Source organism: Syngnathoides biaculeatus, chromosome 13 (assembly GCF_019802595.1).
Source record: "Syngnathoides biaculeatus isolate LvHL_M chromosome 13, ASM1980259v1, whole genome shotgun sequence".
In the NCBI taxonomy this organism is placed as follows: domain Eukaryota; kingdom Metazoa; phylum Chordata; class Actinopteri; order Syngnathiformes; family Syngnathidae; genus Syngnathoides; species Syngnathoides biaculeatus.
Window position 1 is genome coordinate 16,538,385 of NC_084652.1, and position 243,793 is coordinate 16,782,177.

At 40.7% G+C, this 243,793-nt stretch overlaps 6 protein-coding genes, 1 non-coding gene and 1 pseudogene across 14 annotated transcripts in view; 3 read left to right on the top strand and 5 right to left on the bottom strand.

The window, feature by feature from the left end:
* LOC133511225 (rho GTPase-activating protein 12-like) overlaps window positions 1-41,513 on the top strand; it is a 47,590-nt gene extending 6,077 nt beyond the window's left edge. Inside the window, exons 3-18 of one of the 4 annotated variants that reach the window (XM_061839951.1) lie at window positions 18,559-18,822; window positions 21,067-21,273; window positions 21,408-21,488; window positions 22,256-22,384; window positions 24,811-24,885; window positions 26,099-26,160; window positions 26,235-26,316; window positions 26,400-26,501; window positions 28,994-29,092; window positions 30,341-30,443; window positions 32,766-32,885; window positions 37,720-37,818; window positions 37,916-37,993; window positions 38,079-38,213; window positions 39,639-39,744; window positions 40,113-41,513. In XM_061839951.1, coding sequence (XP_061695935.1) covers window positions 18,559-18,822; window positions 21,067-21,273; window positions 21,408-21,488; window positions 22,256-22,384; window positions 24,811-24,885; window positions 26,099-26,160; window positions 26,235-26,316; window positions 26,400-26,501; window positions 28,994-29,092; window positions 30,341-30,443; window positions 32,766-32,885; window positions 37,720-37,818; window positions 37,916-37,993; window positions 38,079-38,213; window positions 39,639-39,744; window positions 40,113-40,287 — 1,917 coding nt within the window. In that variant the 3' untranslated portion in view covers window positions 40,288-41,513. The remainder of the gene's footprint in view (window positions 1-18,558; window positions 18,823-21,066; window positions 21,274-21,407; window positions 21,489-22,255; window positions 22,385-24,810; window positions 24,886-26,098; window positions 26,161-26,234; window positions 26,317-26,399; window positions 26,502-28,993; window positions 29,093-30,340; window positions 30,444-32,765; window positions 32,886-37,719; window positions 37,819-37,915; window positions 37,994-38,078; window positions 38,214-39,638; window positions 39,745-40,112) is intronic. The other 3 variants (XM_061839952.1, XM_061839953.1, XM_061839954.1) reach the window with 3 other exon arrangements.
* Window positions 41,514-78,303: 36,790 nt separating this feature from the next.
* On the top strand, window positions 78,304-90,505 carry LOC133511233 (arylsulfatase I-like). The gene is made up of 12 exons (XM_061839968.1): window positions 78,304-78,361; window positions 78,743-78,870; window positions 80,743-80,948; window positions 82,220-82,359; window positions 82,436-82,585; window positions 82,695-82,769; window positions 82,993-83,167; window positions 83,981-84,217; window positions 85,149-85,295; window positions 87,801-87,921; window positions 88,089-88,546; window positions 89,004-90,505. Exons 3-12 carry the CDS (start codon window positions 80,748-80,750, stop codon window positions 89,445-89,447), a joined length of 2,148 nt encoding a protein of 715 aa, XP_061695952.1. The 5' UTR covers window positions 78,304-78,361; window positions 78,743-78,870; window positions 80,743-80,747; the 3' UTR covers window positions 89,448-90,505.
* A 2,425-nt stretch (window positions 90,506-92,930) lies between these two features.
* Window positions 92,931-131,473, bottom strand: epc1b (enhancer of polycomb homolog 1 (Drosophila) b). 4 transcript variants are annotated; one of them, XM_061839957.1, is made up of 15 exons: window positions 131,179-131,473; window positions 127,952-128,059; window positions 109,437-109,596; window positions 108,449-108,594; window positions 108,161-108,367; window positions 107,930-108,078; window positions 107,113-107,248; window positions 106,877-107,029; window positions 106,682-106,771; window positions 106,427-106,575; window positions 103,053-103,432; window positions 100,062-100,189; window positions 99,849-99,987; window positions 95,677-96,049; window positions 92,931-93,918 (listed from the first exon to the last, which is right to left on the bottom strand). In XM_061839957.1, the coding sequence occupies exons 3-15, from the start codon at window positions 109,534-109,536 to the stop codon at window positions 93,843-93,845; spliced, it is 2,226 nt and encodes a 741-aa protein (XP_061695941.1). In that variant the 5' UTR covers window positions 109,537-109,596; window positions 127,952-128,059; window positions 131,179-131,473; the 3' UTR covers window positions 92,931-93,842. The 4 variants fall into 4 exon arrangements, with proteins under 4 accessions (XP_061695941.1, XP_061695944.1, XP_061695942.1 ...); XM_061839960.1 differs by lacking the exon at window positions 131,179-131,473 and adding an exon at window positions 129,592-129,703; XM_061839958.1 differs by lacking the exon at window positions 127,952-128,059.
* Window positions 131,474-132,704: 1,231 nt separating this feature from the next.
* On the bottom strand, window positions 132,705-160,907 carry LOC133511229 (integrin beta-1-like). Its single transcript, XM_061839961.1, has 15 exons — window positions 160,485-160,907; window positions 150,336-150,402; window positions 150,011-150,096; window positions 147,591-147,813; window positions 147,346-147,516; window positions 146,235-146,629; window positions 144,017-144,112; window positions 143,843-143,932; window positions 143,627-143,767; window positions 140,692-140,894; window positions 139,596-139,834; window positions 138,967-139,189; window positions 137,509-137,741; window positions 135,780-135,946; window positions 132,705-133,594 (listed from the first exon to the last, which is right to left on the bottom strand). Exons 2-15 carry the CDS (start codon window positions 150,400-150,402, stop codon window positions 133,529-133,531), a joined length of 2,400 nt encoding a protein of 799 aa, XP_061695945.1. The 5' UTR covers window positions 160,485-160,907; the 3' UTR covers window positions 132,705-133,528.
* On the bottom strand, window positions 148,375-148,447 carry trnas-gga (transfer RNA serine (anticodon GGA)). The gene has a single exon. It is a non-coding gene; the product is annotated as a tRNA-Ser (tRNA).
* A 1,068-nt stretch (window positions 160,908-161,975) lies between the features above and the next one.
* On the bottom strand, window positions 161,976-181,407 carry LOC133511231 (integrin beta-1-like). 2 transcript variants are annotated; one of them, XM_061839966.1, is made up of 14 exons: window positions 181,040-181,407; window positions 179,419-179,485; window positions 179,106-179,191; window positions 177,311-177,512; window positions 176,307-176,477; window positions 175,526-175,890; window positions 175,006-175,101; window positions 174,853-174,942; window positions 174,639-174,779; window positions 169,296-169,495; window positions 167,943-168,181; window positions 166,287-166,509; window positions 164,234-164,463; window positions 161,976-162,622 (listed from the first exon to the last, which is right to left on the bottom strand). In XM_061839966.1, the coding sequence occupies exons 2-14, from the start codon at window positions 179,483-179,485 to the stop codon at window positions 162,462-162,464; spliced, it is 2,271 nt and encodes a 756-aa protein (XP_061695950.1). In that variant the 5' UTR covers window positions 181,040-181,407; the 3' UTR covers window positions 161,976-162,461. The 2 variants fall into 2 exon arrangements, with proteins under 2 accessions (XP_061695950.1, XP_061695951.1); XM_061839967.1 differs by lacking the exons at window positions 179,106-179,191; window positions 179,419-179,485; window positions 181,040-181,407 and adding an exon at window positions 177,681-177,813.
* Window positions 181,408-183,430: 2,023 nt separating this feature from the next.
* Window positions 183,431-243,452, bottom strand: LOC133511224 (neuropilin-1a-like). Its single transcript, XM_061839950.1, has 18 exons — window positions 243,065-243,452; window positions 242,688-242,862; window positions 227,801-227,982; window positions 218,782-219,009; window positions 214,959-215,129; window positions 212,326-212,492; window positions 201,667-201,822; window positions 200,134-200,278; window positions 198,722-198,897; window positions 198,452-198,607; window positions 196,606-196,750; window positions 194,261-194,416; window positions 193,297-193,341; window positions 189,643-189,783; window positions 189,001-189,299; window positions 188,083-188,179; window positions 187,951-187,995; window positions 183,431-187,668 (listed from the first exon to the last, which is right to left on the bottom strand). Exons 1-18 carry the CDS (start codon window positions 243,153-243,155, stop codon window positions 187,379-187,381), a joined length of 2,865 nt encoding a protein of 954 aa, XP_061695934.1. The 5' UTR covers window positions 243,156-243,452; the 3' UTR covers window positions 183,431-187,378.
* On the top strand, window positions 220,832-220,950 carry LOC133511607 (5S ribosomal RNA; annotated as a pseudogene).
* Window positions 243,453-243,793: the final 341 nt, after the last annotated feature.

Below are 243,793 nucleotides of genomic sequence, written 5' to 3' on the forward strand. Positions count from 1 at the left end.
CTTCATCATGCTTATTTTGGCCAATATTGTAATAATGACTGTTAATCATGATTATTTCTCGTGTCAGGGAAAATATTTTTACTACACTACTTTTAGACAAAGACTACGCAACAGTTTACAGTGAAAAAAATGATGGATAAAGAAATGTACCCCCAAAACTTTCCATGATTAAGGATATAGCTTTACTTTTCTTTTCTATCTTTTAAAATACACATTTATGAAATAAAATACACAATTTTAAAAACAGATTCTATGAAACCTTTTTTTTTAATCAGTTATAGTAGATTCTATTCTCCTCATGGAGCAGTTTAGCCTTTTAATCTGTGAGATTCTTTCATGCTGCTCCAAGCGTTTAAAATATTACAAATATACATTTTGCGTTCGTGATTGTCATGTAGCATCCGGCTTTGAGGGCACCACAACTGGTGCAGTCTTCTATACAGGCGAAAGGTAGCTCCACCTTCTTCTATGGCCAATTAAGCTATATTGTTCTTTTACGCACAACTGAGGTAGACTCTTCTTCTTCTACGCGTGCGGAAAGTAAAATCTCCTTGTTCTTCTCCACATTAGAAGCATCTGCGCTTGCCCAAACCTCAGTGCATTGTAGGGAACGTCCATGTTTTAACCATTTCATTTGAACAAGTTTTTGTTGCACATTGAAACTTATAGCTACGGTTTTTAGTCAAGATAAAACTTGCTAAAAGACAAATTATATAATCAAGTCAGGGAAGTGCATGATATGCTCCTTGCGCCGATGCCTCACTGAAAGGAAAGCAAAAAACAGACTAATCAACATGTACACATGCTTGTTACAAAAATAATGATTAAGTCAAGACAGTTCATGATATGATGCTCACCATCACTTGCTGAATACATTTATCTCCGTTACTCTCCATCTCAGGATCACTTTAAAAGAAGACTAAATAATAGATTTCTGTGTAGTGATTAAGAGATCATCTGCTGTCTTTGATTAGATACAAACAAGTGTGTGCGGGCAGGAGGCAGAGTTCTCGACTTTATAAAGCTTTTCATCTTAATCCCGACAAGGGCTTCAATTGGATATGTCTGTGTTATGTCACAAGATCACTGCTTTCTATCGCTATGTATCTGTGTTTATGTAATGGTAGTGTTTGTGTGAGAAAATGTTTGGAGCTTTTTTGTCCATGTTAGTCAGACAGAGCGGTCACTGCGATAATACGACGATAGCGGACATCATGTACCCAGATGACAGCTGCACGGTAGGTGGGATGCTCGCGTGATGCTTTAGACATATAGCACTTTTTACGCACACTGGTGTTTTTGTGAAGTGATGTAAACGGCGATTCCAAAAGCATTGGAAGCCTTTCATTATGATCTTCATTATGATTTTTTTTAATTTATTTTTTTTTAAGACAGATGTGCCATCATTGGAACCTTTTGAAATGAAAAAGAAATATTTTCACCACTGGACTAGTAATAGGAATAATTGATGCCTTTAAAATTAAATCTAAATTGGGTTTTTGTCCCGTGATATTTGTATTACTTCTCCTGATACCAACCAGATAAGCTCTGAAACATTTTTTTTTTTCCAGTGAGTCCCGTCCCCGCGTTGATTTCCATACAGGTTTTGGAGCAATATATGCTGTTATTGAACCAATATATACATGTAACAGAGGACCATTAATTAGTATTGATTTGTGGGGAAAAAAAAACATTGGGAAATTGACCATATTTGGAAGTATGGGGTATATGGCCGACGCCAATGATTTAAACATCCAAGTGTTTTGTGTCGTAAAAGTGTTGTAAAGGCATGTGTGGCTGATTTTTATTTAACCACACAAAAATTGATTGTTGCCATGGAATCCATGCGGTAACTTCATAGGACACGAGGGACTCTCTGGTGTCCTGTGATGTTCAGTGAAGCCGGCTAAAGCGCTCGCAATGTTAACATTACATAAGAGCTGGCCTGGAGGCTCCATAATAGCATTTGTTTGGACAGCTGGCTCATGAGCCCAGTTATGCCTTGAGGACAAAGTACGACTGGTGGCATGTACGCAACGTACTTATGAATTTGTGAATGTATAAGCGGGCCGGCACGCTTGTTTTTTCCTGAATATTTTCAGATTTTGTAATTACCCAAGCAAATAGTAGTCACTCACATTTTAAAAATAAATGGGTGTGGTCAGTCATGCTGGCAGATAAAATTGCGGTTGTCAATAGGGATGGAATCTCAAGACCTTAAAATAACCTACTGGATTAATATAACTGTAAATTAAAAATAAAATAAACAAATACATAAATAAAATGGAAAACAAACATTTCAAACTCAGAAATGATAATTTCCAATTTCAACTGATTTTAATAGAACATGATATAAAACTGTATTTAAAAATTTTCATCAATAAAGATTCTTGATGTGACAAACCTAATCTGAAGAAAACTTAAATGCACTGGCCTGTCAAGGAGTAAAGACAAACGGTCTATACCCGGAAGGTTTTGAAAATTCTGAAATCTTAGCTCAACATAATCGGCGTTAATGGCAACAAACTAGCGATACATTGTAATAAACATTCCTGTCGACAATCGTGATGTATTGTGATAAACTAGCGTAATTTACAATGCTATCTATTGTCTATCCATTGATGAAAGCTAGTAGTAGATTACCTATATCTTCCTAAAGCATCTAGAGGGGATAACAAGATAACGCGTACCGGGGGAAAATGACCATTCGCATTTAGATATATGAACAGACTAGTCTAACGTTAGAACTAAAATCAAGTCAACTTTCAACATAAATGCACTTGCAGCTTGGAACATGTGCTTTTGGCATAACCTCCGAACATGCTCAGAATGGTGAACTTGCATTTCCTGTTACCGTGTGAATACTGATTGTTTAGGAGCAGGCTCGTTTTGTTAACGTTTATGAAATAAACACATAAATTAATGTCAAGACTACTCAAAATAAGCAACATCTTTAATACCTAAAAAAGGATGTGGTCAGACCACACGCAGAGGTACACACAAAAACGTACACTATATTTCAGCTCTTGTTACATAGCAGCGGTGCATCATGGGAGAGGAGGGATTACATTCTTTGGACTCACGTTTCTGTCATGCTACGCAAGAATCTGCTCGCGCTCGTCTTTGCGATTTGGGCAGAATTTCTTTTACGCTAACGCAACGATAGCTTGAGCTGCTCCCATTTCCTTGGAAAGACATGATGATGTAGCATAACACCGATGCGATCTGTTAGCATTTTCTTCCGTTCCATCGTGGGCCTGACATGAGCCCGAGCTGTGTACAAATTGGTACTGACCCAAATGGATTTACAAAAAAAGTGATCGTTGTATCGTATCAGATCTTTATTCTGATAGGAATTGCGACTGCTGACGAGCCGCGGTTACTTTACCCACCCATCCATAAAATTGTTCTGATTTTTAAGACTGGGTTGATGCCCGACGCCATTTTGAATGAACGCCCTTTCTTGTCATCATACAAAAGTGAATTACGCGGAATGCAGTTCGTTTTTGCGGTCAATCGCAGACTCAAATAGTTGTCGGCCCCCACGGAAAAGATGATGATTTCCACGTAGGGTGGCGTCACGATTTCAAATAATCGACTCCTCTAAGTTGTCCATTGTGGATATTAAAACACTACAGTGAGAATTTAGATTTCAATATTCATCATCCATCCATCCCTCCCTCCCTCCATCCATCCATTTTCTTTGCCACTTATCCTCATGAGGGTTGTGGGGAGTGCTGGAGCCTATCCCAGCTGTCAACAGGCAAGAAGCGGGGTGCACCCTGAGCTGGTTGCCAGCCAATCGCAGGGCACATAGACACAAGTTGCCAGCCAATCGCAGGGCACATAGACACAAGAACTAAACATTTTCAAATGCTTCTTTATTTTAATTTTATGTTTCATATTAAAAAAAATAATAATAAAATAATTTCACGATAGGCAGCATGGTGGTGCAGCTGTAGCGCGTTGGCCTCAGAGTTCTGAGGGCCGGGGTTCAAATCCTGGCCCTACCTGTGTGGAGTTTGCATGTTTTCCCCATGCCTGCGTGCGTTTTCTCCGGGCACTTCAGTTTCCTCCCACATCCCAAAAACATGCATTCAATGGAGACTCTAAATTGCCCCAAGTGTGGTTGTGAGTGCAACTGTTGTCTGTTTCAATCTGCCCTGCGATTGGCTGGCAACCAGTTCAGGGTGTACCCTGCCTCCTGCCCGTTGACAGCTGGGATAGGCTCCAGCACTCCTGGAACTCTTGTGAGGATAAGCAGCCAAGAAAATGGATGGATAGAAGTAAAATGTTTCTCTGAAACTCATCTTGCCATCATTTTCTGGGCGATATAGCTCTAATTTTTAGATTAATATAGCTTGAATATTTTTTACATTCATCTCAGGTAGCATTTCCAACTTTTAACTATTTACAAACCTTGGACCATTTAAAGGAAACTCTTCTGGAAAGTTCCTTATTTATTATTTACTTATTTACATTGTCATCCAACGCCATGGGTAAATTAACATAATAATTTTGATTTCTTTACATTGTCTACTTTGACTGCTTATTTTTGTGTGTGTGTGTGTGTGTGTGTGTGTGTGTGTGTGTGTGTGTGTGTGTGTGTGTGTGTAGGGGGGGGTCGGGTGGCTTGGAACGGATTAAGCTATTTACATGTAAAATGTGCTTCTACTTATGAAAAATTCCCATGGCAAAACCACTTCCAGAACGGATCAATTACGTATGTAGAGGTACTACTGTATTGTCTTGTACTACTTTAATTGTTCTAGTAAAAGAATTTGTGTAGCCATTGCACATTGTTTTCCTGTGTGGTTAAAAGCCTGTTCAGATAATCCCATGAATAGATTATTCCTCCTGATGACTCACATTAACGTACAGTTTTAACCGTCACGTTAGTCCACATTATTACTACTGAGTTGCACTAGGGTTTGGGACCATGAGAGCGGTCCTTAGTCTCGTTGGACTGGTTTGAACTTTGTGTGTTGCTGTTTCAGGAAACCAAAGCCATTAAGACCAGAAAGACAAGTTCCTTTCCCATGAATGAAGCTATGTTTTTTCCAGTAGGAATAAGCTCAGGCTGACAAACTCGACTGAGTTATGGTACACGTGGTTTGGAAAAAGTTTTCATCAGTAGCCGATCAGTCAAAACTGGATTTGCAAGTAAGCATACGAATCACCCTTGTACGGCAGTTTACTGACAATCAAAATACACTGAAGCTTTCCTTTACGGTGTAAATACATCCACGGGTTTGCAAGCCATGCCGCTGTGTGCTTTGGTGCAAGCCATATAAATAGTATATAAAGTCTAAAATGTTGTCTTTGTAAACTAGATTCATAATGTATAATGTTCCTGTGGATGAAAATGTTGTGACCAAAATGTACACAAACCAGATGCCTCGCTCGGTGCGTTAAAATGAGTACAGCCAGCCAGCTTCCTTAAAAATATCCACACTTTCACATTGTTGCCAACATCTTATTGTCAATCAACCTTTCAGGAGCTTCTCATCTGGGCTTCCCCATTTTCTTTAAATTCATAGTACTTTTTGTGTATCTAAATTGTTGACCTCAAAGAGAATAATGTAAGATTATCTAAGAAATTCCCTTTCTCATTATTGTGGCATTTAACAAAAATTATCATGGTAATCCTGACCGACCTGATATAGACTTTAGTCTCATTTGACTTCAGACAATAAGATGAAAAATGAAACTTGTTTTTGCACTGTTTGTAAACTAGTTTCAACTGTCAGTGTCGGCAGCACTTTTTATGCGCTGATCTGGTTCAGTCACGTACTATCATGTCACGTGGTTTGTAAGTACCTTGAGGAATTAATAGTAATTTCTGTATTACTTGGGGTATCATGATTTTTGTCTAAATTTGAGCTTTTTTTCATTGACTCATTTCTCTTGTGACAAGTTCTTCAGAAAATAGCGTAATAAATATGGAGGATAAAATTGACTTAGGTTTGCCGAGAATGCAATCACTTAAAACAAGTAATTAGTTGTTACGTCCTTCAGCATTTATAAAGAAAAATGTTTCTGAAACCCTCATGAAAAATACGACAAAAATTACCGTATTTTTATGACCAAGCATAGTATTAAAAGGCGCAGTCTCAGTTGCAATTTCAGTAGGCGCAGCATATTGTTGGGCTCAGGGATGGTGGCACTCACAAGACAGTGAAGCATAATTGTACCTTTTATTTTTGCAAACAGAAGAAAAAGCTTTTACTTTTTTCCCCACTACTACTGGTGCAAGCAAGTCACGAGTCAATACACGAGCTATCAATGTCCACGGTGTCACACCAAACCAAAATCATTACAGGACAGCATAACCAGCAGACAACAAAACAATCAAAATGATGAGCGAAGAAACAAGTGAACAAAACAAAAACATGCACTTTGAATCTTTTTGAATGAATTTTACATACATGTTTAGCACTGCAAAGCATATAATTATATAGGGACATCTTAAAACATACGGTAGCATGCATGCGCACTATTTTTAAAGGCAGCCGGGAACAGAACTCAGTTAGGTTGTACTTTATTCGTGTATTAAACAATGTAAACAGTGAGTTAAGTTGTACTCTTTTCAAGTATTTAACAGTATACATTTTTTTTTTAGTTAATCCTTTCATTGTCAGTCTTGTTGCAATGCAGCTCCACAGATATGATGCCGGCTTTTCGAACAACAGTAGAAACAGACAGGTTAGCCCGAGCATCCACAATCCATTCACAAATTGTGGGGTAGGTCACGTGGCGCTGCCTCCCAGTCTTAATAAATCTCCGTCTCTCTCCATTTGTCATCCATGGCTCCCACGGCCCTCGCAACTTCACTTTGTATACCGTATTTACACCAATGTCTAGGGATTGAAGTTGCTTCGTCAAGCCTCCCAGAATAATAGCAAGATCCGAGTTCATTTACTGCGCTTGTTTTTTCATGGTGGGTGTTTTTTCTTTGATCAATAATCCACTGCTGCAGTTGTTCTTCCTAGTCAGGCCACCTCGCCTTGTTTCCTTTAGTGTCCTCTCCCACGCCTCTTGTAACATCTACACGTCCGCTTTTCCCCTATATAAGCAGCGTCTCGGCAGGAAATGATCCCAATAAATTACAGGTTTGAGACATCACTGCACACATAAGGCGCTCTGCATTATAAGGAGCCCTGCCCATTTTTGAGAAAATTGAAGAGTTTTAAGTGTGCTTTATAATAGTGAAAAAATGGTATTTCTTCCCCGTTTATTTGTAGATATACTAGTGTTATCTCGACGCTCAAAAATTTGTTGTATAAAGATTGTTACTCCTACAGACAAAGTAAGTTAGGCTTGATATTCACCCATGATGTGCATACATCTGCAGGGATATTAGGCTTTGGGTGGTCATCCTTTGACATGGTTGTCAGTGAAATACAATATTTATTTCAATATGGGACTTAATATGCTGTTTGCGTTTTGCCCAAGGAAGGAGGAAGAAAACATTGGACTAGTTGGCATGGAGTTAGTCATACTGTGATGTCATTTTCATTTTGGTAATTTTGTGGGCAAGACATGACGTGGTCTTTGTTGTAATGACTCTCAAACAAAACATTGCAATGGTTGCCATGTGACTTAACTTAACCTGTCATTGAAGTAACATTCTTAAATCTAGAGAGTGCATGATTCATGTTCCACTTCCTGAGTTAGAGGTTTTTTTCGTTTTTTAATACTTTATAGTTTTAGCTAGACTTGGCAGTAAGCAGCATTTTATGCACGTACCGTACTTGACAATTGGTTTATATTCAACCAATTTAACATACTTAGGGCCCCCGAATACCATATTTAACAAAATGTCCCCCATTCAAAATAGACATGCAGACTGCATATCATACACTGTCTTTATTAAATTGTTGAAAATAATCTATCACACTTCATTTTGATGCTGCACAGGCTCCCATGTTTGGAGTACAAATTGAGATCAACCTCATTGTTTTGGAGATTAGCTTCCTCGCTTCTGTATAAAATCGCGTTTCGATTTTATTTTTAGGCGTTTTCAAATCATCCCCGCTGCCCGAGGTTGTGGTTGCCCTTGCTCAGCCACATTTGTGCACACTGTCAAGTGTAATTTCACTGCGGGCTGTCCTAATCACCTTGCCTTTGTCTTTGTCATAATGACCAGGAAGGGATCCCGTGCTAATTTACTGTAAGATGCAAAGTATTATTCTCTCACTTCCAAGATCATTTCTCATTCTGCATCAGTCTTAAAACTTTGGCCACCAAAAATGAGCGTTCAGCCAAAGAATTCCATTTCTGACCAGGTTATTAGCATCCACCACTGGCACCATCAACCTGCTGGGTGCCTGTGGAAATTGTGCTACTCTGGGTCAAAGACGAATGAAAGATGGAAGCACAGAACCTAGAACTGAATGTGGGGACTTTGAATGTTGCGCTTATGAAAGAGAAAATCTAAGGAGTTGGTTGACATGATAATTGGGAGGAAGGTTACTATTTCGTGTGTCAAGGAAAGCAGGTGGAAAGACAGTCAGGCTAGAAAAAGGGTCAGGGTTTAAATTACTTAACCATGGTGTAGACGGGAAGAGAAATAGAGAAATATTTTTTTTCTAGAGGACGAGTTATCCCAGAATGTCTTTGGTGTGAAAGAAGTATCTGAAGGAAGGATGAGACTGAAATTTGAAATTGAAGGTATTATTTATATTGTGATAAATGGCAATGCCCCAAAATTAGGATCTGACCTAAAGGTGAGAGAGAAATTCTGGTTGGAGCTAGATGAAATAGTTCTAACCATTCCAGACAGAAAGAATCTTGATTGGTGCAAATTGTAATGGACATGTTTGTAAAGGAAACAGGGGTGATGAAGAAGTGATGGGGAGGTTTGACTTCCAGGAAAGGAACTTGGAGTGACAGATGGTGGTAGATATTGCCAAAATGATGGAAATTGCTGTAGTGAACACTTTTTTCCAGAAGCGGCAGGAACACAAAGTGACCTACGGGAGCAAAGGTAGAAGCATGCAGGTAAATTACATCTTATGCAGACAATGCAATCGGATGGTTATTAACTGAAAGGTAAAGATAGGGGGGAGTGTGGGAGGACAGCAAAAGATGGTTGTGTGTAAGATGGGTCTGGTGGTGGAGAGTAAGATGAAGAAGACAAAGCCAGAACAGAGAACCATGTGGTGTAAGTTGAGAATGGAAATTGTGGTGTGGCTTTTCAGGAAAAGGTCAAGCTCTCAGGACGAGCTTCCAGTAGACTGGACCACTACAACCAAGGTGGTCAGAGGAACAGGCAGGACAGTAAAAGAAAACCTACAAAAGGTTTGCTCAGAAGTGGGACTCTGAGAGGACCAAGGAGAGGAGAAAGGAAGAGATGGGATGTAGGGCCAAGGTAGAGGTAGGAAAGGTCAAATGAGAGGCATATAATGACATTTCTGCCAGGTTGGACAAATGCACTTTACAGGTTGGACAGACAGCGATAGTAATGGGAAGGATGTGTAGCAGGTTAAGGCAATTAAGGATAGTGTTGGAAATGTTGACTGGTGCCAGTAATGTGCTGAATAGACAGAATACTTTGAAGAGTTGATGAATGAGGAAAATGATGAGTAAGGAAGAGCAGAAGAGACAAGTCTGGTGGACCAAGAAGTGGCATTGATTACTGAGGGGAAAGTTAGAAAGGCATGAAAGAGAGTGACAAATGGAAAGGCTGTTGGTCCTGATTACATATCTGTGGAGGTAATCCGAGCATCTAGAAGAAGTGGCTGTGGAATTTTTGATGAGGTTGTTCAACAGAATTCTAGTGGCTGAGAAGATTCCTTACGAATAGTGTGCTGGTGCCCATTTTTAAGAACAAGGGTGTTGTGTAGAAATGCGGGAACCATTGAGGAATCCAGTTGATGAGCCATACAATAAAGTAATGTTCAAGAGTAATGAAGGTACGTGGGATTTATGTATTTTCAAACTGTATCATTTCATGCCTAGAAAGAGTACCATGAATGCATTTGCCTTGAGGATATTGATGGGAAAAGTACAGAGGAGGTCAGAAGGAGCTAGATTGTCTGTTTAGATCGAGAGAAAGCGTATGTCAGAGGACCCAGAAATGAGGTGTGGTACCTATGCGGACGTCTGAAGTATGTTAGAATAATACAGGACGTATGAGGGATGAGATTGTGAGGTTGTGCTGAGTTGATTGCATGCAAATTCAGCAGTCAAAACCATCATAACTCGAAATTTTTTGGAATGTATTGCATCTAGAGTCACATCGCAGAAGAAGGGAGTCTCTGGTGATAAATTTCACACTCCTTTCCCAGATTTCCACTATCCCTTTTCACACTACCTCTCACTTTCTTTTGAAAAAATAAGTAAAAAATAACTTCCTTGCTCCCTCCCGTGCTGGTAGAGAATATGGTGTTGAACTAGGAGCTCCAAAATTTTCAGCTTCTGATGTAGCATCAGGTTTTTTTTCCTTTAACTTTTAATTGTCACATATTTCCGGTACTACGTTAAAAGACACGAAAAATCTAAGAATCAACTAGTTGTGAATGCAAATTTACTGTAGACAATGGTGACTCAGAGTAAGTCTTTCGGGCATCGGGTCAGCGGATTATGACATTAAAGCCGATCATCATAAAATGTGAATCAATTGCCAATACTGATCAGTTTCTATAATTCTATACTGTGTTTATTTGTCTTGAGAGCGGCATGGGAGGTTTTCTGTCTCTCACTTGCTCAAAACCTGGAAATGTATTTTTAGTGTGAATGTAAGGTAATGTCCGTTCGGATTGGCTGTAATCTCCAACAGAAACCAGTGGCTGAGCGACTGGCCATTTATGAAAACTGTTGCCAAACCACACACACGACATGACAACTCAGTTAGTCAGCTGTGTCACTCTGTATGTAGCAGCCTTTAGATTCACCGCATTGTACCACTGATACTACCTCGGAAGATGGAAAAATCCTGCATTGACTTCAACCCTGAATTTCATGTTTGTTATTTTTCACACAAGACAGCTTCCCAATTAAAGCTGGCTATAATGGAAAGTGTGAAAAGGGCTACACAGCCATTGTCCTGACTGTATTACCCATCTGATAAAACCTGAAAATATGTTAAATTCACAGGTTGACTTCATCTCCCCATTCACTCTCAGTACCTGACTAAAGCCAGACAGTTTTTGATTTTAAAATGATCCCCGGCATGTTTGTGCATGTGCAACCTTGCGGCCATCGTATGTGTGTTTGCATTTTGCCTGTTGGCCCGCTCTACTGTGGTATGCAGCCCAGCAGGTTTGTGTTTCAAAGACAAACCAGAGAGAAAATGGGGGAAAGAAAATGTGGAATCCCAACCCAGCCTCCAGTATGAAACTTAACAAACTTACCATAATTTTTCATGGATAAGACACATTTTATTCCCCCCAAAATTGTCATCAATAATGGGCATTACATGTATGTATTGGGGATAATGGCAGTAGAAGATGGATGGATGGATGGATGAACAGGTCTGGAGATAATCAGGCTTGGGTGTGATCTGTGAAAACAAACTACTTTCCCAATAATATGATTTAAGAAATTGAGCAATTTTTCACACAGTGCTAAGTAGCTTTGGATTTTTTTCCCCCTGAAAAAATACAATCACCATTAAAAAAATTTATTTTTTGTTTTCTTTGTTTATCTTTTATTACTTTATATTTTTCCCCCTGAAAAAATACAATCACAATTAAAAATTTGTATTTTTTTTCTTTGTTTATCATGATTATCTTTGATTACTTTATAAAGTGGTGAAACACAAAACAGTAATTTGAGACAGGGGCAAATACTTTTTCATTACATTGTAGCAGCATGAAGTTTGATATAGGCATGTGTATCATGACTGTACAAGAACACATACCTAAAAAGAGACTTATTTTGGACATTTTTCCAAGTTCCTTCAAAGACTAGCTGCCCTGTGAGATTTCAATTGCTACCTATTTGACCTCATATTCTACACAGATGGTTGATAGTGTCTTTGTGAGACTTGCCCTAAAGCAAAGCAAATTTTTCTATCGTGCACTTGATACACAGGCTAACTCATTGTGCTTTACATGATTAAAACCATTTAAAAAGAAAAAATACAAATTTAAAAGAAAAAAACTTAGTTACACCCTAAACTGATTGCCGGCTAATTCCCGGGCACATTGAGACAAACAACATTTGGACTCACAATCACAGTATAGAGTCTCCAATTAATGCATGTTTTTGGGATGTGGGAGGAAACGGGGGTGCCTGGAAACAAACCCACACACGGACTGGGAGAACATGCAATCTCAAATTAGCAATGGTTCATTAATAATAGATTCACTGCGGAAGCCCTCATTTGTACCACTTTCACACTGAGATACAGCAAAAATTAGTGCCTTTTTTTTTTTTTTTTTTTTTTTTTTAATTTTACACGAAAAAAGCATACACTTGAATAAGCAACATGTATATCTCTTTCACACCAATCTGGTGCTGGTTCTCAACAAAACTTAAAATTCGCACTGGTATTTTTATTTTTGATCGTGTGAGCGTCCGCTTGTACCCCTTTCACACTGCGCTAGAGACAAAATTTGCACCAGAGCTTTAATTTTTTACTTAAAAGTGTGTACATAGCCCCCCTTCACACTGATATAGTCCAAGGGCCGTTTCACAGTTACAGCTAAAATCAACACCAGTTTATTGAGTTCTCATTGCGAAAGCATCCAATTATAACCCTTTCACACTATGCTCCAGACAAAATTAGCACCAGTTCTTTGACTTTTTCCTTCAAATCACCCACTTGTACCCTTTTCATGCTGAGCAGCAGCCAACATTATCTTTTCCTTTATTTATTTTTTTCCAGATTTTCTCAGTGAATACACTCACACTTGCCCCTTTCACATTGATCAAGAGACAAAATTAGCACTGGTTTTTGGTAAATTCTTTTTAATATAGTACTGCACAATTTAATTAATTTCGTGTGTACCACTTTCAAACTGTTCTGGGGACTGTTGGTTCAAAGCCAAAGCTGAAGTTACCACCGCCCCTCTGCGAAAGCATCCAATTGGTTCCCTTTCGCAAGGAGCGAGAGCCAGAATTAGTATGTTGATTTCATTATTTGGTTCACATTGAACCCATCCACATGTACCTTTTCCATATTGAGTTTGTGGCAAGATTACGTAGTATCTATTCCTTCACCGTTATATTTTCTATATATAGTTTATAGTATAGTATTAGTATAGTTTTTTTTTTTATTTTATCACAAAAGCAGTGACTTGTACAACTTTCTTTCTGAGCTACTGGCCAAATGATTACCTTTATTTTGCACTGCAAAACATGATGAACTGGTACAAATGCTAGGTAATAGCTAGAGCCCAAATTAGCACCAGCCCTTTGAAAGTGACTTTGCAAAAACCCTGACAGGCTTTGACACTGGTTTAGCATCAAAGTCGTATGCAAGCTGTTAATTTAACACAAACGCTCATTTGTGTTTTTGGGGCGTCTCCTAGCAAACCCATAAGCAGGATGTGGTCTCGTGGTGGTAGTCAAAACGTGTTCCTGTCATCCTCGCTGTCTTAACGGTTGATTGACGTGCCGAACTTCTTTAACACATGCCCTTGGGCTCACTCACGATAGCTTGTCGGAGCAGGGTAAAAAGCGAGGGACAATGGCGGTTATACGGATGAGGAGTAGTCGGCGTGCAGTCTCCTTGCACGAAGAGGTAAATGATTTGAAATCATTCCACATTACAAAAAAGCTGGGGGACTCCGACATTATTGATGACTTTGTGCCCTCTGTCGCACTGCCATTTAGCAGTGCTGACAAGTTGCCCGCCGACTCTGTGTGCCGTCATTAGCGGAGACACGCTGTCACCATGCTGTGGTTGGGACAAATTGACAAGCTGAAAAATTGCTCTCAAAGCTTGTGAGCAGCTGTTTAAGCCTTGGAACGTTTTGAAATGGAATTGTTAGTGGTCGTGAACACCTCTGCAACAACACCAGAATAAGCATCTCGACTGGCATGTTTATTTTTCACTTACTTGTGGAAAGTGCGAGTTATTCACTTTAACCTATTTTCTTTTCTGAGACTTTATATTTGTGACATTTGGTTGACCTAAAGTGGTTGTAAGATGACATTTTTCAAAACATACGGTGCAATTAAATATTTTCATTTTGTACATTTTTTCACTTGTATAATAATAATAATAATAATAATAATGCATACCATTTTTACGGCGCTTCTTGAGGTACTCCAAGAAATTGTACACATTACTCAATCACACCCAAACATTTATTAGGAAGTAAATGCTTTACATAAAAATAAAAAGACCACAACCTTTTTCAGATTATATTTAAAATTATATTAATTTGAATTATTTCCCTTCTTTGGAAATAAACATTTTTGTTTATGATCTTTAAAAAAATTAAATGTTTTCATTAACTTAAACCTTTTTAATTTCACATTATTCATTATTTTTTAAGGAAATTATTCATGGGGTGAACATGCAAACTCCATGTAGCTGAGGCCGGGATTTGAACCCGGTCCTCAGAATTGCGAGGCAAATGCTCTTACCATTCGTTCCACCATGCCAACTTTTTTTTCAACTTTTTGTTAGTCAATTTTGATGTGATATTTTCTTACTTCATGTTTTTGGTCACCCCATTTTAGAAAAAAAATAACATTTTGAGTGTTACAATTGAAAGTACTTGAATCAGCGGCTTGGAATATGGGTGGATGTTTTTAAATATTGTTTTGCCACAATTTTCAATTACTTTAAAAAAATGCATTATATTCATCACTAGTTCTTTCAATAATTTGTTTCCCTGTAGTTTTAGGAAATGAGAGTAAAAGTAATATATTGAATATTGGAAATAATGTAAATTGAATAATTCCAGGCTTAATTGTATATTAAGTATAGAAACCATGTTTTGGTTCCTATTTTAACCTTAACTATCATGAGTTTGGAAAAAAAGTTAATCACATTTATATGCAATGCAGCATAACCAAAATAAAGTAAAACTGTTCTCCCTTTGAATACAGCCAATGTTGCAAACTTGGAATTGTGTCACCTTGTGGTGTTTTTATGTTGCGGTAATGAATGAATTCTTGTGTTAAAGATTGCTGCCTAGTTTAGATACTCAGTGAAGTGCAGTTTCACGGGATTTGCTGAAATCTCACGTGATGTTATGCATGATACAAGTTCTGAAAACTCTGGTTTCCCTCCACAATGTGCCATTTTGGAGGTTGTACTGCACTTGATTATATTTTCTCTTTTGTGGGCGAGTCCTGTTTCTGCCTCAGGATGGAAGCCGGTCTTGCAGTTTCGCTTCCACATTTCTACCTGACTCCGCTTCTTGCTGGCTTCCTTCCTCTGTTCTTCTCTTGTCACCTCATGGAACACACTCAAATTATAGCGACCTAGACATTTTAGAAGTCCACATACAATATTTTACAAATTAGGTTCCCTGAGTTTTTCAGGTTAGCACATCTGTAACTGTGCTGGTACCTTTCAAGCATTTGTATTGAAGCGATAGTATAAAAAGGATTAGTATGCTTTATTTTGTTGCACTCTACTCATGTATTTGATGATTGGCTTTGAGCCTGATCTTATTTTTAACCAATTCCAATGGGAGAGAATTGTCAGATTGTTTGTGATTAAAAAAAGAAAGCATTCAAAGTGCATAATGTAAAGAATAATAAAAATTATGTTCATTTACCTGTGGCATTGGGCGACGATACGACGAGAAGGGTGAGTGAGAAGCGAAACACATGCTGGGCACGGAGGAGGCGGCAAGTGTTTAACAGCTGAGAGAAAACTTATGCACGCACACAACTTAATTCCACTAAAGTTTCTTGGTGCCCTTGGTGAAGAAAAATGAATAAACATCCAATAAACACAAATAGAAAAACTCAGTTGTACTTTACCAATGTGCGCTAGCGTGTGATTTAGTGACGCTCCAGTATCAAGGGGAAACGAAGAGCATCAGGGTAAACCTTGAGGTCCCCCCTACCCAATGGGATGGCAGGAAGATGTTGTGTGATAGACAATGGGAGAGCACCTGTATTGTGCCGCTTTCAAACCAAGATACAAGATATTTACGTTCGGTGGAATTTGGGGGCTGCAAATTCTTGGGTTGGAACCACGTGATAATGGCCGCCATTTCTACAGACAAGCTAGGCGTTGTAGACGACATCACCATGGCAACGTCCACAGACCCTTGTGTTAGCGGCAAGCCGCGGATGTTTTCTGCCTACTTTAATTCACTTGATGATGTCTCCAAAGCTACATATGTACAGAAGATCAAACTCTGAAGATATCAATCCGTATTCTCTCCACAACGACGTACTTTCAAAGGATCTGAAAGACTTCCCTGAAGTAGAATATCCGGACAACAGAAATACACATGCTTACCGCTTACAAAATGATCAGAACAGCCTTTCAAATAACCATTTGCCTTGTGCACTCGAGCTTCGAAAATCACTTCCCAATGTCTCTGTTTCCGCGATTTCCACATCTGTAGACGCAACAAAAATTTGGCATGATGACCATGGACAGCTAACTGCTTGTCTGCAACCTTGGCGGTCAAGTACCCGGATGAACAAGGTGACTTCACGTGTAACCCAACCATAGCAGCGCCTAGTTTTGCCTTTCGTAGCCTGAATTTTTCATTACTAGAGATGTTTGTAAGTCGAGGTTCCTCTGTATGACGTTACTTACTACTGTAACAGATGTAGCCATTTAACATTTTGACAAAGGCGCCAGACTTTTGAATAGTAGTATAAATGTTGAATCAAATCAATTTGCTTTTATCTACTTATTGTGACTCCCGCGGCAGCGCTATCGCCCACCCTAAGTACTGGGATAAAAAAGATAAAACCAGCGGCAACAACAACTCATAGCTGTTTTTCTCGCAAGCACACACCTGTACCAAAGTGCTCCTGCAGAAAACAACGCAACAGCAGAGCCACGCCAGGAGAAAATGGATCGGCCTGTTGCTATTAATAATTTGTTTGTCCAACCTCATAGATTGATCATTCAACTTAAAAGTTTATTTCTAAAGAACTATAATACATTATTTTTCTTTTTATAGGAAAACACTTATACCCTTGTCCTGGATAAAGCTGAACCAAATGGATGAAGGGAGGGTTATATATTTATTTCTCAAATCAATGTTTTGGCATCAAACAGGTTTTGATTTTTGGTTTCATTCTAGAATACAGTAGTGCACTTTTTTTATTTAATCTACGAAGGTTTTAACTCTGAGTGTTTGAATGAGAAATGTGAGAAAATGTTAATGCCCGTCTGAGAAAAGTTTATAAATAGTGTGAGAAAAGTTTATAAAGTGTGTTATGTGGTTTGGTGTTTAACAGCCATAAAACATAAATGAATGAAAAAAAAAAAATGAAAATGCTTTAAGTGGAAACAAATCTGTAGATAAAAAAAACATGCACTGTAAATGGAAAAAAAAATCCTTTAAATGACAAAATTAATATAATGAATGAAAAAAAAGTAGGGAAAATACATTTTTACTTCACAGATTTCACTCAATCTGGGTATTTCTTGGAGTGTAAACCCCCGCGTTAAACGAGGGAACACTCTATTTTTAAATACGATTGACGATCCATCATTAATTTCTTTGTGGTTATGTCTTGTTTCATGATAATGCTTTTCTGAAATGCTTGACCGTTTCATTTGAATCCCATTCAAAGAAAATTCAATTTATTTCGTCTGGCCTTTAATGTAACCGTCTTTGTCCCTGTAACCGTCTTTAAAAAATTATGCCTGGCTCATCAAACATGAGCAGAATTTTCTTTTTCACAAAATATAAGTAGGGCTGTGAATTTCAAAATAAAAGCGTTTAGATAAAAGGATTACATCTTCAATTAAAGTGCTTAACTTCAGAATGTTTTTTTTTTTTTGAAAAAATGAACTAAATACAGAATTCTTTGTTTTGACCAGATTGATAGAATCAACATAATGCATTGTAAAATGCATTATTCATGGGTAGAAGGGCTTTCCAGAATTTTGAGGTCAACTTTGGGGTGCGTATTATACATGGTTCTGCATTATACACAACAAATTATGGTACATTAAAAAAAAAATAAAATGAACATAAGAAGATATGTTTTTTACACCACAGTGTAAAAAATGAAAAGTACAAAATTAGAAAATAACATAGTGAGTGACTAACAGGAAAAATAATATTGATCATTTTTATAATTATACGTATTTAGTCAAAATCCTTTGTTTCTTTTCAGTTTAAAAATCGTCGGTGCCCTATGCGTCAATCGCGATCGACAAGTCGTGGCAGTTTTGGTCGATCGTGTGCCAAAAAAAAAAAAAACAAAGGACGGGAGCTTATCATCCATCCCATTGCTTGATTTAGGTGTACCCAATATGTCGATTCCGTCGATTGACTGAAAGTCGATTTGATTAATCCTGGCCTTTTCTGTCATGTCACTGCACATGTGGACTCTCTTCCTCTATTTGATATTTTATTTATTTATTTATTATTATTATTATTTTATTTATTTTTTTGCTGATGAAGGAAATTTTAAATTTAGTTTCTTTCATCCTGCCTCCAGAGCGTTTCTTCGTTGGGCCAAGGACGTCGCGACACACCCGTCTATAGCAACCTGCAGGAGCTGAAGATAAATCAGTCGGCTGAGCCCCCTCTCCCTGCCGGCGCCCCCCACCAAGTCCTTGGCGACTGGGAGACATACAAGGACCAGCATGGTAGACTCTTTTACTACAACCGCTGCAGCCAGGAGCGGACTTGGAAGCCTCCACGAGCCCGGGATGCCAGCGAGTCCCGTGGAGGACATGCCAACGCAGGAGAAAGCTTTGAGGTATTAAAAAAAAAAATGCCATTGACGCTACATAAAGGCAGAAAATGTACTGGTTGGCTTTTTGCCCTGATTTTCTTTTGCTGGCGTTATTGTTGAATATGAGGTATTAAATTTCACACCCCTATCCTGACATTGTGGACTAATCTTCACAATGTTATATTACCATACCTAAAAAGCCTGACAATTGGCAGTGTTATCTCCCACCCCCCCCCCACCCCCTCGACCCCCCTCCCCCTCCTCCACTTCTGGAGCACTCCAACTGATGATGATTTTTTCAGAAAAAGTGGCTATCAGTTGCATAATTTCACACCCCCATCCCAGCATTGTGGAATACTATTTCACATATTCGTAACTCCGCCTCTGTCACAGTGCCTATGCTACTACAAATGCGGAAAATTGTTGAGTTGACTTGGTCTGTTGCTGCTCTGAATGAAGTATGAGGTATTCAATTTCATACTCTGTCCCAGCTTAGCTTTACACACAGGAAGCCTAAACCCACTGTTTCACTGATACTACCCCTGAAGCTGGAAAATTTCTCTTCTAATGCATCCCCATGCCTTTCATTCCAAAGCAGTGATCTCTGTTAGGGTTCTTTTACCCCTAACTACGTGGCGATGAATGCTTTTAGGGCTGGCGTAAAAGGGGCTAATAGGAGGTGGGAGATAGTATGCAGTGTTCAAACAGTGCCACGTAATTCACTATATTATATGAGGAACACTTAAATGCTGTTAGTGCAACGCAGGACTGAAAGTTATGTTGATAATAAACAGAAAAGCAGCGGCAGCAGCTTTTAATGTACAAATCAAATCAAATAAAAAGCAGGGAGAGTGTTTTTGCTTGGTCAATTTTTGTTCACGCAACATGAGTCCTGTACTGACTGCCACAGTGTGCCCTACAGACAAAACCTGGTTATTGCATCCAATATTTTTTTGCCTGAAATAATGCTCATCTGATTTTGCTTGCTCCAAGCCCCAGAAAAAACTTGGAAATTACACTATAACCACAAATAAGTATATTGGATACACAATATACTTATTGCGTGCCATAAGTTTGTATATTGTGACCACAATTTAGCATTTTGTAATGACGATTTACAAATTCAAATGCAGTTGTTACTTGTGTAAGTTGTAAATTATAACAGAATCTAATGATTTGCTAATCCTTTTCAACCTGCATTCAGTTAAATACAATTCAAAGACAATATTAGACCCAAGGGGGGCAGAGTGAAGGACTGGTTATTTACAGTTTTAGTTCAAGGGCGACATTGACGCTTATAATTTGACAGGCGGGCCAAGTCAGATGCAGATGCTTACATGTGAAAAAAGGCTTTGTAGTGTTAATACTTAGATATACCTATAATAGGAACTGTGTTGTTTTGTTGATCACTTTTTTTTTTTGCCAATTTATCTAAGTCTGGTGCTGGTTTCGTTGTGGAAATTCTCAGAACAGCCAAGTGGCAGGAATATCACTTATTCACTACAAAAAAAGAGCATTATCTTAACTGTTTCCATTATTGTGTAATGTACAACACACAAGTTACAGCTACAGTAACATGAACCAATAACTTAAATATTAGTGTTATATCAGCAACTTAGTGCAGAAGTGACACGATAACAGTAGAGTAAGTACCTAATCATAAACAAGCACACTATTCCCAATAGACCTCTCGAAAGACTAACTGACAGATAGACATAGATGCCGATTGTGCTCCATGTTGGCAACTGTGTACGTGTGCGAAAACATGAAAGTGTCGGTATTTGATACTGGGGCCACACACACCATTGATCACAGCACCAGAATTTTAATTTGAAGAGCAAGAAAAAGAGACAAGGTTACACAGTTGTTTCACGAGCAAAGGTGTGGGTGACTGAAGATGCGAGAAGCACGCGCTTAGATAATGTCAGCCAAGCAGCAGTTTAAACCAGCTCACAGTCCAGACGAGAATGAAGTTGAAAGTTCTCACTTTTCATTGTAAATATTATTTAAAAAGTATTGTAAATCCTCCAGTCCTTAACCACCGTGACCGATTTATGCACATTTGACCTACTGTGTGGCCAGAAATTAGCATTTTGTGTGCTTGTTATATACCTATATTGTTGCCACAAATTAAGTTATTGTTCCCACAAATCAGTCTTTTGTAGTCATCTTCAGAGCTCCACATATATATGTTTTTTGGTATTTTTCTCTATCCGTGATAGGTGACTTCCTCCTTTCCCCTCTTTTTTCTTCTTTCTCCACGCTCAGAGCACTACCCTGTCGCTTTCACCATCTTTCTTCCCTTTCCTGTCGTTGTCACTGGGCCGCCTGAGGCCTCTGTGGTCAGAGGAGGGCTGCTTCAGCAGCTACTCCAGCCTGTCCGAAAGCCAGTATGGCTCACCTCCTCGTGGGTGGTCGGAAGGGATGGACCAGGCCGGCCACACACTTTATGTCAGCAACTATACTAACGAGAAGGTACCCCCAACATCTTGCGCTGTGATTTGGAGCTTGTCTTAGCATTCTGTGCTTGAGATGGAAATTTGGCATTCATGATGAGACAAATCACAACAACCGTTCACTAAATGTAAATATTCTGTACGTGCCAACAGTGGTTAAAACACGTGGACGAGCAGGGTCGGCCATATTACTACAGCGCAGACGGCTCCAGGTCTGAATGGGAGCTGCCAAAGGTAAAGAATCTCCAGAAAGAATTTTAGAAAATTCAGCCCCTGGATCCAGCATCCCTCAGCAACATGAAATTCAACAGACATGCCCATCATGAGTAGAAACAAAAAAGACACCCTACGTCAGCAAAGTTGGTGCCTATGTTTGAGGACTTCCTACACGAAACTCTAGTAATACCTTTTATAGTTTCGCTAAATTCAACCCCTGAAGTTAGTTTAAATTCTCAACATCAAATTTGTTTGGCATATCTATCATCAGTAGATTGATAAACACTTGTTGAGAAGCCATGCCATAAAACACAGGATATTTGATGACATGCCATAAGATGCAAAACTCCAAGGACAGTTCATAAAATATTGGAAAATTCATCCCCAAAGCCCTTAACAACATAGAATATGGCAGGCATATATCAAGTGATATGACACGATCTGAACACTCAAGAACCCATGCCAGAAAAATGAAAGGAATTTTCGTTTGAAGCCTTTTTAATTTTATTTGAGTTTCAGGGTGATTTTCGCCATTTCCAGGAGTCATTGAAAGACCAGCGTGAAATATAAAGTTTGTCCAGTTGCTACCAAATTTGAACTTCACACAATACATTAGACAGATGGGTGACTCAATTGCCAAATGTTTGATTTTTAATTTGAAGTCCTCATTTTATGGGGCCAATTTCAGGGTTCTTTCAAAATAAGCTCAAAAGACAGGACTGCGTAGTGGAAATGTGTTCAATTAAGGCAAAGGGTGTACAATAACTGTTTTTCTGTCTCTCTAGTACAACCATTCCCCGCCACAACACCTCACAGATCCCACCAAGACTCGCAGTCTGGACAGGAAAGTCGTGGATCCCATTGTCTTGACCAAGTGGAGACACAGTACTTTCATCCAAGAGCCCAATGACAAGGTGCGTCATCAAAAAAGACAACAAAATACCTGTGAAATGTTAATAATATGTCCCAATTGTCATGTTCATCATTGGCCACATGCCACGTTTCTGGATTTGGGAATTAAATAAAGGATTCAGTTCTAGTTTGTTTGCATTGTAACGGCTGTTGCATAACATGCCGTTGCGAACAAGGTCTACCCGCCTACTTTTGTACAGGCAGCAAGTTATTTTGTGTCATCTTGTGCATGGATTACTGCTGTGACTCTTCTTTTTTTTTTTTTTTTTTTTTTTTTTGATCATCTAATCACCTCGCCTAATAATCATCCTACCTGTTTTTTTTTTGTTTTTTTTTTAATTATTCCCCTGTGAGAATTGTAGGTAGATGCAGCATTTAAGAATGTAGAACATTTGCACTTGGAGTGAAAACTTAATTGAGTATATAAACACTCAGATAAGTTGTAAGTAAATGTATATAATTGAATTTTTGGACCTAACTAAAATGTATCAAAAATCATCAAAGTGGCTTTTTCTTAAAGGTTTAGATTGTCCTATAATGTCTTCAAATGTTACAATAGGCCTTAAAAGGTTTTGAGGGTCATAAAGTCTTGCAAGGTTATAACAAGCCTTTGAAAGCATTTGAAAGTCTTAAGGTGATCTACAAGATCTTGAAAAAGTTCTAGTTTTCGTTTTATAATCATTGCATACAAGCAATGAAATTGTACATGCCCCTCCTCCACATAAAAAACACAACATTCAATCATCCACAACCTGCTTTCGACAGCAGAGCGGTAAAAGGTTAGCCACAGTCTCTTGCAGAGGTTGTTACTTATTAAAATCCTGAGGAAGTGAATATGTAGCCTGGCCTTCCATTGTGGTTGTGATATTTGTTGTACAGGAGTGGATGTCTGTAATGTTTGTCCCAAGAAATTTAGAGCTGTGGACTATTTCCATATAGTCACTATTGATGAAAATGGGTATATAAGTTATTTGGTTTTCTTTGTATTTAAAATCAGGTTATTTGCAGAGTGCCACAGGGACAGACCTCCGCACGGTAGGCAGACTCATCCTCACCTGAGAGGAGTCCCACCACAGTAGTGTTGTCTGCAAACTTAATGTGATTGGAAGCGTGGATGGGTGTACAGTCAGAGGTGTACAGACAGTACAGAAGAGGGCTCAGCACACAGCCCTGAGAGGAGCTGATACTGAGAGATGAGGGCCAAGTCTGACAGTTTGGGAGCAGTTAGTGAGAAAGTCCATAATTCAGGAGCAGAGGTATGTGTGAAGACCAAGGTGAAGCAGTTTCCTAACCAAAATGTGTAGTTTAATGGTATTAAATGCAGAAGTGTAATTAACGATGGCTCTGAAGAAACAACAGGAAGCAAAACTGGAGTTAACAGAAATGAAGATGGTGGTGAGGCCGGCATGATGTACGGATTAGAGACGGTGGCACTGAAGAGACAACAGGAAGCAGAACTGGAGGTGGCAGAAATGAAGATGTTGAGGTTCTCACTTGGTGTGAACAGGTTGGATCGGATTAGAAATGAGCTCATTAGAGGGACAGCCAAAATTGGATGGTTTGGAGACAAGGTTAGAAAGAGCAGACTTCGATGGTTTGGACATGTTCAGAGGCGAGAGAGCGAGTATATTAATAGAAGGGTGCTGAGGATGGAGCTGCCAGGCAAAAGAGCGAGTGGAAGACCAAAGAAAAGGTTGATGGATGTTATGAAGGGAGGACATGAGGTAAGTGGGTGTTAGAGAGGAGGATGCATGAGATGGGCTTAGATGGAAAAAGATGACACGATGCGGCGACCCTTAATGGGACAAGCTGAAAGAAAAAGAAGAGTCTCAGATGATCTGAGGCTTTCTTGGAGAGATTGTTCCAGACTTGTGGTGCATGAAAGCTAAATGCAGTTTCTCCATGTCTGGTTCTGGCTCTGGGGACTGATTTTATAAAAAAAAAAACAACAACAAAAAAAAAAAAACATCCAGATGGTCTGGAGGGTTCATACTGAGTCAGGAGGTCACTGATGTATATTAGTCCTAGCCCATTCAGAAATTTATGGACCAGCATCAGAACTTTGAAGTCTATCCTCTGGCCAACAGGCACCCGATGTAAGGACCTCATATGTGGACTGATGCAGTCAAGGGCCACATTGGTCTTTTGGTGAGGTTTCGAGCAGCAGCATTCTAAATGATCTGCTATTGTCTAACAGATTTTTTTAGGTATACCTTTTAGTTTGGTTAAATTTAAAGCTCAAGGTCTTAAGTCCCCCTCCACCCAAAAAAATACCTTTATTAAACCTTCATACACCCAGAAAAGTTGCAGCAAGTAGCGTATGTACACCCAATGAACAACTTTAACCATAACATCCTCTCTGTGTTATAGTCATTCTACTTTATTTGATGGTTTCTTAACCTGTGACCGCCTTGTGTTTTCCTCATAGGACTCACCTCTGAGCCCCAAGTCCCCCTCATCTGACCTTGACTCCTGCCCCTCTTCTCCTAAGCGCCCCAACTCTGTTAGTAAAGTGCCCCAAAACCCAATAATAACCCATATGTTGTGTAGACTCATGCAAGGTTTCCACATGGTTTGGGAAAGTTACACAATACAGTAAAGTGTGTGTGTTTCTTTCGGCTTGTCCCTTTCGGGGTCGCAACAGCGTATCATCTCAGATGAACGCATATATATGTTTGGCACAATTTTTACGCCGGATGCCATTCCTGACGCAACCCTTCTCAGGGAGTGGAGGCCCCAGTGGGATACAAACCCAAAACCCCTGGTTTACCAAACCAGTGCTCTAACCACTGAGCTACGGGGCCTCGACACAATACAGTAAAGTACAGTAGATATTTAGAAGGAAGATAACCCATGTGGAAACCTTGTTTGTAGATCTCTCTGTATTTCAGTCCCCAAGGAGTACTTTTTTTTTCTCACCATGGAACATTTCATTGACTGGGTTTGTGCTAGAATGTGACAAATTTAAGGAAAAGCAACAAGTTGCTGGACTGAAGCGGACCACCGTGAGCTGTCAGATTTTGGTGTATCATGTGAATTGTAACAGAATTGGATTGAACTGTATGAGCGTGTCCAATGATTGGAGTGAATCGCATCATTCTTAAAATCATATCATAACAGAAGTGAGCCCGTAAAGGGAGAAATAAAGAATATTGGATATTTTTGTATTGTAATTTTAGTGACGCGTAATTCCAGTGAATCATATCAGATTGTATTGGATTATAAATTCAGAAAATCACAACAGAATTGCTCTAAATTGTATTAGTTTGTATTGTCATTAGAATGACTCATAACTGAGTTGGAACAAATAGATAATATTTTATATATATATATATATATATATATATATTTTTTTTTTTTTATGTATATATAGATCGTATTTTAATGTAACTGGAATGAATTGTTTCAAAAAGTATCGTTAATAATTGTCAGCATTTTGTGGTTGCCACAGGCCTATGTTGAATTCCTTTGATCAAGCGAGCATACTTTTCCTTTAATTTGCCGTGATGGTATGTGTGTCACGTATGTTGTGTTTTGGCTGCTTTCCTAATTGGGATCAAAGAGCCATTTGCTGTGTTTTGGGCGCTGGTGTTGCTGCTGTTCTTGGTGTTTAAATGCTGCCATCCTACCGTGATGATCAATGCTTGTTTTCGTGACTCATGTCTAACCTGCTCGCTTGTTGTCTTCTACACTTTTTCCCCCCTCTCCATGTTCAGCCCTCCGAGAAGTGCGGTGTGCTCAATGTGACGAAGATCACAGAGAATGGCAAGAAAGTTCGGTGAGTAAAACTTATCATTTGTTATTTTCTACTGTGAGGATTTGATGCAGTGGTTGGTCCACTATCCATCGTAGTAAAAACTGGACTTCCTCCTGGACCGTCTTACAAGGCTCCACACTGCTCTTCACCAAAGGCCAGGGAGGTGGGACTAGCTGGGTGCGCCAGTCGAACCTTCAATTGAATCAGTCCTGATTAATTGCGTGTATGATTGCTCACTATCCTTTTTTAAATATTCATAGTTTGGCGCCAGTCAATCCAAACCAGAGTTAACGGTGGACCTGAAGGGAGGCTCGGTGGACTGGGCCTCCAAGGACAAATCCAGCAAGAAGCATGTCATAGAGGTGGGTTATATTTTGTTTTAAAGAGTCAATAGTATTGAAAGTTAAGTTTTTAATGATAGCATACGTGTCTGTGTGTGGTATGCCTGCCCAGTCATTAAATTTGAAATTGACTTTTTCTAATAATCTGTAAGCGAAGTCTTCTTAATGTCCGACTCATTGTGTTTTAACAGTGGGACTAATTTGTATAACCACTCCCACAAAATATTTAACCCATGATTTCACATTTTGGCTGGGTTAAGTTCCACAAACCAGATCCAGAGTGAAGTTGTGAACGGTCAAGAAACACATCAAGAACTACATTAAAAAAAAGTAAAGAACCAAGTTTAAAAAAAACAAAAACAATTAAAGGTCGAATCCAGAGGAAATGTATTTGATTTGTCTATCATGCAAATGTAGCTAAAATTTGATTTAAAAAAAATATTTAAAAAATTCTCAACACAACAGAAATGAAATGAATTAGCGCCAAAGTGCACATTTTCTTTTAAATCCGAATGCCTCCGATGTCTGTTTCAAACCGAAGCTCTGTTGAAGCTGGTTCCGTGTGACGTCACTCCAGGACAACCCCAGTACAGAAATGGCTTCCTATTTAGACAATCATACACGCGAGTGGGATCTAGAGAAGATAGACAGCAGTGATGAAGAAGTATTTATGGAATGTATAAATGCTACTGGCTTCTTGTCGGTGCATAATAGATCACACAGGTTTCCGGAGCAATGAGTATTTATTGAACTCAGAGGACCTGGAACACAGTGAGCGGCTACACATAGAATGCTGCAGGTAAATAACTACAACATAGATAAGGGACCCAACCCATAACACCTAGGAGAGGTGTATGCCCCTATTTGGCATAGTGACAAACAACCAATAATCTACAGAATGCTCTGTGGAAGAGATAAGAACTGAAGAGGAGGAATTTTCTTATTCTTCTCATGTTCGAAAAACATCCCATGCAGGTGTAATTCAACCATATATATTCGAACCGGAGTTGACGAATGTAACACAAGGACAGGATTTGACGAGACCTGACAAAGTTGACGTGGAACTTCGCACCCACAACACAGACTGGAAGGTGCCTCAAGAAATCTACGTACACCCTGTTGACGAAATAATCCAATTCAAACACGTTTAAACCTCTGATGCTCCTTGCACACAACAATGAGTCTGTTGTTGTTGTTGTACTTGCGATTGAATCGGCGTAAAACAAAAATCAAAACCTTCGGTAACGTTCTGTGTTAAAAGATTTAGCCCGTATTTTAAATAATCCACAAAACACTTGCGCGCACACACTGCTGTAGTCGAATTTCTGGGAGACCTAAGCGTCAACAGTACAACAACTTAATACAATGTCCAAATTTCATCACCACCTAAACAGCACATGGATACGGATATTAGCTTACTTGTATATCTGTATCGGTATTGTACTTACATTTAAAACGAGGTTGATACTTGTCAATACTAAAATGTTGAACACGTATGTACTTACTTGCTACCGAAGCCAAGTGAACGCTGTACCAGGTTTTCAAAGCAGTCCTTCGTGAAATGCTTGGAACATCTTACTGTCCACTTTGATTTGTTAGTCCAATGCGCCCGCTTTGTCTTCACAAAGCTGTTCCATGACCTGCCTATCTGTTCATCTTTTACAAATTCATGTAAGCTGACTCTATCAACGTTTGACGCAGAACAGCCGTATGCAACACACTTCCTCATCCTCGTTGGTAGCTTTTTCACTCTCTGGCTAAATGTTGTCGTGACTTCACATCACATTCCGGAGAGTACCGGAAGTTGCCGAATCTAAGTGACATTTTGAACAAAATCTTGAGACTGACTATGACGCTAATTTATTTCATTTCTGTTGTTGAGAATTTTAAAAATATTTTTCAATGAAATTTAAGCTACATTTTTATAATGGACAAAATAAATTTCCTCTGGATTAGACCTTTAAGAACCATGTCAAAGACCAAGACAAGAACCATTTCAAATCACAGATCAGAACTACATCAGGAAACCATCAAGAATCAAGTAAAATCCTTAAGAACCAGATCAAGGACCGAGTCAACTATGTCAAAAAAATCCAGGTCTAATCCAGGTCAAGAAATACTTCTGAACCAAGAACTACATCACAAACCATGTCAAAATCCAGTCAAAAACCAAATCAAAAAGCAAAACAAGAACCAAGTAAAAAGGCAGTCAAGAACAATGTAAAAATGTTAACCAAGTAAAAAACAAGTCAATGATGTCAAATTACAGCCAAGAATAACATAGAGAACCAAGTCAAGAACCACATAAAAAACAAAGTAAAGGAACAGTAGAGAACCAGATCAAAAGCCAAGTCACAAACGATGTCAAAATCTATTCAGAAACAAAGTTAAAAGAACAGTCAATAACCATGTCACGGGACTGTTCTCTCAAAACAGACTAATTTCAGAAATACAACTAATGGGATTTAAAGTGTGTTAGAATTCTAAATACTTGATGTATTGCTCACACACAGCTGAAGACCCGGCAGGGTACAGAACTCCTGATTCAGTCGGAAAACGACGTCATCATAAATGAGTGGTACCGAGCCCTCAAGGACACAGTCAGCAGTCCGGTAAGGATCACCAACCCCACTAGTACCCCACTTAGTTTCTACTCAACTGCAGCTAGGTTGGACGTGGTCAGTAATGTTCTCGTATTATTGGGGGGGGGGACTTTATTTTCTGCGTCATTGCCATTTATACACAACAGTAACACGGGGTATGAAAAAGTAAAAATCGCAGGGCACATAGAGGCAAACAGCCACACTCACAATCACACTTAGGGGCAATTTAGAGTGTCCAATTTGAATTGAATTTAATTATACAGTAAGAATTCCTTTGTCACAGGCGATGGCTGCAGGAGATTAAGTTTAAATGCAAACAAACAATGCGAGTTTTAAAAACAGAAATGTTCCAGTTAAAACTCTTTATCAGTGCAAATGGTTTAGCATGAGAGGAAAAGAATTAGGGGTCTACGTAGTACAAATAAAGAAGGAAGTTAATGGAGTTGTTGTAAGCAACCTGCTGATTCACATGCTCCCACAACAACAAAAAGCGTCAAGATTTTATAGCTAAAATCCTGTAAATCAAAATATCTTACACTAGAGAGAATGTCTCTCGGCTGGCCTGGGAACACCACGGGATCCCTCCGGAAGAGCTGGGGATAGGGAACTCTAGGTAACGTCGAAAGCGACGTAGAAAAGGAAGCGGCACATTATCTACCTCTGGAGTGGGTGGAGTTGTTTAGAAGTGACACAGAGTATGAAGATTTTATTGGATTTATTGGTGTGGAGTGACACTGAGGGTTTGGTAAACATGTTAGCATGTTCTTTGTGCTATAGTTATCTGAATAACTGTTACGTTACGTTAACATACCAGGCACGTTCTCAGTTCCTTGTTTATGCGTCATGCAACGTTAGCAATACTGTGTACCTATTGAGGCTGTTCTTTATTCTATTTTTATTTTAAATTGCATTTCAAGATGAAATGTCCGATGTTAGTGTTGGGTTTTATCAAATACATTTACCCAAAAAAATTTGACTTATACTCGGGTGTGACTTTTTTTTTTTTCTTCTTTATTATCCATTTTTTGACTGGTGCGACTTAAATTCCGAAGCAACTTATAGTCTGTAAAATACAGTAATCAGAGTTTTATGCTAACACCTTGCCCTTCATTGTTAAATCTAAAGTACCTAAAAGCAAGTAAAACTTTGGAGACTCTTGATTTAGTGGCTTTGTCGTATTAACTTGACTTATCGGGCCACTGGGTCACAAAGCAGGAACATTTGAAACCTTCTAAAAGGTGATTTTGTGTTTTTCAGGCGTGTGAGTCAGATGAAGCCATAGAAGACGACTTATCAGATTCAGCAGAAGCAGAGAAGCAAGACCGGGAGAAAGAACGCAGAGACTCTAAGAAAGGCAGACGTATGTATAATTCCGAAGCCTCGTTCACAAAGAGAGCCCCAAAAATACCACATCGGATGAGGCATTTATATTGCCTATTATGCAGAACATTGCTAGAGCTGCACGATATTGGGAGAAAAATGATATGGAAACCAATTATATTTATTGTGATGTTAAATAATACAGGCTCGGTGTTGATAAAGTTCAACAATTAAAAATTTCGAACTACCCTAACTTCTTGTGTATAATAGGTTTTTTTTCCCCCCCAAAAAATTCTCAGGCCAATTCTGCACATTATACATGTGTATAGGGGAAAACATTTTACGCCCCCATCTAGAGGCTACGGAAGAATGCTTACAGTTTCATTCCAAAATACCAACGCCACCCAGAGGTTGAGAAAGGTGTACACTTTGATTATAATTGTGATGAGGAAAGGACACATTGATGTCAAATGTGCAGAGGACCTAATAAAGCCATTTGAGCACCAAGGTGTACATAATGTGGAGAATAATAAAAAATTATGATCATTTACCTTTGGCGTTGAACAATGATGCGAAGAGAAGGGTGCGGGACAAGCAAAATGGCATTGTGGGGGACAGACGAGGAGGAAGCACAGTCACATCTTAATTCCACTAAAATCAATAAATTCCACAAACTGAATTCAAAACTAACCTTAACTTTCAGTGTTTCATGAAGTACCAATCCAAGGATGTTTGCCTTTGAGGGCTTTTGATAATCTCCCAGAATGTGCAAGGCAAACATCATCAAAGTGAGCGCTAGCCCGACTAGTTAACACATTTTCTGGGAGATTCATAATAATAATAAATTCGGAAATGTCATGGACTTTCGTCAACACTTTTTATTCTGGCTGACGGAATACTGGCTGCCTCCTCCTCTACAACACAAACTGCTCCTGCATTGCAGTCCTACGCCTTTCCCAGCGAAACAAGTTCCTCAACTTCAGGTTCAACCTCCACTTCGATCCTCTCAAAATCCTGTGGAGCAGCAGCAGCAGGAGGCAACATGCATGCCTTTTTCATATTTCTCGACGATTTATTGTTTTGTTTTAATGGACAAAACAACTCTTGTCGTCTTCTCACTAACACTTGCCATGAATTTCTTGGGTCCCATGGTGAAAAAAGATGAATAAATCCACAAAGAAGTTGTACTGTAGAAGTTTGCGCGAGTGTATGACAATTGATTCGGTGACGAAGACACAGGATGCGTTTCACAGGTAAAGATTGATGTCCTTCCTAGCCAATGGAGGGATGTAATGCCAGGAAGAGGCTACATGGTAGCCAATGGTAGAGCTGCTCTATTGCACCACACAAACCAAGAGACAGAAAGTGGATCATGGCTAAAGATTGTCATCCCTCCTAGCCAATGTGATGCCAGGAAGATGTTCCGGCGGTAGCCAATGGGAGACCGGTGCTATTGCGCCACTTTCAAACCAAGATGCAGTACAGGATGTTTATGTTTGGTGGAATCCTTCCCCATTTTTATCCTTTCGTATCTTGATTTTTTTCCCCGGGGAGGCTATTCGTAACATGAATTTTTCGTTAGTGGAGACGTTCATAAGTAGATGTATGACTGCAGTCACTCACATTTGAAAAATGTACAGGTGTGGTCAGTCATGCTCGCAGATATAAAGTTGCGGGTGTGGGTTCTCTTTGTAATTAAGAGAGGAGGGGGGGCAGTGTCAGGTAAACTGGGAAGTAGAAGTAGGCTGAGCAGCTGCTCGTTGTTAGAGACTATGTGCTCCGGTTTTCATGTGCGCTGTGTGTGTGACACAAGTGTGCAATTGCACAGTGGTGCACCTTAGAGGGAACATTGGTCGAGACTATACAAAAAAAATCTACATCTTTCAATATCTATGTATTTCTACTCGTTAAAAAAAATTACGCGCGTCATTTTTCGTGCTCGACGTGAAAGACGGTTTTGAAATGGGCTGATACTGATGATACTACCGCACCAAGAAGAGAAAGTAAAAGCGGGTTTGGATACTACATCAGTAGGAACACTGCTTGAAAGGGACAAATGTAGAAGCAGGACAGGTGCATCAGATACTACCACAAGAAGAAGACACTATGAAACACAGCTCTAGCTACTTCTGCAGAAGCTGTGAAAGGATATTCAAATGCCACCATAGTAAAAATAGTCAGAATGCGACGCCAGATTCCTCCGCAGAGTTCCTTGTGGAAATAAGCGGCTCGGAAAATGGAATGGGGGGGAAACAAGGTGGTCTTGAAATAAAATGTCTCCAACTTAATAACCACTGTTCCTGCTGTGTTGTCATAGCAACAAAGATCTCGTATCTGATGTTAGTTTCTGATTCCTGTGCAGCCATAAAGACATCAAGCAGCGTTGAAGGGGCCGACAACAAGAAGACCAAACACAAGCTGAAAAAGTTTCTGACCCGACGGCCCACTCTGCAGGCCGTCAGAGACAAAGGATACATCAAAGGTACCATGATCTTTCAGCACAGAGACTATAACTGAATTTTGGGACTTACTCTTAGAGTGTGACAGGAAAAAGCTCAAAACCTTCTTGATGATATGTTGAAGAGAAGGGTGGTTATAGTATGTCCAGGAAAGCAGGTTGAAAGGCAGTTTAGGGGCCGGGGCTGAATTATTTCACCATGGTGTAGATAGGAAAAGAAATGGAGTAGGTTATTTGCAAGCAAGTGTTCGCTAAGAATCTCTTTTTGAAAAGTTTTCCAATTGAGTGTTGAGGCTGAAACCTCTAGATAAAGTATTTGGGGAGTCAGCTATAAGGATGGGAATTACAATAGTGGACAGTTTGTTCCAAAAGAGGCAGGAACATAAAGTGACTTACAAGAGTGGAGGTAGAGGCAGGCAGACAGGCAGTTTACATCTTTTGAAGATGATCTGATCTGAAAGAGGCAACTGACTGTAAGGTAGTGGTAGCAGAAAATGTGGCAAGACAGCATAGGATGGTGGTGTGTAAGATAATTGCTGGTGGGGAAGAACATGAAAAGAATAAAGCAGAGCAACGTGGTAGTTGAGAATGGAATTGTTGTGTGGCTTTTTAAGAAAAGGTGAGACAGGTTGTCAAGAGGAGCTTCCAGAAGACTGGACCACTATAGCCAAGATGATCAGAGAGACAGGCAGATCAGAATCCGCTTTATTGGCCAAGTTTGTAAAAACACACAATGAATTTTTCTCCGGCAGTCGGTGCTGCCGTGGTACGACATACAGAACGAATAACAACAAAGCAACAACAAAGAACAAGACACTTTCAATCTACAGAAACTATTCCTTATAAGAATTGTGCAAGATGTAAGATCTTCATTTAGAACAAGTAAGAGATAAGTGTGTCAACATCCCACATTGTTTAAAGCTTGTAAAGAGTCTCTTTACCTGTTCACGGTTCCCGTTATAGACCAATGCAATGAAAGTGCAATGACCGTTGTGCAAGGGAGCAGGTTAAAGTGACGAATCGTGCAATAGTCTACAAAATATATTGTTCTTTTCCTTTCGGCTTGTCCCGTTAGGGGTCGCCACAGGGTGTCATCTTTTTCCATCTAAGCCTATCTTGTGCATCTTCCTCTCTAACACCCACTGTCCTCATGTACGTCATGGATGTCTCATGCATGTCCTCACGACATCCATCAACCTTTTCTTTGGTCTTCCTCTCGCTCGTTTGCCTGGCTGCTCCATCCTCAGCACCCTTCTACCAATATACTCATTCTCTCGCCTCTAGACATGTCCTAACCATCGAAGTCTGCACTCTCGAACCTTGTCTCCAAAACATCCAACTTTGCCTGTCCCACTAATGAGCTAATTTCTAATCCTATCCAACCTGCTCACTCAGAGTGAGAACCTCAACATCTTCATTTCTGCCACCTCCAGTTCTGCTTCCTGTTGTCTCTTCAGTGCCACAGTCTCTAATCCGTACATCATGCCGGCCTCACCACTGTTTTATAAACTTTGCCCTTCATCCTAGCAGAGACTCTTCTGTCACATAACACACCAGACACATTTCACCAGCTGTTCCAACCTGCTTGGACCCATTTCTTCACTTCCTTATCACACTCACCATTGCTCTGGATTGTTGACCCCAAGTATTTGTAATAGTACACCCTCGCTATCTCTTCTCCCTCTAGCCTCACTCTTCCCCCTCTACACCTCTCATTCGTGCACATATATTCTTGTTTTACTCTGGCTAATCTACATTCCTCGCCTTTCCAGTGCATGCATCCATCTTTCTAATTGTTCCTTCACCTGCTCCCTGCTTTCACTGCAGATCACAATATCATCTGCGAATTCATGGTCCAAGGGGATTCCAGTCTAACCTCATCTGCCAGCCTATCCATGACCACAACGAACAGGAAGGGGCTCAGAGCTTATCCCTGATGCAATCCTACCTTCACCTTAAATTCTTCCTTTACACCTACGGCACACCTCACCACTGTTCTGCTGCCCTCATACATGTCCTGTACTATTCTAACATATTTCTCCGCCACACCAGACTTCTGCATGCAGTACCACAGTTCCTCTCTTGGTACTCTGTCATTGGCTTTCTCTAGATCCACAAAGACACAATGTAGCTCCTTCTGACCTTCTCAGTACTTTTCCATTAACATTCTCAAGGACAGTAATGCATCAGTGATACTCTATCTCGGTATGAAACAATACTGTTGCTCACAGATACTTATTTCTGTCCTGAGTCTAGCCTCCACTACTCTTTCCCATAACTTCATTGTGTGGCTCATCAGCTTTATTCCTCTATAGTTCCCACAGCTCTGAACATCGCTCTTGTTCTTAAAAATGGGAACCAGCACACTTTTCCTCCATTCTTCAGGCATCTTCTCGCCTGTTAGTGTTCTGTTGAATAAGTTAGTCAAAAACTCCACAGTGACCTCTCCAAATTGCTTCCATACCTCCACCGGTACGTCATCAGGACCAACTGCCTTTCCATTTTTCATCCCTTGTAGTGCCTTTCAAACTTCCCCCTCGTTAATCATTGCTACATCCTGGTCCTTCACACTTGCCTCTTCAACTCTTCCTTCTCTCTCATTTTCTTCATTCATCAACTTCTCAAAGTATTCTTTCCATCTATTCAGCAGACTACTGGGACCAGTCAACACTTTTCCATCTCTATCCTTAATCACCCTTACCTGCTGCACATCCTTCCCATCTCTAGCCCTCTGTCTGGGCAACTTGTGGAGATCCTTCTTTCGTGTCCAACCTAGTGTACATGTCATCATATGCCTCTTATTTAGCCTTCGCCAGCTCTACCTTTGCCCTACGTCGCATCTCAATTTATTCCTTTTGCCTCTCGTCAGTCCTCTCACATAGTGCTAATACTAATATTGATTGGACCAGCAGGATGTGAGTGTCCCAACAATCGCACAAGGCAGACAAATAGTAGTTCACTGATCAAGAATTTAATGACTTAATTGCCAGAGGGACAAAACTGTTTGAATGCCTGCTAGTTATTACTTGCATTGATCTGTAGTACTTTCATGACTGAAGGAGCTGGAAGAACTGGTGGGCAGGATGTGAAGGGTCCAAAAGGATCCTGCCCACTCTAGACCTAGTTCGCATTGCGTGCAAGTCTTCAATAATGGGTAGAGTGGTGTCGATAATCCGTTCAGCAGTTTTGATTGTCCGTTGCAGTCAGTTTGTCCTTTTTTTGTGGCGGCCCCAAACCAGACTGTGATGGAGGTACACAGTACTGATTGGATGACCGCTGTGTAGAACTGTTTCAGCAGCTCATGTGACAGGCCGTGCTTCCTCAAAAGGTGTACGAAGTACGTCCTTTGCTGGGCTTCTTTGAAGATGGAATTGATGTTCGTCTCCCACTTCAGGTCCTTTGAGACTGTAATTCCCAAGAACTTGAAGGTATCGACACTTGACACAAGACTGTTGTACAGAGTCAGGTGCAGCTGTGGTGAAGGATGGCTCCTGAAGACCACAATCACAGTCTTTAGAGTACTTGGTTTACTGTATCATTTGGTAGAAATGCTGAGTAAAAGACTTGGTGGTGGAACCTTAAAGTACAGAATTGTATAAGGAAAGATGTTCGCTAAGAAGAGGTGAGACACTGAGATGACTGACGAGAGGAGAAAGGAATACGTGATACGACGAAGGGCAAAAGTAGAAGTGGTAAGGTTGAGGGTCCAGTTTGGACTCTGAAGAAGTAAAAATAAAATTGGTACAGTTTGCCCAGACAGACTGATAGAAATGGGAAGGTTGTGCAGCAGGTTAGGGTGATTAAGGATAGAGATCGAAATGTGTTGACTGATGATACTTTAATGATTTGATGATTGAAGAAAATACGAGAATGAAGGGTAGAAGAGGCAAGGAAGCAAGAATGATTATGAATGGGGGACTGAGAAAGGCACTCATGAGGATAAGAAATGGAAAGGCAGTTGATCCTGATGACATACCTGTGACGGTATAGAAGCATATAAGAGAGGTTTACCAGCTTCTTCAACAGATTTCTAGCGCTAGAGAAGATGCCTGAGGAATGAAGGAAAATGTGTGCTGGTAATCATTGTTATGATGATGATCAAATTAGAGGCAGTGGCACTGGCCCGTGTGGCTTGTTTTCTTGAAAATAAAGAAGACAAAAACTAGACATATAGATATACATGCACTGTATATAACTAACAACTAGAACTGTAAAACTGTAGTGTAGTGGTTAGAAACTGGCAGCCCACGGGCCATTTGCAGCCCACAAGACGATATATTGTGGCCCCACCTTAATATGTTTAATGTTCGTGCGACCCTCGAGTTTTATATGAATAGCACTTTGACAGTGTTGTGTGCGGAATTGAGAAACCAAATAATCATGATGGGGTCGATGGCTATCAGGGGTGTGATATTGGCTAGGCTTGATGCAAGCAGAGAAATATTTTTCATTGAAAGTTACAGCAGTGTTGCCATGGAGATGGGTTTTTTTCCCCAAGTTTTGCACATAAGTTGTTTGCACCAGCGTCCTTCTTCATCTTATTTTGTGTTAAGAAATAACACAAGACATTTGAGGAGATTTTTTAAAAACATTTCTTATTTAAATTCTGCGTACATCCCTGTCCGCCGATTCTGCGGCCCAGCCTCAGCCAGACTCTGCCTCCAGTGGCCCCAAAGTAAATTGAGTTTGAGACCCCTGCTGTAGTGTAACTGTTTTTTCGCTGTATGTTTGACAAAAACATTAATAAAAACACAAAAGTCCAATCAATCAGATCCACCAGGTCAGTTTGACCCAGAGTCAGATAAAGACATTTTTGTTATTTTTCTGATTCAAACTTATCTAAACTGTGTGTGCATAGATCAGGTTTTTGGAGCCAGCTTGGCCACCCTGTGCCAGAGGGAGAATGACACGGTGCCCTCCTTTGTCAAGATGTGCATGGAGCACGTGGAAAGCAATGGTGCGTCCTGCTGCACCACCTGCCTAATGACATGCCACCCATCCCTTTTATATATATATATATATATATATTCCCGCCTAACATTTTTTCCCTCCAGCTCTGCACATTGGCGGCCTCTACAGGGTCAGCGGGAATTTGGCCCTCATCCAGAAGCTGCGCTATGCTGTCAATCACGGTAAATTCCCCCTATGCTGTCCAGCGTGTCTTGTTTTTAGAGCTATTTATGTATTTCTCGTTGTCGTTGGGGTGACGGCGTGCAGATGAAAAGGTGAGCCTGGCAGACAGCAAGTGGGAAGACATCCACGTGACCACTGGAGCCCTGAAGATGTTCTTCAGGGAGCTTCCTGAGCCTCTCTTCACATACACGCTCTTCCATGACTTTGTTAGCTCCATCAGTGAGTGCTCTCCTCCTCTTGTAACACCCCCAAACATACATAGAAATATGCTTTTCATATGACTCCATCCATCCATTTTCTGAGCTCCTTATCCTCAGGAGAGTGGCAGGAGTGCTGGAGCCTATCCCAGTTGGCAATGGACAGGAGGCAGGGTACACCCTGAACTGGTCGCCAGCCAATCGCAGGGCAGTCGCACTCACAATTACACTTAAAGGCAACTTAGAGTGTCCAATTAATGGATGTTATTGGGATTTGGGAGGAAACCAGAGTGCCCGGAGTAAACCCCCACATGTATAGGGAGAACATGCAAACTCCACATAGTTGAGCCAGGATTACGAACTTTGGTCCTTAGAACTGTGACGCCAACGTTCTACAGCTGCACGGACTGTGCCACCCATATGACTCCATATTTTCCATTTTTTTTGTCTACCCCTCACTTTTTAAACTCATTTTTCACATGTAGCAGCATTTTTTTTTGTTTTGAAATACTTTTTAAAAATTACAAGTTTCTTTTTTTTTTCTTCCTATCTTGATTTAATTTTGTATTCATTTATTTTTTTCAAATGTGTATTTTGACCAAGCTCTACATGTGTGGCTCTGCTTTTTATTTCTAAAAAACATTTAACTCCATATTTTGCTCATGACTCTTTTTTTTTTTTGATAAACTTTTTACATTTTTCCCAATTTTATTTTAAAACATTCTCTTTATTTTTCACTCTACCATATTTTTTATTAGTATTCAGTAGCTTTTATTTTTTTTTGTTTCTCTCAACTCGTAATAACTGAAGCTGATCTTCTACTCAATTTTAAGATTTTGTGTAGATTAATAGGACTTTTTTAAAAGCCTTATTCGCTGGGATTGGACAGAGGACAGTAAAACATGAATCACCATTTAGCTATTATGCTGCAAAAAAATGTAATAACTTTCCAACAGAGGTGATATGAGCACCAAGTGTGAGTGTTTTCAAATCCAGATTAAAAACACTTTTTTTCTCATGCGTTTTAGAGTGCTTCTACTTTTCGATGATATTCCTTGCACAAAAACCTGTTTTAATTGTACTTTTTCAAATGTTTTTATTTATCCATTTGAACACTTTTAATTACGTGAAGCACATTGAGTTACCTTGTGTATGAAATACGCTATACAAATAAATTTGCTTTTCTTTATTTTTGGTTCATTATAAATGTTTTGCAAATGGAACAAAATGTTTCTGCTTTATACCTGTTCTATATTAACGTCCATTTAGATAATTTTTACTCTATTTCTGAGAGAGCTGCTTTGCGATTAGTTTCATTTGGAGACCAGAGAGAGTCAATGCAATCATTTGCACAACATTGGCAGTGGTTACACATGCAGTGCTCTCGTTTTCACCCCACTGGCCACACTGATCATGTTTTCATTTTTTGCGGGGTTGCGCCATGCAGAGATTCCTGACTACAGGCAGCGGGTCAATGCCATTAAAGAACTTGTCCGACAGCTACCTGAACCCAACCACGACACCATGCAGGCGCTCTTCAAACACCTACGCAAGTAAGGAAATAAAAAAAAAAAAAAAATATATATATATATATATATATATATATATAATTTGTACACAAACATGTTCTGTGGCCTTGTATTTACATTGTGCATCATGCGCAATCTGAATCAGATCTTTGAAGCTTTTGATCCTGCATACACTTGCTATATTGTGTTCAAATTGGATTTATCTGATCTGATCTGGGATTTTATTTATCTTATTTTTTTTACACGTATGTCAGTGGTTCCCAAAACCTTTTCAGCAGTACTTTTTTCCCCCACTGTATCAAGACGTAAAACCAATCAAGCCTTCAGTCTTAAATTTAACATCCCAAATATGTGTAGGCTGACGTTAAAACCTAATCATGTTCTATGTTCAGAGTGATCGAGCATGGCGAAGAGAACCGCATGACCAACCAGAGCATCGCCATCGTGTTCGGCCCCACGTTGCTGAGGCCTGAGACCGAGATGTGGAACATGGCGGTCCACATGGTCTACCAGAACCAGATTGTGGAGCTCATCCTACTGGAGTACGACAACCTCTTCGGCAGGTAGAGGGCGACGGGGCGCGCTGACCATCCTCCGCGATCAAAATCACTCTTTGCACTTTGGACTAACTTTGCTTTACTTTTCCAACACTGGATTTAAACTAAGGGACAAAAAAATATAAATCCTGCTGTGACCAAGAGAAAGCCTCAATGTGGAGGAGCCAACATGAACTTTTCAAAGTACAAAAAGGGAACATGGTTTAGTGACTGGAATTTCCACCAATTAAATACATTAATCCAATTAAAGACATTATTACAATAGAAATGGTTTCATTAAATTGTGCAGCAAATTATTTGTTCTACTGTGAAATGTTTTTATCATGACCACTTTATTATTCTAGTAGTAGTATTTTTTTATTTTTATTTTATGGCATTATTAGTGGTTTACAATTTGCAATTTTATGACATTATTTAACTGGATTTTAAAAATGAAAAAAGTGAGTCACCTATCAAAGATCAGCACACTGATTGGCTGTACTTTAGTATGTAGGGATCCTAAGAATGAAAGGCAGCTCAATGAGTATGTCATTAAATATTTACTGTCAATAAAAATGTCAGTAAAAAGATGCAATGGAATAATAAAACAGCTAGAAAATCAATAAAAAGGTCATATATAAAATTTGATTAAAATGCTATGGAATATTGGGGACATCCACAGTAATAATAAAAACATCCAGAATTCCAGTAGCTAAGCAATAATTTAATTAAATAAAAATTTGGTAATAAAAATCTAATGAAAATTGATTAAATAAAATGACCTGAAAATTTAAATTTCACCATTTGTCCTTAATTTCATACAAGTCTTATTCATTAAAAATTACATGAAATAAAAAATTTTGATAAAATGTCATAAAATATCATATAATACAAATCTATTACATTATTAAAATCCAATCGATTATTCAAAATGTAATTACAAGTGAGAAAATGACGTTGCCAACACCGTCATTTCACAATTTGAATGCGTTGTTAATTTTCTATTTAATCGGCTTTTATTTTTCAAACACAAAAACACTATCCAAGTCTATTTTATCTTTATCCTTTAATGATGGCAATCAATTTATTGTCTTTCATGTTTTTGCCTGACTTGTCCATTTTCCCTTCAAAACACTTCTCTGAATTTTGTGTAGTTTTTGTGCGCGTGTGTGTGTGTCTGTGTAAAGGGGATTTCCAAGCTGTACTGTACAGAATTTAAATAAGAATAATTAATAAAGCTTTGGAGTGTTAAAAATTGGGACCAGACCAAAAAAGCAATTGTTGTGATTGAGCGAGTCCAATGTTTTAGTTGTCTGGTCAACGGATGTTTGAGACATCATTAAGTATAACTATAATTAATTGCCACTGTTCATCGTGTCATCTCAACAAAATGCTGCTGGCTCTATCAAAATGTATAAAAAAAAAACCTGATGACACATTCGAAAAAGGTCAGTCAATTTCACTTCATCAAAAACAGTCCAGTGTGACAAACCAGGGAGAAGCAATGCGATTTTTTTTTTTTATAGTCTTCCGAGTGTCATACAAAATTGATGAAAAAGCATCATCCAACATTCAGGCAAATATAGATTATTTTATGCTGTTTCGTATTATATTCAACCCCCCCCCCCACACACACACTCTTTCCCCAAGGATTTTACAAAAATTATGCCCTTGTAGCCAGTTTCATTTAGCAACATGAAATTTGGTAGACATGACTATTATGGGTGAACCCACAAAAAAAAGCAATACAATGCCCAAAAACAGGTCTGCCATTTTGATTTGAAGTGACCATTTTAGGCCCATTTTAATTATTTACTATGTTCCTTCAAAAATGGTGTCCCAAGATTTTTTTTGTCCATTACAAATTTGAAACCACATTTGAAACACATCGATAGTAATTTAGATATTCTAATTTACCAATATTTTGACTTTGGGTCATTCGTTGCATGTGGGCAGGACATGTTGGGAACGTTTGAAGTTTGATGATGAAGCTCAGGGTTTTAAAAAAATAAACAAAAAAAAAACCACACCTTATGCAAGTGTCACTTTGCAATGTGAAATTTGGTAGACGTCTATTATGAATACACCCACGAAAAAGTCAAGAACCCACATCATAAAATGAATAGGGAAATTAGCCATTTTAGTCTTATTTGGGTCACTTTTCTGAGTTGTTTTTAATTGTACTTTTGTTTAATTCAGCAAAAAAACCTAGCATAACTTAGCATTAAATTTAGTACACGACTACGGTGATTAGGTCTCAAGAAGCCACGCCCAAAAAAAAAAAAAAAAACAGCCTCAAAATCTCTCATCTTGGCCAAAACCTATAAGAAAAAGATTATAGGCGCCTTTCTCAAATTTATTTCATTTCCTCACTTTAAGAGAAAATGTGTAAATATCATTCAAATATAATGTGAACTTAAAGCGCAGGTGACGTGCCTATAAACATTCTAAAATAGATATTGTAATGAAAAATACGAAAAAATAAATATGAGCGGAGAGTGTGTCATCCATGCGCAAAGTTGCGGAAGTCTCACTTGACATCCAAGTGATCGCCATATTGCCTGCTACGTCGTCATCATCAGACGTCACACTGGGACATTCGCCATTGAAAACACGTAGTGGCACCTGCTACGGGAGATAAAAACAGTAAGTTTCGGATTTTTCCGACGTGCCTTCTGACACGGAAGCTCTTTTCGAAGAAGAGAACATCTCACAATTGAGTGAAGTGACCGGGGCAACGATACCCTATTTCGAGCCATATTTAGATATGTGGATCCCTTCTAACTAACAACAGACTCCCCGACAGTATGTATGACAGTATGTAGCGTACTCAGTCGCGAGCGACGACAACGCCGTAAAGCGGCCCGGCTCCGGTGCCACATCCACTGATCATGGCTTTGGCCGGGGTGGCTCATCGTGGCACCGACGCACACATCAACACATTTACCACCCCTGAGTTACGGATTACACCCCCCACCCCCCGCCCAAATATTATTATTTTTTTAGTAGCTGTATACACACCTACCTGTCATTTGGAACCCGAGAAGCTCTAATCCTTTTCACCTGTGCAATCCATTTTTCACGATGAACCGGGTCTTCTGGAAAAGTATGAAGAGCGAATCCATCCTCCCAAGTGTTCGGGCAATACAACGAGGCAGCATTTTGGCTAACACGAAGGAAGAACAAGCACCCTTCCAGCAGGTAAAACTAGTATAAACAGACGAGACCGCTTGAGTGCGCTACTGCCCTGTACGTCACTTCCTTCTTCTTCTTGAAAACAAATCCCTCGAGAGGATTTTCATGGCAGGAGTTACAAAAAGCCATATACGTCAAAACCATGTTGTGTGGTCAAAAAAATGGATAGGTCCATTTTCACTGCCTTTTTTTTTTTTTTTTTTTTTTTTAATTAAAAACATACTAAAAATCGTACTTTTGGTGTCGGTGGTCCTTTAAATTGCTGTTTTACAATGATTTAATGTATTTAGGGAACAAAACTTGAGTAATTTTGCCCTGTTCAAGAAAAGTGGTTGGACCATGCTCATTAGAAACAATTGAAATCAAGCGTTTTCTATCACTTGCAATGAGTTTCTCACTTCTCTGTAGAATTGGAGGCTTTTCTCGCATGAATGGCCTTTTTAAAATCATGCCGCTGCATTTCAATCAGATTCAAGTCTGGATTTTAACAAGGCCAAGTATATGTTCCCCAATCTGTCATCATCCCGGTTTCTAAATGAACAATATACCCCTTCAGTTTAGTATTTGGGAACAACATGGAATTGACCATGTAGAACAACTGTTTAAAAATTAAGTTGGGTGCATGCAAAAAATCTCAAGAACCCACGCCAAAAAATGGAATTCAGTGGTATTAAGTTGTGTGCATGCCTCCTCCTCCTATGTCCCCCACGATGCCTCGTCACGCACCCTTTGGGTCATTGCTCAACACCAAATGTAAATGATAATATTTTCTTTAATATTCTTTACATTATATACACTTTGAATGCTTATTTTTGTCTGCTGATGTGGGAGAGGGGAAGGTCGGGGGCTTGGAACGAATTAGGCTATTTACCGGTAAAATGAGTTTCTACTTACGAAAGTCTCACGTAACGAAACGACTTACAGAATGGATTAATTTTGTCAGTAGAGGTACCACTGTATTCATAGGGGCGGCACGGTGATGCAACTGCTTAGATTTATGGCCTCACAGTTCTGAGGACTGGGGTTCAATCCCGGTCCGCCTGCGTGGGTATTCTCCGGGCACTCCGGTTTCCTCCCACATCCCAAAAACATGCAAAATTAATTGGACACTCTAAATTGGCCTTAGGTGAGATTGTGAGTGCGGCTATTGTGTGTCTCCTTGTGCCCTGCGATTTTCTGGCACCCAGTTCAAGGTGTACGACGCTTCCCCCAACCACTGGTCCACAGACAAAATAAAAATGACCGTTTTATATATTTTTTACTGTATTGGAATTCATATGTCGGTGTCTTTAATATTGGAAATTTAGCGGATCTTCTCTGCTGAAACAGCTCCGTGTCTCAATTGATCCATCAAGACTGAACAGAACGATCCTAGCCGACTCGAACGCTTCAGTTTCCTGTCACAGCAGGCTGGCTAATGGCGGAAGACTTCCAAGAGTGAATCATTTCATAAACTAATTCAGTTCATTACATTTCATTCTTTTGAACAAAATGTTCATGAATGGAACAATATCAGGAGTCCTACTTAAAATTTGGGTTTATTGCAACAGTCAGTTCTCAAGCGCCAAGTCCACTCTGATGCATACACAGTCATGGGTTTCTGCTCGACACAGGCAGAAATAATTTGACAGAGTTGAAAGTACTATCATTGAGGAGCTACAGAACTGCAGTCTGGTCTGGCTGCCGACAACAACTCCGATGCCCACTCCTGCATCGCGTCCACAGTGCATGCAGCACGAACGATGAAGGAGGAACCAGAAGCGCACAACTGAGGCAAGTCTGCAACACACAGCACCGCATGTTGACAGAAAAAACAGAATTGTTGAAATTTTTGCATATTAAAAAAAACCTGAAATATCACACAGTCCTAAGTATTCAGACCCGATGCTATGACATTAAACGCAGATGCTGTCCATTTCATACACACCTTCATTGGAATCCAGCTTTTTTTGATCATATTGATTGAACCTGAATAGAAAAACCATGTACCTTTGTAAGATCTTAGAACTCGCAGTGCATTGTCAGACCAAATGAGAATCATGAAATCAAAAGAACTGCCTGAAGCGCTCAGACACGATTGTGGCAGGGCTAGCCAATCTAGCCAATGTCACAAAAAAATTCTCAGATGAGAAGCAGAATCAGCTTAAATGGCCAAGTATGTAATAACACACAAGAAATTTGTCTCCGGCAGTCGGTGCTGCCCTGGTACGACATTCATGTTCACCGTTGCAGACCAGTGCATTGACAATTGTGCAAAGGGAGCAGTTGAAAGTGACGAATCATGCAATAGTCTACAGAATATTTCACTCATACTAATACTGATGGGACAAAAACATTCTCTACAGTGTTAAGGACCTCAAACTGGTCCAAGGTTCAACTTCTAACATGACTGTGACCCTAAGTACACAGCTAAAATAACAAAGGAGTGGCTTCAGAACAACTCAGTGATTGCTTTTGAACAGCCCCAGCCAGAACCCTGACTTAAACCCAATTGATCGTCTCTGGGGAGACCTGAAAATTTCTGTCCCCAATGGTCACTATCCAACCAGACAGAACTGGAGAGTATCTGCTAAATCCAGGTTTGAAAAACATGTTGAATCATTCCGAAAAGACTCCTGGCTGTATTTGCTCAAAAGGGTACGTCTACTCGACACTGAGCAAATGGTCTTGAAAGTTATGGCTGTGTGATTGGTTTTTCTTTTTTAATTAACCTCCAAAAATTTCAACAATTTAATTTTTTTTTTCTCTGCCACTATGGGGTGCTGTGTGTACATTCATGAAGAAAAAAGTGAACCCAAATGATTTTCGCTAATGGCTGCAATATAACAGTGAAAACTGTACCCACTGTACTTTCATGTGCTGTCAAGTACATATGAAAACAATAGATGGCAAAATTCCCCAAAATTTATTTTTTTAGTCAATTAAACACAAAAAGTCTCGTTTTATTATGTTTACCCTTAGCATCTTTAGCTTAGCCACCAACTAATCCTTTACGGCTCTGAATTTAAAAGTTGAGTAAAAGTACAAAAAAGAAAAAAAAATGACCAAAAAAGTACCTTTTAACTCCGGAAAACTTTCTCATGGGATTTTTTTTTTTTTTTTTATTCATTCCAAAACTTCATAAAGGCGGACAATAACTAGCCACTGAGACCTACAATGACCCACTATTCTCTATTTATTGTATCAAAACAAGTTCAATATAACAATTTAAATATTTAGCCTGTTATTTGATAACCTTTCAAACAGATCACAAATTTGGCTTTAGCGTTGCTCGTCTTATCCGCCAACACTTGGGCAGTGACTTTAGAAGTTTGACTTTTCAAATGACTACTGAGCTTTTATTGTCTTTTGCTGCATTTTATTTTATTATTGCGACGATGATATGAAGTCGTTTAATAACTCGTTTATTTTTACAGTCTGGCCGATGAGAGAGGCATCTCGAGGAGTTTTCACTCTAATCACAATTAACACTTTGAACCGGTGAGTGGCAACACAACAGCGTCAGCGTTTGTTCATTAGCACTAAAAAAAGCAAACAGATGACGCTCGATTGCTTTTATGATTTTTTTTTTTTTTCTTTCATGTCTTTGCCGAGGTCAGGCCAGTAGAGAATAAACGCTAACCATATCCCGTAGCTAATTATTCCGAAAGGACTTTGCTGACCTGCCGCTATTTAAAACCTAGACGCACGCCACAAATTAAAAAAGAGAAATTATAAAGTGTCGGGAAGGTTAAGAGGAAAACAGATTGAGAATCTTCACACAATCTTTTGGCAGAGCTCTCAAATATCTCATTAGCCTTTGAAGCTGCGGCCAGCCAAGCGAGTCAAGCCGTGGTGTGGCTTCATTAGTCATGCGAGTTATTGACGCAGCTAAGTTTCGTGCTCAGCTATTGGCCCAAAAGTCGGTATGTTTGCGTTGCAAAAAAATACCATTTTCATATACAGTGGTCTAAAAAGTGCAGTTTTTTTTTTTTTTTTTTTTTGCCCGTTTGTCACAGATGTTTCCTATAATCAAACAAATTGAAACATTAGACAAACACAACACAAGTAAACAGTATGCAATTTTTAATTTATTTATTTATTTTTATTAAAAGAGGGGAAAGAAATCCAAACCTGCACAGCCCTGTGTGGGGAAAAAGTAATTGCCCCCCATGTTAAAACATAACTAGTGTACTACTGAGTTCAATTTCTCTAGCCAAACCTCAGAAAGACACTTTTTTTCTGTTGAAACTGCAAAATGTAGCGATTGCGTGACCTTTTTGTAGGTGTGTGTGCGAGCATGTGTGCATGTAGACCTCTGAAGAGACTCCACCAGTGCAGAAGGAAAGAAAAATGTCCTTGTTTACTCCCAAATTGCTCAAATCAGCATTTACAATCGTTGTTTTGTGGGATGATACCCGAGTATGAGTGATGTTATTGTGGATCAAGGAAATTGCTACCTACCTAATGTCGATTTGAACACAATGAAGCAAAAAGAGAAAGAATATATATCCTCTAAATGTGGATTTTTATATTCTTGTCTGTATGGGTATGTCAGGAATGGCCGGCCTGCGAAGAATACCCCAAAACAATAGCAATGACTCATCCCAAAGGCCACAAATGAACTCAGGACATTTTCTAAAGGACTGTAGGCAGACATATAAATTATTCAAAGACAATAATGAGAATATTGGACTTGGACCGACAAGATTAAAGTTGCAATCATTGAGAAGTGTGCGTCTGGTGAAATTGTAGCACAGTATTTCAGAAAAAAGAACAGACGAACAAGTCAAACACGGTAGTCCAAGTGTGATGGTCTTGGGCTGCTTTCTTCTTCAGGAGCTGGACAACCAGCTGTGATCACTGGCACCATGAATTCTGCTCTTGAACAGACAACCCTGAAGGAGATTGTTCAGCCATTAGTTAGCAGCAAGATAATGATCCAAAACATACCAGAAAGTCTTTTAAACAAAATGAAGGTTTTGGAGTGGCCTTGTCAAAGTCTAGAAGACCTGAACCCGATTTGAATGCAGTGGCATGACCTTAAAAAGCCGTTCATGCTTGTATGTATGTATATGTATATGTATATATATATATATATGCACACATACAGATATATAATGATTTATAGATATGATTCTGGATGCTTTAACACATAATACATAATTTGCATTAGGGAGGGTGAAAGTAAGGCACCGTTCAAGTGTGACAGAGTGGAAGAATCTTGTGACTTTGTCATTTTTCAGTCTCGTCTTCACGTTATCTTCACCGCCTCCAGCAGGAAATCTTTTCTTCCACAACAACGCGGCAGCGCTCGGCTCTCAGCCAATACTTTTGAGGCTCTGCCGTGCGTCTCGCATGTGATTCAGAGGAATAGCAGCGTTCTGAAGATGTCTCCTTTTGTTGCGCCGCCACCGTGGCCTTTTTGTGCTCAGATCATCCACACAAAAAGGCACCAAGTCGATTTTCCGTTTTCAAACTCCCTCCGAGCCTTCTGGTGTTGCTTGTCCCTCCGCTCTGATTTCAATCAAGAGGAATTAATGACCCGCCGTGGCTGCGACGCCTGATCTGAAGCAAAACAACGCTCAGTAATGAAACGTACGCACAATGATGCGGAAGACATCTTGGGACACATCCATCATGATGTTGGGAAATTGACGTTTGCATCTCGTTAACGTCAAACCTATCGAGTGGAACGGCATTGCCGTTAGTTATCTTGTGCGTTGCTTCTTTCATTGTTAAACATCTCATTCTGCAGCACGTGTAACAACATTGTCATACAGAATCACCAAGAATGCTAACTAGCATTACATTGGCCAGTAGAATTTCTCTGCCTGTGCAGTGTCCTAAAGCTTTTATCCCAAATCCACATTTCACCACCAGTACTGCCCAAACTGTGTTTTCTTCACTTTTTATACTGTTCGTGTCCAAATACCGTAATTTCCAACCAACAGAGCACACCGGATTATAAACCTCACCCAGTACATTTTGAAAGGAAATACCATTTGGTTTATACATAAGCCGCAAGTGCCCACATTGAAAGACGAGATATTTACAAAGAATGACGTACACAAAAATATTTTTCAAAGTTTTAATACCTTAGCTTAGCTTAACATAGCAAGAACATGGTAGCAAGAACATGGTAGCATGAAAAGGGCTGGTTAAAAAAAAAAAAAAAAAAAAAGCCACGGCAGCTACACAGTAGCAACATGGTAGCAGAGCACTAACAGAGCCAAAAAAAAACCCATACCTAAATCACTGAGACATGGCAGTAGCACAGCAGAAACACACTAGCATGGTGCTAACGCTAGTGCGGCACTAACGCTAGCGTGGCGCTGACGCTAGCACGGCGCTAACAGGGACGGTTAAAAAAAAATACATACCAGTAAAAATCACTGAGAAAGGGCAGTAACACAGCAGCAACACACTAGCACAGTGCTAACGCTAGGTTTCGAGTAAGCGCTAACAGGGCTGGTTTTAAAAAAAACAAACAAAAAAAAAAACAACGTACCGGTAAAAGTCACTTTCCTCAGCACATATAGTCCACTGGTCTCACGCTTACCTTTTCCGCTTGAGTGCCACCTTGCGGCCATTCAAAAAATTTTACAAATTTGTCATTCGTCGCATCACCACATAAGCTGCAGGGTTGAAAGCGTGTGGAAAAAAAGTCGTGGCTTTTAGGCCAAAAATTACGGTACTTTCGTCTACATTTTTTTTCCACTTTTCACCTCTTGTAGTTGTCCAATACTATTGTCCCCATATTCATATTTTTCCCCCCACTTCACATAGGTGTCCCATTATTATTATCATTTTTTTGGTCATACTTCACATTTTCACAATAATTCATTTGTTCAAATCAATAGTTAATCATTTTCTTCTACCTGCTGACATCTTTGTCCCCATTTTGTTCATATTGCACTTCCCAGGTATCACACTAATTTTGTCCAAAGTCATTTTTCCTCGTCCTTTGGATGTGGCCATACTTTTGTTGGAAGCCCACGTTCTTCACTCTTTTCATTCGAGTGGGAGGGTTCCAATATATTTGCTCAAGCTTCGCAACTTCCTGTAGGTGTTCCAATACTTTTGTCCACAATTTTTCTATGTCTCCAAATAGTATAAAGTAACTCCAAACCAAAGTGTGCTAGACGTTGCATTTTGCATTTCGCGCACACATTTCCCTTTCACAGAGAAAAATTGACTTAAAAGACAAAACCAGTATTGAGCATTCACAGCACGGCCGGCTGGCACCAAATAAGCGCGCATGAATTTTTAGCAGTATATTGATTGAATAAAGCAAAAAAAGAAAGAAAGAAAACCTCGTTTGGTGTTTTGTTCTGGATCAAAACAACGGCATCTTCTGCCAGGGAGTGGATTTACATTTCTTGGCACAAGCCACATGTATACACTGCGTACTCGCTTATCATTCAAACATGCGTGTGATGCACATGTAAACAAGACACTGTGGGGGGACGCAATCCAAATAATTCAACACAATGTCCACTGGGGAATAAACACCACAAATAATGCACATCTTGTTTGTGCATCCTTGTCTGTGCACCTGCATGCTGAACTCATCCTGCATTAATAATGTCCATATGCATAATGCATTATAAATATACAGTATTACCTATGTACAATGTGTTGGGGTTTTTTTTAACCTGGAGCAAAAATTATCGTCCTATACAGTACTGTGTTTTGGACCTCATTAAATTGTGCAAGTGTACGTCATAAACGACGTTCAAACCAAAATAAATTCATCTGGTCTTTAGTTTAATATTTGCATGGCAAATTTGCTCTTTAATTCGGTCTTATCAGTATTTTTGATCTTTTGTCGCATATGTTTGTAACGCTACCTATTTTTAAGACTTTATCTCTATGATTTGGTCAATTTGGTCTTCAATGCAACCGTTTTTTGGGATACGTTTTGTCGTTAACCTGTTGCGTGATAAGGATAACCTTTTGTTCAGTTAGTGTATTCACCTCACAGTTCTCATAAGAGCCAATCAAAACAAGCTGCATGTGGATCTTAGTTTGATTTTTGTCCAATTAAAATTTCACCCTCTGTGTGTTTCCATGTCAACGTAATCTGCCGACGTAACTTCAACTTAAAAACTCCGATTTCAATGAAGTTGGGACCTATGGTAAAACAAAATGAGAACAAAAGACTACGACGTGCAAATCCACTTTGACTTTTTTCAATCGAGTACACTATAAAATCAATATTTATTGTTCAAGGTGATCTGCCCCTGAAGATGTGCAAGTTCCTCACAACACGTGCAGTAACATGCTAGCTTTGGTATTTTGGGCTAGTACCAATCCAGATATTCCTTTCCCCTTTCACCTGGAGGACTGATTTCCCAAAACAATTTGAAAATGTGGACTCGTCAGTTGTCCTCTTTGCATCAGTCCATCTCAGATGAGCTTGAGGCCGGAAAAGGCGGCCGGCGGCATTTCTCGTTGTTGATCCTGGATAATGGCTTTCGAGTTTTAATTTGCATATGTAAATGGAGCAACAAACTGTTCACTGGCAGCGTTTGACTGAAGTGTGCTTGGGCCAACATGGCAACAATGCCAGTTTTGAATGCAGTGCCGCCCAAGTTATTGGAAGGTGTTGCTGAATAATCTTGCCGCAAACTTGCAGGCATTTATTTTAATATAATGGACCATCAATGATGAAATCCATAAATGTGTTGCAATTTTTTATGGGCTCACCACATGTTGGCTGGCGACCATTCCAGGGTGTAGCCAGACTCTCACCCAGAGTTACCTGGTTCAAATTCCGACCAGCTCACCCAGCAGCACGCCATAAAATGGACGGCTAATAAGGCGCCATTGTCAGACTCTTGGCCGACTTCCTTGCTCTCGTCTAGACGCGATTCCAAATTTGGCTCGTAAATGAGTCACGTTGGAGGAAAATTGGAATCGCAGTGGCATGACGGATGCTTTCCAGCCACTTCCACCGCCGGCATATTGTTTTGGGACAGGAGGCGGGGACAACGGTCATAAAGAGAAAAATCGCATCTGCCCGTGAGAAGAGAGCACAGGTGGACAAATTGTCTGCAGCATCAGCGAATCTTTTTGGAGCGTGGCAGGAGGAAATAGGATTATTATTCCTGCATCTGTTCTTTTTCGTTCTTTTTCTCCACTTTAACTACTTTCATCCGTCACTTTTGTTAGCACCCTCTCTCAAAACAGTATCACAACTCGTGATTTTCACTTTTAGGCTCGTATTAAATCACGCTTAGCTTAATATGGGAGTGTTCTCGGATTGTTTGTGATATTACATTGTATGATTGTTTGTGTACCAGAACATTTGTTCAGGTTCCAATAATATTGTCAGCTCAAATCAGAATGTTTACACTTATGAAAGACCCCCCTCACTTGTAATTTTCATTATTTTGCCACACATCCTATTTTTTTTTCCCAAACTCCACAAAATGCACACTTTCACTTCCTGTGTTTCAATAGTTATGTCCTGACTCCACAATTGATTTAACGCAAAGATGTCCCATTTTCATGGATTTGTTTGGCGGGACGCATTATTTAATCAGATGTCTGTTGATTGTATCGTTGATGGTGTGAGAGCGAAAAGTGCTGGAAAAACCAACGTTTTTGTCCAGTCACGATGAGAAGAAGGCGCGCTTTTGCGGCATGACTCCTGATCCGTTAGCGGTCAGCTTGGCCATAAATGGATTTTTGGAGCTAATGAGGCGCACTAATAGACACGAAGGCCTTCAAAAGCTTTTATGCAGATGTCGCAGTCATCAGGAAAATGGCGGAATGAATTAATGGAATGAATTAAAGCTTCAAGCTTCCTTGTTTGCTTCTTGATGCTTCATTTCTTCCACACACAGAAACTTTTTTACTTCAAAGGTATTAAGATTTTGAGCACTTTAGCTAGATGTAAGTACACCAAGATTAAAAGCATCATAACATCCATGACTTTCTCATGTATATTGGAAATTTCTTAACATGTGAATGTGTTCGGTTTTCCATTTGAAGTCTAATATTAACTAATCTGAAAAAAAAAAAAAATTATATATATATATTGCAGGAGGGGAATTTATTGTTTTTTTTCTTGCCATTTTTGTCGCACTGTTGGAGGTCACCGAGCCCGGAGCATTGTCCCATCATGCCTAATGGTGGAGGCAGCTCTAATGAAACTTTGTTTTTTTTTTTTAAATCATTTCCACAGGAATGAAGTAGAGCTGAAAACAAAGATTAAACAGCTCGATATTGTGTGTGTGTGTGTGTATTTGAGTTAGAACACTGTTGGTTTTGTCTGGACCCCAACGGATAAGGTCTTGAAGTGACGTTTAGGGATTGTTGTTGTTTTTGTCTGTGAGCAGGAAGCTTTTGAAAGATTTCTGAACCAATTCGCTCTGGCTTTGTTTCAAGAAGACTGGATTCTTTTTTTTACATTTTTACTATTCCAAAAAATGCACTCAGCAGTACCGTGTATAAAACCACAGTCGTAATATTTGCTCTCCACGCAGAAAAGCACAAAAAAGACTGTCATGTGCTTCTTCTGTGAGATGTACTGGCAACTAACTACTAACTAACTTAACGGCGCTTTAGTGCCAGCAACTATTGTCTTTCCACTGCAAGAAAGTTTGCTGCCGCCACATCGCGGCAGGAGCGCGAAGCGCACTCAAATTTCTGTACGTCTCGAGACACAACAAAATGAAAGTCTTAAATCAAGGGACTCGTATGTCAAGCCACCCCTGCAAGAGGCATGTATAGTATCCGGGAGTGCGGTCACATGACTAATGAAAGTATTTCCTTTGGGCTTGGTGGGAGTCTGCTCTACTTTGACGGTGGCTGATTGCGAGCAGGATTCATCTCTCCCCCCGAGTGCCATTGCCATTGATTTCTTCCTTGTGTGTCATGTATAATGCAGTGTGGCGTCTGCAATGAAATACGAGCTGGCTTTTTCTTATCATATCATGCCCGCGGTGTCGATTGGTTGTATGAGGACAAAGCACGTATCTGTCCGGTCATCAAGCACAACGGGGAGCAGATAGCGGGTACCCGATCCGTACAATCAACGGCAAGAAAATGCAGTACACGCTGACCTTGTGTATGTGCATTTTTCATATGCCAACAAACTGGGTCTTGCATGTAATTTTGCCACCTTGCTCAACCCTCACACAATGACAAAAACTTTAACAATTTAACGTCAGCGTGCGAAAGAGGTGGCGACCGGATCAAGGCGATGAAGAATTTTCTCTTTGAAACTTGCTTTAATGACTTGGGCCTTTGCGTTCCTTTCAGAGCTGGCTGCTGATGCGGCGTTTTCCACCCTCTTCTGTGGCAGCCACCTTTTTCCATGTTGACCCCTTTCTTGGCTTCTGGCTCCCTACTCTTGTGACTTCCATGTTAAAACTTTAGTTTTGTCTCTTTTGCGTCTGTGACCAAATCAGTGCCTCTTTCTCCTCTTCAGCTGGATTGTCGCCGTTTCCCATTTGGTGCTTTCCCACAAGTCCCTCTTATTCATCATGTTCACCCCGAAGATTCCAAGGATGCTCCCGATGCAGCGGCCGATCAATGAAGCCTTGCAGTCTGCTGGCGATGCCACTGGTGGTCCTCCACCCGAGATTCTTAACCGTGGAGTCAAAGATTTTCAGCTTCAGCAGTGAGCTGTGTTTGCTAGGTAAGTAGTAGTAGTAGTGTTTATATAAGATCCCCCCCCAAGATTTCAAGCAATGAGTGAATCTGATACTTACTGCGACGATCCTTTGTTTTGTAAGAATGACACAGAGCAAACAGATACACTAATAAAAGTGTTCCACCTGCAAGTCAGCATCAGCCCTTGTTGGACTCCCAAGTGTGTGTTATGAAGTGGTAAAGTGTCTGAACACAGAGCCCTTTTTAGAGGTGGGGGGAGGGGGCAATGTGATACATTTGCAAAGGCTTAGAACCCTAATTTCAAGCCCTAACTGCCTTGAAACCCACATTGTTCTATGAAACGGTAACTAATAAAGATGATCTGGTTGTCATTTCTACTACTAATAATTCCATGTTCTGTTTTAGTTGATGGAGGCTTTTGTTGGATTTGTGTTTTTTCTTCCGGGCATCAACAACAATTTCCCCAAATGAGCGTGAAGAAAGCGAGCGTATGTTGGAGTGGGAGGACACTCGTGCTGGAGCCACGCCAATGTTGCTGCAGGCGGGGGCTTGTAAGTGCGACACCCTCAGAGACAAAGATTAGCAACACGACTTCAGACGGCCTGATCAGATGACTACAAATCTCGAAACCCGACTGACAAGCTTCAGTTAGTGTTTGGCTTGTTTTAAGGCCTTACCATACCTTGAAACCCAAGCATAGGCTTGAATCCCTAACTTTGGAACAGGACTTAAAACCCTAACATGTACTTGAAACCCAACCGAATTACCCTAACCTGAAGCCCTAACCTTGGCTTAAAACTATAATTTTTAAACTCTATCTTGAGACCCAAACCCTGGCTTTGAGTTAGAACTTCAAAATTCCAAACTTTTTTTAAAGCCCTAACCCACCTTGAAACCATAAACAGAAACCCAATCCCTGACTTGAAACTATATATTGAAACCCCAACTTGAAACCCTGATCCATTTTAAAACCTCTATTGCTCTAAACCCAAATTCAACACCCTTACTTGAAACCTTCGCCCTGGCTTGAATCCCTACCTTAAAACCGTAACACTCCCCTTAAACCTCACATATACATCAGAGAAGCTGAGAGTTGATGTTGTCTGTCAGAAAATAAACAATTACGCATAAAAGTGTGACAAATATTCACGGTGTGGATGTTGTAAATCCCAGAAGCGCCGCGCCGCACCGCTCCTTCATCCGCTCCTCCTTTCACGCTGAATAATTGAGTACGACTTGACGCGTTTGCTTTGTTTGCCTTTGCGCCGCGTTGGGAAACGGCAAGCCCATAATGTGACAGGCGGCTCCGTTGCGCTGACTCGTGCCGAAAGAGCAACAGCACGCAAACGTGGCCGGGGAACCTTGCTCTGAAACCGGAATTTAGATTCCTAACTACAATGAAGAAAATAAGTATTTGAACATCGTAGGTGCATGTCCACTGTGAGAGAGATCATCTAAAAAGAAAAATCCAGAAATCACAATGTAGGACGATTTATTTGTGTGATACAGCTGCAAACAGGTATGTGAACACCTGAGAAAACCAGTGTTAATATTTAGTACAGTAGCCTTTGTTTGCAACTACAGAGTTCAAACGTTTCCTGTAGTTGTTCACCAGATTTGCACACACTGCAAGAGGGATTATGGCCCACTCCTCCACACAGATCTTCTCTCGATCAAACAGGTTTCTGGGCTGTCGCTGAGAAACATGGAGTTTCAGCTCCCTTCAAAGATTTTCGATTGGGTTTAAGTCTGGAGACTGGCTAGGCCAGGCCAGAACCCTGATATGCTTCTTACGGAGCCACTACTTGGTTTTCCTGGCTGTGTGCTTCTAGTTGTTGTCATGTTGAAAGATCCAGCCATGAACCATCATCAATGCTCTGACTGAGGGAAAGAGGTTGTTCCCCAAAATCTCACAATACATGGCTGCGGTCATCCTCTCCTTAATACAGGGGAGTCGTCCTGTCCCATGTGCAGAAAAACACCCCCAATGCGTGAAGCTTCCATCCCCAGCTGCAGCTGTATCACACACATAAACTGTTGTCTGGATATTTCTTTTTAGATGATCTCTCTCACAGTGAGACATGCACCTACGATGAAAATTTCAGACCCATCCATGATTTCTAAGCGGGAGACCTTGCAATATAGCAGGGTGTTCAAATACTTATTTTCTTCACTGTATGGCTTTAAACCCTAACTTTTGCTTGAAATCCTAATCCTGGTTTATCCTACCCTATCCCTCCCAAACGTGAAATTGGGGATGTTTTTTCAGATCAACACCACTACGAGTATTCACTTTTAATGATGTAGCAAAACCATTAGTCCTTTGGATACCTGACGAAATCATTTTCTTTTTTCGGACACACATGATCATTAGCCGACGTGTCAATCGGTTGCAGTGTTTTGCCAACAAATAGCGAGGGGCATTTACTCAATATCAGATTTTTTTTTTTTTTTTTTTTGCGTTTGGTTTTTGGGTGGCTGGCGTCAACAGCCGTCACGAGTACCCATTCTCCTTGAAAAAAACATGGTACCTGGTATTGTTTCTTGCAAACTACATTTAGAACCCTCCCTCTAACTTGAGATCCTAATTTTCTCATCACAGAAGTAGTTCAATAGAAATGTGGGTGTAGCGTCTGATTAAAGTAGGAATGGAAGAAAGGCCACTTGGCACTAAATACCTTTTCTCTCACTCTTTATTCTTTTTTTTTTTTTTTTTTTTTAAATATCAGCAAAGAAGTTCATCAATACACCTGGCAGATTTAACCGAGACTTTTTTCTTTCCCGTTGATTGACAGCTCTAAAAAAAGAGTGTGAAAAGTGAAAGTCAACGTGCGACTCAATTGGTGGAGATATTTTAGCCCCAATTATATCATCATCATCATCATCGTCATGATCCGCTTTCCTGCTTAGGTTATGATTTTCCCATTGGAGAGTGGGGCCATTATTCAGAATACTGTATTAATAAGATTATACACGTCAGAACATCGACAATATTTGGGGCGAGGTGGCCTACCGTTTGAACTGCTAATGTGAGACCTTTAAATGAGGTTTCTGAGCCTGAGTTACAGTATTTAGTTGGGGGCTCAAGCCTGGGATGGCTTTCAAATGAAGGTTCAAGACAAGGATCAAGGATTCAAAGCGGGTTTAAGGTTTCAAATGAGTGTTTGCAACCTTAGTCATGGTTTTAAATTAGTGTTTCAGAGCCTGGATGAGTTTCAAATTAAAGTTGAGCAAAATCTGGGTTGGGTTTCAAGCAAGTCCCATGGTTCTGGACTAGGGTTTCATGTCAGGGTTATGTTTTCAAGTAACGATGTTGACCCTGGGTCAGGGTTTCAAGCAAACAATAGGGTTAAAACTTGGATTTCAAAGTCAGCATTTGGGTTCCAAGTTAGGGTGCTAAACCTGAGCCCTTTCAAGTCTGGGTTAGGGTTTCAAATTATGGTAACAAGTCTGGGTTAGGTTAAATTAGGATTTCAAATTAGCATTTTAAGATAAGGGTAGGGACTTCAAGCCTACGTTAGAATTCCTAACATAGGTAAGGGTTTCAAGTGATGCCGTTCACACCGTTGTTAGGGCTTTAAGACGAGGTTTGTGTTCCAAATGAAGATATCAAATCAGGGATTCAAACATGGCTTAGAACATTGGGCCTTGTGGACCGTCACGCCAATAAGCTTGATGAGTGAAGATCGACCATGACTGGTTTTGTTGCTTAACACGCAGTCACCGGGACTGACCTCCAAGTGCGCAGCATGCACGTCGAGGGTGTCCAATCATAAAGCGGTCGACGAGACTGGGGGGGGGGGGGGGCATTTGTAGACACAACACTCAGTGGGAGCGCTTTGTGCTCTTTCCCCCGAGTTTCAATTTGTCACTTTGGATGCGTGCAGCATTTCTCAGCCTCCAGCATTCTCGTCATGAGGACGAGGAGGACGAGGCCCCAATTTTAGAGAGACGCTCAAGGACGAGCGCCGCCGACTTCCACCGAGCCGGCCGGCAGCAGCCGTGCTTGAACGGAGGTCCGCAGACAGCGGACCACATTGGACTCACTCATTGCGCTAACCTAAAAAGACCTTGCACTAACTGAACTGAACTAGTGCAGTCGCTAGGCATACGTTAGGGGGGCTTAATCCCCGCTAAGTGTCTATTCATTCATTTTTATTTAAGATATGTAAAATAAAAATGAATCTGTATTACAGGGGACAAAAAAACAAGTCAAATTGGCTGCAAATGGGTCAGTTGTTCCTTCCACCTTGTTGCTGATTAATGTTCTCCGTTTGAGTTATATCACTTGATCAGGCCTTCCTTGACCTGCCATACTACAATATAAGTAATTTATATACGGTTTGCTAATTGCTGAAATTGGAGCTGAAGAATATTGATATTGGATCGGAAGTGCTAAAGTTGTATCGGCACATCCCAAGAATTACACAAAAAGCTGTTGAGGCTTCATGAATTGATGTCGCATGAGAGAATCCATTCCGCGCATGTTTCACCCTGCAAGGTGGCAAACATTCCCGTGCGTGTTCTTCGTCAGACTCTGATAACGCACCACTTTTCGCGTGTGTGTTTGTGTGGAGTTAAAAGTGAAATGAAAAATGCGGCCAGCGTGCGCAGATGTTGCAGAGTAAACAATTAAACTGCAGCAGGAAGATAAAAGCACGCATATTTGTTTACGTCTTTGACCTTGTGGGCTTCTTGACATCAATGTTTCCCTTTTAACGCCGCTGCCCCCCGGTAGTCTTTCAACTTTTTTTTTATGGGTGCGTTTATGCGTGAAGTGTGAACAATGAGCATAAAATCGACTCCACTCGACTTTGTACTATGCACCATACGCTGGACCACACTGTGTATTGAGTAAAGTACCAATAAATCAATCATATACTTGATGTGTCGGCATTTACTCTCGACTCTCGTGAGGATAAGTTGCTCAGAAAATGGATGGATGGATGGATGGATGGATGGATAAATAATATACTCAGCATACTTTCTCGGTACACGCATAAATGCACTCTTCCATCAGTTATCCAAACGTATATGAATCGTTTTTATGTGTGTGTATGCGTGGGCTGTTCGTGTGCGTGTTCGGAAATTCAACAAGGAGAAGAAAGAAAGCAGAAATTGTCACGTCATACTGAAAGCGAGGCACCAGCAACAACACCATTTTTCATATGCAAATAAAAATTGGCAGTTAGTGCGCGTCAACACTTGCAAGGGACTCGTCGCAGCTGCACTTATTAGGCGGCGGCCGCCGCCATTCGGGAATTTCATCAGTGCGGAGATGGAGTCATAAAAAGATAAATGAGGACAAAAGGCAACAAAATATTCTGGACACGGGTCAGCGGGCCAGCTTGTTTGGAAGAAAATCATAAACGTGGAGAGTGTGAAGAGATTTTCCCGCGGAGGGATGAAGCTGCAGGTGATTGACTGCTTTGGCGCAGGAAGGTGATGAACTCTAAATCCCACAATCAGCTTATGGGTCAAGCTGCCATTTGCTTCTTTTCTCGCAATTCTGACCGTTTTCACATCTTTCCATTTTGGTCAACTATCAGCTTGCCAAATCTTACCAATTGTTTGCTTCTTGAGTTAGTTTGGCATGTTGTTCGCGTGCTTCCGTGGGCTTCTCCTCCCACCTTCCAAAAACACATTCACATATGTTAGCTTCAAATTGTCCATCAGAATGTTTGTTGGTCTTTCGGCGCCAAGTCCATTGTTTGTTTCCATGAAATCTTCTTAAAGGGGAAGCCATTCAATTTTGCATGTCAAGGAATTGAATTTCACTTGGTGCCGAGTGGCCACGTCATCAGTCAAAAACTGGAAGCGATGACATACATGATTGGAATTGTTTAGCCTTGGCAGATGTCAGCGCCCCACTAAGACAGTACAGTGTCTAACGCTATGCGGACCTAAGGTCCTTGTATGGCGTTGGCGAAGCTTCAAAGTCCAAGTCTTTTTTCTTGTGTCCTTCCCTGTGAACTTAATCCTCCCAAATCGCATTTTCTAGCGGGGCGCGCTCCATTTGCACACCCCCGTGCCTCCGCCTGATAACATTTCGACGGAGCGTGGCAGGTGGCTCGCCGAGACACTTTGAGAACACCGAGCCGGCGTCATTTCGATCCGTCTCGTTGCAGGACAGCTGCGCCTCGGCAGATTATACATTTTGAGGGGTTTTGCAGTATTTAGAAAAGAAAAATAGTGGTGTGAGCCCTTGCTATCCGTGGGGATTAAAGTAGCCAGCTTTCTTTTCTGTATCCTCACGATTACCTCCTCATGCTTTGGCCCACATTTATACACTTGTACTCACTTTGAATCACTTCTTTGTTCCAATAATAAGTTGGTGTCCCGATACTTTTGCCCACATGAACTTCACTTTTCCATGCATGAGATTCAGCAGACTCTCATTGTATTTTTGTCCTTGGGGAGGCCAACAAGAAGCTGACTGTGCAAAGCACGCCGTCATCTGCTCGCGATTGCGGACTTGTAATTTTCCGTGCGTTTCCGTAACCTTGCCGCTTGTGCGGGGTCTTTGCTACAAAACGCTGCCCCTTGCCGTTGTTTTTTTTTTTTTCCATTGGGCTGCAGCAGTTGATTAGCTGCCAACAAAGGGGGGACAGGCTCATTTGTAAAATAAAGAAAATACAAACAGCGGCAATATTGACTGGAGTCCCGTCCCTACTGTAAGTGAAATGTCTGCCGGGCGCTGATAAAAGCCAATAAAACACATTTGCGGCCCATAAATATTCCCAACATGTGCCGCCAGTCCCGGGAAAAGCACGCTAATCTGCTACGGTGGCTACTTCTATGGCAGCTGAGCGTTTATCTTAAGAAAACATCAGGTTGTGAATCACTCTTCACACACAAAAAGAGATAGAGGGGAAAATGACGGGACTAAATTTACATAAAATCACACACCTCAGAAAGATGTTCAAAATGAATCGTGGTCTTCCTTTGGTGTGGAATTTTTGAACATGTGAGTTGAGCTAATTTGTCCTTCGATTGTCATTTACAGTATGTGTGTGTGGATGTGTTCGTGAGTGAGTGGGTGGCATGCAGTTCAGGGTGTAGCGTGTTACCACACCTCCTGCCCGAAGATAGCAAGCATAGGCTCCAGACTCGCACACCCCTTGTGAGGATAAGCAGCTCAGATATATAAAGAAAGAGAGCGAGATACTCCATCAAGGCTGCCCTTTGCCACCAATTCTGTTAATAACTTTCATGGACAGAATTTCTTGGCGCAGACCAGGCGTAGAGGGGGTCCAGTTTGGCGGCCTCAGTACTGTATCTCTGCTCTTTGCAGATGATGTGGTTCTGTTGGCTTCATCAAGCCATGATCTCCAGCTCTCACTGGAGCGATTAGCAGCCGAGTGTGAAGCGGCTGGGATGAGAATCAGCACCTCTAAATCTGAGACCGTGGTCCTCAGTCGGAAAAGGGTGGCGTGCCCTCTCCGGGTTGGGGATGAGATCCTGCCCCCGAGTGGAGGAGTTCAAGTATCTTGGAAGGAAGAATGGAATGGTAGCTTGAGGGGCAGAATGGTTCCAGGGTCTTCAGTGATGCGTAGTTTGTTCGTTGTGGCAAAGGAGGAGATAAGTTGAAAAGTAAAGTTCTCAATTTATCAGTCAATCTACGTTCCTCACCTCAACTGTGGTCACAAGCTGTGGGTCGTGACTGAAAGAACAAGATCCCGGATACAAGCGGTCGAAAGAGAGGAGACGGTCTGTCATGTGGGAGGGGCATCAGAGTATAGAGCTTGCTCCTCCTCCACGTTGAGAGGAGCCAGATGAAGTGAATTGGGCATCTGATTCAGATGCCTCCTTGTTGAGGTGTTCTAGCCACGTCCCACACTGAGGAGGCCTCAAGGACGACCCAGGACAGACTAGCTGGAGAGACTGTAGAGGCTGCTAGCCTGGCCCACGGGAGAGCTGGATGAGGTGGCTGGGGAGAGGCAAGTCAGGGCATCAGATAAGTGGACAGAAATGGATGGGTAGATACACACGCACACTCACAAATTTTATTACAAAAAGTATTTGGTCACGCGCCTTCATTCATATGTACATTTAGGTGACATCACATTCGCAATCCATCTGTTTCAACAGGAACACTTTGGAGCAACAGCCAAACTGTCCACACAAAGTCGGAAATGTTCAAAATTAGTCCCTGACCATCAGTGAGAGGAACTCTGAATGCTTCAACACGCCGAGTGGTTTTGGGACAATTCCGCGCTCCCAACAGCTTGGACAGGGGCTCTTTCTTAGACAATGCCCCCCCCCCCCCACTTTCGTGTTGTACTTTTTCATGCGCTAAGACTGCCCCCTACTGGATGTTAGGCGCTCTGATGGGTCCTTAAAAAGAACCAGGACAGGGCTTTGCAAGCACAGATTATTCAACAACTACAAAAATGTATTGAGACAGCTGTTAATTAATGAATCGATCGAGCAATGTTGGATGAGAGCTCGGAACTTATGACTTTTTGTTTTGGAATTTTCACTCCCTCCTCTCGCAGTGCTTTTGCCCAAATTCCATTTCATTCACTCTGTGGTCCTCCCATTGCTTTTTGTCACATCACTTCTCATATTTTTACCTGCACTATTTTCTCCACTTAACCTGCTCCACCTGTCCCAAAATGCTTTTCTCACCTCAATTTTCACATTCTGTAGTGGCCACGATGCTTTTGTCATCGCTCACAATACAAAAAGATCAAAACAAGCGTGTTTCTTTGTTGGCCCATCTTGTTTTGTTTCTTTTTGACCAAGGAAAGGCAGCGACCTATTATTGTGTTCTTTGTTCCCCATTAAGTGGAAAAGCTCTGGTGTGGTTCTTGGATCGATGCGGTACTTGTGCTTCACGTTTACTTTGTTTTTGTGCTACACTTTGAAATGTCAGTCTCAATTTTGTCCTCACTGAAAAGGCTTCCCAGTTGTTGTCAGCGCTTTCAACAAACACAATACAGTTTCACATTCATTGCACCTGTAGAAAGGCAAACAAAGTACACATCTTTTTTTTTTTTTTTTCTAAGTTTATACAGTTCCCAATTATTTTTGTTTAAATAACATGCTGGTGACAAGCTTTCGTCAAAGCATTAAATGTTTTGACATGTGGGTTCGTGGCGACCCCGAAAGGGACAAGCCGAAATATTTATTACCGCAGTGAAATTGGCTCAAAGTAACATGTTCAAAAAAATATTTTGCTCTCCAAGTACCACCATAATGACCACTTGGAAATACGCTACAGCAACGTAGTAGGTCTGAAGTAGTGGTTGTAGTCCCAAGTAATACCGGTACATGAATATTTCGTCTACTGTCAGGCCAATGTAACATCATGTACATTTTGAACATTAACGCTACATTAAGAGGATTTTTTTCTAAAAAGGTATGATTCTATTAAAATCTATTACACATAAAAGTTAAAAAAAAACATACAAATAATTTAAATGCAAATAAAAATTTAAATGCAAATGGACAGAATTTAAAAGTTCTGACAACTCACAGTCAATTGAACCCTCCGTAGAAATTGCGTCATCCGCGTCGCTGACCAATCAGAGGCCAGAGATCTGCATAATCTCAGACTCAGATCTCAGACAACGCTGGCTGGATGGTCCAGTATAGCTTCTGTTGGCGTTTTATCGCATATTTGGGTTCTTTTACAATAGATATGGTTAAGAGGTGTAGTCACAGACTTTATAATAGTGACGACACGTATCCTGAAAGGCTACTTGGTGGAGTTCAATTCGTACCCTTTCCAAAACCGAAGACCCAGTACGAAAAATGTCTTCGACGGATCAAACTTTGTGGAAGACCGCATGTTCAACTGAATCCGTCAACCGGAACAGATATGTTTGCACGAAGGTAAGCCCTATATTTGATTTTCAATACATGTCTCATATAAATGAATTAGCAGTTCTTCGCTTGCATAACACTGCTGCGTGTGAACGATTGACACACTTATTCTTTGTTGAGCGATATCTAGCGATGATCTGACTGCTCAAACGTGTCCCTTTGTTCGCGGCTAATTAGCTAAGCTAAACCGGACTCGCAGTCCTAAAAGCCTTCGACGTGCACCGAGACACCAAGACTGAAGGAAGGATGTTTGAGGACACTAAAATAGTGATTGTCGTACTCGGTCGGGACTTACGTAGGTTCGGCACTAATTCAAGAATAATTATTGAGGGGAGCGCGTGACGTTACACAAAGAAAACGAGAGAAACAACTCGTAAATCAAGCCTCGCCTTCTTCTTTTCCTTCATACGGCGGTTCACAAACGGCTATACAGATACACATACAGATTCTGCACACAAGTGTGATATGTAACACGAAAATAGGAAACTGTCAATGACGAATTCGTTTTTGGGTTATAATATATTATATTATGTGGCTTCTGGGTCTTCCTCTGACTCCGGAAAGATCTCGCGCTAATATCAATGGTTTCTCCGTCGATATGCTTGTAAATACCATTGAAATACCCCTCGCTGAAATACTTGAAGCCCTGCTGTCTGCTTTTCAACGATATTTCACTGTTAGCTAAGAATGCGAGTGAGTCTTTTCTTCCTGAGCCGCCATTTTTGCTAATTGTTTGTCTGACGTTAGCGCACGTGGTGTGACGTCACTTCAGGAGGCGTGGTTAAGTGCCCTGTACGGAGGGGTCAATTGATGTACGCCTCAAAGTGGTTTTTTTTTTTTCCTGCTTTGTAATTTTATCGTCTCACTGCCAAGCCATTGGCTGAGAAACTGTGGGGGCCGGCTTATGTGAATCAGCTGATTTACGACATCACAGGTGGACCGAAGTGCAAGAACTCCGCATTCGTAGAGATTTTTTTCAGAAGATAACTCCAAAAAAATTGACTTCGCTGTTTAATTTCTCACTGAGAAGAGTATGCGTGCAATTTATTTTTCAAAGTATGAACTCTTTAATGGCGGCAAAGTGGCCGACTGGTCACAGATCTGAAGACCCTGTGTTCATTCAAATCTGCCCCCCCTTGTGTGGAGTTTGCATGTTCACCCCATGCCTGTGAGGGTTTTCTTTGTGTATGCCGGTCTCCTCCCACATCCCAAAAACATGCATGGTAGCTTAATTTCAAACTAAATTTCCCCATAAGTGTGAATATGAGAGCGAATGGTCGGAACAGAAAATGGAAGGAAGGATGAACCCTTTAATGCAATAATTGAAGCAGGTCACAGAAAATATGTCACAAGTGGTCAACGAGCCGCCAGAAATAGCAAAGCTAACAGAACTTAAATACTTCTTCAGCAGAGGAACGTGGAAGACGTGTCAAATGGTCAACATTTAAAAAGTGAAGTGTGAGACATTTCATTGAAGGTACAAACATTTTTGTTGTATTGTCATTTTCAGGTCCATCGTTGTGGTCTTCAGACAAACTGAAACAAAAATGATTATATAAAAATGGTTATTCTTTTCAATAAAATTGTGTTTTTTCTCCCAGGAGTAGTTCTTTACATTTTAATTTTACAAATCATATTTTTGCACAAATACCCTTTTTAGTTAAGTCTGATTTGTCAGGATTACATTTTTTCAAGCGAAGAAACACAAAGAAGAGATTTTTTTTCAGGCTAACGTTTCAGGAATAAAATATATTTTCCCAAGAATAAAGTCATAATTTTCTAAAAATGAAGCCTTTCAATCAATAAATCAAGCTTTATCTTTTCTTAAAAATACCTTTTCTAGATTAAAGCCTTTTTTTCAAGATTTTTTTTTTTTTTTAATGAACCATGTACTTTTCCAAGTATCAAGTGTTGTTTCACCCATCTGCCCCCTGCCATTTCTTTTTGTTTTATTAGGTCGTACTGTTTTTGTTTTTTCCAAAAAGTAACTAGTTTGTTTTTCTCACTAACTATGAAAGGACAAAGCGAGCATTTCAATCTGGGGGGGCTGTTGATTTTCTCAGGCCAAACATGTATTGTTTTGGACACAAAAGGTTTTTTTTTTTTTTTTTTTTTTTTGCTTTGGCAAAACGTTCAAAGTGACATCAGCTAAAATTCCCAGCACATCCTTCACAGACAGAGTGAGACCTTTTTGGAAGCAATCTCGGGCACTGCTATGATCTGCTGTGATGTGTTTTACCTTAAGCATCTCCGCCTTCTGCCATTTTGTCCTTCTCCTTCTTCATCCCTGCAACCACAACAAACGAGAAATGAGTTGCTTTCCTTCAGTGCTCATTCAGATGAACATCGGAGACATTTACTGTCAGACAAGGGGAATATTTTTATTGTTACGCTAACTTTGTTAACCTTTTTTTTTTTTTCAATCTTGTACTGTTTAACTAATAACAGAAACTAGTTGGGTTGGAATGACCAACATTACAATTTCTACTTCCTGCATTTAGTTCCCGGGACTAAAAGGTTTCTGAATAGTTTCAGAGCTCTAATGAATTGTAAATTTAGACAATAGCTCCCCAGCACACATGGCTTCTCCCACAGTCTGAAATGAGGTCAGATATCACTTATGATATTGCCCAAAATCTCCACATCTTCTTATCTGTGCGCATTATTAACTGGTGTACCATGTCAGAAATAGCATTAGACCAAATCTAGAAACTCTGACAAGTCTTGTAAACTCCACAGGAGCTGTCCAGCATTACTGTCACGTAATTAAATAAAGATTCAAAGTCTGGGTGTTATTTTTAGACAGCGGTCGGTACATTGGATAAACCTGTTTTTTAAAACTGGACACGTAATAACTTAGTGCGAAAGGAACTGGTCGGCCATGTTTACTGGTTCATTTTAGCTCATCGTTTGTATTTCATCACTCATTGCCAGACCGCTGCAACAAAGGTTCCTGAATTTTATGAATATTATTAGCATATTAGCCACCCCACCCCGTCCCTACTAGTATTTTTTGCAGTTTTGATCCCTTAGAACTAGAATGAAACTTTATTTTTATTTATGATTTGAAGTAAGGTCTTACTCTTTTTCTTGGGTGATGAGTCGCTCATGAGAGGAGTCTCATAACCTTGAGCAGCTTCCATCTTTTTCTTCTTCTGCTTCACCTCTAATGAGTCATTTCCTGCCACATCTTCAACCTCATTGGCTGCTCTCTTCTTCTTCTTCATGTCCTTGAAGGAGTCGCCAACATCTTCACTCTCCTCATTGGCTGATTTCTTCTTCTTCTTGAGATCCTTGAAGGAGTCACCAGCATCTTCAACCTCCTCCTCATTGACTGTTGTCTTCTTCTTCTTCTTCTTCTTCACGTCCTTAAAGGCCTCAGCATCATTTTCAACTTCCTCCTCATTGGCTGTTGTCTTGTTCTTCTTCTTTTTTTTCACATCCTCCAAGGAGTCGCCAGCATCTCCAACCTCCCCACTGGCAACTGTCTTCTTCTTGTCTTTCTTCTTGGTGGCGCAAGTAGGAATCGGATTTTCTTCCAGCGTCTTCATCTTCTTCTTTGGGGTGTCCTCCTCCTCCTCCAAAGTGGCGTCATCCACATCTCGTTTGGAGGCTTGAGGCGGTGACGTTTGGACTTCGTGGCAGTTCTCTAGCATCATGGCTCGCTTCCTGTGGCTGAGCTTCTTCCGTCGATGTCGCTTCTGATTGGAGGAGAGCTGAGGGGCGGCGCCACCTTCGGGAGAGAAGAAACCACCACCAAGACATGGAAATGAAGTGAAACACTGAAGATAAAAGACAGTTTTATGAGAATCTTTGTTTTAAGTTGAATAGAGTTGTACTGACAATACTAACACTTTTTTTTTCATGACTAAAGCAGTGTTTGTCAGAAATACAATTGTATAAAAGGTGTAATGTTTTTGAAAAAGGAACTATTAAGTCAATATTTGAGTATTTTTGGGGCAAAGAATAAAATTACGCTTAAAAAAATTTTCAAGAGTAAAGCCATCTTTTTCCAAGACAAAGCGATATTTTACTGTTTTAAGTTGAATAGAGTTGTACTGACAATACTAACTTTTTTTTTTCATGACTAAAGCAGTGTTTGTTTGTCAAAAATACAATTGTATAAAGGTGTAATGTTTTTGAAAAAGGAACTATTAAGTCAATATTTGAGTATTTTTGGGGCAAAGAATAAAATTACGCTTAAAAAAATATTCGGACTTCAAAATAAATATTTTGCAAACAAAACTTGTTTTCAAGAGTAAAGCCATCTTTTTCCAAGACAAAGCAATATTTTACTCAAAGCAGTAATTTTATTTTTCACAGAACAAAATTATCTTTCTGGAGTCATTTTTTTTCAAGAACAAATGCAGTGAGGGTAAGTGCGACAGAAGATGAATGAATTAATTAATTTTTTTATTCAAAAAGTACTTTCTTCCACATATAACACTTATTTTTAAGAATGAATTAATATTTTCTAAATATGAGTCATATTTTCAAGTTATTTTCTAAGGAATAAATTTGTATTATTTCAATATGGTCATTTTACATGAATTAGCTTTTAAAAAAAAAAAGTCCTATTTTTGTACATAGGTGTCTTTTTTTAATGAAAGTTATGTTTTCCAAATATTAAGTTGTATTATTTTCAGCAATAAGTAATTTCTTAAGGAACAGAATTGTATTTTTTAAAGGAAAAGGGCAATTTTTCATAACTTGGCTTTTTTGGAGTTCTTATTCTAAAGTCATTTTCTCAAGAGTCATTTTTTTCTGGTTATATATATATATATATATTATATATATATATATATATATAATTTATATTTTAAGATGAAGTCATTTTTCCTAGAAGAAAAAAAAGCAGCTTTGTTTTTGCATGACAAGAATAATGTTGTGTTCAATGTGAATATTCCTTATATAAAACAACTAAGCTTTTCATTTTTCTACCTTGCACAGTCAGCTTTTGTGTCTCTTCAGCGCCCCCTGTTGCTCCTTCTTGAGACTCCACCTCCTCCTCGGCCTTCTTCCTCCTCCTCCTCCTCTTTCTCTTCCTCTTCTTCTTCACTGATGCATCCTCACCCTTCTCCACATCTTGTTGCTCCTCCCCCTCAATCTTCCTCTTCTTGTCTTTGGGGAGATTGTCGTCCTCCTCCTCAGTTTCCTGATCTTCATCATGAGCCGTTGTTTTTTTCTTCTTCTTGAAAATTGCAGCTTCTTCAGCGAGATGAGCGTTGGTTTTACCAACATCTAAGTTGAGGGTGATGGCGAGGTCAAGGTGGTCTCGTTCCTCTACAGCTATTATGCCTAAATATGTTAGCACTTAAATAAAAAAATCAAAATGTCACGATATCACTGCAACAAAATTGTTGTTGTTGTTTACCATCATTGGGAGACTCCAGCGCCCCCGTCTGGTTGTCCTCCTGCTCCAACTGTGTGGTGACATCAATGGCCTTTTTTTTTTTTAATAAAACACACACAAGTCACACCACCACTTCAATATTGCTTTGTTTATATGGTAAAAAGTGTGCATTACCTTGACGACGTCGTCTTCGTTGCGCTCAGTCGTGACATCGGCTGCTAAACAGGAGCAGCGTGTGAAGGAATGAGCAGTTATTGGGTGGCAGAAAAACTCAAAAGGCAAGGTAATAAAGTGGTATTTATCCAAGAAGAATGTTGTATTTTCGCTGAGTCATTTTTATGAGAAGCAACGTATTTATATATATATATATATATATATATATATATATATATAAAATATAGTATTTACTGATAAAGTTGGGCTTTTCACGAATCAAAAAGGCCTAACTTTTTGGGGGGAATTGAATGTTGTATTGTGAAGTCACTGATGGTACAGTGGTACACATGCCTGACTTTGGTGCAGGCAGCGTGGGATTGATTCCCGCTCTGTGATGCCGTCGATATCTGCCTGGGACTGACTGGCGACCAGTTCAGGGTGTCGTCTGCCTTTTGCCTGAAGCTAGCTGGGATAGGTTCCGGCTCTCCCATGAGGATAGGCGGCTTGGATAACGGATGGACTGATGTTGTATTTTCAAGAAAAAAGTGTCGAGAATAAAGTATCTCGGAAAATAAAGGCATAATACTGCAAAAATAAAGTATTGAAAAAAGTTACAATCTCATGAGGTATTTGAGGATGAAGTTATATTTTTTAAGAATAAAGTTTTTATTTTAACAAGTCATAAATTTATGAAGTGAAGGAATAAATTGGGGCGGCACGGTGCTGCAGCTGTTAAGCGTTGGCCTCACAGTTCTGAGGACCCGGGTTCGATCCCGGCCCTGCCTGTGTGGAGTTCGCATGTTCTTCCCGTGCCTGCGTGGGTTTTCTCTGGGCACCTCGGTTCCCTCCCACATCCCAAAAACGTGCAACAATAATTGGACATTCTAAATTGCCCCTAGGTGTGATTGTGAGTGCGACTGTTGTCTGTCTCCACGTGCCGTGCGATTGGCTGGCAACCAGTTCTGGGTGTACCCTCCCTCCTGCCCGTTGACAGCTGCGATGGGCATGAGAACTCCTGCGACCCTTGTGAGGATAAGCAGCTAAGAAAATGGATTGACGGATAAATAATATACTTAGCGTACATTCTCGGTACATAAGTAAGAGCACTAGACATCTGTTATCCGAACGTATATGAATCATTTTCCATCTGTATACGTGCGTTCTTAGTGTGGTTGTTCGGAAATTCAAGAAGGAAAAGAAAGAAAGCAAAAATTGTCAAGTCAAATTGAAAGTGAGGCACCAGCAACAACACTATTTTTCATATGCAGATAAAAATTGGCAGAGCGCGACCTTTGTGAGGATAAGCGGAAAAGTAAATGGATGGAAGAATAAATTGTATATTTTAAGAAAAAAAAAGAAGAAAGTGTTAGTTTGTGGTTAGCAATGGCAAAATATTGCAACAATAAAGTCGGAATTTTATAAGAAGGAGTGAAGGAAGTTTTGATCATAAGAAAAAAACATTTAGACAGTAAAGTCTCCTTTAAAAAAAACAAAAACTAATAAAACAATTAAGTCCTATACGAAGTCATTCGAAAGAATTGACTTTAGAGCCGCTTGCGAGGCTTAGCGCCAAAGTGCCAAAGAGGAGCTCGTGCGCATGTGCGTGCATGCGGAGTTTCTGTGTCAGCTTGTGATTAGCAGCTCATACCTGCAGGAGTCGGGACATCCACCTCTGCCTGTTGCTCATTGGCGCAAAACTTTTCTGCTTGATCCATCAAGCCAATTTTGTCTCCTTCGTTTTCTGAGCATTCATTGGTTGCTTCCTTTGGGCTGGGCATGGCCTCTCGCTGATGGAGATTTGACTCCAACACGTCAGGAGTCTCACCTTTGACATCCGGGGCGTCCGTGACAACTTCCGGCTGCTGGAAGAAGACGACGACAACAACAAAGGCCACGTTAACGCTTACACTGCTCTCCTTTATTCAGCACGTTTGTGCTTGAATTTCACTTTTGTGTACAGCACAAAAACTGAAAATTAAGCACAGAGTATGCTTAAGCGTGACGCCAGTGCACCACACAAAAGCCTGAAAAAGAAACACCGGCTACAATTTAGACCAGAATGGCGGCGCTTGCTGCGTCGTGACAATCTGGTGGCCGTAATCTTTAGGGACACAAAAGGAGATCATCTGTCTCCCGGCAGTAGAAACAAGCGAGACAGACGTGTGTGAAAGTGTCGCGCTTCACTGACACACACACACTCGACATCATCACGGCCACTGGAGCGCAGCTATGCGTGTGCAACCAAACGGAACTTTATGGCTCGCCCGCTTCCGCCTGATGAAGCCAAAGCTATTTGGGCGTTTGTGCGCAGTCAGCATTCGTTTTGGGGCTGCGGACGGCAGCCCAAATCGTGACATTTTGATATCGCGGGAAGGGCGACACCACAATACGGGGAGTGTCACAATATGGGCCTTTGGGCAATTTGTAAGTGACACATAGACAGCGACATCTGCTGAAATGTAACGTCTTGAATTCCTGCCGTCATTTCAGTGGCTGCCTTGGGCTTGTGTACTCGGGTACTAAAATTAGCTCCATCTGTTGGGTTGTAACTTAATAATGAAAAGTGCTCATGGTAGCCCCGTGTCCCCCAGTTATAACGCACAGGGGACGCATCCCTTACTTTGAAAACCACTCCTCTAATGTATCGCTATTCATTCACTGGCCACTTCATTCGGTACACGACGTCATGAACTCCAATACAAAACAGTGAATACATTAAATGGCAATTTTATTATTTTGCTTTGGGTATACTGCATCATTCCATTTTCTAAGCTGCTTATCCTCACGAGAGTCGCGGGAGTGCTGGAACCTATCCTTGCTAACCTTGGCGGACTACAACCTGAACTGCTCACCAATCAGTCGCAGGGCACATATCAACACCATCATTTCGATATAAACACAGTATTTGTCACATTTTGGTTACTTTCTTTACCGCTTGCTGTGTTTTTTCTTCCCCTTCAGGTTGAAGCGAGGAGCAGCCATTGTGAGCGTGGCCGTTGGTGCCTTCCACACCGTCTGACTTCAAGGCTAAATCAAAAGGTAAACATCACAAGCAAAACACGAACTAGACCATAAAGAGCGGTAATGTACCGAGCAGAGCTTCGGCATCAGTGTCGTCGTTGTCTTCTGGGGTTCTCTCGTCGGCACCCTCGTCAGGTGCATCGGAACCACTGGCCGGCCGCTCGGCATGAGGCGAGCACAGCCTACACACACACAACAGATTATAAACTCTCAATCCATTGCTTCGTCGCATGTCGCCACTGGAGCACTTATTAGCAAAGTATTAAGCACAATACTATCAATGCCCTTAATGGCAGCCATTTTGATGAAGTCAGGGTTTTAGGGCATGTTAGAACAGTTCATGCCCAGTGTGATTTTTTCCAGACGAGGGGGCTGCTTACTTAAGCCATCCTTTGTAGATCTCTTGTAGGTTCAAGCTCACGTTTGACACCTCCACCTGCACAAAAACACATTGCTGTGGTCTGACAACAGGGAAACAACTTCATGTCATGTTAAAAACACGACATTCTAAACCTCCTAACGTTTAAAATATTTATATACATCATGTAATGTTAAAAAAAAAAAAAAGTAATACTATGCCTGATGTCATATTGAAAATGCTGATACAGCAAAGTCATATAAAACAGTCTTACTATACATGTACACGTATAATGAATCATGTTTTAATACATCGTTGGGTTAACAAATGTCTTATAACATATCATATATTTAAAAGTCTTAGTCCGACTGTATATACAGCTTGTCAAACCATACTCAAAAGCCTCAGTAAACATTGGTTTGGACACCTGAATAAGTGTACACGACAACAACGAAGTATGTTGACAACGGCAAGCATGGGAAGAAACATGAAATTCTACTGCTCCACATCAAGGTGTAATGCAGATGAGTTGTCGCTGATTTTTTTTTTTTAATCCATCATCAGGTTAAGAATTGTTTTTTTGTAAATTATATTTTAAAAAGTCTTACTGTACTTGATGTCATCTGAAGAAGTATTACTATATGCATTGGTTGATATAAATATTTTTAAAATGTTTTTACTACATTAGGTTTAAAAAAAATAATTTCTACACAAATCGTTTTTTAGTCTTACTACACATCACATCATATTCAAAAGTCTCCAGATGTATTGTCTAATAAAGGTTACCTTATCTTAAAAAAAAAGAAAAAAACTGTATAACATAAAAATGTCTTGCTGTAGAGATGGTTAAAAATGAATCCTGCAATATAAATAATGTAAAAATAGGTGTGCTTACATAAGCTCACACAAAGTAGATAAAACATCCAATGTCACGTTAAAAAATGCCTTATGATACAATTATCTTCTATACATCATTATTAATTTTCTGAAACTCTTACCCTGTCATGTTGTTTCTCTATGTCATAACAGAAAAAAGCCTTACAGCATGTCATATTAAAAAATGTAATATATATATATATATATATATATATATATATATATATAATGTATGAAAAATGCTTCATTCCAATAACCATACAAGAAGCAGAAATTTAACGTCTCAACCTGTTAAAACTAAGCTTTGCTAGCATTAGCCGTGAGGGGTGCTTGCCTCTGAGGCCAGGAGGTACCCGCACACCTTCAAGCGCACACCATGTCCTTTTCCTTCCAGCAGAAAGCCCGAATAAGACAAATTTTCAACCTCGCATTCACATTTATTTCTACAATTCTCTTTCTCCTCGTCGCCGGCCGGGCAGCCATGAAACAAAACGAGAGGAGCCGGTACGCACGCAAAGCGGATATTAAAAAATGTCAAGTATGCTGCGACATTTTTTTATTTTTGTTACCTGGCTTATATGTTCCTCCAGCACATCAGCGGCGGCCCGCAAGCCTTTGACTTTTAAATATTGTACGATTAGGAAGAGCAGCGACGAGTCTTCGTCGCATGACATGACGAACGCGACATTCAATCAGAATGAATTGTTGATAGAGAACGCTGATTTACTTCAGATGTGAACGCGCTTCATTTCACTTCACCTCGAAGTGCATCATGGGGGACGGAGTCTTTCTCTGGGAAATGACCACAAAAAACCCGGAAGTAAGATTTCGGACGGAAAGCGCTTCAAGACACGCAAGCATTCCAGTTTTGTATTATCTATTATTGCAACAATAATTAGGACAGATTCATTTAAATATTTAAAATCACATCATTGTTGTTCATATGGCATTATTATGGGTTGTAAAATGCTGAGGTGAGTAGTCTATGGAAGTAAATTAGTGCCACCTGAATTTGAATTTGAAATGCCACAGAAAACAAGATTTGAAATGTAAAGTGATGACATTTTCAATAGTTGCTGCAATTTGCTGTCTAAAATTCACCGTCTGCGCCACCAGGCAGGGTTACTTCAGGTCAGAACTGAACACCAAGCCAATCCAGTTACACTTTCTTAGTATGTGCCGTCACGTGACCAAGAAAGCGTAACTGCGATTGGCTTAGTGTTCGGTTAGCTACCCTGGCCACCTTTGTTTCGAGCTCATCCACGTGATGAAACAATTTTGGTAAATCTTTAGGCCCTATCTTGCTATTTTGGCATCATAATGTGATCCAGCTGTTTCTTCTATTTTCTTACGGAATTTAGTAAGACTTTACTAGACTTAGATTTATTCATAAAAAAACATTAATAAGTACAGTAACCTCAATCCGAGGGGCCCTCATAGCATTCGCAAGAATCATGTCATATTTTTTTGGATAAGTTTGCACATTTTTTCCACTACACGGCTTGATTGCAATTTATGTATTAATTTATTTACTTACATTCATCTTATTGAATACATTTATTTAATAAGTAAATTATTGTAAAAAACAACAACACCAATTTTACAAAAACAGTTTGGTGTTCTATTCAACCTTTAGTTAATTAAATTTTTCATCATTAAGAAACAATGTTTCATATCTTACACATATATTTAGACTATTTTCACCAAACGGGTTAGTTAAAAGATGTTCACCCATTTTTATTTATTTTGAATTTATTTCCCTAACTTATTCATCCTAAATAATCAAATCCATAACTATCATGAACAATTTTACATACATGTGACTTTTTGTTTGTGTTCACTGAATTCATTACAGTCGAATAAAACACAACGTAATGAAAATCTCGGTAGTGACAGAACAAAAACATTACTACTCATACCACATCGGACATTTTACATTTAATATTTTGGTAACTCATCTACGTTAATCCTGCCCTCTTTTATTTGTTTTGTAGACTGTTTTTGCGACATTTGAGCTTTCTTTACTGCGAAGAATGTGGCAAAGTTCCTGCTCGTGTTGGGCCTTCAATAAATCACTCAACACGTTCGCTCGCAAACGTGTTTTGTAAAAGTTAAAAGTGGCAAATGCGGCAGGTTACAACACTTCAACACACCCAAGTGCATGCGTCGAAAAACACCAGCAGCATTACAGTATTTACTTTCTAGGTCAACAAACTGCTGTAAACACGTTATTATATACAATATACAGTATATTACTCTGTGTCATGGGTATGCAAACGTTTGTTTCGTTTGTAAAGAACTGATAATTCAAAGGTGAGAGGGGAAAAATGTTTAAAAATGGTTTATTTGATATTTTTTACGTTTAATATTTTTTTTTATCATCATTTGTTTTAACTTTAATAAAACCACCTTATGTTTGATTCTTTGGTCCACCAAAGGGTTAATGTTGATTTCTGAATGTAATTTATTTGACTTTAAATAATTGGTACTCCAAGTTGTATGAAAAAAAAAATCGCTAAATTATGAGAACAATTAGTCGTATTATAATTGCAACCCTAAAAATAAAGTGCATGAATGTGAAAAAAGTCCAACCCCCTTTCAATCCCTTAAATCCATATATTTAGTATACTATCCAACCCCCCCCCCCAAAAAAAAAGAAATCAAATTCAATAACAAGAAGAGAAGAAAAAATGTTTTGTTCACATTTTGAAATTTGTAAGGGAATATTTGACCCACAACATAATGCTGAACTGTTATTATTTTATCTTTTATTTTTCAACACTATTGCCCACCCATGCTTTATGTGGTTATTCTGTAATATATTATCAAATCACCTGATTCATTGTTTATGACACATGTTATGTGTTTCTGCTACATAAATGCATTCTCTGAAACAATATTTAAGGTTAAGTTAGCATTTTGTTGACGTTACAATCAGAATCAGGTATTTGCCAAGTATGTTACAACTAAGACACGGCAAACAATTTGTCTTATTTGTCCAGTACAACAAACAACCACTATGGTGAAAATTACTTTTGGGCCTAAAATATACAAAATTGCGAGACTCATTAAGCAATTAAAGTGTACCAGTAAGAGTGTAGTGATAATAATATACAGTAATGATAGTTGGGGAAATAATGCACAGCAGTTTAGGGTTATTTCAAGTAACTAATAGTCCAGCGATCTGGTACAATGACGATTGTGCAAATGGCGCAGAGTATTCTTAAACTCATCAGACTGTCCCGACAGAGATGTGCTGCAATGAAATTGTAAATGTAATAGTTTAAAAGGTGAAGAAGCAGTTGGAATGTCTTCTGGTTTGAGTTTGCAGTGTTCATGATTAACTCCGCTGTACTTAAATATGCTCAAGAATCCCATTTGGGTTGAATTAGATTGAATGTACTTCATTATTACATGCATTATTCATCTCCTGGCCAGATGTCCCATTTCTTGTTCCCATTCACGTGTTTAGCAGTTGTTCACGTTGCAACCAATGTGGATATGAATTCTAAAATTCAATATTATTACGGTAGTGTCCAGTAAATATGCTGAGGAGGAAGGTGTATGATTAAAAAATAAATACATAAATAAACGTTCGGAGCTTAACTTTGAGCTCAAGTTTCCGACTCGGAAAAAATAAAATACACATCGATAGAGGCAGCTGCGGCGGATGGATTCTGCTTCGACTTTTGAAAATAAAATCAAAAGGTTCGCAATAATTTATCACTATTGCTGTTATTGTACATTATGTCGTTCAACACAAATGTAATGCGTATTTTTGTATCAAATAAACGCTTTGAGTGGCCCTCAGGTGTCGGTGTTCGCAGCTAGCTAGCCGCGAACGACCGTTAGCCACAAACGTTAGCGAGTCGTAGGCATCCTAAACGTGGTCTTGGTTTTATTTTAATGATTATTACTGTCGCTATTTAGAACGAGACGCTTGAAATTTACCTTTCGCGTTGTTATTTCGACGCTTTGGCGTCCTCGTTGATCTCTTATTTGGTCGGGCCACGGCGGAAATGTCGTTTAACAAGCACGTCACTTGACAGCTGTTCTTTTTTTTTTTTTTTTTTGCCATTTCCTTCCAAGTGGGAGTGTGAAGACGGTTTTTGGAGGACGGAAAAGTTCTCTTGGAAACTTGAGGACATGCGGCGTCGTCCTCGTCGTACTTTCAACAAGAACAAGAATGAAGTGACTTTCATTGAGCCCACATCGAGGTATTACTCATTGGTTGATGGATGAATTGAGTGATTGACTAATTCATTGAGAGCTGCCTTGGGGGTGTAGGCCAGACATTTGTATTTGTGTGTGAACTGAATAAAAAAATGTATCGTCCAAAAAAGGTTAGTGTATGACAGGAAGCTGGTTTGTGACAAGGACGTTTGCCACGCACCTCTGAGGTTGTGGGTTCGAATCTTGCAAGAGTAGAGGTTGCCTGTTCCTCCCATGCTTATGTGTGTGTTTTCCTCCTCCATCATATTTATATATTATATATATATATATATATATTATATATATATATATATATACATACATACATACATACATATATTTCAGGCACTACTGGTTGTCCCTCTGTGCACTAAAAGTGACTGGCAACCAGTCTATTATTTGTCCATCTGTTCCCTGTTATTGTTGGTCAAATTGGAAGCACAGCATGTCTAAGTGGTTTTTAAATGGCCTTTGTGTGTGTGTGTGTGTGTGTGTGTGTGTGTGTGTGTGTGTGTGTGTGTGTGTGTGTGTTATTGTTGCTCTTCCCATGTGGAAAAAGTTGGGATGAAGCTCGCTGACGCTTCTCGCCGGTACCATAATGAAGACCAGTTGCTGCACGCCAGGCTCGCACGCAACAAACCAATTCCAAATCTAAAGACATCATCTGAAGCCAGATGACGAAAGATCTCTTAAACATGTTACGTTTAACGCACATTTGAACATTTCAAGATGAGTGCTGACTTTGACTCACACCGAGGTGATTTTTGCAGCAGATGCCTATTTCTGCACTTTTAATGGAGGCACAAATGTAAAACCAAGTTATGGAATGTAAGAACATGCTGATGAAAGAGCCCGTGTGGCCTTTACTTTTCTTTTTCATGAAAACATCTCGTGTTTTTCCCAAAGAACAGTTCAGGGTGTATCCCACCTCTCGCCCGAAAATAGCTGGGATAGGCTCCAGCATGCCCACCGCGGAAGACGAAGGAATGAATCAATTATATAGTAACAAGGGATGCACCGAAATGAAAATTCTTGAAACTGTAAACCGAAATGATTGGAGCAGTGCTGAAAAGAAAAATGATGATGCTGAACGATTTTCGGAAAAAATTTAATCACTATTTTCCTGAGAGACTCTGCGATTTACAGATTTCTTCAAATCAAGCTTCAGTGCAATGTCCACTATTTACAGTAACATTTACAAACTTAAAACTGCATCTTATTATCAAAACAAAAGCTATTACTGTAAGGAGCAAAGACACGAAAAAGGGTCGTGTTGTTTCATCAACAAAAACAAAAGAGAGGGAGGGGAGGAGGAAAAATCCACTTTTGGCCAATTTGCAGCCCAAAGTTTTTCATCCCTAAAATTATTCACTAAATCTGACTTTTCAAAAAGTAGCAAGGTTATGAGAGTAGCCACTTAAAACAAAAAAGAAGTACTTTCTGGGAAACAAACTTTTCTTTTCCTTTCTCTAAAAATACTTGATAGTATAAGGTTTTATTTTCTTTTTTTATCAAGCGACAAAATAAGGGGGATTTCTTGTTGGGGGGAAAAATCCAGTTTTATTCTGTAAAATATTGTTTTATAGTCATAAATAGAAGCAAACATTTTTACCAGGGTCATGGAGATGTAGAAATAAGGTAATCCCGTTTTATTTCATTCATTCAGTGGCTCATTTTCTGTAGCACTTTTGTCTAAATATATAAAATGTTGTCATAAATATACAATTGAATACAAATAGTTTGTTAAGAATTGATGTAACATTCATCTACTTGTTCACTTGTCAATCTTTAAGGCGTATCCTTCCTTTGGAAATCTCCAACAAGCTAATGAAAAGCAAAAAGGGTGAAAGAGATGTTTGTGCTTGTTACCCACGCAGGAAAGATGCGGGCCGCCGCCGCCGCCACAATGCTGCTCCTGCTGCTTTGCGTCGTCCGTCCGGACTGCGGCTCCTGCGATCATCGGGACGGGAACGATGTCAGCGGGAATCTCGGCGATGACGACAACGTCATCGGGAACGACACGACGGCGGTGAAACGCGGCAGAAAACCGCCACACATCATCTTCATCCTCATCGATGATCAGGTTGGTATGGAGGAGGCGTGTCTGGGCAACATTGACGGAAAACTCACTCAATAGCACCCTATGGACAGTTAGATTAAAAAAAAACGTGTGTGTATACACATACATATATACCATAATTTCCGGCCTACAAGCCGCAACTTTTTTTCTCACGCTTTCAACCCTGCGGTTTATGCGGTGTTGCAGCTAATTTGTGCATTTTTTTCTAATGACCGCAAGGGGGTACTCGAGCGGAAAAGGTAAGAATGAGACTGGTGGACTATACGTGCCGAGGAAGTGACTTTTACCGGCCCTGTTAGCACTGCGCTAGCGTTAGCGCTATGCTAGCGTGTTGCTGCTGTGTTACTGGCGTGTCTCAGTGATATTTACCGGATAGTTTTATTTTAACTGACCCTGTTAGCGTTAGTGCTCTGCTAGCATTAGCGTTAAACTCTTTCTGTGTACAGTCTTTCTTTGTATCCGGTGTTTCAATGTGAGTTTCAATGTAGGCACGTGCGGCTTTTGCACAGTTGCGACGTACTCAGTGAGGCTTGTAACCAGGTTTGTATGATATATTTGTGTGTGTGTGTGTGTGTATATATATATATATAATATATATATATATATATATATATATATATGTATGTTGCAGAAGTTTGAAGTTGAAGTTGTTTGGGTGGCTGGTCCCTAGATGGTCTTGGAGGTGAACATGCTGGATGTGGAGGTCCTGGGCTGGTGTGGTTGCATGTGGTCTGCGCTTGTGAGGCCATTTGGATGTACTGGAAAATTGTCTGAAACTTCTTTGGCGATGGCTTATGGGAGAGAAATTAACATTCAATTCACTAGCAACTGTTCTGGTGGAAATTCCTGCAGTCAGCGTGCCAATTTCATGGTCCCTCTGAACTTGCAACAGTGGCCTTTTTTGCGGCCAGCCGGAGGCACACCTGTACAATAATCATTCCATATAATCATCATCTCGGTATGCCACACCTGTGAGTTGGGATGGATCATCTCGACACAGAGGAATGCTCACAAACAGAGTTAGACAGATTTGTGATTGGCCTTTTGTCTATGGAGAAAACATTTTTGATCTTGGGCTCCAGATCATGGAAAATGGGAGTAAAAACACAACTGTTGCATTTATTTATATTCAGCATATTTTAAGACGGAAATTTCCAAGTGCATTTCAGATCTCCAAAAGCTTCTCAGCTGGTGCTTTTGTACGTCATTGCACTTTTTTATAGTGCAGTGCTGTAAGCGGTTGTCGGATGCTGCTGACATTTTTTTTTTTTTAGGGCTTCAACGACATCGGCTACCACAACCCCAGCATCAAGACGCCGGTGTTGGACAAGTTGGCGGCCGAGGGCGTCAGGCTGGAGAACTACTACGTCCAGCCCATCTGCACGCCCTCGCGCAGCCAACTCCTCACCGGCAGGTACTCGTACACGACAACTAGTAGAGTTCCTGAAAGAACCAGAGTTCTCCAAGCATTGTTTGCGGTGGGGCGGCAGGTACCAGATCCACACGGGACTCCAGCACTCCATCATCCGGCCCAGCCAGCCCAGCTGCCTCCCCCACCACATGGACACGCTGCCCCAGAGGCTGCGCCAGGCCGGCTATGCCACGCACATGGTGGGCAAGTGGCACCTGGGATTCTACACGTGAGTCGCACACGCTTCCACGAGTCCAAAGCTGTAAAAAAAAAATGAAAAAAAACACAGCAACCCGACCGAGCGCCCATCCTCACTCGGGCTTCCGTGTCGCGTTCAGGAAGGCGTGCCTGCCCACCAGGAAAGGCTTCGACTCCTTTTTTGGCACCTTAACGGGAAGCGTGGACTACTACAGGTAAACGACGCTCCAGGGATTCTTGGGTTTTGTCTTTGGAAAGCAGTAAGAAAATCCCCAATGTATCTGCTGGTCTGATAGATGGCTGTCTTTTGCGTGTATGCGCATCCCACCTTCCTCTTTTCAAAACTCATTGCCCACCCAAAAGGTTATTCCTTAAAAAGTAAGATTGGATGAGTGTTTTCTGCGACATTGTGACTTTGCGTTTGCGGTGTGCACGCAGTTACGGTTCGTGTGACGGTCCCGGCGTATGCGGCTACGACCTTCATGCAAACGAGAGCGTGGCCTGGGGTCACGAGGGCAAATACTCCACCACGCTCTTCACCCAGCGAGCTCGCAAGATCCTCCAGAGCCACGATCCTGTCGGCCAACCCATCTTCCTCCTCCTTTCGCTGCAGGTAGATCACCTCACGTGGCCTGTTCCCAAAAAAGATGCCATAATAACTTTAAAAAAAAAAAAAAAAGAAGAGAAATTTTTAGGGTGATTACCACTTTTTATAAAAAAAAATTTCCTCTCCCCCCCAAAATCTAAATTCTTGTCGAAGTGATAATAGTAATACTTAATTTTAAAAATAGAACTCAACGCTGCACACAGAACTTTCTCAATTCTTTTTCTTCAATTATTTTTTTTCCTGTTAAACCGTCTTGTATTTGGCTTTTTCCTCACTAATCCTCCCCCAAATCCTAGTAAATGATGACTTCCTTTTTGTTTAAAATACATATTTCCAGCCCTTTTGTTTATCCAAAACTAATTTATTTAATCTCTGCCTTCGCCAGAAAAAAATATTAAATGTTTGGAACTTTATTCTTAAAATGGCTCCTTATTGTTCTTAGAATTAAAAAGTCTAAAAATTGGACTCTAGATTTTTTTTCATAAAATAAATAAATGAAATTTTTTTTAAATAAAAAAATATGTACTAGTATAAATATTGGAATACACAAGTCCCCCCCAAAAAAAATATTCAAAATATTTAAAAAAAAAGTTTTATGGGAAAAAAGTATTTTAAAAAATAGACCCTAAGTCTAAGATTTTTTTTAAAAAATTGGGGGGTGGGAATTTTTAACAAAAAAAATTTAAACTTGTGTCTAGATTTGATATGTAGATGACTTCTTGGGGATTTGTTTAAACCTTTCATTTTCATTTGTAAAAGATGTTTGTAAAACGGTCCATAAAATAAAGTGTGACGTTATTTTTTTTATTTTTGACTCAGGCGGTGCACACGCCGCTTCAGCCACCCAAGTCCTACATCTACCCGTACCGCCACATGGCCGACGTGGCGCGGAGGAAGTTTGCCGCCGCGGTGTCCACGGTGGACGAGGCGGTGCGCAACATCACCTATGCGCTACGTAAGGAGGGCTTCTACCGCAACAGCGTCATCGTGTACTCCACCGACAATGGTGCGCAACCCTTCACCGGGGGCAGCAACTGGCCGCTCAGAGGACGCAAGGTAACGCCAACCTTTTCGTTTATTTAGACTTTGCCGTAGACTTGGAAAATGATGACTCCACCCAGCAGCAAAAGCCCACCACCCACACACACACAAAAAATTCTGACAATCCAACTTAATTACAAAAGAAAGTCTTCCTTTAAATCTGAATTTTCATCTGTTTTGATAAGATTGCTGTCTTTTCTCCTTGAGGAAAAAATGTAATTACAATTTCAAAAAATAATATTATTTTTGAAAAACACTAATTCACCTGTATTGAACAATTACAAAATTATTACTTTTTTGACAGCCCCAAAAAAATCCCCCTAAAATTACACACACATATATATATATATATATATAATATATATATATATATATATATATACACACACACACACACATGTAAGATATTTACAAAGGGGAACTACAAATACTCTTCTATCCAATATTTACAAAGATTTTCCTCTGTATCAAAAAGTTTTTTTATATATACTTTTTTTTAAACCCTGCAAAAATAAGAAAAAAATGTCTGCTGGATGCAACTGTATAGAATTCCTTTACTTTTTTCTGAGCTCTTTTTTCCCCTAGCTTTGAGCAAAATTTGAAAAAAAGGAACAAAGGAAAAATTTGTTTAACAGAAAATATTTTTTTACTTTGTGAGCTTTTGTTTAGGCATATTTTTTAAAAAATGCGCTTGAATAAATAGGCTGTCCTAAGCATGTGACAACAGCAGAAATTTTCTCCCCAAAAATGTCAAGAAAAAAAATACCACTCTTATCCCCCAAAAGTTTTTGCCATTTAAATAATTCATCTTGATAATACTTAAAAATTAAAAAATAGACAACCCTTTATTAAAACATGATCTGTGATCACGGATCTAATATTTGCTAGGAGGACCGGACAGTGCCAGTTGTCGTCATGTGTTGTTGTTACTCTCCACTGGCGCCAGGGTACGTACTGGGAGGGCGGCGTGCGCGGCGTGGCCTTCGTGCACAGCCCGTTGCTGCGGCGCAGGAGGCGCGTGTCCAAAGCACTCGTCCACATCACCGATTGGTTCCCCACCCTGGTGGCGCTCGCCGGAGGAAACGTCAGCCAGGTCAGTCCCGCTTCCTTCCACCCCACCTCAAAATAGCCTCACCGATGACTGTGCTCAAGTGCTCCGAGTTTGCTCCGAAAAGACATTAAAATCTTTCTTGTGAAAGGAAAACCTAATGGAAAAAATTATTTCAAACGGAAATCGGGAGGTATTTTTATGGAGACTTATTTTAATCAGTTTAAAATATATATCTTAAAATGCTTTTAAAGGTTTTTAAAATACCTGTTTTTTTTTTCAATATAATCATGGCTTTTTTTTATACATCCATCCATTTTCTGGGCTGCTTATCCTCACGAGGGTCGCAGGAGTGCTGGAGCCTAACCCAACCATCACCAGACAGGAGGTGGCGCGAGCAGCCTGAACTGGTTGCCAGCCAATGGCAGGGCACATGGAGACAAACAGCCACACTCACAATCACACCGAAGGGCAAGTTAGAGTGTCCAATTAATGTTGCATGTTTTTGGGATGTGGAAGGAAACCGGAGTGGCCGGAGAAAAGCCACCCAGGCACGGGGAAAACATAAACTCCACACAGTGGGGCCGTGAAAATTGAACGCGGGTCCTCAGAACTGTGAGCCCAACATACTAGAGCCACTCCACTGTGTCACCTAATAATAACCAATCATCTAAAAATGTTACTTATTTTTCCCCAAAGATTATTTTCTTTCTTCTTCTCATTCTCCCTTATCGTATTTTTTACTCCAGATTTTATGTCTAGAAGAAATCGAAAAATGAAAGAGAGCAAAATGCTTGATGAAACCTTAATTTTGTTCGATTGCTGAAGCCGCCGAGTAGCAAATCAAATTTGAAATTTTGAAGCCGTGCTGGACCGTCCCGAGTGGCACATTTGACGATTGATGGAGACAAACGTGCTGCTCGTATGTCAGCAGTGGCCAAAACATGGCTGTTCATCAGATGATTTGAAAGATAAATTGTCCACTTTTACTGCGCGATGCGTCCCACTGGGCCAAACTGGCCCGACGTTAACCGTTTCTGCAGCGCTCTTCGCTTCTTTTGGCCGCTGTCGGCGACGAGACTGCGGCTGCTGCCCAAAAAAAAAAAAAAAAAAATAGAAGCCGCCACGACTCGACACGACCGTGTGCTAAAATGGGGCATACTTGTGGTATACTGTACTACATGTGGCATACTGGGACTTCTTTCAAGTATGCCACATTCTTGACTTTTGGAGAGGCAGCATTTACATTATTGGGAGTCCTGAAATATTTCTTGCATTCTCTTGTGGCTTTCCTTCATTCAAATGTATTTTTTGTTTCCATTTATCATCATGGATGAGAATGACCAATTTGGAAAAACACTGAAAAGGTCTGCTCAAATTTCTATAAAACACACTGTTAAATGGTGACATCTGGTTACTTCTAACAGTGTGAATCCTAACATTTTGAAAACTTAAAATATGAGTCCAAACAACCAAAATAAAAATGTAGACTGAGTGAAATTTACATCAAATGGGCTACTGCGCTTACAAGTTATACTTCAGAGATAGGCCTAATCGTATTCACAGTTGTCAATGATATAATATTTGAGAAATTTACGTCCGACTTACCTTTGTGTTTCCTGGTTTAGATATGCTCCTGGATATTTTTTGCACAGCACTTTGCCGGATACGTTCACTTTTTGTATGCGTTCAGTTAGACATGTCGATACCGTTTTCGTTCCCATCTGCACGGTTACACTTTTTTCAAGCCATGCCCATCTGAAACAGTTTTGTACCCCGTGGTTTTTATCAATTTCCCTGGCACGATCTTCATCTTTTCGCTCCAAGTCTTTCGCCATACTGGAAAACGTGCAGACCGCTTGATAACATATGCGTACGTCTGTCTATATATAACTATGCCATAATCAACAGAACGCTTCTCTAAGAAATGTTAAGAGTGAAAATACCGCCAAAATGCTGCCGGAAATTGGAATGTTGTCGTAATTATGAACACCAAATTTAATGCAAACAGATAGCAATGCAGTTTTCCGCTATCACAGATGTGACTTATTTCACGACGAGCGTTGCCGATAGATGCTGGCGGCGGCTCTTGATCACCCCCCCGCCCAACATTTTCTCAACGAATCTACAGGTTTCAAAACAATGACATTTTCAGCTGCAAAAACTCGGAACTTCATGAATCCGCGGAAAATTCTCATCCTTGTATTATTTATCTGTGTGAATAACTGCTTCATTTATGGTCAATAATTGAAAGGCATTTGTAAAAGAGACAGCATGTATAGTACACATCATTCATTTTATCCAGGCTTTGGTTAATTCCTGATAATTACAGTAATATTTAACATTTATTTTATTTGATGAATTAATTTCATAAGAGAAATATGAGTAAAATTAAGACGACAATTTTTCTTAGGAATAGTTTGATGGCCAATAAAAAAAGTAGCAATACAATTTCAAAATAATTTTTTTAATTATATTTTTGAAGCAGTCATATTTTTTGAATGACGTCGCCCTGGTGTCCCCTTTGAAAACGGCTCGTTTGCGTTTTAGAGCCAAGGACTGGACGGCTTCGACGTTTGGGCGACCATCAGTGAAGGCAAAGAGTCTCCTCGCCACGAGATTCTGCACAACATTGACCCGCTGCACAAGGCGCCCGTGCCCGCCCACACAGGTACCAATATGGCCTTAGCGTGTCAGAAGTTTTTCAAATGGCACCAAATAGAAAGTTTTTAATCATGTAAAAAAAAAAAAAAAAGTATGGACCCATAATGATATAACCCGTATGGGCACTCTCATCCTACCAAGATGACGTGATCATGTTTTGTTTGGATCGGACAGGAGATTCTCTTTTAAACAAGCCCAAGAAGAAGAAAAAGAAGAAGAAGAAGAAAAAGAAGCTTCTGAAGCAGCTGCCCAAGCAAAAGTCCGCGTTCAAGTTGTCCAAAGGCACAAACAAGTCTTACCCAGGCCTCAAAGCTCGTCCTAAGGCCCGGCGGGGCCACCTGGTCCCGTCCGTCGCGCGCACGTCTTTCCCTCGAGCCAAGGCTTCAAAGTCCAAAGCCAGGAGGACCGCGTCCCCAGAGCACAACCTGTCCTGGACCCGAACCAAGCCCCAGTGGCGCCTCAAGTCAAAGAGATCTCTGTCGCGGTCTTCGCTCCAGAATGCATCCCGGACCGACTCCGCCGACGAGCCGGAGCTGCCCGTGTGGGACACGTCGGTCCAAGCGGCCATTCGAGTCGGAGACTGGAAGCTGCTCACCGGTGACCCTGGCCACGGGGAGTGGGTGCCCCCCCAGGTACGCTACCTCTCGCTAGTCATGAAGAAGTCTGTTCTCAAACAGAAATATTTGGAAATGGAGGTCGTCGAACATTAATATTTACATTATTCTGACAGTTCTGAGGACTGTGTGGAGTTTGCATGTTCTCCCCTTGTCCAGACATGAGTCACTGGGGCCCACTTCTGGAGCCAGGCCTGGAGATGGGGTTCAAAGGCCTGGGGAGTACGGCACAAAAAACGGATTACCTGGAGAAAATCCATTCAGGCACCGGGAGAGCATCCTAACTCCACATAGGCGAGGCAGGATGAAAATAGTTTAACCCAAGACCATTTCATTTATTATTATTTTTTTTTTTTTTTGGGGTGGGTGGTGGGGTCTTTTTTTCTCTATTTTTAATAAGATCTCAAGGTAACATTTTCTTCTAAGAGAATAAACCCTTATTGTGCTCACCTTTGTCTCATTTGTTGCCGGTCAGATCCTGCCGACGCTCGTGGGCCGCTGGTGGAACTTGGAGCGAGCGTTCCCATCGCTCCACCGCCGAAAAGACGCGGAAGCGCCCAAAAGCGTTTGGCTCTTCAACATCAGCGCCGACCCGTACGAGCGCCACGACCTTTCCGGCCAGCGCCCTGACGTGGTGCGTCTCCTCCTGGCCCGCCTCGCCCACTACAACCGCACGGCCGTCCCCGTGCACTTCCCGCCCGACGACCCGCGCGCCCATCCTGACCGGCACGGCGGCGCCTGGGTGCCCTGGATTGACCAGGACCAAGACAGCGATCAGAACCGGGACCGAGGTGAGATGGATCACAAGGTCCAGCAGAAGAACAAGAATAAGAATAAGAAGAAGAACAAATGCCGACTGTGCAAGCTCAAAGCCTTTTTCCTCAAACTCAACACTGGGATGATGTCAAGTCGCATTTGAGCTGCAATTATTATATTAGTCATTAATAATAATCTGATATGCTGTGCAAGATGATAATTTGAGCCATTTTTTTTTTTTTTTTGCCTCTCTACAATGTCCTTTTTGTTTACACCGGACATTTATTTTACAGTTTATTCAACTTTTGGTTCTTGCCCTCAAATTAATACTTAAAGATTTTTTTTCCCCTGCACTGTTTTTGCAGGATAACTTTTTCTTCCTAAAAATTAAACTTCTGGGAAGCAGTTTTTTTGTCTCTCCCCCCCCCAAGAAATGTTTTTTTCTTCCATCATTTTTGGGCTATATTTTTTTGTCAATATGCCCCTTTTTTCTTCACATATCGCTTTTTCCTGGTGGCACAGTGGAGTAACTGGTTAGAACGTTAGCCTGATCATTCTGAGGACAGGGGTTCAAATCCCAGCCTGTGGGGAGTTTGCATGTTCTCCCCGTGCCTGAATGGGTTTTTACCAGCCACTAATGTTTCCTTTCGCATCCCGAAAACATGCATTGATTGGAGACTCTAAATTGCCCCTAGGTGTGATTGTGAGTGTGGCTGTTTGTCTCTATGTGCCCTGCGATTGGCTGGCGACCAGTTCAGGGCGTAGGCCTCTCCCCCTGGCTCCAGCACACCATTGACCCTTGTGAGGATAAGCAGGACAGAAAATTGATGGATTTATATTTTAAGATTAGGTGCCAAATGCTGATTGATAAAAAATGCTGAGCGCTTAAATGAGCCTTTACTTTTTTTTATATTTGCTGTATTACATTCCCATTCTAAATAGAAAAGTCCACTGGTGTTTTACATATTTTTAATGAACCTCATGAATATGGAGGGTTTCATTTCACTTTATTGTAATGTAATTTTTATTTTGTTCTTTGTAAGCAACAAATACTTTTTCACTGCCATCCACAAATAGGTTGTTTTAAATAAGCATCTTTATCCACATATTTATTTTCTGGGAATCATGAATGCTGCATCTAAATATTGATATTTATAACAGTCATCAGATGATGTCAAAGTAAAATTATTTAAAAAAAAAAATCCCCACATTTGTCATTCTTTGGTCAGATTTTTTTTTAACCATATACCTTGAAATATAAAATGTAGGAAAGAAAATAAGTCACTCATTGTTTCTTCTTAAAAGTTATTGTAATTTATGACCATTTTTATTCATTGTTGGTATGTGAATAAAACGGGTGTTCCTATTTTGGCCACTAGGTGAAGCCAGAGTTCAGAATTTTGCCTGAAGTGACATTTGACTAATAGTGTGGCAATAATATATTGAAATGCTAATGACATAGCCTGTCAAAATAATGACTCATCTTTATTCATGGAATCATGCTGAAGTCATTTGAAATACTGTAGTATTGACAAAAGTACCTTGTACCTTACAACAATGACAACGAAGTGTCATGTTCGCGTGTATTCCAGGTGTGTAAAGTAGCAAAATATTGTATTCAGGTAGGGATAGTTACTTTAGAATATGGCTCAAGTAATAGTAGTCATCCAAATATTAAGTACTCAAAAATACTTGTAACTGGATCTTTTTTTTTTTAATTAAGAGCATGAATATCAAATGTAATATTCAAAAATTTTTTTAACTTTGCTGGCCAAAAACCAACAAGACAAGCTGTTTCTCTAACTAGTGACAAGGGGTCAGAGATCCCATCTGGTTTGCAAGGCACACAGACACTACACCAAAATTTTGGGGAGATGAAGGGATACTTTGATGGCCAATTGGACTTATCAGTCAGGCTAAAAGGAAATGAGTAAATGGCAATTCCGCCAAATGAGCACTTAATGTTTATAGAGTCGGGGAGGGCCCAACGCTAAAATGTATAAACCGCATCCTGGTGACGGAACGGGGGCAGTTTTTAAGCCTAGGCCCAAAAAAATCCATTCCACGTTTTCACAACTTAAAATATTTCATGTAGATTGGTAGCACTTTAAACTAAACATTGTTTTCTTCGTAAATCTCTTTTCTTGGATTTGTCAATGGTTGCTGGGGGTGAATAACTTAAATGGACATGTCAGGTGTTGCACTCCACAGCACACCAGGTAGCTGAGAGGCATATTTTGAGTGAATCAGAATTTTAAAAAAAAAAAATATATATATATATCTCAAAGATCCTGTCAGCCTTCTCAATAAGCGTTGATATGTCAGTCTCTATTCTGTCTTTTTTGGCTTTGAGGCAGTAGAGATGAAAAGTGGGCAGGTACGAAGTCTTCCTTTCCCCACAGTGGTAGTTTTTAGCAATGTCACTGTCTGGGAACATGACTGCAAACACTTTCGAATTATTTTCACAAGATTTGTAACTGTAATGGCTGCAGATCACTTTTAAAGGCCACACGATCTCCGCCTTTAACGAGTCCGTCTTCGTGTATTGAACTACATTCATAAAGCCTGACTTCTGGCTGGTTGAAGTCGATGGCTGGACAACTGTAGGTGCGCATGCACTGCTAGTACCACTCCCTGAAGTTGATGCTTCACTATCTTGATATTTTAGAAACAGATTCATACCAACGGAAGATGAGAGAGTCTTCGCCAAATCAGCGCGTCTCTTGTTTTTCCGGTGCGACTTCAACTGGTACCTCTGCTTGCACAGATGGCAGTAAAACATGTGCCGATCTTTTGCATCTCGACGAACCCAGCTTCCAAACTCCTTACTTTCAACCCAAGAATCTTGAAAAATGCACTTCCCCATGATACAAGTTGGATCGATGAAAGACGTAACGAAGACGAAGTGAAATGCCGACTGACGGAAACGAACAATGGAATATCAATGACAAGATGGCGACTCGTTGTCAACACGGTGACTTCCCTTGACAATTTCCGGCTGTTTTAGACGCCAGAGGGATCGATATTTTTTTTAAAATAAAAGATAAATTGTTTTTTTCGGGAGAATTTTGGCAGTAGAGGTCCTCCCTTTGATTTTTTATAATTTAAGGCCTTTTTAGGGGCTTGACCGGTTTTCGCGGATTTTAAGGACTTTTAGGAGCCCCTAAATGCACCTTCGAAAATTTAGTGGTTTTTAGGGACGCGTGCGAACCCTGGTGTATCTTGTATGGCCCTGTATATTTTTTCCAAATGGTGGATGGTAATACAGCCCCCCCACCAGAAAAAAAGATTTTCATTCCAGTAATAATACTTCAGAATTAAAATACTCCAAATAATGATGATGATAATACAACTGTTTCACCACAACTTTCACATGTAAAACAAGATTTAAAACCCTTCCCGGGCAGGGGTTGCAAGTTTGCAACAGGTTTAATATAATTGAAAATTTTAAGTCAAGAGTATCATTTTCTGAAAGTATCAGATCTTTCTCTCTGCAAAATGTTATTTGGTCCAGAGAGGGTTAAAAATTCTCAGAAAGTCAAAATGACATCCCAAATTTCGTTTTAAGCGGATGACAGAAACAGACGCACACGCTTCATACGACAACGGAAGCAGGCAAAAAAAATAAAGAGAGCAGAGGCGTCTATAATGCCCTGGATGTTTATTTCATTGAGTGACACTTGTTTTGTGGAGTCCATCCATCATCATTGCTGCGCACACAGGAGGGGGCGCTCACTGCCGTACACACAGGGAAAAACAACCCAACAAAAACTACGAGAAGAAGCCGCGCTCAGTACCAAACTCTTCACAGAAGAGAAGATCAGCACACCAACGACCACAACATCTTAAAGTCCCAAAATTTGCTTTTTTTTTTCTTTTGTTTGTCGTCTAAAAAGTGGAATGATTGGTCCTTTCCTGCCACATCCCAGCAGAGGAAAAACAAAATGATGAGTTTCTTTAGCGTGAAGTCAAATTACAAATCAAATTAACAAAAAAATTTGGTACAAAAATATTTATTGTAGAAAAGATGTGAAATGGCAGGTGGGGTTTCGATGAAGAAGGAGCGGTCACAACGAAGGATTGGACGTTAACGCGGAACAATAAATAGATGAGGGGCGGGTGGGTGAGTGAGTTGATGGGGAGTACGTTGAGGCTGGTTCCAGCCGCTGAAAGTTTGTCCTTTGAATTTTTTTTCTCCAACATGTCGAGTGCAAAACATCACAAATGAACAACTGTGTATTCAAGTCATGTTATATACAAGAGGGGCAGGTGGGCGGGGCCTACAAATATTCAGTACTGTACATTTCATTGCCATATTAACAATTTACAGACAATCTCTTATTAACAGTAACAAATACTGTGTTTTTATATATATATATATATATATATATATATATATAAAAAGGACGATCGGCTCCCGCCAGTCAAGTCCAGTCAGTCCGCTCATGTTCAAGCCTAACGGACGATGCATAGCACCAAAATAAAAATTTTAAAAAACAAAACAAAACAAAAAAAACAACCCGAAAAGAAACGTGTTTAGTCCCCATGTGTGGGCGGGCTACGTCACCTCCATGGCCATTGTGTTCTCAGACAGGTTGTTGAGTGGTGCGGCCTTGTCCGGCTCATGGTTCTCCCTGAGGAACACAACGCAAGAGTTAGCGGCATTAGCAACAGTAGGAGGCTATGACAAGAACGGAGCCTGCTGAACAACGACTGCACTCAAGACTGACGTCACACACGTTTGTGTGATAAACGCAGCTAGGAAACTGTTGGCCGATGTGGAATCTAAATCATGATGAAAATTGTCTTTTTTGGGGAAAGAATTGATAAAAGGGTGTACACAGTGGTGCCTTGAGACAAGTGACCCACCTTAGAAATTTTTCCATAAACAAGCAGTTATCCGGCCGATTTATTTATTTATTTATTTTTGGGGGGATGTGAGCACAAACACGGTGGGAGCAAACTTAGTTGAATGCACATTGAGAAGCAGCCCAGCAGATTGTACACAATTTTTCCAAAAACAGAATTTAAGCAGTGTATTGCCAGTAGAGCGCTATACTGCCAAACAAAACATAACGGAAAGACAATTATACATTTGCTCAAAACAACCATAAGACTTCACCTTCTGATTGGTTTAATCGCAACAATGAAAAATGGCACAGTGGCTAATGAATAGCATTGTATATTTGAACAGGAAAGAATAAAACGTGGAGCAATATGTAGACTGACATTATAATACTCTGCAGGTAAGGATTACTGCAACTAACTGACTCAATTATGTCCATCTCCATGTATAGCTGTTATATCAGTCCTATAGAGCCCCCTGTTCAGGAACAGTATAATGTCCACTGAACTAATGCAAAAATGTCTACTGAATTTAAAGCAAATTGTAAAAGTTACACTTCGTAAAACGTCCCAAAAATCCTTTGTTCATACAAAACAAAGCTCAAGATGACCATTACATGGTTTTTATCTATGCTATTTGTCAATTGAATGCAAAGGACTATAAATGTGACACAAGTGCCCGCTTTGTGGTAACTACGCGCCCACTCATCTCAGAAAAAATTGCCTGATTCGTGATGATTTTTAATATGTTGTTCGTGAAACAATGGCAGCCAACTTGGACCCATGCGTTTCCCCCCCACCACCACAAAACATGATTTTGACATATACAGCTTTTTGTAACTCCCGCCATGAAAATCCTCTCAAGGGATTTGTTATCGAGAAGAAGCAGGAAGTGGCATACATGGCAGGACCGCCCTCAAGTGGAGTCGTTTCTTTCTATTAGTTTTACCTCGTTTTTTAGCTCGTTGTTTACTTTGTGTTAGCCAAAATGCTGGCTCGTTGCATTGCTGGACATTGGTTTAACACTCAGGAGGATGGATTTAGCCTTCATAAGTTTGCAAAAGACCCGGTTCGTCGTGAAAAATTGATTGCACGGGTGCAAAGGACGAGAGCTTTGTGGGTTCCAAATGACAGGTCGGTGTGTATACAGCTACAAAAAAAAAAAAAAAAAAAAAAAAATTTGGTTGCTAAATGTGTCGATGTGCGAATCAGAAGGCTTCCATGTAGCAGCCGCTGAAGGCCGAGCCTCCCGCCGGCCTTGTCGGCCAGGGTGGCTCGTTGCTGCGGTGGCTCATGTCCGCCACGGATGTGGGCGTTTATCACCGCTGCGCGGTGGATAGGGTGGGGAGGTGGTTTGACAGTTATCCGCATGTCATCTAAATATGGCTCGAAACAATAGGGTAATATCATCTAATATGTATTTTTCATTTCAATATCTATTTTAGAATGTTTATAGGGATGACACTAGACCTTTAAGCAACTGTTTTATGGTAAGTTAATTTCTTACTTCTGGACACGTTTTCCCTTTTGCGTTTTGTTTCATTCACCTGGGCACGATGTCCAGCGGCGAGGCTGCAGTGGCCGATGGAACCTTGGGACACTTCTGACAGTTGGCGGTGGCGTGCGCCAGCTTTAAGGCGGACGCCGACATGGCACTGCTTAGCGTTCGGGGGGCGTGCAGCCGTTTTCCAGTGGGCATGGCCAGGCGGAGGCTATTGCTGTTGCCCAACGAGACCTGAGTGGCGTTAGTGGTTGTGGGGCCGGCGTGGTGGGCCGTGCCGTTGTTGCTATGGGCGCTGCAGGCGGGCGTGGCGGCACTGCCTGGGTGCAGGGAGGCGGTGCTGGATAGGTTGGCAGGCGTGGCCGGGGCAGCCAGGGAGGGGGACGCTGTGCTGGATAGGTGCAAGCCCTTGTAGACACCTAAACAATAACAATAGGAGTTGTGATTACACCAGTCAGCGCTTATGCTCACAACAATAATAATTTCCATTAATTGCACTAAAGTCCATTTCACAGCACTAGAGTTGCAACAATTAATAGACAAATATTGTGAAAATTGATGAATCATTTTCAGAGCTTCAAATAAATATTCAGACTCTTTACAGTACATTAAGTATTGTCAGATTTCTGTAGTCCTCCATAAAAGCAGACCAAATAACTTTGAGGTTAACCAAAACAAGACGTGCTTTAATTTTGGACGACAATCAACATTTTTGCCAATTACCTAACATTTTAATGACCAAATTTGTAACTTAATCTATGTTTGCATTTTCAAAGTCCAGTTTTGAATAAAGAGATGGAATTCATGATTTTTCTAATTGGGTTGATTAATCAAAAACAGATGAATCTATTACTAAGATAATAATGCGCAGCAGTCCTACATGCCACCTTTCCATTGTCCTTAGTATAAAATTTGTAGCCGTCCAGCTCCATCCAATTTTGGTCATCTCTGACAACCCCCCAAAAAAATTTTGAAATGAAAATTATTTGACCGGTTTTGCACAGGTTGGATTATTTTCAACTTTGCCATGTTGTGTCAGAAAAAGATGGCAGCCACGCAAAAAAAAAAAACATCAAATTTTCTTTCCTACTGATAATGTGTAATTTCAAACATAATTGTCATAATGTGGATTTTCAAACGCATCACTTACGTTTCCATTTTAACCAAGCATGCACAATTTAGCAGGTTAAATGCAGGCATGAGCATTTCACGAAAACGATCGTTCCGTTACCATGTCGTTACCCAGCCTGAGAAAACATGGAACCGAAAGTCCGTTTCCCAGATCTCTGGCCTTTTGATAAAATTCGCCCATGTGTGGAATGTAAAACAAGTTCTCAACGAAATACAACAATCTGTATAAAGCGAACCTACATGAACCCCTTTATTTTTAATGATTAAAACGCACAGCTTTGTCAGTGTGGTTTACAAACAGCATCGGTTTCCGCTTCTGCGCTACGCATGTGCAAGGTCGAGTTATTCATATTCGGGTCACTCAAACGCTAGTCAAACATGTCGGTTGCTAAGCGTAAAAGACAAAATGCTCATGCCTGCTAAGGCTTCATTTTGAAGTACATGTAAAAACCGGTTCCCATGAGCATTATCAATAGGAACCGAAAAATCGTTTCCCACCGTTTCCCAGGACAAAAATCAACGAAACCGAAAGATCGGTTACCATATTTGCCGAAATCTTCATGCTTGTAAAGAGGTTCACGTATGACCTGTTATTTTTCAACATGGTGACGAGTGTTTTTGGACAAAGAAAATGAGTAAGATATATGTAAATATATTTTTTAATCTATATAGCTGTCGAAATGGATTACGATTTAACGTGGTAAAGGTATGTCCCAATCTTTGTAAGACTCAGGGGTAGGGTGAAGACGAAGGGCTATTCATACCCCTTGGAACCAAGTGTGGTGCATTACCTCACTTGAAGGTGAAGGATGTGAAACATTTTTTCTGCTAACTGACAGAGCTTGCTTACAAAACTTGGCATGAACAAGGAAAAAAATGTAACCAAGCTTAACCATTGATACTCATACTAATGACCGTTTTGCTTAAAGGGGAAATCCAGTGCTTTGCATGAACAGTGTATCCATTAGGTCATGTAATATGTACCCTATTTTGAGAATGTGATGTTAAATCGTCTTTCATTTAATAGTGTTTTGAGAAGATTTTTTAGACAATTACAAATTTTCAGGGTCGCTGCCATTTTTGCGAGTCACATGATCTACATGGGCGTATGTGACGTGTTACGTGCCGTTCCAAATGCTGGATTACATGGGACACCATTATGACCAGTGCTGATTTTTCAGATTTATCCTCATCGGATGAAGAAATAGCAGTATCGGTTGATCGGGAAACCGGAGGAATACTTCCATACAGATTTGAAACTGTGGCTGTAATTAATTTTGAATATTTGGATGGTTCTTCGGGCGGAATTACGGGGAGTCTGACAACTCTGAGGCCTACGTGCAACATAAGTGCGTAAACAAAGGCCCCCGGGAGCTCCGGGCCGGCAGCCGTGGATGGTTCTTCGAATGGTAATGACACGGACTCTGACGAGCGAGTTCCGGCGGCCGGCTCCCGCTATACACTGTTCATGCAAAGCACTGGATTTACCCTTTAAAATTGACAAGAATATTAGCCATGTTTGTAAATGACCTGTTACAATGAGCTCACACATCGCTAGTTTACTGTTGGGACTAAAGTGACAAATCAAAGACTTCACTACAATTTAATACATTTTAGGAAAGACCAGAATTATTTGACAAATACACAATCAGAAGCTGTGCCGCTAATGTAGTGTCGTTAGTAACGTCGCTTCTAAGTACTGTGACGTTCCCTTTCCATGTATTTTATTGTCGTGAAAACTTTAGCTGTCAATATCCTTGTCTGATATTTTACTTGAGAGCTCATAAGGCCAAGTTAATATTCTGAAACATTCTCATTTACAGGTGCAACCACAAAACATTCAACAACACCACTCTAGAAATACAGGCCCAGCTATTGCACAAAATGAACAAATAAATTGATTAAAAGCAGTCACAAAATGCAATTCCGAAGTTCCTATGGGAGGAATATGAACACAAATGACGGCCTAACACAAAACAGCTTGTGTCAGCTTTCCAACTAAAATTCAGATACTGTACTGTATTTAAATGTTTTTGTTCGATTTCATGTATGCTTTGATATACTTTCAATATTTAAAATAAAAAAAATTGCAAAAACTGAATGTAAATTCTGCTTATCCTTACTAGGGTAGCAGAAGTGCAGAGCCTATCGCGGTTGACTCTGGGTGATTTGCAAGATACACCCTGAACTGGCTGCGAAGCTTTTTTAAATTTATAGGTGCGTGCCTAGGTTTTAGCTAAACACCACAAGCTGAGATGCTTAACTTATGTAGTTGTTCCAGCGACAGTTTTTTCTGTTTGCTAGTTTATTGTCATGTTTTTTTGTGGGGGCAGGGGTGGGGGGGTGTTACAACTTTTTTTGTGGTGGCTGTTATTGGTGGAAAGACAAGTCAGTCAAAATGTGTACTATCTAAAACAATGTGTTAAGAGTAGATAAAAATGAACTACAGTGATATAAACTGCCAGACAAATATAAATGAAAAAACAAATAGGAGTAACATTCATTTGAAATAAGAGACCATCCTGGAAATGTAAACAATTTGTCACGGGTACCTACGACACAGCCAGCAAATGGGTGAGAGGTGATGACTGGGTGGTATTCAAGTATCATCCCTATGTCTTTGTGCCATTATTTTTGCCGTTCATTTTGGCCTTCCAAACAAAGGGCTAATAGGAATGGGTAAGCTGTGGGGTGGGCTCATGGCTAGATTTGCAATTGGCCCTAAAACTGGCCAGCATGTAATGCATCAACGGTTGCAGTTTCGAATCTTGATATAAACCAGTCGCACAAATGGCGCAACCTGAAACTACTGGAGACATTTTATGGAACTGGAAATGTGACAATATTTTAAAAGACCAAGCAGGCTTTTTGAGAGACAGCTGACAGTGATAGCCCTAACAGTTTTTTTTTAACATTTTAAATATTTCACCGCAGCTTGCTGGTGGTGGGCAGATGCTGACGTGTGGACATTTGTGCCCTGATATTACTGGAGGTTGATTTGTATCAACTTCCGACTCAACTTTTATTTCACACTGTTTCCAAGGTAAGCTTCAATTGTTTCCAGGTGCGTTGATGAGGACGACGTACCTGAGGGGGACAGGACGCCGTTGACTCCGCCACCCAGACTGAGCTCCTCCTTGGTCTTCAAGGCCAGAATTTGCTCGGCGGTGACAACAGCTGAGGCGGCGAACTGAGCTCTGGCCTGGTCCAACGTGTTTGCCGACATCTGTGTGTATGTGTGCGGGCGTTGTTTAGAACAGCAGCGTAGTACTGTGAGCAAGAATTTGTGGTTATCGTCACCTGTGTTGTAGTTGTGCTGTGGGCAGTGGTGGCTCTGTTGGCTTGAAGTTGCTGCTGCTGCTCCAGTTGCTCCTTCTGCATCTGCATCAACTCGTCCTGATAAAGCTGGAACTGCTCGGCAGTCAGTGCTGACACACCAAAAGAAGTTTTGTTACACAAATGAACCAGTACCAAGAGAATCAAAAGCATTTTTTAACAAGAGACACTGTGATCACAAACATGATATTGATGGGCCCTCGAGTGGCCAAGCCGGTCCCAAAACTCAACACCAAGGAAAATCTTTGAAGGGAGTTGACAGTCTGTTGCACAGTGACAGCCCCAAAACAATCAATGGTCTTGAGATATGCATGGCAGGAATGGGCCCAAAATCGCAGCAAAGGTGTGTGGACATCGGGGACAGTGCCTCTGGATTGGCAGACTGGGTGGTGGTCCCAATTTTCAAGAAGGGTGACCTGTGGGTATTTTCCAACTATAGGGGGAATCACACTACTCAGCCTCCCTGGTAAGGTCTACTCAAGGGTACCGGAGAGGAGGGTCCATCGGGAAGTCGAGTCTCTGATTCAGGAGGAGAAATGTAGTTTTCGTCATGGCCGTGGAACAGTGGACCAGCTCTACACCGTCGGCAGGATCCTTGAGGGTGCATGGGAGTGACACTGTGATCACAAACCTGATATGGATGGGCCCTGGAGTGGCCAAGCCAGTCCCAAACCTCAACACCAAAGAAAATCTTTGAAGGGAGTTGACTTTGTAACCGATTTGGTTCATAACTTTTATGGACAGAATTTCTAGGCGCAGCCTAGGCGTAGAGGGTGTCCGGTTTGGTGGCCTCAGCGATCCATCTCTGCTCTTTGCAGATGATGCGGTTCTGTTGGCTTCATTAAGCCGTGATCTCCAGCTCATTGCAGCGATTCACAGCTGAGTGTGAAGCAGCTGGGATGAAACTCAGCACCTCCAAATCCGAGACTACGGTCCTAAGTCGGAAAAGGGCGGCGTGCCGTCTCCAGGTCGGGGATGAGATCCTTCCCCAAGTGGAGGAGCTCAAGTATCTTGGGGTCTTGTTCACGAGTGAGGGATGAATGGAGGGGGAGATCGACAGACTGATCAGTGCAGCGTCTGCAGTGATAAGGACTTTGTATCGGTGCGTTGTGGTAAAGAGGGATTCCTCCAGAAGAGCCGGAAGAAGTGGCTGGGGAAAGGGAAGTTTGGGTATCCCTGCTGAAGCTACTTTCCCCGCAACCTGACATGGAAAAGCGGTAGATAATGGATGGATGGACTCAGAGACAACCCAAGAAAATACATAATACAGTTTTCAAATGAAAAAAAAAACAAACTGGTGTAACTGAGTCAAGTTTGTCAGTTGCCTATCATTCCACAATATCTCAAAGCAGTTTAAAAGAAATCAGAATCAGCTTTATTGGGCAAGTATGTAAAAAACACAAGGAATTTTTCTCCGGAAGTCAGTGCTACCCAGGAGTTCGACAATTACTTCATTGTCAATTGGGTGTTTTTAAACATCCAGTGACTGTAAAGGCCACCTTATACTGCTGCGGTTAACAACGCTTGCATTGCATCATGTGACCTATGCGTGTGCACCACCTCTATGTAGCTTGCCGTGAACGTAAAAAAAAAAAAAAAAGTTGTTTCTCTTGTGATTTCTCCGTTTCAGTCACATGCTGGGATGACGTACTCACCATTCCTCCTGCTCAACGTAGCACAGCCTTATGGATTGATTTTAAATGTATCATCTGGTCATTAAGATTCATTTGTTCAAGCAGACACTCTTCCACGGTCACCATTGTTGTTGCTTTGTTCCTTATTATGGACAGTAAAACGGCAACTGAAAATGACCAAAATGGGCTGAGGAAACTCCTCGCTGTGTTGTTCAAGACAATACCAGCCGTAGTAACACCTCTGACTTGGAGAAAAATTGCAGCACATTTTCAAAACTGTGCGTGGGTTGCGCTCGAGTATGAAGACAAACTACACGAAGGAGAGCCACAAGTGCCGTCAGCGCAGTCGCTCCACGTGGAAGTATAAAGAGCCCTTAGCAGTCTTCCTGCCTTTCTGACTTGGGACTCAAATCAAATCACTGACAGTATGCAATTTTTGAGTTAGGAACAACAGCAATTTTTAATGCTGTAAATTAAAAGAAACATGACAAATAATGCTAAATTAGTGGAGAATTTCTCAATTGGCAGTTTGGTTATTTTGAGCATTGCAGGATTATTGCAGCAGCCATAGCGCTTTACTGTATACAAATGTAAACAGTGGTTGGGTGGGGATAAAAGTGCATGATAAGTAAAGATATTAAGGAAAAAAATGGGGAAAACGTGTGTGGGTTGTCGCTGGTGCTAAGTTCATTGAAGACTTGCTTGAGGTTATGTCCCTGTATGTTTAATACAATATGGTTCTCAAGCAGTCAACGAAACATTATGTCGCCTAGCAAGATACTCGTAGTACTAATGGTTGTGCATAAAAGTGCTTCAGTTCTGTCAACTCATGCTCTAACATTTTGGTGTGTGCGTGTGTTAAGTAATCTAACTAAAATAAAGTAATTACAGCAAGTTAGCACCCTTTACTTCTGTCATGTTGGTTTGACTTGACTGGTTGGAATACATGATCTGACTAGAGAAGTAATTTCAAACCTTTATGGAGTCAAGCGAAATATGCAGTTGAAAAAAAAATCTCAGTACACCAATAAACAAAAAACAGATGCATTCTTTCCTGCGTGTGCGCTTCTTGCCATTTTATATTTTGTTCTTCCTGCACTCTGCCAAATTGGCATAAATAGGTGAACAAATATGTTTATTATAAGTGTTTTTTGACCAACTAAGTATACATGTATATAAACTTCTGATTGGATCTGGTTTTTTTTTTTTTTTTAAATCAAACACTAATTGTGGTGGTCCAAAAAAATCTTCATTGTGCAAAGCCTATTTAAACCTAAGGTTCGCCAAAGACTAAAAAAACTAAAGCACACACAGGACTTACCAATATGGGGAAGCGGTCCAGGCCGTATGATGCGCTGGGCTGGCATACGGGTGTTGGCGAGCGGTCGCTTAACGCATCGACTGAGCCTACGGAACAGCGGGTGTGCGTTGTCAAGCTGGTGCAGCTGTAGTGTCCGCGGCCGGAAGTGGCGCCACCGGCATGCCTTTATGCTCAAAAGAATCTGACTGAGGTCCGAGGGCGGCGAGGAGGAGCTTCTGTCTGAGGTATTTGTTGGTGAGGTACTGTCAAACTTGCTGGCGGCCGGAAAGCGAGGGCCCGATGAGCGTGAGCTTGGCGGGGGTGCTGGGCAATCCAGCGTCTTCGGGTCCAGTTCGTGGAAAACGTTATTATAGTCTGAATGTGCTCGGTCCAGTAAGACCCTGAAAGGCAAGGATACCATCATCATGACTCTGGTAGTAGTATGACACTAACTACCAGTACTGTGTTCAACACCTGGAAATGTGTAACAAGGGAAAAAAAAAAAATACAGGGTTCCCTCACAACTTTGCGCTTTTTTTTCCCCACTCCCCCACCCAAAAAAACCCCCCAAAAAAAAAAAAAAATAAACTTTGAAAAATACAGCCATACTGGCATATTGCAGGAAGACCCATTGATATAAGGAGTGTGATTGGTCTCCAGAGCGACATCAATCAATTTGAGCGTGTGTGGATTTATCTCGTGAGCTGATTGGCTGCACATTACCAAAGCCTCACCCACCAACTTCTCGTTCCACCTTTTCCTTTGTCCTTCCTTTCCGCCAATGTCGTCTACTCTGTTGACTCCGCGATAATCTCACCTGTTCACAATGGCGCTGCAGTCACTCACATTTGAAAAATGTACAGGTGTGGTCAGTCATGCACGCAGATATAAAGTGGCAGGTGTGTTTCGTTTGTAATTATGAGTGTATTCTTTTAATAGCAGAGGGGGGCGGTGTCAGGTAAACTAGGAAGTAGAAATAGACTGAGCAGAGACCGTGTGCTTTCGTGTATTTAAAAAAAAAAAAAAAAAAGTCACGGTGTGGTTCATTGCACTGGATCGGTTTTCATGTGCGCCGAGTCTGTGACAAGTGCGCAGTGGCGCATCATAGAGGGAACATTGGTCAAGACTACACAAAAGAAGTGACTGCCTTTCAATATCTATGTATTTCTACTCGTAACAAATATTCCGTGCATGATTTTTCGTGCTTAACTGTGCAGATTTGCGAGTGCAATGGCACGTGGTGGCGTACGCGCCCGTCAAATCACAGTGACTGCTGCTGAAACGGTGTTCTGATGCAAAAGCTTCCTCCGAAGTGCGCAAAAGGAAGAGGATGACGATCAAGGAAGAAGTAAAACGTTTGGATATGACCAAAGACACCAGAAGTTACGGTTCTGTGGCACGCCATGATGGTGTGAATGAGTCCATGGTTCAATACATAAAAAAAGATGTGGCAAACATCCGTAAAAACGGTTCAATAACTAAATAAGGAAGGGAAACATGAGGTGACTCGGTGAAATAAGAGGATTGTTCGAATGGAAGCTGCGTTAGCTTTGTGGATAGCGTATTGCAGAAAAAAAGGCAGTGGGTTTGGACACCATCATGATCAGGACAAAGGCTATAGCCCTTTATGATTTCAACAAGCTAAAAAAGTTCTGACGACCATCCAGCCAGCACTAGCACTGCAAGGAGCGATTAACCCACTCAAGGACAAGGCTTCTACAAAATTCTAAAAGCGTTACGGCCTCAAAACTGTGCCTCTGTGTGAAGAGGCTTCCTCCGTCGACAACAATGCTGCTTGTCATTATGTGGAGGAAGAATTTGCACAAGACTGACAATATGGTACGAGCTATTAGGTTTAGCTACTGTGTTGATGTGGTTATATCCTTGCACAAGGACATTTATGGAGCAGAAGAAAAAAAAACAACTCCCCATCATGTTTTTCTCAAAGAAAAAAATTCTCAGGTACTATGTCAGCACCTCCAGCAGAAGAGGAATGTTGACGTACAAACTGCAATAAAAACGTTACTGTGCAGCACAAGGATTTGATTGATAAAGATTTAACTAGACACTTGTACTGTTGAAAATGTGTCTCAAATATGCAAAGTATAAATGCGTACAGTAATGTTGGCATTTTAAACATTTTGGTAGCCATATACAAAAAAAACAACTCAGAAGAAGCAAAGGTAAAAAAAAAAAAAAATAAGCTATGTACACCGCCAGCAGAAGACTCTCAGAGTGATGAATGGTAACAATACAGTAATATAATAGTGTTTTATAATTTATATTATAAATCTATAATACTGCATATATTATATTTGTAAGATTTTATAATTAACAATTTAACTAAATACCTATTTTTGTCTCAAATATACAAAGTACAAATACTGTTTAAATATTGTAAATGTTATCCACAAACATGCCCCACTACTTCAGTTTTTCCACTTTTTGCGGTTGCTTCTGGTCCCAATTAACAACGAGAAAGTAGGGATTATTGTATGTATACACACTTTATCCCTTTCTCACCGGAAAGGTTCTCTTTCTGTAATTTTGATGCCAGTGTGATAAATTCCTCCCACAAAAACCTCAGAAATTTGCAACAAATGACATGGAAAATTGATAAATGCACCAAAAAGCACCTGTATGCAAGATTCCAAGGGTGAAAAGGTACATTGGAATCAGGTGAGTCATGTTTAGGTATAAAAGGACCATCCCGGAAAGGCTCAGTTGCTCATAAGCAAGGCCAGGCCAAAGTTCACTATTTAGTGAGCAAATGGCCCAACAGTTGAAGAACACAACTGCAAAAACTTTAGGTATATCATCAAGGGTTCATATTTTCATCAATAAAGTCAGAAAATCAGGGGGGGAAAAAGGCAGAAACCTGGCCATTAAATCTGATTCTGAGAAAAACAAACTTCAGTTCACAATGCCTATTCAGTATTGTTAAAAAGGAAAGGTAACTGTGCTTAACATGCCACTTTTCCAGCTTTTTTGTAATGTGCTGCAGTCATCAAATTCAAATTGACATGTATTTGAGAAAAAAAAAAAGTTTTGATCATTAAAAAATCTCTTCATTGTGGCATGTTCAAAAGAATATAAATTGAGAAGGATAACAATCACTAATCTCTTTCTATTTAAGTTTTATAGAACATTTCAAGTTGATTGGAATAAGGGTTCTTAAATTAGATAAACTCGGAAAGAAAACATGACTTTGTTGATTTGCATCCTGCCACTCTGACCAATGTGTGCTGGCATTTTCATGTAAATTGCAATCATCTTAATTCAGGACCCCTAAATACGTAATTTTGGCTGGCAAAATGTTATGTTGTGGAAGGAATAAAGCATCTATCTTTAAAAAAAAAATAAATAAATAAAAAAAAAATGAGCATATCCATTACCTGCCCCCTCGTCCCAGGCGCCGCCGAGCCAGCCCCTGGCAGCGTCGTGGTACTGTGAGTGTGGTGAGACTGTAGCGGTATCGGGTGTGTGCCAACCCACCTTCCCAGCCCGGGGACCACGGCCAGGCGCCCATGTGACCTTGACGAGCCTGAAAATGCACACATGTACACACACCCACACACGTACACACACACACACACACTCTTCGTCCCTCAAGGTTCTGTCACGATATTGTGGATGAGTATGACTCTTACAGCGTAGTACTGGCAGCCCGCCTTCCTTCGAAAAGCATAGGCACCATCTGGGTCATTCTCTTCCTCAGCTTCTGAAGAGCCAGAGTGCAACTGTGGGCACACATTAAATTTCAAGATGGCTTCTGCTCTTTCGTACTGCAGTTTCTCAACCAGCCCCTAGATGGGGGTATATGCCAAGTATAGACATGCTACTACCTGGGGCTCTTCATCAGAGCTGGGGAAGTCATACTGGTTCAGGTCTTTTGCATTAAAGATGGCCGGACCTTGGTGATGTGCAGCACCGGCCAACAGCGGAAGAGACTTCTGCTTCTTCTCGTATTTTCTCTTTTTGACTTCTGTCTTCTCAGGCTTGAGGAGAGACAGCATGAGATAAACATGTCCCTAGGATGTCTAACAAGGCGCAAAAAGCACTTTGGTGACTGCATGCTCACTTTGGACTTGTAGTCCTTGTGGTCCATGTGGTACTGGTTGGTGAGTGGAACCAGTGGGATGATCTGCGGCCTCACAAGCGCCCGCTCTGCCAGGACCTCGGCTAGTACCTCGCCGCCGTAGTCTGACATTACGTTCCTGGAAAAAGAAAATAAAGAAAAAAATGTCTAAGACATGCGTACTACATAGATACAAGTAATATTACATTTTTGGCCTCGTTTTAGCTGCCAAGACAATATTTAATATGGCATTTATGGGCAAGCGTGTGCCCATTATAAAAATACAAGGCAAGCAAAAAAAATTAAAACAACTATTTTAAATTTTAAAAAATTGGTCAGTGTGATCTGTTTTTAGGTATTTTTTTTTGTTTAAAGCCACATCCATCATTTAAGACCTCTCATTCAATGACATTCCCATACATTAATCTAAAACACTTAAAAAAAAAAAAAAAACATCCCTTCATTTATGGCCTTAATTTTACCAAATTGAAGCGAATCGCATTAAATTAGGAAATGGAAAAGAGTTGAAAAAAAGCCATGTATGGGTAATGTTCATGTTAATATTCATATTTAACCTATTTTTACAAACTACATTATTTTTGAAGATTTGTAACGTAATTTACAAATACTTCAAAAGAAAATAGCCATTGTTGTGTCAGTGAACCACAGATTTCAAGCCCTACAGCTAATCAAATAGATTAAAATATTTGGACAATGAACACTCAAACCTACAATTGACCTGAACTATCTTTGTGGAACGTGATCAATCAATTGTATCTGGGTAATCGCACCACAATAGAAGCATTTTTGGATTACTGACCTCTTCTCAAAGATCTCTAGTGTGAGATGCAGCAGCTCTCTCTTGCTCTTCTCCCTCTTCTTGATCATCTCCAAGATGGTGACTGCCCTGCTCAGATCTCTGCGGAGTTTCAGCATCTTCTCGTAGGACGCCTCATCGTTCTTGCGATTCTGTTGGTAGATGTAAAGCGATGGTAAATTTCTTGAGAGAAATATTGAAATCCTTCAAAGGACATTGAGAAAGATGACCCACCTTCCTAGTCTGCATCTTCTCAGTGCGCCTCCGGAAGGCAACGTAGGGGTCACTGGTGCTGGAGCCATCACGCTTCTCCTGCTTGATGATGTTAATAAGCGAATGTGCCTTGGTGTTTTTCCTCTTGCGGCTCCAGTAGTCAAACACCTCCTTGATAAGCTCGTCATCTTCCTTGAGGAGCAACTTGGCCTCGGGGAGACTCACCAGCTTTGGGGCGCAAAGAGGTTTTTTGCTCATCCGCGTTTGTGTCAGGAGGAGTACATGTCACACATCTTTAGGTCGACAAACCTGTTGCCCGCTGCCTTTTTCCAGACGGTCGATCATCTCCTCAAACTGTAGCAGGCTGATCTCCATCTTCTTTTTCAACTTGGTAACAAAGGCATCGTCATCCGAGTCCAGGTCGTAGTCCGGCTGCTCTGTGTCCAGGCTGAAAGCTGAAGGAGGAAGAAAACACAATCATCAACATACAGATAGAGATGAATAGGCTGAATCAAGTTTGGGAAACACTGGTCTAAATTATTCAGACACCTGCACCAAAGGAAAAGGCTAATAAATATGGGGTGTGGACAAGAGGATGTAGACACCGATAGGAAAATTGGGACACGATCATTTAAAGGTTGAAGCAGTGAAGGTGAAAATGTGTAGTGAACAGATATAGGTGAAAAGAAAGATTTGAAAAATGAGTTGTGACACCTAAAAGAACTGCAAAAGAAGAATGAGTTTGCGCAAAAGAAAAGGGACATAAGAGTGACGAAATCTGGACAAATATATTGGGATGTCAACGGGAAGTTAAAAACTGGAGCAAATGAGGACCTAGTGCTATTGTCCAAAACCCCAAAGAGAACTGAAAAAGAAAGTGTGTTTGGACAAAATAAGAAGTGATTAAAATGTGGATAAAACTATGGGGCCACCTACAGGAAGAAAATCTGGGGTTTGAACAAAGGTACTGGGGAAAAATAAGAGGAACTTTAATATTACATGTCTCGATAAGATGACCAATTAAGGCTCAACAGTTGGTCTAGGAAATTCATTCATTATTAAACAAGGAGATATAATGGAAGTCTAACAAGGGTAGTTTAGCAAAAAAAAAAAAAAAAAAGTGGGCAGTCTTTCAATAAATTTGTATCAAGTATAAGGACCGCAGTAACATATTCACAAAACCTTATTAATTATTGGCACTGGACTAAGCACTGCCATCTGATTGAAATCTAATTTATATAATGACTCTAGGTTAAGAGACTGGCAAGCACATATTACATTAAAATGTGTAACTTACGCTGCAGGTGAATGAGCTGCTTTGGCATCTTGTAATCTCCAGGGTACAGCGATTCGTAGTAGGTAATATTGCTCTCCGCCTCCGGGACCGGGATGACCATGTTGTCCCGCTTCTCGCCATAGACCTGCTGTGCCGAGATAGCCCGCTGGAGGTGGTGTTCCTATAAAAGTAAAGTTAAGACAATTTGCATCACTTTAATGTCTGCTGTCACAATTGACACACTTGATGCTTCAGAGACAATGAACAGAACAAATAAAAAAAAAGTATCACTCGAAGTTCAGTTTAATCTTCATAATGAGAGAATAAGAGTGTGACACAGTCACTAATCAGATTTTTGCTGCTCCCAGAAAAGATGAGTGTGCTAAATGAAAGCAGTCTCATGTTATTCCTTTTTTCTCCTGTGGTTGGCTCAGAAAAAGGAGAAGCTCCCTTGTTTGGCTAAGTTGTGCAGCAGTTACCTGTCTGTCCCAGTAGCAAGCCCTCTATTTTTTTACTTTTTTTTTTTTGCAATCAAGCAACAGTGGTTGAGCCTTCACCCAGATCAAATCCATGCTCATGTTTTATTTGTTCTGTGTGTAATATGTCCGTTGTCAGTGAATATAGATTACAAAGGAAAGCATTACTTTCCCGTGGGATTTTTTTTAAATCTATCAAATGGCTGCCATTTTGGAAATGCCAAGGCCTAGCATGTCAGCAATTTTAGAGCATTTTGACATTTTTCAATTTGCATGGAAATTGTGCTGCAATATGCGCTTTGTGTTTGCTAATGATCCATCCAACCAATTTTCTTTGAGGCGAGATGGAAAACAGTCTCTCAAATGACTGCAGTATCAAAAGTATTTAGTACTGAAAAAAAATTGTATCTGTGACATTGGGATCAGTGACATTGATATTCACGACTATCGACCTTTCTCCACACTAGTGATGTTGCACGAGCGAGGATACAGTCCCCTCCAAAAGTACTGGAACAGAAAGGTCCTTTGTTTTTGTTGTACACTTAAGACTTTTAGGTCTCGGGTCAGAAGATTAATATGAGAAAAGGTCAGAATTTAAGCTTTTTTTTTTTTTTTTAATAAATGGTATTTGAATCTAGATATGTTTTTTAAAAAAACAACACACCATTCAGGACAGAGCACCTTGTTTGAAGCTACCCCTGAGTGTACTTGAAGTTGTTTACAGACACCCCAGTGGGAGTTTACTGTAAAAAAAAAAAGAAATAAAATAAATGTGTATATATATATATAGATACACACACACGCTGAAAATATAAACTGAACACCGTTAAAAATAAAATAAAAACCACCCTCTTATGCTAACACGCTAATTGACAGGCTGGCTAATATTAGCATTTGATCATGGGAAGGATTTACCTTCAAATTATTTTACATAAATACCGTAGTAACAGAGATGCGTAAAAGAATGCTCACAGGCATATACAGTAGTCTTCCTAATCTGCAAAAACAAAGTTCTTCCTCTTCTGTACAAAATCTCGTCATTTTATGTCTTAAATGTATTTGTTGAAAACGCCAAACATAATTTTGACCTTGTCTGCACTGTTATCTACTAAATACTGCAGTGCATTTAAATTAGGCGTGGGCAAACTACGACCTGGGGCCCACATGCAACACATTGATCATTTCAATCCGGTCCACCAAAGATTGGTATAGAATCACCCAAATCACATCAAAATCATGACATTTATTTGACATTGTCCTGGGATGGCCAGTGGTTGTACCAGGCAATACAGTGAGTAGAGCAATATATTGAGTTTTTATTTTGCTACTGGTCTGAACCCTTTTTCAACCATGAGGAGCCCAAAGCTAAGAGAAGTCAACAGAGGGTGCAGAGCGTTTAATATAGAATTAACTACTAAATACCTTTTCACTGCAGTCTGGTCAAAGCCCGTATTTGAAACAGTTGTGGGTTACGAGGAATAAGACTTTTCTACCTAGCATGCATGCTGATTATGCTTACAACCAATCGACTCTGGAACGGAAGACTATGGGTGAGGGGCTCCCAAAAAAAAAAAAAAAAAAAAATCCCTGAGGTTTTAAGGAAAGGATTTATATATTGCACATGTCAGATTTCATCATGAGGCAAAAACTACCTTGGAATACACTTGTCAACGTTACCAGGTTGGCCTATTAACCGGTGCGCCCTGTTGTCCAGAATATACGGTACTTTTTGCCCTGTGGTGACTGGTAGCAGAATGTATTGGTCAAACCAGGAAAAACATGAATAGGTGCAGTTGCATGAATTCAACAAAAGCCAGGTGTGGCCATCTCAAGCATTTGACACTTCTACAATCACAATTCATCCAGACATGAATCATGAACAAAGACTGTTTATTTTTCATGACGAGTACTTTACACAAATCACAGAGGGCACACTGGGCACACGATTAGCTGCGACTGATGAGTAGTTGAGTTTTACTGTGGATTTACTCCTAAACCCTGTGTATAATATTGTAGTTATAGTGCACTCAAGAGTTTAGTTGTGGAACTGTGGCATTATGGTGGCGGCTTATCCCTCCCACATGACCCAACTTACACAGTGTGAAGAAAACTAAAAATTGTATCATCCCCATAGATGACCTTTCACTTCTGGTTCCATAAAATTCTGTTAACATGCAACAACAAGATGCAAAGGGGACGACGACACACAAAAGTGTCTAGTAACCTTCAAATTATAACCATTTAGAGCAGGAGTCAAACTCAATTTACCTTGGGGGAGCTGGAGGCAGAGTCTCGTAGATAGAGGTATAATTTAAATTATAAAAATCCAAACTTCTCAAACGTCTTTTTTTTTTTTTTTTAAACAAAAGATAAGTGACCCAAGTTGTGTGCAAAACCACTAATAAAAACTGTCCATGGTAAAACTGCTGTAACTTCCACACATTGAAAAATGTTACTGTACTTACATCAAGCCTGGTTAAAGTCATGCCCCCAAGAGCCATATATCCCACCATGATTGGTAAATTCGTCAGCTCCGCACACAGCACTGTAAAGTGCTATTCATATAAACCTTCAAGCCTGCACTAACACCTGCCATAAAACCATTTTAATTTACAACAACATTTGGCAGGCTGACAAATACTCCCAACACTGCGTGGTAACATCATTGTTAAAACATGGTGGTTTGCCATCATACCATTTCCCAGTGCCTGATCACTCCTGGCTGGATGACCTGAGCGAGGGTGTCTAATGTTGTGAGACCCAAAACACCCAATGACCTCATGATATGTCACAAAAGATGCATCACATTGCATCCAAAAGCTGTTTCTTAAAAAGCAGTAACTCAGTACAACTGGATTCACGGCTATGACAGTGTGCTAGACTCATTCAAACCAAGGCATTGCATCTCACAAATATTAATGCTTCTAAAAGTCAAAAGTCTAAAAGAGTTGTTATACCAGAGTATGTACTACATACTTTTCATATTACCAGGTTAATAACTGCAAATTAAAATTCAAAAACAACAAAGTGTGTGTGTGTGTATATATATACACACACACTATATATATATACACACACACACACTAAAGGAAAAGGAAAAAAGACATTTTAAAACTTCTTGTAAACCGATTAATATACCATAACTGTATTAAAAATGAAAAAAATACATAACAAATAGAAAACAAAAAAATTAAACTCAAATGATAATTTCCAATTTCAACTGATATTAGTAGAATATGATTGATGATAGATGATTATTGGTCTGACAAACTTAATCTGAAGAAAACTTAAATGCACTGGCCTGTCAAGGAATAAAGACGGTCTATACCCGCAAGGTTTTGAAAATGCTGAAAGTTTAGTTCAACATTATCAGAGTTAGTGGCAACAAACGAGCGATACATTGTAACAAACATTCCCGTCGGCAATCATGATGTATTGTTATAGTCTATCATAATTTACGGCGGTATCTATTGTCAATCCATTGATGAAAGATAGCAGTAGATGATCTACATTTTCCTAAGCATGTAGAGGGAATAAGATTTCAACTTCAAGATAACGCAGTACCAGGGGGAAAATTACCATTCACATTTAGATATATGGACAGACTAGTCCAACATTCGAACTTAGATCAAGTCAACGTAAATCACAATCTCATACTTATTATAGTTAGATACTGAAACATTACCTGTGTTATATCTCAGAAATGTTTTCAGTGTAACTGAATTTCCTTTGACATGGCTCATGTTGATGACTTTCGACATAAATGCACTCACAGTAGGTGAAGCAGCTCAGAACATGTGCTTTTGGCATAACTTCCGAACATTCTCAGAATGGTTAACTTGCATTTCCTGTTTCCGGCTGAATACTGATCATTTAGGATCAGGCTTGTTTTGTTAGCAACGTTTATGAAATAAACACAAATTAATGTTAAGACTATACAAAATAAGCGACGTCTTTCAACATCTATGTATTTCCACCCATAAATTGTACGTGCGTGATTTTTCGTGCTCGACTGTGCAGAGTTGAGAGCGGGATGGCGGACGGAGGCATACGCACCCATCAAATCACAGTGACCGAGAACCCCTTGTTGGCCACTACAAAGGTCACACGTTTCTTGTAGTTGATCACCAGGTTTGCTTAGCACATTTCTGGAAATTCTGGACCACTAGTCTCTGTAGCAAGGGTGGCCAACCAATCAGCTGTCAAGACCCACATCATACACATCACAATCATTCCCTCCTCAGACACATACTTTTGCTCAGCCAAATTCTATGTATTTCCACCCATAAATTGTACGTGCGTGATTTTTCGTGCTCGACTGTGCAGAGTTGAGAGCAGGATGGCGCACGGAGGCATACGCACCCATCAAATCACAGTAACCGAGAACCCCTTGTTGGCCACTACAAAGGTCACACGTTTCTTGGAGTTGATCACCAGGTTTGCTTAGCACATTTCTGGAAATTCTGGACCACTAGTCTCTGTAGCAGGGGTGGCCAACCAATCAGCTGTCAAGACCCACATCATACACATCACAATCATTCCCTCCTCAGATACATACTTTTGCTCAGCCAAATTATAATAAATGTCACACACCAACATGATAACAAAAAACATTGGTAAAAATGTCCTGTCTTCATCCACATTTTCATTTAATTGCATTTTACCCCCTGTCATTTTTAGTGAATTTTCGCGATCCAACTAAGAAACTGAGCAATTTTCATTCAATGTGCTTGCCACTTTTGCAAAAATACTGTAATGACCTCAAGCAAAGGACACACACACATAAAAGCCTAAACTTTAATATGCTTTCATAGAAGCCGCATGAAAACGGGCAAAGAGCCGAATGAGCCTGGAGAGCCGTGGGTTTGCCATCCCTTTTGTAGATCATCAGAATCAGCTTTATTGGCCAAGTGTGTAAAAACACAAGGATTTTTTTCCTCGGAGTCGAGAGGGGAAAAAAAGCCAGTCATCTCTAAATCCTTGAGGTTTCAAGGTTGTGCCTTGGCAACTCGAACCTTCAGATCCTTCACAGATTATCCATGGGATTTATGACCGTTTGGAGACTGGCTAGGCCACTCCATGACCTAAATGTTTGTGTTCTTTAGCTACCGTTTTAATTGCCTTGACTTTGTGCTTTGGGTCATGGTCATGCTGGAAGCTCCATCCACGACCCATTATAAAATTTCTGGATGAGGAGGTATTAACCCAGGATCTCAAAGTACAAAGGTCTATATATATATTTCCCTCTATGTGGTCAACTTGCCCTGTCCCAATTTCAGAGAAACGCCTCCAGAATATGTTGACATGTCCCCTTTTCAGAGAAATGCCCCTATAATAGAATGCTTCCATTTCCATGTTTGATGGTGGGGATGGTGTTCTTGGGGTCAGTCTAGTGCAGACGTGTCAAATTCAAGGCCCGGGGGCCAGATTCAACCCGCCACATGATTTTAGGAAGGCCTGTAAACGAAAATCATGTGCATCAACTTTGATGATTCTTGTGAAAATCTGTAGCAATATTTCAAATTGTCCTGTCATACATATGATACTAAGATATGAGCATTTTTGTGTTCTCAAACATGAATAATGTTTGAAAACACCATTACCCTTGACTTCTGATTCCAAAACTAGTTAAGAAATTTCATGTGTCAATATGATGAGGTTCCATAATGGCCCTCTAAGGAAAACCGTAACTACAGTGTGACTTCTAGAATCTCGCATCAGAAATAAAGATTGAAGGGAAGTCATGTGCGCAGCTTGACAGTGGACAGCGCACAAAACAGAATTCTGACAAACACTTGCCAAACGATTTCTAGACTTTGCTTTACTCGAGCCAATTGTTACATTCATGTGTTACCCTTTTCGGGAAGATGTTGTGGTTGTTTCACATGAACTCTTCTGGAGTTTCGGAAGACATTTTGACACTAATAGCTGATATTGAGTCCAGAGCTAACTCAGACAATTGTGGTGCATCCTCACAGAGGAAAAGTACCCCAACATGAGGAAATGTGCAACATACTTACTATATTATTGGGCTCCAATTATTTATGTGAGTCATCTTTTTCCCCAGATGAAAATAATCAAGCCCAACTACTGTTCCACCATTACTGATGATCATTTGCAAGTGTGCTAGAGGCTGGGTATCAGCAGCTACTGTCTAGACTGTGCATTCCTGGCTGATTCACTTCAGTGCAAGTCAGAGTAAACTCAGGTAATGACCAAAAAAATAAAAGAAAAATTATATTGTTAATCATTTTGTGCAGTTTTAAATGGTCAGCACTAGCACCAACGTTCCCTCTAACTTTTCATGTCCAAGCAAACACTAAGCCCCTGAACGGTGGTCACTTTTGACTACTGTTAGCAACAGACCTGCACTGTGGTCAGTCAGGTCAGCATAATCCATTGACAATACAGGTTTTATTAAAAGAATCTAATTATAGCATGTATATTCATATCAGAACAATTTTGCAAACTTACTATGAAAAGGTCAAACTTACGTTCACTTAACTGTGCCAACTATGAACTATAAATTTGAAAGCCCGATTTCAAATTAATTTTTTAATTACAAAGATATTCCCCTCTTTCTTGGTGTAAAACTAAATTATTTCTTGCAGAATATCTTCTGCAGTGCACGATGATGGCTGAATGATGCTCCCAAAACAATTCTATGGAAAACGTTATACAGTACTGGCTTTGTGCACTGTGTTTTCTCTACTTACTGTAGATCCTTGTGAGGGTGTACCAATGTGTGGATTTTAACATTGCACACCATCTCATCATGCACTATTTGATTGACTGAATTAAAAAACTCAAAGACATAACTTTTACCATGTCAGGCTTCTGGTATATTGGGTACTTTGTGAGTTGATTGTGAATTTGTTGGACTGACAGCAGATATGCATTCCTGTTGCTGGCTTGCCATGGATTAAATTTGTTTCACAGTGTCAGCTCGTTCCTTTTCTGTTTTTGGCACTCTCCTCCAACAATGTACCGATTCCAATTCCCATCTTACACATGCGTACAATTCTAACTGCTTTCAAATGACTTATTCTGAATGAGACACTTTAGGTAGTCCAGCTTTCATTCTCTCCACACATTTCCTTCTGAAAACTCACTTGCTACTTGGGCTTCACGTGTTTCAGACCAGACCTTTCTTGCTCGAAAGAAAATCTTATTCATTTTCACTACTTTCTCATATTTGCAGATACTCTGTCAGTCATTGCATCTTAAAATAACAGCAAAGTTTTCATATTTGTCGGCATGAAGACTTAAATAGTGGCGATGAAGATTATATTCTCAGCACTGCAACATGTTGTGAACACACCAATAATACATGTACAACTTCCCCATTCACTTCCCTGACTAGGAGGAGAACCATTTTTCTTGGAACACGATGCACTCTGCGTCCACTTTTTATTCTTCAGACATTATGGGGGAATGACTGTGCCAAAGCACACGTTAAAAGTACTATAACAACCGTAATAGATAGCGCGGGCACTAGACAAAGGAGTTCATCCAGACTGTGCACCCAATCAACTTACTCTGCTAGGGTATAAATGGTTTGTTTGCTGAACGCAACTATTATATTGGCTACATCCTCTGTCCGTGACGTCACCTGGACATTTGCCAATGAAAACACATGGTGAACCGTAACTATGGGAGACGAACACGCCCCTTCTGACACGGATGCTCTTTTGGAAAATGAGAACACCACACAACAGAGTGAAATTACTGGGAAAATAGTACACTATTGCTTCTAGCCATATTCAGATGATATGCAATCACGGCCAAACCGCCTCCCGTCCGGTCCACTTCCGCGGCGGAGATGAGTCATTTTCGCCGGCAAGGTGGCTAATCACGGAGCCAAGCTGTGCTGCTTTAGGGGGTTGTTCACAGCTATTGCAGTACCCGATGAACAACACCGTCGAGCCGGGTCGCTTTACTGCATTGTCGTCGCACGCGGCTGAGTGAGGCAGAGCCGAGTCATGCTGCTTTTGGGGGTTGTTAATAGACGCCGCAATACGCGATGAACAACTCCGTCGAGCTTTCTTGCGTTGTCGTCGCACGCGGCTGAGTGCTGCATCATAACAGCATTCTTCAGAGCCGCCACCGTCCGGGAGCAGCCCGACGCCGTCCGACACATTTCGTACGTGGATCTTTTGTTACGTTATGAGAAACGGATTACGTGGTCCGCCCCAAACTATTATTTTTTTTAGTAGCTGTATACACACCTACCTGTCATTTGGAACCCACGAAGCTCTCGACCTCTGCACCCGTGCAATCCATTTTTCACGACGAACCAGGTCACTTGCAAACTTATGAAGGGTAAATCCATCCTCCCGAGTGCTCAACCAATATTCAGCAATGCAACGAGCCGGCATTTTGGCCAACACGAAGGAAAAACGAGCTACCTTCCCGGAGGTAAAACTAATGGAAACAAACGAGTCCACTTGAGGGCGGGTCTGTCCTTTACGTCACTTCCTGCTTCTTCTCGAAAACAAATCCCTCGAGAGGATTTTCATGGCGGGAGTTACAAAAAGCTGTATACGTCAAAAACATGTTTTGTGGTGAAAAAAAAACACATGGGTCCATGTCGGCTGCTGTTTTTTCATTAATAACATACTAAAAATCATGCATTTGACAGTGGCACTTTAAGGCTTCTTTATGCCACTTGTTACCAGATAATTCTGTGTATATGGATGCATGTTCATAATTTTCAGCTAGTGTAACTGCCTCATCCCATGTCATAGCGTTACTGAGCCATATCAAGTCATGTTATGTTTTCATGTTTTGGCATGTCCAATTTTTAACATTGTTTCATGTTTTTTGGACCGAGCCTTTTGTCTTGTGATTTTTATACCATCACCCTGTTGGACTGCCTTCCCGTGTATGACCTCTGCTTGGCAATAAACATCTAAGCTTCCTGCATGTTGGTCCTACCCCCCGCCCTTTCGACGTTTGTGACAAAATCAAGCTTATTTATCACCTCTGCTAATATTACGGTGTTTTGCAATGTGAGACGCCATCATGAATTTTAATCTCATTATGCTCAAGAGCGTGAATTAACAAGAACTGAAGAAAATGGCGGCACTAAGTGCTGGAGACAGAGTAAAATATTTTGTACGGGGAGGGGGTAATGGGGGGGAGGAGAGCTACCGACCAACCCTAATTTTACTACATTTTTTCCCTAAAGCACGTTTCAAAGAATACAGAATATTGCAATTGTAATGTAGAACAACTAAATCCATCTATTTTCTGAGTTGCTTATCCTCACGAGGGTCGCAGGAATGCTGGAGTCAATCCCAGCAGTCCTCCGGCAGAAGGCAGGGTACACCCTGAACTAGTTGCAAGCCTGTAGGTGTGGATGAGTGTGTGAATTGTTTATACATGCCCTGCAATTAACTGGCGACCATCTCAGTGTGTACACCATTTCTTGTTCAAAGACAGCTGGGATTGAGTAAAGCATGCCCAGAGTGAAGATAAGGGGTAAAGCAAATGAATGAATAACCTGCACAAAGGTACAGAGTCATTAACTGACTAAGAGTCAACATGCCAAAGCGTACCAAATTTGAATTTAACTGGATCCTAAATGTCAGATTATTTTATTCATTTAGTGCATTCCATGCGCCACTCTGGCACATCTATCAGCAGCTCCTGAATGGGATACAACTCCCACATGACCACAAGTAGCTGCTAAGGTGCTACCATTGTAGCAAGGAGTAAGAGTGACTATTGCTTGTTTAATGTTTACTGACAATAAGAGTTCAGCTTATTGTGAACAAAACAAAATTAGACAAATGTCCAAACGCATCACAAACTTGATCACTTTTTTTTGGTCACAAAAACCAGCTCAAAGCTAACAGAACCGAACATAGACAAGCTAGCCTCAAGACGGTAGCCAAACCAAAGCTAAGATCGCTAGCCTCATACAGCAGCTTGTACTTTGCAGCCAGTAGAATGCGATTCTGCCCTCCCTGAGTTGCAGTTATTGAAACAAAGGTTTGGAGCCTCTGGCACAAAGCCGATTCAATTCAGAATATCTTTAGAAAGAAAGCCATGTAGATTAAAGATCAAGACTATTTTTTTATAGCCATGGCCTATTTTTTCAAAGTGACAGGTGGTCAGTCATCCATTCACCAACTAAGGCAACCTGCCACACACTCACGCATGTGCGCACACACAGTCAGCTGTGAAAGAGCCACATTCCACAAGAGTGACATGTGGTGAGATGTCTCTGGATCTCCACCAGGACCAGACCGAGCATACTTTCGAACCAAGCGTAAACGCTGTAAAAAACAACATGGTGATTCAAAGCTAAACAATGAGCACGTGTTGAACCACTGTACTTTCATAGTTCTACACTGAGACCACAAAAACATTTTACATTAAGGCTGTGAAAAAGAGTCACCAACTGTTTCTTCCCTGAAACAATGACAAATAATTACTCATCTTTTAAGAGTCTATGGGTTTGCATGTTCTTAAGAGTATTTTTTGGACCATAATAGCAGACGTAATATAGCCTAAGATCACGAGTTAGAATGTAGTGTGAGTGCCTGTGTCATACCCCAGACAAAGTGGACCTATGTTTTGCACTGAGTCTGCCAAGAAAATGATTTCACTTTTGGATCATAGAGGTTCTTCATCCCCAAACATGTGTCAGTATGGGAAATATATGTACAATCATAATGACATACATTTATTCAATGTGCAAATATATCACAATTTGTCACCCTTTTTGTTCATAAACAAATCCCTAGCCCAAACTAACAACCGAAAAACACCACTGATGAGCCAACAAACATAGCATTCAACCAGCGGCACTTATCTAAATCAAAATAATGATTGGCACACAAACACGATTTAAAAACAAAAGGGCAATATAACAGTACTCTCAGGCATATATTCAAGCTCTGAAAGGCGAGTTACACTAAAATTATTTAACAAGCAGTAGAGAAGATGAATGGACTTCTACTTCCAATCTCAGTTTATATGAAGAAAAAGCAGAAGTAAAAGCAGATACTGTAATTTCTGGCCTACAAGCCGTGACCCCCCCCCCACCCCAACACGCTTTCAACCCTGCGGTTTATGCGGTGATGCAGCTAATTTGTGCATTTTTTCCAACAGTTGAAAGGGGGGGGCTCAAGTGGAAAAAAAAAAAGTGAGACCAGAATATGTGTGCCGAGGAAGTGACTTTAACCGGCCATGTTAATGCTGCGCTAGGGTTAGCACAGTGCTAGCGTGTTGCTGCTGTGTTACTGGCGTATCTCAGTGATTTTTACCAGTAAGTTTTTTTGTTTTTAACCCGTCAGCGCTGCGCTAGCGTTAGTGTCGCACCAGCGTTAGCGCCCCAGGATTAAACTCTTTCTGAATTGAACTAGAATTGCTAGATTCACATATACAAAAAGTATCATTTTATTTATTGTATGCCGATTATTTTTCAATGTTATCAAAATTAACCGGTGATTGTGTTGCAATTAAAATAGAATTTTGTTTTATTAGTTTTTATTAATATTAGTGCAGCTGCAGAGCGTTTTCTCCGGGCATTCCGGTTTCCTCCCACATTCCAAAAACATGCATCAATTGGAGACTAAATTGCCCATAGGTGTGATTGGGAGTGCGACAGTTGTCTGTCCCCACATGCCCTGCGATTAGCTGGAAACCAGTTCAGGGTGTACCCCACCTCCTGGCCGATGATAGCCGTATAGGCTCCAGCACTACCATGACCGTTGAGAGGATAAGCGGCTAAGAAAATGGATAGTTTATTTTTCCGGATTTTGTAATGTAATTCAAAATTTTATTCAGACATGCAAACACCAAAGGCATGAAAAATATGTGTGTGTGTGTGGGGGGGGGGGCAGCACACGGCTATTTTAAAATAACTTAACATGTTAGTGGCCACGAGTGCTCAGGACAGGGGAGGATATTCTTGTAAGGCTTTCTTGAGGTTTGTTCACATACTTTTAATACAATACGACTCAAGCAGGTAATAAAGTGTTACATAGCCTAGCAAACTAGTGCTAGTGGTTGTGTGTAAACATGCTGCCATTCTGTTGAATACATATGAACAGAACAACGATTTCCAACCTTTATGGAGCCAAGGGAAGTAAGTTAAACTTGAAAAATCTCACAACACACCAACAAACAAAAATGTCACAAAAAGTAGATGCATTCATTGCTCTATGTACTTGCTGCCATCTAATAGAAGATCACTGCAAATTGACTCTGACCTCTCCAGACTATGACTTTGTAATTTCAATCAAGAGTTAGTCAGCATCAGACAGCAACACTTTTCTAAATTCATCAGTACGAACTTAAACAATACTTGCACTTTTAGTGTGGTTGATAATCTTACCTGACCGCCACACAATCAGATTGCGCCAGAACTCTCAACCGCTGAAAGAAGCAATGAATTCTTTTGGTGCAAAATTTCATTCCAAGTTAAATATCAGCACAAAAAAAAAAAAAAAAGCAGCAAAATGATGAAACGTTCCTCCTATATTTAAAGGCATCCAGCCATCTACTTACAAACATATCTAGTAACAATGACTGAAAAATATTGTCTGTAGTTACAAAGAAAAGTTCAGAATACGAAAAGGAGAAAAAATAGGCGTTGGATTCACATTCCTCAAATCCCACAGACCCCAAACATCCTATATCTTGGTTTGTGTGGCACGATAGAGCTGCTCTCCCCTTGGTTATTGCCGTAGCATCTTCCTGGCATCCCAGTGGCAAGGAGGGATGTCAATTTTTAACCATGATGCTTTCCATTTCCCTTGGACACTCGAGCATCAACGAATCACACGCTGGCACTTTCACACGGTTACACACTACTGTAATGTTTGTAAAGCACAACTTTTAGTTTTTTTTCCCCCAATTGTGTTTTTTTGCAAGTTTATTCATCTTTCTTCACTGTGGGCCTCAAGAATCGTTAGTACAATTAAGTTGTGTGCGTGCATACATTTGTGCGAATGTTTTTTCTCATCTATCAAACGTTTGCCTCCTCCTCAGTCTACCATGCCTTGTGTACAGGTGGCACCTAAGGTCAATCTCCTTGCATTTAGTCTGCTGCGGAGTAACATTGTAAAATTTGTGTGTGAGAACGGTGGTTACGTCAATCTCTTTGAGCTGTCATTGTAGAATTATTACAAAACTGCTTGTGATGACTGGACAGCAGTTAAAAAATGTTTTTCCAAGTGAGAATACAAAATGGACCAATTTAGGTACTGCGATGCCCTCAACATGACAGATAATGAGCATCATAGTTGCTGATGAGAACGAGACAAGGCCTGCTCCCAATGTGATATTTTTAGAATAAATTATCCTACCAATCAATCCACCGATCATTAAAGTCAATAATTGTGCCAGCATTATTAATATGCATCTGAGGTGCAGGAATTGTCTCACTCACACAATCCACAATATAGTGTCTTTGATTAAGTGTATGTGTCTGGTGGGGCCTAGTCTGGTGAGTTACATAGGAGTCAGTTGGCTGCTCTTAGCTCAAGTTAGCAACTAACCATTACTTGGTTAACCGATAGCCAAACCATTTCTGTCATGTCGCAATTGAAAAGTGCGTAAGAGGCTGTCACGCTCCATGACAATACGATGTTCGCGATTGTGTCGCATTTGTTGATTCAGCTTTGCAATAGACACATTGCACTTTAACTTTTAAGTGTGAAATGATCCCAAATCTAGGTCACAGGACTTTTATGAACTGCCCTGAGGTGTGCTAAATCTGCAGTCACATAACCTCATGTGTAAAAAGGATCACTGCGAGGCTTTTGAGGCAGAAATTTGCTTCTAGTTTTGTTTTCGTGTTTGAGCTATTTGATTTATCATTTTAGCCCTATTCTCCACATCACGCTTGTTTTCCCCTCATGGTAATCCAGTGATGCTTGTTTGTCTTTTTAATTAAATGTAGTTACTCCCAAGAAAGTGTCAGCCAACAACCTGCTCCAGTCTCACTGAGTCCAAACATTGCTTTTTGGGTGAGCTTTTATCACCATATTATTGTTATGTAATGCTGAGCTCCAGCTGAGAGAGCACAGACAAAGTTACAGCATCAATGCTCCAACACCAAAACAGAGATCCCACCTCTTCCCCTCCTCACCACCACGTGCCTGCTGCTGTTCTACAGACCTGCTGTGCTATCTGACCTACTGAACCTCTGACACCAAATAAAAATAAGCTGCGAGTAGCAGCGCTTCCAAACGAAATTTACTTCCTGAACAATGTCAAAATTTGTCTGAATTTCCATATTTTCTAAATTTTGTCAAAAACAGCTGGAGCCTAAATTAAAGTACCAGTAGAGGAGATTGACATTCCATCATAAAAATGTGTCTATGTATTAATTCATCTTTGCTAATTGTTTTCAACCCTGGTAACAAAAAATGTCTTCAATCGGATTACTCGGGTCTCAAAAGTCAAAACTAAAACCGCACAATTTTGCAAACAAAAACATTGGTGATTGAATAGGATTGTTTGTTTGGATAACAGTTTTGGGTTGGACTATGAATCACTGACAATCCTTTGCACGAGTTCAACGGCTGGGTCTGGCTGACCAACCATCTTGCCGATGCAGTAGGTCGTGAAGCAGTTTCATTATTGTTAACACTCCCTGCAGTTAATCAAGTTCCGAGACAAACGGCTCAAAACATGCATCGCACATTGTAGCAATAGTAAGTGAGGAGTCAAAGCTGCCAAGAAAACGAGAGCGACTAAGTAGCCAGAAAGCTACCTAGAAAGACTGCAGCTTTGTCCGCTAGGATTTATGGCACTGACAAGGACAAAACAGACGCAGGATTCAACTTGTGGACAAGGTACAGTGAGGAATCCTAGTTAAAAGTTCAGCCATTTCAAAAGTAAAAAGAAAGACACTTCTCTGTCTAGAAAAGAGCAGCTAAAACTTGGCAGTCAAAACACACCAGCATATTGTTTTGGCTCAATAGTTTTCAAATCAGTTTTGGTTTTCCTTTTGTTGGGCTTTAAGAATACTACATAGAGTAATGATGGAATTGTGAGTCGCTCATCATTGGTTCAGGTCAAATAATAATGAACTACTACTACAACAACAGACTTTTAGGGCATAAAGAATTTGACAAATGCACATCACAATTCCCTCCTCTTACAAGTGATCAAAATACACAAGTAAAATGTATGCTCTCTCATAATTCTATAAAGTTATCCTGGTTATCACTGTTAACTGTGACTTCCTTTATTTTGCAAGGGAAAAAAAAGTCACCAAAATACACAATGTAAATGAGAAACTTTCATTAAGCCAAATAAATAAATATTGTTCTGACCAAACAAGAGATCACAATAAATAACACGCTTATATTACTAATCAGTGAAAAAAAATGCACATTATAGACAAGTTACAGCAGCATCCCTTGCTAAATAAGTGACCAAATACACTATTAACTACAACCACCCTCACATAGTTAAATAATCCAATGTAATTTATAATAATGCTTGAGCAGCTCTGCAAACTAAAGACAAATTAAATTAAATTTGAAGTTTCATGATAAATCTAACATCTAAAAGTATTTGACAAGTCTTGAGCCACAAATTCCAGACACCCCCTCCCCCAATACTGCCTAAAAGTGACTAAATATACATTGCACCAAGGTATAGCCTGCTTCCTCTCATATTGCTGAAAAGTGTACATCTCACTGGCATTGCTAAAATGTGACCCAAACACACCTGTTATCTAAAACATCTTTCAGATTACAAAAATCTGAACAAATACACACCATGCCAACTATGACTTTCCCCATTCTGCTAAAAAATGAGATGCATATCACCCTGGCCTGGATCATTTAAATGCACGAAATAAAGTGCATCACATCCCTTATACTACTAAAATCCGGCACAAATGCATCACTACAAAACTAGAGTACCACATCCATAGGGCTAAATGACGCGACCAAAGACAAGTATTACAAATTGCTCACAGTGTGATGGAGTGCAGTTCAGTAACTACAACAATTAGAAACTATAGCGACAGTAAACTATTACTCATCTGACAATGGCAATTAAAAAAAATACAAATTATAAAGTTTAATTCTTGTGGTCTCAAAGGTTCAGGATAAAATCACGGACAATAAAAATTAAATACACTTGGCCGGTGTGAGCATGTATGCTAAAAAAGTGCAGACGCTTAGCTGCGATCCGTTTTTAGTGTTGACATTCCCCTCGGGCGCCACCTGCTGCTCTCTCTTCGCCACTACGCCAACACAAGGCCCCGAGACAAAATGTCTGCCGCGCCGAAGTCACATGATCCCTTTGTATTCGGAAACCGGATTGACCCTCAAATCTCAAGCTAAAAGCAGACAAATGTTTCCAAAATCGACACGGCACGTCCCCACGTTGCTCAAACCGTAACTCATGCGCGGAATGATAGCGGTTTAGGCTGCAAATTCGTCGTGTTTCTGTCGGAGGGGGGGGGGGAAGGGCGGCCATTTTGTGACAGCTTGCGCAGGAACATAAAAGAATGCGACTGTGATGGTGGAAAAGACGAGCAAAAACACATTTTCACAATGACAGGGTGGAATAAAAGAAGCCCTACCGATTCCTCCTCCTTCTCCATGCCCGTCGGCATCTGCGGCACGGCCCGGTTGATAGACGCATACTCGTGCAGGTCGGGTAAATCCTCACAACGGAAGACGGGCAGCGGCTTGGTGGCGTCCAGCGCCCGCGCCCGAAACGACAATTTACTCATTTTCCCTCCTTTTTAGGTGCCCCCTCTCACCAATAATGTCTATCCGAGCTCCTAATATTCACCGCGGTGACGAGTGAAGCTTTCATGGATGATTCTGGGGCGGCTAACTCTGACGTTGTTTTTTTTTTTTTTTTTTTTTTTTTTTTTGTAAGCTTGTCAAGCGCTAAGGTAGGGCGTCGCCAGCCCGGAGTGATGCCGCAGCGCTGTGGGGTGTGGGGGGAGGGTGAAGGAGGCCCGGATGTCGCTCGCTGTGTCTCGGCCTGCTTTTCCCCGGCGCTCCGCTTCCCCTCCGCGTTGGCGACTCAGTGCGCCATCGGCAACATGGCGGACATTTAAAAGTGTTTTTAGCGTGTTTTGCTCGGCTTGGTCCAGCCCTCCTACCCCCCGCCCCCCCACTTCCACCACAACCCCCCACCAAACCCGCCCAGCTAGCCCGGCGACCATTCCCACGCGGCTCCGAGCGCGTGCGCGTTGCGGATACGCGAAACAAGCGCGTGGAAGTGGACGAACGTGGATTTGTTGTGTCTGTGTGGGGGGGAAAAAAAGTGGATGGGTAATTCCGCGTCAATTAAAAAAAATAATAATAATTAAAATGACCTGATATGACCGCTGGAAGTTGTACTTTGTTTGGAGAAATAAAATAAACACTTATGACTCAAACAAATATATATGCAAACGTTACCTGATGACCAATAAAAATTTCTAAAGTCACCTTTTTTTAAAGAACACCAATGCAAATGAATTAATTAAAAAAAAAATAGAGAGCACGTTTACACATATGAATGAAAGCTGTAAGCACATTTGAACATTTCTACATATATAAACAACAATCCACAAAAATATGGCTTTTATGACCAACATTTTAAAAAATAAATTGATAAATGCAGATGTAGGCATTAACTGATTAAAGCACAATAAAATACTGTAATTACGCCTTATTACAAAATATATTAATACAAAATTTTAAAAAAATCAAAAATTATTAACAATAGTGAAAGAAATCACATTTCAACCTTCATTTACATATTATATCGTATTTAAATAACACCAATTGGGGTCAATACAAAAAATGAGTTTTAAAAAAGTGTACCAGTAAATTTGAAGCATTTTCCCCATGGGAGCTATATGAAGCATGGCTGGATTTCCCATGGGGTACATAAAATATCTAAAAAGTAATAATTATAATGTGAACTTTCAATGATCTTTCAAAGATCATTCAAGTGAACTTTTATCAGTAGAAATAAGACAGAATTACCAAAGATCTTTAATTCAATGAAAGTTCAAGAGGACTTCAGACAGACTCAACATAATTATAAAATAAAATGTCTTAAAAGTCAACTTACCAGCTGTAGTGGGGTCAAAGTCTAACCAGGATGTCGCCAAGGAAATTCCAGCTTTCCGTTCGTAAAATCCCCGTAAATCAAATAAATCCAATAGGTCCATGTTGAGCACTTGAGAGAACACAAATCGATTCATGTCACGATCAAATCATCTTGATCTGTCTTTTTTTATAAACCGCTACCAATACCTGGTCTACATTTCTAGCTAAGGCCACATCTTGTGCACGAAACTAAATTTGGTGGATGGGGGAGGGAGAGGAATTTACTTAGTTGAATATTACAGTTAAGCAGTGGACTGTAATATTAGTACTTCATTTAGCAAAACTAGCGAGGTTAGCACAAATTTAAACCGTGATAAATTGTAACGATTGTAGTTTAAGCAAAAAGAAAAAAAAAAAAAAGATACTTCATGTAGCCAAATTAGTATTAGTGCACGAGCACAAAAAACAAAGACTTGTAACATATCAGGGGGTTATTGATAAATTGGTACATCACAGAGCCAAATTAACCAGATTATCATTAACACATTTATTGATTGATTTTGTAAAACTGTCAACACTTAAAAGGGATTCTAATGGACATTTGCGACCTGTCAATCAATCGTACAATAACAGCCAATCAGATAGCCCCATTGTCTGAACCTGGCTTGACACACCCCTCTCGCCGTATTGTCAGTAGCGGGCACTTGGAAAAGTTAATATTCCGAAGAAAATGGTCCTCAGATTACTTTACAAGTAAAAAGTACTCACGCTCCTTTACATGCGCAGTACGATTCCACAATTTTATCCTGTTGGATTTCAATATGAAGTTTGTGAAGCGTCAAACTTCTTTTCATCGATCGTCAACATTAAAATAGTTGAGAAATAGTTGAGACCTCTCTGTAGAACTCTCTTAGACAAGTCTGACGCATTTGGCAAAAAACATAACCAAATATCTGGAATACACGATAGAGAATCGACTTCAAACATGTTCTGTTCAATCGCCATTTTGGAAGCTTGTGGGACATGGATAAGGGGGCGGAGCTTAGGATCGGCATCAGAAAGGTCCATTAAAAGAAAAAAAAAAAAATGGTACAAATTGTTGTCTTTGTGGCATAGGGCACTGGGACTGATCCCTGCCTCCCATAGCAAAAAAAATCAGCAACAATGTACTGTAATAGCCTATAGGTGCCACAAGATAGTGGAAAAACATTACATTAATTGCACCGAACCTCCTCAAAATACTTTGAACATGCTTTGTTCCCACCGAGATGGCACCCAAGTCATACTTTTATTTTGCCAAATTACAAAACAGTCAATCAGTGGGTTTGTTAGCAAATAGCAGGGGACAGGTTTAAAAAAAAAAAATGAATACGTGAATTTGGCAATGTCAAACTGAATATGTGCAGGGCTCGCTGTACTTGCGGAACGGTTAACGTTGATTATCTTAAAAACTGCAACATGTTTTTTGTGTTTTGACACTTGCTGAACCTCAAAGTCTTAGACCTAAAAAAAAAAAAAATACATAAAGTATGGCTCTGTGGTTGCATAAAACACGAGCATTCAAAGCAACTTCAGCATACCTCGGGTGAGCCAAGTTCAGTCAACACGGGTTTAACTGCATGTTTAGCAACTTTTTGCTGCGAACATTGCAGCTCTGCTTACCTTTTTGATTCTGTCAAAGTGCTTCTTTAGCTCAGGAACGAGAGTCAGCCTCACTCGCATTGTATCCAGAACTTGATGTGAGGCAGGGTGACGTAAATTTTATGACATCACCATTTCAGAAGGGCTCGCTCCTACCCATTTCCCGAAAGTCAGATAATTACAAATTGGCATGTTTCATTTCACACTTGACAGGCGGATAGTCACTCCACACTTAACCCACACTGCCAAAAATTAAGGGGGTCACATATTTGTGGTGGTTGGAGGAGGCGTAGGCACGGAATGGCAGTCACTTCCGTCAGACCGCCCGATGGCAGCTGAGGATGCACAAGTACCTTACCTCCAAAGTGTGACTAACGAGTGAATTAATAATGCGTGAAACTACATACTTGACTGCCTAGAAAAGTGATATACAACTGTAATGCATTTTTATTTATTATTAACAAATGCAACAGAATCTCTAGGGACGCACAGTTTTTAGAGTGGACCACATTGAGTTATGTTTTCCCTCTGAGGGCCGTGATGACCAAAACTATAAAAATCTTGAATCGCCTCATCAAATTTGCACATGAAATTTATGAACTAATGTTGAAATCAGATCTCAAGGGTTTGGCAACACACAAATGCTTGCAATATCTCAATGTTATCATTTATAAGACAACTTTAAATTTTTGTACAGACTCTTCACAAAAATCATGGAACCCGACATGATTTGCCTTCTTGGGTCACATAAAAATCATGTGGCTCGGCGGATCTGGCCCCCGGGCCTCGAGTTTGACACCTGTGGTTTAAGTGAACTGTATCTTATGAACAACACTTAATAGAATCCTCTCTTCAGTTGTTGACTACATTTCCATATACCATAAAAATGCTTTCATTTTTTTTTATATTAGCTTGCTTCCATTAGTAAAAGAAAGCAATGACATCGAGCCAATCGCTGCCAAACATGCTGTAAAAATACATCTAACGTTCCTGTTGATACAAGCAGGTTATTAAGACCCATTCGACGTCTTTAAATTGTGAAAATTATTGTCATAATATAAATAATGTATAGTTTAAAGGTCCGTGGTGGTAGATCAGGGCCGTGCAGTTCCCCAAGCCGCCACTATGCCGCTGCTTGGGGCTGTCGAGCCACACGCCCCTTAAAAAAAAACTGCCAGCCAACAATCTTTTCAGCTACGAAACCAAGCAGAAGGTTTTTTTTTTTGGGGGGGGGGTCACATTAATGCCACGAAAATGTCAATGAAACCAGATGAAAAGCGAATGCGGGGACACAGGAACTTTTGATTATTTTGGGGGGGACATGAATCGAACGCCGAGTGACCAAATCACACATGACGTTTGCGACCTTCTGTTTTTGTCAGTCATGTGAAGGGGGGGGGGGAGAAGTCAACTATATGTCTTCGACACCTTGAAATCGATGTTTTTGGGGGCTTCAAAACTCGAGAATATCAACGTAACTTTTTATTTTTGTTGGCCGTCAAAAGCTTGAGCAGCTCGGAATTCAATTGCGTTATAATAAAATCATCGGAAAAAAAAATCGAGAGGAGGTCGCCTCTTGTTTTCCAGAAGACACGAGAGAATACTTACCGACGTGAGATTTCCAAACGGTGACTTTTATTAATCCAAGGGATGGCGAATATTCGAGCGGGGGGAGGGGGGGGGGAGAGGAAAAACGACGCAGCTACTACTAGCCCAAATAACATTAAGGCTATAGCCAAGCGTTTCCTTCCTTCTCCTCACCGCTGTCACAGTGGGGGCAAAAACATCTCGGAGGCGTCCACTCACTTCGATAAAAAAAAAAGTTTTGTCGTGCGAAAGTGTTCATTTCCTTGTCGATGTTGAGACAGGTTGAAAGTAGAGGTGGCCACCTAAAGTGTTACTGTTGGGGGTTAACAACTTTGCTGTGAGAGACGCCTTCTGATTGGACCACACCGGTCACCAATCAGCAAGAGGCAAGATGGAGAGGGGCGGGGCAGTGACGTCACATGGAATGTAGCTCGGAACGCGATTCGTCGAGAAAATGTCCAGAAATATGATTTTTTTTTTTTACGTTCAGCTTTTTAAAGGTTATTTTCCCTCCATTTAACATTCAAATTCACTGACAGCTGTTGAATTAAAAAAATTCAGGGAGGACTGGGAGCGAATTTAATCAATAGCAAAAAAAAAAAACAACCTTATTTTAAACACAACAATTATCTTGACGGAACTGTTTTAATATGCCTCCTCTGTATTTAAAACTACTATTATTTATATGGAACACTGCCTATACAACCAAATGATTGAATAAACTCTTACCATAAATCATTAAGATCATTGGATCTGATAATTTCCTCATCATACACAAAACCTATATTGAAAATATACCTTTAAAAAAATTGAGTTGTAGGGTTTTGAATTAAGTCCATTATAAAAATGAAAACTTCTCCAAAATGGGAACATTAAAAAAAATAAAAAATAGTGAGAATTTTTTAGAAGAGAATTTTTCTAGCGTTAAATCACATTTTTTATGACGTTGAGGATTTATAAAAATATTTTAGTATATTACACAATTACACACAGAATAGTTTTAAAATGAAGGGAAAAATAATTTAATAAGTACATAAAAAATGTAAAACAAGTACACATTATTAGTGATCCTTTAAATGGGGTCAGGGCCTAGCACATGTACAAAAAACAATAGCTAAGATGATCAATCATGTCAACTAAAATAAATCAGTTGAGCTTTTAATTAGATTCTTTGTTTTTTGCATTTTTTTTTATGTAATTTATTAAAATAATTCCAAATGTGGAGAAATACAATTGTACAACATCGAATGGAACCAGACATCTTTTTTGAGTCTAATTATTTTGGAATTAAATCCCACAAGAATGATATATAATGCAACAAAGCAGTATATTTTAATAACAAAAACATTTTACTATGCACGCCAAGTTAATTTTTTTTATCAGAACAATTACAGTAAATAAAATCTGCTTCAATTGGCCAAATCATCTTTTCTGGTTGCTCATTTTTAGGTTAATTGCACGTAATCAAATAAAATTAAATAAAAATAACATTGTAATTGTGATGGCCCCAGATATAAATGAAGCTCAATAAAAAAACAAAACAGTGATACATTTCATTTTTTTTTATTCAATAAATAATTTCTGAAACACACAAATGCATTGTGGATGTCCCCCCCTCAAAAAGACACTTAAAACAGGTGTCATGGAGAGAAACCTTTATACCTGAACAAATGTTATTAAAAAAAACCTAATTATCTTCACTATCCACTGTCTGCATTCCTTTCTTTGACAACAATAAGAAAATGAGTTTTTAAAAAATGGTGTTTGTGTGTATATTTGGCAATGCTGTGAAGAGAAGTTAAGGACCTGAGTTGGCTTTACAACTAAAACAAGTACTAAAAAAAAAAAAAAACGTACACTGATATTTTAGTTTAAACTGATTGTTCCAATGGATCAATCTGTCAACTAACGAACCAAACTAAATCTAGCACCCTGCGAGTTCAATGAATATGGCTTTTTACTCAAAACCCAAACACACCGGACACAATTCGTCACCTCCACAAAGGGACGACATGCTCTACGCACTTACATGGCACTTTGTACACCTTTTCTTGATCTTTTCTCTCTCTTTTTTTTTTTTTAATATAATCCCATAAAACACTGTTGGCTTGGCTTTATTGAACATACAAAAAAAAGGTAGGCTATTAGGTACCAAATTTACACACAAAAAAATCAGTACCTCATCTAATGAAAACAGAATGAAAGCCCACTTTAAGAAAAAAAAAAAAGACTGTACACATTGATGCATAGTAAAATAAGAGCGATAGTGGCACAAAATCAGTGACAACATGAAAAACCCCACAACTCCCCTGCACAGAGCCCAGATCTTATATTTATACAGTGTTTCCTTGGCGGAGACAAAGACACTCCATTATTTACCTTCGTATTTCGGATTAACCACAGTGGTAACGGCACTCTTGTAGATGGGATTCTCACCCTATGGGGGAGAAAGAAGAATATTTAGTATTGTAATTGAAACAAATTATAAACCATTTATTAAAGTGGCTTTGGTACAAAGGAGTATTGCCCACACTAATTAAATACGCAAAGGCCTCATTTCATAGATTAAAAAAAAAAAAGTGGTTAATGTTTTTAAAATGAGGCAAAAGATTACAACAACATAGAACTTTAGTCGTCACAGTGGAGTTTTTGCGGTCTGAATGCATCATGGATTTTAAAATCCAACATATCTAATAAAGTTAATGTTGGGTGGTGACTTAAACTGGGATTTTAGTAGGCATGGAAAAGCAATTATCGAATCAAAAATTTCTGATTTGAATCACTTTAAAGGAAAAAAAAAAAACTTTTTCCTGAGCGTGAAGCAGCAGTCGTGGAGTTTTCTCTTCCCGGTTCAACCAATAGTTTTCAAATAATCACATTTTCATTTGTTGGACGTCTTCATTTTGGATGCGTAAAAGGAGTACTGATTCGATTCTGATTTGAAAGTCATTCCTGACTTTTAACATGAAAAACAAATCTGGATTCCAAGCTTCTTTACAGTCGTGGGCGGTGATGTCACTGACGATCCCGTGCGCAGTTTGGCTTTTCTCGAGCGCAACTCACCGCACTATTTTGAAAATGCACAAAAGTTTTCCTCAAAGGATGTCGCGAGATTTGGTAATGGCTAGGACACCACAGGGTGGAGATTCCTCTGCATTTTTTGCCCAAGTCCTTCACTGGCCTCTAAATCTAGCACTGTTGGAAACTTCACATCAGGAGTTTGCTGACATTTTGCATCTTAGTCATTTTTAGTGCTCCTCCTTGTACACCATCTACTCAATTTGTTCCATGTTTTGTATTTTAAAGATGATGGTATTGATCATCATGTCATATCACAGCATCACAAGAAATGATCTCTGTGGCATTCTGCAGACAGCGAAAATTTGTGCCATGTGCGTGTCAAGTATTGCGTAGGGCCCAGCAGCCCAATGAGTCTGTCACGTGACGCAATGGGTGCTCTGTCGGGCCAATCCAACCCGGTAGACCCAAATGTATTGTGAGGGTATGCTGAAAATGTCTGGCCGAGTTTCTCTCAGTAAAAATTTGGCCGTGAGGTGGTTGGTGCTAGTCATGGCGCCAATCCCCGAATCAGATGGTGGATACCAGCGGTCAGGGTTATCGTCAAGCAGAAGACGGAGTCCTATCATGCTTCTTTGGCGTGTAGGGGTTGTGTGGAAGCTAAAGGGTGCTGGCTAGACAAGCAGAATCCAGGTTGATACCTGGTCGCTGAGGTAAAAACAACAGTGCGCTAGGAGTTTGGTGAGGCCAAGGAGAACGACTTGCATACAGCTTCCAGGAAATTCTGGTCCACCATCCAGCGACTCAGGATGGGGAAGCGCTACACCATCAAGACTGTATGTAGCACTGCTGCTCAAGACGTAACAGCTGGGCAAATAATTCAAAGACCATCTCAATTCTACTGACAAAACTTCCAAAGCAGAAGCAGAGTCTGGGGGCTCTGAAGTAGGCTCTGCTACCTCCAGGTTTGAGGTCATTGAGGTGGTTAAAAAGCGACACGAGGGCCATAGGATGGATGAGTTTCACCTGCAGTCTCTGGATGTTGGCACTGGATTTTGTGGAATTGTCCTGACTGAAGCACCTCTGTAACATCACATGGATATCAGGGACAGTGCCCTTGGATTGGGAGACTGGGTGGAGGTTCCCCTTTTTAAGACGCTGGAAAGGAGGGTGTGTCTTACCTACAGGAGATAATAATCCTCACCCTCCCCATCAAGGTCTATTCGGCCAACCTCTGGGTTGTGACCGAAAGATCAAAATCCCTGTTAAAAAGGGCCGGAATGAGTTTCCTGCGCAGGGTGAGAAGCCCACTCATCCGGGAGGTCGGTGTGGCCACTCATCCCCAGCGAGACGGGACAGATGGGGTTGCTCGAGAATTTGGTTAGGATGTCCCACTGGTATTGTGGGGAAAATGTATTACAGCTAACTATTCCTAATATTTCAGTTTATCCTTATTGTGATCTTCATTGGGCTGAAAAGTGAATCTTACTGTTTGACAATAAATCGTAAAATTACAATGAGAAACTTTCTTACGAAAAAAGTAATATTACATCACAATTTTAACTATATACATCTCCTAATTGACATGACTGCGAGGAACCGACCGTGTCCCACTTGGCGTTCATTTTCTCCTTCTCAAACTTGGCGAACTCTCGGCGGTCGTGGATGATCATGAGAAGCTTGAGGATGAGCAGCAGGGCCAGTCCGATTAACACAATACCGGCGACCACTCCAGCAACAATTGGGATGATGTCAGGACCCGCTGGGCATTCTGAACAACAGTAATAAAAAAAAAAAAAAAAAAAAAAAAATCACATCACATCAGAGGTCCAAATACCCCCCCCCCCCCCAAAAAAAAAGGTTTGCAAACACTGAGGATTAACTCAAGCTACAATACAATACAGAGGGAGACCAGTGAAGGGGATTTTCAGTTTAAGAATAATGAGAAATATTTTCCTGAACATCAAAATTCTGAGAATTAAATGGTAAGGAGGAAAAATGTATTTTTTTATAATTACCATGTTTTATGCAATTGGAAAAAAAAATCTAATTTTCAAACAGACATTTATGCAAGGCTCAGACAGACTTACAAATTTTTAGTTACATGTAGCAAAACAGTTCATTAGAAAATTTTGCTCTATTTACAGAAATCTTTGACTAATATCATAATCCATCAATCCATTTTCTTAGCCACTTATCCTCACGAGGGTCGCGGGAGAACTGGAGCCTACACCAGCTGTCAACAGGCAAGAGGCGGGGTAAACCCTGAACTGGTTGCTAGCCAATCGCTGGGCACATCGTGACAAACAACAATTCACACACAATCACACTTAGGGGAAATTTAGAGTGTCCAATTAATGTTGTATGTTTATGGCATGTGGGAGGAAACCGCAACAAAACCCACGCAGGCAAGGGGAGAACATGCAAACTCCACACAGGTGGGTCGGGGATCGAACCCGGGAGCTCAGAACTGCGATATAATGAGAATAAAATTGTAATATATGAGTAAGATGTGATAGGATACAGCAATTTTATGGAAGGTCAATTTCAGATGAAAATAATTTGACAAGACTAAACTTGTAGGCTCTTCTAAGAATTCTTTATATTATTGTTACAAAAATCATGAGTATCTATCCATCCATTATCCTCACAAGGGTCACAGGAGTGCTGGAGCCTATCCCAGCGATCAACAGGCAGGAGCCGGGGTACACCCTGAACTGGTTCCATTTGGACACACAATCACCCCAACGGGCAATTTAGAGACTACCATTAGTGCATGTTTTTGGGATGTGGGAGGAAACCGAAGTGCCCGGAGGAAACCCACACAGGCATGGACGGGGAGAACATGCAAACTCCACACAGGTGGGGCCTAGATTCGAACCCCGGTCCTAAGAACTGTGAGGCAGATGCTCTAAACAGTCGTAAACCGTGCCACCCTTAAGAGTTATAAATACTATGACAAAACAGTTTCAAAAATAGTAATTTTGAGATTAATATCTCAATACAAAATGATGAAAAAATTGGGTGGGGAGCTGCAATTTTGCATGACAGAAAAAACATGTCCCCTTTGAGAATAACAGATGAGAAAAAAATTGCCAGTTTTACAAAAACTGATTAGGAAAAAAAACTTTACAAGAGCAAAACGTTTTGTGGTGATCGATTAAAAACTATGCATCAACATTTTATTAGGATTTTGAATACCCAATGTGATTGTGCATATTCTACTGTGATTTATGTTTTGTCTACAACCTGCAAAAACTGCGGTTCAAATGTTTTGATATTTTGGAGCGAGATGTAACAATGCATTGTGTTTTGGCTCAATATGATTCGTACCCAGCATCTCGACGACATAAACCTCCTTGGTGTCATTCCTGATGGCAAAGGTGTAGTAGAACCAACAGTCGTTGGCATCTCTTTCCTTGCAGTGTGTGAGGGGGAAGCTCTGGTCGGTGGGCTGAGGAAGATCCTTGCGCTCTTTCACCTTTCTCAGCATAAAGTCGCTGCAGTCGCGCTCACACGTGTCCTTTTTCTCACCCGCCTGGAAAGCCTGGCACTGCACACACTCCCTAACCACAAAAAAAAAACACAAGGTTCATTTGAAGGAAATATTTTTTAGGTCAACTTTGGGGGTGCACATTATATTTAAGGACAGGACATTATAATCGAGAAATTACGGTGATGAGGACTCACTACCCTGATTTGGTGTATAAGAACCTCTATTTATGCTTAAAGTTGGAGGCACTCCCTTACCACGCATGGTATTATGTTGAAATGCAAATTAAGAGTTGGTAGCCTGTCTGGTCGAGAGGTTGTCTGTCATTGTGCATAGGAAATATGAAGTGTAAACCCCCTCATTAATATTATATTAAAAGTGGTAGTGAGCCTGCGTATCGTCAAGAAGGCCATGTCATTTTAGGCAAAATTATTCAGTGTCTTTGGAACGGATGAAAGAACAGCATTGTAAGTGGAAGATGAGTGATTTCATACAAATACTGCTGCGGTACATTGTTGTTGCCATCACCATGGTAACGAACGGATCAGGTCACATTGACCGGTGACAAGTTTTCTGATTCCACCTATCTGACAGTGTTTGATTTGACGAGAAAAAGCCCAGTAATCATAAAATACAGGGTGCAATGGTATGGGAATACATGTCGTCTTGCCACCGTCTGCCCGAGATAAACCAAGATTTGATCACAGTAGTTTTGACAGTAGAAAAACCAAATTTGTCTGGTGGCCTGATCCAGGCATGACATGTCATGAACACAAAAGGCAATGAGATAACCTCTTTTTTTCTTTAAAAGCTGCAAAATTGGCTGTGTTTTTCCCAGTTTTTTTCTCTGCTAAGTTAAAAAAAATACTAAAGAACAATGGTAAACAATTGGTAAATGTTCTGCCTGTCTTATCTTTAATATTGTAAATATTGAGGTAACGAAAAATAGGATCTTTCATTAATTTATTTTCTGTACCACTTATCCTCACAAGAGTCGCGAGCATGCCTATCCCAGCTATTTTAGGGTGAGAGGCACGGTACAATGTTGGAGGAAACCAGAGTACCTAGAGAAAACCTAAGCAGGATAGAAACTCCGTACAGGTGAGCCCAGATTTGAACTCAAGTCCCAAGAACTGTAAGGCAGATGTGCTAACCAGTTGTGCATTGTATCTATTAAATATTTTTTCATTTGGCGATTAATCAGTTATTGAAATTTTAACCTGCCTAATAGAATTGCCTAAAAAAAGAAATCCAAATTGGTCAGGCCTTCATTTCATTATTACATGGTTTGTACTGACTTGTGCTCCGCGCAGACCCCGGGGCAGGTGGGGCAGATCTCACAAGTGGGTCCCTGGAACTTTGGGTTGGTACATTTGCAGACTCCACACTCGCAGGTTCCCCGTCCATTGCAGATCTGTCCATTTTTGGCCAGGCAGGTGGAGGTGTCCAGGGAGCAGTCGCACGCACTGCCCGTGTAGTTGTCGTCACAAATGCACACACGGCACTCGCAACGACCGTGGCCTGACAACACACACAGATACAAATGTTTAAAAAAAAAAAAAAAAAAAAACTCAACACAAAGATATATGGAGTGGTACCTCGAATTATGAGTGACCTGATTTATAAATTTGTAGTTGTCGCTCTACCTGTTTCTTGAAGAGTTGTAAGCAAGAGTTATACGTGCTAAATGACAGACCCATCCAGTTGATGTTTGATGTCAAACTACATAAAAAATTTGAGAATTACTGTAGTTTACAATCAACTTTGTCTTTCGATTGTCCACTAACTCGATGCTGACATCCAATGCAAAACAGGCTCCAGGACTCTCACGACTCTTGTGAGGATAAGCAGCTTAGAAGACGGATGGATGGGATCAGATAAAATTAAATATTTCCATGACTCCGAAGGTCATGGCCATCATGCCTACCTCCGCAGAGCTTGTTGTTGGAGCGGTCGCAGTTGAAGTTGTCGCACTCGCAGTACTTTCCACTATAGATCTCAGCGGCGTTCTCTCTTTTCTTACACTCACAGGTTCCACAAACGCAGTCACCGTTGTTGCTGCAGATGTCTGTGCCATTATCCTTGCGGCAGTTGGCATCCAGATCCTCCGTACGAACCTCATCCGTGCTACACTCGCATAGACGCCCAATGCGACCCTCATTGCACCTGAGGGAAAAAAAACAATCACTTAATCTTATGCAGTCATTATTAAAAATAGCAAAATACAACCTGTGGTACTACAGTCTTCCCCACACTTTCGCAATTCAGCGTTCATGATATTGCTGATTTTTAACCAATTGTTTTTATGGGTTTTATAGCATACAGGTAAGTCTGAATTTAGAGTTGCACAATTTCAGAATAGTAGCATGTTTTGGCACCATATGCCACGCAGCACTTAGCTCTACTGGAAGAGATGCAGCATCATAAAGAGCAAGGAAAAGAGGGTGCGAATGTGTTAAATTAGCAGGTGTTTGAACGTTAGTAATTACCGTAAGATCCATGTTGCTTTCCATTAGCCAGTCTCTGGCATTTTGCATTTTATGTTACCATTAATCTAACTAACTTTCATTGGACAAAATTATATTTGGGTCAGTTAAGCATTTGGTGTTTAAATATAAAATATTTATCCTCTTATTAATCATAACCACAGCAAATTACAACTGGGTGTGACAAATCATCTTTAAGTAACCTTGCTTTGGCTCTTTCGGGAAGTGGGAGCAAGTCTTTGTTCTCCAAAGTGATGTTACATGATATTTTTTTTCATGTTTTGACAGCGAGACAGTGTGGTGCAAAGGAATACTTTAAAAATGATGTTTAAATTAACTTAAGTGTGGCAAAAGCATGTGGGAAGGGTTAAACTTAAAAAAATGACTTTTTGGTATGGTCTCTCAGTATTGCAGATTCTCAGGTATTGCGGTGGGTCTGGAATGCATCGCCCAAGATAAAAAGGGGTTTACTGTAATCACCCAAACAAAGCCCCAATTGACATGAGGACAACCTCCAAAAAGAATGTCATCACTCACTTGCAGGCACCGCACTCAAAGGTGCCGTGACCTTCATCACACTTTAAGCTGTTGGGCTCTCCCTGTGCCGAGCACTGACACTCGCAGATGAAGTTGAGGACAACCTCCACCTCCTCAGTGAAGCCCAGTGGTTTGATCTTGATGCTCTCTGACTTGCCATGTGATGGACACTTCTGAGATTCTATGGAGATCTTGAAGGTTACCTTTGGAGCACAAGAACATCGTCAAAAATGAAACTTAAACAAAAATGTTAAAATAATAATAAATATTTATGGCTGTCAATCGATAATTTTTGCAAATCAGATTATTCACAATTGTATTTTGATTAATCATATGCACAAAATATACCACAAACGCTGGGCATCAAATATCCCAGTGATTCCCAAACAGTGTGCTGGGGAACATTAGTGTGCCGTAAGCACTCTACAGGTGTGCCGTGGGAAGTTATCCAATTTCATGTAATTGCTAAAAAAAAACATTTATTTCCAAGAAATACTGTATCTTTACTCATCTATTTATGCCTGTGATGCACAATGAGAGGAAAGAACAAAAAATCCTCTTCTATTAGATGGCAGAAAGTACATACAGTAATTAATCTATCCATTTTTGGTGACATTTACTTTTGTTGGTGTGCCGTGGGATTTTTCAATTGTAAAATATGTGCCTTGGCTCTATAAAAGTTGGAAAGCACTGAAATATACCACACAAACAGTGGTGTGAAAAGTGATTACTTTTTTTTTTGGGGGGGGGCATGTTTGTTTCACTTAAATATTTCCCATCATTAAACAAATATTAGTCAAAGACAACACGAGAGAACGCAAAATGTAGTTATTAAATAAAGGTTCCAAAGATCTCGTTTCCACGGCGTCTCAATAAATGAGCACGCACACATTGTTTAAGATGAATCTGCATCCAAGGAAGCACCAGTAATGCCCATGTCCATGTATGGCTTTTTGTAACTCCCACAACAAAAATCCTCTCGAGGGATTTGTTTTCAAGAAGAAGCAGGAAGTGACGTACAGGGCAGTAGCGGACTCAAGCGGAGTCGTTTGTTGAGTTTTATCTGCAGGAAAGTAGCTCTTTGTTCCTTCGTGTTAGCCAAAATGCCGGCTTATTGCATTGCTGGATATTGCTCGAACACTCGAGAGGATGATTTATCATTCATAAAATTACAAAAGACCCGGTTCGTCGTGAAAAATGAATTGCACGGGTACAAAGACGACAACTTTGTGGGTAATAAATATATATATATATATATATTCATTATGGCATGGTCCCGTAAATCCGGCACAGGATGATTATTATTTTGACAAGAGAGGGCTCTACTGTAGAACTAATTTTAATGTCGGACTGTCATCCCTATAAACATTCTGAAATAGATATTGTAATGAAAAATACATATAACAATATTCACTTCAATGTCTATACGAAAAAATAGATGTGAGCAGATCGTGCGTCATCCATGCGCAAAGTTGCGCAATTGAGTGTCCCTCGACATTCAAGTGGTCGCCATATTAGTCGCGTCCCCTGTCCTTGACGTCATCGTCACTTCCGCCGTTGAAAACGCGCAGTGCCTGCTACTATGGAAGCCGAGCAACAGAGATATTCGGATTTTTCCGACACCCCTTCTGACACTGAAGTTCTTTTCGAAACGGACAACACAACACAACCGAGTGAAGTTACCGGGGCAATATTACACTATTGTTTCAACCCCTCAGGGCAATATTACACTATTGTTTCGAGCCATATTCAGATGAGATACGATCACGGCCAAACCGCATGCCCGTCCGATCCACTTCCGTTGTCCTTTACGTCACTTCCTGCTTCTTCTCGAAAACAAATCCCTGAGAGGATTTTCATGGCGGGAGTTACAAAAAGCCGTGTACGTCAAAATCATGTTTTGTGGTGAAAAAACACATGGGACCATATAGGCTGTGGGTTTTTCATTAATAATATACCAAAAATCATCCATTTCATGACAGGCCCACTTTAAATATAGATAAATAAATTTAAAACTATAAGGCACTGTGTGGATAAAGTGTTTGTACATGTGTGTGTGTGTGTGTGTGTGTGTGTGTGTGTGTGTGTGTGTGCATTCGTGTGTGCGTGTTGGGGGTGGGGATGGCATACCGCAAAGATTTTCAACCTATGTGTGTAAATAATGGGGACAGAAAATGCCAGCATTTTGAGGGTAATACCCAGTCAGCAAATAGAGTTGAAAAGGATTAAAAAGAACTATGAACTACTTTCATTTTTAGAACATTGAACTTTGTTCAAACTTTAGAAATATGAACTGAACTAGTTAATTTTTGGAATAGTGACGTTCTAACTAATTCAGGTGGAAAATGAACTTTAGCAACACTGCTGAAGGGGTCCTCAGTCACCATATATGGTTTCTTTTGTGGCACTGGACTGGGACTCATGGCATTTTGGTGTCCTGTGGCTGCAGTCTGTCGTCTGCTTTTGCTACAAACAGGTTGATGAGACTGCATCTCCTCTCATCACCTGGGTTGTGTGTGTGTGTGTGTGTGTGTATGGCTGGCAGGAGGGTATTGGTTTTAAAAATGTAAAGCACTTAAAGTTGCATTTCACTACATGAAAACTGCTTTATTGTTATTGCTTCAAAAATGTGGAAATTTTATTTTAAAAATGGGTAAGTTTGAAAAGTGAGGAATTTAGGGAATTCTTGGAATGTGGAAACTACTTGTCAAGATATTCTAAATCTGAATTAAATTTAGAATGGGGAACTTTTTTGTTGAATGTCTCAATGACTTAAATACGGTTTCTTTATGGATGAAAATGTGGAATTCTTGGAAATGTATGAAGTTTTGGAATATGTCGGAATTGGTTGAATCTCTTGAGATCATAAAATCCGGGGAATACTAATTTTAGAGTTTTTTGGTGCAGAATAACAACACTATAATATCCCACTAACCTCATCTCCTATTGAGATGTTGGAGCACTTCCTGCCGTTTTCACCGGTCCCTTCCACACCATTCTTACAGATGGACTTGTATGTGATGGAAACGCCTTCCGGAAGCCTGCCATTTTCCAGAATGACTTCGGACGACAATGACTGCACAAAGATAATATATCACAAATAAATGGAATAGGAATAATGTGTTGCTCGAGAGTTATTCTGTGCACTCACATTGTAAGCATCAATGATGAGTTTGATGACGTTGCTGGAATTGGATGACAGTGTTCCCACAGCTGATTTGGGAATCAGATTTTTCAGCTCCTGTATATATAAAGATTGTGTAAATTACCACAAGTAAATGCATAACTCAATGGAACAAAGATACATGTTGCTGTTAGTTGGCACCTTGTAAACTGGTTGGAATTCCTCTGTGACGGCAAAGATAGTCTGGATGTTGTGGTCGCTAAGTTTCTGCACTAAATGGGCAATGGAGGGGTAGTCCTGACATAAACAAGAAACAAGATTAGCATACAGGCGATGCTAGGTCTACACGTATTTGTTTGAAAAAAAAAAAAAAAGTACCAACTCGGTGTAAAAAAAAAAAAAAAAAAAAAAAAATGTGCATATCCAAACGTTAGTCCATCTAACCACCCATCATTCTCTGTACTGCTTGTAATCACTAGTCCACATAACTTAATTAACTTAACTTAATTTATTTATATAGCACCTTTCATAGAACCAAGCCGCTTCATACAAAATAGATAAACCGCTCTATACAAAATGAATGGACAAATCAGGGATCAAAGGCTACTAAACCTAAAAAAAAAAAAAAAAAAATTAAAAAAGTTTGAAGCAGGTGAATTTTTAGTTTTAATTCAAAGTATCCAGTGATAGGAAACTGCAGATTTCAGAGTAAAGAGTGTCCCAGAGGGGTAGGACCGCCATGTTGAAGACGCTGGCTGCAAAGGTCTGCAGGACCTGAAGGAGTTCAAGTATCTTGGGTTCGGTACTCGTGTTGGGAACAATACCCTGTTGTGATTGAATATCCATTAATGAAGGCAACAGATACCCCTGTAACAGTAGCAGATGCCATAATCTATACAACATGTGTCAGGAATCCTTAGATGCATTGGTTTTAGGGGTTCTGGACTGCATATCCCAAGGCTTTACAGTTTTCATCTCTTAAAACAAGTGCAAGAGCTCTCGCTGGTGTGTGCCATGGAAGTAACAATCTACTTACAAAAAAAAAAGCAGTGGTGGGCACTACCAACACTACTAGTTTAACTGCATTTCTCTCTGGTGTCACTAATTCAACCTTAAATATCTTTTCAGTGGTTAAACTATTTTCGTGGTCACAACACTACTAAAATAGCATTCACAGATGTCAAGCCCACCTTTGACGCAGCAACTGCCAGCGAAATGTGCGCCGCAGATTGTAAACATGCAGAGGGTATGGCAAAGGTTGGTCTCAGCAATTCCCATCAGGTCTATACCTCAGCAAAGTATTAATTCTTCACAAACCTATTCAGTCCACTGATACATTCCAATGTTGGTCATTTGCGACCCAAATGAGAAACTCTCAAGATGACACACAGCTAGCCATGTCTCAAAGCCAATAGCTAGTCAAAATAAGATCATCATCATGACTTAAATCCATTTCCTCTGCAGGGTGTCTGGACTCTCCTTAGAGATCAGGTGAGAAGTCGATCATCTGGGAGGAGGTCACAGTCAAGCTGCTGCTGCTCAAGAGGAACCAGATTAAGTCGCTGGGGCAACTCATTCGGATGTATCCTGGACACCTCCCTGGTGAGGTATTCCAGAAATGTCCCACTGGGACGAGGCCCCGATGACAAACAAGGACAAGATGGAGACAAAAAGTCTCTCAATTGAATTGGGAACACCATAGGATCCCTCCGGAAGAGCAAAATGAATAAACTGGGGAAACGGTAGTATGGGCTTCCTTGCTTCAGCTGCTGCACCCGCAGCCTGAGCTTGGATAACTACTAGTAAAATGGTGAGAGAGCTACACTTACAGTGTATTATCTATACCATCACAGTGTTCAAAACACTTTAAAAAGCCTCACATTCATCCACTCACACCGATTCATATAACAATGGACCAATGCTGCCATGCATATCGCTGCCCAATGGGAGCAAATTACAGTTCAGTGTCTCACCCAAGGACACTTCAACATGCGAACAGTCATAGCAGAAATTGGAACCAGTTACCCTTCGGTCATTGCACAACCTCCTCTATCTATTGAGGCACAACCTGCTGAGTAGATGGATGGATAAATGGACATGGTGGGGTGTAGGTATTATTTTCGTCCACTTGGGGTCACCATCCACCCATTACACTGTAGTATCTGTGACTTTTAAGTGTATGCCTTTAAAGGCAGGGCCTGGCCAGTTGGTGACATGGATGTCAATGAGCAAGAGTTGGTTGAATTAGCTAAGCAAATGATCCCAGGGAAAATTCAAACCAGAGATTTAACTTGAAGCGTTTTTTGTATTTGAATTATTTGAGCTATTTTAATCATTTAAGGTCTTGCTGTATTTCAAATATTAAGAGAAATAGAAAAATAAAGTTGACTTCTGTAATACCATGAAAGTGATGCCTTACATAGTAGTGACTCATGGTGTACATGTTGTTCTCCAGGTGACATTTCCCATCATTGGGAAGCACAATACCACCCAGTTTTCCATCCCCTGCAAAGTGGAATCCTGCATCCGTGGAGAAGACGAGGAGGCGGGTGACGTTCCTCCAGCCGATCTGTTCCTCGCACACAGCCACCTGCATGATGGCGTCAAAGCCTCCCTCGGGAGAATCCAGGTTTCCTGAGATCTGCTGCTGGCTGACCAGCCGATTGAACTGGTCACCCTTGTTGGTCAGCTTCAGCACATTCTTGTAACTGAAGGGGCTAGTGCAGTTCTGGTTGCCTGTGCACGGGTTCTTGTAGCGCGCCGGAGTGGTGCTGATGTACGGCATCACTGTCTTTTCCACGAATGAGCCGAACCCTGCAGGAAGAGAGACAACCTTTAGGTCTTGGTGTTTGTGGTTATTGGAACTGAAGTTCCATTTCCACCTAAATTTACATAATTTTTTGTTCAGGGAGTTCCACAACTAAATAAGCATTTTCAGATAAAATTCCAGTAACCTTTAATTATATGTACTGGAACTACTGTAAAAGGTACATATTCCCGCCTAAAATTCTGAAACATTTAGTTCCTTTTGTACTTCCAGAGAGGTCAAATGTTATCACCTCTAAGGAAGGAACATTTTGGATATTTTGTCAAGAAAATTGTGAATTTGTCAGAAACATTTGCATCTCACCTGCCGGCCCTGCAACGTTTTGGTGTACTCAGCGTTGTGCCACGGTGGCGTCCCAGCACATAGAGCAGGCTATTAGAGTATTGATGGTATTTTTAGTTCCTAGAACTAAAGCTGAATTTGTACCTTTACAGACTCTCATATTTCCTACTTGAAATTCCAGGAATCTTCCATTGTTGGTAGCTGTAATTCCTGGGTTTAAAAGGTACCATCCAGAACTGTATGTTCCCTCGCCACTCATATTGTATGTTGCTAGATCTCTCGAAAGCACTACCCACTTGCAGGGTTTTTTTTCAACCCTGTTAAATGACCCCAGAAACTAACTGTAGGGAATTCTCCCTCTGATCCAATCACACAATGGTTCTCCAAAACTTTGTAGTTTATGGAAATACATCATCCTCACCAATCCTAAAGTCTGAGGTGATGGTCTGCATTTCCCTCATAAGTTGTGTGCCAAGATTCTTGACGTTGTCCAAATCATCCTTCATGGAGAAAGATAGGTCCATCAAGTAGTACAGGTCTATGGGGTAGTCCTCAGCTCGCTTGAACGTCAGATCAAAAGTCTGTGGCTCACCTGAGGGACCAATTACGACAAAGTCAGCATGGAGGAAATGCCTTTTCAATTCAAGATTTCTAAAGAGCGTGTACCAGATCTGAGGGTGAGAGTGAGTTTCTGAGGCTGGATCTGCGTAATCTGCTCTGGTTTGGGCTTGTCCGTCTCATCTTTCTTGCGGTTAGTGACAGGTTTGTTCTTGTTGATCACAATGCTACCGCGAGGGTTCTCAATTTTGGCCACGTTGCACTTCCTGGTCTTCAGAGACTCAATATCGTCACAGCGAGCAGACTTTGACTCACCCACGGCGAGGAAGTCCTGACCAACCCAAAGAACATGGCATCATCTTAAACATTTATCTGTCCAGGATCAGGATAGACATGGACACTTTTGGAAAGATTTTAAGTGTTAGCTCTTTGAGAAGGATAGGAAAAAAAATCTGTATTTGGTCATGTAAACATAAGTCAAAATGGAGTCCACCCACACCTTGCTTATTAGGCAGTAGAACCGTGTGACTTTTTACAGCCAATCAGAAGAGTAATACGGCATTCCCCACCATATTTGTGATTCGCTATTCACACCAGCATTACCAAAAGAAAGAATAAACTATCTTCTATTAGTTGAAAAAAAAATTGGTTAGTTTAGTCCAGCCAAATCAAGCATATCAATTGCCCATGCAGCAATTTTGTCTGGCCAGCAGGATCAATTTGGGCAGAGTTGAGTATACCACAGGTGGACACCATGTTGAAGAAGCATCTCAGGGATAAGAAGTTTCTTTCGGCGTCGCCACAGCGTGTCATCTCAGATGAACACACATATATGTTTGGCACAATTTTTACGCCGGATGCCCTTCCTGACGCAACCCTTCTCAGGGAGTGGAGGCCCCAGTGGGATATGAACCCACAACCCCTGGTTTTCCAAACCAGTGCTCTAACCACTGAGCTACGGGGCCTCTGAAGAAGCATCTCAGGGATGATCAGTGGAAATCTGACACACCTCATCTTAAGTTTGAGTGTCATAGCACAGGGTGTGAATGATCATGTATCCATTATGTTTGAATGTTTACATTTTTATCCATTAACATGGTCTGAAAATATGTTTTTAGATTGTCATAATGGGATATTTTATGAATTTTTTTTTTTAAAAAAGAAAACTATATTCAAACTATCTTTAGAAAAAGTCTAACATAGCAAAATGTGGAAAAACTGAAGGGATGTGGATACTTTCTGTTGGCTAAGTATTTTGTGCAAAAAATTCAGCCATATGCAGGAGCTGAGAATGGATAAAACATGAATATTAAAGGACAAGAATCCATATTTGGTCATTAAACTTGAGTCAAAATAGACACAGTGTGTCACAATAAGGAAGTAGAACCGTGGGATTTCTGACTGCCAACAAGTGAAGAAAAGTACATGAATAATTTCCTACAAATGATTAATGACAAAATGCAGGTACATGCAACGATTGAGAATAAGACTACGATTTGGTGTAAGTTTAAAGTAGGGTTGTTGGCCTTTGTTGGAGGTCTATGTTCTACTTTTATGCTATTATTTTTCTGCATTTTACATGGCTGACGTGAACATATAAAGGCGCTGAAATTTGTCTTGCTCAGACACAAGATGGACCTTGTACAAAGACGCAGCGCTTAAACTACCATGTTATGACTGAACTAACAGAAACCTCTAAAGTTGGTGTTCAAATATATTTTTCTTGGGATGCAAAAACAGAACAAAAAAAAAGGTTGAACTTTTGAAGGTCACTGATGCTTACTTTTTCTGTAAGTGAAGGGAAAAACAGTAAAAACTGAAATGTGACTTTTATGAAAATGAGTAGAAAATGTCCATTTTAAGGCTGTATCGCCCAGCTCTGGTTGAACAACAAGTGGATTTGCATATACCGTGGTTCCTTGAGATAAGTGACCCAACTTGGGACTTTTTCATATTACAAGCCGTTGCTCCGCAAATATTGTACATCAAGTAAGATTGGGAAAGGATTCCATCTACAAAGCTTCAACAATTAGTGTCCTCTGTTACCAAACGTTTATTGAATGTGAAAAGAAAAGGTGATGAAACAGTGCAAAACATGACCCCTGTCCCAGCGTTTTTGGAACGTGTTGCAGCCGTAAAATTCAAAGTGAACTGATTATTTGCTAAAAACAGCGAATGAGATTGAACAGGAAATATCTTGTCTTTGTAAAGTATTCAATAAAGTATAGGTTGAACATGCATTGCAAATCACTGTGTTCTGTTTTTTTTGTTTTTTAACACATCATCCCAACTTGTTGGAAATAGGGTTTATATGATACATGTCTGTATTACACTGTACACAGCTGGCCAAGGCGTGCACAACAGAAGGAGCAGCACAATGTTATTCATTTCAGTAGGGAAGGATGATTTGAGATACAAATGTTTGGAGTTAAGATGGTGGTCAATGAATGAATTAAATGTGTCTCAAGGCATATTTTCATGCTGACACATTAGGGTCCTGACCCAATTCTATCAATCAAACAACTGACCTCATCCGTGCACCATCCACATGACTCGGCCACTTGGATACACTGACCGCATGACTGAGCGTTGGCTTTGATGCATACACTTCCCTCTGAAAGTAACGAGAAAAAAAAATATGTAAGAAGCAGCTGTGATTAACGTTGGAGAAAGCATTTGTGTTCATAAATATTCCACTCTCATGTAAAGTTTTACAATAATACGCTCCTATGACAGCTTTAAAATGATGAATTTGGCCAAACAGTTAATCAGAGTTTATTATTCTGTATGTTGTATGCCATCAAGGGGATGTTGCAGTGACAATTTGTTTCCGGAGTACCCTTTGACTCTTACCTTGTTGCGCTTGGCTGAAGCTCAACAGTGCTAACAAGGCTGCAAGCACAATTAGCCGCAGATCCATCTGGAGACAAAAGCATAAACATCAATTAATTCTATTAAATTTGAAAGTTTCACATGCATATATGAATACATGTATTGGGAGACATTCCACTAAAAGGGAGAAATACAACAAGAAAATGTTTCGTTTAGACAAAAGTACTGCGACATCTACAGGATATCAGCTTCAAGTATTAGAATTGTAAGACCAATACCATATATACAGTGGTGCTTTAAGATACAATTTAAATTTGTTTTGTGATTACGCTCTTAACTCAAAACACCCAGATCTCAAGTCATCTTTCCTTATTGAAACGAATGTAAATGTCATGAATTCAATCCCCATCTCCCCCCAAAAAACTTTGTGATGGAGTTTTTCCAATGAGAAATGCTTCACTATAATACTTATTAGATAAAACATAACATTTTTAATTGAATGTTAAAGAATTAAAGCGTTTGTAGCTCATAATTAATTCCAATTCCTTCACGTGTGTGCGACTTGGCCGAGGTATAATACAGTTACGAAGACAAGAACAAAGAGTTCCACAACTAATGTACATGACTCAAACTGCTATAATATTTGCCAGTTTTCAAAGAGGATTGTATTTTTATTTCATCATAGTGTTCAAATATCTGCTGAACTCAACTTTATGGATAAAGCACATTATAATAACCACAGCAAGAAAAAGTGCTGTACATGAACAAGAATCAAATTTAATAAATAAAAATACTTTAAGAAAAATAAAACAAAAAAACAAACAGGTAGTGAGTCTTCAGCAGAGTTAAACACCAAAGAATAAAGATGAGTTTTAAGTAGACTTTACACTAATTTTATCAGCCTGATCGGATTGAGTGATGAGTGCCATTATTTTGCTGATCGGCCTATAATAATTTTCAATCTGATCAATGACAGTGATCAGTTCTGAGAAAGACATTTACTCTGCATTGCAGTCATGCGCAGTATGTCTGAATCCAAATGGAAAAAAAACGAGTTGGTGGCCACCAGTGCTCGGACGTTGATGTAAGTCTTGAAGTATGTTCACATAGTTTGAATACGATACCCCTCGCAAGCCATCAACAAAATGTTACGTAGCCTCGCAAGCTAGTGCTAACGCTCGTGGTGGTGCGTAAACCTTCTTCCGTTCTGTTGAACAAATGATATTCCAACCTTTTTGAAGCCAAGACACATACTATACAATTGAAAAATCTCACAGCACACTAAAACAAATGTCACAAAAAGTAGACATTAATTGCTGTATGTACTTACTGTCATCTAATGGAAGAATATTAATTTGTTCTGTCTTTCATGATGCCTCAGAGGCATAAATACATTAAAAAAAAAGATACTTTTATTGTAAATGTGTATTTTCTGAACAATTAAATACACAAGTATGTACAGTAGATGTACAGGTTATTTTAACAGACATTCCTCCAGCTTCTGATCAGAGATTTTTTGTTTTTTGTTTTTTTTAATACGATTGCATAGGTTAGGTCACAAAGAACAGACTTTGTCAAAAGTTACAGACAGGTGGGTGGGTTAAAAATTCTAGCACCTTAAAACGCCACCATATAGATGCTATTCGTTAGTCTGTTTGTGGTGTTTTGCATTGTTTATTATGATGAAGCTAAACAGACAGAGATTGGTGGTTGTTTTAAATACACTATATGCCACTCTTGCTCTCTTAGTTTGACAGTAAACTTCAATGGGAGAGGCAAAAAACAGATTGAAGCCTACTTTTTGAGAATTTTCACAAGCTGCCATTCTGCTACTTGTAAAGTGACAAGAGTTCAGTAGCCATGTTTTTCTCAAATTTCCAAACCAAACATATAACAACCAGACAACATAAATTCCTAGGTTTGATCACTTATCTCAAGGCAACACTGCATGAGAGCAATTAAAGGAGTGGTAATACATTCTCACTGTCCTATTTTAGGAAAGGTAAGGCAACATGTCAAAATATGGAGGACGCACTATCTTGGAGTATGTTGGCATCAGCTGGTTGCTCGTTGGCAACACCATGGTGATGATCCATAACAAAAGCAATATGAGGTCAGAACTAAATCATAATTTGTAGCTTCATCCTTGTATTGGTAGAAACAAAAACAGGAAAACAATAAACAGAAAAAAAAGTCAGCTTGTCCAACATCCATATATGGTCAGACTGAATCTCAGCCAACCCAGTGACACACAAACAAAATGTTCTTCCCTTTGGACGGCTAGGCTAACAGCTCTGAGCTAAAACAGGCAACAGAAGGGGGAATGTTGGTAGACGGCATACTCAATGTTAAATTCACACCTGATACGTACACCCACATACATACACACACACACACACACACACACACACACACACACACACAAATATGGGTGATATAGATCGTATGCGAACCTGCTGTTAAAAAACACATCCTGTTACCTCATGTCATGCACTCAGCTTTTCACACTTATCTCATATCCACAGTACTTTATCAGCAAAAATGAGAAACTATTTAATTTGTCGTCAACATTAGGTCAGTTTTATTTACTAATCAACTGTTTACTGCCCTTAACATATTTATCATCTGCATTTTTCAATGAGTAGGCATGGGAGAGGTATCACGCATCTTATCGCTGAAGTCAAATTAATCAATTAATTCATTTTCTGTACCGCTTATCCTCACGAGTTTCATGACCGTGCTGGAGCCTCTCCCTGGTTACCAGTCAACCGCAGAGCACATACTGTATAAACAAACAGCCATTACCACTCACATTCACACAAATGGGCTATTTTGACTCTTCAATTAATGTGGGAGGAAACCGGAGTACCCAGAGAAAACCCAGGAAGACACGGAGAACATGGAAATCCCACAAGGGGGAGGCGGCGAGCAGCTTTTAAATTTTTGGGTGAGGAATCCAAAACTGATGTTTTTTTTTTTACCAATCACGTCAGGTTTTTCAACAAAGTGAGAGCATAAAACGAACTACAACTCACAATGGCATGTCCACTCACAAGATCTTTTGGTGAAAAAATTTTTTTTCATTAAGTAGGTTTGGTCAGAGTACAATATTCTGTGGGTCATGAAAGACAAAATGCTCTAAATGTAAGATTAAAAAAAAAAATCCGCTTTATTTTGAAGCAATGATATAAAAAAATATAGGTCTGATTAAAACTTGAAAGTACATTTTAGGATTGTTTAATTTGTGTTTTAAAAAAAAATCAAAGTACAAACTTAAGTAAACCAAGGCTAATTGATGTAGCTCTTGGAGCGTTGCTAGACCCATAAATACTTGGTAAGTTTGCTGGGACAATAAAAAAAAATACACGCAATTGATTTAAGTGAAAAAAGGCAAATTACTTCGAAATTTGAAGAAATTAAGGACTAAAACTGTATAATACTCAGTACTACCATAAAAAAAATTAGTGACTGTAGTGTATTTTTTTTTTAGAGAATGGATTCAGTAGGACATTTTCCAACCCTTTCCTGGTCAAAATAAGTAATTTCCAGACAGACATTTTGAGCTTGAGATAGTAGAGGGGGTATAAAAATGAGTGAGGGAGTTGGACCAAGTAAAAAGACAAAACAAAAAGAAGCTTTCAAGAAGTCCAGTTATAAGATGATTTGACCAAACAACTTTGGAAGGACATCGCAGACTGGGAGTGCTTCTCACTGCAGCTGAGACTACAAATGTGAGTGACACACCACAGTTGTGCAATTTTATTCAGAATGTGGGTTCTGATATACAGTAATCGCAAATGACGAACTGTTAACAGTCCTGCCAATGAAAGAACACACGGGTGGAGAGGACATATTCAGTCTTTTAAAAAGTCAGACTTTTTTAGAAAGTCGCTCATGCCAGGCTTTTTGAAAATGTATGACTTACAACTACTGAATTACATGAGGTCATGTAAGAGGAGTTCGAGCAGACAAAGTGAATAATTGAGCTTTGAGTTTTTATGCTAAGGTGTCTTTGTCGGCCACTTCCTTTTTGGATTACTGAGTAACCATCTTTGATAATATCTGAGACTTACCTACATGACTAACATTTGTACTTTATCTTACTTCAATTAAAAATAGTTACATTTACAAAACAAATGTGTCTCAAGTTTAATAATCTACTAAAGCTTAGAGAATGTTCAACAGCACACCCTGCTAACTATTTGTTTAAGTTTAAGCACGTTTTGATAAACATTTGACAAGAAACTAGTGTAACAATGTGACTATTTTAGCAACCTACATCCTGTTATGTGTTGTTGATGTATAGCTTCCTCTTCTGGTTGGAAAAAAAAAAAACACAGATGAAGATTTTGATCATTCATAAGGGGGCTGAGTCATTGTCTGATAACCATTTGTCCACCCATCCCCCTTGTTTCTTTGCCAGCTGGTCAGACCGAGAGAGCACCACCACCTGCTGCTCCACCTAGACCACATTCAGTCCATTAAGACTCCCATCTTCTCTGGTTGACTCCACAATCCGAACCACACCCACGACCAGCCACAATTCCTCATTCCATAGTACAAGTAGGAGCATCTTTGGTTGTGTCAGGACAGGTTGCAGAGCATGCAGCATGAAGAGGGGGGAGGTAACTACCGGTAAATTAAAAAAATTGACGGAAAAACATTTTTGAAGGTTCATGAAAATACCTTAACATAATACCCAATCAAATTGGTCATACTGGGGTTAGCACGTGGCTATATCCCACATTATTCCCACATAAGCACAAAAAAAGTACCTAAAATTCGTACTGTTAGTACCAGTGTCAATCCCCCGGTATTGGTTCAAATGTGGAAGTTACTCATCCATAGCTGTAATTGTTCACATGGTAACAACAACAACTGTGTGTGTGTGTTTCTTTCAGCTTGTCCCTTTCGGGGTCGCCACAGCGTGTCATCTCAGATGAACGCACATATGTTTGGCACAATTTTTACGCCGGATGCCCTTCCTGACGCAACCCTTCTCAGGGAGTGGCCCCAGTGGGATATGAACCCACAACCCCTGGTTTTCCAAACCAGTGCTCTAACCACTGAGCTAAACGACTACGGTTTCAAAAGTAGCCATTTTGAGTTGCATCTTGAAAGGTTTGCATTTATGCTCTCCAAATCAAAACCCCCCAGTAAACTTGGTGCCAAAAACAAAATTTTTGTTCTTAAAATTTGTATTAACTTCTAAAAGCTTGGATGGTTTTTGTTGGACTAAACTTTTCCATGTGGTGGCAACACACCTTTCAAACTGCAGACAAGATGGTGTTGTTTCAGACTGTTAATAGACTTCAAAAGCTAAAGGGAGGAAAAAAAAAAAAATAAAACAAAAAGGGGTAACAATGGTACAGTTAACCTACAACCCAAAGTCAAACCTAAGATTCAGCGTCTACTTTCAGGTTGTTGCCGTTCCGTTATTGGTGGCGATAAACATTTCAAGATGTTGGTAATCAAAGAAAAGTAAAACACACTCATGCTACAAATAATGCTAACCGTAAGGTAGCAAAGAAGTTTAAGTTGGGATTTGTGTCATGATCTGTGCGAAAAAAAAATTGCCTTCTTAAGCAACAAGTATGTTCTGAATCAAGAGTCTCTAATTTTGTAAGAAATTCATATAGACGTGACATAACTGGTAGAGAGCAGGTAATACCTTATGAAGACTTACAACAACCAACAAGACTTGAAATGGAAAACCTCAAAAACCAGTGGGGCAACTTGAAATTGGGGGAAAGTTAGGTTTAATTGGCAGAGTGAATGAATGGTTAGCATGTCGGCCTAATTACAAAAACATACAATACCTATTCGCTTTGATGAATAAATTGCCCGTAGGTATAAGTATGAAAGACTGCTTACATTATTGCATATGTTGGGCCTCCACAATATTGAAAAACATGTGATATAGGTGTTGAATATTGTGATATTTAACTATGTCCATAAAGAAATACTTAATACATTTTCTCATGTGCCAAAACAAGCTGACTAAATGCATTCTCCCATATTTCAGAGGTGATACACATTTCAGGTTTGTTTGATTCTCTATATTGTAAGCCTATGGGTCCACTCTAGCCAATATGACACCACAATCTAGGGCGGTGAAGTCACAACTAATTGATCAAACTGATAAATGTCATACTCACCCAACAAAGCGAACAATACGTGATGCGTATACATTTACTGCACATCACAGGAACACATATTGCACATGCCATTATCGCGAGATAATTTTGTCCCAATAAATTGTGCAGTCCGACGACATGCCCTGTGATTGGATGCCGAACAGTATAGAATGTACTAAGCTCCTGCCTAAAGTCACTTTCGAGAGGCTCCAGCTCACCTGCGACGTGAATGAGGATAAGTGCTATAGAAAATGGATATATGGCACATTTATGGACTATTTAAACTGGTGACTTGAAGTCAGTAGGCACAGGAAGCACATGGTCAAAATAGTGTTACAAATGGCTGATCTACCCAGGCTGCATGGCTATCTTGTAACTGAACAAAATGATGAAGCTTTCTAAGTCACATGGAGGACATGCCAGATCTCCTCACAGGGATGAGATCATACATTCCAACTTAACAACATCCACATTACTGGTGCCGTCCTAGAAAAATGAACAAGTTTCTCTTCTCTGGAGTTCATTGTGTCACTTTGACCTTGATGCCAAGTTCCATAACACTCAACATGAACAAAAAGCATGCATAAGCGTGAGTCCGTTTCAGTGATATCATTTTTTAGAAATCTGCTTACACGAACCTAAATCATGTTCAATCACTAATTAAATCCATGCAAACCAAAATCACTCCTCTACTTCACTGTTAATTAAAACAGTAAGATGTGTTGCCTGCCTCTAACATCCACTTTAAAATGTGTGCTCACACCGACTCACAGACGAGACAAAAAGCATTTGTCAAAAACCTGTAGTTACGTCATCTGCCCGAACTGCTTTTCGAAGGGCTCAAAAGCCATGAGTGATGCAACGAAAAAAACAATGAGCTAAGTGTAATGGGCAGACATCAATCGGTACACTATTTACCTTCTTGACTAGCCACTTCCTTCTGCACCAGAGCAGTACAGAGATCAACATTTTAGAAAATAGCCTTAACAAAAGTGTTACATGCAGACAAAACAATAACAAAATAGAAGTACAAAGACAGTTTAGAAGTGTGTAACACAAGCTAACTAGCCAAACAACGTATACTTACCAAACTCGAACAAATGTTATTTCCACCGAATGCTCCAGGAAGGCAGTGTGGTGTCTGTGTACTTATCCGAAAGTAGCAGTATTAATAACCCCTGACGTACTTACTTCGCCGGGCCCCAGTCACTTCACTTACTTCTGAGATGTTCTCTTTAAAAAAAGAGCTTCAGTCTCAGAAGGGGCGTCAGAAAAATCTGAAAATCTCTTGTTCATCTGCAATAGCAGGTGGAATAGCGTGTTTTCTATGGCGACTGTCCCCGTGTGACATCTACAAATGACATCACAGGCACTATGACCGCCACTGGGATGTCGAGTGAGTAACTTCGCACATTGATAAAAACGCTCTCTGCTCACATTTTCAGACTCATATTATCAAAGTGATTAATATTATATATAGTTTTGATAACAATACCTATTTTAAAATGTGTATTTTGGTGTCAGTTGCACTTTAAGGGGACAATGCTTCACTGCTCGTGCAATATGAGGAACAGGCAGTGTTGTGTGATACTTCTCATACATTTCAAGCTTTGAATGGGGTTAAGAAATTTCTTACGCTCTTTTCAAAATTTAAATTGGTTTCTAATGCGTAAAAATAACCTACAACATGGGATAGACCAACAATATTGTGTTGTTCATAATATGACTTTATAATTTGTCAAGATACAATTAATTTTGGATGTATTTTATCAAGCAATTAATTACAAATACAGTTGAAGTTTCAATTAATTGAAATAATTTCACATCTAAAATGTATATTCTTTTTTTATTAAATGATTGAACCATCCATTTATCGTCATCTCCTTCCGTCTTATCCTATGAGGGCTTGCCACACGACGTTAACCTTTTTGATTTATTGTCAACAATAAAAATGGAAATATTAGTAAATGTTTCAATTGTCTTTTTATTTTATTAATTTATAAACAAGTTTAAATTACAATTAGTCATTAAACTAATTTGCATACTTTTTAAAAATTTGTGACCATCCTCCCCGCCCCCCCTTATAAATCAAACATGGCCATTGATGACAAATTAACCCATTTGCATATTTGGAAACCTGACCGACTGCTGCTATAACTTTGGGGATTTAACTGTATTGTTTCGTGAGTTCTCAAGAACATGTCATCATCCATGATTCAGAAAGGACAAGGCAGAGGGGTGTGTGTGTGTGTGTGTCTGTGTATGTGCGTGCGTGCATGCGGCGGCCTTAGTTTGCACAACACCGAATGACACTGGACTTTTCTACACCGTCGCTGGAAAAAATGTCTAAAGCGTAGCTCAGGAAGTGACACACACACAGCCGCAGGATACAATTCCTTCACGGGAATTCAGGCACGCAGGCCCGACAAGTCCAGACGTATCCGAAAAGACGACATCTGCAGTCCCATCAGGCCAGGCATTCTGGTTAACCATCAGAGTGCGAGCCAAGACCTCCATGTGGACCAGTGAATGTTGGACTTGACACACACAATAAAACAGAACCAGAACCACATAGCGGTCTCCTGGGATACTTTGAAAGCACGCTGCATTGCAAGCATGTCAGATAACAGGTCGTAAAATAGACAAAGCGAAAATGTATAGATAAACTACAAGCTACTAAGTCAAAATGGAGGCAGCCAGTTTAATTGTTAAAAACTATTCAATCAGTCTAATCTTGAAATCTGTATTTACACATCACAAAGGGAAACAATTATTCATTCATTTATTTATTTTCCATACCGGTTATCATCACTAGGGTTGCAGACATGCTGGTCAAAATCCTTAAAACTAACCACAAATGTACACTTGTAATTACAGTTACATTAAGACCCGTAACGAGACAAGCCGGAAGAAACTTTTTATCAGTATTTCTATTTTGCTAGGTTTGTACTCGTTTTGTTTTTCAATAAAGAGTATGTTCAACAATCATTAATAATCTTTGTGCATGTTCTGATGTAGCGGTAATGTATATCTCAGTACAGGCCACAAGACACGCTTGGTCTGGTCCTTGGAATTGTCAGAACAGAATCCCTCAACAAACTAAAATAAAGCCGCAATAACGGCAGAACATTTCATTAACACTGCTCGAGAGCAACCCTGTGGACATGTCCCACACCAAGGGACGCAGGTTGGTTCGCCGGCACCCAGAGGCGCCCTTACAACTGTCCACCGGGGTGTGTGGCTGCAGGGACAAAATGCCACCCCCACCACCAACGTCCCACACAGACTGCCAACGCTCCCACCCCGGGAGAACAGGAAGCACCCCACAACCGCAGGGCCCGCAATGCAACCACCGCCAGCCCAGCCCGAGGATGGAAAAATGTCCAATGTTTAAATTTTCTTCTTCTAATATTGGAGCATAATTGGGACTCACTACTGCTCCCCGAGGTCGAAAGTGGTATTGAAAAAAAACGAAACAGACCAGTTCATCAACATTACAAATATTAATATTTCTAGAGTTGAGAATGTATATATAATACAGTACCAGAAAATACTATTTACTTGTATCTTTCACAGACACTTTAATGCAAGATTCGCATTAAAACACATGAGGAACTTTACGTCATTAACCTGATCAAAAACCGATATAAAGAGCAAATGAGGTAAAAATGAAATGTCAAATTAGTTAAGGATACGAAGGTTTTAGAGGTAGGAAACCTGTTGTTTTGGAAATGATCACATTCGGTGAACAAATAAGTGCCGTTTGCTTGCCTCAGTGGCCTACTTTTTGTTCAAACTTTTACACATTCTTTTGGGGGAATAGATTGGGCAACACATACACACAAAGAAAGCACTTATCACTCAAAAAAATGCATGCGTGTGGTAATAAAAAAAAACCTTATCATTCGAACGTTAATCAACGCTCATGGGTAATCGCCCGAAGACACACATTCTTTTGTCGTCTAGTTGAAACACGGTGAACTTTTAAGGTAAATAAAACGTGTCAAATGCATTTATTAAAAGTAATACTCACCTCGTAGATAGTTCCAGTAGAGTTTAAAAAAATAAAACTTAGTAGTCCAACAGAAAGGCTTATTTTATCCCACAAAAGAAGCCCAATGAACGAGCAAGTAGTGAGGCAACAGCTCGCTGGGTAAAGAAAGAAAAAAAACGTCACCAGGCTTCGCTTGCTTTTTTCAGTCAGGCAACTTTTCCACAGCTTTGGGGTACTTTTTGTCTTGTTTTGGCACTAATAATTAGTCCTCGTAGGTCACGAAAGTCAAGCGAACAGGAGGCTTCATCGGTTAATCGGACACTGCACCTCCGTTTCCTTGGCTGACTTTTCATGAGATGCCCCACGCACCACTCGAACTCAACTAAACAAACGAACCTCTTTCTTATTCGGGGGCAGTTACCATTGACACACCCCACCCACCCACCAGGAAAAAAAACGACGGCACTGAGCGGCCGAATGAACAAGCACACCTGAGGTAGCGAGTGCTGTTAGCCGCCCACTATTTCAATACGTCAGAGCGGCCGCCATATTGCTGCAGGCACCGCAGCCCTGTTGTATTTGAGGCACTGATTGAAAAAGACAAAATACGGGACAGTGCATACACATCGAGCTGTATGTCGATTGGTTGAGGCCAGTCGGCCGCCATCTTGGTACTCCCAAAACGTCTGGCGGACATGGTTTACAAGTTGGATTATGGTGGGGGTTTTCTCAAAGTTTGGCATGTAGAATTAAAATGTTATCATTTCTGGTATCATGAAGGATTTTTAATTTGATTTGATAAGCGAAAAAAGGCTAAGCGCAAAGGAAAGACACATAACACCGTGACTACCAAGAAACCTTGCATATTACCTTGGGCACGATTTCCGTGATATGTTAACTTTTCCCAAAATACGCTGTGAAGTTCTATCATCATAACATAGCAAAAAAAAAAAAAAAATGAGCATTTTTTGTCATAAAAACATTAAATTTTAAGTCAATCAGTTAGATATATTTTTGGAAATAAGGAGTCGCAATGGGAAAATACATGCTAAACGCATTGTTCATTTGTTGTCTCTGTGATGTCCTATTTCAGACAGAAAATTCAAACTTGTATTCTCGCATTTGAAAGTCAAATTCAAAAAGTTCACAGAAAATGTGGTTTCTTGCTTATCCACTGATGAAGTTTGGGAAAATATTTAAATTGGTTTTTCACGAAAACCCGTCGGCCTATAAAGGTGAAGCAGAGAGTGAACAGTGAACAACAACTGTAAACAAAACTCTGTTCAAGTGAATTAAGATCATCAGAATATTAAATAAAAACCCCTTTACAAACGAACTTTAACAGTGTCAAAGTAAACCCTTTTACGTTACCTGTGGAATGTTTTCTCACAGCCACGAAACTGGCGAATACTGCAGTTAATTGCTGTCGCTGCACAGGTCGGCATGGTTGTTTTGGGAGTATCAAGAAAGCCAAAAAGAATTACAAACAACTTTATAAAAGTCAAACAAATACAAGACTATTTAGTCAAATTTATTACATTGCAAACAAAAATTAACACATTGATAGATATAATGTAACCCAAGCAAAATCCCTCACTATTTTCTTACTTCCAAACTTTGCACATCCGTGCCTGTGTGTCTTGTCATTACTGTACATGTACATGAGGTTTTAACATGATGGTAGCAACATGTGAGATGTGCACAGCCACAGTTAATTCACAGTTTAACAGCTAATAACCGTTAGCTATATTGCTGTCGTTAGTTACCACACTGAGTCATCCGCTATATCATCTTTATCAATTCCCTCCATTAGCATTGATTTAAAACATAAAGTGGACATATTGTGACAATAATAACAGACACAGATATGTTAGATTTGCTTAACGCATCAATAACGTGATGTAATCTTTAATTGTGGTTTCCATGAAATGATGAAATGGAGCAGTGAACATTACATTTCTCCAAAATTTCATCCCGCTTCGCTCCTCTGTTGTTCTTGAAGTCTCTAGTGGGAGATTAAAATGCAAACAGAGGAGTGAGAACTAAGGAGAATGCAAAAACACACATGAAACTGAGCCATTTGGTCGGTCCAAACAAGATGGAAGAGAGAGAACTGGAGGAGGGAACATGGTGAGTGCGAAGGAAGGTCGCCATGGGGCCAGCCGGCATGTCGTGTTCTGCGCGCACATTGAGAACACAGAAAAAGGTTAGAGACCAGTGGTTTAGGGACGAATCCCCATACACATGTTAATGCCTCATCTGTTTGCTTGACGTTTTGTCTATGTTTTGGTTTATTTCGTTTTTACATGCTTTCCCGTGTTCAATGTTTTCCATGTCTTCTGTGCTCAGTTCATTGTGTTCACCTGTTCTCTTTAACCCTCTACATTGTCTCGACCTATCAGCTCCCTCAAGGCAGTCGTGTCTTGTTCAGGTGTTCCTTGTTGTCTTGCCACTCTGTGCATTTAGCGCCCTGGTTTCTTTCATTTCTCATTGGTCTATTGTTTGTTTGTTTGTGTCAGTTTCATATCAGTTCTATCAGTAGTTATGTTCGGTTTCCAGTCGTAGGTTTATTTTTTGCTACTTTATTTGGTTGCTTTTTCTTGAAAATTAAATCTTTTGAGACTCTTGCACTCCCGCCTTCCCTCCCTGGTTGCCTATACTTGGGTCCTTGACATTTTTTTGGCTTGCATTCCTAGCTTTCAATAACCATAAAAGTGACACTTTTACTTTTCAATTCCAGACATATACAAATTTAAACAACTTTTTTTGTTGTTCTTGTTGCTGCGAAATTCATGAACCAAAATCACCGGAAATTAGGCTTAAAGGGGAAATCCACCAGTTTGCATTAACAATGTATCCAATAGTTCATGTAATATTTACTCTATTTTGACAATGTGACGTTAAATCCTCTCATTTGAGAAGATTTTCGAAAATTACGAATTTTCAGGAGAGCTGGCATTTTCACGAGTCACATGACCTACGTGCGCGGATGTGACGTGTTACGTGCTGCAACAAAGCCTTGATTACATGGGACATCATTTATGCCTTGCGCTGATTTCTTGGATTTATCCTCATCTGATGAAGAAATAGCAGTATCGGTTGATCGGGAAGACGGAGGAATAGTCCCATACAAAGCCATGAGCAGCAGAGCCATGAGCGGCTCGGCCACTCTGTTGATCAGAGAAATACTTCCATAAGCAGCCGTGAGCGACACAGCTCAAGGGCTCGGGGGAGCCATGAGCTCGCTCGCCGGGGAGCGAGCTCCCAACTCGGCTGCTCGGTTGATCGGGAAGACGGAGGAATATTTCCATACACACGGAAGTATTTCTCTGTCTTCTCGATCAACCAATACTGCTACTTCTTCATCAGATGACGATAAATCCGAGAAATCAGCACTGGGCAAAAATGGTGTCCCACGTAATCAAGCCTTTGTTGCGGCACGTAACGCGTCACATCCGCGCACGTAAGTCATATGACTCACGAAAATGGCAGCACCCCTGAAAATTTGTAATTGTCAATAAAAGTCTTCTCAAAACACTTACATATTAAATAAGAGAGGATTTAACATCACTTTGTCAAAATAGAGTACATATTACATGACCTATTGAATACATTGTTAATGCAAACCAGTGGATTTCCCCTTTAAGTCTATCAAATAGGACATAAAGTGTTGTATAATCAGCTGTATTTTTGTCATGATCATTATATTCTTAGGGTGAGGTACATTTAGTGGTACTAGGCATTAATCAAACAAGAATTTTAGAAGCTTTGTGCAGTATGTTTTATACCCTGCGTCCCAAAGACATGGATCTCCTTGATGTCATTCCTGTTGGAAATGGTGTAGAAGAACCAGTTGTCGTGTACGTCTCTCTCCTTGCAGTGCTTAATCGGAAAGCTGTCAGTGGGTTGAGGAAGACTCTGAAGGTCGTTCACCTTGGTCAACACAAAGTAATCACAGTCACGCTTGCAGGTGTCCTTCTTCTCGCCTGTCTGGAATGCTCGACACTGGACGCACGCCCTAACCACAAATAACACAAAGACAAAACCAAGTCAAAAAACTTTTTTTTTTTTTTTATTGCAAAGTATACATGATGCGGCACAATGGAAACTGCATAGTACATCTGCCTCATAGTTCCGAGGACCAGAGTTCAAATCCTGCCCCCGACTGTGTGGTGTTTGCACGTTCTCCCAATGCCTGTGTGGGTTTTCTCCTGGTACTCCCGTTTCTTCATCACAAAAATATCCATGGTAGCTTAATTGAGAATGGACCTACCTGTAGGTGTGAATGTGAGTAGTTGTTCATTTCTATGTGACCTGTGATTGGCTAGCAATTAGTTCAGCGTATACCCCAAATCTCGACCAGCAATAGCTTGGATAGGCTCCAGCATGCCCATGACCTTAGTGAGGATAAGCTACAGAAAACAAAAAATATTCTGTTATACAAAGCTAAATTTAGAACAACAATTTTGTGTGTTTCTGCAGGGAAATTGTCTGGCAGAGTTTCCATTCAGAATTAACTATAATTTCGACCTCTACTACAAATTTTCCCATGCCCTCGGTGAGGGAAGGGACATTAAGTCTGAGTGGGCCGTTTTACTTCCCCTGGTTATGGAAGCTGCCAACTGGAGATATGGCCGTAAGGTGGTCATGCCTGTCATTACTGCTATCCCCAAATTCATTGGTGGACACAAGTGGTTAGGGATGCCATCAAGACAAGGAAGGAATCCTACTCTGGAACTGCCTGCCTTTTCCTCACTTCAAATCCAGACCCAAAATGCACATACCATTTTCAAGATGGCCTACTCTTTTCCCTGAACCACCATTACCATTGGCATGTACATTCATTCATGCATCTTCCGTTCCACTTATCCTCACTAGGGTCGCAGGCGTGCTGGATGCTATCTCAGCTATCTTTGGGCGAAAGGCAGGCTACACCAGGTGTGGTTACCAACCTATCGCAGGGCACATAGAAAAAAACAACCGTTCGCACTCAAATTCACATCTACATATAATTTGGAGTCTTCGATTGACGCATGTCTTTTTGGAGTACCCGAAAAAAATCCACACGGGCAAAGGTAGAATATGCAAATGGCACACAGAGGCGAGGCCAGGCTTTGTACATCCTGAGGTGGTCACCAGCCAATCACAGTATTATTATTATTATTATTGTGATCCTTCCATCCATTTTCTGAACTGCTTATCCTCACAACAGTCATGGGAGTGACGGGCCCTCTCGTAGCTATCATCAGGCAGGAGGCAGGGCACACCCTGAACTGGTTCACAACCAGTCGCAGGGAACATACAGACGAACCATGTTTTTGAGATATTGGAGGAAAAATAGATTGCCTGGAGAAAACCCACGCAGGCATGGGGAGAAAATGCAAACTCCTGAGATTTGAACCCCGGGCCTCAAAACTGTGAGACCAATGCTCTAACCAGCTGCCCCACCGTGTTGCCTATTGTTGTTATTTTCTCTGAATCATAGTTTTCAGGTGGCCACAAGCCTGCGTGAAGTTTGCATGTTCTCCCCGTGCCTGCGTGGGTTTCCCCCAGGCACTGCGGTTTCCTCCCACATCCCAAAAACATGCATTCATTGGAGACTCTAAATCGTCCCGAGGCTTGATTGCAATCTATGTGCCCTGCGATTGGTTGGCAACCAGTTCAGGGTGTACCCCGCCTCCTGCCCGTTGTCAGATGGGATAGTCCCCTGCACTCCCGTGACCCTTGTGTGAATAAGTGGCTCAGAAAATGGATGAATGGATGTATATATTTTTGCAGTAAAAACACTTTGGTTACGGTTTTTGTTTTATGATATTTTTTTCTCTGTTACTTGGGACTGACATGTGTTGTCCACAGACTCCAGGGCAGGTAGGGCAGATCTCACAGGTTGGTCCCTGGAATTTGGAGTCAGTGCATTTGCAGGTTCCACAGTTGCAGGTTCCTCGCCCGTTGCAGATCTGCCCATTCTTTGCCATGCACGTGGATATGTCCAGGGAGCAGTCGCAAGCACTGCCCGTGTAGTTGCGGTCGCACACACACATGCGACACTCGCAGCGGCCATGGCCTGATGACACAAACGTACACAACCACTTAACAAAAACTTATATACTTAAACCAACTGAAGGCTTTAAATTCTTCTATCCAATTAAAAACTTTAAAACTGCTTTGATTAAATGAAAGGCTTCTCCATAACCTTTTTATTTTGTTTAATTTCTTATTATTCCAAAGGTTTTTAAAGTTCCTTGTTGATAAAATAATGTAACCCTGGTGAGCATATGCAGTACAGAGTATGGATGGATAAATTAAAAAAGAAAAACATTTTAAGACCTGATCAAAATGAGCGTTTTAAATTTTTTTGGAACGATGAGGTTGATAGAACCGTGGAAACAGAAAGAGCGGGTGATGGTATGCATGGTGAATAGCTTGATCAAATGAAGACCATTTTGAAAGATCAATGTGGAAATATTTGAGACAATTTATAGTTTTAGACCCCTTTCTTCATGAAGTCATTTAAATGAATAAAGCAATGTTTCTGTAAGTCCCGATGCAAAACTGTCTGTCTGTCTAATCTGTTGTTCATACTCTGATTAAAATATAAACTCACATTTTTTTTTCATTGCCTTCTTAAACTTATCCATCAATGTTCTGAGCTGCTTATCCTCACAAGTGTTGCAGGAGTGATAGAGCTGAACCCAGCTGTCTTTGGGTGTACTGATGTAAATATTAGGATGTCTACTTCTTACTTTTACCTGAGTCATATTTTAAAGTAACAGTACTCCTACTTGAGTACAATATTTGGATACTCTGCCCTTTAATGGTCAGTATTGCCCTGTGACCATCTTGCCTCACCCCTACCATTTTCTCCAATTTTAATGCCCTAATTCCCACCACACACAATCACCTGGTAACTATAGTAATAGCGTGGGTGATGGTTTTTCATATTTCTCTTGACTTGGCTCTTCGTGTCTGTTGCTGGTCCACATAGTTTCTTTCAAGTAAGACTTTTCCCCCCTTTTCGCTCTTCCACTTTCCTCTAGGATGCATGTGCTCAGTCACAGCATACAAATAGGCGCTTTAAAGTGGCCATGCTTTGGCCTATGCAAAGAGAAGCAAGAGAAGAGTAATTTTATGGCGTAGGTAGCGCAAACTTCATGGCACAGTTGTGCTGGATAACTATTGATGTGAAGAAATGTGCTTGATTTCTTATATATAGGGGGAAAGGTGGAACTCATTTCAGACTCCAAAGTGTATCACGCCGGACCATTTCATCCATGGCCTTGTGAAAACTACATTTAGGAAAACTGAAATGGTAAAAAAACTTTAACACTTCAGTATATCTCCACAATCTAGTACTACCGAGTTCTCAGTCTTTTCGTTTTCAGCAATTAGCTTCATACATGTATAATTTATTTTGAAGTAATTATCTGAATTTACATTACCCTGTTTTTAAACATTAAGATTTTTTGTAAAGTTGATGTGACAACTAGTCATGCCTACCTCCGCAAAGCTTGTTGTTGGCGCGGTCACAGTTGAAGTTGTCGCACTCACAGAACTTTCCGCTATAGATCTCAGCAGGGTTGTACCTCTTCTTGCACTCACAACTTCCACACACACAGTCGCCATTGTTACTGCAGATGTCTGCGCCATTGTTCATGCGGCAGTTGGCATCCACATCCTCCATGTAAAGGTCGTCCGTGTTGCACCCGCACAGATTGCCAACATGGCCTGGGTTGCAACTGAGAAGAAAATATTTTTGTACACAATTTCAATGAAGGGGGACGTGCTGTTAAACAGAAATACAGACGACAATGATTTGCAAATCATTCATCCTGTCATGATCCTCCCTCTCCAGCCCGGGCTGTGCGATGTAATCCCTCCACCCTGTCCTGGTTGATCTCTTTCCGGTTGGACATCCCTGGACCACTCGTGAACAAGACCAAGATACTTGAACTGTTCCACTTGGGGCAGGATCTTACCCCCGAAATGAAGAGGGCATGCCATCCTTTGCAGACTGAAGAGGATGGTCTCAGATTTGTTGGTGCTTATTCTCATCCCAGCTGCTTCACACTCGCCTGATAACTACTCCAACAGAACCACGTCATCTCCAAAAACCAGTGATGCAATACTGAGGCCACCAAACCGAACCCCCTCTACGCCTCGTCTGTGCCTAGAAATTCTGTCCATAGATGTTACGAACAGAATCGGTGACAAATTGCAACATTGGCCAAGTCCAACCCTCACCGGAAATGAGTCCAACTTACTGCAGGCAATGCGAATGAAATCATGACACACTCATACAGGGATCGAATAGCCCATATCAGGGTCAGATGTCCAATAACAGAACTCTGCTCACGTTCTGATTGCGGGAGGCTGTTCTCCCCAATCACGCTCTTCCAGGTCTCACTGTCATTGCCCATGTGAACCTTGTCCCCCAGCAGAATGATAGAGCCCCCACAATACAATGATTTGCAACGGCACAGTGGTGCGGTATGTTTTGATTTCACACAATGTCCCAACTTTCATTGAATTGAGTTTGTAATATCACCCTGTCGTTTGAATTACAGGGTGTAGTATTGTTTGGATAGTAGCATTTTATTTTCTGGAAATTTGGAATTGAGTCTCATAAAATGACATTTTTTAATTTCATTTTTTGTCAGTATATTAATATGATCTGATTTCAAATTTTTGGTTTAAACAGATTTTTCCCCATTATTTCCAATGACATTAAATTTTTTTCCCTTCTATTCATTCAATTGTAAAATTTCCCATGTCTTCTGATTCCAAGCAAGTTTTGGAATTGTTTTAGCCAGAAAGTATTTAATTGATGAATCAAAAATCATTGGCACTCACTTGCAGGTGCCGCACTCAAAAGTCCCATGTCTGTTGCACTTGTTGCTGTTGGGCTCTCCCTTGGCCGAGCACTGACATTCGCAGATGAAGTTCAGGACCACCTCAACCTCTTCGGTGATGCCTACTGGTTTGATTTTGATGCTTTCTGGCTTGCCGCGTGATGGACACTCCTGAGACTCAATGGAGATCTTGAAAGTCACCTTAGGAACACAAGGACAAAATCACAAATCATAATTTCGACAATTTTTGACACTCTTAAGTCAGAGTAAGAGTAGTCCATCCATCCACTACTTTTGGATAGATGGATAATAATAATAATAGCAATGACAGCAACAACAATAATAATGTTCCTCACCGTTTAATGGCCTTAATTTTAAAAATAAAAGGACTGGAGGAATGATTATAACATTAACTACCTCACCCTGAGAGCGCTTCCTCCATCTCTCCTTTTCCATCTTCAAATGTTCTTTATAAGATGATGATATAAGAGCGTGGTTTTGGCTACACTATAAATTTATCTCTTTATTCCAATCCATCCATCCATTTTCTTAGCCACTTATCCTCACAAGGGTAACAGGAGTGCTGGAGCCTAGCCCGGCTGTCAACAGGCAGGAGGCAGGGTACACCCTGAACTGCTTGCCAACCAATTGACCCCTCCGTAGAAATTGCATCATCTGCGTCGCTGACCAATCAGAGGCCAGAGATCTGCATAAACCACGCCCCTTTCTAGCATCCGCCATTACCTCAGACAACGTTGCATGTTCCAGTATAGCTTTTGTTAGCGTTTTATCGCGTACTTGGGTTCTTTAACAATAGATATGGTTAAGAGGTGTAGTCACGGACTTTGTAATAGTGACGACAGGTATCCTGAAAGGCTAGTTGGTGGAGTTCAATTCGTACCCTTTCCAAAACCGAAGACCCAGTACGAAAAATGTCTTCGATGGATCAAACTTTGTGGAAGACGGCATGATCAACTGAATCCATCTAAAATCAACCGGAACAGAAGACCGAGTACGAAAAATGTCTTCGATGGATCAAACTTTGTGGAAGATCGCATGATCAACTTCTTCTTCTTCTTTTCCTTTCGGCTTGTCCCGTTAGGGGTCGCCACAGCGTGTCATCTTTTGCCATCTTAGCCTATCTCCTGCATCTTCCTCTCTAACCCCATCTGCCCTCATGTCTTCCCTCACCACATTCATAAAACTTCTCTTTGGTCTTCCTCTCGCTCTTTTGCCTGGGAGCTCCATCCTCACCATCCTTCTACCAATATACTCACTCGCTCGCCTCTGAACATGTCCAAACCATCGAAGTCTGCTCTCTCGAATCTTGTCTCCAAAACATCCAGCTTTGGCTGTCCCTTTAATGAGCTCATTTCTAATCCTATCCAACCTGGTCACTCCGAGCGAGAACCTCAACATCTTCATTTCTGCCACCTCCAGTTCAGATTCCTGTTGTTTCTTCAGTGCCACTGTCTCTAATCCGTACATCATGGCCGGCCTCACCACTGTTTTGTAAACTTTGCCCTTCATCCTAGCAGACACTCTTCTGTCACATAACACACAAAACACCTTTCGCCAGCTGTTCCAAGCTGCTTGGACCCGTTTCTTCACTTCCTGACCACACTCTCCATTGCTCTGTATTGTTGACCCCAAGTATTTGAAGTCGTCCACCCTCGCTATCTCTTTTCCCTGTAGCCTCACTCTTCCCCCTCTACTTTTCTCATTCACGCACATATATTCTGTTTGACTTCGGCTAATCTTCATTCCTCTCCTTTCCAGTGCATGTCTCCATCTTTCCAATTGTTCCTCTGCGTGCTCCCTGCTTTCACTGCATATGACAATATCATCTGCGAACATCATGGTCCAAGGGGATTCCAGTCTAACCTCATCTGTCAGCCTATCCATTACCACTGCAAACAGGAAGGGGCTCAGAGCTGATCCCTGATGCAGTCCCACCTCCACCTTAAATCCTCTGTCACACCTAAGGCACACCTCACCATTGTTCTGCTGCCATCATACATGTCCTGTACTATTTTAACATACTTCTCTGCCACACCAGACTTATGCATGCAGTACCACAGTTCCTCTCTTGGTACTCTGTCATAGGCTTTCTCTAGATCCACAAAGACACAATGTAGCTCCTTCTGACCTTCTCTGTACTTTTCCACGAGCATCCTCAAGGCAAATAATGCATCTGTGGTACTCTTTCTAGGCATGAAACCATACTGTTGCTCGCAGATACTTACTTCTGTCCTGAGTCTAGCCTCCACTACTCTTTCCCATAACTTCATTGTGTGGCTCATCAACTTTATTCCTCTATAGTTCCCACAGCTCTGAACATCCCCTTTGTTCTTAAAAATGGGAACTAGAACACTTTTCCTCCATTCTTCAGGCATCTTTTCGCCCGCTAGTATTCTGTTGAATAAGTTGGTCAAAAACTCCACAGCCATCTCTCCAAATTGCTTCCATACCTCTACCGGTATGTCATCAGGACCAACTGCCTTCCCATTTTTCATCCTTTGTAATGCCTTTCTGACTTCCCCCTTAGTAATCATTTCCACTTCCTGGTCCTTCACTCTTGCCTCTTCAACTCTTCCTTCTCTCTCATTTTCTTCATTCATCAACTTCTCAAAGTATTCTTTCCATCTATTTAGCACACTACCGGCACCAGTCAACACATTTCCATCTCTATCCTTAATCACCCTAACCTTCTGCACATCCTTCCCATCTCTATCCCTCTGTCTGGTCAACCTGTAGAGATCCTTTTCTCCTTCTTTCGTGTCCAACCTGGTGTACATGTCTTGCCTCTTGTTCAGCCTTTGCCACCTCTACCTTTGCCCTACGTCGCATCTCGATGTACTCCTTTCGCCTCTCCTCAGTCCTCTCAGTATCCCACTTCTTCTTCGCTAATCTCTTTCCTAGTATGACTCCCTGTATTATGGGGTTCCACCACCAAGTCTCCTTCTCCCCTTTCCTACCAGATGACACACCAAGTACTCTCCTGCCTGTCTCTCTGATCACCTTGGCTGTCGTCGTCCAGTCTTCCGGGAGCTTCGGTTGTCCATCGAGAGCCTGTCTCACCTCTTTCCGGAAGGCCGCACAACATTCTTCCTTTCTCAGCTTCCACCACATGGTTCTCTGCTCTACCTTTGTCTTCTTAATCTTCCTACCCACCACCAGAATCATCCTACATACTACCATCCTATGCTGTCGAGCTACACTCTCCCCTACCACTACTTTACAGTCAGTAACCTCCTTCATATTACATCGTCTGCACAAAATATAATCTACCTGCGTGGTTCTACCGCCGCTCTTGTAGGTCACTATATGTTCCTCCCTCTTTTGGAAATAAGTGTTCACTACAGCCATCTCCATCCTTTTTGCAAAGTCCACCACCATCTGCCCTTCAAAGTTCCTTTCCTGGATGCCGTACTTACCCATCACTTCTTCATCGCCCCTGTTTCCTTTACCAATATGTCCATTACAATCTGCACCAATCACAACTCTCTCGCTGTCTGGGATGCTCAGAACTACTTCATCTAGTTCCTTCCAGAATTTCTCTTTCAACTCTAGGTCACATCCTACCTGTGGTGGATAGCCGCTAACCACATTATACATAACACCCTCAATTTCAAATTTTAGTCTCATCACTCGATCTGATACTCTTTTCACCTCCAAGACATTCTTAGCCAGCTCTTCCTTTAAAATAACCCCTACTCCATTTGTCTTCCCATCTACTCCGTGGTAGAATAATTTAAACCCTGCTCCCAAACTTCTAGCCTTACTACCTTTCCACCTGCTCTCTTGGATGCACAGAATATCAACCTTTCTCCTAATCATCATGTCAACCAACTCCTGAGCTTTTCCTGTCATAGTCCCAACATTCAAAGTCCCTACACTCAGTTGTAGGCTCTGTGCATTCCTCTTTTTCTTCTGACGCTGGATCCGGTTTCCTCCTCTTCTTTGTCTTCGACCCACAGTAGCTGAATTTCCACCGACGCCCTGCAGGTTAGCAGTGCCGGGGGCGGGCGTTGTTAACCCGGGCCACGACCGATCCGGTATGGGATTCTTTAGATGAACGCTCATATTTGTTTGGCACAGTTTTTACGCCGGATGCCCTTCCTGACGCAACCCTCTGCATTTATCCGGGCTTGGGACCGGCCTACAGATTGCACTGGTTTGTGCCCCCATAGGGCTGCATGATCAACTGAATCCATCTAAAATAAGCCGGAACAGATATGTTTGCACGAAGGTAAGCCGTATATTTGATTTTCAATACATGTCTCATATAAATGAATTAGCAGTTCTTCGCTTGCATAACATAGCTTCGTGTGAATGATTGACACACTTGATCTGTGTTGAGCGATATTTTGCGATGATCTGACTGCACAAACGTGTTTCTTTGTTGCTGGCTAGCGAGCTAAGATAAACCGGACTATGTTTGCACGAAGGTATGCCCTATATTTGATTTTCAATACATGTCTCATATAAATGAATTAGCAGTTCTTCGCTTGCATAACGTAGCTACGTGTGAATGATTGACACATTTGCTCTGTGTTGAGCGATACTTTGCGATGATCTGACTGCACATACGTGTCCCATTGTTCGCGGCTAATTAGCTAAGCTAAACCGGACTAGCAGTCCTAAAAGCCTTCGACGTGCACCGAGACACCAAGACTGAAGGAAGGATGTTTGAGGACACTAAAGTAGTGATAGTCGTACTCGGTCGGGACTTACGTAGGTTCGGCACTAATTCAAGAATAATTATTGAGGGGAGCGCGTGACATTACGCAAAGAAAATGAGAGAAACAACTCGTAAATCAAGCCTCACCTTCTTCTTTTCCCTCATACGGTGGTTCATAAACGGCTATACAGATACACATACAGATTCTGCACACAAGTGTGATAGGTAACATAAAAATAGGAAACTGTCAATGACGAATTCGTCTTTGGGTTATAATATATTATATTATGTGGCTTCTCAGTCTTCCTCTGACTCCGGAAAGATCTCGCGCTAATATCGATGGTTTCTCCGTCGATATGCATGGAAATACCATTGAAATACCCCTCGCTGAAATACTGAAACCCTGCTGTCTGCTCTTCAACGATATTTCCCTATTCGCTAAGAATGCGAGTGAGAAATCAGTTGGTAAATCGGACAATTTCGCTCTTTTGCTAATTGTTTTTCTGAGGTTAGCACACGTGGGGTGACGTAACTTCAGGAGGCGTGGTTAAGTGCCCTGTACGGAGGGGTCAATTGCAGGGCATCAATGTAATACATTTCAAAGGCTTTCAATGTTTCCATTTGAATTTACTAGCTAAAATTTTTAAATATCCAACTTACCTCATCTCCAACGGAGATGTCAGAGCACTTTCTGCCATTTTTGCCAGTCCCCTCCAAGCCGTTCTTGCAGATAGATTTATAGGTGATGGAAACTCCTTTTGGAAGCTTGCTGTTTTCCAAAATGACCTGAGAGGACAAAGACTGCGCAAAAAGAATTTTAAAAAGGTGCAGTAGGAATCGTGTTGTGGCTGGAGAGTTAAGTTTTGCCCATTACGTTGTAGGCGTCTGTGATGAGTTTGATGATGTTGCTGGAATTGGAAGACAGCATACCCACTGCCGATTTGGGAATTTGATTTTTCAGCTCCTGTACACAAAGAAGATTGTGTGACATACAATAAATAAATGACAAAGTCTGGGTAGTTGGCACCTTGAAAACTGGTTGCAGTTCCTCGGTAACAGCAAAGATGATTTGGATATTGTGGTCATTTAGTTTCTGGACTAGCTGGGCAATGGAGGGATAGTCCTGGCAAACAATAAACAATATAAGCACATAGGCTAGTGAACCAATCAGAAGCTTGAAGAAAATAACTGGTAGAAAAGACAACAACTAACATCAGCATGTCATTCAGTGAAACTTAGACCTCCACAAATAAGTCAGTATGCCAGTGCTAGTAGTGAGCCAGTCGCTCAGTCACAGTATTGAGTCAGTCAGTCTGTGGCAATCAATCACTAATAAGTCAGTGTCAGTCAGCCAGTCAGCCCTCGTCGTTAGTCAGTTAGTCCTTATGGTAAGTCAGTCAATCCTAATAGTAAGTCTGTGTCAGTCTGTAAGTCAATTAGTTAGTCCTTGTAGTAAGCCGACCAGTCAGTAAATCAATCAATCAGTCCTAACAAATCAGTGACAGTCAACCAGTCAGTCCTAGTAGTCAGTAAATATGAGTTCATACATAGTGGTGACTCATGGTGTACATGTTGTTCTCCAGGTGACAATTTCCATCATTGGGGAGCTTGACGCCACCCAGTTTTCCATCTCCGGCAAAATTGAATCCTGCATCTGTGGAGATGATGAGGAGGCGAGGCACGTCCCTCCAGCCGATCTGCTCCTCACAAACGGCCGCCTGCATTATGGCGTCCAAGGCTCCCTCTGGAGAGTCCTGGGTTTCCGGGATCTGCTGTAGGTTGAGCAGCTGGGTGAACTCCCCTCCATTATTCGTCAGCTGCAGAATGTTCTTATAGCTGCTGCAGTTCTGGTCACCTATGCATGGGTCATGGGACCCTGCCATCCCCCTCTTCCCAACAAATGATCCAAACCCTGCAGGAACAGATGTGACGTTAAGTAAGTGCAGTATACGTTACTGGAACTAAAGTCACATTTACACTTAAGATTCCAGTTAATTTGAAAATGAAATTAAAGTCTTATCCATTCATCAATTTTCTGAGCCGCATATCTTCACAAGGGTCGTGGGAGTGCTTGAGCTCATCTTCGCTATCATCAGGCAGGAGACAGTGCACCCCCCCCCCACACACACACACACACACCCACACACCACTACTTCTACTACCTCACCGATATTCAGATATTTTCATTCTGAACATTTTTCTTCACCTGCATTGCACCAACATGTACACCCGCATGCTCCGAACAGAAAAATGTCTGACAAAATCTCCTACTTCTGGAGAAATGTTCCATTGGTGGAAATGTCTCATGAGTAAAGCCATTTTCCTAACCAATGCGGAAGTCTGAGGTGATGCTCTGCATTTGTGACATGATGTCTGTGCCCAGGATCTTGGCATTGTCCATGTCATCCTTCTTGGAGAAGTACAGGTTCATCAAGTAGTACACGTCTAAGGAGTAGTCCTCAGCTAGCTTGAACTTCACATCAAAAGTCTGTGGTTCACCTGCAGGATCAATCACCCGAAGGTCAGCACTCAGGAAATGGTTTTTCAACATAATACAGCAGTACCTTGACATAAGAGTGCCCCAATATACAAGTCTTTCAGTTTTGACCCATCACTTGACTTTCGTTTTTCTTACCTTGTCTTGTTTTTCATTGAGAAGTACAAAGGAGTGAAAAGGGTCTAACGGTTAGACTCTAACCCATCTTTGTAGAAATCAAGTTTGTAAACCATTGTAATGACTGACAAATGCCTGTAGATGGCAGGGTTGCTTTGTTTTGCGTTTGAGATAAGCACAGTTTTTGAGTGGATGATAACGATTAAGCATCAAAAATCTTTTTGGCACTTCTATTATGATGGAGAGAAATGAAAAGACATTTGAAAACGGACATGTGTATGCACTTCACACTCAGACTACAAAGGTAGATGTATGGTATAAACTGTATGTGTTCAGTAGGTAGTAGATAATGAGAGAAGATGACACAGTTCAATGGCAAATGGCAAGTAAAAATAAAAACATGTGGTCAGTCAGTGTCACTGAGAGCGCATTTTGTAGTTGTATATTTGTACATAAATGATTATTTTCAGACCAGAAGCCCTTTCTCAGTCTTACTTTTATTGTTTTATAGCTTGAGGTGTCTAGCAAATAAATATTTGCAACAAAGTCCTTGTTCTGCATGAAATATTTACTTTACTAAAGAACATAAAATGTTAGAAATGAACGTTTTGTTATTGATGAGGAATTTGACTTGTTATAATTTGAGTAACAAGCTTGGTCATAGTAGGAATTCAACTCATAAGTCAAAGTATCCCTACAATTGTACAGAAGGAAGTACCAGATCTGAGGTTGAGGGTGAGCTTCTGAGGCTGGATCTGCGTGACATGCTGATCATTGTTGCGTGCGGAGAAGGGTTTGTTCTCGGTGATGACAATGCTGCCGCGAGGATTCTCTATTTTAGCCAAGTTGCACTTCCTGGCCTTGAGAGACTCAAGGTCGTCACAGCGAGCAGATTTGAACTCGCCCGCCGAGAGGAATTCCTAAAGATACAAAAAAATGGAGACATCTGAGCCAGGATGTGATTTGGAAGATTCCACGAAAAGTGACTTTGGGTGGGCTGTTGGATAATATTAGAAAATACTGGCTAACTTAAGGCTAAAGGTGTTCACGTAGCATTTTCAAATATGCAAAGATTTGTCCCCCCTGACCTTGTCATTTTCTCATTGGCTAATGGATGATTAAGGATTTAAAAGGAGAAAGCAACCATTTTAGGTAACATCCCCAGTGACACGGGGTCAGGGTAGGCAATTGAGGCAGAGCCGCACTGCCCCCTGATGGTTTTTCCTGTCCACTGCTTGTGAATCGGAAAAACAATCTTATGATGAAATGACGTTGTTCCATTATAGTTCCTTATTACTGATTTTCTGTTTCAATCCAACAATTTCAACGATTTCATCATTAAAATATCCAAAATGTCACATTTTCTGTTCAAATGCATGGGAAACACAGCTACGAATCACGTTGAGTCATCGCTCCCAAGATGCTTCAGGAAAGCACGCACACATCCATTCAGGAAGCTTTTGATTGGTCCTTGGCTGCACACGAGAGACATTATTGTTTCCTCACTACATAGCCAATAATATACGTTTGATCACACATGTACTGCACATAGGGAGGTTTTACAGACTGTCTGATATTTTCAATGAAAATGTGTGACATTTAGTCTTTCTTAGAGATACCCCATAGCTCAGTGGTTAGAGCATTAATTTGGTAAACCAGGGCTATCTCACTGGAGCCTCTACTCCCCAGGAGGGGTTGCATCAGGAAGGGCCTCTGGCTTAAAAACTGTGCCAAACAAAAATGAGCGTTCATCTGAGATCTCACGCTGTGATGACCCTTAACGGGACAAGCCGAAAGAAACGTATTTAGTCTTTCTTATCAACCAGAAAAGGCACTGAAAGTGCTGTGGGATCCGGTCTGTACGGTGCCACAACCAGCGTGTGACCGTGTTGAATTAGATTTCAGAAATTTTCAAACCTCACGTGACTGGTCCCCGTCCATTTCTTCAACAAATTGGCAACCCAAAACTATGAATTTCACTTCATACGTAGTTAGTATTCTTTTGTTTTTATTGCTCCATGGTGTGGAATTGATAGAAGCATCGTAAAGATTTAAAAATATCGAATTGTTCTAATTAAGGTCAACATTCAAATATAGACTTATCTTCTATTTTGGGTTCATGTTTGTGTCCCACTGCACCTCACTGTACATCACACAAGTGTCACTAAAAAGTACAGTAGTTGTACCACATGATTTCTGACAGCTAATTGGCAAAGAATGGATTAATATAATAATAAACATCCCATACGTTTCAGAGGTTAAGATGTTGCTCACTGATTTGCCCGTTATTTTTTCATAATAAAGTGTGTTTTCACTTACAGTAGTTCTACATTGTACAGTATTTCTCTGCAACCACACATAGATAAAAAAATGTCAGTATAACTTTGTTCTGGGGCTTCATTGATTTTCCATTCATTGAAACGAGAAACTACAAGGTCGTTGTTTTTTTTTTTTTTCGCCAAGATTCAACCGTCATAGCTTTAACAGAAAGACCCGTCCAGACCCAAACTCACCTCATCTGCACACCACCCGCATGACTCCGCAACTTGGATGCACTCATTGCACGACCGAGCGTTGGCCTTGATGCAAACGCTTACCTCTGAAGAGAACCATGTAAAAGTTACATGTAAAAAGCAGCTGTAAGTAAGTATGGCGGAACTATTTCCGTTCATAAATACTTCATTGTCATGTTAAACATTACATCATAATCTCTGTGGACATGACCGTACAGCATCAGAATTTTTAAAAGCAGACTTCTTCTAGAACATTTGGCTAAACAGTATATAATAGTAGGCCTGATATACTATGTTACATTTGAAGTTTTACCGCGTTGCGCTAAACTGAAGGTCAGAAGTGCCAATGACGACGCTAGCGTGAGTAGCCAAAGATCCATCTGGAACCAAAAACAAACAAAAAAAAAATTAATTTCATTAAAATGTTTCACCTGGATACATATTGTACCTATATGGTGATAAGTCGAGAAAACAAAATGGTGATAAATTTTTTTTAGAGACACTGAAAACTGAAGAAAACTAATAGATCAACATTTGTAAAACAACACTTTACAATATTCAACTATATTAAAACCCAAAATAATAACATAATTCCAGCCATTCATTTATTTTCTGGGCCGCTTATCCTCATGAGGGTTGCAGCAGTGCTGGACCCAATCCCAGCTGTCATGGGGCAGAAGGCAGGGTTCACCCTGAACTGGTTGCCAGCCAATTGCAGGGCACTTGAAGACAGACAACAGTCCCACTCACAATCACACCTACGGACAATTTAGAGAGCCCAATCAATGCATGTTTTTTGGGGATGTGGGAGGAAACCGGTGTGCCCGGAGAAAATCCACACAGGCACGAGGAGGACATGCAAACTCCACACAGGCGCGGCTGGGATTTGAACCCCATTCCTCAGAACTGTGAGGCCAATGCTCTACTGCTGTTCCACTGTGCTGCCTAATAACATGATTGGTTGTGTGTTTTATTTATACATATCAAAGTAGAGACATACTATGAAATACAGTACAGTAATCACTCTCTACTTCGCGGATTCAGTGCATTGCGGATTTACACCCCCCCGCCCCCTCCGTACTGATGCGCCATCCTCGGCGGGACGACATGGACCAATGAAGCAAAAAAAAAAAAAAATATCGCCAGCATATATTAGTACAGTACTGTAGTGGGAAGACACATTGATAGAGTATAATGCAATGCGGCATCCCACGCAAGACGACAAGGATATACTGTATGAAGAGGAAAAAAAAAAACAAAACGCCATTTAACACTACTTCGTGGTTTTTCACTTTTCGTGGGTGGGTCTGGTACCAATTAACGGTGAAAAACGAGGGATTACTGTTATATAAACTGCATAGCACACAACAGAACTGTACTTTTCTGGACATATGAATCTTGTTTACTGTAGTTTTTATAGTCTTTTTTTTCTTCTTATTTTGAACACAAACTTCTTGTTGCACACCAATTGGGTGACAGGATGCCACCGTGGGTGGTGGCTGCCCTTATGGCCCATATCAAAAACCACCACTCACATGGGAATACTGTATTAGAGTGCTGTTTTTCCTCATTTAAAACTCATTATTTATGCATTTATTGCTGGTATAAATGATCAGATTTCCATTCCTTTTATCAATAGGATAAGATGTTTTGGGATGGGAGCAATTTGAGTTGCGAATATGATCCGTCCCCAATCTGCACCGGAGTTTTCTGTCCTACTTGAGCCGAAGTGAAGCCTGCGAGGTGAAACGTCTTTGGAGTTAAACAAAACAATCTTGTTGCGAGTTCCAATAAAATGACCCACAGGAGACACAATACATTTGCAGTTCATCTTCCTCACGTTATTTCTTTCATCGGCTGAAAATGGCAGCATGACAAACTTAAACGGTGTTGAGAAAAAGGGGTAAAATTTGGGAATTAAGAGTAACACTTACCTTGTTATGATACTTTGTTCCAGAAGACTCACAGTAACTTGTATTATTTCAACAGAATTCCTTATTTTATATACACGCACACACACAAGAGAAGCACGCACAGACAAATAGTAAAATGTGGCTGGAGTCTGCCTGTTTTCCTCCTCTTTAGGCAAACATATTTTCCACAGCTGGGAAAGATCATTGGTCCCCCCTACTAATATTTAGACATTGTAAAATATCCCCCCACCCCCCTTCCAACAGACACATAAGCATGTGACGCAAATTCTAAAGGCATTTTTTTCTACCGTCAATACAAAGCAAAACTTTGTTTCTATATAGTAGTATTTTATGGCGACAGCATCTGCCTCACAGTTCTGTGGACCGGGCTTCAAATCCCAGCCCCACCTGTATGGAGTTTACATGTTCTCCCGTGTCTGCGTGGGTTTCCTCCCACATCCCCAAAACATGCAGCGTAGGTTAATGGACTGCAGCTGTGATTGTGAGTGTGATTGGCTGTTTGTTTCGATGTGCCCTGCGATTGGCTGGGAACCACAGCGAAGAAAGTAGGCGTTTGAACACCCTGCTATATTGCAAGTTCTCCCACTTAGAAATCAGGGAGGGGTCTGAAATTTTCATAGTAGGGGCATATCCACTGTGAGAGAGATAATCTAAAAAGAAAAATCCAGAAATCACAATGTATGATTTTTTAACGATTTATTTGTGTGATACAGCTGCAAATAAGTATTTGAACACCTATCAGCTAGAATTCTGACCCTCAAAGACCTGTTAGTCCGCCTTTAAAAGTCCACCTCCACTTCATGTATTATACTGAATCAGATCCACCTGTGTGAGGTCGCTAGCTGCATAAAGACACCTGTCCACCCCATACAATCAGTAAGACTCAAACTTGGAACATGGCCAAGACCAAAGAGCTGTCCAAAGACACCAGAAACAAAATTGTACAAGTCCACACGGCTGGAAAGGGCTACGGAGAAATTTCCAAGCGGCTTGGTGAAAAAAGGTCCACTGTTGGAGCAATCATTAGAAAATGGAAGAAGCCAAACATGACGGTCACTCTCAGTCGGAGTGCGGCCCCATGTAAGATATCACATCGTGGGGTCTCAATGATCCTTAGAAAGGTGAGGAATCAGCCCAGGGCTACACGACAGGACTTGGTCAATGACCTGAAAAGAGCTGGGACCACCGTTTCCAAGGTGACTGTTGGTAATTCACTAAGACGTCATGGTTTGAAATCATGCATGGCACGGAAGGTTCCACTGCTTAAATCAGCACATGTCAAGGCCCATCTTAAGTTTTCCAACGACCATTTGGATGATACAGAGGAGTCATGGGTGAAAGTTTTGTGGTCAGATGGGACCAAAATGGAACTTTTTGGTCGTAATTCCACTCACCGTGTTTGGAGGAGGATGAATGATGAGTTCCATCCCAAGAACACCATCCCTACTGCGAAGCACAGGTTAGGGTTACACACACACACACACACACACACACACACACACACACACACACACCACACACACACACACACACACACACACACACACACACAATATAACTGTTTAATATATATTAAATGTGACAAGAATGTAATTGCATGTTTGTTTTTTAAAATATGCATACTAACAATTTTCCGATGGAGAAATGTGATGTAATTGCAAACTGAAAGTGCTTCTTGCAGCTGTCCCAACATTTTGTCTAAACTTTTGTCTTTTTTTATTTTTATTTTTCCTGTTCAGCTGTAGATCAAGCAGAGTGAAGAACTGTCTCCAGTTTATTTCAGAACAGTTTTAGAGCTTCCGCTGTGGTTTCCTAGCATTCTAATGTTTATTTGTTGAGAACCAGATTCAATCAGTTGAACCGAACAAAGTGTCTCAAAGGGAGAGAGAAACAAAGACAACGTAAACAGGATGTGAAAAGTAAATCATTACATACCTACAACGGTGAAACATTCAATATGAGTGTTGCATGAGACTGTAGGGCAGTGGTGCTCGATGTGTGGATCTCGAAGGTAGTGTTGGTCAATGGGATGGCCGAGTGACAAAAAATAGGTGTCAGGCTATTATTCATCCCGTTGCTTGATTCAGGTAAGCCCAATACATCCATTGGTCGCGTCGATTGACTGACAGTCAGTTTGACCAATCCTGGCCTTTTCTGACATGCCACCACACGTGCACGTAACTGCGCGTTATAGCAAGCTCGTGAGTTGGCCTCTAATTTATATCTTCTAAACATGATGGCATAAAAAGGAGTGGGGGAGCTGGAGCAAGTAACTAAATGAGACCTACCGTTACATGAGGGTTAGGATTAGGATTTGACCAAGCAAATTTGGAAAGACATCGCAGACTGGGAGTGTCTTTACTGCAGCTGAATGAGTCTACAGACGTGAGAGACACAGCATAGTTGTGCATTTTTATTGGGATGGTGCTTTCGGATATGATCGCAAAAGAGGAACTGTCACTTGTCTTGCCCATGAATGAATACACATGAGGAGAGGACATCAAAATTCATTAGATTTTTTTTTTTTTTAAAGAATATTGGCTGAATACAGGCTTATGGGAAATTTATGGCTTAAAACCATTGAATTGCCATGTAAGCAGCTCTGAAATCACTAATGAGCAATCACTTTGCTTTGCTTACTGAGAAATACAAAGCATGCATGATAAATAATACCCCCCTACACACACACACCACACCACCCAGATAGACCATGGGAGGTTGACTACCTGGGGCAAAACAGTTTGGGCACCCCTGTTGTAGCGCTACACCCTCTGAGCGAAGGACATAACAAGATGGGACAGGAGAAGAAGCATGCAGGACAAGGATCGTGAACCCGGCTATACAACTGAAATGTGCCGGGACTGACTACTGTAAGTAGGAGATTATCAAGATTATCAGTGAGAGGATACACAAGCAATTCACATATTCACGAGTTATTTGCCAAAATAAGTAAGTGGCGACACGCCCAGTGAAAGAGTCCCAAGGGTGTGTGGTGGCGGATACACGCAAGTGGATTAAAATTGACGGTTTTGCAGGCAGAACGACTACCAGAAGTGTCGTGTAGTTGCTGTGCCTGCAACGTGGAGCCTGAGGAGCCCACCCAAGGAATAAAACGGTGGGATCGGGCCCAGGGGGCAACCTGGAGGACAGGACATGTCCCACACCGAGAGACACGGGACGGTCCACTGCCCCCCCCCCCCACACACACACCACCACCACCAAAAGGAGAGTGGTCGTCCCTCTCGACAAGAAAATGATAAGGGGGCAGCCACATCTGAGCTTCCTCTACCAGAAACTGCTTGTGTTAATGAAACGTTATTAATAGTAACAATAAACAAAGAGTTCCCTATATGACATTTAATGCAAACATTTATTGATCAAATTGTTTGGAACGTAAAGTCTAAATGATTTGCAACAACACAGAGGAGATGAATCTGGACGCCCACCAGAAAGCACAAACTACTGTAGTCTCTTTCTCTCTTTTTTTTGAAATCACTTATTAGACACTTTTTAAGGCCGAGCTGCTGCTTTTCCATTGTTCATATTTTCTTTTTTTTTTCTGGAGTGGAAAACAACAACATTACAGAAGCAGGTTTAAAAAACAAGGAAATGTTACAAAAACATCAATTTGACAGCAAGCCGCCATTTTACCATCTAGAGAAATGTTTTTTTTTGTGAGAGATTGTACACCTTCACGGAAAGTATTTGTTAAATTATTATTTCAAAACAACATATAACGCCATCTTGTTTTCATACACCATAAAATCATCATAGCTTTTTTAAAATTTTACATTTCAGTGCAACATGTTTTTACTTAATCACATCCAGTGCTGCGGCATCCTTTCTTGTTCAGCGGCTCATTCAAGTCCATTTTTTTTATTGTTTACTCATGAAATAAAGTAATTTGGGGAAAAAAATTGAACAATATCATGGCTAATTCTTAAACAAAAGTGCACGGAACAAAAATATGTGGTGTTTTTGTTTTTTTTAAAAAAAAATTCTAAATCACATTTCCCTACAGCGGAACTTCCAAAAGTCTGCACAATTTTAAGCATCATCATGCATGATGTCAATAAATCTCACAAGACTTTAGTACAAATTTAAAGACAAAATGAGAAATACATGTAGCAGGAAGCGCATGACAAGGACATTTGCAAAAAAAAAAAAACTTCACAGAGTACATACAACATTGGTTGTTTTTTGAGGAAAAACTGATTTCAGGTGGTCCCTGAAGGTGACACTTGATTCAGAAATGGTTTCTCACTTGTGATTTGAGAATGTCCCTGAACGCAACAACGGTGTTTGTCGACAAGATATAAATGTAATGATAGGCTCTCTGTTAATCACTTGGTTGTTTTGTACAGGGAAAACTATGATTTTAAACCATCCCTGATTGCAACATCAAGACAACGCAGCCACTGTATGTTAAATAATCAACACACAAATCAATTTGAGCAAAGAAATGCAAATGTGATTAGCATGTGGCTGGAAGCAGAATGGCTAGCAAGGGAACAACAGAATTCATTTTGGTGCGTAGCTTTACTGTATAATAGTTTTACATCCGTCCATCTTTTGTACCGCTTATCCTCAATAGGGTTGCAGGAGTGCAAGACCCTATCCCAGCTGACTTTGAACAAGAGGCGAGCTACCAATCATAGACACATAACCATTCACACCTATGGGCAATTAGTTTTCAGTTTACCTCCATGTTTACTACATGTTTGTGGGTTGCAGGACGAAACTGAGTACCCAGAGAAAAACCCCACAGCCAGAGCCGGGATTTGAACACCGGTCCTCAGAACTGTGAGGCAGATGTGCTAACCACTAACCACATTGCCTAGTTTTACATGTAAAGATAAAGTCTTTTAAAATATTTTTGACACATTTGTGGAATTCCAAAAAGCCTGACAGAAATGTTTTTCTTTTTCTTGATGGTACCACTTTGATGCTGGACCAGATGATTTGGCGTGGGAATGTTTGTTTTGAAACTCAAACAACGAAGTCATCCAAAGGTTGCTTAGTTTCCCACTTTGGTGGTTCAGCTGTAATTTAAACTTCGAAAGTGAGCCCCTATGCACATAATGTGTGTGCGAGTGTGTGTGAGGATGCTGCAGCCATTTTGTAGTGTCACCCAAACAAACAGACAAGCCGTTGTCATGGCAACCAGCCTATAGAAAAGATAGAGACACTTGAGGTGTGAAGGCCTCCCTGTCGGGGGTCCAGTGTTACCCTGTACGAAAGCGCCGCTTCCCTTCCATTCCAAAAACACGCAAAGTCTTCACACACGCCCGCACACACAAATCACATTAAAAGACACACAAACATGGTGTGTGTGTGTGTTGTGTAAGACAACATATCAAATATAGAAGCACTAAAGAAAGGATACTGCTGCACTTTCCCGTGTAGAAAAACAACTCCCATAGAAATATATTAAAATTATGTACAATATGATAGAACGTGTGTACACGCGTGAGTGTGCGTGTGCTCTTAAAAGCCCAACCCCCCACACACACATGCAAGCATGAACACACACACAAGCATCACAAAATGGGAATTTGACCACACATAACATAAGCCAGACAGTAGTCACATTATTTCCTGAACCATCATCAAATGTATTTCGCCATGCTGAGACAACGTCTTAGTGTTTCAAAGGAATGCTGAGAAATTGTCCTCACTTTCGAACGCAGTACTGAGACGCCTTTAACAGAATGCTGAGGTGGTTTCACGCTCCGAGCGAACGCTGACAACTGTCGTCTTCAACTCAACGCTGACGCATTGCCTTCACGTTTCATTTGATCTTGACTCAATGTTGAGACGTTATTTTCACGTTTCACACGAAGACACAGCCTTCATATTTCAACTTAATACTGATATTGTCTTTAACTGAATGCTGAGATAGTCTCTTCACATTTCGACTGGACACTGAGACATTCTGTGTGTGTGTGTGTATAGAGGGGGGGGGACCCTGGATGAGACACTTGTGATGGTTGAAAAAAATAAAGAAGAATAGGCAAATTATAAAGAAAAGTGTTGGGGGATAAAAGGCACTATTAGAACACATACACAAACACACACACACGTGCACAAACTCACACATACGCATTTACTCGTGACTTGGTCTCATCACCAGCATGAGAAGAGTAACAGAACCCCCCCCAACAAAATCAACAAAAGAAAAGCCCCAAACAAATAGATTATCTTCTTCTTCTTCTGCTTTTGCTGTACAGTTAGTTTGCACAGAGTGCCTCTCGCAGGTCAGTCTGTAGCACTGCCGCTCCTGAGAAAGAAACGCCCACTCTGAAGTCCAACGGCGGCCCCTCCGCCGGGCCCCGCCCCTCACGCCTCCGAGTAGTTAGTGTGTGCATTGATCTTGTCCTTCTTCAGCTTGACGCCGTCCACCAGCTCGAAGTTGTAGTTTTCCAGCGCCGAGAGATTCCGCTCGGCCATGGCGGCGTGCGAGCACGCGCAGTACAGCACCACCCCGCACACGGCGCCCACGAACACCCCCAGGGCGGACATGGCGATGATGGTGATCAGGATGGGGTCCAGTGTCTTCAGCATACTGTCCGCCTCTCCCACGCCGCCGCCCAGCTCACCCGCTGCCTCTTCCGGAAGAGAGTCGATCGCTGAAAAAAAGACAAAAAAATCCATCAAAATGTATCAGTGCGGGCTGCACAATGCGGTGATGAAATCGTGGTGAAGCAGCATGTGGTTCATTTGTGACACATTACTGTTTCTAACCAAAAAGCACCACCTAGCCAGGAGGTATTAACTCAATATCATATTATGCAGAACTCGTGTTAATGATCTATCCCCAAATAGATGCCTTCTCCATCTGCAATTGAGTCAGTAAAACAAGCTCTACTGTTGTAAATAGCTAATTAAATAAATAAGAGGTATAAACGTACGCAGGATGATGATCTGCGTGGGAGGAGATGGAGGAACCTCTGGATCTTAAGAAGGAAAACCAGGTGTTAAGAATAAGACGAAACAAAAACAAAAAATCTGTTCGTGTTTAAAAGGGGGGCTGTAGTCCAAACCTTTGCAGTGGTCTGCGTTGCGTGGATTTAAAATGCGGATGTCGTCCACAGCCATGTGTCCTGTGCTAAGTCTGTCCGCAACGCCCTCCACAACCACCTGAAAACAGAACATTTGAGTCAAATATGTCCAGCGGGACATATGAAAGTGGGATTTTCCACTGTCCCTCAATTTAACACCAGATTGACGCACACATCAGGATTTTTAGTTTATTTGCGACAGACCCCGGATATCAAGATAATAAAAAGTATGTATTTATCAGTTTTGCGTGTAGTGCGCTCTGATAATCTCAACATAAAATGCTTCACACATAAGGATTCTGTAACGCCACCCATCGAGAATCCAGGGACAAAAACAGGCCAATTGTCTTTATGTATGTACTGGGCACAATTTAACATTTCATAGCACTTGTTTTGTTTGACAGAAGCCGTGAGTGAAAAGTATCATTTCAATCAGGGACCAGAAGGCAAGGCCACGAGGACATACTAAATGCAAACATTTACTGATTGGAATAATCACTCAGTTGTTGTGCGAAGAATGCTGTGTTTTCAGACTGCCTTCGAAGGCACCACTTGACTGAGCCAGATGGAAGCAGTTAAGGACTCTGGGAGCAATCACCTACTTGGAGTGTGAGGGAAAACTGTGCTTGTTACACTGTTATTGACGATGACAACAAAATCACAAAGCGAAAGATAATTTTAACAGTTTCATTTAAGGACATTTGCAACAACCACCCTGTTGTTGTGTAAGACGAAACAGTGATTTTAGAATACACCTGAAGGCAACACCTGACTGAGCGATATATCAAGGAATTTGGAGCAACTACACAACTGTTATGAGAAAAGTAAAAAAAAAAAAAAAAATTTAGACTTTCCCTGAAAGCAACAACAGGCAATAGCTTGCTAAGTATTTTGACTTACTCTATAAGCTTGATTGGATCTCGGTAGTAAAACTCGTCCTTCCCTCCATTGCGCCCCCTGGTGTCCACTAACTGTCCACAGGATGTTCCCCCTCCCTTCTTCGAGGTCTTGTTTCTCTTCCTGTCTGATGTGGAGCACCCCGGGGTGCTGGCCCAGCATGTGGTACCAGAAGGAAAAGCACAGCTCGGCGTGGGGCGCCGTCACGGGCAGACTGGACAGCCTGGCCACCCTCTCCGCATACTCTTCGCCATCTTCATCGCTTTCCGTCACATGCATGAGGATGAAGTTTCCCAAGCAGCCTGCAGGGGGCAGCACAGCACAACAAGACTCAGGAGACAGCGAGGGAACGTTAACTAAAGTATTTGGACGCGGACGACAGTGATAAAATGCGGACGAAAATATTTGAATACTGAGTGGGAAGGGAAAAGGGGGAAAATGAAGTCTACATACAAATAATGGGATATTGACAGAAATGACAAAAAAAAACCCTGTTTATATTTCCTCTTGTTGATTTATTGTGAGGATTTCTCAGCAGCAGTTTGCCTCTCTCAATGTTTTTTTTCAAAAACGCCTCCATCTTTTTGCTGAGAGAGTCAAAACCGACAAACCCAAGGACAACAATGGCGCGCACAAGTGTGTTACCCGTGTGGTCCAGCGTGGGTGCTCTGCGCGCCACCGCAGCGCCCGCGCCAGTCTGGATGAGCCACTCGGCACCCAAGCCCGCTTCCGCGGTCCAACCGCAGAAGGAGGCGGAGTCGAAGTTGCAGGCGAACCACACGTATTCTGCACACCACAAGAACAACAGGTGGTTACAACACGGAAGCTGACAAAGAGTCGTCCGTGGAAATGTTGGGCTTGATGAACGTGCACCAGGCTCACTGGACACTTAATTAGGTACACCAGCTGGAGCAAATGTAAAGCATTTACATCACGCAAATGATAATTGGGAAATGTCAACAAAATCAGAACACTCCAGTTCTGTAGGTGACCATAATTACAGGATGGTTTGTTCACGATAGCTCCATCTGACGGGTGTTGTGGGTCATGAATCCATTTAGCTATACATCCATCCATCCATTTTCTTCACTGCTTATCCTCACAAGGGTCACGGGAATGCTGGAGCCTATCCCAGCTATCAACGGGCATGAGGCGGGGTACGACACTAACTGGTTGCTACCCAATCGCAGGGCACATAGAGACAAACAACCATTCACATTCAGAATCACACCTGGGGGGAATTTAGAGTGTCCAATTAATGTTGCATGTTTTTGGGATGTGGGAGGAAACTGGAGTGCCTGGAGAAAACCCACGCAGGCACGGGGAGAACATGCAAACTCCACGCAGGGAGAGCTGGGATTGAACCCTGGTCCTCAGAACTGCGAGGCCAACGCTTTCCAGCTGCGTCACCGTGCCGACCTGTTTTTGGACAGTGTATGTAAACTTCTGGCTTCAACTGTAAAAGCACACAGAGGAGCAGACATTATCTGTTTGCACTTGGAATGCGAAAGGCCTGCTTGTAACAAAAATATTCCACAGCTTGTCGCAATGTACAGATGCAGAGGGGTGGAGGGCTGGGGGGGGTGAGGGTTGGGGGAGTGGTGCAGCACAATCAATTCTTCTGTAGATGCATAGCGGAGAGGAGCGCACAGAGGAAGGCGATGTGAACAGCTTTGAATAAGGGCCTCATTCACGTTTTACATTGGATTGTTTTACATTTATGTCATTATGATACCACTACTGGATTAGCGGACAAACACAAAATTCCTACTTATATACAAATTCATTCGTGTTTGGTTATCAAACGGGCCGAATCCTTTTTGGATGCATCCGATCCCGTTTGAAGGTCTTTTGTTTGTTAATAGGATGCAGAGATGAGCTTTGCTGGCTGTGTTGTCTTCCAGAGCGGTTGGCCTTGCGCTAATTAACACAGGAAGCTTTTATCTCGCTCAAAAGTATATATATTAAAAAAAAAAAATCTCAGCTTCTCTCCTGTCTTTTGCATTTTCTTCACCTCATCCGTTACCCCCCACCCCCCCTTTAGCTGTTTGAAAATTAAACAGCCCCCCGTGTTTATTCCAGGGATGCACTGTGTCCCAAGGGCTTGCTGAACTTTTGGTTTCGCTATTTCCATCATTTGTATCCCACTGGGACACTTTGAAAATGTGTGTTGATGTACAACCGAGTACTTCACCCCACAACATGGACAAAAAACGTGAACATCTCAGATTTTTTACAAATTCCATCCATCCATTTTCTTCACGAGTGTCGTGGGGAGTGCTGGAGCCTATCAGCTGTCAACAGGGCAGGAGGCGGGGTACACCTTGAACTGGTTGCCAGCCAATCGCAGGGCAAATCGAGACAAACAACCATTCACACTCACAATCACACCGAGGGGGAATTTAGAGTGTCCAATTAATGTTTCCGTGTTTTTGGAATGTGGGAGGAAACCAGCGTGCCTGGAGGAAACCCACGCGGGCACGGGGAGAACATGCAAACTCCACACAGCTGGGCCTGGGATTGAACCCGGCAGAACTTTTTTTTTACTAATCGGGTCTAAACACGGTTGTATTCAAACCATTGTTTTTTTTTCTTGAAAAATATTATACAATCCTGACGTCTGACTTTTTTCCCGGGAAATTAAACTTAATAAATAAAATAAATTTTCTACTATAAAACAAAAACTTTTACTCACACTTGTTTCCTCATAAAACATGATTAAAAAAAGGTGGCACGGTGATAAGATGGTAAAGCGTTGGCCTCACAGTTCTGAGGACCCTGGTTTGATCCCGGCCCCGCCTGTTTGGAGTTTGCATGTTCTCCCTGTGCCTGCGTGGGTTTTGTCCGGGCACTCCGGTTTCCTCCCACATCCCCAAAATATGCAACATTACCTGGACACACTAAAAAATTGCCCCTAGGTGTGATTGTGAGTGTGACTGTTGTCTGTTTCCATGTGTCCATGTGCCCTGTGATTGTCTGGCAGGGTGTACCCCGACTCCTGCCCGTTGACAGCTGGGATAGGTTCCAGCACTCCCCACGACCCTCATGAGGATAAGGGGCAAAAGAAAATGGATGGATGATTAAAAATAAAGCCCTTTCCTGACCTTTTGGTATCAACTGTTTTCTTAAAAAAATAGTGGTGATAAAAATCTATGTATATACTGTATATTTTCACAAGATTGCATCTTTCTCCCCCCAAATTAAGGGAGTGATTAAACTGTAATTCATGACCATTTTTTTGTTTTGAACATTTTTTTCTTTAAAAACATATTTATCTGAGAAAAACTAATATTTAAAAGTTTTCTTCCCAAAATGTGTATTATTTTTTTAATTTGTAATTTTTTTCCAAATTATTATTATTCTCTCTAATGTTTTATAATCTACCTTTACACTTTTTCCTTCAATTTGTTTTTCACAAAGATTTTTTCCAAAACCCTTTTCTTGACATTTTAGTGAAAACACAGTTTAAAAAATACAATTGGGAAAAAAATGTGATAGAAAAGAAAAGTTATTTTCAATCAGTTCAGCCTTTTCACCCCATGCTGGATTGGCCAAAGTTAATTTGATCTTCAAAAACTTATTAACCACATTTTTGTCTTTCTTTTTTTTTTTTTTTCCCAAAAACAGCACAACTCTAGCAGCGGATTGGCGCAACTGGTTAGAGCGTTGGCCTCACATTTCTGAGGTCCCGGGTTCAATCCCGGCCTGTTTGGATGTTCTCCCTGTCCCTGCATGAGTTTTCTATGGGCAATCTGGTTTCCTCCCATATCCTAAAAACATGCAAACTTTAATTGGACACTCTAAATTGCCCCTAGATGTGATTGTGAGGGTGAATGGTTTTTGTCTGTATGTGACTCTTGTGAGGATAAGCAGCTGAAGCTAAGAAAAATGAATGGATGGATGGATGGATATTTGAGTAAAAACAGCAGACAACTGGTTAGAGCGTCTCGCTCACAGTTCTGAGGACTGTGGTTCGACCCCAGGCCCAGCCTGTGTGGAGGCAGGTTAATTGAAGACTCTAAATTGTCCATACGTGTGAATGTGAGTGTAGATGTTTGTTTGTTGGCATTTGCAAATCAGAAACAATTACTTCTTAATTCTTAAAATAATGTTATATATTTTCGATACAGATGTATAAGTTTAACTTTCGACTTTAACTTTTTTGTTTGTTTATTACCTGTGGCCGTTTTGTCCATTTTAAAAATGAAATATGCCCTTTGAAAATGGAAAGACATTTCTGCTTTTAATGACAACAGTTTTGGCCAAACATGAAGATGAACGAGGAGGCAGGAAGCTGACCTGGTATGAAGTCCACCACGGGGTCAGCAGGTGTGATGCCTCCTGCTGCATGCACATGGAACACACACACACAAAAAAGGTCGAGATCAGCGGGTTAGGGTTACAACCCCCCACACACGTCAACGCCTCATCTCTTTGGTTGACTTTTTCAATTTCAACATGTGCAACTTTTTGAAATACATAGGAATTTTATTCTAGTATACATACATCCAATATAGCAATCATACCCTCTCAAGATTCACATATTTTTAACAATAAAAAAACATTATTATAATTTTTTTTACTGAAAGAAAGGGTTACTAAAATGCAAAAAAAAAAAAATTCCCCTTTAAAAATGTTTTTGCTTGAAGAAAATATTTCTTCTGGAAAAATTACAATGTTTTTTTTTAAAAAAAACATCTAATACAAACATTTTAAAAAAATTATTGAGCTTTAATATACTTCTATCTATCTATCTATCTATCTATCTATTATCTATCTATCTATTATCTATCTATCTATCTATCTATATCTATCTATCTATCTATCTATCTATCTATCTATCTATCTATCTATCTATCTATTATCTATCTATCTATCTATCTATCTATCTATCTATCTATCTATCTATCTATCTATCTATCTATCTACAAAAATATCCTAAATATATTACTTCTTTGTGACAAACGATGTTTTTCTTGTGAAAAAAAATCTCCTAAATTAAATAGAAATACTAATACAACTCAAGAAATATGTATTCTTCATTTTTATCCCAGTTTCACTTACCAAGAAAAAAAAAACTTTCTGAAAAAAAAGAGTTTTTTCCTCAACAAAAAAAAAAATGCATGACACGTTTGTCTATAATGACCTGAATGCAATTGTAATTGAATAAAAAAAGAAAGAAAGGTTACAGTAAAATGAGATTGGTGGCTTGGGTGTCACCAGCCAATAACTTATAAAATGAATTTCCATTTCCAAAGATTACCTGTCACCGAGTAGTAGTCCTTGGGAGTGTCAGCATCGGGGTTGGTGAATGTTGTGGTGACGGGCACCGTTTGGGGTGACGTGGTAGTCGCTCCAAACGTGGTGGAGGCAAGCAGAGTGGGGAGTGGTGTGGTGGGCAAGGAAGTGGTTGTGATGTCTGAGGAGGGAGAGAGATTTAAAAAAAAAACCCGTCAGACAAAACTAAGCTTGCTCAAAGAAATCACCTGAAGAAGCTCTGATTATATGACACAAACATGAAAAAATGCCCCCAAAAAAACTCATTTCCCAGCACTTAATCGCTGTTCGTTCGACACTTGACGTTCATTCAACGCTTGACTGAGAAAAAAAAAGGCTTCCTGTGCTCACACCGACATTTCAATTTAAGGCGCGCATGTCTTATTTTAATCCTCCACAGCACCCCCCCACCTGCTTCCTTTAATTACACGCAAATAAACGCTTTCTTTTTCTTCCAGCCAGCGTATGCTAATTCAAGTACAATTCGCTTCATTTCCATTCGCAGACAATACAAAAGTACCAAGGGGAGAAAGAAAATGAAGGGACAATATAAAAGACAACAATGTAGCAGAATTTCTCGTTTCCGTTTCTTTCACAATATTACAATAAAAGAAGTTTGATTTTCTTTGACAAAAACTTACATTTATCTGGTAGAAAAACAAATTCCTTAAAAAAATGCAGCACAAATGAAAGAAAAAAAGGTCTAATCTGATTAGAATTATGTTTTCCCCAAAAGATATTTTTCTATAAAGATTTTTATTCATCTTGCAAAAAAATATATTAAAACCTTTTTCTAAATAAGTCATGAGTCAAGCGAAAAGTTGTACAATCACAAGAACAATGTTTTCTTTTCAAGACTAAAAAATTATTGTATTGTAATAAAAAGTTGTGAAAAATGCAAGACAGAATTTGTATTATTTCTTCAAGAAATTCATCATTATTTCCACAGTAAAAATAATGCCATAAAAAAAGAATAGAATTTTTTTAGGGGGAGGGGGAGAAAAATACACACTTTTCTTTCTTTTTTCTTATAAAAAGAAAAGGCTTGCATTTTTTTTTTGCGGCAAATAAAGGGGAAGGAAACCCAGTCACAGGCCGCTGGCATTTTAAGGAATATTATTTTATACAATATAGTGTGTATTTCATCAAATTCATTTATGAAATTTTCCTCAGTGCGGTACTGACCAGTAGTATCGCACATTGAATTGATTTACCCTGCAAATCCAGAAAAATGGGTGTTATGGCTTTAACAATTCAGTGTTCTATCACTTGCGAAACAAAATACGGATGTTTAGTAATATTCGTCAGCTCTCCGTCATTTAAAGATTAACGTTTGTCATGAAAAGCCCAAGGAAAAAGTGTTGAAGTTTGAAAATCAACATCATGAACAGAGGCTAAGCTAACAGAAACTGATATTATAGAAGGGCTGTAGGCACAGAATGGCAGCCCCACCCAGGGCAGCTCTAGCTACGTGAGTAATCTATTTATTTATTTACTTAGTAATTAATCATCACTTGAGCTGTGGAATGAATGAATAATATATAACATGTACAACTATAAAGTGTCTTTGAGTCCCGTGAAAAGTGCAATATATGTTGAACGCTTTATTAAGTATGATTAATAAAGAAGCTAGCATATGGCTAACATTTGTGCAACTGTTTGTACTGTATTCAACTGATCACAGAACTCAAGTGACATACATTAAACTGTTTTTTTTTTATGTTTTACATGTGTGCATCAAAATGCATTTTTTTTTTACATTAAATAATGCGAGACATGGACAAGACGTGCACACACAAGGTCTCTGAATTTTCAGGTCACTGGTGAGCAGCGTGAGCTGCTACCTGAGTGTAGCATGACCGTGTTATGCTGAGCTTCTGTTTCCTGTCAAGCTCTCTGTTATGTCACCATATTTACAGCCCTTGAAATCACAGTGATATTTTCCAGACAAGTGTATTTCGGATTCAATAAAAATATAATCTTTCCAAATATGAAGCCACACAATAGGCCATTTTGACGTAAAATCCGAAACCACACAATTATGCAACATGTTGCAGGAAAAGATAAATAACTATGTTTATTATATTATGACACAAGCTATGTCCACAGGATTCTTTTTGTTTGTTTATAACTGTATTACCGAATTATGTATTAAAAACAGACAACAAGCTAATATAGGCTAAAACACATATGAAAGAGTCTAATATAGGCTAAAATCCAGCTAAGAGAGGCTGACATAGGTTAACACACCTAAAAAGGGTAACATAGTCAAAAAGACAGCTAAGAGAGGCTTTAGTAATAATAAATTAGTGTATGTCCATATTTACTCACCGTCCAATTCGCAGCCCAACAGCTCCAGTCGTAGGCCCAGACCCTCCACGGTGGCTCTCTCTGGGTAGATCCGGACAAAACGTGTCAGCAGAGGACCCACCGACCTCAACTCAGGTGTGTCGTGGTTTTGATTGCCTGAGAAAATCTGACAAACATTGGAGAGACCAACACAAATTAAGCAGACATTCATTACTGGTAAATACTTAGGGGATGTCGGGATGTTGAAGGGGATGTGATGCTTAAAAAGACAGGGAAATTGTGCCAAATATGATTTACTAGTCCACATTATTGAATATTAAGTTTGAGTGAGGAACATCCACCACATTGTCGGCAGTCAAGCAGTGGCAGCCCCCCTCAGTGAACCCCCTTCGGTGCCACCATATGGAAGACATGGAGCAAGATGTGGTTCCAAAGCAGAAGGCTCAGGAGGGGATATGGACTGTGCAAAGCAATGATATAGATTTCCTCTCCAGGGTGGGAATTAAAGCAACTCTGAAGACCCAAGGGCCTTTTTCACGCGGTCTTATTTAATCCAATGTGCTCACCCGACATTCCAAACACAAAGAGCACCTGTCAATCATGTAATGTCCACACTTAATTCTACACCAGAAACTGCTATGATGTATATCCCAAGGACAACCATGGTCTGACTACAAGACAGGCTAACACAAGGCTACCACCGATTAAAATGTAGATAAGAGACGCTAACACAAGGTTAACACATTCCATAGGTACAAAAAACAAACACTGCTGACAAAAACGATTAAATTAACAAAGCTACATGAGGCTAAATTAAGCTAACATAGGTGAAAACAAACCAAAAAGAGGTTAGCACTGGGAAAATATAGACTAAAGATACCAAACGAAATACATACTCCAGACAGAACAGCTGAAATTACAAACCTACAGATGAGGCTAAAATAGTTCTAAAAGAGTCCAATACAGGTTCAGGTAGATGAAACAGCCAAGAGAGCCCCAAGTGAGCCTTAACAGTCAATGATACTAAAACAAAGAAACACTGCTTATAAAAGTAAATACTTGTGTAAAGACAGAAGTTTCCATAGTTCTAAGACATAGCTTAGAGATAAATATGCACACAGGGACATATACTTTAGATACAAATCTTTAGATGAGACAAGACAGCAAAGACAGGCTGCCATTTTATTTTAACCGAACTGCACACCAGTGTGAGCGAATGTCGCCACAATCAGCACTTCAACTTGTGTGCTGTCACAAGTCTCTGACTTGGTTCACTCACCGTTGTGAGAAATTTGACAGAATATTCCCTCAAACACAAGATCACATGACCTATCTACTGAGTCCACGTCACATCACAGTAAGAATAAACGTTTCACGTCCACCAGCTCTAATGTATAATTGACTTCTTGTTGGCGTTAACTTACCATTAAATGTGGGACAAAGGCAGAATCGCAGCGAAAAAAAAAACAAAAAGAAAACTACAAAGAGCTCATGAATAATAATAATAATAACCACAAACATGAGTGACTATTATTACAGACTTTGGAAATGTCAGTCTCCAACAGTTTAAAAAGTTAGTTAGCTTGAGGCTAAAATGTGAGTTGGAGAGGCTATCGGAGAAATTCTGAATACAGTTTTAGTAAGTATTGTTGTAAAACACAGTATCTGTATATGCATATTGTAAAAACTGTATGTATTAGGTTTGGCGACAGAGTGGGAGCCGCCTAGGTCTTGCTAGCTTTAAACCCGGAGTAAATGTAAAGTTTGTGTGTGAAAGCTCATGAACAAAACAAGTCGCTGACTGTCAGCCACTCATGGAAGTTGCTGAAGTTGCTCAGTGGTTTAACAGAAGTTTTAGTGGACCGACCTTGGGCCGAGTAGTGTTGTCCTCGTTGACCAGTGTCCAGACTTCTCCGTCCAAACTGTGTCCAACTTTGAACTTCTTCATGAAGACGTTCTTGTCGTAGTGTTTGCCGCCCTGAATCACCACGCCGGTGAACATCTTCTCCTGGCCTAGGTCCACCTGACAAGATGCAGTGATTACTAAAATGTCTTACATTATTGCTACTGATCACTCCATCAGTCATAACTCATGGCTCTTAACCCTAAACCCTCACCGCGGTAAGGTGGTAGTTACCTGCAGCCATTCGTTCCTGAAGGGCTGCCTGGTCTGCTGGCCTGTCCAACCTGACCTGCCCGTCAACAAACGGGCATTCTCGGCCACCCAGCCCCGGTTGGCATAGGATGAGGCACTGATCTGTCCATCCGAGATCTGACCCGACACCATGCCCAACATTCCTGAACACGGGTAGTCTGCACAGAGAGAAAAACAGTGGGTTTCTATGGCTCTACTGTCTGGAAGGAAGATACTGTATAATACAGTATACGGTATACAGGTAATCGATACCACCTTGAGTGTCTTGGTCTTAAAATCCTATTAATCCATTCCAGCCCCCCTCCAAAAGAAAAATACCCCCAAAATTTTGAGTTGGGATTTTTAAATAAGAAAAAAACATTAATCCACTGTATAAAAAAGAAAAAACAAAACAATTAAAAAAATGTAAAAGTGTAATTTCACACTGTACATACTGCAGCATTTATGTGTTTGGTGTGTGCTTTAAAGGGATGTGGCATAGTGAATGACGGCAGAATCAAGAGACAAAGTCATTCCTTGTGAGTGTTTATTTTTGACTGTCCCTTTCAATAAATGACTGAAAGTGCATTGGCAACTTTCTGAATTCGTTGAAAAGAATCATCTGGAAAAAGTGTTGACCAGTGGGTCTCTCGCTCATTTCGATGACGTTTACCTAGGACATTTTCGTCCTTGGATCGTACTTAATAAAACGGCTGGCAACAACCACTGCTCCTCTGTCGCCAACCATGCCTTTCACTTCCCACTCACCCTTCTCTTCGCATAGTTGCCAAGCCAAATGAACATAATTGTTATTATTCTTTACATAATGTACTTTGAATGCGTATTTCTGGGAGGGGGGTGGGGCTTGGAACGGATTAGCCTATTTACATGTAAAAAGCGCTTCTACATATGAAAAAAAAAAAACCCAACATTCAGGAATGACCTCTGGAACCAATTAATTTCGTGAGTAGAGGTACCACTGTACTATCCTTGACTTCTTATTTTAAAGCCATCCATCATATTCTTGTATGTACAAATATGATAGGGCGATTCAATATTTACATGGTTTCAGAGTCACAATGGCTCTCCGAGTGAAACTGCAGCTACAAAGTGGGCCACAACAAGACAATAAGTTTGACACCACTGCTCAAAATCCAGGTACTACTTTTTGTGATTTTTATGGTCTGGACTGTGAGTATCAGTGTGGCTGGGAACATGTTGTGAGTTGAAAGCGTCATCTCGGGGGCGTTTGACTCCGACAGACTTGCTGGCTGTTGCATCTGAGGCCACTCGACCCGGAGGCTATGCTACAATCTGTTCGACAGAGTGGACGCTCTGCTTTCCAGGAAACACACTCAGACATCACTTGTGCATGGAGTTCTTCCCTTTAAAAAAGATAAATGGACTACTGGTACCTGATGTTCTGCAGCCGTAGAGCTCAAAGCGCATGCAGATGCCTTGTTCCCAGGACATGGGCCGGATGCGAATGTAACGAGCCAGAGTCTGCTTGGGCAGCAACGAGCGAGCCTCATCTGTCGGGTTGTGGTTCCCCTGGAAGATCTGAAAACGAGAAGAAAGAATTGTGGTTGTCTGTTGGTAGCAATTAGACAAAACCTTTTGGACAAGTTTCTCTTTGATGGACCCCTCAAAATACTGTAGTGAAAATTAGCCTTAAATGTTCGCTTTGAACCAAGATGAGAAACTTTGTTTTTTAGTGTGACTTCTTGAGAGTTCTTTTGTGGGTTTACTTACGATCAGTATCCAGCCATTTTATGAGCAGGCATTCTCGAGCCAATCTTAGCTATCTTCGGGCGAGAGGCGGGGTACACCCTGAACTGGTCACCAGCCAATCGCATAGCACAACAAACAACCAATCACACTCACATCTACGCCCAATTTGGAGTCTTCAATCATCTTATTATACTTTTTGGATGTGGGAGGAAATCGCAGTACCTGGAGAAAGCCCATGCAGGCATGGAGAGAAAATGCAACCTCCACAAAGGTGAGGCTGGGATTTGAACCTCACTTCTCAAAACTGTGAGGCAGATGTGCAAACCACTCAAGCACAAATATGTACACAAGGAGCAACATGGCCCATTCAGGCAATACAGTGTGGGAATTAAAAAAAAAAAAAAAAACAAAAAACAAACTAAAACAACGCCAACTCTGGAAAACACTGATTCATATATTTGGGACAGTTAGAAAGTTAGAGTAAGCCTCTCATTAGCAGTATTTATTAAAGTAATTCAATTGCAATAAATCTATTCAATTACAGGCGGTTAGCACCGGGGTGGAACGGTGACACGACTGGGTAGAGCATTAGCCTCACATTTCAAAGGACCGGTGTTCAAATCCCGGACCCGCCTCTGTGGAGTTTGCATGTTCTCCCTGTGCCTGCGTGGGTTTTCTCAGGGTACTCTTGTTTCCTCCCACATCCCAAAAACATGCATTCATTGGAGATTCGCAATCATGGGTGTCAAACTTATTTTTCTCAGGTGCCACAATATTGTTCTGGTTTCGCTCAGAGGGTCGTTATGACTGTGAAACAAAAATATGTAGTCATCTCATCATATTTACATAATCAATTTATGAACGAGTTTTAGAATCAGAAATCAAGGGTAATGTGTTTTTCAACTATTCATGTTTGGGTACACAAAAATACTTGTAATATCTCAATTTTATCATTTATCATATATGACAGTTTGAAATTTTGGTACTGATTTTTACAAGAATTATGAAAATTGCACCTCTAGATTTGTCTTCGTGCGCCACATAAAATCATGTTGCGGGCCACATCTGGCACTCGGGCCTTGAGTTTGAAACTTGTGTTCTAAATTGTCCCTAGGTGTGATTGTGAGTGCGGCTGTTTTGTCTCCATGTGCCCTGCGATTGGCTGGCAACCAGTTCAAGATGGGCTAATGAGGACTAACAAAGTGGTGAATACTAACCTTCTGTTTGGAACCATCCTTCACCGTCACCCAATCCTCTCCGTTGGAGCTCAGGTCCACCTTGTAGGAGCGAACAAAATAGTGCTTCTTGGTCTCTTTAGAGATGGCTCCTTGTGTGCTGATGGCCGTGACGAATCTAAGGAAGCCCAAGTCCACCTACGAGTAAGAATGAGAATAACTGTAAAGCAACTGGAGGTTTACAGTTGTACTGCAACAAGAAATTATGGTGGGTGTCTCTCATGAGTAGACCCATAAAATGTCTAAATAAACCAGGTGCAAAACGACAAGAATTCTGCCATTTTGGGCATTTACAGAAGTCCTTTAAAGACAAATTTGTCCTATAGACTTTGTCTGATCTCTACCAAATTTGATATGCATATAGTAGTTGGATGCTCAACTCCCAAGAAAATGACTTTTCACCGTTGTGTGAGGGCAAAGCATAGCTGCAAAGTTAATAGATTTATCATAAAACCCGACTTGATAATTCTTTTAAAATTCAGCCCCCAAAGTGAGTTTTAACTGGCAACATGAAGTCTGGTAGACATTTCAATCATGATAAGAAACAAGAAATTCTTATGAGCATGACAAGCGCCCACGAAATCGGGCATTTTTGTTTCAAGTGACCATTTTTGGGTAATTATGACCATTTCTAGACTTGTCTTCGAGATCTTTTCCGATGACTGCTACATTTGAACCCTGTAGTGTAACCAGACAGATGGAACATTTGCGTTTGGGCATTGCATGTGGGCAAAACATGCAAACAGGTCCGAGAACGCCCCATAAAACACGGAATGTAATGAATGTAAATGCGATGAGGCTCGGGGTGATGAAGTCGTGATGCAACGTGTGTGTGTGTGTGTGTGTGTGTGTGTGTGTGTGACACGAGAGGAATGTCAGTGTGTGTGTCGCCCGCCATAACTGTACATGCATGCGTGGGAACAAACTCTGCAGCAATTTTACGGCTGTCTGCACGCATCACTAATGACTAGTGGCTGACCCCCGCCATGTGGTGTTGTTGTACATACATTTGTATGCTTGTGTGTGCGGACTAAGAGCTTTTGTTGGACTAACTTTCCTTGGCTGTGAGCAATATAAGAGCATTTGTTTTAAGAACGCTATCGCTCACACGGTCCGTGCAATTGTGTCTATTGGTGCATATAAACACATTCAAACAGGCATTTCTTGTTAAAAGAAATGTCTCACAAGAGTGAAATGACATTAGAGGGACTCCATGATACATTTATTTTTATTGCACATGGAATGGAAATGTGATCTTAGAAGGCTGCCAGATATGCTGGAGATGTTTTATCTCTTTGCATTAGAAGAGAGAGAGAGATCTTTATCAGCAAAGACAACACGAAATATGTGAGTGCATGTGGAAAATGGTCGGAGTTATCTGAAATGAGGAATATTTCACGAGGTCGGGAATGCAGGCTCCAGAGCGCTCTTATCGCTGAACATTTCCTCAGATGATGTTCATGCATGAGCTGAAGCTAATCCATTTCATGACTTGACATGAGCATCATCATATTGTATAGGACTGCGAGTGTCCCCAGGATGCGGTTTGTCATTGTTATATCTTACAAATGTCATGGTTTGGATTGAAAACAGTGGTTAAGCTTTGACTCCATGCTGCAATTCAACATTTTTCCAATTTAGTGTTGCCCAAGTGTCTCGTAGTGTAATGCAGTGTATTGAGAACAACAAAGGTGGACTGAGGGAGTTTTATGTAAACCAAAATGAATAAATTATTATTTGATGAAAACTGTTCACAGACCCAACCTTTATACTACAATAGACTTAACTAGAGTACAGTGATCTGTCTGTGTTCAACTTGGATCTGGAATCCTTCCTCTTGCACCCTAAACGGGTCGCTTCTGTGCTGTACCAGAACAGGGGGGAAACGTGTTTTGTGCCAGTTGGGGGAGGTGGGAAATAAAATGGACTTTTTATTCTATCGTCCTCTGTAACACAATCCAACATGTCTGTGTTTTTTTTTTTTTTTGTAAATTACCTGCAGACTGTTCTGATTTGAAGAAAAACTCCAAAATTTGTTTATGTACAAAATATTTCAACTTGCGGAATTTGTTTTGAAAGCCATTCAGCAGCATAAGAGGGCCCTTAATCTGACTATGAACTTGAAGTTTATTGTTAAAATTTAAGGTCGATCGAGCAAATGAGCAACATCCATCCATCCATTTTCTGTTATGCTTATCCTCACAAGGCTCACGGGAGTGCTGTAGCCTACTCCAGCTATGTTTGGGCAGGAGGCGGGGTCCACCCTGAACTGTGCTAAAATTTGTTTTGGTTTCTGTCAAATAGTTACTGTTACTAAAGTGTTGTTTTATTTACTGCTTCATTGCACACATCGTTTTGGTGTATGGCACAATGGAATAATAATCCATAAACATCAACATAAACACATACTAACTGTGTTTGGGCACAGATTTGCACTTCAATTCTGCAGGCATGCGTTATTCAAGCAAAAACCTTCTAGTTTTTGGTCGTACTCTGTGAACAAATTTAGAACCTCCTCAGACTATGCAAAGAGTAAGTCTGCACAAATAAAGAAAAATCAGCTTTTGGAAAAAAACCCCATCAAACAATAACTCATGAATTTGCTAATAAGATGGCAAATGATGTCATTTTTTTCTAGGGGAAATGACGTTACAAGTAACTGTAATTCACTTTCATTTAGATGAATTTAAATGAATTACAGAGGAATTAATTACAGAAGCAAGCAATCAGAGCAAAGGAGTGGGGGTGGAGGGTCTTAGCCAAATATGGAAAAAGCGGATACAAAACTGGGTCAAACACAAGTAGCTAACAAAAGAGCCTTTTCCATCGATACTCTCCACACCCACATTTTAGTTGCAGGGGTGATGTGGTTGTGTGGACTATCAATACTATTTTATCAATAAGTTGGTTTCATAAACTACACAGCTTTCCTAGATATGCAAAGATGCAAATAATTTCAAGTAATAATTTCATCGTGTAAAAACTGAAATAGTGAAAAAAAACTTTCTTCTTAATTCTAGTTAATAGAGATAATTCATTTTTTTTTTTAAAGCTAAAATGCTTTCCTGTACATATTTTTGCTCACATTAATAATCCTCAAGTTAGTGCTTTAAAACTGGTCAGCATATTACATTTTGGTTCTGAATGCTGTTCGGTTCATGGGTGGATTTTATTTTGACAGGCCTCCAGCAAAGCAAACGCACAAAAAAATTCTTAACCTTATCTTCTCACCTTTGACGGGGAATCTGTGATGTAGCAGTTTTTCTAAAAAGCTACAATGTATTGACAATATATCGATCCATCCATGCATTTTCTTCAATCCCCTTTTTACTACTTATACTAAAGAACAGAAAAAGGGAAAAAAAAATTTCTGGTGAAAAAAGAGAGTGACTAAATGAAGGGCTCTGGCCTCCCTTCATTTCAAGATTGTTCCTTGAGTTACAGTTGCAAAAAATATATTTATGAGGAGTTTGTCTTTGAAAGACCCCTGGAGATTAACCCAAATTAACTTAAAGTACCATTTCAAATTAAAATGAGAGACCTCCTGCATCACTCCAGGCTTGGCTTCTTGAGATTTTTTTGTAGGTTTGCTCAAAAATTAAGTTAAAATAGATATCGCAGGTAAATTTTTCGCAAAAATTTCTTCTATTTTGTGAATGATGTGTCTTAAATTTGATGTGAAAAAACAATCTTAAATGTAGCCTCCTTAGAGGAACAGGAACACCTTCCTGTAGCTGCCAGCTGTTGCATTCGTTAGTATTTCAGCGCGTATTGCGGAGGATCAGGTCTACATTCCATGCAGTTCCTGTACCCGTCGTGCCAGCGAGGCTAATTGATCTTCCATCTTTCAAATACTTGGCAATGTCGCAGCTCACGTACACGCTTTCAAGAAGCGCAGGAAGGAGACGGCACATGCTAGCAGCGTGGCTAAAAGGAATTGGGAAAAAAAACAATGCTACTTCCTGCCAAAACAGGATGCTACCTCTTGGGTGATAGCAAGAAAAGGAGCTTCGGTTTGAAGGTTCACACAAGACCTTTTGGAGTCTGGACCACTCTATGTAAACAGACACTTTGTAGCTTAGGAGAGCATTTTAAATGATTGCTAATAAATTACATTCAAAACAGCTCCTATTATGATGGTGTTTCATAAAACTAAATAATCAGGGTGGTACGATATCATTTTTCATTAGCGCTTGCATAACTCATGATATAATGTGATTTATTTTATGCCAAAAGTGTAATGCAGCAATCGTATGACATTCATAAAAAGACTATAAATAATAAATCATGACATCTATGCAACTAAAAAAAGGGAAAATGTCATCTTAAGAAAAACTATTACAGTACATCCAATCAAGATTTTCCATATTTTGTTCTATCCCTTAGTATAATTAAACTTACATGCGATATCAAACGGGTAGCTATACTATATATTGCCTGTCTATATATAAAGTGTCTGATTTTCTACAGAATGTAGTGTGTGGTCATTCTCGTATGGGCAAAATAGCCCAAAATAGAATAACAAGAGATAATGTCATATGCAGTTTGACAGGTCATTTCATGATGTCAAAAATGTTAATTTATTAAAAGTCATATTTAGTCGGGATGGGACAGAACACGAGACAACTTATGGCCTGTAAGTTTTTATATTTCATACTCTAGCATTTATCACGTGTAAAATTAGATGGAATAAGGCAGTTCACCATTTGGAAGAATTGAGAAAAGGAACATTTTCCCCCCAAAATCTTATTTTCTCATTAAAATAAATAAAAAATAACATTAAATAACATAACAATAACATATTTATTTATGTACGTATTTCTGTGGAACTTGATCCAAGTTAACCCAAATTCATCTTTGGCTATTGATTCATCACAGGTCATGAGACTTACTGTAATTACGTTTTCCAGAGGTTGTTTTTGTTTTTTTGCTGTCTGACTTTAATAAGGCGGCGCTCACAAGAGGCCCAAATCTATTCTCCAGATGTCAAAGTCTTCCTGATGGCGTCAAAGAGATCCTGAGGACATCTATAAATACCTGCAACCAGGTCAGTAGGGGAAAGGAAGCATTTCCTGGGCTTTCTTTGCATTGTGGTTACAATAGTAATGTAGTGTAGTTGTGTGATGCTAAAGATTGGAGCTTCCACACGGGACTGGACAAGACTTAAGACCTACGATTGTGACTTTGATTAAATGTATTTATTCACTTAATTTAACCACTCAGGGCAGATGATATTTGCAAAGATTTTAAGAAAATAAATATTTTAAGGATTCGAACCCAGCCCCAACTGTGTGGAGTTTGCATGTTCTCCCCGTGCCTGCGTGGGCACCCCAGTTTCCTCCTACATCCCCAAAACATGCAACATTAATTGGACACTCTAGGTGTTATTTTGAGTGCAGCTGTTTGTCTCTATGTGCCCTGCAATTGGCTAGCAACCAGTTCAGGGTGTACCCCGCCTCCTGCCGTTGACAGCTGGGATAGCCTCCAGTGCTCCCTGTGACCCTCGTGAGGATAAGCGGCAAAGAAAATGGATGGATGGATAAAGGCCTCTTGAGACTTGCAGCCACAGTCCTGATGTCACTGCAGCTCTCTTGCATGTAGTTTGCCTTCGTACTTTAGTGCAACCCATGCGCACAATTTTAGAAATGTGCTTCCGTTCTTCTCCGAGTTAGAGGTATCGCTACGGCTGGTATTGACTAGCACGCCACCGGGTGGAGATTTCTTAGCACATTTTGGACACTTCCAGTAGCTGTTTTCACTTTGCTTTCTGTCACAAGGAAAAAAGCAGAAACAATGGCTCCCGTGGAAGTGTCTACTTGAACAAATTGACCTAAATGTTTGGTAAACCAGGGGTTGTGGGTTCGTATCCCACTGGGGCCTCCACTCCCTGAGAAGGGTTGGGTCAGGAAGGGCATCTGGTGTAAAAAAAAAAAAAAAAAAAAAAATTGTGCCAGACAAATATGTGCGTTCATCTGAGATGACATACTGTGGCGACCCCTAACGGGACAAGCCGAAAGAAGTCGTATGTGGAGCCGAGAGGAATGACGAGTACAACATCACAGCATGTGACTAAAACAGACCAATCCTAAGAGATGGCCTCCACAGGTTTCTCTGCACAATAACTTTTTTTGACATCTGCACAGTAAGTTATGCAGAGATGCTGCGGAGAGGGGGGATATGTGGGTCACGTGATAGAATCTGGGCATTGTCGACTACGCAAATGTGGGAGTATGAAGAGGCCTTAAATAATGGTACCCAATACTTAAATCCAGCATTTAAAACCATTGATTATAATGTACAGAAAGTCTGCCATTTTAGATTCATTCTCATCCAGCTTCTGCTTTTGTTGGAGGCCTCGCGCTCTTTAAGGATTTTTTCTTTGAAGGTACGTTGTGATGGTTCATAGCAAGCTGCCATCCTTTACAAAATAAGTGCTTTTGAGCAAAGAGGAATTCCCCGTGTTGCTCAGCGAAGGGCGCTAAATACTAGCCATGGGCGACTGTTCTTTGTTCATCTTTGTTAAAGGTTAGGAGTTGCGACATCCCACTCACATGCTCTCTTCTCCTCAGCCACAAACATTTCAATAATTCACATAGCTCCATAAATGGTTTATGGACGCTATTTTGAGCGTAGCAAATCACAATTTTTGGGGTGATGTCATTTGGACATTTTTAAAATGATGATCACATGTAAAAGAGATGATCACCTAAATATTTAAAGCATGTGCCACACAGTACACAATGTAAACTGTAACTTAGCAATGATGTCATTCATGGGTGGTTCGGAAAGATTTCACCACTATTTCAAGTACTGTTATGTCTATGGTATTGGTTTGACATGCTGTTCAAGACAATTCCTTGATAAACTCTAATGTAACTCAACAAACAAACAAACAAACAAACAAACAAACAAATAAAACAATTGCAGTCCGCAAAATGCATTCCAACTTTTCCAAAGTACAACCAACAATCTAGCTACATGTGCCTAATTTGCACGAGCTAATAAAAGGCTATTGTTTTGATTTAGTTTTTCGTTTTGATAGATTAGCCATTAACCAATGAAATGATCACCGGTTACCATAAATCCGATATATGAACAACATACATCTAACATCAGCTAACCTATATGTGTCACAAGTCAATCAGCACTGGTTGTTAGCCAATTTCATTTGGTCACCAGACAATAAAGAATGGTCACCACTCAATCTTGATTGTTGTCACTCCAACTGGAAGTCTGGTTTGCATCAACTGATCTGGATTGTTCAAAGCAACTAATCTGGATTGGTCATCATTGACCCAGGATTGGTTCCTCTTCAGGTGGATTGTTGCCAGTTAATCTGTTTGGATTTGCCACTCAACCTCGGTTGCTCTTTGGGCAATCTGGATTGGTCACCACTAAATCAAGAATGGTCATCAGATAATAATGGATTTCCTTGCCAATCTGGATTAGTCACTACACAATGTAAATTACACAGGATATCAGACAATAGTACCACAACACTAGCAGTGATTTGAGTAGACTGAAAGATGTAATTTTCCATGAAATATTATGTCATGTCCTATCAGATTAAAATGGAGCAAGCCAACTAGTAGGCACTTTCCAATGAGGAATGCATAAAAAAAACCCCCCAAAACCCACCAAAAAGGTCAAGTGAAACGTCCCCAGAGTGTGCTGACTAGAAACAAACCTTTTCACCTCTCTGATTGTCTGCTGCACTCCCTGAGGAACGCTCGTGCCCAGTAGCCCGTGAGAAGTCCCCAGATAGACAATAGAGCATCACCACTACCGCCGCTACTCGCTCCACCCGACTTCCTGTCCGCTTCCTGTTTCCGCCGCCATTGTGCGGCTTCCTCAATGAATTCCCGTCCTGCACTCCTGCACAATGGGAGCAGGCCTCTTGAGCGGCTCCATCTCAGGGGCCAATCACGGTCAAAACTGTTGTTGTAGTAATGAGATGAGCTTTTATTCATTTGGAGCCTTTGAAGCTAGCAGGACGATATTGTAAATATCTGGATGGAGAAAAATGTATTCAAGATATTATTCAGGCAACTGAATCACCTTTTAAGGGGTTTTAACCTACGGAGTTGGTTGCCTGAGACATTGGAACTTTGAGTTTTCTAACAGAGCAAGCACACAGCAAAAAACGAGTACTGTTAACCGTAAATATTTCAGGGAACTCGGCCACAATTCAGCCTAAGATCAAGAAATGATGGCTCCAGTAACAGTAACTAACTTGTTGTTACCCGCCAATTGTATTCAAAATACTAGACTGCACCAGCGCTGAAACATAAAGGTTTCTATTTACATCTACTCTTGTGTACTGTATATCACAGTATTCTATATCAATACTGACTGTGTTCTACCTGTACTCTATCTATTGGATTCTACCACTTTCTCTATCTGTACCTCTACCTACATTACATTTATTCTATTTGTGTTGAATTTTTGAATAAGGAGGGCATTTTTGTGTATGGGTGTGCAATCAAATAACAGAAAAATTTATTGATTAAAAAAAATTGTTAGTTCTATGACCTTTTATAGAGGTGGTTGGAAATGTGCAGTCTCACAGAGTGTGTAGTGTGAATATCTTTGCTTTTCCACCCTTCAAGGATACGCATGCCGTCGCACTCCATTTGTGCGTTCCCTGCAATGAGGAATTTTGTTCTTTGCGTCATGGTCAATTCTACAGTCCAAACCCATTTGTGAGGGTGGAACACAGATTTTTTTTTCTAAGTATGCCGCAGCCATTACTCCATATTATGACTCTTTCATTGTTTTGGCTGGCCCCTGGTTCCGAATCCTCCCAGGCGTAACAATACCCATTTGTTACTGAAGCACAGAAGCTTTAAGTGCTGCTCCTGTTTTGTGCTTTTCTTTCACCTCTTGCCTCCTTCTCCTGTTTCTTCCAGTCTCGGTTAAGTTATGTCTTAGGGCTGCGCCGATTCATCAAAGGACTACACAAGAACGTGTGGTTGTATTTAATAATGCTAAATAAACGTTTGTCCTATTGATCAATGGGATCATCTGTACAATGTTTAATTCTAAAAAATATGCAATAGCTGTAGCACTCCTGTGTTTGCATCCCTATTAATATCTGGGCCGTCGTCTATCTTGGAGTCCTCCAAGACAGTTTTCCTGTTGACTTGGACAATGAATATGGATCAGATTCAGCTGTGGAGGTTTTACAAGCATTCCTTATTCAAACTGTTATTGGGTGTCTGTCATTTCTTTTTTCTTTCTCAGGTTTACTGTCATTTAAAACATTCTCCAAGTCTTTTTTAAATTAGTGCAAAGTTCTTTTCCTGACCCTGAAGCAGACAGAAATAAAGTGTTGTTTAGAGTAAACGATGTTAAATGTACAGGTTCGCTATAAAATCTTAATCTTACTAAGAATACCTTTTTGTATTTCTAGTGAAAATGTGTTATTTGTCGTCAAAACAAATCTCTTTACACTTAAAAAAATTTCTTGCACAATTATGCTATTTGGGTAATAATACAATTTTGTGATCCCATCCAACAAAATGATGTTCATTCAGCAAGTCTTTTTTTTTTTTAACCACATCTAAAAATACATTCACATGTGATTTTCTTATTTATTTTTACGATGCCATAAAGCAACAGTGCTTCGGGATATGTAGTCTTTTACGTGTTAGAAAACAATGTGAGAATGTCATTTTATAGAATTGGGTTCTCTATAATTAACGATCAACTATCATCAATAATAACTGTATATCCATTTTTTTTTTACATTTGGAATCTTTTTACAGTGTTATCATAGGGTATTGTGTGTGGAATTTTGAATGGAAAAATGTTTTTAATATTTTGGAATAAGGCTGGGATGTGGGACAAGTGAAGCGCTCTGAGTACTATCCTTATGCACTGTAAATGAAACATTATTTTTGAATTAAAGTGTAAGACTATCAACCTGACGTGACGTGAGTAAACGGGGACGAGCAGAAGCGCAGACAATGTGGAGGCGGCAGCATTGTCATGAAAATTTCATGCAGATTTTCCACTCCAACGTGCAAGGGAAATGCCACAAATGAGTGAACAATGTCCACGTTTCAAATCAACAATGTTCTCACCGCATGTGAACAAAATCCCTGCGGTGCTTTCGGGTTCAAGATGGGGGCAAGCCAAAACATGACATCATTATTCATTTTCATTTTTTATTTTGGGAAAGGGAACACATCCGAGGCCACTTTGACAGCAAAACCATATTTTAAAACCCTAAATCCTAACCTCATATGTAACCTAACATTGGACTGAACACTGATTTGAAACCATAACTCTGGTTTGAAACCTTACTTTGAACCTCAAGCCTTAGTTCGACACGTTACTTTGAACCTCAAATCCTGCCTTTAAAAACTAATTCTAATGAACTCACCCCTACTTCAAAGCTACCTCAAAACACGCCTTAAGACCTTAATTTGAACCTCATACCCTGACTTGAAACCTGAATTTGATAGTGTAAAAGTGGCTTGAAACCCTAATTTCAAACCTTAACTTCAAACATCAAAATATTTTGAAACCTTACGCCCATTTGAAACCCATAAAATTGTTTAAAACTCTAACTTCATTATTTTATCATGACTTGAGGCACTACCTCAAAAACTGCAATTTGAAGATCTAGGCACTGACCTGGATCCACTCGCGTACGGTGTCATCTGACGGCGTCCATCCGTTCTCGTGATAGTTGAGGCGAGAGCGTTCTGGCGACCAGTTGTTGTTGTACTGCGACGAGGCGGTGATCTGCTCCGGGGAAATCTCGCCAGACTCCATCCCCAGAGGCTCCGAGCACAAGAAGGCTGACACAAGTACACAGTGGCCATGGTGAGCTTGGTAACCTTGATTAAGGCTTCAACATTTGTCATCAGGTCCTTGCACGCTCACCTCAAATTGTGTGAAAGGTACCAAAGGAGAATGCAAGGGCCAAGGAGGCCATATTTTCATTTGTTTTGTATATCTTTGGCTCCATAATCATGGAATAGACAAAACAATGAATGGCATGATGTCTTACTATGAAACTGTAACCCGATCTTGAAACCCTAACCCAGCCTTAGATCTCTAATTTGAAACCTTCACCCAGGGCTGAAACCCAAACCCTGGCTTGACACCTTACGATAAAAACCCAACTATTCTTAAAGGTCAACTGTCATGACATGGATGATTTTTAGTATGTTATTAATGAAAAAATGGCATCCGGTATGGACCCATCTGTTTTTTCACCACAAAACATGATTTTGACATATATGGCTTTTTGTAACTTCCGCCATGAAAATCCTCTCGAGGGATTTGTTTTCGAGAAGAAGCAGGAAGAGACGTACATGGCGGGACCGCCCTCCAGTGGACTCGTTTGTTTCTATTCGTTTTACCACCGGGAAGGGAGCTCGTTGTTCCTTCGTGTTAGCCAAAATGCTGGCTTTTTGTATTGCTGGATATTGCTCGAACGCTCGGGAGGATGGATTCGCTCTTCATACTTTTCCAAAAGACCGGGTTCGTGAGTTCCAAATGACAGGTAGGTGTGTATACAGCTACTAAAAAAAAACAATAGTTGGGGGGCGTAATCCGTAAATCAGGGGTGCTAAATGTGTCGAAGTGCCACCCTGGCCGAAGCCGTGATCGGTGGCGCTGGGGTGGCTCGTCACGGGGCAGAGGTGGATCGGACTGGGAGGCAATTTGGCTGCGGCATTGTTGTCACTCGCGGGCGGCGTTGTTTATCACCGCTACGGAGGTGGATCGGACGGGGAGGCGGTTTGGCCGCATCTACTTTGGCTGTGAGCCGCATTTCATCTAAATACGGCTCGAAACTATAGGGAAATATTGCCTTGGTCATTTTACTCGGTTATGAGATGTTCTCTTCTTTGAAAATACCTTCCGTGTCAGAAGGGGCGTCAGAAAAAATCTGAATATCTCTGTTGTTCCTCTCCCATAGTAGGGTCCACCGTATGTTTTCAATGGTGAATGTCTGGGGTGACGTCACGGACAGAGGATGCAGCCATTATGGCTACCACTTGAATGTCGGATGAGATTTCCGCAACTTTGGGCATGGATGACGCGCTCTACGCTCATATTTAGTTTTTCGTATAGGCATTGAAGCGAATAATGTTATATGTATTTTTCATTACAATATCTATTTTAGAATGTTTATAAGCATGACACTTGACCTTTAAGAACCTATAGTCAGGCTTATTTGAAAACTCAACCAAAGCTTGAAACTCCGCTTTGAAACCCTAACGCTCACATGACACCGACGGTGAAACCCGAACCCTTGTTTAAAACCTCATAAAAAAGCGACATCTTTTCTATTCACATTCCAAACAAGGGCCAACAAGGTCCAAAGTGCACGAGCCTTCCGAGGAGAGCTTGTTGTTTTTGGCAGCACTTCCACTGCAGGGTGCGTGAAAAAAATAACAACAAGTCATCAAGTCAAGATGACATAAATGAGATGAATGAGACGCTGCGCCGAAAGTGATGAATGTGATGTTGAAGGCTTTGGGGACATTGCACAAACACAGCAGACAAGATGGATGATGTAATACTTTCACTTTCTCACTAAATGAACAAGAAAACAAAGTTTAAAAAAAATATTTTGCTCAACAAGACATCCTGGAACCTCTCTCGAAACCCTTCTCTGAAAACCTGAACCCTTTTTTGCATCCCTAATATTGCAGAAACTCTCCTTTGAAACCTTAACCCTATCTTGAATTGATGATTTCAAACCCTAATATGGTCTTAAAATCCCAATTTGACACCCTAACCCTAAATTAAAATCCTACTTTTCAAGGCTAACCCTTGTTTGAAATCCTTCTCTGAAACCTTCATTATTGTTTGGAAACCAAAACTATGGTTTAAAACCTTGAACCTAAATTGAAACCCGAATTGTAATCCCTAAATTTGTCATCAAACCATGTTGCCATGTTTTAAAAGTAAACCTACTTTTGGTTTTCCACCCCAATTTGAAGTCTTAACTTTATCTTGAGACCCCATTTTGAAATCCTAACCCTTGTTTATAATCCTAATGCAGTCGAGAAACTTCACTTTAAAAGCTTGACCCTGCCTTGAAAATGTTACAACTGAACTCTGACTGGAAACCCTACTTTGAACTCCCCACCCTAGTTTGAAACCTCTTCCATGGCTCACCCTGGATTGAAATCCTGATTTGAAAGCCTAATTTTGGCATCAAACCCTACCATGAAACTATTACTAGTTTGAAACCCAATTCATGGTCTGAAAACCCTAATAGGAAACGCTAACTCGGGTTTAATATTCACCATGTTGCGCATCTCCTTGAGGGAGGCTGGTGTCCCTGATGGTGTAGTTGGCAGAGAAGCCCTCCCTGGTGATGGCCGTGTCGGTAGTGATGGTCATGGACAGGATGCCCGTGTAGGAGATGACGCGGCCCGGCGACACCGGGCCACAGTAGCGCCCGATGTGGGGACCCACTGAGGACAGGGAGGAGGAAAACATCAACGTTAGTGTTTTACCTGGATTTCTGGAGTATCGGTTACATTTTAGGGTGTAAAGTCATTGACACATTAAAACACAGATGGCGCACCCTCAACAACACACAAAGTGAATTCCTAACCCGGTTGAAAACCCTACATTAAATTACAAACCCAAGATTGAAACCCTGACTGTGCCTTGAAATCCCAATTTTGAACGCTTAACTCATGGTTTTCACCGTAAACCTCGCTTGACATTTTATTTTGAAAACTTGAAACACAAAGCCCGGATTTGAAACCATACTTAAAATCCATAATGTGATTCGACACATCACTTTGAAAACCAAATCGAGGCTTGAAAACTTACGGATGCTACCTTTATTTTAAAACCATGCTTTGAAATCATAATCCTGGATAAAAAGTATTCTTTGGAATCCCACTCAGAGCTTCAAAACCTCTTGTAAAACCCAAATCCGGACATGAAACCCTACATTGAAGATGTATTATGTAGAACTAGATGTTAATATCCCTCTATCTATGCATATTTCAGCTCCAATGAGGCTCGATGGGATGTTCAAATAAGTGATGGCACCCTACGGGTTATCAAGTGTTTCACTGATAGGCCCACGACACTCTCGAGAGGGCTCAGCAGTGAATCCCAGCATCCCAGGTTCACCCCCTAGATGCCATCAATTCTCCTGAAGGCCCAATTGGGGTCTTTCCTCTTTATCCACATCCACAGCCTGCTGATTGGGCCTTCCCTCGTACGGCCATCTCTCTGAGTAGCCTGGATGTTGAGGAGGCTATAAACCCTCTGCAGCCAACTTCCACTTGGCGTACCTCTGCTATCCAGCCTTGCAAGTCCTGCATATCTCAGCCGCTTCCGCTCATACGCCTCCTTGGCTGCCCCCTCCCAGGGCCCTGTGAGCTCGATGATGTAGACGAGCTTGAGAGAGGCAGACAAAAGCACTAGACCTGGTCGTAAACCCTAGCTGTGGCTGGAAACCCCACATTGAGATCCAAACCTTGGGTTGAAACCCCTTTCTGGAACCTGAAACCCAAAGCCACACTTGGAACCTTGATTCTATGTTCAAACCACACTCCGAAGCTGTAATCTAGTCTTTAAAACCTACTTCAAACCCCTGCACCAGCTAGCACTGGGCTTGATTTAAGGACATGATAATTGTACATTAATTAAGATTAACGCTATGATAGTGTCTTTATCCCTTTTTCTTTTTTTTTAAAAAAAGATGCTTTTCACAACATTATTTATCATGATTAAAAAAAATGATTGTAAAAAATGTCATCAGCACGGTTTGTATGCCAGCTCGTGGCATCCTTTTTCTATTGTCACACTGGCAGCGCCGCTAATCTTCCAGGATTAACGCTGCCACCGCCGCCAGCTGCGAGTAATGCCGTCCACAGTCTGTGACGGATTATATTTAGAATTACGGAATCTTCATCTTGATTCTGGCGGTAACTTTGCTAGCCTGCGTGTTGTTGGTGATGTAACGATCACACGGCGAAAAACACGATGAAAAAGACAAGTAGTGTTAATTTGTTAATTATAACACTGAGTAAACCTTTTTTTTCAGGCGGAAAAAGGCATCTATTTGAGTGAGGATTCAATTTCATCTATTTGAGGATTTAAATTTTTTCTTGAATGCTAACATTGACTACCCATTGTTTTACATTTAAGGGAAAGAAGGAGTCTTTTTTTCTTTTTTAATGACATTTATCACCCATTGTTTTTATCATAAATGGAAAGAGGAGGTGTGTATTTGGCAAGATATTTATTTTTCTCAGTTTCAGATACTACCAGTTGTTTTTCTGTTTGGGAAAAGTAATCCATCTATTTGAGGGAGGAGTTTATTTATCTTAATTTCTTTTAATTACATTTTTTTTTAATCTTGATGAGAATGGTGACATGAATTAAAGAAGTGTTTATTTATCTTTATTACACATGCTACCATCCCCCCTGACCCCAGATCCCTATTGCAGGGAGGCATTTATTTAACGTATTTATGGATATTACCAGTTTGCACGTTCTCCCCATGCCTGTTTGGCTTTCCTCCCACATCCCAAAAATATGCGCTTGGCTGGCAACCCGTTCAGGGCATTCCCCGCCTCTCAACCCTCGTGAAGATAAGCGATAAATACCAATTGCATAAATGACATATATTACCATTTTTCCTGCTAGTAAAAGGGATGCATCTGTTGAGGTTTTTAAAAAATTGTATTTGTGTTATATAATTACACTTACTATCCATTATTTAATTGTGAAAGGAAAGAGGAGTTAACTATTTGTGGAGATATTTATTTTTCGCAGTTACAGATACTATCAGTTGTTTTTCCTAATGATGAAGGAGACATCTAACAAGGAAGCATTTATTTATCTTTATTACACAAACTGCAATTTTTTTTTCTCTTCTCGCTGATGGCTCAGGGTTGGTGGTCCTTTTGAGGGAGGCCTTTATTTATCTTAATTAGACATGCAACCTTTTTTTTCTCAGGAAAAGCCAAATATCTATTTGGGGGAGGTTTTCAAATATCTTAATCACTTAATACATATTCTTTTTGTAATGGACAAAGGTATTTGTAATTTGAAGGATGCATTTTTAAGAAATATAAGTACTTACATTTGCAAGAAGTTTTTCAATGTTAGGAATTTTTCAATTTTTATTTTCCATAAATAATTACACTTGGGGAGTCACTGATAGTGTAGTGGTACACACGCCTGCCTTTGGTATTGATCGATGCCCGCTCAGTGATTGTGTCGATATCTGCCCTGCGACTGACTGGTGGCCAGTTCAGGGTGTAGTCTGCCTTTCGCCCGAAGCTACGAGCTGGGATAGGCTCCAGTTTTCCCATGACCCTTGTGAGAACAAGCGGCTGGGACAATGGATGGATGGATAATTCCACTTAAAACTTTTTTGTAGTAAGGGCAAAAAGGTACTTTAGTTGACATAGGCATTTATTTGTCTGACAATTCCACTGACAACTTGTTGTTTTATCCTGAAGCAAAAGGAGGCTGTGTCTATTTGAGGTTGGGAGTTTATTTATCTTAATTACATTTACTACCAGGTTATTTGTCTGTTGGGAAAATTGACATCTATTTGAGGAAGGCATTTAATTTGTTTAATTACACTGACTACCATTTGTTTTTTCCATCCATCCACATCTAATATCTGAGCCGCGTATCCTCACGAGGGTCGCGGGAGTGCTGGAGCCCATCCCAGGTGTCAACGGGCAGGAGGCGGGGTACGCCCTGAACTGGCTGCCAGCCATTCACAGGGCACATGGAGACAAGACAGCAGTCACACTCACAATGACACATACGGGATATTTAGAGTGTCCAATTAATGTTGCATGTTTTTGGGATGTGGGAGGAAGCCGAAGTGCCCGGTGAAAACCCACACAGGCATGGGGAGAACACGCAAACTCCACAGAGATTGGGACGGGATTTGAACCCCAGTCCTCAAAACTGTGAGGCTTAACCTGTCTTGCCCCAGTTTTTTTTTCCAATGAAAAAAGAACCATCTATTTGTCTACGGTGTATTATATTGTGAGAAGAAGTGTGTATTTTACACGTACTCCCGATTTTCCCCATATGTTAATTTGAAGCAGGCGTTAATCAGACAAATCTCCCAACCTGCGGGGAATCCGTCCCAGATCTCCAACCAGTCAAAGCGACACACCGCCCCCGGTGGCGGGGTCGTGTCGGGCTCCATGTCGAAGCTGTCGAACTCCACCAAGATCTCGGACATCTTGGGTGCGAAGATCATGAAGGTGCACTCCAGGTTGTTGGGGTACTTGTCGGGGTAGCCCGGCGTCCGAATGACCCCCGCGGGGGCCGTGAAGTTCCTGGAACATTCCTGACCTGTTGGCAGGAGAAGGGGAGGAATGTTTTTATTTTAGGGAAGTGGGGGAGTTTAAAGCGTCAAAGTATGTTTGGTGGGTAACAAATTGTCACCGGGGTGAGCATGTGACCTGCCTGAGGGTCAACACCAGTTTCCACAAAAACATCACTTTGCCTTATAATTGGAGGAAGCACCAATTATTTAGAATATTTCTTGTGATGGCAGAAATAATGGCGCAGGCTATTGCTGCAGTCACTTCTGTATCTAGTATTCTTAATGTATAATGTATAGCTAATAATGTATAGTTGTCGCTCTACTATTTCATTACGAAGGGCTTCTATACAAGTGCTGTATATCTCAATTTATTAAAATATAGTAGAAAAGACCGTTTATTTCAGTACTCATAAATTATATAGTAGATTTCCCTACCAGTTGGGAAAATAATTTTTAGAGAGCAAATTCCTGCCTAATTTTGACATTAAAAATAATTTCCATTGTTTCTTGCATTACTAGTTTTCTTTTAGAATTTGGGGTTTTCAAATTCTGGAAGCTATAAACATCAATATTCATTCTCTGTGGGCATGGGGGATCTCTATTATATGAGTTTCACTTTTTGAATTGAAATACCTTACCAAATTAATTTTTTTTAGAGACGCCTGTATATTACAGATATAAATAGTAGTAATTATATATTTTTTTTTCCATACAATGCTACTAAATTTCCCCCGTTTTTCACATTAAATTCTGTATATATTATGGTATTTACTTATTAAGTACTGCTTATATTGTGTATACTGTGGGTTTTTTTTGGCAAAAATGCAACACTGACTATTGTTGCTTCTACTTACACTAACATCTGTCTCGTGCCTTTTTTTGTACATTTATAGCTTTTTTGGTTAAATATAATACTGCTGACTTGATTCCTACTGCTTTTCACATTCACTTCAGTATATAGTGTTTACTCATTTTGTACTGCTTAGACCGTGGCTATAGGGTATACAGTAGATGACTGATAAATGAACTGTTTTTGTTACATACGAGTACAATGCTGCTGACTATTGTCGTTGCTCAATTCACTTCTGCACACAGTGCTGTATATAGTACCTATGTATTAGATACTAGTCACCAATGTTCCCTCTAAGATGCCCAGCTGCGCAATTGGGCACTACTCGCACACTTTCAGCGCACAAGAAACCCTATCCGGTGCAGTGAATGCACTGCAAATGAATTTGATATATAACGTTTTTTTCTGTGTCATTTTGCTGTGTAGTTTGGTTAATGAGAGCTGTCCAGCCAATCCCAATCATACGATACGATGCAAATATGCCACGCAACCAATCACGGCATTGACAGAACTTGCGCATGTGCTTTCCTCGTACACACCCCATAACAATAACAGTGGAGTGGACTTCAGTAATGCAAATGCAAACCCCATATCATGGCGAAACGAGCGGGTACGGAATGTGATGCGTCGGCTCCCCAAACCAAAGTCGGAGTACGTGCAAATAGAAGAACAAATGGTGAAATTGGCTGAGATCTTTTTTTTTTTTTGAGTGAGAAAAAGTGCTCTGCCTAACATGCAGCGACGCCAAAGTTGTCAATGGAAGCTGGACGACCTCAAGCAACACATTCAGCTGAAAAGTCATTTGAATGCTATTGGAAATATACGAAGACTCAAGATGGGAAAGGGGATTGGTACATTATTGTGAGAGAGCGCGAATGGCTGATAGAAAAAGAACGAGCTGTCATACACACAAAAAAATCTGACCCTGAGCAAGTTAAAGTTCTCATTCACAATTTTAGTTGGTATCAAAATGAATGCATCAATGCTGTCAATTCAACGTTTACGGCCATGCTACCCTGAGAACGCTCGATCTCATCAGATCTCGCAAGCTAAGCGGGTTTGGCCCTGGTTAGTACTTGGACAGGAGACCCCCTGGAATTACCAGGTGCTGTAAGCTTCTCTCCCCGGCTAAATGCACAGGGGTCGCGTCAGGAAGGGCATCCGGCGTAAAACTGTACCAAACAAATACGCATTCATCTAAGATGACATGCTGTGGCGACCCCTAACGGGACAAGCCGAAAGGAAAAGAAGAAGAATGCTGTCAGTTCAACAAAGCCACGATCACATGGCAAAGTATGTGAGTACACCAGAAATCTGGCGGAGCAAAAACTATGCCTTTGAATTTGTGAATTCAATCAATGAGACAGTGCAGAATGAGACTATGTGTAAATTTGAAAATGCACCCTGGCATACCCTAATAGTAGATGGGAGCATAGACATAATAGGACACAAAATGCTAGTCATATAGATCAAATCCAGGGAGGAAAATGATGTCAGCTATAAAACTGTAAGTTGGCCAAATGAGCAATATTAAAAGTAAACTAATGGAAATTGCTGTTGTAATTTGATTCTTTTAATAAACCATGAAAATTTCGATGATGATGTGTGATACTGGTGTGTGGCCACAATGAGCACTTCTGATGTTGCTCACAGATTTTATTGAAGATAATATTTCCGCCTTATTTTTAAAAGATCGGAACAACGAGCCAGCTATGCCTCTTTTACCATCTCTCTCAGAAGGACCTTTTGTTATGAACAATGATGTGATGAACCCGGAACGATGCTACGGTGGCGGCTTTCGCTGTTGAACTTTATTGTGTGAAAAGTGACTGCTGTGCGGCCATTTGGGATTATAGTTTGTTCACTTTTCTCATTCTCAGTTTGCCAGAATGTCGGTGTCATATATTCCATAAACAGTCCGAAAATGCCGCTCCACATTTGACTACACTGGCAGATGAGGCAAACGCACTTCGAAAATAACATTGTGAAAAAGTTGTCCGCCTTCCATTCCGTATGAAAGCGATAGGTTTTTGTCTTCTTTACGCCAGCATCCATACTCATGTTTGTTAAGGTTTCTCAAGCGAGAGCTTAAAATAGGGGTGAACTCACTTAGAGCATGTTTTCCTGTACTGTCGTTGTTTGCACATACGCAGTGAGCTAAAGTTAAAAAAAAAAAACGTGGCTGACGTCTTTTTTTCTCGGCACGCCGCGCGCGATCGACGCATTGAGCACCCCTGCTCTATTCAGTAGTATCTATTATGTATTCAATAAGAAGCAGTCTCAAATGTGGATGGCTAATCTTTCTCCTTGTGACATTTACAAGTATCGACGTGGATTGTCATTATTCGTGTGAATTCTTTATACTAAAACCTCTGCAATTTCATTTATGTTCACCACTTTGTCCCCGGCCCCCTGCGGAGTGTCTGTGTTTATGTTGACACTGACTGAAGACGTGGGGACTGCTTTTGATAGACGCTGCCGACACAGAATCACACACACACGCACAGAGACGTAGATGAAAACAAACAGACACAACACTGTGTGGTGCCGTAGTGCTGTAATTGAAGCCAACTGCACGTCGCAATGGGACTTTTATTATCACTCAAAGTTACAAGTGACGACATGCTTGACGTTATTTACCCTAGCAGGTTCTCGTCTACCTTGTTGTTATTAGTGGCTTTATTCTTTAATGTCTTACCTGTCTCATAGGGTGCTGCTGTTTTGATTAGCAATTGAAACATTCTTTCTAAGTGGAGTCAACTAAAAACATTATTTGTCATTAATGAGGCTACATCCCAAAAAACAAAACAAAACAAAACGTAAGTTTGTCTTTAATACCGCACATTCACAAAAAGACTACACGTATGAGAGACTGGTTTACGTTCCTCGCTAAGTGCTGCTGTTTTGGTTAGCAGGGGAAACATTTAAGCTTCAATAATCACCTTTTAGAGTCTACTGGAACAACTCATTGTAATTAAAGAGGCGGTAAAGAGAAATCATCTTTAATACAATGCAGGGAACTGGTGTATAAGAAGACCTTTTCCGTGCTGCTTTTTTTGGTTAGCAACAGGCGCAGTTAACTCTATTCATGTGTGTAAAATATACCCTTCATTACCTGAGGTGCTATGTTTCATACTTCATGTACTTTAAGTGGCGCTTGCACCTGGACAAGTTATGTGGTCATATTTCCCGTGTGTGTGTGTGTGTGTTGTGTGTGTGTGTGTGTGTGTGGTGTGTGTGTGTGTGTGTGTGTGTGTGTGTGCGTGTGTATAGGATGTAATGCAGCAACAAACTGGTGACTTGTTGTTCTGTTTATTTTCTGCCTTTTACATCCAGCTTTTAGCTCATCTGCTCGGTCAGCTCTCATTATCTTCCCTGATCGTTTGCCATTTTGATGACCCCCACCTGTGTCACGTAGTCCATTCATGTGAGTCATGTTCACATGCGGGACACTTGACTGGGTCTTGGCCTAGTTTTAGGGCCAGCTGCTGAGATGTCAAAGCTCAAAGTTAACTGGTAACACACAATTTCTCGGGTGTGTTGAGCAGCATGTGATGCTTCCAAAGACGTGTTGTTGTGAGTGTATGTGTTTGTTTGTGTGTGTGTCATACTTGAGAGGAGTCACACTTGTGGCTTGTTTCCCAGCAGGAATGTTCACTTTAATGTGTGACTCATCATGCAGAAGCAGACCATCCACTGTTTTTAATGTTCTTTTTTTTTTAAAGTCCTCACAACATTGTAGATTTGTCATCAAATATACCACAATTTTTGTTAGATATACTTTTTAGAATGCTGTGTGTTTATGTTTGTGTTCCATGACCAGACTGTAAAAGTGGCACAATTAACAGCCTATTAAATTAATCGAGGCAGCGCGGTGAAGACTGGTTAGAGCGTTGGCATTTCTGAGGACTGGGGTTCGAATCCCGGCCCTGCTTATATGGAGTTTGCATGTTCTCCCTGTGTGGGTTTTCTCTGGGCACTCCCACATCCCAAAAACATGCAACATTAATTGGACACTCCAAATTGCCCCCAAGTGTAATTGTGAGTGCAGCTGGTTGTTTGTATGTGCCCTGCGATTGGCTGGCGACCGGTTCAGGGTGTACCCCGCCCTCCTGCCCGATGACAGCTGCCATTGGCTCCAGCACTCCCGCCACCCTCGTGAGGACAAGTGTCTCAGATCACGGATGGATGGATGAAATAATCAATCATCAAATTAATTTACAACTTTTTTTGACAATCGAATCATGTAGAGAATAGCTTTATGTAAAATTGTCCAGATCCTCTGATTTCTGCCTCTTTACAGTACATGTCTTATTTTTGTAGTCCTTCATGAAAGCAGAGTCATTATTTGTTGTGTTCGAAGGATCTCTCTTACGCCATTTGCACAAATGCCACTGTGCCAGAATATTATACAACATATAATCATTTCAAATTGTTCTAATCTGCTGGAGGACTCCGCATCATTTGCACAACTGCCAGAAATAACATAAATAAATAAATTAATTAAATATGTTGTATAACAGCATTAGCAGTAACCTTTCATTGCTCAGTGACTCTCTGTACTCTTTTCAGATCTCAAATGTAGTTTTTGTCAAATGGCGGCGTGTTGTCGTACTAAAGTGGCTCCAACGACCAATTCCATGTGTATTTTTGACATACTTGGAAAATAAAGATGATACGGATATGGGTGGGATGGGGTGAGGCTTATAACCAGGTGAGCTCTGTAGGCCAGGAATTACGGTAAAAAGAACCGGGCTGCTAAGAAAATGAATGTTGATAATTTGGACAACTTTTATTTAAACTGTCCAAAGCTTTTAGACCCAGCCTCCTATAAGACTCGGAATCTAGAACCATTGGGAACTGGAATCAGAGTCGTTCAAGTTCAGGCGATGCCCAACCCTAATCACAAGTTAAGCTTAGATTTTTGAAATGAGCGCCGATGGGTGAGGTGTTTACTATTTTGGTTTTCAAACTTTCTACCAAATCCCCCTCAGCTAGTAATCGCCAATTTTCCCCATTATGCTTTCTCATTGAAAATTGTTTCTCTGCTTGCATCATGGCCGGTCGATGTCACATGCCCGATAGCCATCTACCCCACAATGATTGGTCTGCTCCACACACACACTGTAAAAGTGCCATCCAAATGAAACTCAAGGACCATCTCATAAATGGCCCGCGGGACGCTAGTTTGAGACCACCACTATTGATCAAGCTGGAAATCTCGGCTTGGAACATGGATCTCTGGAGATATTTGGTATGAGGCCCTTCGAAAGGTGCATGAATCATCTATTTGTACCAAATACTGTTTTATTCAATGCAAAATAAATCACCACGCTGAGTACACTAAAGAACGTCTGGCGTGGATGTTTGGGAATGTGACACCGGCTTGCAATCGCTGTCATCAAACCCCAGCTAATTATATCCATATGTTTTGGCAGAGGGGGCACAGTAATGAGTGGTTAGCACAGCTGCCTCACAGTTCTGAGGGCCTAGGCTCAAATCCGCCCTTGCCTGTGTGGAGTTTGCATGTTCTCCCCGTGCCTGTGTGTGTTATCCAGGTACTCCGATTTCCTCCAACATCCCAAAAACATTTTTCTTAGCCACTTATCCTCACAAGGGTCGCAGCAGTTCTGGCACCTATCCCAGCTATTATCACCGGGAGAACATGCTAACTCCACACAGGTAGGGCTGGGATTCAAACCCCGGTCCTCAGAACTGTGAGGTAGCCCAGTTCGCCTTCTTTTTAGGTTAAAAAGCAACATCACTAGTTTAACTTCTTTTTTGGAATGTACAACATCTAGTGTCTTCTCTTCTTAATAGTAGGAGTAGTAATAGTAGTCATAGTAGTATTTTTATCTGGTCATCATATAGCAACATATTCTACAACACATTTTCTACAAAAATACTATAGTTTGTTTTCTTTTCAGGTACATGAGAATAATCAAACGATAAATCTTAAATACTGTGCTTGTATTAGCTGAATGTAAGTCAACCATGCGATCAAGAAACCGTTTTTGGATGCAAAATGTTCACATCATTTGCTTTCATTTGTTCCCATTTAAGCGAAATAAATCATATCCAGTAGACGACCTCATCAGTCATGTCGACCCACTGAAGTAAACTGTATAAAACTGAAATATGAAAGAGCCACCATAGTGAGCATTTTGAACTTTAAGTAAACGCACACACACACACACACACACAAACAAACGTACTGTCCTACTTATTCTACGCCGCTGCATTCATTTTCAGGTCATGCCTGCTGCGTTCAAGGACAAGCATTTGCTAAACCAGCCTGGGGTCCCGCACACCTGTCCGCTAAACATGGGCACATACAAAAGCTGTCATATGCCATACTGATATCTGATCAAAAATCTGCATTCATATCTTTATAAAAGCAGACTACTGGTTATTTAAGTGGGATGGTGTACATAATGGAGTGTCTAGTGAGACTTGTTAAATGTAAGTATGTAAATGATATTCGGGAATGCGGGATGGATCCCAAAGGATGCAAAGGAAAGGAAACGCTACCGGGAGACGTCGGCATTCCCTTAAGCTCGTTAATCACGTTCAGTCAGCGTGACCACAGGAACAAGTAATATACACACATGGCGTCTCTTTTTTTACATAATGTGGAAGATTTGTGCTCTTTATTATTGCTTTCATCATCTTTTTTTTTTCAAGCTAAATTGCTGATTTCTTTAATGTTGTTTTTTCCCTTCCATAACAATGAAGGAATGAATACAGGGAATCCTCAGGTTAAAACGGTCTCACCTTAGACGTTTCGACTTTACAACCCCGTCCCTTGTCCGCCATTTTGTCTGGCAAATGCTTGTCTGTGTTTGTGCGCCGGGAGTATCTTTGCATTTCTCGCCCTCCTCTTTAGACATTACGGCCCCAAAGAAGAAAGCTTTGTTTTTTAGCAACGCTTCTGCAGCCCAAAGAAAATCCATTACCATGGAAACGAAGCTCAAGATCATAAAAAGATTGGAGAAAGGAGAGACACCAACACCACCAAGGCTTCAGTCAGTCAACCGTGGTGACAATTATTAAAGACAAAGCCTGTATTTTGGCGCATGTGAAGGGATCCGTTCCTATGTCAGATACAATGATCACAAAACAAGGTTATTTGATACTTGTCGGGATGGGAAATGAGGATTGAGGACCAGGTTCCTTGGCAATACCTAAGCACAGCCTCCCCTTCTTCTTCTCCATCCACCTCTCAGCAGTAATGCTAAGTACGTCATCTTGTTTATTTGTTTTTTTATGCGAATTATTTTGATGTAAATTTTGACTTTAACGGCGGAATTCGACTTAAGTCAAAATTTGAGTTAAGTCGCTAGTGTAGGAATGGATCTCAGTTGTGGACCGAGGACTCCCTGTACTTTCTATGGCGCTTTTGTTTGCTGCCAGTATTACGTTACACCACATCAAAGTTTCATACATAATTTTTCCTCTTTTTTCCTGTATTGCCCTTTTCAATGTTTTTTTGGACAGTTATTTCAACACCATCATCTTTTTCCTGTATTGTTTTCCCTTTCACTCTCTGAATTTTGTGCTTGCATCATGTTTTCCTACCTTCTCTATGTATTTTTTCTCTATTTCTTTCTTCCGTTTCCTACAATATTATCACTTTTTCTCTCTTACTCTGTTTTTCTCTCTATCATTGTTTTATGAGATTTTTTCTAAAAAATAAAAAATCTAAAATGATTTTTTGTCTACATCACTGCTTTCTAGAATACTGTTTTTATTATGTAGCGATTGTTTTCTATGATTTAGTTTTTTTCTAGATTGCGCTTTCCTATGATAGTTTTTCTTTATGATGACAGCTTTCCTTTTTTTTCTTGCATCATTTTCAATCGTGTTGTTTTTTACATCACTGATCTCTTTGTCACTCACTCACTCACTCACTCACTCACTCACCTCACTCACTCACTCACTCACTCCTCACTCACTCACTCACTCACCGGTCTTGAAAACCTCGTAGCGTAGGGAGAACCCGGCCCCGTGCGTCTCGTAGTCGGAGACGAACTTGATGAGGAGCTGGTCGCCGCTGGAGATGATTGGCGAGGGTGCAATCTTGCCACAGAATTTACCCAACATGGGGGCCAGCTCGTCCTTGCCGTTGTATACCTCAACATAGTCGTACCTGTGGAGACACGACAGAAAACGTGCAGTAATAAAGTTTTAATTAATCTAGTAAATACAGTATTTGCATGAAAAATGAAATAAAACATTAGGGAAAAGCAAAAAAGTGAACAGCGTAAAGTAGACCGTGAGACCTGCAATGTTGGTATCATCAAGAACATTTTTTTGTAACATGAATGACTTTTTTTTTTAAACTAAAAACTATACAACTTTATTTCTTTAAAGAGACCACATTTCTCCCAACATTTTTTCCTAAAAAAGAATATAATTTTTTTTTTCATGAATTGGACACTTTAAATTGCCCCTAGGTGTGATTGGCTCAAAGTGCCCTGCGATTGGCTGGCAACCAGTTGAGGGCATACCCCTGCGCCTCCTCCCCATTGACAGCTGGAATAGGTTCCAGCACTCCTGCAACCCTTGTGAGGATAAGCGGCTAAGAACATGGATGGATGGATTGTTTTATCACATGATGTCTGTCTTTGCAACTATTTTTTTCAACAAGTAAAAGTTTTTCCTCTAGAATAAAGAAGGAATTCTACCTTTGTCTGCAAAAATAAATACGAGAATTTGACGGCAAAGTTTCACGATATTGTGAAAAGTTACCTGGAAGTGAAAGTGCAAATTATCCTTGTTGTACTTTGTAAAAGAAAGCGCCACAACTTCACAAGGTGATTACCACGCATCAATTCAATACAAAGCACACAATTCTCCAGGACTAATTGGTTATCATCGCTGTCACTTGTGCCCCAATGAAAGCATAACTTACCTTTTAAGAGCTGTTGGACCTTTGGGCAAACCACATCGTCTTATGACGGTCCGCATTCCATGCAATAGACAGTAAGTTGCATTCTTGCATAAATATCAATAAAAGAAGACAGACAGGGACCCAGGCCCCTCTCGAAGAAAAGGGGGCGAGGAAGTCATATGACAGCCCCGAAGCTACAGGAAACAACAGCCGACTTAATGAGACGACAAGGGGAGACTGTCTTTACGGATTAGCGGCAGATTAGTGAGCAGATGCACAGACCGGTGTGAAGCAAATAAGAAAATGACAGATGAGACCTTTAAGTGCAGAAGAGGGACGGAGGCTGTCCGCAAATTTGCTAGCAGACGCACATCTGGAATGCATGACCACACGCTCACACTTAATGTTGTCAGTCACACCATCATTTTTACCTTTGTGGGAAAGGATGACTGGAAATTGTATTATATGCATGCCAGATCATGAGCTGATGCATAAACAAGTCACTTAAGTCAACACTCAACAGGATTTTTGCTTCCGTACAGTGATGACGATCACAATGCGAATCCATTGAGCTCACTCCAATTATGATAAATGATCTGCAATTGCAACGTAATATGATTTTGAGTTTTCAGCAAAAGCCTCTTTTGCGCAATGTAATGTTATTCCAACTGTTGGACTGAGCTGACCAGTCATATATTTTAACAAAGTGAAAACGCATTCGTGGGTAGCGTCCCATTTTTGGGAAATCATGATTTTCACGCATTATATCCTTCACTATATGAAAAGATGTAAGTGTTTTATTCTGAAGCCATAATTTGGTATCAGGAGAGGATAACGCATCGGTCAAAGTTAGCACGGAGTTATTTCACTTTCCTTCCTGACCCAACATGTCTGCCTCAAGTACACATGGAGTGTTTTCCAAGAGAAGAAAGGGAAAAAGGTCAGTATGCAACCAAGTTTGTCTTCGAAATGCGAATCCATCAGTATTATTAATGCGTAAGTGTCGTTCTAGAATAAGAATTAATTAATAAACATATCTCTAGTGTGTACCACTTCACAGAACTGATAACATACCTGTCCCAGTTTTGGGACGCTGCCTGCAAGAGGGTACATCTTTTTTAGCCTTTGTTTTATGCGTTAAACGAAAAAGAAGTGTTATTTCCTTGATTGTTGCCTGTTAGGAGACTTTTATCTCAATAAGGCAAAAAATTGCCACCCTGCCCATGAATGGGAATAATAATTTTGTTCCCTGCTGTCATTGGGCACAAGCATGTCTTCGTGTGAGTTTTTCTTTGTTGGTTTTCACCACTTTCTTCTTGGAGTCGGCACACTGTAACCATTGAAACTACATACTGAATTTTTTCTTTTTGAATGATTCAGGGTGGTAGTAATGGAGAGGCTGACAGATGAGGTTAGACTGGTATCCCCTTGGACCATAATGTTCGCAGATGATATTGTGATCTGCAGTGAAAGCAGGGAGCATGCAGAGGAACAGTTAAAAAGATGGAGGCACACACTGGAAAGGAAAGGAATGAAGAGTAGCCGAAGTAAAACAGAATATATGTGCATGAACGTGAGGGGCAGAGGAGGATGAATAAAGCTCCAGGGAGACGAGATAGCGAGGGTGGACGACTTCAAATACTTGGGGTCAACAATCCAGAGCAATGGAGAGTGTGATAAGGAAGTGAAGAAACGGGTCCAAGCAAGTTGGAAGAGCTGGCGGAAGTTGCCTGGTGTTCTATGTGACAGGAGAGTCCCCGCTAGGATGAAGGGGAAAGTTTATAAAACAGTGGTGAGGCCGGCCATGATGTACGGACGAGAGCTGGTGGCACTGAAGAGAGAACAGGAAGCAGAACTGGAGGTAGCAGAAATGAAGATGTTGAGGTTCTCGTTCGGAGTGAGTAGGTTGGATAGGGTTAGAAATGAGCTGATGAGAGGGGCAGCCAAAGTTGCCTCGATGGTTTGGACATCTCCAGAGGCGAGAGAGTGAGTATGTTGGTAGAAGGGTGGTGAGGATAGAGCTGCCAGGCAAAAGAGCGAGAGGAAGACCAAAGAAAAGGTTGATGGATGTTGTGAGGGAGGACATGAGGACAGTGGGTGTTAGAGAGGAGGATGCAAGAGATAGGCTTAGATGGAAAAGGATGACATGGTGTGGAGACCCCTAACGGGACAAGCCGAAAGGAAAAGAAGAAGAAGAAGAAGAAGGGCGAACGGGAATGTTAGTCCCGGTTCCAATCAGTTCTCCACTCTTGATACCCCACACTAGTAATGACTCACACCTATGATGACACAACAATACTTCAGGTGTGAGACAATTCAAATCACTCAAATTGCAAAATATACATTTCAATCCATTTTATATGAAGATACGATGCACTCCAATCACATCACGATGCGATTCACTCCCCTTTCGACGCGATAACAAGTGTTTCTTTTTATTGCAAAATGCTAACATTCACTTCAATTCAGAAGTGATCCACTTGTTGAGATTTTGTCACATACAAGCGGCTTCTGTGTATTATTGTCCATCTAAGTCTTGCAGACGCTGCAGATGGTGTATGTGTGTGTACTGCATTTGCATGTGCGTGCGTGTATGTGTATGAGCACTACATCGCCACCTGCCATCACATACACACTCGCGCACAAACATGTCCATCTTTCTCCAGTTCGCACCTCCCCCATGTTCACAAAAACAATACACTTCATTTACTTTCTATTTCTGTTTGCACACACACAAGTAGACACACAATCAGAAATGATGATACAAACTATCCGGAAAATAAAGAAGACTGTCATTGTGGCCGAAAGCTATTATCCCCCTCCCACCAAAAATGAAAAGTGGGCCGAGCGTCCTTCACCTCAGCCATGTGCAAGACGCCTGCTGGGAAATCAAAATGGGAGCTGAGGAGGTGGAAACGAGGACGAAGAGGAATTTGTTCTCATTTAGGCTGGCACAAGAATGCAATTTAGGAGTCCAATTGTGTCTGAGATGCTGTTTTAACGCGTCACGTGAAACTGAATAGGAAGTCAGCCATTTTGGTTTGAAGTAGTCACTTGGGCCAAGTCCAAGGCTTATAAATTGACAAACGCCTACAAAGGTTATTTACACTTTTTGGAGGCTTTATAGTCAACTTATTTTTCCATGAGTCTTTAATTGATTTAATTGATTCGAATGCATTTTACGCACACCAGGTTGTGTTATTAGCTAGCATCTTCTGCCTCACAATTGACAGGTTCTGGCTTCAAATCTCGGTTTGGCCTGTCTGGCTCACCTGCTGTCCTAATGAGGACCAGCACTGTAGAAAATGGATGGGACATTTTTAAGGACAGCCGTCCATTTCCCGTACCTCAGAGGGCATTTGATACAAAATTCCTCTAACATCCATCCATCCATCCATCCATCCATCCATTTTCTTCACCGCTTATCCTCACGAGGGTCACAGGGAGTGATGGAGCCCATCCCAGCTGTAAACGGGCAGGAGGCAGGGTATACCCTGAACTGGATGCCAGCCAATCGTAGGGCACATTGAGAAAAACAACCATTCACAGACAATCACACCTAGGAGCAATGTAGAGTGTCCAATTAATGTTGCATGTTTTGGAATGTGGGAGGAAACCGGAGTGCCCAGAAAAAACCCACGCAGGCATGGGGAGAACATGCAAACTCCACACAGGTAGGTCTGGGACTGAAACCGGGACCTCAGAACTGTGAGGCCAACGCTTTTACCAGTTGATCCACTGTGCCGCCTCCTCTAACATTGTCATTGTCAAAATCGTTGTTTTCAGGACAAAATCGATTTGTTCACAAGTAAATCACAACATTGCGTCAAACTCAGATGTTTAAGAGAACAAGGATAGACTTACTGCCAGAGTTGAGAAGTGTTCCTTGAACAAGAAATTACGTAAATGTTTTGGATTCACATTAAACAAAAATGCTGAATTTGACAAATAATTTGTCATCACATTTCCATTTAATGAGGTAACTTTAGGCACAATGAAAGCTGAGAAAGGCAATGTGTGTGTGTGTGTGTGTGTGTTGAGGGATAGGACGGAGGTGGTCCAGACTTGTCACAGTCAAGTAGGAGTGATACACTGTTTATTGCTTTGCCTTCGTCAGAGAGAAGCTAATGACTGAGTGTCGCAACACAAAGAGCCTTTTTCTTCGGTAAACATGCGCACACACATGTACCCACGTGCACACACAGGCAAATAAGTTCTTTTACACAAAATCTTTGTATAGCGCTGTCTTGAGATAAGCGTTACAGGACTTAAGAGTTTTTGAGACATGAGCTGTTGTATGAGTGATTTTATTGCTTTGACTTGTGAGCAAAAGAATGATAAAAGTGCTGCATGATGGCAGCGAACTCAAATGAACTCACTCAACCAAGCAACAGTATGGCAGATGGTGAACAACTCCCCCCCAAAAAATGGGCTTGAAGCTCTTTATTATTTTTATTGACAAACTAAACTCCTGGTACTTCACTACAAAAATACATGTATTTAAAACGACCACAAAGCATTGCCTTGGAAAAATCTAGTTTGCCATAGATAGGCTAAAGAATAGCATGTTGTGTCTATGTGGCGGCGTTATAACCCTCGAAGGAACAAATTTCTGAACACAAATGGAGCAACACAAAATATTTGAAAACAAAATCGGCAAACAATATAGCAATACACATTGGCATATATTCTTTATCCTCTGTGAAGAACTACTACTATGACTTCAGATTACTGAGAAGTAATGACTGTCTGTTGCCCCCAGGTGGTCAAGACGCACACAACAGAAGGAGCAGCACAATGTCCATTAAATCCAGGCATAAAAAATGTGTCAAAAGCTGGTTAATTATTTTTTACATTCTTAATAATTATGTAATTACTTATGGAGAGCTATTTTTCGTAATGAAATACACATTCGATTTTTGATGGCGGTGGGGGGGGGGGGGGAGTGGAATAGGTTTGGCATTGATTGTATAATCACTCATTCACGGGGAAAAATGAAGTAGTATCCATCGAAGTAGTATCTATCTCGCCATCCAGAAACACCAATGGATGGATATTTCATGATTTTCAAGCCCTTTTTCGATACTTTTGGCATCATTTAAATGACTTATTTAAGACCATTTTTTTTTTCAATTTTTACAAACTTAAAAATGTATGGCGGCACGGTGTTCTTAGGTCCGGGGTTCAAATCCCGGTGGAGTTTGCGTTTGCCGGTCTGGGTTTCTTTGGGCACTCCGGTTTCCTCCCACATCCCCAAAAACATGCATTCATTGGAGACTCGGAATTGTGATTTTGAGTGTGAATGGTTGTCTGTCTCTATGTGCCCTGCGATTGGCTGGCAACCAGTTCAGGGTGTACCCCACCTCCTGCCCGATGTTAGCCAGGATAGGCACCAGCACCGACGCGAGCCTTGTGAGGAAAAGCGGTTCGGAAAATGACTGAAGAAAAAATTATCCAGTTAATTAAGTCTTTTGTGTTGGTGAGGGTTTGAACCTCAATGGACTGTTTCCTGTGGGAAGGATTCTGCATATGTATATCTTGTGTGGATGCGTGACACCCCCCCGGCAGGAGGTCACCCCTGAGGCATTCCTAGCAGACTGGCACGACACATTCCTCCAGCACAGAACCAAAAACAAGACTTTATTGTCAACTTAATTGTCAATGGCAATTGTGCACTCGCGTTTTTGGTCCCTTCCTCTCCGTCATGCTTATTTTAGAGAAGTCGAGTTGCACTCTTGACGGCCTGATAACGAAATCAGAGTCTCATGACTGGACAACATTCGCTGGCGCAACAGTTTGATTTCTAACCAGACCGAGACCAGAGTCAGAAGACTTAAACCTTCGATTGTAAAGTCATGTTATGAGCCACTGTTAAGAATGAAACGGTAGAGTCAAACTTAACTAAGTTTAACTCGTGCATGTTTCTCAGTTTGTTCACACTATTTTGGATTATGAATTTATCTTATGGACATATAATTAAAAATTAAAATGTAAATTTTATCGAAACCAACACTGATTGAAGCATGCAGGTTGCCATGACACTTTGTTTTAATAAACCAAGTGTTGACAGTCAATTTTGGGTTCTGACGGTATTGTTTTGAAAAGGTACATTTTATTTTCACTGAACGGAGTCTGATTTGTTCATGTAGATTGCCATCATTTTGTTTTAATGAACCAAGAATCAACAACCTTGCGTTATCAGCCGAATGTTTTGATCAATTTATTTACAATAAAATATATATTTCTGCTCAACGAAGTTTAACTGATGCATACAGTTTGTTGTCACTGTTTAATAAACCTAGTATAAACTACCTTGGGTTATGAATACTACGTTTTGATGACATTGCCACCAAGCTGAGTCCTAATGATGCATGCAGATTTCCAGTCATTTGCTTTACTTTAACGAACCATCAACTGTCAAATCCATTCGGGTCATCATCGCTTTGTATGAATTATTCCACTGTCAACCCTCAATTTTGGACTGAAATTACATTTTGAGCGGGTTCTTACCAATCAAGCATATATTTTCACTGAACTGAGTGTGCTGCATACAGGTCCCCATAACTTTTTTTAAAATCATGTCATTATTTTGAATCAATTTATACACATACATTTTTTTTGCCGCTTATCCCCATGAGGGTCGCGGGGAGTGCTGGAGCCTATCCCAGCTCTCAACAGGCAGGAGGAGGGGGACACCCTGAACTGGTTGCCAGCCAATCACAGGGCACATCGAGACAAACAGCCACACTCACAATCACACCTAGGGGCAATTTAGAGTATCCAGTTAATGTCGCATGTTTTTGGGATTTGGGAGGAAACCGGAGTGCCCAGAGAAAACCCACGCAGGCACGGGGAGAACATTCAAACTCTACCCAGGCGGGGCTGGGATTGAACCCGGGTCCTCAGAACTGTGAGGCCAACGCTTTACCAGCTGTTACACTGTGCCGCCTTGACATCAATATTCAAAACAATTTCCATCTATCTGTTGTCCGTACCACTTAACCCCTTTAGGGTCTCGCACTTGCCGGAGCCTATCCCAGGTAACACTGAGCGAGAGGTGGGGTACACCCTGGACTGGTCGCCAACCAATCACACGGCATATATAAACAAACATTCGGATTCACATTCAAACCTACAGGGAATGTAGAGTCTTCAATTAACCTACCATGCGTGTTTTTGGGATGTGGAAGTAAACCGGACTGCGTGAAAAAAAACCACACACACACACACACACACACACACACACACACAGGCACTTGGAGAACATGGAAACTCCACAAAGCCAAGGTCGGATTGGAACCAGAGTCCTCATGAACCGTGAGCCAGATGCACCAACCCCGGGTCCACTGTGCTGGCAATTTTGACTGTAACAGGAAATCCTGAAGGCATGACAAGCGCATGTGACGTTTACGAGGAAGTCAGGTTTAAGGAATAGAAAGTGACTTAGAAAAGGCCACCAGCGGAAAAAATTACCGTTTGAAACATGAGGAGAAGTAGTCACGGATCGGTCATGAAGGGTGAGGTCACCGAGGTAGTTTCATAGTCATGCTGAGTTACTGCGATTATGTTTGAACATAATCAAACCACTGTTGTTTTAGTACCCGCTGGCATCCATGTTGGCATTGACGATGCCTCCTGTGGGAGAAGCCAGTAGCTCAGCCAATTACGGAAAAAAAAAAAGACGTCCTGAATTATCCCGCCACCGACGCATGTTCCCAAACCAGCGCCTGCACTGTGTTTTTTTTTTTCCCACCGCTCGCTGAAGATCGGCACTTTGGCAGCAAGCGACACTATTTCAGACGTGAGATGAGACCGAAGTGTTACTGCCGCCGTCTGTTCACTTTTCACGTTGACGGAATGAGAAGGGCATCACTGGAACATGACTGGATTATCATTTCTCTTTTAAAAAGATGAAGATGAAAGGTGCTGATCTCTCTTTGAAGGCCATTTGCAATATTGGATAGGCTATAAAAAATGAATTTAAAAAAAAGTTGAATTTGAAACTGTCCTTGAAGGTAACAGAAGGCTTGATTACATAAACTGATCAACACACCACGAACAAACGTAAATTAAATAAACATTTGAGTGCGTTTTGAATGCCAAATGTCGAAATTGTGATCTTAAACTGTCCCTGAAGGCAACGCCAGACTTGATTAGATAAAATACTAAGTACAAAACACGCAGAAAGAAACAATGGTTGATAGGTTGGTGAGAGCATATAGAAAAATAGGTGCATACCGACCCTTTCAAAAAAAGTTTATAACGTGGAAAATTGTATTTATTGTTATAATTCCATTCAAAAAGATAAACTTTCATAGATTCAGGGCGCACAATTTAAACAATTTCAAGTATGTCATGTCATTATCCTAGCCGTTTATCCTCACAAGGTTTGCAGGAAAGCTAGAACCTATCCCAGCTTGCTTTGGGCGAAAGGTGGACTACACCCTGAACTGGTCACCAGTCAGTCGCAGGGGAGATATCAACACCATCACTGAGCGGGAATCGATCCCATGCTGCCTACACCAAAAGCAGGCATGTGAACCACAACACCATTAGTGACTCCCCAATTTCAAGTATTTGTTTATTTTTACACGATTTGAGCCTCCAGCTCAAAACTCACAAAATCATGAGTTAAAAAAAATGAAATACATTACTGTGAAGAAACCAGGCCACATTTTGCAGGCCATAAATATTTAAAAATGATTGTCAGACATTAATTATCTCAAAGCACCTGACTGGTTTCCAAAGTGTCATTAAATTGCTCCAATTTGGTTCAGTTGTCTCAGTTGGGTTCAATGTGGTGAAGACTGCAGACTTGACTCCCGGCCAGAAAGTATCTTTGATTCCCTCCATAGGATGGATAAGCCACAAAGGTTCATAGCTAAGGAGGTTGGCTAGTCTAGTGGAAGTAAAAAATGTGGCAGGAGAACATGCACCAGCAAAGAGAAGATTCAAGAATCTAGCAGGGATCCAGACAGAGTGTAATGAGGCAAGAGTCAAAGCTTCAAAAACCACCACATTCAGACGCATCAGTTCAAGCCACTTGTGAACCCGAAACAATGTAGGAAGCGTCTCAACTGGGCCAGTGGTGAAAAATCCTGTTTTCAATTGGAAATGACGCTTTCATTTGGGAATCAAGGTCCGAGGGTTTGGAGGAAGACAGGTGAAGAAAATAACCAAAGGTTGCTTGAAGTCCAGTGTGAAATAATCAGAATCAGTCGTAATTTGGGGTGCAGTGTCCAGTGCTCTACTCTACTTTTATAAATTCAACTTAACCGCAAAAGTCAACCAGAATCTTTTAGATTACATCTTCTGATGACCTTGATGGAGATGCTGATTTCATTTTCCAGCAGGGCCTGATCCCCTGCCCATACCGCCAGAAGCACCAAAACTTGGTTTGATGCCCATACCATCGGAGTGACTGGCAAAAAGACTCAATGGATATAAACCCCACTGGGAATCTAGTGGGTACTATCAAGAGGAAAATGAGGGGCACCAGACCCAAAAACACAGAACAAATGACACCAAGCATCAAAGAAATCTGGGCTTCCATAACTCCGAGGCGATACCACGAGCTGAATGCCGCAATGTGGCTGAAGCAAAGGGATTCCAAACAAACTATTGAAGATGAACATATCTTCTTGAAAGTACCATATTTTGATGGATTCGATTTGTTTTTGTAAAGGGTCTGTATATTCCAGATTTTTGTGATACCATTAAACCTGAACTCACCCAACCTACCCTGCACATTCACTTTTTCACCCCGTCCCTTCTGACAGACGCTTCCGGACATTAAAAGCAAAAACTAACAGTTTTTATGCCAATGCCATTGGGGCACTAAATGAGCGGCCTCAGCACAGTAACAGTTCTGTGGAATACCAGTAATCTTTTTATTACTGTACTTATCAATTAAAGTGTTTTATTCTTTCAAAATATTTTTATAAACTTTTATTTCTTAATTTTCCTGGTAGTCCTTTTACTTATAATTGTATGGCTGTACACATATATTTTATTTTTCATAAAATGATGCCCCTTTTAGGTGACTGGACACTTCAATATCATGGTACCTGTGCAAAGACAATAAAGACATTCGATTCTATTCTAAAAAAAAAAAAAAAAAAAAAAATCATACATTAATGAGACTCATAATCTGTACAACACAACTAAAAAACAAGCACAAGCCTAATGGAACATCTGAACTTTATTCCGGGTTAATGAGAGACATTTTAAACGATACCAGCTGTCTGCTGGCTCCCATTCAACATGAGTTTCAATGTGATGTGCTTCATTCATTTTCTACCACAAAAACCTTAATTGGAGACTCTAAATTCCCCCAAGGTGTGATTGTGAGTGCGACTCTTGTCTGTTTCCATGTGCCCTGTGATTGGCTGGCAACCAGTTCAGGGTGTACCCCGCCTCCTGCATGATGACAGCTAGGATAGGCTCCAGTGCCGACGCGAGCCTTGTGAGGAAAAGCGGTGAGGATAAGTGGCTCAGAAAATTGATGGATGTAAAGATAAATAAAGCGAAATGTGAATTTCACAGCTTTTATGACATTTAAAACAATCTTGGGGTTTTGTGTGAGGAAAATTGTGATTTGGCAGTGTCCCTGAAGGCAACACTAGCATAGCTCGAGTTCTAAAAACTGTTACGATAGACAAATACCAACTATTAAATGTGGGTATAAAGATGGCAAGATATCACTATGGATTTTAAACATTTAATGACATTCGGAACAGTCACGCGGTTGTTTTACAAGGACAGCTGTGATTTCAGATGGTCCCTGAAGACAATAAAAGACTAAACAAAACTGTAAAAACTGTGCATAGAGAGGTTAATAGCAAGATTCTCTTAGTCTTCCACCTTCTCTGTGGACATATTTGGAACATTTGACTCACTCCCAGAAACAACGGCAGTGCCGCCAATTCAGAGAGCTTCGAGCGACATGTTGCCCTCATCATCCAACACAAACACACAACAATGTAATCATGAAGGAGGCCCCCTCAAACATGGAGCTGCTGCTGCTGCTGGGTGGGCCGCAACCATCAAACATAAGATTCAAACAGCCAAGTAAATATGCACAAAGCCAATGGGAATTGTGAAATTAGTGAGAAAAAACATGCGCATTGCACATGACCAATTGACACAAGTAATGGGACGCAGACCTTGATCAATCAGAAGTTCCATCCATCCATTATCTTTTGTCGCTTATCCTCACAAGGGTCACAGGGAGTGCTGGAGCCTATGCCAGCTGTCAACGGGCAGGAGGCTGGGTACATCCTGAAGTAGTTGCCAGCCAATCGCAGGGCACATGGAGACAAACAACTGCAGTCACAATCAGACCTAGGGGCAATTTAGAGGATGCTGGAGTGCCCGGAAAAAATCCATGCAGGCACGGCGAGAATATGCAAACTCCACACAGGCGAGTCCGTCATTGAACCCGGGACCTCAGAACTGTGAGGCCAACGCTTCACCAGCTGATCCACCGTGCCGCCCAATCAGAAGTAGTGTCTTTTACTTTAAAACACTTTTTTCTCCTGTTAGCATCTGAGCGCATGTGTCCAAACTGCAGTTTCTTCACCATTAAGTTGCTGACTGTGTCCCAATAGTTTGTTCCAAAGTCAACATTTTTGTTCAATTGAGTGTTGTGTCCCAATTTATCATTTTCTTCACTTTTTTTTATTATACTGTACTTGTATCCAGATTTCTTAATTTTCTCCACTTTCTCACTCTGTTAGTGTCCCAATATATTTTTTTCTAACTCACCCTGCCCCCCTCCCTTAATATATCCCACTACTGTTGTACAATTTTCTTCACTTCTCACCACCTGTAGGTGCCCCAAATACTTTTGTTCAGACTTTCGTCACTTTTCCTTTCTATGTGTCGCAATACTTTTTTGTCCAAGCACGTTTTTCACCACTTAAGCTGAAAGAAAGTCTTCTGTTTGTGTGGGGACGATAAAACATACCTTTACCCCCTCCCCGCCACGTGCCTTCACTTTGACCCCGCAACACACATACTGCAAACGGGATCAAGAACCAAGAGCCCTTCTTTCCAGGCAGTGTGTGCATCCATAAAGACAAGCTCTTGTTTTTTTTTTTTTTTTTTTTTTTGACGCCGTCTCCTCTGTCTTCTTTAAAGGCTCCATAAAGGCCTGGTGAGTAAATCACAGCCGCACAGATGGTCTCCTCTCCACTACTATTGGATCCTGTTGCACACCCGCGGGACTCATAAGCATTAGCGCAGTAGACGCTTTGTACTTCTTTTGCCCCCCCCACACCCCCACTCATATTTTGTAATGATCTAATGGTGTGTGCGTGTGTGGGCGACGCAGTGAGCAACAGTGTAACGATGCCCTAACACCTACAACGTGATGAATCAGACGTTCGTGTCTTTATTGGATATTATTATTGTTCACACAGTGAAGAGTTAACTGCTGATCCCGTTTGAACTGTGCTGTGAACAAAAACAGCAGCACCTACGGAGGCACATAAACAGTCTCTCAGATGAACAGAGTCATACTTTGTTTAGAGGATTAAAGACTGCTACATTAAGTCACTGAGAGCTGCTAGTAGGATTCTAATACGGCATACTTCTAAAATAAGAAATTATTTGAGGGTATTATTAATAATTAATGATCAAGTATGTGGAGTCGCCGATCATGTTGATAATTTTCTTCTTTAAGGCCCCGTCACACCATGACGTTCTGGTCAGCGTTCTATAGCATTTAAAATTAAACGTTGATGAATGCTGGTCTCGGTGAGAACTTTTGTGCATGTTCAAAACTTTTTTTTCGGGCCCGGCGTTCTCCGCCGATCCCCAGCAATCATTGACGTTCACCAGCGTTCAAACAACGCTCTTCTGGCGCTATCCCGGCGACCATGGGCGACTACCAACGTTTCCTCAAACGCTATAGAACGCTGACCAGAACGTCATGGTGTGACGGGGCCTTTAGCGATGACTTCCGAGAGACGCGTGGCCACTCCACAATGCTGTGCACATCCATGCTTATATAATCTAGGCGCCAACATATCGGCTCCGAGGTCTGGTTTTCGTTTTTTTTTTTTTTTTTACATTTCACTTTATTTCTCCTTGATTTCCTTGTAGAATCTGCACATGTGGTCACTCCACAGTGTTGTGTGGGTCAGTGTTTGTGCTCTGGTGAGCTACGCCACTTTTTAGTTAAACCAAAACAGCCTTGTTTCTTGATGTTTGGCTTTATTTATCCAAATTTGTGATTTTTTTTTCGAAATAGATGCCAATGTGTTCTCGCTCCACAATGTCGTGTTAATTTGCACTGCCCAGTCTGCCTCCTTTCCTGACGTTTTACTTTGTTTTTCCAAAATAGTTCCAATTTTTTCTCAGCACGTTCTGTGCATCCCCAGTCTTCGTCATTTCTTAGAGAGCATCCTCAACCGCTATTCCAGGACACTCCGACGCACGGTCACACAATGCACATTGCCCACAATGTCGTGTGGGTCCATGTTTGTGTTCCAGGGGGATTTTCGCCTCACTGATTAGCTCTGTCCTATATTTTGGATTGAGCTTTATCTACCTAGATAAGATGGTCAAAATTTGAAGAATCTTTCCGTATGCATGATGTTTTAATACCTCGCCATGTCTTTCAAAGGTGAGCATTGTCATCTTTTTAAAGGCTTAATATTCACTTTTGAGGGAAATCTCCTTGATCTAAATTCTCACCAACAAACCAAACAAAGACATTGTTATCTACTGTTATCAAGCATGTAGCACAGAAGCCGCGGAACCACATATTTTCCTCTGCAGATGTCCACCCTCTCTCCCCCCCAATCATCATCATTCAGTCTCACCCCGCACCTCCTTGTGACAGCTGCAGTGAGGTCCAGCGACCAATGGGTGGCAGAACAACCCGCTGGATCCATATTGCGTGTGCGCGCGTGCGTGTGTGCGTGCGTACGTGCGTGTACTGTGTTTCATCTTACTTGCAGTCTCGGTCCTCGAGGTCGAAATGCGGATTGAAGTTGATGAGGATCTTCTGGTCCGGCTCGGGTGCCGTGATCACCCAAGTGCACTGCACCGAGGACGGGTAAGCGCCAGGGTAGCCCGGTGAGGTCAGGTAGTCCGGATAGTGGATGTCGATGGCTTTGCCGCACGTGCCTGAGATGAAATGTCACGTTAAATGTCACCTTTTGACGTTTGACACCAATCCAACATGTATTACATGCGGACACAATGAGAAGAGCACCGAGGGTGCCCTGTCACTGGAATGAGTTACAAGTGGCAATTTAAGACAGACAGAAGTGGACCAAATATATGCGTCGTCCCCCCCCCCCACCCCCCCTTCCCGCTCGGAACGCACCAGTTTGGGTGAGCGCAGCCGCCAGGACGACCTGTGCGAAGAGGAGGACCCAAAACGGTCCAACGCGCGTCCTGCTGCTCCGGTTCAACATCCCGACCGCAAAATCTCCCCGAAAATACTCGAGAGTTGTCGTCCTCCCCAAAATAATAATGATAATTTAGGAGAAAAAAATGTGCAAATGATCTCAAAGTAAGAGGTTCATCTTTAACTTGACAGGTCCTGGAAAATGAATAATCCAAATGGTGGGAGGAATTCCGTTAGGTCCGAGAGGCAGGTACGCGGTCTCCCACCTGGAATAGAGCCTCGGGGTCCGGGGGGGGGGATCCTCCCTAACGAGCCTAGGAAATCCGGAGCTATGGAGCGGGGTAGATGCGACCCTCTCGCCAGAGCGCCGAGGCAGACAACATCGCCCGCCCGCTTGCCTCCTCACTCTGGAGCTTTTTCTCCGCCCCCCTCTTCATCCGTCACGGCGCCGATGTCGGGGGCCAAACTGTGGAATTTCCACTCCCACAAATCCAGCTGCGAGGCGGCCAACGAGGAACTCACGCCGGGATAATTCGCAATGTATATGTTTACAATCAATACATCAGTCTTTTCTTTTTCCGGAGACGTTCGAACCGACAGCAACTCAAAATTGTTACCTTCTCCTGTGACGTCACTCATGAAGACCTCCGCGTAAGGCTCACCTCATAACACAAGTTCAAATAATTGCCGTATAAGTTTCTATAA

Bases quoted from the DNA above. Each gene is read 5' to 3' on its own strand.
- LOC133511233 (XM_061839968.1), top strand. From the start codon at position 80,748: ATGCGGGCCGCCGCCGCCGCCACAATGCTGCTCCTGCTGCTTTGCGTC. The intron at 82,770-82,992 runs GTAAACGACGCT...GTGTGCACGCAG, and splicing joins GGAAGCGTGGACTACTACAG to TTACGGTTCGTGTGACGGTC. The intron at 88,547-89,003 runs GTACGCTACCTC...GTTGCCGGTCAG, and splicing joins GGGAGTGGGTGCCCCCCCAG to ATCCTGCCGACGCTCGTGGG.
- epc1b (XM_061839956.1), bottom strand. From the start codon at position 126,608: ATGAGTAAATTGTCGTTTCGGGCGCGGGCGCTGGACGCCACCAAGCCG. The intron at 109,597-126,455 runs GTAGGGCTTCTT...TTACTTTTATAG, and splicing joins TGGAGAAGGAGGAGGAATCG to GAACACCACCTCCAGCGGGC. The intron at 108,595-109,436 runs GTAAGTTACACA...TTCCTCCTTCAG, and splicing joins GCAGCTCATTCACCTGCAGC to CTTTCAGCCTGGACACAGAG.
- LOC133511229 (XM_061839961.1), bottom strand. From the start codon at position 150,402: ATGGATCTGCGGCTAATTGTGCTTGCAGCCTTGTTAGCACTGTTGAGC. The intron at 135,947-137,508 runs GTACGAATCATA...ACTGTTGTTCAG, and splicing joins TTATGTCGTCGAGATGCTGG to AATGCCCAGCGGGTCCTGAC. The intron at 133,595-135,779 runs GTCGGTTCCTCG...TCTCCCCCATAG, and splicing joins TGAACGCCAAGTGGGACACG to GGTGAGAATCCCATCTACAA.
- LOC133511231 (XM_061839966.1), bottom strand. From the start codon at position 179,485: ATGGATCTTTGGCTACTCACGCTAGCGTCGTCATTGGCACTTCTGACC. The intron at 177,513-179,105 runs GTGAGTTTGGGT...TTGTATCTTTAG, and splicing joins GCGGGTGGTGTGCAGATGAG to GAATTCCTCTCGGCGGGCGA. The intron at 176,478-177,310 runs GTACTTCCTTCT...TTGATCCTGCAG, and splicing joins CACCCTCAACCTCAGATCTG to GTGAACCACAGACTTTTGAT.
- LOC133511224 (XM_061839950.1), bottom strand. From the start codon at position 243,155: ATGTTGAACCGGAGCAGCAGGACGCGCGTTGGACCGTTTTGGGTCCTC. The intron at 193,342-194,260 runs GTAATCTTTGGA...ATGTGCATGCAG, and splicing joins GGACTACTACTCGGTGACAG to CAGGAGGCATCACACCTGCT. The intron at 187,996-188,082 runs GTTTGGACTACA...TTCCTTCTTAAG, and splicing joins CAACGCAGACCACTGCAAAG to ATCCAGAGGTTCCTCCATCT.